This window comes from Callorhinchus milii, unplaced genomic scaffold, assembly GCF_018977255.1.
Source record: "Callorhinchus milii isolate IMCB2004 unplaced genomic scaffold, IMCB_Cmil_1.0 Scaffold18, whole genome shotgun sequence".
NCBI classification, from domain to species: Eukaryota; Metazoa; Chordata; class Chondrichthyes; order Chimaeriformes; family Callorhinchidae; genus Callorhinchus; species Callorhinchus milii.
In genome coordinates, this window is record NW_024704759.1 from 13,887,673 (window position 1) to 14,176,030 (window position 288,358).

A 288,358-nucleotide genomic window follows, 5' to 3' on the forward strand; every position below is an offset into this window, starting at 1 on the left:
TAGGGGAGGAAATGAGCGAGAATCCAGGGGCTGAACCAGGGGCTCATCCGAACGTGGTGGAGTCTGAAGGAAACGGAGTGCGAGAGCGTGCCAGAGAGGGCTGGATTGTTTTTCAATTCTGAAATGGACCCCGTACATCTCAGCCAAGTCTTCACTTTGCCACTGAACTCGCACGCTCCATTATTCCGTGGAGGTTCATTAGTTCGGCTGGGTGTTATAATGCAATCAACATTTTAGCTCCAATGTTCCATTTAAAAATAACCAGCAACCCGACTAAGTCGAGTTCCAGGAAACTACCTCCAGCATTTTACCGGCACTTTCTGTGTCAAAGGGCGACGACAACGACTTGCATTTATACAGCGCCGTTCACACGGGGCAGTCTTGAAGCGCTTAACGGCGGTGGAGCCTGACGCAGACAACTGTCGTTGGTATTTTACTACTGAATCGGAGGCCTTTCTGATCAGTCAAACTACTTTACTAGTACACATCAGCGCTCACTCTCCTCGCACCTCAGTCCACTTACAAAATACGAATAGTCACACTTTAATGCAAAATGTTGATTTACTAAAAAACACCCAAACATTTGTGCTTTAGCCTTCAGCCAGTCGCACGGTCTGATAAGGTTTTTGTATTTCTGTTTTAGAATCTGTTTCTAATCAAGTCATCAACAGGGCTTTTCCTGTTACTGGATCTTTATCTTCTTTAATCTTACTGCAGGCGATCAGGATTAATGCTAGCGAACAAATCGCCAGTTCAGGCTGAAAACGTTTAACAAATAAAAATCGTTTGGGCCGTCACAACAGGACCCGCAAGTCTGAAAATAGTACACCAAGGCTGAGACTCAGGGCATTCTTGCCATCTTCACTGAAAAGGGTCTTGCAGCAACAGCAATCTGCTTGTGGATGGATGGATTCCGTTCCCAAACGTTTAAATGGCCAATTGTTGTGAGGAGATCAATGATCAGTTGCTAATATTCCAATTCCAATTGACAAAGGTCATCAGAGTGTTTAAAATAGATAATAGGATGGAGCAATAGAAGTATTGGCTTTCAGTGTATGTTACAGACATTCGTGTTTCTGTTTACGCCCAATAGATTTCCACTGCTCTGTGTAATCATGGAAATGATAAAAGATATTGTTTGAGGCTTGTTTCCCTTGGAATTAGTTGCCTAACCTACTTGACTTATATCTATGATAATTTCCAATTCAGAGGCCGGGCTGATTTATTTCACTTATTTTTTTGTCGCCGGTTTCTTAGAGATCTACTCGGACATGTGTAAATGAGCCGATGTCTCACTGACATTTAGACAAGTGACCATCTTCAGTGACTGTTATGGACGCAGCCCAAACAAAGCTAGGGTAAGAAAGTGTAGATCCGGGTAAGTGTGTGAAACTTTATTTACACTCGAACTAATGGTTGTGGAAATCCACCGACCAGGTTCGCAGAAGTTGCTCCACTTTTACACATAGGTCTCCTCCAGGGAAGGCGCAGAACTATGGTCAATGGGAACCGATGTGCCACATGAGGCTCTGTGGGGTAATGCTCAACTGCATCAATTGCAGCAGTACTGTGTTTAGCAGATGCCTTTGTTATCTGCAGCAAGAAAAGTTTCTGGTTCCCTCCCTTGGGTTTCACTCTGATAACTTTCCATTTGGATTTGCGACCGCAAGTCACTGGGGTGTGTGCAGTAATGTCGAGGTACACACCAGTTACACCGTTTGGTGTGTTCACCATCAGGAGGAGTTGTGGGTTGTAAATTCTTCTGTTCGTGACATGATCTCCACCAGCAGAGAGTATGCCTGAGACTTTCATGACTTTCGTCTGTCGTTAGTTATTGCTACAAGACACTACCCACACTAAAGGCCCTGTATAAATGCGAGCTGTTATTGTCGTTGATCCATCTTTCTAGATTTTATTACTAAAAAGCAGCAATTGCCAGAATCCTTATTACATTTAAATCATGCCTCGCTCGTCGAGCCTCTCTTTTAGGGATACACGGTGACTTGCTGTTACAGAAATTAAAACACTTCCATTTAATTATAAACTTTCTCCACTGCTGAGTGGGAACACATTTGACATATGTATCTATAAACATAACTCCACCTCTGTTCAAGTGATACCTAATGCAATATATGGAGCACTAACTCTATTTAAAAATACAGTGTGTGGAGGAATGCAATGCAAAACAGCATTAGCTTGAATTCATAATTGAACTTTCCAAAATGTAATTATGAAAGATGAAAAGCTCCTTTCAATGAGAAGGCTGTAAATAGAATAATTAATTTTGTATTTGGTTGAACAATTCTGTATTAAAGACCTTACACTGTAACTGAAATTAATTAAGTGCACGAGGATTTATGGGAGTTGCAAACAAAAAGAATTAATATGAACTAAAAGATAGATGACTTGGGGAATGTAATGATGCATTAGCATTGGGTATTCTTTAACAAATTTAGCAGGCATGCACAGAGTGCAAAGTTGCACTGACAGAATTATCTAAACTAATGCAGCAGCTGGCTTTGTAACAAATTGAAATTGCTGATGAGAATGATGAGCTCAAATGCATTAAAAAATGTTTTTTTTTGCGATTTTCTTGGCAATGCATTTTTTTTTACAGGAAACTCAGAAAAACTACTTTGTTATTAATATCGAGGGCACTAATTAACTAACAGTTCTTTGATGTTCTGCGGTGCCTTGCTTAAAGCCCTTGGACACATCTGTACACAAGGATGTTTCCATCTTCCATTCCGTGGTTCACCCTGCATGACTGAACCATTCGGAACAAGAAGATCACAGCTTCAATCGCCATTGAATCAGCTAAAGTCTGTGTGAGAAACACCTCCACAGTAACCCTGAGTTGCTCAACTGGGGTTTAGACTTGTGATGATTGTTAACCGGTGATTCCGGGTATAAAACACGATATACAATACCAGAGAGATCTAAACCTCAACTGACTATGTGGGATGCAGGTGCCAGCAGAACTGAAAACCCTCAGAATGATATACTCGAAAAGCACTGGCACAATTTCTTCTGTAACCTCGTCGCAACTCTGCCAAATAATTCTCATACAAAAAAAAACCCCCAACAACTTGCATTAATATAGCAGACTTCACACAGGATAGTGCCTCGAAGCTCTGCTAGCAAGTAACGCATGCTTATCAATCAAGTGACTGGTATTCTTCCATGACATCACCTCAATCGCCTCTGATGGTTTCTCGTCAATGTAATTTTATCTCTGCTTTTGCTAGCATTAATAGTGTTTTTGTTTTGCTCAGCTGTAATATCTATTACTTTAAATTACAGTTGGCATATACTGAGTATATGGCTGCAATTTAATCACCGAGTTCATGTGACATCCATAAACTACTTGAGCTTTGCTCCCCTGCTTTGTCATCTGAACCGCGAGAGTAGATTACAGACTTATTACTCACTCCCAACCACCATAATTCAGTGTATATTTTCTTAATTTCTACAGTGCAATGAATCTACAAATCTTTGTTCCTGTATGTTTCTCTAATTCTACTTTAATGCTTTAACGTTTAAGGGGGAATTATTTCTCCTGAGAATAAGCCCAGACAGACACCCAAGGATACATTTGCATTCAGCACTAACATTCGCTTGAACGAATGTTAGTGCTGGATGCAAATTGGGTGCATAACAGAAGAAATCCTGTAAGTTTCCTACACTCACTGATAGCTGCTCTCCTACAACTGTGTATAACAGCTGAGATTTCGGAGATAAATGTTTTTCCGGATTCTAAATGAGGAGACATGTGTCCTGACTCCGACTGGCGAGATTCACAAAGAGAAAATATTCCTGACTTTCTCCAATTCAATTCGGAATTTGCTGCTCTGACCTGTACCTGGATACGACACCCAGCAATTCAGACAGTTTCAACTCAATTCAAGAAGCATATTTGTTTGACCTGCGGAGGGTCCTTAAAGATTTGGAACCACTATGCTCACAAAAGGCTGATAGAGACCGAATCAATAAGGGTGTTTAATAGAGAGACTGACAAATACATGGGAAAATGGAGGTAACATTAGTAAAGCATTAACTAGACACAGCACAGAAGCTGGATATAAAGAGTGCAGAATAACCAGAACAACAGAATTACATGTGTATAGCGTCTTTCACGTCGGGAGGATGTCCCAAGGCGCTGGACAATCAGTGTTTTGGACGCAAGCTGGGTGTTGGGATCGGGGTGATTGGAGGGTGGGGGGACTGCGGGATGGAGTTCCTGAGGGTGGCTGATGGAGCTGGCACTTGTTTTTGTAGCAGATAACTAAATGGATCGTAACTGGTTAAATCGTGTCCATTATTGTGTAGAAATGGCAACTACTGTATTTTCCTCCCGATGTGCCTGTGATCTTTTCCGTGCGCATTGACTGGCTTTATTCCAGATTTTACAAGCAGAGTTTTACCCTTTTAAGCTCTACTGATGACAGGGTGTGAACACACAGAAATCTTTAGCTATCAGTGGGTTCCAGGATATTCACACACACTGTGCCATCAACAGGTTTAAGCTCATTGTAACAGTCTGTGTATTTTCCAGATAGAATAAGTATCAACAAATACAGTATATTGAGCAGAGAGACCAGTTTACCGCCTACTCGAAAATAGGATGCTGCCTCTAAAAGTCGGTTTAATCTGTGGGTCAAGTCATATATATTTTTTGTTACAAAAAAATTAAACTTGCAGAATTTGTCCAGTTAGGACTGACTACCTTACCCTTTAAGACTTTGGTTGACAGTGTTTGAAGAGACACGGCTGCACTTCCAGGTCACGCAAGTCAGGCAGGCGTCCAACAATGGCTTGGATTACAGTGAATTCTGTAACAGCAAAACAAATGGCATTGCTCAAAATTATTATAGGTAATGATTCCAGTGAGCTAGCTAGTCGATGGCCTCTTGTTTATTTAGCACAGGGGAGCCATTTGTTGTTTGGCGAATGTGAAACCTTGGCACGTATCTTTTAAATATCTAATTATGCAAGCTAAAATTATTTGCTGTCATCGGTTAATATAAGTTAGGAGGCTGCATGCTTAAGCTGTTGAAATAATTTTGATTGTCTGAGCGAGGAGGAGGCTGCACAGCAGGACACAAATCCTTGGGTTTGAAAGGCCGTGGAAGCATAGGAACACAAGGATTTGCTCGGGTGAAAGAAGACCAAAGGTCCATCTAGTTCGCCTTCCACCATCCTGGCAGTCGCTTGACATGTCGTGTCCCAAACTATACCCCGGTATTGCCTAGTTGTGTTGGGCACAGAGTGTGCATTGCAATGGTATGCAGCTGATACTCTAGCTATGTCTAATTGTGGTGTCTCATTTCAGTGTAAATACTTTAGACAAAACCTTTTTGTTTGTGTCTCACTTGGGCAGTGTCCGTGTTTAGGTCTCTTCCCCTTAATTGATTTCCCTCTTTCTTAATGCAAGTTGTTTCGTCCTCTCCCATTTAAGCTCGGAAGTGGGTGAAATTACGTTCAGCTTGAGCAATCTTAATAGTCTGCATAAATAGAACTTAGCGTAGCATGCATTAACATCTCCATCCTTTGTCCAGAGATTAAATACATGCCACAAATGGTTTACACATCATCACACTGATCCAGGTTTCAGAGCTCACGACCAGAGAGAATATTAAATTAATTTGCAGCTCACTTTAACAAAGCTCAGAAACATTCAACCGGCTATTAATCAAATAATTTCTATCAATCACAGCTGGAAAATGATAATAACCAGGCCATTAGAGCTGGACAGGTGTACGCAGAGTCACAAGCATATTTGTTGAGGCTGTGACTTAATGGGGTTAACAGGCTGGGACACAGGAGGTCTTTGCACCAGCTGGACACGAGTTTTGGGTGGCCAGTGTACGAAGGCTGATCAAATCACATAGGTTGAATATCGTGGAGTCCTGTGGCTTAGTGGTCAGAGTGCTCGCCTGGCAAGCGAGAGGGCCTGGTTTCGATTCCCGGGCGGGGCAAAACCTGAGGCAAGTTTCCTTACTCCACACACACGCCTCTGTTTACCTAATGGTAAGTATGAACCCAGCTGTTAGTCGATAGATGGATCGCTTTTCCGGGGATAATAATCCCTTCAAAGGAAAATTATAATTTGTTCGCTCAATCCACCACTGCTGCCGTGTTTCGCCTACAAAAATACACAGTCAATTCACTTTGCAGTATATTCCGTGAAGCACTTTGAGACGTCGAGGACATGAGGAGGCGCTGTATCAAATGCAAGGATTATTATTGTTATCTTTTCCTTTGAAAGAAAATGACAATTAAAAAGGCAGAGGACTCACTCGCATATCATCTCTGACGGGCTTTGTTCAGGAGGTATGACGTCTCTCCGGTTATTTGACTGAGCTGAGGGACTGTGACAGCCCAACTGCGTTGATGTCAGAGCGGGTTTGAAGAGCAGCCCACGGCATTTAGCTTAGTCCACAGTGGCCCCAGAAGATGCCATTCTTTAAATGGGCCTGTAATCGATCCAGGGCTGTTCGATGAAACCCCAACAGAGCAAAAAGCTTATCACTCTTCATTAGAGCAGCCTGTCTAAAGCATGATGAATCCTACCACTGGCGTCCATTCTACCATGCCAGATCAATAAGTCCCATAGTTGCTGAAGAAAGGAATACTTTTCGAAATGAGTTGCATACCACTTTGACTCTATTTAACAGCACTCCGTTTCTCTTCCAACTGCTGCGCGGTTGATATTTTAAAGAGTTTGGGATCCTGGGTTTGAGAAGACAACAAACAACTTGCATATATATCACTCCCCTAACCCAGAGTAGCGTCCCAGAGCAATGAACTAAATTTCTGGTGGCAAGTAACTTGCTAAAGCCTCAACAAAACAAATAAATACCACAATTGGTGGAATCTTTGTGGGCATCAGCCTCCTGTTTCTCCCCCACTTTCCCCTCTCCTTTAAATATTTTTTTAAATGAAGAACCTCTATTTATCTTTTTTTGCACATATATGTACATGTATGCCACTCTCAGTGGAGGTGTAGTTGAGTCCCTTTGTGGTGGTGGGTAGGGGAGGGAGGGTAATTGGGGGGAAAGTAAACGTGAAGTTAATGGTGAAAAAGGTTTCACGAATGGATAAATGAGTATAACAAAGTACATACAGAAAATGCCTGAATATTCAAAGAATGAATGTATCAAAAATATAAAGAAACCAACTATATATGACATATTATATATATTACGTGTGATGCAGAGCCTTTTATGCTGAGAGGACATTTTAAACCACTTCCTAGGATATACTGCAACGCGTAGTAACTGTGCATTTTGAAGGTGAACACAATACAGAAAGAATGTGTGGAAAATGTGATCTCGGAAAAATGAAAGGTTTAAGGCATGAGGGTCAAGGCGCTGGTATGCCTGACCATATAGCCCTGAAAATGAGTTCAAATTTAAATACACGCTTTTATGATGGAGGTGATAATGTCTCCATTATCCAACCATGTCAATTAAACAGAGTTTCCTTTTCCACATTGGTAATTAACCAAAAAGCTCTTAGAAAAATATTGCTGCTTCAGGATGGCCACTCAAAGAGCCATTACCGATCCAAAGCTGAGCTTAAACCAATTACCCCAATTTCTTACAACCAGCTTGTTTAATGGGCTATTGGAAATCTTTATTCCGAGTAAATAAATGAGAGCAGCAAATTCCATAAAAAGTTTTGCAAAAACTCATAAAAACGCAGGGTAACAGAACTAAGTGTGCATTGGACTCTAGTTATTTCTCTCCCCCCGTCTCCCCCCAAATCAAATAGAACCAAAGTCATGTACAGTACAGAAGGACGTTTGGCCCATTTATTCGTGATGGTGGTTCCTCCTTCAAGAAACCATCCATCATAATCCCAAACCCCTTGCTCTTTCCCAGTGACCCCCAATAATAGAGGCTAAAACCCACAGGTCAAAACAACCTTGCAAGATAGAAACCTCCTTTCACTTCGGAAAAGGTTTACTCTCAATTGTAGTACCTTTTTATGCAGATAAACGCAACGGGAATTAGTGGCAAGCAGCCTTGAGGTGAACAAGCCAGTGATCCACAAATCCAGTCTGGCTTTGCACTGTCCTGGATGTGTAACCAACACTGGACAATGTCAGCTCAGAAGTGAGTGAGCGCGCCACTGCTGGGGAAGCAGAGCTCAGGTGTCTGAGAGTGTTGCATAAGATGCACTAGAGAAAGCTATGTGCAAGAGATTCTAGCCATAGCTCAGCCACCTGCTATCTGTCCTGGGAGGCTGTTGGGCATTGCAATTGTGTGCTCAGTATGAAGAGAATTTCCTTTAGGCACCCCGGTTGATGCTGCGAATCGCATGTGCGCGGAGCCTGATTCACAGTGAAGCTGAGCCAGAAATCAATCTCAATTAAACCCAAATCTAGATACATTAACGTTAAAATTAATATGTCTCAGACTTGGTACAGTTTTGCATGAGTCTGTCACTAATCCACAACGCACAGATCTGTCTGTCCACACTCCCCTAGTCCGATAGACTGATGTGCGAGAGAGAGCCTCGGTTGAACATTCGAGTAAATATTCTCTCAGGCAATCAGTAAGAGCCTTAACTGCACCCAATAAGATAATAAAGCTGGGATTGACATATTTTGAGTTATAAGGGAACGTCTAGTCCAATTAACAGAGTTGGACGTTTAAATTATACCCAATTAGCATAATTAATGACAGATTATCCCAAACCGTATAAAAAATCTTCCTTTCCGAAAACGATTGCAATGTGACTTGTGGGTCTTCAGTTGATGATCAAAATGTTATTTGTGTTTCATCTTGACAGTAGCCCAACTCTGCCCCGTGTGAAGGGCACTGTATAAGTGCAAAATTGCCCACAAACACGTCTGCAGAACCATTTTCTTAGATCCTGCTATTCACTTTCCATTTTTGTGGGCAGATGGTAATGAGCAAATAGCTGACATTTCTTTGCTGCTCCTTGTTTCTTTAAATAAATATCTGCCTGCACAGTGGTGGCCTGTGTCTAGATTCCCAGGTGCTCCAGTGTGAAGTGTCCCATTTCCTCATGGCACTCATCCAGGCAGCCTGGCAAACCAAGGGTGGATGTGGAACTATGTCAATACTCTCTTGTGGTCGATGGCACCAAACTCATAATAGCCTGTTAGTACATCATTCATTATAATCTCTAGTATCTTGCGGCAATATGCTGGCATTATATATAAAAATATAAATAAATACTAATAATTTGGTCACTCAATCCACGACTGTTTGTGGGACGCTGCTGTGTGCAATTGGCTGCCGCGTTTCGCCCACAAAATATATAGTCAATTCACTTTACAGTATATCCTGTGAAGCGCTTTGCGATGTCTCAACGACATGATAAGGCACTAAATCAATTGCAAGGATTATTATTATTGTTATTATACTGGGACTGCTTATCCAAATTCCCCTATCAGTCAGCCCGGTTAGGGGTGGCTGGTAGGAAAACAGGTGGGAGACGGTGGAAGCAGAAAATGTTTGTTTCAGGAACAAATCAGATAGATTTCTGCTAGAAACTAATATCTGGGGACAGTATATAGTTTGGGACACAAAATGGGGCGACTGCCAGGATGGTGGAAGGTGAAATAGATGGACCTTGGTCTAATAGCAAATTCTTATGTTCTATGGTCTGCACTAAGGCTCTATATTTTTCACCGTGTAAGAAAGAAGTAACAAACGTGTGAAGCAACTTACGGCCGTAGCTTGTTTTTATCCTTTATCCCCTCAAGCGTTCTTATAAGTGACCTCATTCTTCTCGTTACAGTCCATATCCTACATTAAGAAATGTGTTTGTTTTAATTAACTCTTGTCTGTGAAGTGTGGAAAGGAAGCGCTATGATCATAATTTGTATACTGCAGAGAATATAATGAGGACAAACAGGATATTTGGGAACACCAATAAATGAAATGCTTTTACTCTTTGTTGATGCTTCAGGCTAAAATTAATCACCCTAATTTGCTGAAAAGTGTATCTAATGGTTCATGGCTGTGATTTTTTTTATTCTTTCCGTGGTTCAGACCACAGACTGGGGTTCAACTCTTAAAGGGGCTTCGCCATCCTGCAACAGAATCTTGCAAGCTGGAAATTTCAATGCACCCGTTGAGAGGAGAGGCAGTCTAATGCGATGACTGACTCCTGGTTTTCACTGCCATGTTATGATTCCCGACAGTCACATGAAACACCCTGTCCCTCTCCAAGTCAACGCTGCTTGCATACATCCTGGACAGCAAGACTGTCTCTCTCTGCCAGGCAGCACCCTCCCTTTAAAAGGCATTCCTTGATGATCAGACTTTAAAAACAAAAAATATTGTTGCTGAGATGCTGCCAGATTTATTTAGAAATTCCACTGGATCATGGATTTTGGAAAGGTCAGAAAGACAGACTGTGCCCGATTAAATGAGAGGCACTAAAGGTCCCTTCTTTACAGTGTAAGCAGATTGATTTCAGTGTGTGCTTTTTCAATTCAGATCGTTAAATTCCTTCCTTCTTCAACTTGACTCATCCCCACTGACCTGTACCCCATTCTCCGCCCTAGGTTTGGCATTGCACCTTTCACATCGGGAACATATTTCAAAGTACTTTTGTTTTTCTGGTCGGCATACGCAGAAACCCATCAGCGTATCCAAACCAAGCTGAGAATTCCATGCATCGCACCAACACGTGGAAATTCCCAAGATAGATTCTCTCTCCCTGGAGGGACCATCCTGCTTACCTAATTCCGGAGAGTATTGGGCGATCAAATTGCTTTGATTTGCTGTAAAGTGCAGCGACTGTGTAGGTTGAACGTTGGGTCTAGCTAACTCACCCGTGCTTGCTTTCAGAAGTTTAATTATCAAGTGTCCTCCTTTCTTATTCAAATCCAGGAAACATCCCAGTGCTCGTCAGAGATTATGCTGAAAGCATTACATGAATGAGAACCAGCATTCAGTTACAGCCTGAAAATGGCAGAGGGTTAGAGAAAGGTACTGATACACCACGAGTTTTGATTCGGGTGGAAAAAAAAGTTACAAGAACCGAGAGCGAGCCACAAAAAAAAAAGCAAAGAACTACTGTCTGAGAGTGGAGCACTAAGTTGATAAAAGGCTTGTTACCAGCCAGGCCCTTTGGCAAAAGAACCACCAGGAAAAAAAAGATTAAAGGAATATTAAAAAAAAGAGAAAAGTGATTCAACTATCACAATTATACGATACTTAATAATTCACATTTTGTGCTAGGAGGTTATGGATAATGAGCGCTGGGATTAGACTTCCACTGAACCACCAGATAGGAAAGTATAAAGTAAAAACGAAAGAACATTTGCTTTTGCCATGTTTGAAGCGATAGTCTCATGTATATACATACACACACTCACACCACCGGACGAACAATGGGACACTCCATGCAGAACATGGTTTTTCTCTGTAACCATCAACTTGCATTAATTTCTTCATCGGCAATTTTTTTTTGTGCTCATCAAAGCTAACGCTGGAACAGTCATTACCACTTGGTATCTATCTTGTGCTGGCTTTGAGCACCCTAACGGAGCACGGCTTGAAGTGCCGAGTGAAATATTTACTCCCGTCCTCTTTTTTTGTGAACAGAAAGAACCAGACGTAAATAAGAACAAATTGAAGAATTTGCAAAGAAAATCTCTGATGGTCAGTTTTGGGGTGTGCACAGCTAGCCAACAAGTGGGTTTGTGTTTGCATCATTCTCTTGGAGTCTTAATAACTCTTAGGGTTGTTAATTGAACTTGAGCTCACATTGAAGCCTGGAGAAATATTAGTGTAGTTTCATGCCCATGATTTTCCTGTGTCATTTTGAGACGGTACCGACTCTTCCAGTGTCATCAAAACATTGTTAAACTTTGGTTCCGGTATCCTTGTGGGAACATTTCAATTTTCTCTGGGATTTTACGACTGTACCTTAAGTGGAATGTACCTTTAGCGTTTCGCCCACCAAATATACAGTCAATTCACTTTACAGTATATTGTGCAAAATGCTTTGAGACGCCTTGAAGATGTGTTAAGGTGCTATATCAATTGCAAGGATTATTATTATTATTATGTGAGCAGGGCTTAAGGTGGTTAGTGTGGCCTTCGATGACAAGTTTTCAGTATTTCCGTGTCTTGCGATGTAAGTTTTTTTTTGAAGACTACTTGGTTGTTTTTGCTGGATCTTTTTTGCAAACCCCCAATGCCTGACCCTTAATATTTAAATTATAATTATGATCATTGGATCAGGAAGCAGGGTTGAAAGAAGGTTAAAAGATACAAATCACGTTGCTGTTCTCCCAAGCAGACCAGACCTCATTCATATTCCACAATAATATCTTAAGGGAATTCTGGAGGGACAAACCAGCAATTACTCCTGTTATTTAATTGACATTATCATTTTAATAGTCTGACAGAGACGAATCGCCTTATCAGGTTAAACTGTGGTTGTGAAATAGTGCAGACCAGTCGAGACGCTGACTTTTATCTGAAAAAGAGAGGGTGATTTATGTGGTGAATCCAGGGAGTTCATTTGGCACTCTCAACACTTGCTGGGAATGTCTTCCTTTCATTGGCAGTGAGATTGTTTGGATTTGCTGGAAGGGAAAATGTATTGACCACCGGTGAATCTTGCTTCTTCTACTGAGTGATACAGAGAATGAGAGCAGTGACAGGAGCGATATTAATAGTGATGTGAACACTAACCCACTTATTGATTTGTTCTCTCTTTTCCCTTCTCTCTCCCTCTCTCACTCCTCCATGCACTCACCCACCCCCACATTCCTCTTCCAACGTGAAAAGTTACAACGTCAAATGTAATTTTGTTGTTGTTGCTGCTTCCTGCTACTCTCTGAGGAGAACGCGTAAAGTAGGAAGTTGTCAGCTCTGAGTCTTTCTGTTCCCAACAGTGTCATCAAATTCAACTCCAAACAGATAAATTGCAGGCTTCCTTTCTGCCTTCGGCCAGCCATTCACCATTCTACTGCTGCAAGGGTGAGACATTGTCTGTAACAAATACTGAAATGGAGAAACAGAATAAAGTGCCACAATGAATTTTTAGCCTTCATGGAGGAGTACATGGAGTCCTGTAGCTCAGTGGTTAGAGCACTCGCTTTGCAAGTGAGAGACCTGAGTTCAATTCCAGGCAGGGCGAAACCTTGGGCAAGTTTCCTTACTCCACACAGAGCCTAATAATAATCCCTCCAAAACCCAAAACAATAATAAATTGGTCATTTTCAATCTACGACTGTTTGTGGGACATTGCTGTGCGCAATTGGCTGCCGCGTTCGCCCACAAATATACAGTCAATTCACTTTACAGTGAGTTCTGTGAAGCGCTTTGGGACGTCCTCCCGACGTGAAAAGCGCTATATCAAATGCAAGGATTATTATTATTATTATTATGTATTTAATATTTGGAGAATCGGAATTTGGACTAATCGTGAGATCAATTTACAACTTGTGATTGGGAAACTGAGGAATGAGTTCCAAACCACACGCGAACCTCTCTGAGAAAACGAATGCAGTTTTACAACAGTAAATGTGAATAACTCACATTTATTGCTTTTACAGTACACACACATACATACACACATACACGTGCACACACACACGCACACATACACACATACACACACACAACATCTAGCCCATCAATCTCCTAACTAAAATTTGATTTGTTTCAGATGTAATTTTATTGCAAGGTTCAGATTGTGCTTTCTACATTTTCATTTACTTGATCATAAAGTGGTAAAGTGCCAAAATGTGTCATGAATAGATAATGGATCTTAAATATTGTGCTGTTCAACAGAGCATCTTCTCAAACAGTGAATTGTTTACTGAGTAGACAACGCTTCTATCTGCATAACAGATCTTAAACACTGAGTCAGGTAGCGAAAAGGTAGCAGATCTTTTAATTCTAAGTTGTGCACTGTGTCCAGGAAAGGAGATGAGGAGGAATCAAGGCTCATGTGAAACATAAACACAGGCATGGATCAGATGGGCGGAATGACCTGTTTCAATGCTGTAATGTTCTACACAATTCCATATATCTCTTTAGAACAGAGATGCTTTTAACTGAATCAATGAGAGTTCTGTTCCCCACCTTGCATCACCACAGTCTATAATATTGTTGACCAACTATTCACTGGTTAAAATCTGTAACCTAAAACAATTCTGATCTCTATTGTGTCCTATTAGTACTCAATGCCCAGGTTCAGGTATGAAGAATGCCATGAAAGTGCGACACACAATGGCTGGGGCGTCTATGGGAACCTGATGAGACACCCAAATGCAGGAATCAGTAGATATTGACAGAGAGCAGGAACCCTCACCGCATGTTTCTCTTCATAGCCTGAGGGACACTGGAGCAAATTGTAACGGTCGCCCACCCACCTCTGCCTTCCTGGCTGAGGTTAGCTAAGTGAGCACTGATCGGGGATCAATTTTGGGATATCCCTGAACTCTATTGTTCAATAACACAACAGATGGTTGATTTACTCATTGAGTAATTAGTGAATCTTCCTCGAAAGCTTTGGCTCGCTCACATTGTGTGAGTTTCTAACAGAAGTGCACAGGGTGTTTGTTCACAAAGTCCTGTTACACTCAATGTGTAGTTTTTTTTTTACACACTGCACTGACCAACACCTGAAACATATGAACAAATGATGATCATTGTATTTAGAAGTAATGAATTGTGTTCAGTACAAATGCTTAACTGTATTTAGTCATTCAGAGGATCAGTGTGTGTGTGCGCTTGTGCATGTGTGCGCACCATCATTTTTAAGGCAGGTATTGATCCGTCTCTATGTTCGGTACCACATCTACCGTAACATGGATGGTGTGAGGAGGTGAAATGCATCTCTGACACCTTGTTTCAGCTTCACCAAAGTCTCATATCCCTGTTTTGTGACAGGATAACATGACTTTGTGGACACCCTGTACTGTGTATCATAAACCACCGGCTCATAAAACTAGCTGTAGCTTTGAATTAAGTTGAGCATCATATCGCTTTTGTTACGCTTTCTGTGCTACCGTCTACCAGACAAGGCTATTTGAATGGAACAACTTTTGGTTCTTTTGTTGACTTCGCAAAGTGAGGCTCTAGATCTGAATATGTGTTTACACATTCTGAAGATTTTTAATCATTTATAAAGAAGAGAATTATTCTGCTAAATTGTTTGGACTGAATAATGCTTGTGAAATTGATGATCTTTTATCTATATTAAAGACAAGGTTGCAGTCATTTGTCTTGTGGTAATGCCTGTATTTTTAATTGGCTTCCATATATCACAATAACATTACAGCTATATTTTTCTTTCCAAGTGGCAAGTTACTGAGCAATGGATAGGAAGAGGGTGAAAGCACAAGTAAATTATAGTTGTCAATTAATACTATAACATAGTGAATAATTATATGGCCTTTATAAGTGTGTTGTTTTTTCATTATCACACCTCCTTCGTTATTGGACTATGATTGCAATAAAATGTTCTTAGACAAATGCTTTGAGTTATTTGGCAAATGAGCCAACAATTACACTGAGTAAGGACTGAGTAGATTTGCATTCTGACGATCAGAATTCATGTGGGCACTGGGTGCTGAGGCCAGAACATTTGTCCTTTTGTCTTTGATACCTTTTTAGGTTTGCTTTGAGTCCAGAGTGATGGAGTGTGAGATTTGTCTCTCAGATTCGGTAATGTAGCCTCGTTGACATTCCCTTCGAATGCCCCCCCCTCCCCCTCTTAGAGTCAATTTACATACAGATTCACATAGATAGTACAGCCCAAGAGAAGTCTCTAGGCACTCCTTATACGCTTGCTCCCATACCTTTCTATAACCTCCATTTTTATGCATCTGCGGAATCCACGTGCCTCCTATTTTTACATCCCATTTGCAATGCTTAAGTTTCCACTCGCTGTGTATTATCGTATTGCAGTGTAATTAACCTGTGTGGTGCTATTATTCCCAGCCCCATTTTTGCATCATTAAAGGCTAATGCTGAAAACCAACAGTATTTTAGCAAATGCAACACTAATACTACGGGAACACACAACACCTGTGCTGGAGTGTTGAGCAGGTGAATGGATTGCCTTAGGTGAACATATTGAAGTTGATTCGCACATGATTTCTCCATTGGTAGCATTCTTTCATCAGGACTAGAAAGTTACATGCTTTTCTTGGGTATTCCCCGATGTGGTACGATGCTGATGTGAGCAAATGTGGGGCTTTTTTTTTCCCAGTTAATGCTATTTACTTTCCTTCCTGTAAAACATTTCTTCTCTGGATAATTTGACCGTCTCTGGGCTTTACTTATATAGGAACTTGCACTGTCAATTTGTTTACCATTTGTTCTTCATGATTTATCGCTGAAGGGAAACACCAAGTCTCGGGGAAAACTGAATGTAATTCAGCCTTCCCTTGTGCCCTGTTAACCTGTATAATTACAGAGACAGGTTCAACTAAAATGCTCTTCCTACACACTGCACAAGCAGCAAAATTAACAGTAGCTGGGCACTCCTCACAGCTGCTGACTGAGACTAAGAAACGGGACGTGCCTTTAATAACATCAACATTTAGACATTCGGATGATATTACTAGGCCAGTGCCTTTTGTTTTCAGGAATTCACTCGCCAATCAAGAGTGACTTCTAATAATACTCCTTGCATTTGATGAGGCGCCTTATCACGTCGTTGAGACGTCTCAAAGACCTTTGCTGGTGTGAGATCCAGGTCTGAAGTCAGCACGATTTGCTTGATATCTGTGCTCTTCTCAGGCTCTTTTGAAGCAGAATTGCATGCTGCAGAGATAGCAACTTCTCATGCAGGATAATGAGCCTGACCCAGGCCGTACTTTCTAACATTAATCTGGGTAAGTAGATGGTTGAGGTTAAAAATTGGAGGGGGTGGGGGAGAGTAAAAGGCATTGGTTGCAAGTAATTTCCAATATTTTTTAAAAGTGATTTGTTGCTTTGCTTTGAGTCTTAAACCCTCAAATTGCCGTGTCTTATTGAGCCAAGGGAATCTTTTCGGCTGCAATACCATCAATTTATAGTGAACGCCATTCAATCACAAATAAAATAATACTAATTCTGCCTGGCACCCAGTGTGGCATCTTATCATTGTTAAAAAGCCCCCCAAAGTGCTTTGCACAATGAGTTACTTTGCACTGCCTGCGATGGCTCTCGTTAAGGTAAGAAAGGAAGTGCATAATCTGCACCTGCAAAGTCCCTCAAAATAGCAACACGATGACAGACTAATTAATCAGTGTTTAGGTGAGTTTGGGTGAAGGGAGCAGTATTGACTGATTGTAAATTAATGTGCTAGTTTGGGCAGTACAGTGAAACAGAACAACATCCTTTCTTCCGCAGGGTGAGAGCTATAATTCAGCGTTTGAATTTAGGATGCACCAGGCAGCACTTTTACCTACTCAGCCATTGGATCAGTTTTTAATGGAAGGAAACATAGAAACAGGAGGAGGCCATTCAGCCCCTTGAGCCTGTTCCGCCATTTTATAAGATCATGTCTGATCTGTACCTCAACTCCAATTATCTGGCCTTGCCTCGTATCCCTTAATACCCTGACCTAACAAACATCTATCCACCTTAGTCTTGAGTGTGACTAGAAAAATAAAGTCTCACTTATCAAGCGGCAAGCAACTTTGAAAATGTTGTGCCACACTTTTTGTGGAAAATATTGGTTGTAGACTCTTAATTGCCAGGTAATCCCACAGGTTCAGATGGATTAAAAGATGAATTTTGTATTGAGTGTTAAGATAAGTTAATAATTACATTGAAAACAGCTTTCAACCACTCACTGATTAGCTCTCCATCCCTAGCTGGCAGGCAATAAATTCCCTTGAAAAAGAGATCCATACATTGTAATTGCGGGTCAATTTCACAGCTCCTTATTGATTAACAAAAAATCTTGATTAAGAGTAAAATATTGACTGCTTCAGTTATTTCTCGGACGTAAACTGTTTATATTTCTATTATACGCATTTTTAAATCAATTACACAATTTAGACAGAATCAGGGAGCACTTGGTTTTTGCTTTTAAACGATTGACAATAATAATAAAAATAATAATAATAAAAATCCATGCATTTGATAAAGCGCCTTATCACATCTTCGAGACGTCTCAAAGAATACACTGCAAAGCGAATTGACTGTATATTTTGTGGGAGATCTATTGTGGATTCTCTTACTTGTATTTGAAAGGTTGCTAAGGGCATAAATTGTGGGGTTGTTTTTCAAGCTGGATGTGAAGGCTGCATGTTAACTGGTGTATGCAGTTCCATATAATAATGCCATACATTGCTTTCAGTTTTTTTTAAACGAAGTAAAGATCTGAGAGATCTCCATGTTGTTTCATACTGTAACTTAGTACTGAGAAAACATACACTCTTTGTGACTTGTTTCTCCTCCACACATAAGGCTCAGCAGATGGCAATACAGATTCAAGAGTGAAGATGTCCCAAACATTTGCCCCCCATTAATCATATGCTATTTATACATTAAAATAAACTTTGTTTTGTGCAAGAAAAAAGAGATGTCTTTAATTGTCTTTTGAAATCCTACTGATATTAACAGCTGGTCAGCACACATGAATGGAACGACTATAATAATAATCCTTGCATTTGATATTATTAGGATTATTATTTTATTATACAGCGCCTTATCACGTCTTCGAGACGTCTCAAAGCGCTTCACAGAATATACTGTAAAGCAAATTGACTGTATATTTTGTGGGCGAAACACAGCAGCCAAACGTGCACAGCAGCGTCTCACAAACAGTCGTGGATTGGATTGACAAAATTATTATTTTTTATTTTTTTTGAAGAAAATTGTTCCTTTCAGCAGAGCCAGGCTCATTAGGTAAGAGAGGCCAGCACATGCCATCTGAAAGACACCAACTCTATGCTTGAAGCTAAGTACAAGAACTTTCATATCTTAACCCACATTGTTACTAACTTTAGAATGACACACCTCAGATTTGCAGACTCAACTGGTAAAAACCTTATTCCCAAGAAACTCTGAGATCCAATCTCCGATCAGGCGAACAAACTCCTGAAAGGAATCACTTTTGCTCATCGCCACATTTAAGCCTTCACTCACACTGCGTACCTGTGAGTTTGCGAGAACAATACACTGATCATCATGAATGGAGCTGCCAGTATCCGTATTAGATGGACCACTGCTCTGTGGTACCTCGTCTCGATGGAGAATGTACGCCCTCAAAAGGAAAAGCAATATTACTAACCTGGGACAAAAAAGAATTTCAATATTTTCTTGTAACGATTGTATTACACAGCCAACAGCTGCTCCTACTGAACTTTACCAGAGAGGTTAAGACAATGAAATGGTGCGTGAGGGTTTACTTAGTCTGATGGCATGAAGGAGCTGAATAACATCACGCGATGCAGTCATTAACACAGGGTACTTTGATGAGCTTGTCATTTCAACCTTGTGTGCTAATTTAGCTCCCTCCACACTGCTGAGAGCTGTAACTTCCCCCACACCAATTACTCCAACAATGTCATCAGCAGCGATAGCTTCAACAAAAAACCCCGAGTGAGAAAAAAAACAAATCAAAACAATATTAAAAGGTAATGGAAAAATGATTTTGATTTGATTTTTAACAGAGGCCTCAGTAATGAGAGCCTCCCTCCCTTTGTCTGTCCCTCCTGTGAGTTATTCCCGGTAGAGTTCTGCTGGATAAATCTACTCGCATTATGTTTCTATTCATTGCGAGGCTTAATCAGCAGTTTTATTGAGGAATAAATTAATTAATTTTCAGCTTGATCTGACAGTGAATCTGAATGAATTAATAGACGGTGGTGTAATGTCTGTGCAGGAGGAGGGCAATGAGATCCTGAAACACTACATTGATAATCTTTGGGGAAGAATCTCGCCTGAGTTACAAAGCTGCTGAACACTGACACGTGGGGCTGGTTTGTAAAAGGTACACAGACAGAGGTTGGCATAAAGGATTCTGTGATCAGAGGTGCCGGGTTGAACAGCACTTTCCACGTCCTCATTCAGCTGATTGCCGGTCAGTCAGTCCTGTATCTTTTTGCATTGTACCAGTTCTGTTAGAAAGGCACAAATCCAATCAGCAGCCGTGTAAGCAACCACTGTGTAACAAACTGGCAACGAGGGCAAAGAGGAATTCAGGGAATTGGTGGCCCTATTTGCAATTTGCAAGAACATGAATTAAAAGGACTTAAATCTAATATTTATCCATTTGGAATACAGTACATCTGTTGGTTGTTACTCCAACATGCCAGCAATAATACTTCATGAGGAATTTACAGCTTCAAAAATTACGGCTGTATTTTAAAATGAATTTGCCAAATTCTGGGTGCTACAAAATAGAATAGTAAATAATAATAATAATCCTTGCATTTGATATAGCGCTTTTCACGTCAGGAGGACATCCCAAAGCGCTTCACAGAACGCACTGTAAAGTGAATTGACTGTATATTTGTGGGCGAACGCGGCAGCCAATAGCGCACAGCAATGTCTTACAAACAGTCGTAGATTGAAAATGACCAATTTATTATTGTTTTTTTTTTGGGAGGGATTATTATTAGGCTCTGTGTGGAGTAAGGAAACTTGGCCAAGGATTGAACTCAGGTCTCTCACTTGCAAAGCGAGTGGTCTAACCACTGAGCTACAGGACTCCACAATAGAACAGCAGCAGCAGCAACAACAACAACTTGCATTTATATAGCGCCCTTCAACCAGGCTAGCGTCCTGGAGCGCTTTCCACATCCTAAGAATAAATCTAGATCCAGGTGGGATTTCTGCTCGTGCCTCTGACTGTTGTGATTCTGTTGGTAGAAACAGGAAGGAAAGAAAAACTGAGAGCGTTTCACCAAAGTCGGGAAGAGTGCAGCCGATCTTTAATGGATAATTAAACCTGATGCCCCAAGTGAGTGAGTGACTGGCTTGTTATCTGTCGGAATGGTGGCACAGTGAGGAAGCAGTTTTATTGGTGTTCAAAATTCCTGATGGGTTGTGAATCCCTTGGCAGCTGGGAGACTGCTTGGATGATGTTAGCGGAGTGGTGTGGCTTCGTTCACGTAGCTCGCGAGGTCAGATTTAAATAGTTGAGGGAATTTGAGACCTGCCTTTGTGGTGCAATTCCTAGATACAGAGAGAAAAAAGCGTTGTTCTGGAAAAAAGTGTCTCGTAGACATTTTGGCAGGAGCTGGATGGTGGATCCCACATGGAATAATCAAGCTTGTTTTTTTTCCTCCACTTATCTCCCCTCCCTCCTTCCCTCCCCTCCTCCTCCTCTTCCTTCTCCTCCTCCTCTGCTCTCTCCAGAAGGTATTGACTCTTGTTGGGTGTGGTTCTTTAGGTAGTGCCTGTCACTGCGCTTTAGAGTGAATCCTGTGATGAGCTCTGAGCCATCCTCCTGATGTGAAAGGCGCTATATCAATTGCAAGGATTATTAGTAAATAATAATAATAATAATCCTTGCATTTGATATAGCGCTTTTCACGTCGGGAGGACGTCCCAAAGCGCTTCACAGAACACACTGTAAAGTGAATTGACTGTATATTTGTGGGCGAACGCGGCAGCCAATTGCGCACAGCAATGTCCCACAAACAGTCGTAGTTAGAAAATGACCAATTTATTATTGTTTTTGGTTTTGGAGGGATTATTATTAGGTGTGTGGAGTAAGGAAACTTGCCCAAGGTTTCGCCCTGACCTGCCTGGGAAGCATCATGCTGAAAATGAATTGTGGCTGTAGTTCTGTTCTCCACTCTCCCAGCAGAGAGACTGCACCGTCTTCAAAGGGCTGAATGCCTCGTTAAAAANTAGTCCTGCCAGCAAATTAACATTTGGGCAAAAGAAGCATTGGTTCACCATTGACTTAAGCATCAGCATCCATCTTTTTATTGGTGTTTCCTTACTGGGAGTGATTGGATAAAAAGGATGTTTTGTCAGTCAAAAGGTATCCCCATTAAGAATATTTTCTCCCATGTAAAGGCTACAGTGCTGGAGGTAATATAAATGATCTGATCAGCTGTACTGAAACCAAGCTCCCCTTTCTCTGTGTCGCCAGATAACATTTCAAGTCTGGCAAGGGGAAAATCTGATGATATTGTTTTTTTGACCTCTTCCGAAAATGGAGGTGTTCACATTTTCGACCTTGCCGCTTTTGTTCCCTTAAACTCACAAACACACGCCTTGTGCTTCATTAGTCATCGGCCGTGATCCTGCCGTAAAAAAATGTGCTGTGCAGCGCAAAACAATGAATCAGGGAACCGACGAAACAAATGGGCTGTTCCGAACACGTTTACTTAGAAATGCAAGTGTGTTTCTAGTGGAAGGTTAAGCAAAAAGGGGAATGTGCATCCCCCCCACCACCCCTGATAACAACCGAACGCGCAATTTGAACTTGCCGCTATTTTAAAAGTAATATCAAAATTAATAATTCGGTCACTCAATCCACCGCTGTTTGTGGGACACCTGTGGCTGCCTTTGTTTGGTCCCCAGACGATTTACTCTACAGTAAATTCTGTGAAGAGCTTTGAGACGTCTCAGAGATGTGATAAGGCAAGGATTATTATCAAATCAAGGATTATTATCATTATTATTAGAATTTTAAGATGTCTTCTTGTTTTCGGTTTGATTATTTAACAGATTCTAACAAAACGTCATTTTTTTTGTGAATTGGGAGTGCTTAAAGATGTGGCGTTTTCAGATCAATAAAATGATCAAATTGTGGAAAATTTTACACAGGAATTTTAGGGTTACGAGACATGTTGGATTATATCTGAACCCGTTTAAGAGTGTTATGATTGCTTCTTTTTAATCCCTTTCCCCGTAACGCCAATTTATTATTTTAAATACTGTTTTATAATCAATAAAGCCTGCAGTGTAATATTTTCTTTGGCGTTATTCCTGGGATTTATTGGACTTTGACTGTGTTTTACTGAAGCTCCATTATTCAGGATTTGGGGGCAACTTTGTAAAAGCTGTAATAGAAATGTAAGTAAATGGAGGTGCAGTCTGGTAATGTTCACTCAGCTGCAAATACGATCCCAAATTCAGAACCGACTAACTACACAGATTAAGGCTTTATTTTATCCCTTTAGTCTGAACTACATTACAATGTTCAACATGTTATCTGTTCAACAGATAATATGTTAGTATCAACATACTTGAATAACTGAATAACAGCCCGTTAACAAAACACGTATTTGCAAAGTTGACACATTGGGTCGAGCCATTGCTACACAGGTCACACAGTGCTCAGACCTGATAAGTCTGGAGGGTATCCTGTGGGATCGCATGTACATGTGTACCTGGCATTCAGGAATATCGAGACAAGATTGCGAGGCTGCGTAAAGTGAGGTAGCTGCGGGTTGAGCACAGGGGTGTCAAAACCTAGGGCCGGACGGGAGCAGAGGGTGAAAGGTGTGAGGCTGGATAGATGGTGAGGAGTTTGGAGATTATCTGTCACTCTCGAGCGAGTGCTTTTCTAGCACAGATAAATTCCATGTATAGCTAATTGCAATTACACAAATTTGCTTCGGATAAAGATGTCCCTTTGACCCATCCAATCTCATCCTTTCAGAACATCTGTCCCGCCTCCCCCATCACGCCATCAAGCTGTTTTATGTTTAAATGAGTCCGGTATTCTGGCCTCAAAGACCTTTCTTTGGTAACCTGTTTCACTCATTAATAACACGCTGGGTCAAGAAATAATTCCTGGTGTCTGTCCTGAAATTTTGCGTCTGGTGTCTATCCTTTTTATCTATTTTTTCTTGGAGTAAACCAGTTAAAAAAAGAGACACCTGAGATACTGTTTACATTACATTAGAAATATTTAACTTGGCAAGTTGTGAATTTCATAATGAAATTCCTCTTTTCAGAACTCCAGAACTGTGCCTTTTGTATTTGCTTCACACAACGAACAAAAGGCACATCAGTGATTGCGATGACCTACGCTCTGGATGGGGACTGCCAGGCTGTGAGGTGCTCCATGATGGGCTTCTTTTATTATCTGCCTTGTCCAGTTCCTGAATCTTGTATGGATACGGTGCCCTGCTTGATGCCTAATTAATTTAAATGTGTTTTGGGCACCAAGCAACGCAGAGGGAATGACAGTGATGTATTTGTACTCTTTGCATTTGTTGAAAACTTTCGTTCAGGAGGTGTATACTGTGCTTCAAGAGCTCCGGCGTTTCTACTCAATTAGAGCAAAGAAAAATCCTTGGGCCACAAGCAGACCATGTGAAACATGAGTGAAGCATGAGGGATTTCAAAACTAGCACTTTTATAATAATAATCCTTAAGCGTTTGAGATAGCGCCTGATCACATCCTCTCGACGTCTCAAAGCGCTTCACAGAACATACTGTAAAGTGAATCGACTGTACATTTTGTGGACAGCCAATTGTGCCGAGCAGATGCTATAGTACTCTGGTGGCATTAAGGATGATTTGAATCTAGTTTAGACACTGCTCATGTTTGACACTGGAATTTGTGATTGAATTTTGGGTATTTTCCTGCCCTTTTACCCCATCAATCCAAGACTGTTTGTGGGACACTGCTGTGCGCAATTGGCTTCTTCGTTTCTCCCACAAAATATACAGCTGCTACACTTTACAGTATAACCTGCGAAGCACTTTGAGACCGTCTTGAAGACGTGATGAGGCGCTATATCAAATGCAAGTGTTTTTATTATTATTGTGCCTGAACTCACGTGAACAGAGTTGTTCTGCTGTTGCTGCCAGTGCTGTAGAGGATGTCCTGCACAGTAAATAGGACAAATTCCACAACACTGGCAGCCCATGATATTACAGAACACCATCTGAGTCACTCTATACCCCTCATGGATCACACACTGTGGCATACTGTGCATGCCTCATTAAAACACCAAATTAAGGTTACATGTCCCCAAAACAGCGTTACAGAAATAACCAGTATATTTATTATAGATGTCATGTTAATGCATTGTTAAAAGTGTAATATAGAATTTTTTTTAACTACTGATCAGAACTTTCCCCTAGGGCAGAGAATTAGAATGCTCAGCTACAAAACACACAGCCATTTACACTTTATAGTAAATCCTGTGAAGCGCTATGAGATGTCCTCCCGATGTGAAAGACGCTACAAAAAAATGGCAAGGATTATTTTCATTTATTTATTTATTAAATTCTTTCGATTTCAGTACTATAAATAAATGAGTGACGGGAACTTTTCCCACTGCAGTCCACAGAGTGCAAATGCTTCACATAATCACGATGCCGACAGAATTGATCGATTACGTCAAGAAGCAATTGTTGTACTGGGGATCTCGCCTCTCAAACATTCCCCCCACCCCCCCATCAGGTTATATCTCTGCACACCAAGTCTTGTCAGCTTCCTGGATTTAAACAGGGTGTTTTTTTAAAAAATTTTGCCTGCTCTTGAACGTCCACCATCAAGACATTAGATCGTGAAGTATGGCGGAAATGTCACGCACTAGAAAACATTTCAAGGTGCCAATTGAGTTCAGCACTCAAGATAGCTCGAGGTATTTGGAAAGTGAAACGCAGAATGTGTCTGTGGAATTGGTACGGTATGAATAATATGTTTATGTCAGAGCAGCTGGCGAGGAAAAGGAAAGGTATATGCTCTGTCAGAACTAATTAATAGATTGGACTCTGATAAAGTAGAGCTGCCTGTCAGTTCAGTCCAGTTGACCTGATCCATGATGTGCATAGGGTTTAACTATTTGGAGCCTCTGACTGAAGATTCCTACCGCTGGCTCTCTCAGGGCAGTGTATATCTTACAAGACAGAGACAGATGTCATGTCCCAAATTCCACTTGCTACTTAAACAGCTTTTCATGGTCTAAATAAGCAACTCGACCAGAGAATTTTTAGCAACTGTGACACTGTGTATCCCTGTGTCGAACTGCAACTGTACTCAATATGCTCTTTCCAGTTAATTTCCCTATGAATATCTGAGTACAGACAGGAACAGATGGTTACTTCCCCTGATGAACGTTTGGTGTGGGAAAATTCTGTTTTTGCTAGCACGACCTTCCCTCTAATTAGCCAGTTATTGTTTACCTCTCGCTGTTTTCACATCCATTTGGTGAAAACATTCTCCATTATCAAGAGTTATTTTATTGATTTTTTTTTAAAAAAGCAATGAGAATTCCTGACTCCCATCACCGTTCATGTTCTGGTGGGGGAGAGAGGAAGGGGGGGTGAGGGGATGGGGGGGAAAGACAGTTTTAAATCAGAGCCAAGACAGTTAGAACTGAGGTCACAAAGCATTCCTTCACACAGAGGATTGTGAGGATGTGGAACACTCTACTCCAGAAAGGGGCAGAGATGGAATCAATAGGAGGATTAAAATATCATTACAGATACTTAGGTAGGAGGGAATAAAGGGGAACAAGGAAAAGGCAGAGTTTTGCAATTAAAAGATCTGTCAAGATCCAATCAAGTTGGATGGAACTGGCTCGATGGGCTAAATGGACTACTGTTCCTGTTTTTATATACTTTTTTTTCCCCACAGGGGGCAGGGAGGGGGGAAAATGATGGCTGTGCGCTGGGATTAGAAAAAGAAATTCCAGTTCTTTACAACATCAAGAATTCAAGTCAAATCGAGAAAAAAAAACATTTTTTTTTACAAAATCAAAATTCACAAAGAATGTTTCTCAGATTGTTCAAGAGATTTATACTCTCACATGGAAATAAATGAATCTCTCACTTCCTCTCATGACTTTAAACCATTGCTCCCTTTTATGTCAATTAGCATGTTCAATTTGCTTTGATCAATTGACTATTTATTTTGATCATTACTTTTCCCCTTCGCATACAATGTGAGGCGAAAGAATTACCCACATGCTCAGATGAAAAGACCATTGGCGGCCTAACTACCCGAATTAAACTGCTTTGTGTTAATTTAGTTCTCTGCGTGGTCAGGGCTCTGTGACTCTTCATAAACAGAAGGATCCCGAGTAGCGAGATTCTCTCTTCCAAATATAATGAAAACTTGCATTTTATACAGCACCCTTCACACGGGGCAGACTCCTGGAGTGCTGGACAGTGGCGGGATCTGACCCTGAGCCAAGGAGAGAGATGGGGTGACTGTAAGCACGATCAAAAAAGGGATTGAGACAAGTGCTCTAACCACTCAGATACAGGACTCCTCATTATCCCTCCATCGGCTGCTAAACAGACCAGTCCGCTCATCAAAAACAGGTTTCCATCAGCCTGCTGGCAGTACATGGATTAAAAGGGGCAAAATGTTCAATTCAGAAGGAGTTTTGGTACATCGACTTGCAAGTGGAGCACAGGAGAGAAAATAATTCACAGGACAGTGCATTAACAAGCCTACAACAGACCAAAATAACAGTGTCAGCCCAGTTATGCCAACACATACACCAAAGGACTTTGCCGCTGAGCGGTAGGATGTGGGTTTCTCTCTCTCTCATGTTGTCTTGCATTCAGAGTTCCTGATCCCAGACAAACTCCCTGGAGCTGTGAGGCCATGAGGTCCAGCAATTTGCTTTACCAGCGAGGGAACATGGAACACAAGACATGCTGGTGGGACATAGCTGAGCCACAGGACAGATGCACTGGAAGATAAAACAAGATTACGTATCACCTCGATAAAGAATTGGCACATTTGGCCACAGAGGAGCGGGGTGGGGGACACACACCTAAAATGGGTTAAAGAGCCACAAGCATCCAAACAAAATGCCAGTGACGTCATGAAATTAATATAGGAATAAAATAGCGGTAGGGACGTTAGGAAGAGAAAACAGTGGACCCCGCTAGCTAATAAATGTAATTGAAGAAACGTACAGTGGATGGTATTGATTTTGAAGCTTTAAAAGTCCGTTTTGGTGCCGGGTAAAAAAAAAACTGCTAACATTTGCAAAGTGCTTGTTTATGATAAATGAAATGGAGAGATACAGGGATATTCATTGGATCCTTGTTAGAGGGGAGATGCAAGTCTCTCTCTGTGCTGCAGCGTTGACCTAATGCTGACACTCATCGATCACAAATGGTGCGCATCCGTATCCAAATTTTTTTTTCGCAGGAATGGGGTGCTTTTTCATAGTTAATCATGGTTCACGAAAGCAAGAAGTTTTTTTTTTAAAAAAAAGTAAGAGAGAAATTAATCAATTAGTTACGCAATTCCCCCCCTTCCCCCCCCACCTCTCTCTCTATCTCTCTTTCTCGCCTCAGCTCCCGAAGAAAATTTTAAATCATACTGGGGGTAGCCTGAGGGGGAGCCGTTAACCCTTTCACGGCCCAGCATGGTTTCGGGCACTCAGCCAACTGAGAAAAGCAGAGATTGCTTCTCCCTTGCTCAAAGAAGGCCGGGGGGGTGGGGGGGGTCATCGCCAGAGCGAGGGTGAGAAGAAAGTGTCACCAGGATAACAGCTGGTAAGTGGTTGCCATAACCACGGCGTGACGTCGGCCTGGAATATTTAAAGATCCAGCAATATTTAGAATTGGCTCCCGGTTTATATCACTTGACAGCGAACTTTGAGGGGGTTCGTGTTCTAACTTTAGTTTTAATGCGCGTTAAAACACCGTTGCTTCAGAATGTGCCAAACATGCATCTGACTGCCCTGTCAGATTAGAAACATAGGAACAGGAGGAGGCCATTCAGCCCCTCGAGCCCCTATTCCACCATTCTATAAGATCAGGGCTGATCTGTACCTCAACTCCAATCACCTGTCTTTGCCCTGTATCCCTTGATACCCTGACCTAACAAACATCTAGTCACCTCAGTCTCACCTCCAGTTGGCATACACCCTGCCACCTTCAGATGCCCACTTGTTTCAAATGCATTGCCAGTGGCTGCTCTCTGCACTGATGAAAGGAACATCAGCCAACCCAAATGTGACATTCAAGCACACCCAATTTGTAAGGGGTGGTTGGGGAATTAGGGTTAGGGGATTGGATCTTGTTATAAGAAATTAGATATAAGAAATGGACTTTTGGTAAGAAAATAAATGCCACGTTTACAGTTGTGCTGAACAGAAGGTGTTTGAGAGAGAACCATGGCAGAATGGTCTCGCACTGTAGCGAGAGATTGGTTGATTAATCTGTTTTTCTTCATTCAAATATTGATCGAGTGCCATTTACTTGTCCTTTACTCTCTCTCTCAGGACATGGGTAGCTGTTGGTTTGTTTATTTTATTATGGTGCATCTTCAGACAACACCCACTCCTCCTACCCTCTGCCTGAAGACACCATTCCTTTGCTGAGAAACCAGCCTGTTGCAGGTGACTATTAGATACTCAGCTATGTATATTACGGCGTATTTGTGGTTAGGGCAGAACTGCCTTGCGAGATGCCCCTACAAGATATAGAACTCTGTTGCTTTCCAGCTGTAGTATAAAACAATGTGTGGTCAATATTACTCATCACTATAAGATACCCATATTAAATATTAATATCATAATACTTGCACTTGATGAAGCAACTTATCAAAACATTGAGGAGCCTCAAAGCGCTTCACAGGAATGACAGTAAAGTGTAGTGCCTGTGTACCTGCAGGCAAAGATGTAACTTTTCACTTGCCGCATCGGTTTCTCGAACGATAACTGGAGCAAGGGAAATAAATTCCGAAAATGTAGTTGTGCCAAGAGGGAATTTATAAGAGTCTGTAAAAAGGGGTTGGATGGATGGGGAGGAGCAGACACAGAAGGGGAAGGTATCTGATGTTCAGAGGAGGCTGGTTAATACCGAGGAACTGGAGATGATTAAATTGAATGATACAAGGACTAGAATCAGAAGACAATGAAGGATGTGGATGGGCTTCAGCAGTGATAAGATAGTCAGGTGGACCTGTGCGTTGTATGAAGCTTGATGGCCTGCGCAAGCTGATAAGTCGCTTTGCCTTTTAGTCAATGCCAGAAATGACACACAGAGTAACAACCAGCACAAGCTGAACTGCCGACCGGAATTTACCAGGACTCGAACAGACCACTCAGCCAGCACAAAGAAAGAAAAATTGTTGACGTGTTTCAGGGACATTAATCGGGCGGCCATCTCTGGCGCTTCCAGGTTTAAGTTTGGGGGGGTGGGGGGAAAAAAAAAGACAAGCCGGACACAAGCTGTGTGACTTTGCTCTAAATCACCCGCTGGATTAGCTTTTCATAAATCACCAGCCTCCTCACTTGTTGCTTTGTGTCATGTAAAGGACAACCTTTGACAAAAAAAATCAATCATAAATAAATAAATTAAAAACACCCAGCGACGTACAAAACATAGTGGCTGCAAAACCCCGAACATTTATTTGAGGTAATCTAATACAAGGTCAAATGTTATAACTGGGTTGACAGTTTGCAAGAGCAATGAAAATGGAATGAGCAAGGGTGTGATCTGCCATTTACTTCTTTATCTTTCTCTCGGCTGGGTAAGTGAACAATAACAGAACCTCGATGACTTTGCCAGCTGGGTTTTTATATACAGAAATAGTCTCCGGCTTAAACAAATCCACAGCCACCAGCTCAGACAGAAGGAAAGGTCTATGTTCATTCTTCTGAAGGCATCTTGATGTTCTTCCAATGACCTTTGCTACAAATTAGGTTCAATATCCTCCCAACGTTTTAGAAAAGAAATAAATGTGGGTTATCCCATCATGTCCATACCTTGCGATTACTTTCAAACAGTCTCCCCACTGTCCCCTTTACGTGATCTCCCTAAATCATTGCTAACCCACTACACCGGGATGTACGTGGTTCAATCTAGAGCCACTCTAAGTCAAAAGGCAAAAGAATGCCTGTGTACAGTGACTGGTAACACTTTACAATAACAACAGTTGCATTGTAGTAAAACACCTTTCACGCTGGGGAGCATGTCGCGAGGCGTTCCACAGAATTTACCTGACGTGTAGTGACTGTGCGCTTTATAGGCGGAAGGAGCAACCAGTTTGCACACAGCAAAGTCCCACAACCAACCATGAAAATGAACGAATTATGTTATTGGTGGGGGACTGTCTCTAAGGAGTGTATCTTAATGCCGACCTGAACAGACAGATGGGACATGGATTTAACGCCTCATCTGAAGGACAGCACCTCTGACAACCCCCAGCACTGTGTTGGAGTGTGAGCTCAGAGCCCTGACGTGAAGCTTGAACCCACAATCTTCTAGCTCAGAGTGCCATTGGCTGAGCCAGGCTGACACTTCCAACCACTCACATCCCTCAGGCAGTTTTCTCTCTATTTTCCCTCTCAGTGAAGAATGACTGGGAAGTGGCTAAACCTGACATTTAAAGGGAAGCCTCCCTGGGGACAAACTGTCCTTTGAATTCAGGGTATTGTTGGTCCACAAACCAACGGCAAACCCGCAACCAGTTTCCTTTGGCTGTTGACTTGGTGGAGAATGATAGTACTTCACTCGGGAGGAATCAATCTGTCTTCGTCCCTGATACAGAACCATCACACATTACTCAGGATGAGAACCACCCTTGTCCTTGATACAGATTCAAAAGCAAATCACTCAAGATCAGCAGAGCCACCTCTGTCCCCCTGTACAATATTGCTGAACATTACTCAGACTGAGTGAAACCTTCTCCGCCCACATTGACCGATCACTCCACTCGACTCAGTGCCAAACGTCAAAGCCAAAACCCAAATTTTGGTTTTGGATCTAAATTGCTTTTCAGACATTTCTGAAAGCAAAGGAGTTTCCTCTCTCCCTAGCTTTGTTTGTCATTGGAGATTCTGAAATCTGAATTAATAATAATAATCCTTGCATTTGATACAGCGCCTCATCACGTGGTTGAGACGTCTCAAAGCGCTTCACAGAATATACTGTAAAGTGGACAAGAATTACAGACAATTTTGAACCTGAAGCCTGACGTGGCTGTAAGCTTCTGCAACCACAAAGAACCATGGACACGTTACTCCCAGTAGATTGCAAGGGAATGAACCACAAGGTTTCCCCAGCAGAACCAAGTCAATCCGTTGAAGTCAAATGACACACTGCCCTGAGATTCACCGATGCCCCCAGATATCTTTATAAGATTTTTTTAAAAATTCATCAGCTTTGCTTTTTAAACTCTGGATGGCAGGGATATTGGTTTTGTTCTCTTAATTCCAATCCATCCAAATCTATCTGTTTAACACCCCATTCCATAAACCTCTTGACTTTGTATTGCTACGTATGGGGCAGGGAGAAAGAGGACCACAATGTTCATTCTTGGAGAAAGCCCCATAAGGATCTTAGGATCTTGTTCCTCTGTATCTAATAGATAATGTTTGACCAGATGCACACTGCCACATAGTCAATAGATTTCTAGAAGTGGAAGAGCGGAGAGTTTGGGAGAGGGGGGGGGTCTTTAAATCTGAGCTTAATACTCTTAGGTGGGGTCAGACATTTCAGACATCCCGACAAACGGCAGGGAGAGAGAGAAAACAAAAGAGAAATGAAATGAATGGAAAAGGGGCAGAAAAAAAAGGCAACTGAGCACCGAAAATGTTAAATTGGTGGGTTGGTGGGGGAAGGAAAAAAATTGACTAAAGAAACACTAATCTGCAATGAGAAATATAAATGCTCCTGAATGTAATCCGTGCCTTGTTGTTGCTCCTTTAACAAATGCTATTTTGTCTCATGAATGATGAATACCATTTAATTATAAACACCAGGTTTTGTCATTAGTTGCACTCCGGGTTCCTTTCCTGAAGATTAACCATCATTCCTATAGGACTGAATTATCTTTTTAAGTCTATTATTTAAATGTGATTAGCTCCTTTATTCCCTTCGTCTGCCTTTCCATTTAAGTTGCGGTCTCCAATCTTGTTTACTTCGCAAAAATATGTATTTTGTCTTAAAGAAAATTCTCCACAATATTACAAGGAAAATGTAGAGTGTAATTTATGTCGGAGCTGGCTGGCTGTGGCATTGATACATGGGGTTTCCAAGTCAATTAATAAGACCAAGGACTTTTTTTNATAAACAACTTTTGTGAAAAAAATCTAACCTCAATACATCAACTAATTGCAAAGGACCCCAATCCTCTTCCTACAGGAAAACACTGTGATATATTCATTTCTCATCTGTACCTTTGTCCAAAAGGCACATTATTTAGATTTTGAAGATACTATTTATTTGCATAAAGCCAGCTGGGGTTTGCCAGACAAGATCTTGCAGTACAGTCACAACTATGTACATTTGTATTAAAAGCAATTTACTAGGGATTTGCTATTAATGCGGAAACTTGGCACTTTTTTTTCCTCTCTCTCTATCGCTTTCTCTCTCTCTCTCTCGCAGGCCTTTTAATGAAAATAAATTTCCATTGGGGGTAATAACAGGTTATTTACCCGGTAATGAGTGGAGATTAGGCAAAATGGCTCACATGCTTTGAGGAAGCAAACACGAAAATAAGTTTATTTTGAAGCTGCGTGCCTCTCGCATCTTTCTTACTCACGAGCCCTTCATTATACCTGCTGCCCCACATTCCAGGGCTATATCTCATTATTATCCCAGAGTCCCCGATCACATCCGTTTTTGATGCCAGCTTTTTTTTGTGAAGCTGTCATTTGCCTTTGCCCAGAGAGTCTATGAGGTTCCCGAACACAACCCCCGACTGCGTATTTAGTGCGTTAGTTGGAAACAGGCTTCCCTGAGCTGTCGCCCCAGCAAAATCCCCCTCAATTAACTTCCCCTGCACACACACAAATCTTATCCCTAGCCCTGTTTAAAATGTTCGTTTGCTGTTTAGATTTGCTGTTTGTGGGACGTTGCTGTGTGCAAATTTGCCACCGCATTCACCTACAAAAATAAGACAGACAGTCACTACCCTTTGCACTAGATCCTGTGAAGTGCTTTGAGGCGTCCTCCCGAAAACATGATTAAAAACACTGCATGAAATGCAAGGATTATTCGTATTTATGACCTAAAACAAGAAGTAAAACCAGGAGGTCATATCATATCAAGTACAAGGATTATTATTGCTGAACAATTGGGTGGAAAGAAAATACAGATTATATGCAACTAAAATTGATGTTTGAGTCTCAAAGACGTGACAATTTAATGTTTTGTTTTCACCGTTGAGCCTAGTTTTGGCAGTGGTCAATGCACTTGATTTTCATTCCTGTGGTTTTAATGAGTTTGGAATGCGATAGCATTGTTTGCCACATTGATCCATAAAATAGCTGCCAGCGTGAGGGAAACCCCTGATCAATGCTGTTCAGATAGGACAACTTGGCCTCTATAGCGCCTCTCTTGCACGTCGTGTAGTATTATGAGGAGAGTCCTCTGCCTGTGTCTTCCATATCTCTCTCCTCGTCAGACAATACAGTGACAGCTACAATCACAGCATATGGCATTCCTGAACACAGACATCTCAACACCTACTCTGCCAAAGCCACGGCACTCCACGAACACAGTGACAGCTACAATTCCAACATATGGCATGTCCTAATGCAGACTTCTCAACACCTACTCTGTCAAGGCTGCAGCACTCGAAGAAAAGATCTCACAATTGCCCGCCGCCTACTCTCAGCCCATGATTAAATACCCTCCTGTTCGGCGGGGCTGGGAGGTAGAGGAAAATTGTAGATTTCACACCTTAATTTATTTCCAGTATCAATTAAGCGTTTTGCTGTTTTCCACAATATTTCGCTAACTGCTATTTGCCACTGCTTCCACTAGGAGGGAAATTGCAACCTCTGGTTTTGACAAACAAAATGTTCGTTTTGCTGAAACTACTTTTTCTCCTCCTCGGGTATTAACATTCACCTATAAATTTTACTGACAGGAGATCGACAGGGCAGTCTGCTGTTAGAAGCCACTCAATGGAAGAAAAAAATGGTCTGGTTAGAAATGTATTATTAACGTGCTGTTGTTACAAAACCAGAATTTGTGGGAAACCTATCAATAGTTTGCTGTAGTTTGGAACTCTGGAACTCTCTCTCTCAACCCCTCCGCCTTGCCCCCTCCCTCCCTCCTTTCAAATCCCACCTAAGGACCTTCCTTTTTGATCGTGCTTACGGTCACCTCTCCCCCGGCTCGGGGTCAGACTGTCACTATCAAGCGCTCCGTGAAGGGGCTATATAAATGCAAGTTGTTGCTGTTGTTGAATTAGTTATTTACCTTTGTCCAAGGACATATAGAAATCAAAAACATCAACCAAATGCACCTATGTATGAATTTAACCGATTCTATCCACACAACACATTGATCCGCACAAAGCAATCCGTTCTCCTACATTGTCTCTGTGGAGATTATTCTCAAGAGATTTAATACGGGATGTAATTATTGTAGATAATCACAAAAATCTGGATTTTCACTGCTCTGTTATAGAAGGCAACAACAACAAGATTCCATTTATAGAGCGCCTTTCACGTCGGGAGGACGTCCCAAGGCAATGGGGGCAACATCTCCTATGACACAGTCATTAAACCTACAATCTCTGCTACGTTTACTCGATTGCCAATGAACCCATAATGTGTTTTTTTGGTATTCAAAATTTAATTTTTTCCAAAAACAAAAATTTCAGTAAAATAGTAAAAGAACGATGTATAACAAAAGCCCATTGCCTCAAAAGTTTTGCCTAATCTTGGCGACTACATCACAAATAAACCACCTGCACTGAACTGGCCAGAAGGGTTGGAAATGATCAATCGAAACACCCAAGTCACTGCAGTCAGGGAAATTGGTCGGCAGAATACTGTGCTCACCAGGATCTGAATGTGGAGGGTTACTGAAAACCCCTAACTTAATGGCAATGTTTTTTTTTTCCTTTGAAATGAGAGCAAATGGGAGAACGAAGGAAAAGGTAAAGGAAGAAGATCTATATATTTTTTAATAGTGCAATAATAACTGCAATTTTATCTTTGTAAATGAGGATCATTTCTGAAACGAGCAGTAATGGCAGCTCGCTCCCTGTTTCAATTGAATGCAAGTGGGTGAAATAAAAAAAANGAACAAAATCACATCTCAATTCTAGCTCCACCTAGTGAACTTGCTCTGAAAACGTTGTGTTCAAATGATGAATTGCGGAAAGACTGTGAAAAAGGTTACTTATTCAGAATACCGTACAAAGGAAGGAATTGTTGGACTTCATTACCAGCCCACTGATTTCTTTTAAATTGAGAGTCGCACTGAATATTTTGTGCAAGTGGTCCTGTTTGAACAAGTGGTATGCTTCAACAATAAGAGGGAACAGAAAGCACTTCTCAACCCAGGATGGTCTCAAAGCTTGAACACAGGTGAAAGCAGGGCGTACCTCCAATGTCCTTTTATCAGCAGTAAAGCACCAATAACACCATAATCCTTGCATTTGATATTGCGTCGGGAGGATTGTGTCAAAGTCCTTTACAGGATTTTACTGTAAAGTGTAGTGACTACGTATTTTGCAGGCAAACATAGCAGCCAATTTGTGCACAGCAGTGTCCCATGTAACATCGGTCATGAGTTGCATGACCAATGTTACCTCTACTACTACCCTACAAAATACAGTCACTACACTTCATGGTATTGTAGGCAGTGTCTGTACTCCTCACAGCTGTGTTGGATGTCTGTAGTCTGCTCATATGGACTCTACTTAATAGTAATTCTAACTAGGATATTGTGAATCATGCAGTCTATCTGATCATGGCAATGCAGGCTTCATGATTTCACTTGGACTTTCTCCAGGAACCATAACTCCCAATTATTAACTATGTAACCAGAGGATTGTAAATGTTGATCTTCTGAGTAGCTGGCATTTTACTGATGGTCTTATTGTTGCATCTGCCAGCAAATTGGTCTTATTGTCCATGATTGTACAATGTATTGAGTGAGAGCTCTAGCAAGCAGGAAGAGTCTTAAATATTTAGTATGCCGAGCACTCACTCACCCATAAATGCACTCCATGTTATATAAACACTTCTGATCTTCCAGGTTTCTGGGAACTCTATCCTTTGAGAATTTGTAAAATTGCCCTCAGAGACATTTTACCATGTTTGCAAAATTGGAGCAAAATATTGTTTTCCCAATGATTCCGTCACTAGTCTAGAGACCAGTATGAAAGGCCGAAAGGGTAACATTTAAGCCAGTTCTTTGGGGAAAAATAACATTTGGGATGTTTCAGGAGATGGAGGGTCAATTGATTCTCACTGGTGGCCTCCCTTTAGGATAACAAAGCTGTTACCAACTGAGTCTGGAGATTGTCCAGAACCTGGGCAGAATTTAGCCTTTGTTGGTGACCATGTTGTAGAGACACTGAAGTATAAAAATAATCCTGGCCTCAGCCCTGTTGTGTGACATCACTTGGGGATTTGGGGCAGTAGCTCAGGGAAGATGTATCCGTGAGGGAAGCACCTGATTTCTCCTTGTCAACCTCTTGACAATGCAGTTCACAATTAGCAACCGACCGCCAAGGGAACAACAGAGGATTAAACACCCTGCTGTGTAGCATGTTGGAGCTCAAATGAAAGGGCATTTGAGAACGTGAATAGGCACCACACACTTTCCAGCAGCGAAGGTGATCAGCTAAAAAAAACTGTCAAGCTTCCACTGTTGTTTGAATTGAGATCAGCTAATGAACAGGGCCAGTTAGTTATCCGCTTGTGAGAGCTGACTAAGTGTGGGGATCAAACTTTGCCCCAACTGTTCTGTGAGGCTTTGAGTCACATTTATTTACCAATCGAAACCATCGGAATCGACCTTTTAATGGGAAGGACTGCAAAGCTTGAATGGGACCTAGTAGCCAAAGGGAAAAAATATATCTGATTCGGGTACATATTTGAAGAGGAGAAAACACACGACTGCTAGTACAACCAATTAAACACATCTGTCGACTATTCCGAGTCAGTGAGTGTGACAAGATGTAATCTGACTAAAAACACTGAATGTGTCTGTTATGACTGGACTAAATTATGGTCACACTGTACAGTTATAAATCCAGGCTGTCCAATAAACTCAACTGTTAAATTCATCAGTCATTTCCCCCTCACAGTCTCTCCGTTTCAATTCATTTGAACATAGATAACAAGCACTTTACAAAATATATCTTTAGTTTAAATGTCATTCGTTTCAATGCCACAGCACGTTACAGATCAGTGCTTGCATGTGCTGCTCTAATTATATTCACCTGTACAGACAGCACAGTAACATTCAGGCAGGTCCATTGTGACTCCATAAAAATGTCAACCTCTATAAAAATGTTTAAAGGAACAAATGCTTTGTTTTTGTCTGGTTATGAACATGAAGGAATTTCATTTAAAGTCGACTCCACTTGACTGCGCAGTCAGTGAGTTTATATTTTGATGGGGTTCAATTCTGTTAAGAGTATTTTTTAAAAGTCTATTTTATTTCTGTACTCAGAAATTGTGTCGTTCCAACCTTAAATAAGAATTAAAAGCTTGAGAAATTCCTCTTGTGCAGTAAATACACTAAGAGTGGGTGATTTTAATCTTCACATAGATTGGGAAAACTAAATTGGCAAAGGTAAGTTAGAGGAGGAGTTTATAGAATGCTTTAGAGATAGTTTTCTAGATCAGTTGCTGTTGTTGCAGATCAGTATGCTGAGGAACCAACCAGGGAACAGGCGATCCTAGATCTTGTTTTATGTAATGAAATAGGGCTTCTCTAGGGCAGAGTGACCAGAACATGATAGAATTTAGCATCAAGTTAGAGAGTGATGTAGTTAAGTCCGAAGCAAGGGTCTTAAATTTAAATAGAGCCAACTTTGCAGGTATGAGAGAGGATTTAGCTAAAATAGACTGGAGAATTAAAGGATATGACAGTAGACCAGCAATGGCAAATCTTTAAGGCTATAGTACATAACTCCCAGCGATCATATATTCCCTTGAGGAATAAAAATACCATGGGAAAAGTAGTTCAACCATGGCTAACTAGAGCAGTTAGGGAAAGTATAAAATTAAAAGAAGAGACCTATAATACTGCCAAAAAGAGCAGTAAACCCGAGGATTGGGAAGGCTTCAGAGACCAACAAAGAAACTGATTAGGAGGGAGAAAATGGATGATGAGGGCAAACTAGCTAGGAACATAAAGACAGAATTTTCACAAATACATAAAGAGGAAGAGCCTATCAAAAGTGAATGTGGGTCCATTACAGGCAGAGACAGGAGGAATTATAATGGAGGATAAAGATATGGCAGAGACATTAAACAGACACTTTGCTTCTGTCTTCACGTTAGAAGACAAACTTACCAACAATAGAGGGGAACCAAGAAACTAATGTTAGTGAGCAACTTAGGGAAATTAACATCAGTAAAGAAATAGCACAAGGGAAACTGTTGGGATTGAAAAACGACAAATTCCCTGGACCTGATGGCCTGCATCCTAGGGTTTTAAAAGAGTGACTGCTGAGATTGTGGATGCCTTGTCTTTGATCTTCCAATTCTCTGGATTCTGGAATGGTTCCCATTGATTGGAAGATTGCAAACGTAACACCACTATTTAAGAAGGGTGGGAGAGAGAAGATGGGGTACTATAGGCCAGTCAGTCTGACATTGGTGGCAGGGAAAATTCTAAAATCCTTAATTAGGGATGTCGTAGTGGGGTACTTGGAAGACCATAACATGATTAGGCAGAGTCAACATGGCTTTACAAAAGGGAAGTCATGCTTAACAAATCTTTTAGAGTTTTTTTGAGGATGTAACTAGCAGGTTAGATAGGGGGGAACCAGTAGATGTAGTATATTTAGATTTTCAGAAGGCATTCGACAATGTGCCACATAAAAGGCTACTACACAAGATTAGGGCCATGGAATGAAAGGCAATATATTAGCATGAATTGAAGAGTGGCTAACAGGAAGAAAACAGAGAGTAGGGATAAACGGATCCTTTTCAGATTGGCGGGATGTGACTAGTGGAGTACCACAAAGGTCAGTGCTTGGGCCTCAACTATTTACAATCTATATCAATGATCTAGACGAGGACATAGAACTTAAAATATCTAAATTCGCTGATGATACTAAGCTAGGTGGGAGAGTAAGCTCTGAGGATGACACAAAAAGATTGCAAAGGGATCATAGACAGGCTAGGTGAGTGGGCAAGAAGGTGGCCAATGGAATATAATGTGGGGAAGTGTGAAGTTATTCACCTAGGTAGTAAAAACAGAAAAGCGGATTATTTTCTAGAGGGGGAGAGACTAGATAGTGTTAGTGTTCAGAGGGATTTAGGTGTCCTTGTACACCGGTCACAAAAAGGTACAGCAAGCAACTAGGTACAGCAAGCAACTAGGAAGGCTAATGGCATGTTGGCGTTTATTGTAAAGGGTTAGAGTACAAGAGTAGAGAAGTCTTGCTGCAATAGGGTCTTGTGAGACTGCACCTAGAATATTGTGTGCAGTTTTGGTCTCCTTATTTAAGAAAAGACATACTCGCCTTAGAGGGGGTGCAGTGTAGATTCACTAGGTTAGTTCCTGGGATGAGGGGGTTGACCCATGAGGATAGGTTGAGTAAACGAGGCCTATATTCTCTAGAATATAGAAGAATTAGGGGTGATCTTATAGAAACCTATAAGATTCTTATGGGGCTTGACAGACTAGACAGTGTGAGACTGTTTCCCCTGGTTGGAGAATCTATAACTAGGAGTCACAGCCTTAAGACTAAAGGTCAACCCTTTCGAACAGAGTTGAGGAAACACTTCTTCACTCAGAGGGTAGTGAATTTGTGGAATTCTCTACCCCAGAAGGCTGTAGATGCTCAGTCCTTGAACATATTCAAGACTGAGATTGATAGATTTTTAAAGGATAGAGGGATTAAGGGCTATGGAGATAAGGCGGGCAGATGGAGTTAGGTTAGAAGATCAACTATGAGCTTATTGAATGGCTCGGCAGGCTCGAGGGGCTGAATGGCCTGCTCCTGCTCCTAATTCCTATGTTCCTAAAATGCTTTAACGATGTGCCCTTATAATGTTCAGAAATAAATATTAATTATTATTTCCATTTGGATTTAAAAGAGCTTTTCAAAATTATGAATGTTTTTGATAGTAATAGAAAATGTGTCTGCAAATTGGCTGCCGCACTTGCCTACAAATACACATCAATACATTCTGTAGTAAATCCTATGTGAAGTACTTTGGGATTGTCTCTCAACATGAAACATCAACACAAGGACTATTTATTATTATTATTAAAATAGAGACATGCAATTTCCACTGATAATCAATAACAAAATTGACATAAATTGAGGATCATCATCAATGAGGTAAAGACTGAAGATATATACCTTGAGATACATTCTTCAGCCCATCAGTTCATAACCCATTAGGCCATTTTCACACAGCTAGTTTTGTTCCAGATATGGGCAACGCAGAATGCATTGGCTGTTGATGCTCCAGTGTTTCATTCAACCAGGGACAAGAGAAAATTCCAGCCTGAACCACAAAAGTTTGCCTGCAGCTACACCACCAACCTGAATAGAGGGGAACTAACCAACTAAAACCATCCCACAAGTACTGGCGTGAACAACAATAGCACCCACAATTGTTTACACCTGATTGAGAGTGTGTCACATGCCCGCTGACTTCATGCTCTGACTATGCACCTCATGGCTTCAATCAGCTGCACATCCACTTTACTCATTGATCTACTTTCAGCTGAAAATTGTACCCTATTTCTTTCTGTTTGTAGCAGTTGTAACCCCACCAAAAGTCAGGGTCCACTGGGAATGTGAGATGCATCATAATAATAATAATAATCCTTGCATTTGATATAGCGCTTTTCACGTCTTCTAGACGTCCCAAAGCACTTCACAGAATATACTGTAAAGTGAATTGACTGTATATTTGTGGGCGAATGCGGCAGCCAATTGCGCACAGCAATGTCCCACAAACAGTCGTAGATTGAAAATGACCAATTTATTATTGTTTTTGGTTTTGGAGGGATTATTATTAGGTGTGTGGAGTAAGGAAACTTGCCCGAGGTTTGGCCCTCTGCCTGGAATTGAACTCAGGTCTCTCACTTGCAAAGCGAGTGCTCTAACCACTGAGCTACAGGACTCCACATAATAACATAATAATAATCCTTGCATTTGATATAGCGCTTTTCACGTCTTCCAGATGTCTCAAAACGCTTCACAGAATATGCTGTAAAGTGAATTGACTGTATATTTGTGGACGAAACGCAGCAGCCAATTGCGCACAGCAGTGTCCCACAAACAGTCGTGGATTGAAAATGACCAATTTATTGTCGTTTTTTTTGAGTGATTATTATCAGGCGTGTGGAGTAAGGAAACTTGCCCAAGGTTTCGCCCTGCCTGGAATTGAACCCAGGTGTCTCGCTTGCAAGGAAATAAATCAAGGGCGAAACACTGGAGAAAATTGTCCAAAGGGATACATGGGTACCGTCTCAAATGATAGTTCTCTGAAGTTTTGCTCTCTGATGGTTTTGAAGAGCAGTTGATCGATAAAATGTCAACCAACTCCCTGACAGAGAGTGAACCCAGGATGATTGCCCATTAACTAATTAACTCTTGGCTTTCCATCTAGTTTTCAAGACTAGAAACATTGCTAGGTTTGAATGAGTTACTGCCTCTGCATACTGTAATTACATTTAATAGCAGAAAGTGACGCCAGAAGCCCTGCAAGAAGTCATTTTGGACTGATTCATTTTGTATGTGAATGTAGTTACTCTATTATTTTAAAGGAATAAGATCTGTTGGGTCTGGATTCTCCATTTACACAAATTTACAGTCAATTCACTTTACAGTATATTCTGTGAAGCGCTTTGGGACGTCCTCCCGACGTGAAAAACGCTATATCAAATGCAAGGATTATTATTATTATTATTATTATTATTTGACCATATTTATAGCCCAAGCAACACGCAGCTATCTCCTGTGATCCTCTATCTGATCGCTGTTGTTTCTACAATCTACCAAACTATAACCAGTTAACAGTAAAGGGTCTGACATTGTTTACATTCCAGAAACTTGTTCACCAGAGCTGCGAGCACATGAAGCGTTGCACAATAGGAATCACTCACTAATAATTCACCTGGATTTCCTGAACAGTAAATAAAGTATTGTGCCAGTGAACACAGAGCTGGTTGCGTTACAGTACATAATGGGAAACAACGAAAGGGCAAAGTGCAAAAAAATTGCAAAGTGCAAACCATTGGAGTCGGTATTCACGTTCGACGTGGTTTAAAAGGCCAGGATGGTGCCACGAGTTTATGGGAAGAATCAAACCCTAAGGCATGTGACTTTGGAGACTTATGGTGATGATTAAAGAAAAACATTATAAAAGACAAAGTGAAAAGATCACTAGGCTTTAGCCCTCAGCACAAGATTGACCCACAAGATTAGATTTTATTTCCTGAATTACATTGCTCATTCCTCAACTCCTCTTTAAAGAGGGTTCAAACCCCAGTGGATATGACATCCTTCTCATTACGTTAGTTATTCCATCTCTCACCTTTAAAGGGAATATAAATCCCAGTGGGTACATCGTTCCTCTCATTACACTGCTCACATCTTCCCCTTCCAAGCAGCTGGGTCATGTGAGCTAAGTGACTTGGAAGGCACTTGACTTTATCCATAAACAAGGTCACATCAAAATGATCTCCTGGCTTCTGCTTTTATCAATTTTTAAAACAAAAATTATTTGTCTTCATTTTAATCTAAAATAGCTCCTCTACTTTGCTTGATGTTGACCTTAAGTTTCTCTTTTAACTGATTCTTCCTCCTCTGGAACTGTACTTCCCTTCAACTGTCTCAGATCTAAAGGGGGACATTCTGCCCAAGAAACACACAGTCACGACACTTTGTAGTATATAACCTGTGAAGTGATTTGAGACGTCTCACCGACGTGACAAGGTGCTGTATCAAATGCAAGAATTATAATAATCATTATTATTACATTTCAGCTTTTTTCTTGGCGACTCAGAGTATCCAGAATGTTGCAATCTCTTAAAAGAGTATGAAATCTTAACACCATGAAATGCAATCTTCATTTTCGTAAGTTTTCCTGTAAATTCTTCGAAGAACCACAGAAAACCAGCATCAAAGATTTTAGGACTGAATTCAACAATTTGTTCAATTCTTGTTGTCTCAGTTGCTCCGAGAATAAGAGTAAATCTAGACCATGTTGAGCTTTCTCCTATATAATCTGTTTTCTCCTCTGTACACTTAACAATATAAATCCATGGTTGCATCTAATCCTCAGAAGTATGTCACTATCTTTCTTCAAGTTTCATACTCTTTGTATTGTCAATTAATTCAACCTCCTTTATTTTCATTTTCCTATTTCCTTCGATTATTTTGAATCCTCTTGTTTCTTTTTTCTGTGTCGTTTTGTGGTGGAAGTGAGTGCTAGGAGATGTTCAACTCTGTAATTCACCCCATCGACTTAAAACATCAGGTAAAGTCAAGGTTCAGACACTGGGCCACATTGAAAGCCTTTTAATTTTGTGCAGCTGCATGGTTGAATTTGTTTTAAAAGGGTATTTTACCTTTTTATTATCTTTATATGAAGTCAGGGGCAACCTAAAGCCCCAGACAACCTCTGTGACCTAGAGTGATACAGTAATAGTTTTCATTTCCTTGGGAACCTTTGAAGTAGTGGGTGAGAGAATGTGACTTTGTGATGTGACTGCTGGAACCCAGGTATGTACAGTAATCTGCATCTCTTCCTACGCAATACAACATACGTTTGTTTATTCCTGATCTTCTACTCTGCTGTTAATATATAATTCATTGTTTCACACAAACACATGAAGCCTTTAATTATAGAGGTTATAACCAAACCACTGTAACTTTCTGTCCCCCTCTGACCTGCCTCTTTTATAGACAGAGTACACTGTGCAAAGGGGTAAAATTAAATGTGTATTTTCATGCAATGTGGAACAAATGCAATGTCACATAAATGGGTTTATGTTAGTCCAGTACAGTATTCTATTTGTTACACTATTAATCTGCATTATTTTATGTTAAAATATACTAATAATGCAGTAATTTAGTCACTCAATCCACGACTGTTTGTGGGACGCTGCTGTGCGCAATTGGCTGCCGCATTTTCCCACAAAATATAGTCAATTCACTTCACAGTCTATTCTGTGAAGCGCTTTGAGACCTCTTGAAGACGTGATGAGGCGCTGTATCAAATGCAAGGATTATCCTTCTTCTCCTCTATTTTTTCTGGCTATTGCTCTCTACTAAGTCCCTCTCAGCATGTAGAATTTATTTTACATGGAAAGTGCCGTTTCGATGTAAGCTGCAGTGCTTGTTGTGTAGTGCGCACTGTGGGAGTGAAAATCATATCATTTTGCCGACCACATTGGGTAAGCACAAGTTCTGAGAAATATTCTTACCCACAACAACTCATGCGTGTCAGAAATTTGTGGGTGTAAGTTTTCCTGTGGCATCCATCTGTTACTATTGTGAGTCAGAAATAGAGACACTAACATTTATATAGCACAAGGCCAGATAGTTACAGGCGGTTAGCCAATAGAGGGATTATCAGGATTGATAAAGGTGTCAGTGATTGATAACCTATTTACAAGTGTCCTCGTACCCCTAGATTCTGCAGTTTAAAGCCATGATTGTAAATTTTGCCTTCTATTCCAAATTTTTAATCCTAAGTAATTGCCATAATTTGGCATAAAGTGGCATGAAAACTGACAACCGAGGCAAAGGATGGATGTGCTCCTTTTTTTAAGCTTCGGTGCAATAAGTGATGATCTTCTGAGTTTTGAATGAAAACCCATGTGGATTGGAGAGTGAAATTGTCAGTAATACTGTAAATGACTGACGTCTGTTTTATTGAGGAACCTGAATCAAGGTTGGAAGAGAAGAGAGAAAAAAATTAGATGAACCATAAGTGTTCAAATGAGGCCAAGTTTAGCTATAAAACTCTAGATGCCAGAAAGGATGAAATCCGCAGTTTGAGGTCTGGCAAAAAATGGATTAGAGTGAGAGACAATGGGATGGGTCTTGGTTTTCGATGCGGTCAGGATGAGGGGAGGGGAAAGCAGATAGGATGGGGAGTTTGGAACATGGGACAAACAGCAGAGGAAAGTTCAGAAAGTCAATGGCCGTAGTAGAATCAATATAATAGAAAATGCCAATGTCTTTCACCTCTTCGTTGTAAGCAGCTGCATTCCTACATGAGAATTTACTGCCAGCAGCAAATTAATTTAGCCAATAGCAATTTGGTAAAACGCATGTTAATTTAACATCTCGACAGTGACCCATTTGGGCCTTTGCTGAATTGTCTGGTCTTGTTTAGCGAGTTCCTGTGGTAAAGGTGGGAAGATGGAGTGCACCACAAGTCTCACTGCAAAAACCCAGCCTCATACAAACAACACGAATCAACAATGTCAATGAAAGAATAGATTGAGCACAAGAGAGAGAGAGAGAGAGAGAGACCCTGGGTAGATCAAATAGAGTCCAGCAGCAAGTGGGTGGAATGACCTGGGCACATTTCACAATGGAAAGGTCATGATAGCTTCTGGCTACTCCAGAGATACTCCAAATATACCCGTGACTTCTGAAGAATTGCAAGACTCTGGTATTGTGTGCACCCACTTGCAATATAAATCCACAGCTGCATCACACATGTTGCAATGCAGCTTTTGACATCAGTAATAATCCTGGCATTCGATATTGTGCTTGATCACATCATCGAAATGTCTCGAGAAATGCTTCAAAGGATTTATTGTGAGGTGCATCTGTGACTGTGTACTTGTAGGCAGCCAATTTGCACGTGGCAATGTCCCAAAAGTGGCGGTAAAGTGAACTATCAATTTTATTTAGAGGATTGTTGGCCAGGGCGGGCTGGATGGAGATAGCGGAAACATATTCCGTTTCCCGTCACTGAAATTCCTCACCCAAAAGGAGGGAGAGCTGGGGTTGGGGGGGGAGATGGGGAAAGGGAGGGAGGGAGGGGTTGAATTTCCCAGCTTTTCACGGCCCCATTTGATGTGATAATAATAACCCATTGTGTCTAAAAGGTGAAAGTTCTTTTTAACAACTAAATTTCTCCCATGAAATTCACACATAGGAAGAGAGGAGAAATCTAGTGTCCATCCCTGGTCTTGTGTTTCATGCTTCAGATAGCCTGTGCTCTCTAGACTCCCCTCCCACACACACACACACACACTCCATATATCAGAAAGACACACTCCAGCGAGATCATACAGTATGATTGGTGCTCATAGCTCTTTGTTCCCATTCATAATAAAACTGCCGCACTGGCACCTCTGAGCAAATTCTATTCAAAAGCATTGTCCCTTTGAACTAAACCATTACAGCACAGCAACAAGAGGTGATTGAGAAACACTGGGCACTGTGCACATACCTCCCTTTATAGAGCTCAGGGAATACAGCCATGGTGCAATTCAGTGGAGTAGACTTTCCCCTTAAGGAACGGAAACTGGGTTAAAGATGATGCTACATTGATGAGGCTGGGTATCATCGATGAAACTGGAGACTTATCAAAAATAGATTAACGAGACAATTTACTCCATTCAAAAGATTTTAAAAAAAACTAATCCAGGGAGGGGGAGGGGTGGAGGGGGGCTGGTGGGGGCAGAGGGGGAGAGGGAAAGAAACAGCAATTTTATTTCTGATAATGTTGCCAGGGAATGTGTGTCTGTCGAGATGGAATCAGACAGATTTTTTTTTTAATTTCCTCACTAAAAAGGATGTTGGGGAGCTCAGGAACAGCGCACGGAAAGGGGGGAACGAAGATATTACAAAAATACGAAGCAAGCACGCAATATACACTGCTCACCCCCAACCCCCCTCACCAGCTCCCCACCCCCCCGTCCCCGTCCGCATGTTACATAGGCCTCGCTCGCTGAAGCATTTGCCTAAAATGGCCCTCAACATGCTATTTGGTTTCAGTTTTCAAGCAGATTAAGTATCTTGGCACGGCTTGCCAGAGGGCCTCTTGGAGAATAATTTAAAGTAGTGGGCGTTTGGTCAGTGGCAAGCCAGTGCATTGGAGGCTCTCAAAACCTCCTCCCAGCCTGTTTATGAGATGGAAGCTGACGTCAAAGCTCTATTTGAGGACCTATGCCTCAAGCTATGGGGTCTGAGGCTTTCAGCAGAATGAGATCGGATAGCTGGAGTGATCTGCTCTGGTGCTGGTCTAGTTTCCCAAGGTGCAACATTTTAGATGCTAAAATGTGTCTTTGCAGTTTGTAGCCAAGGCAGCTGTCCCTGGGATAACTGAATCCCACACTACCTTCCTCGGATGCGTGTGGGAGAGATGCCTGCTTTCTGCTGACACTTAAAGAGTGTATTAAACAAGCAAGCAACGAGCCTGCCACAAGTGCTTTGTCGCTGCAAAACGCACCCAGCGATTCAGAGATCATATGGTTGATTTTTATTGATAGCTGTTTATATTCCCGGAGCGAAACAATGGTGCATGAAAGGCAGCAGAATTCCTTGGCATTGCTCTTCATATCGCTCTCCAGCTGATGGAACAGAAAGTCTTAAAATAGGTGAATGTGAGCAAGTTACGCGGATAACGCAACTTTATTAATTAGTAACAAGATTGGTAATAATCTCTCTGTCTCTATCCCCATTACACCAAATGTTCAAATCCAAGTATGAGGTTGCCCACCTGGGCTGAGAGTCAATGGGATTGCTTTAAAATGTGACCAGAAGTGAACCCCACCTCTCCCAAAGGAAAGGGATTCGACTGAACTGGTAATTAATCTTGTCCTCAATCCTTTGATCAACCTTTTCACAGCAGGTGATTGGAGAAGTGCAAGTTATAACATACACAGACACTTCGTTTTACAGTGTTTCCTGTGAAATGCCTTGAGACGCCTCGAAGACTTGATAAGGTGCTGTATCAAATGCAAGGATTATTATTATAAATTATCAGTCATTTTCTGCCTCTTACTAACTTCGCTGTTGTCCCCTTGTGCACACCACTACGATGCCCTATCTTTCCCATTACCACCCCAATTCATGATCACATTCTCTTTACAACACAGCTCCTACTTTTACACTGTCCCTTCTGGGTGCAGTGGTTTATTGTCATTTCTTATGCCCTAACAACCCATCGAGCGCCAACGCTAGTCCAGAGGCCAAACTGGTAAACTTCAAAGCAGTGCCACAGAGGTTGATAAACTGTTCCCCTTTTTCTCAGCACCACCCTTGACGGCTGACCCAATTTTAGCAGCTTACCATGTAGGGTCCCGGATGTATTGTTCCCCTGCCCACTGCCCACCCCACTCTGACAATTCCCAACCTCTCATTGGTTTTACTGACACAAATAGACACAGATAAGGTTGACGCTGTGTCTTTAAGAAAAGGTATTTTTTTCCCCCCTTGCTCTACCCGACACTCATTGCACCCAGGATCTAACTTTGTTCTTAATTACTCTCCAAAGGAAACTGGAAGCTTCAGACAGCAGGACACTCTATTTGAAAGAAAGCTATTTTTCACTTAAAGAGCTTTCATCCCTCTCTTAATAAATGCATGTTTGTTGATTTATGTAAGTGTGATGTAGGAGGTTCCAAATGAATGTAATCTGTATCAAGCAAAAAGCTTACCATTGGTGAACACTGTGAATAATGAACCTCCACTCTTTCCGACGGATGCTATTTATAATAATTCCTTGCTTTTCTCATTTCACCACGTATTCCAGTGATTAATCAATTTATTGGGCTATGTCACCTGCAACAAATTGCGAACACAAGACAAATTTATTGCTTTATGATAAAAGAACTTGTTTAGGAACAAATAATTTAAATCCTCTTTCATTATTTGAGTTTAATGTTTACTTAGATGACCTGAATTGTGAAGGGCTAGCAGGGGTAAAACTATCCAATTATTCCCCAGTATTAGACCAGTGTTACCAGGAGTCGAGAACGAAAAGGGATATGGGAGTTTTTTGAGGAATTATCAGCCCTTTTGAGTAATAAAATCAGGTGATGCTTGGAAACCTTCTGGGCTCTTATCAGCACACCCTGGAATGAGTCCACCCATAACATGCTGATTTTTTTCCTCCTCTAAAGTAGACAGAGCCTTGCGGGTCCACTGGAAGTGTTTCTGGTTTAAGTCACCTGGCCACGAACAACAAGACTCAGCCTGCTTTGAACTCAAGGCTGAAGTTCGCCAAAATAGCTTCCAGGCAAGGTTTGGATGTTAAATGACAAACAATAAGCTTCTTACAAAGGCCTTGCTGCTAGAGGCATCACTTGTGGGGTAACATTGAGCCGAACAAATCGATAATAATTTAAGCAATTGACTAACGGTCAAGACAATAATAATAATCATAATAATAATCCTTGCATTTGATATAGTACCTCATCACGCCATCGAGACGTCTCAAAGCGCTTCACGGTACATGCTGCAAAGTAATTTGATTGTGTATTTTATAGGCGAAACAGCAAGCTACTAGAGAGAGTGTAGTTTTGCAGACAATGATTTTCAGCAGAGAGGAGCCTATGTTAACCGTGGTAAAACATTTCATGTGTCAAGATGTGCTGGAGTTTCATACCTCCCAGCAGGCATATCAGAAGATATCAGGACATTATCCTTCCTTCCAAAAGGAGGAATGATAGCATATTGTCCGTATTTCTGCTCGAACATTCCACTAATGAATGTGGGGCAGCGCTGGGAATTTCATAAGGGAAAATGGGACTGTTCTTTCGCTACATGCCAGGTAACTGCATGGCCTTTGAACAGCCCTAGGGATAGTGAAGGCATTAAAGGGGCCTTTGCCCTCATTGCTATGGGAGACAGGGGAGCTACCACTTGACTGCACTACTGAAATTACTGCTGTACCTAGATTGTGGAATCCATTTATCACTTTCATACTGTAAAAACCCTTATGACTGCAAGCCCTGCTGTGGGCTATAGCTTGTTACAGATAGACATCCAAATCCAGACATCTCCACTATACACCCACTTGCTTGCTTGCTAAGGGCTCAGTGATCCTAATGATTAATAATTAATTTGAACTCTAATTGATTAAAGTGGTCATAATAAAGGAACGGATTTTTTTTCGCCTCTCTCTTTTTTTAAAGCTGAGATTAGCCACCGAGAATTCTTGTTTTTTTTTACAACCCAAATTGACAATTAAACTGCAGCTCAGTGGTGTTTGTGCTTCCATGTGCAACTAACAAACAGGATTGTGCTCGTCTCAACTCTTTTAATGCAGGGTATCCTCGGATCCAGTCTTATACGAATGGATGTACATCTCAAATGCCCTGCAGTTAAATTAAATAATTTTAGTATTTTGCTTAAAGGACAGTCACAGGACAGTCACATGGGGGGCCGGAGGTTGCTTCTACCTGGTCTGCTTTCTGCACCCCGTTACCTAGTGAGAGGTTTCTACTTAACTTGCACTAACTTAGTAGTCACCTCCTCTTGAAAACAATCCCTGTTTGTGTCTACTTTAATTCAGGGTGATTAAATTCACCTCAACGACAAACACAGTCACTACAACTGACAGTAATTGCTGTGAAGTGCTTGCAGACATTTCAGCCATGATAAGGCATGATATGAAAATGCAAGTCCTAACTGCCAGAGGACACCAAGTTAGAGAGTATTATTAAATAATAATCCTTGCATTTCGTACAGCGCCTGTAACAACCAGATGTCTCAAAACACTTCTGAGGGAATTGCTTTCAAGTGCAGTGATTTATAGGCCAATGCTATTGACGTCTGAATGGAGGAGGGTGACTAGTTATGGACCAGTGTCATATGATGATAGGGACACAACCAATCTGCTGGCCTAACTGTGCATACCATGAAGCGTCTATGTAATGTCATTATGAGTTGTCAGTGTGACAGCCTGTGAAGGGTTGGCAGAGTTCCGAGGTCTTCGTGCTTTCCTTATTTAATGTTGTCTCACAGGACAGAAATTTAGTTCCCCCGAGTATTCGTTTCACCCACAAAACACACAGTCAATTCACTTTACAGTGTATCCTGTCAAGCGCTTTGAGACATCTCGAAGACGTGATAAGGCGCTATGTTAAATGCAAAGATTATTATCCAGCACCTTGGGACCTCCTTCTGATTTGAAAGGCGCTATACAAATGTAATATTGTTGTTGTTATTATTATTATGTGATATTTGTATGTTTTCTAATGCAAGCAAAGGCGACTCATTCTTTGGGAGATGGTCCTCTGGAGGACCTGCAACTGGGGTACTAATCTCCAACCCTTCTGTTCTCATCAGCTCTTTCTGTCTCTTTGGAGTAGTACAGTAAGGAGCATGGGAGTTTAGGGTTCCAGTGATTCCAACTCTCTCCTCTGCCTCTTGCCTTCTTCCTCATCTTTATACTCCTCATCTTCATCCTTCGCAGGACAACACCTTCTCATAAGGAAATTGCCACGGTTTGGCTTACGGATGAATTGTCTGTCTAAAAATGAAAGTATGATTTATGAGAATGTTACTCTGGACTCTGAATCATCTAATGGCTTCTTAAAGACTATTGCGAAGTGGATTGGATTACTCGTTTACAAAGAAAAACAATGCAACGAAAATAAAATTGGGCAATAAACATTTATATGCGCTGTTATATGTTGGTTATATAATGTGTTATTGCTGTTCTGTTTTATACTACCCTAAATTACACGTAGGGGCTATTGCTAAAGAGCAAGCGATGAGAGTTAATGCCACAAATAATTTATCAGCCTCGGTGCTCCTTTCACCTATTTCAAAACCACACAAATCTCTCCAAGCAACCTAGGGAAAGAAGTTTATCTTCTTTCTTGGCGTGAGTGGTATTAGCTTGTCCTCCGCTGGTTCCTCTGTGGCCCTGTGGCTCAGCCGCAGTCTTCTCGATGGTTTTCTTTTATGGCTTTGAACTGCCTTCTGTTATTTCACCAGGTTCTTTACTGGGAGCGATCAAAGTGACTGACTCAGCCGCCTGCTTTCAGGCTCTGGCGTCGGGTGGATTTATGGCCAATGCTAACGATAGAGACCCACCCCACTTGGCACCTTATCCATATCTCTAGTGCTCTTTTTGCATTAATTTTGTATTATCTTGATAACCATATAGGGACTTCATTTCTAGTTGGTTAACCTGTTTCAAGTTAATTCCATCCCTCACTTCCTCCCTTGCCCCCTTCACGGCATGTCTTGAGCACCTCCACTTTGACCACACCTTCATCCACCCTCCTACCTTTACGCTTTGTTCCCACCAACCCCCACCTCCCCACCTCGATCCCAACACCCCGCACCCCCCCCAGCTCAGGTCCAAACCCCTGACTGTCCAGCGCCTTGGGACGTCCTCCCGACGTGAAAAGCAAGCGCCGTGTAAATGTAATTTGTTGTTGTAATGATTTAACTTTCCGATGTGGTAAGTTGTCTCCTGAAATAAAAAAAACAATTGTGTTCCAATAATTTGATGGTAACCGAATAATCTGTGCCTGTTCACTTTCCCAAAGAGTCTCACTGTCTGCAGAGAGAGAGGAGAGTTCCAGCCTTCCGCTTATTTTTCTTTTATAAATCTGCTGTCGATTGAGCATGCACTAAGCAGTACATCACAAAAACGCAACCTGCACTCTTGAGAATCACAGTCTGTGAAACTAGCTTTATTGTTGTGGCATTATGTTATCGCGCACCGAAATGTTCCATTTCATCACGATAAATGCAATAAAGAGTGTCTATCCTAATTCCAATCTAGTCCACAGTTCAAAGCAAGGTTTAAATCCATGTTCACCTCAGCGTGTACTTCAACTTATGACCTTCCTTAACTAACAAGACCTGCAATCTCCAACTTCTTATGATTTTAAAAACAGATTAACACAATATGTAATCTGGAGACAGAAACTGAAACTAGATTTAGAGCAATTAATTTAACTATTAACTTCTAGGAGATGCCAACGAGATCCTGAGAAGCAAGATAGCAGACATAGTGTCCTGACCGAGGTCCTTTTAAAGCTGTACAGTGCTATACTTCCTTGGAGCTTGCCAAATAGTCTCAGCTGTGTAGCAATCAGAGGTCCCAAACTCTCACTGTCTTAGCCTTAAGGTTACAAGGCTTCGAGATGTCTCAAAGAGCTTCACAGACTATGGTGTATAGTGTAGTGACTGTATACTTTGTGGGCGAAACATGGCAGCCGATCGCACACAGCGTTAAACCTATGCTGGTCTTTTCCACTCTGCTTTCGTTCATTTCCCTCTCCACACTGCAAACATGTGCTTTCAGTCAGTTTTGTGGAGCACGTCAAGATGATGAAAGGCGTGAAAGGTGTTATGTATAAATGTAAATTATCGTTGTGTTATCTTTAAAACGTTGTGCGGAATTTTGCAAATTCAAAATCTGAGTCTTCATTTGGGAAGCTGTTCTTTCCAGTTTTCGTTTCTTTCTTTTTAAAAAAAATAAGGAGTGTGGAAAGCTGGCAAACTGCAAATTAAAACTGAAATTCAGTGGTTTGTTTCCAACATGCTGCATCAAGTTACGTTCTAAAACAATGGTGTGGAGGCTAAAGCAATGAGAGATATCAGGCATCGGATCTTTTCCACAAGGCAGAAGTTGAAGGCGTGTATGTGTGTGTGTATGCGTGCGTATAAGAGAGAGAGAGTGGTAGTGATCGTGTGTGTGTGGAAAAGAGTTTGTGTACGTGTGGGGGAGAGAGAGAGAGAAAGTGCTTGTATGTATGTTTGTGTGAGAGAGAAAGAGAAAGAGAGAGTAATAATCGTGTGTGTATGAGAGAGAAAGCATAGGAGAGCCTGGTGAATAACAGAGAAAGCATTAGAAAAGTGATGCTCCATGTGCTACTGAGTTTATTTTGATACTACATCGATCTGCACTAAACTTACCATGACACAAAGCATCACCCCTCGGTGTAATAAGAGAGAAACAAACCAAAGTGAGAGCCTTACAAAGAGGTTGCCATCCATTAACACAGCTCATATTATAACTGAAAGCGTTACAATGAGGGTGCAGTGTGAATCCCTGATGTACGGCCTGGTGTAACTAGGTGTCATTTTGCAGACTTTCTTCTCTGAACTACCAGGCACATCTCTTCCCAACCTCCCAGCAAAGTATTCAAGGTTTTACGTTTAACGATTCTTAGTTCATGCCAACAACGGGTGCTGGAGCAACCCACGAGGCTGAACAGCAACACAAATATGCTGACTCGCAATGCTTTCAAGTCGGTCATAATAACCTACCAAGGCATTTGCATTCAGTGAAAAGGTGCGAGGAGTCCCATCAAATTAGGATGACACAGACAACAGGATAGGTGTCTCACAGCTTGCTCATCGTTAAAAAGAGATAAACAGTGAAAACATTTTATTCTTCGCCAAAGTAAACGTCATGTGGATTTATCCTTTCTCTGGCTTTACCTGGCCTGTAGTGAGGATCTTCTCTCCCAGACTGAGAGGAGGGACTCTGCCTTTGGTAGTGTTATGGATGCAAGGCTATAGCGTTTTATCATGGTGCTCCAATGCGCCACAACACAAACTCTTTGGCTTCGAACTTTAGGAGGTGAAGGGTTCCAAGTGGGTGGGCGTGTTGCTTTTCTGAATATTAAAAAAAATTACTGTGTATAGAATATTCAGCCAATATGACAAGACATATAGCACACATGGCCATTAACCCTAAATACACTAAATATGCAGCTGTTAATTCAAACTCCCAAATTTATAAAACACACAGACATTAATCGTGATGTATAAAGTATACAGCCATTAACCCCAAATCTATAAAACACACAGCCATTAACCCCATATATATAAAACACACAGCCATTAATCGGAATATATATAAAACATCTAGCCATTAACCCCAAATATATAAAACACACAGCCATTATTCGTGATAAATATAAAATATATAACTATTAACCCCGAATATATAAAGTATGCAGTCATTAATCCTGAGACTTGAATATAATTAGAATTACTGTAATATCCTATGTGCAAGTCTTACCTTGATGTAAGTTTTAGTAACTGTGGAAGCCTAACATAGACTCAATGTGACATACAGAGTTTGAACTCTACTTCATCTCAAAGTTCCTACTTAACTATCAGAAAACAATCCTTTTTCTTCCCGCATAACTACCTTGAAATCATGTATACTTCTGAGGATGTGTGTCAGATAATAGAATCAGGAGACACACATACATATTTCACTATTAGGACACGAGCATTGCACCACAAAATAATATTTGCCACCTTTTTTGAATAACCTTTTTTTTACCAAAAACCTGTCAATTTTTGTAGTCCCACATTTTGATTTGGGTGCTGAATTAACGAGACATTGCTCACACGCAATACTTTTCATTCTCGAACCATCAAATACTTCAAATAGAAAGTTGTGAGGATGCCTGGAATGCTCCTGTTCCTCCTACAGAGGATTTTCTACCCACACAATCTGCAACCGTTAAATTAAGATCTCGGGATAATTCTGTAACTGGTTCTCTTTGTACTGATGGACTGGTGTTTACCAGATCCTGTCAGCTTAAGCCCTGAAGTCTCAGTCGCGGGCCCAGTTTCCATCCTACGCTTTTTAAAAGACTTTCTCTCTCGCTCCCTCTCCCTCTCAGTGCCTCTGGTCAGTCTCGGCTGCTCTTCTGGAATTCACAGACAAAGAGATGGAAATAGTATTCTGATCTACTAAAAAAAGGCTGAAGTGAGCTGTACACTCGGTTGTGTTGCTGTGATTGATACTATGACATGTAGGTGTAATGAAACGGATGCTGTCTTCTTTGCACCTGTGATTTATAGGGACTAGATTTAAGATGAGAAAAGGCCCCATGCAGGGAACCACATCTTCCTCCACAAAGCAGAAATGGTCATCCATCACGTAGCATGCAAGGAGTCCAATACTGAGCGGCTGGCTCATCAGATGAGCGAACAATCTCTTTGTTGTGATTCCTAACAAGTGTTGGTTCAGCAAAAGTGTATTTAGACTGGTGGACCTTTCAGAACAGATTGGTAGTGGGTCATTGATTCTTTCGCTGCTACAGATTGTGGGACAACAGGGCACGGAGTATTTTTCATACAATATTAATGGTGGTAATGATTGTTGGTTGAACTGTTTTGATCTTAGACTTTACTCAATGCCCTTGTACCAAAAAAAAATTCTTTGAAATGCAATTACATTATTTTTAAACACAGGTGGTGATTCTGGACTTCAGCTGTGCATCTACTAGTCCCAGTGTTTCACGGGACTATAAATCACTGCACATGGGGATTGCTGTGCTCTGTAGCAACATGGGATGACAAGCATCGGGTTTCTACCCTCTGTGCTCTCCCAGAGTTGGTGAGATGTTTGCTAAATAAACAGTCAGCTTTTTTTCATAACCAATTCTGTTGAGAGGATTTTTCCTTCTCCGCAACCCCCCCCCCCCACCCCCTCCTCCCTCCCCCCAAAATATGCATACCCTCCTTGGAATGCCCCTTTTTTTCTGGCTCCTTCCTTTTACGGTTAACCTCAGGCCAAATAGCAAGCCCAATGGAGAGGGCAAGGGGGGCAAACCCTTCCCGAGGTTCTGCTGAAGTTGGGCTTCATTTGAGCAGAACGGTCTGTGTGGGCTGAGATGGCTCAGTATCGCCCCCTGCGGTGAAATGCCTGATCTTTGTTCTGGTGTCTGTACCTGATGGCGAGGTCGAGGTTGGAAACTGAGCAAGTTTGAGGGATGGATGGTCGGGTTTATTCTACTGCACTATAACACAACAGAGTTACGCTCCCTGGGCCATAGGCAACCGCGCATCATTTCAGCCTCAACACCAACAACAACCTTGCACTTATATAGCGTTGGCGGAGCCTGACTCCGAGGCGGTGGGGGTGTGGGGGGATGGGGGGGGAGGTGGCCATAAGCACGGTCGAACAGGAAAGTCTTAAGGCAGGATTTGAAAGAGTCAATCTATTTCGAGAAAATATCTTCAAACCCCACAAGAAGAGAAACAGATAGCAAAGAAGGTGAACGGGGTTGAAAGGAATCAACGAAAGTCAGGTCAAAGAGAAGAGCAGAACCCCTTCGAGGTAGGCATTCCCGGAAGAGAAGTGGCAGTGAATTATAGTTCTGATGAAAGCTCATCCAGCTGAAATGTTAATTCACTTTCCTGCGTGCCTCTCTATTTGTGTCTGATTAATGCACGCGTGCGCGTGTGTGTGTGTTTGTGTGAGTGAGTGTGTGTGTGCGCGTGCGAATGTGTGTGAGTGAGTGTGTGTGTGTGTGCGACTGCGTGTGTGAGAATGTGTGTGTGTGCAGGTGTGTGTGTGTGTGTTTGTGTGAGTGAGTGTGTGTGTGTGCGTGTGAATGTGTGTGAGTGAGTGTGTGTGTGTGTGTGTGTGTGTGACTGTGTGTGTGTGAGTGTGTGTGTGTGTGAGAGTGTGTGTGCAGAATAATTAATAGATTAATAAACCAGGGTTATCAAAGTTCTCACCAGCATTGACTAATAAGATCATTTCCAATGTATGTCACCTCTTTTAGCTTTTATTTAATGTTTGCACTCTGACATTGACTTCAGCTGGCGAACAATGTGCGTTACGTTCCTCATTCAATTCGTTTCTCTTGTTAGATCAGGAGAAGATTTACCCCTGTTTCCCCAAAGGAAAGCATTGTCCTACCTTAGTCCAGATTTGACCTTTGCGAAAACACTCTCTGGGGAGGAGGAATTTGCAATCATGTCATAACAGAATGGACATGATAATTATCAGATCCTGCCCTGGATAAGGATGTTATAACAAAGCCAATACGGACACCGAATTTTGTTCGAATTTGACTGAAGAATGAAACGGGCAGGAACTGGTTTATTTGAACAAAGGAGCCATCACTGTGCAGGATACTGACTTCACCGTTAAACTCTCGTGAGCATTTCAGGAATATTTTTTATCCTTGGGCTGGTTATTTTTAAAATTTATTTATTTATTTATTATTTTTTTTAGAGAGAGAGAGAGAGAGAGACTCAAGAATTACATTGATAATGTTCTTATTTGAGATGTCAGCAAAAACTTTGGGGTAATAATATTACTCGTACTGAGATCTAATATTTCTGTAATAATAAATCAACTGAAATTCAGCCATTGCATTTATTACTACACTGCAAGATTAATAAAACAGGGACTTAAAAAGACTGAAATAACACAAGGTTATAAAATCATGACACCTCTCTGCCTTATTTTCTCTTCTATTTTACATGAACCCTCATCAACACCTCTCTGTTTTGTACTTTATTAAGTGGACGTGATGAAACATGTTCTTCCAATCGTACTACCACGCCAGCTAAAGGCTAGCCAGGAAGTTGTAGCAATTTTAATTATGGTTTTAATGCATCTGACAAGTTGATTAACTGTTTCAATAATTCATGGAGTATTGAATTGTCAACGTTTTCAGCAGTTGCAGCTTCACTGTTTGCTCATCCGCTCTCTGTGTGTGTCTGAACGGAAGCGCTGTCCAGTGAACGGGATTAACCTGCCAGGTGCACACACACCTCCAGTCAATGGTGTCTACATGAACTCTGCTACCTGTATGGTTCTGCTCGGAGTCTCGATCAGACCAGTGTCAGGCTGCCCTGGACACAGGTTCTCAATAAAATACAACCAAAGCCCTTCGTGTCTACCTGTTGGGGCACGCACATCCACACCCATACCATAATTGGCAAGAAAATATCGTCTGTTGTGATCCCTTCTTGTGTAACTCACTGTACAGACATGCCAACAGTAATCCTAGCTATGTAATCCAATCTATTTTCATACATTAATATTGCAGTAACCCGGCTAATACACTAATATCAAGGGAGCTCTTAACTCATCCCTGTGTATGCAGTAAGCTCATAATACCCCTTGTTATACATTATCTACGTGCACTAATAGAACAGGAACCCTTTGCTAAAACTGTGCGGGCAACTTATCGTCAACCACAACATATCACAATGATAATCTAGACCTCTCACAGAGTTTGGCAAGGTGTTGTTTAATTTGATTTTGCTTCAAGGTGAATCCATTTTCAGTTAAATCTATTTTTTAAAGGCTTTGGAGGTTTCATTCAGCAACCTTCATTAATGTTTCATTCTAATTTGCAGGTATTAATATCAGATTACCTCCAACATGCAACTTAACAGGTTTTATCCTGTCCTAGTTTATTGCTACGTTCAAGTCAAGCCTTCCAATGAAGTAATTTTTCTACTTAGGAAAGTAATTTACTAAGTTACAAATTGGGAACTTGACCCTATAAAGTAATGCTGGGCAATAATGCAATGGTACGTAATATCTTGCGCAAGACAGAGAGTTAAACTAAACAAATTAGGACAAACCAAAGCAATGTGTCTCATTCACAGAGAATCCTGAATAGATGGCTTTAGCTTTTAGTACCGAAGGAAACAGAGATGGTAAAGCAGCTGGAATGAAGTGACCGTGTGATTTTTACAGCAAATTAATGTGAAACATTTTAATGGCACTGCCAGACCTCTGATGACAGGAAGATCATAGACAATAAGGTCCCTAAATTCTGTTCACAGGCCAAACTATTTTCTTTGTTGAAGGAATAATGCTGTCAGAGATTCCAGAGGTGTAGGTATACTTGTGAGCGCCGTATAAGTTGACATTGTTATTGCTGATTTGATAATTGAACGAGTGCTTTTATGCGTTTTATTCTACATTCTTGCTGCAAAACTTGATGGGATTTTGCTGTGGGTGCAATCAGGTATTACCTTATGCCAGATCCTCTGTCTCCAATGTTCTTCCTAGTCATGGATCATCATCTTGGCTCTTGCCAACCTGCGCCTCATACTATCTGGAATTAGGTAAGCAGGAGGCGTCCCTCCAGGGAGAGAGAGAGAGAGAGAGAGAGAGAGAGCGCATTCCATTCCAACAATCTATCTCTGTGATTTCCATGTGTAGGTGGGCTCCATGGAAATCTCAGCTTGGTTTGGAGACTCTTAAGCAGCGGTGATGGGCTTCTGCATGTGTCAGACACCCGGCTGGCTGGCCAACACAAAGGGTTTCAGCCATCCCCTCCCCTCACTTCAAACCCATATCATCTCTCGGCCATTCTGAATGGCAGTGGATTGAGAAAGATTAGAAGAGTCACGTGTTGAGCCTAGGATTTCAGCATGTGCATGTGTAATACCATTGAGAATACTACGAATCATCTCAACATTCATGGAATGGAATCCTTTCTATTGAGGTTAGACAAGTGCATTATATATAGCTGCACATATCCAAGGCAAATTAGCTATGGCAAAATACTTGTTGTGTTGCTAACTGCTCATGTTGTCCATTTGGGAAGCATTTGTACCAGCCTTAAATGAATGAGTGAAAAATACAAAAACATTTTTCGTTGAATGATAAAGGTGCAAAATGACTGTTGGGTGCAGAATAACCTCATCTTGGATTTCTGTAAGAGGACAGCCCTGATGAGAGCTGCACTTTTCTAACATCGACCAAATGGGTACAGAGTGGAATTGTTGCTAAGTACACTGTTCTTTCACTTCTGGCATCTACGTTCAAATCCAACACAGAACAAGAGGATGAAAGTCTACTGTCTTTGGCAGCTGTAATGGTTATAAAAGAAATGAGCTTTGACAGTCCCAAATCAGTTCCAAGTAAGCATGAGTCCACAGCACAGAATTATCCATGATAAGGCATACATTTGGCACCGAGTTGTCAATCTCACTTAGATAAACCATAATATAATATGATAATAACAATAATAATAATCCTTGCATTTGATGGAGCTCCTTATCACGTCTTCAAGATGTCTCAAAGCGCTTCATGGGAAATACTGTAAAGTAAATTGACTGTGTTTTATGGGTGAAAGTGCCCCACAAACAGTCGGGGATTGAATGACCAAATTATTATTATTTATTTATTTTTATTTATTTGAAGGGAATATCGCACCCAGAAAAATGATTCGCTAATTGACTGACAACCAGGTTCCTACTTACTGCTGGGTAAACAGAGGCGTTTGGAGCAAGGAAACTTGCCCAACATTTCGCCTTGTCCGCATATCGAACCCAGGTCCTCTCGCTTATGAGGCGAGTGCTCTAACCACTGAGCTACAGGTCTTAAACCATGAGGTTTAAGGGTGGAAAAATAGAAGAATCACATTGATGTGGTGGTGGGTTTCTGAGGTCAGCATTGGGAATTGGGTGCAAGCAGAGAATTTCCAGACAAATTCACCAAACCCTAAAAATAGGGAACAACGGAAAACTACAAAGAAAGGAGAGTTTAACAGGTTAATCTAAAGATTGGGTAAGTAGCACTACGGAAAAAAGTTAGACAAATATTGTTGCGCAACATCTTTTTAGGTTATTCATTAATGTTTAAAGGCCCAGAGTTATCTGTAATTAGTTCTGATTCAGCTGCATGTACTGTCCTGAAAATGACTCACTCTGGGACTGCCTGTATTGATTGAAGTCTAACATTTAATGGTATGATACAGAAAACATATGAGCGCACAAGGCAATGTCTTGCCAAAGGCTGAGAGACTGACTGCTACTCTCTATACTGTATTTTCTGACAGATTTCTCAAAGTTTTACATTCCTGTTTGACTGTTGGACACTGCTTATTTAACTTGAAATTGCTTCACACCTTTTGTTTGTGTGAGACGAAGTACCTTGCCAACAAACTACTAAAGGAAGCTCACTAGCCTTTGATTTTACCTTGATAAGGCACATTTTATCTTACCAGTTTTGGTATGTGGCACTCGAATTGCATTGCTATTCCAGGCAACAACCCCCTGCTTTTGTATTTTAAAAGGAAATGTGTGCATCTCACGGTAACTAGCTTCAGCTCTAGCTATTTCAAGGGATCAATCAATGTCACAGCTTTTCTCAAAAACTCATAGCAATCTCCAATCGTCCGACCTGCAATATTGCAAACTCCGCAGTGTTGGTTACTCCCATTTGGACTCCTGCTTCCCGCCATTGGTTCCTTCTGCATGTGTGACACATCAAGCTGGCATTTTACCGATTCCTGATGCGAATTTCCTGCAGATTGAAAACTAGAAATCAGCAGTCTATCCCTGTGTTGGACAGGTTGTTAAATATACCCCCAGGTCACAAAGTGACTTAGGTAAACCTGCCCTCCCTCCTTCCCATAACCCCTACCCCTTCACCTAACCGAAGCCTTTTTTTTTGCCCTACGCTGAGCAATAGCATTCTGTTGGGAGGGTTTCCTGAACATCCTGACCTGAACTGAATCTGATCTCATCTGGGTTAAAAGTAACAACAGGGTAGCTATCTGTTGTGAAAAGATAAGCTGGAGGATCTGGATGTATAGATGAGGGAGACAGGGACAGAAAGGTCTCTTATCAGGAGAGGAAGGTTTGAGGGGCAAAGATGAAAGTTGCAGGAAACTTCAAAAGGAAGTCAATTTCTTTGGTCCCAGTTTATGGTACATACAGCAAGAAAATTACACTCGTATAGCAGCCTTCCCATTGGAAAGACATCCCAGGGCGCTGGGGACATGTTCAATGTTCCCAAAAAAGCCTCGCAAGGATATAACAAAGAAACTCCCAAATTCCATGATTATTTCACTGGTGTAAAAATGGCAGACAACTTTTCTGTTTATGATCTGAGAAAGAGGTTTCATAGTGTGTAAATGTGTGTGGTCTGACAGTGGTTTGCATGCAGGCCAAGTCTCACTGATTTCCAATGATTCACACTGCTGTTTGGGCTGTTCCCACTGAAACCATCCCAAAACTGACAGATTGTTTAATTTGTAAATGATGCAGTCTGTGCGTTGATGACAAACACAGGACTGGTTTGGTAATTTTGTATTTCACCACAACAAACACAGAATCATCCCTAATTACTGGCAATTATATTCCTTCTGCAAAAAAAATCTTCAATCAGTAAGGTGGCTGGTTTTAGCATCTCATTGGCACAGTTGTTTTTGTGGCTGAAAAGTTTACGAGTTTTAGGGGGGGACCTTGAAAGAGCTTGAATCAGTAGGTGAAAATTTCCTAGGTCACTCATTACGTTCATTAAATCACTGGCCAACCAATTTAGTCGATTTACTGATCATGGGCTGAATTAGGAATTTGCCTATCCAAGTGATACCTGGCGCTTGTAACCGTTTGAGTTCCTAGTCAGGGAAAGGCATTGTGAAGTTATTAAATGCCTTGCTTCATAATGAGAGGGCCTTCATTTGTATACAGTAACACAGGGAATGTACCCAAAAGGAGATGAAATAACATACGGAAAGCTATCACAAAGCCACTTTGCACGTCAACTGGAGAATGTAAATATCAACTTAATGTATTAAGTCGCTACCATGAAGGGGGAATGTGAGGATTAGTCGGATTCCGATAAGAGAGGATGGGCCTGAAAACTCTTTCCTGTGAATATGGTCCGATGTGGAGAACCATATGCTTGGGGGGGTGGTCCCTAAGTTACGCTTCACCTTTTCTATCTTCTGATAATACATCAGCTACAATAGGAATACATAGCATTGCCATTGCCTGATGCAAACTTCTCTGTACACTGCACACACAGTTTGCAGACTTTTACGCCTACTCAGACCATGATTAAATACCCCATGTTCCATAAGCCTCAGAAGCAGGAGAGAATTATAGATTTCCGGCTTACTAGGTTTCCAGCATCAATTAAGTGCCTTAATTGCTTTTTTCAACAATGTATTTGGAAACTGCTGTTAGCCTCTCGTACCGCAAGGTGGAAAATTGCGAGTTTTACTTGAAATGGATGAAATGCCAGACTCCAATTTATCTCTGGTCGCTGTTTATTCTTACAATTTACAGGACAGGAGCAAAGCAGCCTCCAGTGTTTGCTCCATCGCCCCATAATCTCACTGAAGTGCATTTCTGCAACTTGGCAACTTTGGGGTGGAACTGTATTTCAGTGAAGGTCAACTTCCTGCACTCCTGGAGCTGTGTGTTTCCTGGGGGAATATTCTGCGGTTGGATAAGAGGGCTGGTCGCAGTGTCTTTGTGACACAGCCAGGCCATCTGTACTTGTCATTGAGACACCCCCATCGGTATTTCTTTTTGCAATCTGGTACTGGCACCAGGGATGCACAATATGCTTAACTATTTTACTTAAATTTGCCACACAATTACACAGTCACTCCACTTTACGGTATATTCCGCGAAGCGCTTTGAGGCATCTCGACGACGTGATGAGGCGCTGTGTCAAATGCAAGGATGATTACTTATGATTATTGCTATTGTTGTTGTTACAAGAGGTTGTGCTATTTATTCACATTGCAGTTCCGAGTTTAAGATCTCCCCCAAAACCCTCCAGACCTGAGAGATGGGGTGGGGGCCGAGCAGGAGATTAACAGCCCATAAAACACCTGACGTGAATTTTCTTGCTGCAGATTTCTGATGGGAATCGAACATAGGGAATAAACAAATGAATGAATGAAATGAAATGAAATGAATGAATGAATGAATGTACATCTTTTCCTTTACCAGAGAGAACTGACTCGAGGCGGAGCTCTGTCGCTAATCTGTTAAAATGCAGTTTTTCAAGCAATTTGCACCTTATTTCGTGTCTTTTTTTTCATAATTTTTAGGGTCGGGAGAGAGAAAAAAAAGCTGAGCTTTTAGGGGAAGAGGCGGTAGTAAAGAGATGTAAATTCCCCCACCCTCGGCCCTTTTTATTGCACTAGTTTCGAATTTATTGCTGTTTAATTCTCAGGTTTATACCAATGTGGATCCGCACTTTTTTTGGTTACAGTCCTCAGTCAGCATTGGGGGTGACATCTGAGTTAAGGGATTTGATTAAGTAGCCTCTCAACATCATGTTCCATCATGAACACAATTTTGATTTCCACGTTTGATGGCAACATTCATACATCTACATATAATATATAATTAAAAAAAGAGACTTGTAACCGGATTCGTTTTAGTTTTAATTTCAATTCAGTCCAAATTAGAATTATACTGCAGTTGACAAGAGGGTAATAATAATACCTGGGAAGAGGGAACATGACTTTTAGATGCAATGAATGCAGAAACAAATCCTCTGATGATGTGTGTATGTGTGTGTGTGGGAGTGTGTGAGTGTGTAAGTGAAATGAACGGTTTCAAAAAAAAACCCCAAACGACGGCTGGAGTTTAAAATTTTAAGTGAAAACAAAATAAGTTTTGCAGTTTTTTTTTAAAAAAAAGGTCGAACGCTTTCCTGGTCCCATTATTTCGCGAGACCCCCCAATGTAGGGGTTGTGAGCTCCTCGTCAAACAACTCTTAGCTTTCGCTGGAGTCACAGAAGCTTTTGAATGTGGTCATTCAATTGCCCCCCTCCCCCTCCACCCCCCCCACCCCACACACACACACAGAGAAAAATAAAACAGGGTTACATTAACCAGCACCTGACTTGAACTGGCCCTGGAGAGAGAGAGACAGGGAGAGGGGGAGAGAGAGGGAGAGAGAGAGCAATGCACCTGTATAAAAATCCCATTCATTATTAAATATGATCATCTCCCACAGAACACACACAGCACACCCTCCAGCTGAGCAGGCGTTTCAGCTCTCACTTTGCCCCCCTCTCCCTCTCCCTCTCCTTCTCTCTCTCCCTCTCCTTCTCTCTCTTTCTCTCATTCCGCATCTTTCCTCGTGTCTGTGCCTACCTTTGCTTTGCTTTATCTATCCCTCAGTCTCTCTCCCTCTCCTTATCTTCCTATCTTCTTCTCTCTTTCCTCCCTCCCTCCCTCCCTCCCTCTTTTCTTTCCCCCCTCTCTCTCTCACCCCCCCCCCCCTCCGCCCCCCATTCCTGCTCCTTATCCAGTTTTCCCCTTTTTTTTCATACTTCCTTCATAAAAGGAATCAGTCGCCGTTTAATGTCAGCGTTGCCTCTCTCGGTGCTGTACAGAACAGAGCAGAACAGGCGCGCGGTTTGGGTCCGTTGTCTCTTTTTTTTTGTTGCTTTTTTTTATGATATAAAAACATAATCTTGAAGGGGAACTAAAGAAAAGACCCAAACGTTCGCGTAAAATTTAAGCAGAGACGCACACACACACACACACACACACACAAACTGTGTATCATATAAATGTTTCTTGCAGTTGATTTGAAGGGTGTATTCACTGTGTTATGGAGTTAAAACTCTCCTCTCTTGTCCTCGGATTGCAAGTTTAGCGACAATACCAGTTTTTTTAATTGATAAGAGGGCTTTTTTTTTACCCGTAAAGAGAGGCGAGAGAGAGAGAGAGTGTGTGTGTGTGTGTGTGTGTGTGCAAAAAACAACAGGTGATAGGAAGACAATGTTTTGGAAGGGGTTAAACGTGTAATGGGACAAGGGTTTCTCACTTAGATACCCTGGGAAAGCTTCTGGAATGTGCATTCCTGGTGTCTCAATTGCCTGGGAATATTTGGTCTTATTTATTAAACGTTAGTATTAAAGTGTGGACACCGATTGACTGTCCACACACACACTCACACACACACACACACACACACACAGATTGACAACAGAAACGCTTTGATTTCTCTCGTCTGTTTCTGTCTGTTTGGTGGGAAACCAGTTAGTTACCAGACAGAAATATGGTGTGTAAAAAAAGACCTGGTGGGACGCTTTATACCCAGGCTGTTTAATATGGGATGTGTTCAGTAAACTCCGAGAAAGAGAGAGCCAGAATTGGGTGTTTTATGTATGTGAAGCGTGTGTGTGTGTGTGTGTATGTGTATGTGTGTGTGTGTGTGTGTGGGGTGTGGGGGGGGCGTCTTAGTGTGTAAGTGCTTTGCTTGTGTGCAGGTCTGAGTGATGTAAATGCTTGGGGAGAGAGGAGTGGGGGGGGGGGGGGGGGGGGGTTGATTTGATACTGAGTTCATCATCTCGAGTCTGCCTGTGTTTGTGTTCGTTAACGTTCCCGTGTATCAGTGGTATATCTGTGTGTGCATATACATATATAACATACATATACATATCCACTATTTTGCTTGTACAATGAGTTCGAGTGAGTCACTCATTACTTCTCAGCATTGAGAGATAAGAGAAAGTGAAACAGAGATAGATAGATAGAGAGAGAGAGAAGAGAGACAGGAGAGAGGAGAGAGAGAGAGAGCTCACACGCACACTCACAGCTCTGGTCCAGGCGTCTGACTCCATATACACAACGGAGGGGCCCTCCCTTATTAAACAGCCCCTCTCGTCAAGGAACCTGCGGATTACTTCTATTTGGGTCAGTCTCGTCTCCAATCAATCTCCAATGGTCTCTAAACAAACCAGGCATTTCAAGATCATTTAATGCACAAACAATGCCTTGGCATTCTGTCCTGAAATAGCCCCCCCGCCCACCCCCCGAATGCCTTAATTTAACCCGGACTAAATCTACCTGTCGATTTATGTATCTTTCATGCGTTTATCTTCTCCAGATCATCCAAATCCTTCCCACCTTTACGCCTTTTATTTAATCCCCTTAACCTTGTTTGTCCGGGACCTTATGTTTAGCCAAAGACTTTAAGGACAAGGAGAAATGTTATTCGCGTTGCAAAACATAAGAGTCCAATAATTAATTTCCCCCAAGAGTTTTGCCTCTAATCACTGCTTGTCTCGTCTGGGTGATATATGTACATATGAAGGCATCCTATATATTTATTGGGCTATATATATATATACATTTAAATCGATGGCAACTGATTTAGACACAGTAATCCATCCCAACCAGTACACACACTGAAACACACACCCATGGATGGACACAGATGTGCATCCACAAACGCACTCACCCACACACATCTGTGGACGCCCCCATATAAGTGTGTGTTTGCAGAAGCACAAGTTTTAAACCTTAAATGTTTGTGTGTGTGTGTTCTGTGTGTGGGATAAGTAGAAATAGGCATAGAGGCAAGGAATGTACCGGACAGAGGTTCACTCCGGGCTCAGTGCGCACTGCCTGGAGAGGGAATTAAATACCTTTAAGATGCATTAAGACAAAACAGTTCGGAAAATCTATAATCCGGGGGGAGTGGTGGTGGTGGGGGCGGTGGGGTGTGTGTGTGTGGGGGGGGAGAGATTATCTTCAATTTGCGTCACATCATAACGCACTCTCTCTAAATCCAGGTGCGATAGGATAGGTCGCTCCTTATGAAGATGGATCCCATATTATTTTTTTTAATCTCTCATCTAACTTCTCTGTGGGACAAGAGGGAGATTAAACTCACAGATACATTCCTTTCCAAACCGGACGATGGTAGCCGAGGATAATATCGATTACGTTCGTTTTCTCTCCCCCCCCCCCCCCACAAACCACCAATATATAATAATCCTTGCATTTTTAATATATATATACACAGCGCCTCATCACGTCTTCGAGACGTCTCAGAGCGCTGTACAGGATATAATGTAAAGTGAATTGGCCGTATATTTTATGGGCGAAACGCAATACATAGAGGCAATATATATATGTATGTATATATATATATATATGAAGTTAGTTTGATGAACGTTTTAAATCCGTTTTATTATACAAGAGTGGATGTACCAGGTTTAGTCAGATCGTTGAAAATGATGTGGACAATTATACGGAGTAAAGACACTATTATTTGATTATTCAAGCGACCGATAGTTTATCTGTGAAGCTGAAACTTTAGCTCAGAGAGCACAACACACAGAAAAAACACCAAATCGTGTTTTATTCTTTGACGTCCTATGTATGATAAATCGATACGGTGGAGATATACAAACAGGTTTATACATTTATACACATTTTTCCAGCCTTTTGTTTTGGGGGGGGGGGGGGGGGTGGGCAAAAAAAGTGCTCAAAGATGCTTAAAGACAGAGAGAGAGAGAGAGAGAGAGATAAAGAGAGAATAATCATTGCATATCACACACACACTATCAGAGCACGACTGGCCCTTGAAACAAACCATGCACAGACTCGATGAATGCTCCATATATTATTTAAAATTCCTAGTAAAATCGGGGATGTGCATGTGTTTCTTTTTCCGGATAAGTTATTTTAAAAAATGGAGGCGAATGTAATAACTTCTGTCGTCCAAAAAAAAGCACATCGATTGATAAGGGATGCGAGACAGGCTGTAAATAGCAAACAAATGGATCCGAATGCTCTTTTTTTATATTGATAATTTTATTGATATTGGTAACTTCAGCAGTTTAGCCCTCGAGACAGACCCTGTGTTTCTGACCAGTCAGAGAATGGGACATTCATTCATTCACTATTTTAAAACTAGTGCATTACATATCCTTTTCAGATGTAGGTCCATTATTTTATTTATTTGGGGTGGGGGGTGGGGGGTGGGGGGGGGTGGGGTTGGGGGAGTACATATTTATTTTTGAACTATTATTTGAAATTGTGTTTCTTTTTGGTGATGTTGTTGTGGACGAGATTTTTTTTAATACAAAAAATATCTATTATCCACTGCGCGGTATTTTTTTTAAAAAAACAATTCTGTTTTTTTTTAAATTTATTTATTCCATTTTTTTTTAAAATAAGAAACGTTGCAGTGTTTTAACGTTTTACAATTTGCTCAGCGCCTCGCCGGTTGATGGAAGATAAATATTTGGAATTAAAGCAGCAGCAGATGTATATGGACTGAGGCGTCTTGTTCCTCATGCAGGTTGCAAATTGAAATGATGCACAAAACGCATTGCACCTACACCAAAATCTGTTATAATCTCCCCCTAACTCCCTCCCCCTCCCCCCCATCTTCCTTTTGCACAATTCACAAGGGTAATAAGTTAAAGGCACACATGCCCACCCACCCCTCTCTCACTCTCTCTCTCTCCAGCAACTTGAGAGCAAATTCCAGCCCGAAAGAGAGACAATCTGCAATCCACCCATTAAATCTCCCCATCGCCCAATAAACCTCACCATTCGATTTGTATATCGCACAGGAACATCGACATATCAAATAATGGATGGGAAAGGTAGCCGGGTGGATAGAGAGAGAGAGAGAGAGAGAGAGAGAGATAGAGAGCTACATAGAGATAGAGAGAGAGAGAGGTAGATATGGAGACACACACACACACACACGAGAGAGAGTGAGATAAAGAGATAGATAAAAATGTTTCGCCCACAAAATATACAGTCACTCCTCTTGACAGTATATTCTGTGAAGCGCTTTGAGACGCCTCCAAGACGTGATGAGGCGCTATATCAAACGCAATGATCAATTATTTGTTTATCTATCCATCTATTTATTTGTTTGTTGGTTGGTTTATTATAAATGCCGACAGAAGGATTGGGGCTATAGTCGCACTTTCATAACATATTGATGGGTACCTGGTTTGCGTGTAATCACATGTGGCTTCAATAGTTGAATGGTGGTACAAGGGACACATGTTTGTGGTACAGGAGGCATGTAGTCCACTTTGGGAACAGTGGACGGATCTGTGCAGAACAAGTAGCTGGGTGTGTTGAGATAGGCAGGAGAAAAGGAAAGACAGAAAACAGACCACATTTAAGTGCCTAGCAATAGTCCTGAAAGCCAGTGAGCATTGCATTTGGTTCAAACCCAGTCCAAAGCACTGGGTTATCGTGGCACTGCTCTTCTGTCCCCTATCAGAAGCGAGTCAGAGAATTATCAGTCAGATTTCTAGGAGGATGATAACATTCCTCGCTCTGTCTCTTCCTTCCTTTCTGCTCGGGCTCTCTCCTTTTTTATTCCCCCCCCTCGTTCTGTTCTGTTCTGTTCTGACTTTCTTTCCCTTGTGCTCTGATCTGAACACTTGGGGTCGCACTTTGTAGAGCTATTTTTTTCCCCCAAAAGATCCCAGCTCCAGCCAGACACACTGAGCCATGCTATGTGTTTCTTGCTCTGCGTGCAAGCGCGGTTTATTGTTTATTTGCGTATTTATTTGTGTGTTTATTTGTATTTATTTATTTGTTTATTTATTTATTTGTGCATTTATTTATTTATCTATCGATTGATCAGGCAACTATTGTGTTCTCCTTTTGTCTGTGCGTGTGTCTGTGCATTTGTTTCTATTACAATTAAATATTGCGTAAAAAGGGGTCAATCTTACTTTGGAAAAGAGCCAGTGTTTTTTTTAAAAAAAAACGGAGAGGTATAAAAATAGCCTTGATTCCAGTTGGTACAAATTGACTATTTTTTCTTCTCTCTCCTGAGGAGCAATGCAGAGTACAGTATATTTATATTGTGGTTTGTGTAATGGTGCTGTACGCGAGGGAGGGAGGGAGGGAGGGAGGGAGAGTAACTGGACAACTGTAGGGTTTAAGTAGTTAATTGGAATCCATAAAGCCGTTGAGTTACCTTCGCAGAATGTGTCGTTTTCGACCCTTTTGTACTGAACAACTTTTTTGAATACCCCACACCCTCCCTTTTTCTTTCTTTCTTTCTTTCTTTCTTTCTTTCTTTCTTTCTTTCTTTCTTTCTTTCTTTCTTTCTTTCTTTCTTTCTTTCTTTCTTTCTTTCTTTCTTTCTTTCTTTCTTTCTTTCTCGCCACTATTTCTCTCCCTCTCTCTCTCTCTCTCGTAGAACAAATAACGCACTTGGCTTCGGGATAGTAAGTCAGTAAACACATCGACCATCATCAATCTCCTCTATGTCACTTTTGTCTGGATTCAAATGCAGTGTCAGTGTCCTGTTCTGGAGATAATTCTCCCCCACCCACCCAACCCCCCCCCCCCCACACACACACACACACACAAGTTATCAACAGGGACAAGTATTGAGTTCAGGATCGTGGAGATTGGAGTTTAACACTAACGCAACCGCGAGAGTGTGAAACAGGGAATGAAAAAAACAGAGAAAGAGCGTAAAACTATCAGAAGGAAATCGTGAAAGCAAGAGAGAGTGTGGAGGGAAGGGAAGGGAAATGCAGTGTGGATGGGAATGGGAGAGGGAGAGAGAGAGAGAAATAGTGTGCGAGTAAAGGAGTGCGCGCAACAGAGACGAGCGAGAGAAAGAGAAGAAATAGATAGAAAGTGCCAAAGAAAAGAGAATGAAATAAAGTGTCTTGAAGGAGGAAAATCAATGCAGCGAAATGAAATGCGTGTGTGCAAAGTGAAAACAGAGAGCAGAGGAGATAAAAACAACCAGAAGCGGTGGCAATGGTAAGTGTATGCATGTTATGTATGTATGTATGTATGTATGTGTGTGTGTGTATGTATGTATGTATGCATGCATGTATGTATGTATGTAAGTGCACGCGTGTGTGCATGTGTGTATGGGGTGGGCAATGGGCGAGAGGGTGGGGGGATGTGTGTGTGTGAGAGAGAGATACCGTGTGTGAGTGCGTGAAAGTGAGTGTGCCAGAGATACGGTGAGTGTGAGCGAGTGTGTGAGAGAGTGCGAGGGAGAGTGCGAGTGTGAGATATAGCAATGTGTGTGTGTGTGTGTGTGAGAGAGAGAGGGAGAGAGTGTGAGTGTGAGAGGGAGTGTGTGTGTGTAAGTGTGAGACAGAGGGAGAGTGTGTGAGAGGGAGAGTGTGAGAGGGAGTGTGTGAGTGTGAGAGAGGGAGTGTGAGAGGGAGGGAGAGTGTGTGAGTGTGTGTGAGAGGGAGGGAGAGTGTGAGAGGGAGTGTGTGAGTGTGAGAGAGAGGGAGTGTGTGAGAGAGGGGGAGTGTGAGAGTGTGTGTGAGAGGGAGAGTGTGAGAGTGTGTGTGAGAGGGAGGGAGAGTGTGTGAGTGTGAGAGAGAGGGAGTGTGAGAGGGAGGGAGAGTGTGTGAGTGTGTGAGAGAGAGTGAGTGTGTGAGAGGGAGGGGAGTGTGTGTGAGTGTGTGAGAGAGGGAGTGTGTGTGAGTGTGTGAGAGAGAGGGAGTGTGTGTGAGAGAGTGTGTGAGAGAGAGGGAGTGTGTGTGAGTGTGAGAGAGAGGGAGTGTGTGAGAGAGAGGGAGTGTGTGAGAGGGAGAGTGTGTGAGTGTGTGAGAGAGGGGGAGTGTGAGAGTGTGTGTGAGAGGGAGAGTGTGTGAGTGTGAGAGAGGGAGTGTGTGTGAGAGAGGGAGGGAGGGAGGGAGGGAGAGAGAGAGAGAGGGAGAGCCCAGCTGATTATCAGCTGATTGGCTCTAATTGTCAAACTCCGACTCACTCGGGTCCTGTCCACCGATTTATGCAAATCCTGGTGTGTGGAGCCACCGATTGGAAGCGGACACAGGGAGCTCCGCCTGTCTGGGGAGTGACGCTGGGCTGTGGGGGGGGGTGGGAGGGGGTGGGGGGTTGTGGGTGGGGGTATATACTGTAAAAGCATGAGATCTGCAATCTGTACTAAAAGCTGTACTGATCAGCGGCAGATTGGCTGCGAGATTGTGCGAGTGTTATATCTCTCTCTCTGTATATATATATACACACACACACCGATCTCTCTCTCTCACATATATATATATATATATATGTGTGCATGTGTGCGTGTGTATGTGTGTGTGTGTGTTTCCTTTTGCACACACATACACCGACCGGAGACACAAGACAGTGACACAGACTGAGACAAGACACCGAGACGAGAGAGAGAGAGAGACACACACACACAGAGAGAGTGTGAGAGAGGGAGAGAGAAGGCACAGAGGAGGAGGAGGAGGAGGACGCGGACCAGACCAGAGCTGAGCTGAGCAGAGCAGAGCCAGGCTGAGCAGAGCCAGGCTGAGCAGAGCAGAGCTGAGCCAGGCTGAGCAGAGCCAGGCTGAGCAGAGCAGAGCTGAGCCAGGCTGAGCAGAGCCAGGCTGAGCAGAGCAGAGCCAGGCTGAGCAGAGCCAGGCTGAGCAGAGCCAGGCTGAGCAGAGCCAGGCTGAGCAGAGCAGAGCTGAGCCAGGCTGAGGAAGAGAGGCGATCTTGGCTTCTTTGCTTTCTCCCCGTTGCCTTCATCCACTTTTGCAACTCAAGCTCCGTCCAGGAGGACTTACAACTGCAACCGACCAAACCGACCAACCCCCCCCCCCTCCCCCCTCCTTCCCTCTCCCCCTGTTTTTTTCCCCCCACCCCCCACCCCTGGTTTTTTCGCTCTCTCTCTCCTGTGGTCTCCCAGTCCCGGGTTTTAATGCCCCGGCAGTTTGCTAAGGGGAGACTTACCTTTTCCACAAGCGGAAGAACAGAGTCGACTGCTCACATCCACTGCACTGTCTCTCGCTCTCTTTCTCTCTCTCCCAACAAGTTTCACTCGCTCAAGAGGTCCGGAGGAGAGGAGAGAAGAGAGGAGGAACAGGAGAGAGAGGAGAGAAGAGAGGAGGAGGAGGAGAAGAAGAAGAGAAGAGAGGAGAGGAGAAGAAGAGAGGAGAGAGGAGCAACCCACCCAACCCAAACAAGAAGGTTTCTTTTTTTGTTGTTTTAATCCTCTTCTCTCCTTTTTTTTTGTGTGATCATTAATTAACATTCATCATACAACAACAACAACAACGACGACGACGGCATCAACCACAACCACCACAACGACAACAAGAGACAGACACACACACACACACACAAAAGACCAGGGAGAAAAGAAAAGGAAAAAAATAAAGACCAAGAAAGAAAAGAAACGACTCCCAAAGTCTTATATAGAGGCGTAAAATCCAACCAACGAGAGAGAGAGAGAGAGAGAGAGAGAGAAGACTCTTCAGAAAGCAATGACTACAGATCTGGCCATTAATGCCGAATTGCCCACCAGTCCTCTCGCCATGGAATATGTCAACGACTTTGATCTGATGAAATTCGACGTGAAGAAGGAGCCCATGGGAGCCGACCGCTCCGGGAGGCAGTGCACCCGCTTACAGCCCGCGGGCTCCGTGTCCTCCACCCCCATCAGCACCCCCTGCAGCTCCGTGCCCTCCTCGCCCAGCTTCAGCCCCACCGAGCAGAAGACCCACCTGGAGGACCTGTACTGGATGACCAACAACTACCAGCAGCTGAACCCCGAGGCTTTGAGCTTGACTCCCGAGGACGCGGTGGAAGCCCTGATCGGGAGCGCACACGCCGTCCAGCAGCAGCTGCAAGGCTTCGACACCTTCAGGAGCCACCACCACCACCACCATCACCACCACCCCTACCCCGGGGTCAACCCCGAGGAGCTGGGCAACAGCGGCGGGGCTCACCACCCGCACCACGGCCACAGCCACAGCCACCACCAGCACAGCTCCCCAGCCTCGTCTACCTCCTCCTCGGGCTCCCAGCAGATCCAGAGTTCTCCCCATCACCAGGGCCTTCACGCCGAAGACAGGTTCTCGGATGACCAGCTGGTCAGCATGTCGGTCCGGGAACTCAACAGACATCTCAGGGGCTTCTCCAAGGACGAGGTGATCCGCCTGAAGCAGAAGAGGAGAACCTTGAAAAACAGGGGCTATGCGCAGTCGTGCAGGTTCAAGCGGGTCCAGCAGAAGCACCTCCTGGAGAACGAGAAGACCCAACTGATCCAGCAGGTCGACCAGCTCAAGCAAGAGGTGGCCCGGCTGATGAGGGAGCGAGACGCCTACAAACAAAAGTGTGAGAAACTCGCTAGCAATGCTTTCAGAGAGGCTGGATCAACCAGCGACAATCCGCCATCTCCAGAGTTCTTCATGTGAGTCTCTCTCTCTCTCCCCCCAACACCCCCTCCACCACCCACCACCCCCCACCCCAACCCCACGGCTCCCTCTCCACCACCACCACTACCACCCAACCAACCCCCAACACCAACCCCCCCACCACCCAAAAAAAATTCGCCTGCCATCCTTTCATCTATGAACACCTCCACACCACCAACCACCCCACCCCATCCACATGTTTGCTCGAGAAATTGTTAGAGAGAGATGGATGGTAGATAGATAGATATAGATAGATACAGAGAGATAGAGAGAGAGAGAGAGAGAGAGGAGAGAGAGAGAGAGAGAGAGGGGGGGTGGGGAGGGGGGTGGTGGGGGGGGGGGGGAGAATGATTTCCAACATTTCCCATCCATATATTTGCCTGTTTTGGTTGTGTATAAATATATATATATATATGAGAGAGAACCCCCCCCCCCCCCCCCTCCCCTCTCCCCTCACCCCAGAAAACCCTGCATTTAATCAGAAGTAACCCTGCATGCTGGACATGTAATGGTGATGATTTCTATTTTGTACCAAGTTTACTTTTCCCACAAATGGCATGGCGTGGATTTTATTTAGCTTTTTTTTTTGTGGCTTGTTCTTTAGCTTGAAAGTTATCACAGAAATAAGTTCAGAATAGGTTCTCCCCACTCTCCTAACCCCCACCCTCTCTTTCTCTCACTCTCTTTCTCTCCCACCCCCCACCCCACCTCCCCACTCCAGCCCCCCACCTCCCCCCAAAAAAATATATAACAAGCTTGTAAATATCAACTCGAACTGTGTCCCCCCCCCACCCCCCAATTGAATGCACTGAAACCATTTCAAAACACGAACTGTGTGTGTGGTGAGTGTGAGTGAGTGTGAGTTTGTGTGTGTGTGTTTTTAATTAAAAAAAATCCCCCCCCCCCTCAAAAAAATGAAAAGGAAAAAGAGAGAGAGAGAGAGAAAGAGAGGGGAAAAAAAAACTTTTTTTTGCCACCCCACCACCCCTTCACCCCACACTTTTTTTTTACACACACATATATATATAATCCATGGAAATTTAAAACAAAAAGAGAAGTCGAGGGCATTTGCCACTGTATCCATACCAACTTTGTACTCTGGGCGCCTTTTTTTTTAATTGGGGGTTTACTTTTCATTTTGGTTTGTTATTGCTACAGGATTAAAAGAAACGGACAGATGTGGAAATACACAGCTTTGTGATTAAAGGTATAATTTACCTGGCGCTGACACAGGACGGTCGCTGATTTGCTTCAGATTTTGTAGCCCCGAATGAGACTATTGACACTTTTTTTTTTGTGTACAGTATTTTTGTTCCTTCGAATTGTAAAACTGTTTCACCAACAGTGCGAGCAACCACAGCGCATTAGGAAGCTGTATTTGTTTTATAAATGCGGTTATTTTTTTCCTAATTCCATGGCAATTTGGGGGACTGGGGGTCGAGGGAGGGGTGGGGTGGGGGGAATAAGGTCAAACTGTATATTATATTATAAATCCAACGCTTGTTAAATGAATGAGCAGTCATTGCAGTGATACATGTTTAAAAAAAAACTTTTAAAAGATTTGTTGATTCAATTTGAGAGTGAAACTTTTTATTATTATATTATTGGAAGTGTACAAAAGCCAATAATTAGCCAAGCTGGTCGGCTATAAGGTTTTTTTTACACCAATCGTTTGAAAAAAAAATGTACACTTTATTCTAGATAGTGTGGATTTTTTTTTTGTTTTTTTGCCTCTTACAAGAAAGATGACCAAAATGAAAAAAAAAACTCTTCTTTGTAAATTTGCACACTGCTGGGCAGATGCAGAAGGCGTCTTACCTGAGTGGGTTTTATTATTATTATTATTATTAATTGTTATATTAACACAAAATATAACAGAACAACATGACAGCAAATGTGCTTACTTTTTTTAAAAAAAATACTTGTTAAAAGTGATTTTGCAAGATTTGGGAAGGGGAAAAGTGGGGGGTGGGGGGGGGGGGGGGAGAGACTTTGACTGTAGTGAAATAGTGTTGAATTGAACCCTATTCAGATACATCAGGCACAAAAAAAAATATTGTTCCCATAAATTCTGAAGGGATCATGGCAACCGACTTATGGAAAATGAGAATGCGTTTCATTATCTATTCCGATCTGGAGAATTCTAGTGTTATCCAAAAAAAAATAATGGTTTCTTGTCTTCTCTTTTGTTTTTTGTGAAAAATTGTTTTTTTTTTCTATTATGCTTATTAAAGTCATTCAAATGGCATTTATTTTGATGACATGCTTCTCTGATGTCTTTTTTTCTTCTTTACATTCACCTTTTTTTAAAAAAAAGGGGGACAGAGTAGTCAGTTCATTAAGAATAAATTCACATCTGCAAAAAAACAAGTTCACACAGACACGCACACAGACGACACACGCACACGGACACATACAGCCACACGCACACAGGTCACACAGCAGTGCAGTTGCACATAGACAGGTTCAGTCTATGTTCTAACTGTGTGTTTAAAAAAATGTCTAGCGGATTGGTCTGAGCTCCACTCCTCTTGTTATTACCACTCTGGAGTGCTTCCACCCCCAGCTTACACTTGGCACTCAGCATACTGTGTGCCAGATATGTGTGCCAAGAATTATGTTTCAAATCTCACACAAATACCAGATTTATTTTTATTTCATTAGCAAATCATTGTCCTCAATCTGTAACATATTACATGTGTCGTTGTTGGGTAACCAGCACTCATCACAGAACTCTTCATTTTTTTTATATACAATTTTTTTTTTTTTGCTTTTGCACTAGTGGGCAGTTAACTGAGCAAGCATTATTTTAATGATTTTCACCGCTTTCTGTTGTTGCCAGTTCTATTGCATGCTTTAGCTTGGGAAAGCTTGAGAGGAATATTGTTTGTGGGAACTGCCAGAGCATATTAATGTCCCTCTCATGCATGCATTGAATGAAACAGTGGGGCTAATTGAACAACAGTAATAAGAAAAATTGAATGAGAAGCCCTCGGTATGTTTAGCATGCTGCATTTCTGATGAAATACTCTGTGGATGGAAAGTTTTCAGAGATCAGAGTTCGCTTATGTAGGAGGTGTTATTGCCATATCAGTGGCTGTGATGAATTTTAATTTTTCATTATGAAATGGACATTTCCAATGGTTGGGAACAACGATGGGGTTATCCAGTTCAGCCCATAGTTAGTTGAGTGGCAATAAAGCATTGTCTTTTTAATCAAAATTCCAGTGCTAGGGAGAAAAAAAAAGGTAGATTATTTACAGAGTCATTGCATTGCTTTGAGTTTAGTTTTAGTTTTTTTGCGCTGTCATTTCCATTGCCCTGTTTGCAATGATTCCGCATTTCATATACTTTGTGCGATTTCAAGGTTATGCCAAAGAGATTTTATGTACTTTTTTTTTTGCCGTGTTATATTGTAAATTCGATTAAATCCACGGTTTATGGCAGCATTGCGACAGAATCCATTGATTGCCACAGAAATCTGAGAGACAGCAAACAGCTGATGCTTCGAAAAGTGATCATTTAAGTCGGGAGGCTTTCATAGTTTTGGAAAAAATACACATGTGTGTGTGTGTGTATATATATATATAAAATAATAGTGATTTGAACATTAATGACCAGGTAAGTTGTATCGCTTTATCATAAAACAATGTTATATAAATAAATGCACTAGTCTGTAAAACAAGATTCATTCAAATTCAACCACTCCATGCATTAAAAAGCTAACTTTAGCAATGTGCCTTCAGTGTGTAAGCCAGTATTTATGCTGCAGATATTTCTGAACTGCTTTTATAGCCCATAGGTTGTTTGCAGTCGTAAAAGTGAATGATATAGAAAAGTAATCAGGAAAAAAAAATTGACCATCCAGCAGATAAAATATTGAGATCTCTTGTCTAGTGATGGATGAGAGATGTTTGATATTTAACAGGGAGAACCAGTTTCCCCAGAGCTGATGCTGTGTGTGAAAGCTAACTGTTCCCAGCTGTTTCAGGCTTGAGTTTTCAGCACTGTCTGCCTGACTTGCTGTAGAGCGAGAGAGAGAGAGCGGTGGTTCCCAGTGTTTGACACTGAAGGGTCAGGTCTTGGCTTCAGGAGTGTTGGTGTCCAATTACTGATTCGAGATACACACACACACACACACACACACACAGCATCATTCGGCAAAGATAGCATAGCGTAACCTGCTCTGGTGCAAGATATTGGCAGCTGATAGAAAAAGTTAGGAGGGAGAAAAGGTTGAGCATTATATATACATATAGCGATGACTTCTGCTTACAGCAAATTAAAAAAAAAACGTGTTTTAAATTTAATATTAAAAAAATGGCACAGACACCAAACTTGCCAAAAAAACTGCTGCTTTTTGGGGGGTCCATACAGACTCTGTAACAGGAAGCAAAACAAGCGAGTGACACACTCCCCCCACTCACCCGCACCACAAAAACAGCAGAGAAACTGATAGTGCATTAGTGAGCGCTTTGAGGCAGCTTATGTCAATGTTCTTCAGTTCTAACAACAACAACGACTTGCATTTGCACAGCGCCTCTCACATAGAGTAGTGTCTCGGAGCACTTGACAGTGGCCGAGCGTGACAGTGAGCCGAGGGAAAAGGGGGTGGGGGGTATTGGTGGGGAGGGGTGGTGGGAGGTGATCGTAGGCACGGTTGAAGAGGAAGGTCTTCAGGTGCGAGCCGAAGACGGGGAAGCAAAGGGAGCAATATTAAATCAATCGAATATTAAATAAGTATTAAAGTACCAGCCATTTGACTTCAACACACTTATGCAGGTAATAACACTTGTGATAAGAAACGTTGGAGGGAACGCTTTAAAAACAGGTCAACATGATTTTTTTTGAAGCATGTTTAAGCGTCGCTTGGCTGATAAGCAATCCCAAAGTGCCACTCAGGTGGATGATGTCATTCCCATTTGTTTTTTTTTGGCTGGGGGGGGAAATAGCAGTTTAACCTTTTCCAAGTCACAAATATATATATATATATATTTAAATTCAATCACGACGATTCCAGGACAACATGTTATTTTGGGTTGTGATTTTCCCGTTGCTGTTAGCTACCTCTGTCTGAGGTGGAAAAAGAAGGCTACCAGAGTGCCCTTGCATTTTGCGTTCGTGATGTAAATTTAGTGGGATTTCTTTTTTGGGGGGAAGAAAAAGTTTTTTTTAAAAAAAATACAATAATGCCGGCCGAACGGAAATGAACTCGAATTGAAGGCAAACGCTTGAATTGATTATTATTGCTGACACAAAGAGCTTTTCAACCCAGGCAGTTGCGCTCAAAGGAAGGAGGGGGAGGGTTCATGTTTAGGTAATACTGAATTAATATGCATGTAGGATCAGTAAATCTGCATCCCATGAGAGAGAAAAAAANGTACCCTGTTTGGGTGCGCTCACATTGCAGTGTTTTCCAGTCTTTTACACAATCAGCCTCTCGCTGTATCACCGCACACACAACACCACAGTCAGGCTACTATCCTTCGGGCCGCAAGCAAAAGGCAGTTTCAGGACAGACAACGGAAAGTATTTCTCTACCTAGAGGGTAATTAGCAACTTGAACGGATTACCAGCAAGCGTCAGTGAAGCCGGGACACTGAGAACTCATTTCGAAGGCAGCTTGAAACGCTGCGATGTGAGGGTGTGTATTTTAGAAGGATAATAAGGACTGAAGGGGCCTTCTTTATCTGAACCTCTTTGGAAAAAGACAGCAGTTATGCTGGGATTAGGGATGGAAGAATGAAGAGCTCCCAGCCACGACTTTCTAGCAAGGTGCTGTCGTTGGTTTCATTTATAAAATAGTAAATAAATAGCAATCGCTTTGGTTTGATGTGAACGGACACTTGCTATATCACTGGGATGCAACGATCTGATATATAAAACAAAATTTGGTCACTCAATCCATGACTGTTTGTGGGACGCTGCTGTGCGTAATTAATTGGCTGCCGCGTCTCGCCCACAAAACACACAGTCAATTCACCTTACAGTATATTCTGTGAAGCGCTTTGAGACGTCTCGAAGACGTGATCAGGCTCTCTATCAAATACCAGGCTTACTAGTATTATTATTATTATTAATCATCTGTGAATTTTTCATGGTAGAAATTCAGCACATCGGCAAATGAACAGTAAGATGATCGTTCACTACAATGTGGCGAACGGCAGCAAGTTGCCACCCCCCCCCCCCACTCCCCTTCCCTACCCCCCGCACAACTCTCCGTGTCTAATTAACCAGAGCTTCAGCTTGCACAGCCAGCTTAGTTGCTCATACATTCTGCAGGGCTTAGATAACAGGAAGAATTAAGGGGGTAACAGTTTGCTAACTACAGTGGTTGTGTCTGCTCTATTGGTGAATTCGGTGCCACAGTCTCCACCCAAACAGTCAGTCACTTGAATGGTAGCCTGCGATAGTCCTGCTGCTACAGACAGAAATCTTTCTGACAATTTTTCCGCACCTTTTTTTAAAAAATTGCAATATCATGTCAGTTACTTATACCCGTGTAACCGCGAAGAGCAGCTGCTTCAATCGGTTCATATCAACCGATGAATGATATTCGGCATCACTTAAGGCTGTCCGGTGTTGCCTATGGTGTGGGTGGCTGCTTTCTTTTCTTTTTTAAAAAATATTAGATTTTTTTAAAAAACAAACAAACTAAACAGACTGTCAAGTAAAAACCCGCCGTCGAGTAAGCCTTCGATACGGCGCAAGTCATCTATCTGGTGTTCCGATTCACAGTCTAGTCCTTCAAGAGATGGCATGTTCCCATCTATCAGGCCATTCTGGGCTCAATAAACCTCCTTCGATTCCTCAGAGAGAGAGAGAGAGAGAGAGAAACAATTGGTCTCATCCTAAACTGGACAAACATACTCGTTGATGCAAAATTGAACTCTATGCCCCCAGTTTTCACACCAATTTTATGGCAGAAACAGCAGCTCGAACCCGATACTAATTTTTTTAATGAAATTGAACTAAAAGCAGTGGACTGCTCGTTTCTCGCTCTCTGTTTCCGATTTTCGCCGTTCACGTTTCTTCCTTTATAGATTCAAGATTGCTAATGAGATTTTCTTTTTTAATGGGCCGACAAGTTCTGCTTTCTTTTACAGTCATCGGGGAATAGAATAAAATCTGACCAAACATATTAATCTGACTCAGCGACAGTGGGTGCAATCAGTGCTCTGACATATCATTTCAGCACAGTCCTTGGCTGTTTTTAGTGACGTGAGTGTTAGTGAAGAGGCTCTGGCTACGGGGAATGCCTTGTCTCGTCTCGGGGTAAACTGTGGGAAGTAAAAAAACAACAGGCGTAAGTTCATAACACTGTAGTCTTACAACCGAGAGACTTAAGATGGCGGAGGATGAGGAGGAGGAAGAAAAGGGAATAACATTGTCTGAAGCAATTTCCTAAAGTTGAAAATGAAGTGTCCAAATTCTAAACGGGTTTTAATGAGATAATAATGAATGAATGGACCGGTGCAAAAGCAACCGGAATATAAACCTTTTAGTTCAGATCAATCTGAAATGTGCTCGAGTGCGTTAATTCACCTCTGCTTCAGAGAGAGTAAAGGGAAAAGGACATTCAGGGCAAATCCAATTTTATTTCATAAATTGGAATATTTGATGTGATGTAAAAATTAACTCGCTCCAGTAAGTAATGGAGAGAATGCTTACTTCCAGTCTCACAAAATATAGGATATAATAATAATAATAATTCTTGTGTTTGATATTGTGCCTTTCATGTCAGGAGGACGTCTCAAAGTGCTTCATGAGATATACTGTCAAGTGTAGTGACGGTGTATTTTGTAGGCAAATAAATGTATTGCCAATTGGGAATCGTTAACATGTTCAGAAACACGCTGGAGTCTAACTACTGAGAAAGTCAAAAAAGCAGAGGTTTGATTGCCAGTTCTGTATAGGAGAAGTGCTCAGGGGAGGGAAGGGAAGGAGAGATGATATATTTTGCTCGTAGCCAGAGAAGACAAGTCAGGGTTGGCAGAATCCAAGGCATTAGCAGTTTATATAATAAATAATAATAACAATAATCCTTGCATTTGATGCAGTGCCTCATCACGTCTTCGAGACGTCTCAAAGCGCTTCACGGGATACACTGTAAAGTGAATTGTCTGTATATTTTGTGGGTCAAAACGCCCAATATCTTACGTTTATGCAGAGACCTGATATGATTCCTATTACACGTCCAGCCACTCTAACCATTAGGGTGTTGGTTTACCATTCCGAGCCCCATTGATGCACCAGGCAAGCTGGCAAATCATCAGCATTGTTTTGGATTACTGGGGGCTCAGCTCAGTAATTTGAATGTTGAATCTGTTCCCCAGCGAGTGGCTTTAGCTCTGCCCTCCCTTCGCTAGGCATGTTTGTCAGCAGGGAGTCAGTGTGTTGCAAAGACAGACACCCGTTTACCTCTCTCTAACGTTGGTCGTTATCTCACAAATAATGATAATTTGGTCACTTCAATGCACGGCTGTTTGTGGGGACGCTGTTGTGTGCAATTGGCTGCCGCGTTCCACCCACAAACTTCACAGTTAATTCACTTTATGATATATTCTGTGAAACGTTTTGAGACGTCTCGAAGACATGATAAGGCGGTATATCAAATGCCAGGATTATTGTTATAAAACCAAGTGGCCTGACTAGTTCTAATAGCATAAGGGACACATGTTAATCAAACAAAAAATGGCCCAGACTGATCGCATAGCTGTCTTTCCTCACTCCTCAAAGTGAAAAAATGTCCCACAATGAATTTCCCCCAAAAAAATTCAACACCAACAACACTGCCCACAAAACACAGTCACTACACTTTACATGCGTGTCCTGCGAAGCACTTTGAGACGTCTCGAAAACTTGATAAGGAACTCTATCAAACGCAAGGATTATTGTTATTATTTATGTAGAGCCCTTCATGCTTACAAAGAACGTACAGCACGGAAACAGGCCACTGGGCCCAACCCAGTCTGGGCTCCTGTTCATACTCTAAAAATTCCAATGATAGGACGGTGAAAACTAAACCCATCAGATACATGCAACGGCTGTTATTTGTGAAGTACTGGGCTCTATTCATGAGCTCCCTCAGCATATTTGTCTTAACTGATCGATTATTCCCAGAAGTTAATGATATTTATGTATCGATTCATCAATCGATATATTCCATTCTCCATTTATTCGTGACATTGCCTTCATTCAAGTGCAGAAGGATTATCTGTAAGTAAATGTAATCTACCTTTGATTTTGTATCTTACATTTACACAGATACCCAATGAAATTCAACAGAAAGCAACCAGCTCGCTCCTCGCCTCACACAAGGTAAACTCTTCTTTCTTTTGGAATCAGATAATAAAGTGTGATAACTTCAGCGTTTGTCTGATCAGGGTAAGGATTGAGTTCTGTACAGAAAATACAGCAACAGCAGCAACAACAACAAGAAAAAAAACAGCTCATGTGTGGGAGGGTTAACCATGCAGCCTTTCAGGTTCTCACAGGGCAAAGGGCTCTGACGAGATCTTACTGCAGATGAGCTGATTCTAGCTAGTGAGAAGTGTCCTGTATTATAATTATTATGATAATAATAATGATAAACCTTGCGTTTGATATAGCCATTCACCACGTCTTCGAGACGTCTCAAAGTGCCTCACGGGATACACTGTAAAACGCCGTGACTGTATTTTTGTGGGCGAGAAATGAAACAAACACATGAATAAAAACACAAAACACATCACGTAGGCTGAATACTGTTTTACAAGCAAACAATTTCCATTTACAGCGATTGATACAGAAGGTGAGAGGAGCCTGTATAAGTATAATATTCTTATGGATTTAACAAGCGATGACATAGATTTGCATAGAAAATTTGCAGCACTGAAACGGGCCATTCACTCCCAACTCTCCCGTACTGCTGTTTATAACTCCCCGCCCCCTCCCGTTACCCCTCTAGCCCCTTTCTCACTCGCTCGTGCCATCAAGTTTCCTCTCAAACGATAAATAAACAAGCCCCGTGTTGGATACAAGGCCTTTCAAGTCGGGAGGACTGGCGTCTCAAAGCGCTTCACTATTTAACTATCCACCTTATCAAATCCCTTCACAATTCGACAGACTAAAAATCCTTAGAACGAGTGTGGATCTCTGCCCGTCCAGCGCCTTGGGATGCCTTTCTGACGCGAAAGACGCTCTACTATCATAATGCGTCGTCGTCGACATCGTCGTCGTTGTTGTTGTTGCAGTAGAACGGTTTAGAAAGGCGCCTCGGGATGAGAAAGATTGCGTCTCGGCGCTCGCCAGTCCGGCACATTGCACCCGTCTGGCTCGCCGTAGATGGATGATACGGCACCTGCTGACGGGTTAATCTTTTAAAGAAACGGGACCCACCATTCCCCCCCCCCCGAGCACGGGTAGTTTGCAAGCACAGAAGCTCTTTGATTCTCGGCGGGTGAGTGAGCCTGGCCATTCCGACCGCCTGATTCAGCAGCGCTCCACAAAGATCATTTTTATCCCCTTTTTTTAAAAAAAAGTGCCAGTCACGAGCAGTCATTGCATAACGGCACAAAAGTTCTCGTTCATTGAGTGGAGATAGAATTCATTCACCAGCAGGTCACTACTCACTGTAATTGTATGAAGTTTCTCCCCCCCCCACCACCCCGCCCCCCCACTTCTTCAATAAGGCTTATTCACCGTGTAAGTCCATTTTTATACTGTCCTCAAAGCGCAAGTCACGGGCAATTGTTGTAGAGTTATATTAAAATGATTGTTCATTCAGGGAGATGGAATTCATTTAGCAGCAGGTTACTTACTGGGTAATTACTGTGTATAGCGCTCTCCTTTATTCAGCAGGCTAGGGGTCGTAACTGGGTTGAGCTTTTATTTATTCAGCAAGCTACGGGCTAAGACCTGAGTGCTGAATTTTAAATGACGCAAAATTTATGGCGGGTAATAATAATAATAATAATAATGATACGTATATTTGACACAGCGCCTTTGAGACGTCTCAAAGCGCTTCACGGAAATATACCGTAAAGTGAATTGACTGCGTGTATTTCGTGGGTGAAACGCGACAGCCAATTGCGCACAGCAGCGTCCCACAGACAGCCGTGGATTATTACGAGTGTCCAAATTATTATTATTAGTTTATATTTTTTATAAATATCCGATGTCGACCACGACAAACCGATTTGCCTAACATCATCATCGCCACAAGCTAATGCAGAATTAGTGTTGGTGGTAAGAGCTTTCCGAGACCATCTTCAAAGTAAAGCGTTGTAGCTGCCTTGATCAGAAATGCTGGAACGCTCTAAAATAAACTGGGTGACTCAGATTACAACAAATGTAGGCACAGTGCATTCCAGAACCTGGGCAATTTGCTGTCGCTAATTTCCATTTCCCTTCATTGAAGCAGGACAACCAGCCTCGCTGTTTAGTTTGCCAGAACCTGAAGCAAAAAAAATATAGAACTGTGAATGTTGTCCGATTTCACCATAAAATTCAATCCTTCCCTCTTGCGTTTAATTCAAATAAATTCATGAGCTTTTCTACATTCCGTTTATTTTACAAGCAGAGCTACAGATCCCCTTCGGTGGGCAACAGCATCTCTGGCTAAATAATTTGGAGGAGGATAAGGAATAGCAGGTCTTTCACAGCTTTAACCCGATCAGGACTACTGCTGGTGTATTTCAGCTGCAAAACTAAAATAGAGCAAAGGTGCTTTTATTTGGTGCGTTGGCCCACAAAATACACTTTACCGTATATTCTGCGAAGTGTTGAGAGTTGTCTCGAAGACTTGGTAAGGCGCTATATCAAATGCAAGATTTTTTTTACTATTATTATTTTATTTTCCAGCTTATTTTCTGTCTGTTAAACACAGCGAGTGGAAGCAGTTTGCTTGTTTCTGCGCCTCGTGACAATTCTGCTTTATCGCTAGAAATCTGCAGAACACTCTTTTTAGATTTCTGAGATAAGAGAGGGAAGCAAAATTAACACGACTTTGGGGGCATTTTTTTCCAAGTGTCGGCAATGTTTCCGATGATCTGATTACACCTGGAAGTTGTAGTGATATCCACTTTGAATTGATTGCCTATGATGAGGTGAAAAGCACCACTTTCTCCCACAACACAGAGTCAATTCGCTTTACAATATATTCTGTGAAGCGCTTTGAGACGTCTCAACAAGGTAATAATGCGCTATATCAAATGCAAGGATTATTGTTATGATATTATTATTATTATGGTTTACAATGTTGTAGCAGATTTGCAAACCTACAGAAAAATACTAACGGACACATCCCATCACCTTTGATGCAATGGCCTTTTTTTTTGCGCATCATTACTGACCTCTTGTTCTGAGGTTTCTAATCGGCAGGACTCGAGTGGCATTTGTTCTTATGTGGAATTCAGGTGCTTAAACTGAGACACTCACAGCTCCACGGCGACTGACCAGTTTGCTGAAAGGTGCGGAGAGGGCAGTGGGTCACGCCACAGGGCCGCTCTTTCTGTCTGCACAAACTGCAGCGTCGCAAAGCATTTGTAAATTGCAAATTGTTAGCCCTAATGTTGAACAATTTGTTAAAGAGCCAAATAGCTGATACTTGGAAAGCATTATGGAACAGACTCCCCAGGGAGACAGACGGTGGAAGCAGAAAATGGCGTTTGTTTCAAGAACAAATGAGATAGATTTCTGTTAGAAAGTAATATCTGGGGTGGGGGGGAGGGGTACAGTGTATGGTCGACATGTCAAGCGACTGTCAGGATGGTGAAGGCGAACCAGATGGACTTCTTGGTCTTCTTTCTCCAGCAAATTCTTATGCTCGTATGTTCATTGCCCGTTGTGAGGAACACAGATTCAGATACACGCTGTAACATAGAGCACAAAGCAGTGAGGAGTGTTTTTACAAAGGTATGGATATTCCGCCCCCACCCCATTCCACCCCCAGCCCTTCCCACCTCCCCTTTTTTTCTGACTTTTTTTTAAAAAAGAAGAGCTGCAAAAAGAATTCTGTTTGCCTAACGTTCTTTGCGCTGATTTCGCCGATCTGTTTCATTTTTTGGGCCGTTTGATTTAAATCTCTGCTGACATTTTTCGGCCAAACTGGTTTGGTAGATTTGCTTAGCTTGAGAGTACGAGGGAGTCTGACAGCTGAGTGCCACCAGTTAATGACTGTCCCACCAGATGCAAACTGCTGGGTTTTCGTAACTCTTTTGACGCAGTTTCCTCTGTCATGCTAAACACTTGCTGTGAAATTAAAAGTCCCGCCCAAGGCAAATAAACACAAAAAGGCGTTAAACCCACGATAATTCTTTGTGGCAATTCCACTTTAAGTAGCGATTTTAAGTAAACACTCAATCTTTAAAATGTGTTGCCATTTGTCATTCCCAACTTCTATATCAGTGGTTAGAAGCATTCTCTCTTTTTCCACCAGTACAGAGGGCACTGGGTGAGTCAATGGCAGACAGACAGACAGGCGCAACCAAAACAGCCATTTGGAGAATTAATATCAGTTGAGGAGCGACCGAAAGAGTTAATGGATCCATTTTACTGAGTGCATTCGGTTGCTAACTGTAAAATAATCGCTGGATTTGGCTGCTGATGTGCATGCAGGTGCAGTTTTGGGGGGCATTTCAAGTGTAGTGTGCTACAATGTGTACGGCTATCTCTGCGTCAATAATCCCACTGTTATGTATATTGTGAGGAAAGACAGTCTTGGCATATCAATTTACCAGTGCTGCATTGTAAGTCATCCGAAAGAGCTGCTCTTGTCACTTCTCACAGATGGGTGTGAAAGTGCTTGGAGCAGATTAGATGGTTGCTTCAAAGCCTCCCGGCTTTACAGGGGCTGCACTGTGCAAGGACACCAAGATGCAGTTACTTTATAAGGCTTTTTTTGTGGCATGACTAAGCCTAGTTACCATACGAGAATCTTCTGCTCTGTTTCTCCACTGTTTATCGCACCTGGACATTATATCCACCTCCACTGGGCACTGACAGATTTCCACGTTTGTCATAAACCCCCAAATATAACTGGGAGGATATCTTATTAAAGAAGTGTCCGTAGGATTCTCGGAGGTTTTGCAAAAGTAAATCCTCCTTTGTGGACTCTTACAGTCCAGGCCTCAAATCCTATACGATCTGACTGTCAAGAGGACAAGTAGAAAAAGACAGTGGATTCCTGTGATAAACAATTTCCACTCATGGAATACATACACCTCCCAGCACTGAGTGTAAGAAAACTCCTGAATGAAGCATCACAGCTTGTAATGACACAAACATTTTTAGCCGATTTTTTTTCCGAGTGCGTGCATGTGGCTTAAATAAAACCTGAAGGAGAAATATAGCCCCCAAAAGGATTAATGTATATTTCACTTGCCAATCTAAAGTTGATATATAAGAGGCTGTTTGATTTGGGATGTTCCAAATGGGTCCCGAGACAGCTGGTCAAAGGGTAAATGTTAGTTTGATACAGCAGCATTCAATGTGTGTGTGTGAGGGGGTGTGGGTGGGAAGGGGAGGGGGGAGAGGAGGGGGTCGAAATAGAGTGAACCTGTCTAAGCTTTCAGTAAATTACAGGGTTTCAAGCAGGCACTGGGGATGGAAACCTGACATTGATAATTGCTGTTGATACCTTCAGGTCTTCCTACTCCTCCCAGCTCGTCTCTAGCCAGCGGCTGACACCATAACTAATGCAGGGTCAGTAGAGCCAGTAAAACCGGTTCTTCTGCTCTGCTCCAGGTTGACTGCTGGGATTCAGACTGGCTCAGGCTTGTCCAATGCAGAGCACGATAAGCAGCCTGCCTTAAAGAGTCTGGCTTCCAGCAGCCTTTAACCCCAATGACAGAGCGACTCTGGACGCTCTTATTTGTACATTGCCAAATTGTGTTGCGACTACAATAAAGGCCGCCGTGATTAGATTTACGATATCATCAGATGTTCAATTATTAACACTACAAAAGTAAAAATAACTCCCATGTTTACGCAATGCCTATCTGATGATGGTATAAAATTTAGCAAAAGGGTCTTTGCTGAGCAAATGATTTCGTACTATACAGCATGGACCAAATTATTTCTGCCATCTGTTTGCTGAATTTATTGAAAATATTAAAAGACATTTTGCAATCAAGCATTTGGCTCCCTTGACTTAGAGGGTATAAGGAACTGATTTAAACAGAAGGACTTTAACCCTGTGATTGACATTACTCGGTTTCGGTAAAATCAAACTCGAAATACATATTTGTAAAATGAACAAATTGTGCCCCCCTAAATCGGATTTAAAACAAGCAGGCTGCATTTAAACATTTTTAATTCATTTTGTATTTTTATTTGCACTTTCGCTCGGGAACAAAACAACGTCTTTGCCTCACACTCTTTCCTCCTGCCCCGCAGACAGAGAAACTGAGGCTTCTGTCAACATTGCCTGCACTGGGAGAGAGGGAGGCATGTGATAGTGGCTGAATCGGTTCTCACTTTGGCAGCTCTCTACAAGTATACACCCTGTTTTTTTCCCCAGATCCACACCCTTCCACCACCCTGCTCTTTCATGATGCAAGGATTGACAGGTCTGAAACATTGGTCTCTCAATGTCTGGAGAAATCACAGGAGACAAAAAACCTTTCTTTCCTACCGCTCAGTGGTGTGGCATTCAATTGGCCTGTTTGATGCCCTAATGTGCTAAAGACTTGTGCCAAACGTTATGAAATTAAGTCGGTAGATTCGAAGGCGTAGCAAATAGGATTTCGGAAACGTTTTGCTTGTTACCCCGTTGCAATACTCAAAAGAAGCTTTATGCTGCATCAAAAAGTATTTTAGCTGCTAAACCAGGTCAAACCTATTTACTAGCTGACCGGATCTCACTGTTCTGAAACTCTAATGATGAGATTATGAGGCATGTTAATACTTGACAAGTCAAATTAATGAATTGCAAATCCAGTTGACTTTTATGATGGCTATTTAGGGATTGCAGATCCTTTAAATCAAAACAGGAAGAACATGCAGAGGAAGGCAATCAACTTTTTTTGGTTGGGGGTGTGGGGGGGGCAAGTAACTAGTTTGGTATTCGGTCTGCCCAAGAAACCAGATGATTATTTTCTACGGCCTTAGCATGAACTACAAAGGAACATATTATCATCAAGGGGATTCTGTCAGTACAATAAAAATTCCATTATTTTTCTAATTGGTGTAAGACTGCCAAAATGCTGCTGTCAACTTGGACAGCATCAGAAAAGAACCCAGCATCAAGTCAAATCGCTTTTTTACCCAGTGGTGTGCTGGAGGTGCCACAGTTGAATGGCTTCACTTTGAGGCTGTGCAAAGAGAGAGAAAAAAACATTGCGAGAGGGGAAAAATATGCCGTTAACCCCTTAGTCGCCAACACAGAGTTTTAGTTTCTATTTTAGATTTTAAGGGTGTTGGGGTTTTTTGTTTAACTTTTGTGTCTTTTTTCACCCCAAAGTCAAACCCCGCAAAGTAGGCCTACAATCAAGATTGCAGTTTCTGACGGTAAACATTCCTACGTTTATCTTAGAGCCCCGTTCGTACTGAAGCTGTGCAATTCATGTTCTGCTTCCAAATCGCAGTGGGAAAGTCAGGAGTAAAACGCTGCTGCATTTCGCTCACGAAATACACAATCAATTCACTTTGCAGAATATTCTGTGAAGATCTCTATGGAAGCAAATAGGCCATTTGCAAGCCACACCACTGAGCGATAGGATACAGTTTTTTTGTCTCCTGTGATTCACCCCAGATATTCTTGAGACGTCTCAATGCCATGATAAGGCGCTGTATCAAATCTCAAGGATTACTGTTGTTGAAAGTGTGGGGGTTGGGGGGGGAAAGTTGATGCAAAGATTAAATGCTGCCACTCTTTAACACTTTCGCAGTACTGGCACAGGCAGTGGATTGGCATCAGGGTTGGCAGAAACTTTCCAGAGCTAAATGCTTGAATGCAAATCCACTGCCTTGTTTTTGGTAAAAGGAGAAGCATGTCACATGCATCAGGCGGGATATCTAATACCACACAGAGCAGGGATTGAATTGGCAGCCTGGGGGACAGATTGGGTGGGAATTTAATATGTTGTGGTGCAGGAGCTGAATGTGACAGCTTCAGGCAGGCATCGGATAGTAATGTAATAACTGCTGGCATCGTAGTCCAAACTGGGACAGAACTGGGCATGCATCAGGGCAGAGTGATTTAATGCCTCCTGGCGGAGGATATACTAGATTATCAGCAGTTCTGATCAATCGCATTTATCTTGTGGCACCCTGACTGTCTGGATCTCAGCTCAATCTGGTCTCGTTGGAGGTGCACAGGATAAATTGCAGAAGAGATGGCGAGCATATACGCTTTAGGCAGTGTTGAGAACAGTGTATTTTGATGTCAATTTAGGAATAATGATCTCTAAGCTCTTTACCTGATTGCTGGCATTATACCAGCCACTCTCACGAGAATTTTGCGAGGTTCTTGTCCTGGAGTGCAGGCAGCGGGAAGCCCGGTCAACTTCCCCTCTGCTGCTCATGGTGTCTGTAAATGGCAGTGTGCTGACAACTTGGTGCCATCTCTGGCATGTGAAGGCATGCGCTGGGCCAGATCTGTTCGTACGTGTTCTTTTTTCATGCCTGCATGTTCCACAGCTCAGATGGCTCCAATGATAGGTTCTAATTTTGTGGCATCTGTTGTCTCACCCCCCCCTCCCCCCCACCTCACACTCCAATTATAAACTCCTATTTGCAATTGGAGAGGGTTCCTTTGCTTGTCATATTGATTGACTTTGGTGCAACGATTATGTTTTTGACCTCCCAGGGATAATCCATGAGATGTGATTGGGGTTCTTTTTAACTAGATATCTAACCATCTCAAAGTATTACATCAGATAACTTTTTCAATTAACTCTGAGCTCCTAACGATTTAATAAAGCCACACTGATACATTTACCCTTGATAGGCTATAACTTACACGTAATTACCCAAATTGAAACACTGTGAATCACGCCTTTTACAATCCTTTTACATCCTGCCAACCATCCCGTAGTGTATTTTGATGTAGTGTAATATATATAAGGTCTGGGTGGCATGACAAATTTCATTACCATTTTAGACTGGTTCTTTAAGATTATTCAAAATAGAAATGAGATTCATCACCCTCGTCACAATGTTGGAAGCACAAATGGAAAAGACAGCTGAAATGCTTTTTTTCTTAGCTTATTACTAGTCCTTGATTGAGCTATCATTTAGAAAAATCTTCCCCTGAAATACTTGTGTACGTACGGTCTTGATTTCCACATACTGCAACTAATGAACTCTCAAGGCTGGTTTGGAGACTCTTAGAGATGGTGATGGGTTTCCATCAAAACAAATTGGGTGATGAACTGGAGATAGGATACACAGTTAATTTTGTTTTACTTAAAAGCCCAGTCTGCAGACAGCATATTGAAATAAGTTTAAATACCCCACGGTTTCCCTATCAAAGTCGTGGTGATAGCAAAATTCAGCAGATGGGTGGATACACGTGAGATTAATTGTTTGAAATGCCATGGGATAATATGACATTCATTCGATCAACTCAGATAATAAGGACGGTTACAACTGAATATATATAAATATATATATGAACCAATTGTCCCAGATAAGGCTTTGAGTATAACAAGACTGACTGTCCCATTACTGACTGCGTATATAACAGAACTGACCGTCCCAGATAAGGCTCTGTGTATCACAGGAATGACTGTCCCAGATCTGATTATGTGAAGAACAAAAGCAGATTTCAAATCCAGCATAGAAGACAAAAAATAAAATAAATATGGAAGCCTCTGGGAGGTTGAATATATTTGTGGACAGTGTCGAATTTACCCTGTGCTGTCCGACACACTTGCTGACTTCTCAGTTACACACTTTCATTCTATTCCAAGACATAGCATCTTAATTGGTTTGTGTGTTGGGTTCTAGATGTGTCCTTGGGGAGTACTGCTTAACCTGAACAATTCATGGCTTTTAGACCTGATTTGTATTTTCATTGCTCTGTCTCTTTGCTGCGTTACCAAAATTAGATTAGAAACTCAAACTGATGCAGCAATTGAAGTAGAGATTAACACACATTGTCAATCTCAAATAGAGATCACAGTACTTTATGTGTTTCAATCAGATCCGATGAAGGTACAAACAGTGATAGGAGTTTTCTAGTAAAAAGGGATTTAGGTAGGAACACTTAACTGCTTCTACTACCTACATCTTCAGCAAAACAAACAGAATTTTATCTGCAAACAACACGTGGATTACAACCAATTTACACTGACACCTAGCAGGATACAATTGCCCGTTCTCACTGTGAAGAGGTGAAATCTTTACTGACCTCTTAGGCTTGTGAAAACGAAATAGCTTAACACACTTCACCATTGCACTATTAAAATCACAAATCGGCAGAGGGAGATACTTGAGTTAAAGTACATATTTGTTTTGATAATTTGTAAAGTTTCCCTGATTCCAGATGGTTATTTAATGAAGCTCCTATTTTTCTTGAGATTAACAGGAAGGTGAGGCACTAGCAATGGTGGAAACATCTGGACATTGCAGCTTGTTGCTTGTTGCAGTCTATTCTGCACTTTTGTCCCCAGAGGAACACACTTTCCCTTCACTTCAGTGTGATTTAAAATGTCATATTGTAAAATACAATGTGCTTATTGAAAGGCAAACAGTGTGAAGACTGGATGATTGTGCTTCGAGTAACATAATGATAGTTTTCTTTACCCAAGGAAAGGATTATGTCTCCCTACCTTGCTGCCCTTCACCAATGTTCCTGTGCCTTCGACACTTGTGCTCCCCGTTTACAACTCTAATTTTTAATATATTTTATTTCAACGTGCTTCACGATCAATCCTCTGCATACTGCTTAGATCTTGACACTTAGCAGGTGAATATAATCATGTTAAGTGCTTAAGTCCAGACAGTCACCGTCTGTTGTTATATCACAGACCTGTAGGCAATCAGACTCCACCGTGCACAATATCGATGGCGTACATTTTATGTGCTATGTAGTGTAATTACAAGTTGTTGTTGTTGTCTGGAGTTTCACTGGAAAGGTTGCGAGCACTTACTCCGGGCCTCTATGTCCTGATGTCAATACTTTGCTTCTATTTATGGATAAGCTAGGTGTCTGCTGCTAGTTTGGTCTCCAACTACTTCTGCTACTGCTCAACCTACCATGAGCTGCAGGAAATTATAGGTTATGGATCGTTCCAATGAAAAAAAACAACGGGTCCTGTTGAACACTAGCACAGAATCGATCACCCAAACTGCTAAGATACGCGAATCTGCTGATCAGTCCTTGGATACTTACATTTCGGAATCTTTTAATACATTTAATACAAGGGAAGTTGTGTTCGCGGGTATAATTATAATCACTCCTGTTACATCCATTGATTTATCCGGTGGGTGGATCTAACCACACAATGCACTTGCTTCTTTTTGTCACTCCATATGGCCAAGTGCACACATTGACTACAAGGTCAACATCCAACAGTTGGCAGCTATGTATGTTTTTTTATGTTGTATCTTGTAATACGCCCAGGAGTACAAGTTCAAGAATGGGTTGCAAAGTAAATAGAGATTCTGCAATTGTGCTCAATTTTCCGCGAGTCCGCGGGAAACTTTGCAGAACCTTTCCTGAAGAGATTGAGATCTGGCTCTATGATAAGGCGGATTACATCTGCTCTGTGGGAGGAATATACTTGATAGGTTATGTGATTTTTTTTTGTTTCACACTTTGCGTTCCAAACTTTTATGCCATTGATTCTGATAAGATTTTGGTCACTCAATCCACAACCGTTTGTGGGGGAACGCTGCTGTGCGCAATTGGCTGCCGCGTTTTGCCCACAAACTATACGGTCAATTCACTTTATAGTGTAAAAAAAACATAAAATACTGCAGATGCTGGAAATCTGAAAACAAAATACAGAAGTCGCTGTGATCGCTCAGCAGGTCAGGCAGCATCTATGGAGAAAGGAAAGTGAGTCAACGTTTCAGGTCCACGACCCTTCGTCAGAACGGGTCCAACGTTTTGGGTCCACGGCCGTTTCTGATGAAGGGTCGTGGAACCAAAACTTTGACTCACTTTCCTTTCTCCATAGATGCTGCATGACCTGATGAGTGATCCCAGCGACTCCTGTTTTTGTTTTCACTTTATAGTATATTTTGTGAAGCGTTTTGAGACATCTAGAAGACGTGATGAGGCGCTATGTCAAATGTTAGGATTATTATTATATATATTATTATCGTTGCATCTCAATATGCCAGTTCTGTTTTGAACCCGTGGAAATGTAGTGCTCAGGGACCTGGGATATCACCATCCTCTTATCTCCTGTAACCTGATAGTGCCCAGCTGGTTTTAAAAGTGGCATCTGGAATGAGTCTTGTGCTCATTAACAGCACATCCACCGTGGAATTCGCTCTGGAAAGAACTTTTAATCATGTGGACTGGGCTTTGGTTAAATGTTGAACTGATTTTTTTTAATTCCAAGAAGCAATTTTCTTTTTGAATTATTAAAAAAAAGTGTGCCCAATTATTTTTCTTATTTTCTCCCCCCCTCCCCCGGCATATATATATATATATATGTTTGTGTGTGTATACCTCTGGTCTCCAAGATTCTCGGATGGGGTGCAGGTTCACATATGCTGCTTGCCCTACAGGGCTGTGGGGTATGAGTGGGGGGAGTGGGACTAGTTGGCTAGCTCTATTCAAAGAACCGGCACAGGCAGGATGGGTCGAATGGCCTCCATCTGTGCTGAAAGATTCTATGATTCTATCATTGTATGACTCGGTAAGATCCTGGGCCACAACTGTATCCAGGACCCCATTGGGGCTACTTCAGAATCAATTAGCGATTCACGAACATGTTCTCAACCTCCTGATATGGATGATGGAAACCTTCTTATGTGTGATGGGTGGGAAGTGAAACAAATTTGGGGACAGTTTTTCGATCTAGTTTCAAGGAAGTGCAAAACAACAATCTCAGACTGACAACTGGATTAATCATCATTAAACATAATTCAGTCGTAATTGCCACAGATTGGATAATCTCACCTCGAGGCAATAAGGCGAGACAATACAGGGAATGTAAGTCAGCTTCTGCGCAGAGGGAGAGGGGTGGAATTGTATTGGTGACTCTGAACTTGGGGAGCACCTGAAACAGACAGAAGTACTTTTCCGACATTAACATGATTTCCCTGGATGAACACAAACACAGTAAAAAGATTAATTGACAACATACACTCTGACCACAAAGTGCAGTAATCTGCTGTTCCCTTGTCTTGCCCCACTGATCAGTTGGGTGTGCAGGTGGGTACTGACAAAGCTCATTAGACAAAGCTCACTCAGGGATTGTGGCTTGGGATATGGATTTATACTATGCATGAACTTTGCCATAGATCCAACTGGTGATAAAGTTATGAGCTGATTATGTTGATCAGATTTTGGGGACCAGCCAGGTGTCTGACACATGGGGAAACCCATCACCCTACTTAAGAGTATCCAAACCAGACTGATAATTTTACATACATATGCCACCTAGACATGAACATGTCTTTGTGTCTGGTCAGGTTTGACAGTGGTAAAACTCAGGCTGTACAGTGAGTGACCTGAAGTTTGTATTTGTGCAATAAACTATTTATCTGAGCTGCAGTTAAAATAACTCCTGATCCAATGTGCATTGCTCATACTCTCTTATTCACACATAAGAAATACTCTCTCTAACACATGAAATTTCAAATAGCCTCTCTCTATTTTATACCATGTAGTTCAGATCACAGCAGCCTGTTTTACAGGATATACAGTAAAGTGTAATGGTGACTATATTTTGTATGCTATAGCTCTATTCTATGGCTATGTGTGTATTACTTTAGCAATCGAATATAATGTGCATTAGGGTTTACTGTGCAGCAAGTAAATTTCCTGTATATAATGCGATTTGGTTAGCTAAAAATCCGAGGAAAAACTTGCCAGGTAAGTCATACTAGGCAAATGTTATTAATAAATCCAAATTCCGCTTGAGAGGTTAAAAACACTTATAAATTAATCAACAGAATGTTTGGGGGTGATGATTAACAGCTTGGCTGTCCCTTTGCCTACCTGTGACCTTTCGCTGTTCATGTCTGGTTCATTTGTACTGTATGGTACATACCACATGAGAAATGATGTTAATTGGGACCTTGAGAAATGTAGATCCATGGGCTGTAATTAGATATAATCCAGACATATAATTACATTGTAATTAATACTAAGAAACACTCAGAGACTAATGCTGCAGCTGTATAACAGGGGTGGGATAAGCCAGATTTAATTATATTAAATCATAGTTGATTTTGACGAAACATAATTGTCTAAGAGGTTTATTACTGAACCGCATGCACACCTTAGCAAAGATGTTATTATATAATTCATAAACTGATGTTAGACAGCCTAGACTTTAAACAGTAACAATAATGTATTATAAGCCTTAAGGCATGACTTGTTCCAGATCCTAATTCGAATCTACATAATTAATCAGCATTTTGAACTGTGAGTTTATAACGTGAATCAAACACAGAGTAATGGATACACAGTGGTGTTGCTTTGCATTTGGGTTTGTGAATGAGAAAAGTGGCAGTCTGGAGTTCACACTGAAAGGCACACTGGGACGCTAACCTCTGTGAGAGGCGCTATATAAATGCAAGTCGTTTTTGTTCTTCTTGTCAGTAAAGTAGGAGACAAAGTAAAATCATTCCCTGCAGCCCACACCGCCCCCCCACTCCCCACCCTCTACCCTCCACCAACCCCCCCCAAAGAAAATCAAAATAAATGAAACTGAACAACAGATACATTTTTACAAGAGGATTGGATGACTCACGGGTCTGAGGTAACTGGCTCTCATAGTTTTGTCTCACTCACAATATTTTTGATGTTCCATTCCAGGAAATTGGAATCCATGGCTATCATGGATTAGCTACTAGAACATGGAGTTTATTTAAAAAGTTAAAGATTACTCACGTCGCAGAGATGCTCTAAATTTGCCTGTCTGTGGTTTCGGACCATGTATAGTCTGAGATTCAGTGAATTATTTGCGGCTGTATGTGGATTGGTGGATCATTTTTCCAGGGTTAATAATCCCTTAAAAAAAGTATAATTTGGTCACTCAATCCACAACTATTTGTGGGACGCTGCTGTGTGCAACTGACTGCCGTGTTTCTCGCACAAAATATACAGTTAATTCACTTTGCAGTATATTCTGTGAAGCACTTTGAGACATCTCGAAGACGTGATAAGGCACTATATCAAATGCAAGGATTATTATTATTATGTTTCATGGGTTTTAACTCTTATCAGGATTTTTAACTATGAAATTTAGGTTTATTTTCCATTGTGCCACACAAACATGTGTTTAAAAGCAGAGTAACTGGAATGGGCAGAGATATTGAACGGAATTTAACTTGTCACAGTAAGAAGCAACATCTACTGTCTGATTGAGAACTAGTTTCCATAACCTACTGTTCTGTACTGGTAACTCTGTAGATAATTCGCAAACAACGCACCAAAGCTGATTTAATATCCTGTACTCAATGCTTAAGCCTGTGCGATGCAGCAGATAACAGATGGATCACGAGATGTGTTAGTGGAGACAAAGAGAGAGGAAGGGGGGGGAATTGGTATAATTTCCGCGACATCTCACCCACATATACTAAAATGAGAGACAATGAGGGAGGGCTGGTACGAACCCAAAGAAAACTCATAAAATGTAAATAGGTATTAGAGCCCGGGAATATAATCTCTAATATTCTTGACAGCTCCGTAACAAAGGAGCGGTATTAAATGGGGGCGGTTGTGTTTATATTAGGTAGAACTCCGATGCTATCCCAGTGGCTGAAATGGTACACACACTGATATTGTGTAACTAAGCCAATACAGACTGGGAAGGTTTTAGGTTTGATCCCCGGTTTGTGCTGAATTGGCTGGTCTCAGCCAGGGCAGCAAGTGTGGCACTGCGATTGGCTCAGGGATTAGTGAGGGGATAAATGAACGAGCGTCTGATAGTTATTCTGTGACCTCTTCATGAACATGATGTTGTGGGAGGACAACAATGGAGTCAACAGTGGTGACCCCCGTGGTTGAATGACCACTTTAACGAAGTACCAGAGGCTGGGCGGCTGGGCAGTGCTCAGAAACCATGGGACAGTATCTTCAGGAGAAGACACTGCTGGGTGCAATTGGCTGCCCCATTTCGCCCACAAAATACATAGTCATTACACTTGACAGTATATTCTGTGAGGCGCTTTGAGACGTCTCGAAGACGTAATAGGGCGCTATATTAAATGCAAGGATTGTTACTGTTGATATTATTCAGAGAGGAGATCTTTCATTGAAAAACGAGATGTCCCCTTCAAGAACTTCCAAAGCAGAGCTGTTAAACAATTGACTTATTGCATGCTGTCTCTGATATCCGAGCAATATCAGAAATCGGTGCATCGCGACTTTGACTGTACAAGCAAACAGCTGGTTAAAGTTTAACGGGCCGTCTCAAAGTTTTCGCCACATATTAGATTGTGGTTGTGAAATATAAATTCTTGCTGATATTGTTCATGTACTTTAACCCTCTGCAGTTTACTGTAGAGCCTGGTGTTGCTTCAGTTCGCTGCTTCTCTCAAGGCAGCACTTTATCTATCTCTGGAAGCCTTGGAGTACACAGCCTCTCACACATGTTAATAAAGCACGGATTAATCTCAGTGCTGCAATTGACTAAACTGGTGTAATCACTGCGTGCACTGCGGCACTTAGATTATTTTATTCATCTGCTGACCCCAATTGTTGCTGCGGTTTAAAGGTCCCGAAAGTTCCATTGTGTTCATTGTACATTACTCCTCACTGAGTATCTGTTAGGTTATCTCGGTGACTCATAATTTGACATCTGCATTTAGAAACTGAAGGGATCAACTGGAAGACACAAATATAATGGACAATTTGGTACGTCAAGAAAAGGGGGTGACAGTCGGGGTGGGGTGGGGGGAGGTTTAGCTGATGGAACCCCAGTTTAATTATAATGTAATGGGGTAGAATGCCACGACTGTTACAGTGAAAATGCCACACATTCACAGTGAAGATCTGAGGGCTAATCTTCCATTGTTTAATCCACGGAAAGCATTGGCAAGATCACCGATTAATGAAAAAAGTGATGCCTCCAAGGCATAACCTGCTTAATGTCTCTATGCTGATGAATTTTTCTTAATTACACTTTCTGAAGCAGTTCAATCCAGTTCATCTGCAGGAAACAAATGGACCCAAGATCGCAATCTGTTTTTTGGCAAAGTAAGCAGCGACTTTCAGGCCAGGCCAATATCCTGAAGAAACAGAGTATGTGGCAATGTCTTTGGGTCTGAGACTTTCAGGCACTTGTTGAATCAATGTGGAGAACATGGGAAATCCAAGTTGAGCAACAGTGACTTGAACTGCTCGCCCTGTTTGGATTAATCTCAGTGCTGCAAATTGCCACTTGTCAACTCAAATAGCCACGTCCTTATTATTTAAAGGAAGTCCCGATTGAGTGTTTTTTCTCCCCCCGAACAACAATCATTTCTTAACCAAAAAATGTTGCGAAATCAATGCTGAATTGAAATTAGTTCAGTACAGTTCACTTTCACATTCACAGAAGAGTTAATTTGCGGTCACGATACGGAATAAAGAATTAAAGGATCGCCCAGAAACGTTGCAATTTGAAATAAAAAGCACAGAAAACGCAAATTGTGAAATGCACAGCAGGCTGATCAGCATCTTAAAGCAGAAAATATAGGTTCAAAGTTTGGGATTTGGCCCTTCATTGGAACATTTTTAGTGAAACAAAGTCCAAATTGGTTTGTTGTAGTATTGCAGGGTATATTACAGTACTCACTGTATATACATATGGGACGTGCTTTTCTTTACTGAGATTGGTAAAGACCATTTCTGTGTATCATTCAGTTTCGAACACATCACCATTCCCAACGACAGAGGTAAACTTCCACCTGGATCGAGATTTACTCTGTGAACATAACACTTCAGAGTCTACAGAATTTGGCAAACTGTTGAATCCAAGCTTAACTTTGAAGCCCGTTTTTTTTCTGTGGTTGTTAAAAGGACTGACGAAATGAAAGGCTATTTAAGAATTTGACAGATTCTGGGATGCTCCAAATTGTTATATTAATGGAATAAATCTGGGTCCAGTGGAATTTCTAGCCATTCATCTGTGCAAAAGCAATTCACCTCTGTGCACCATAACAATAATTCTTCCATTTGATAAAGCATCTGACCACTTCGAAACATTTCTCAGTTTTCTATAAAGTGAATATGTATTTGTAGGTCAATGTGGCAGCCAATTTACACACAATTGGATGTCCTACAAACAGTCACAAAATCAATGACCCATATATTTCAATATGGAGGATTGTTAGTCAGGCTACAAGGACAAACTTCCTTCTCGTTTTGAATCGTACCATGGGATCTTTAACGTCCACCTGAACAGGCAGACAGGGTGTTGGGTTTTGAACACCTCATCCAAAGGACTGCACTTCCAACAATCCAGTGATCTCCTGGCATTGTATCAGAGTGTCAGATCAAGCTCATATGTCTGTCATAAAGCTTGAACTCACATCCATGACAGAGGTGAGAGTGCTACCAAATGACACCTAAATCACCAAGAATTAATACTGTAGATGCCTTATCCAGGGAGCAGAGCCAGTGAGATTTAAGTACGAATATTGACTGTACACTTATTTCCCCGGAAAGCCTTGGATTCAGAGAGCTGTTATTCTGGGAATATTACGCACTGAATACCATAAAGTACAATTAAAGAACCAGAGAATATTTCTATGGTCATGATTTCTCTGAATGAAATCCAACTGTTCGCATAATCTTTTTAAGGGTTCCAGTTGAAGGTTTTAGATGTTTATCCATGGTAATCTTCCTAATTTAAACCGGCTTTGATGGAAATTGTAAAAAAGGGAGATAAAATGGCTGGCTCCTAATGGTTGAGAGGGGTGAAGTTACTGTGGGTGAAGGTGGTGTTGTCAATCTCCTTATAATACACAATATACAATATAATAAGATAATAGTTATATTAATAATATAATAACATAATAATATATTTCTTGTATTTGATATAGAGCCTTATCACGTCTTTGAGACGTCTCAATGCGCTTCACAGAATATACTGTAAAGTGAATTAACTGCATACTCTGCGAACTATACTTTAAAATGAATATTTTCCTGGTCCACTTGTTGCAGTTTGACCATCAGTGGCCTGCATTAGGCAATCAGAGGATCTTGACAATTTGCTGAGCAAACTGCACCTTCTACCAAAGAGTCCCCATTCACCCCTCCCTTCCTCTTTATACAGTCACAAGGAGCCGAGTAAGGAACTGTGAAAAGGCTGCTGTGATTGAATCAGAATAACAGCCTGTGAACAAATGCTAAGTTATATGCAGAGTGGGGGGGTACCTTGTTTTTCTAAGGTTACTTTGCAGCTACACCACAGGAATACCCTGAGTTAATGTACGGATTTATAAATCTGTTGGATTCATCTGCCGTCCTCTGTGTCTTTTCACCTAGTGCTTCCTCGATTGCAGTCAAAAGACAACCACCTAATTTGCCAGAGATTTTTCACTAAACAGTAACTGACTCTGAATCTCTGTCTCCGCTCTAGTTACTTTTCTCGTTTATTATTAACGCACAAAGATCGTTTATAAAATATACTCCTACTTCACTGATCCTTCGTGGCGTTGGCTTACCGTGTAGGACCATAATCACAAGGGCATCCGGAGCAGTGTACACAAACTCAAGTGTGCGTGTAAAATATGTAAAACATTTCCATATAATTATTCATTGATGCGCTTAAGAGGAATTAAGTGCGCACATGAGGGAGAAGAGAAACCCATAGGGAAGGTGAGGGAAGGCACATTTGGAGCTTAAACAAGCATGGGTTAGTTGGATGAAATGGCCTGTACTGTAAATGCTACATGATTATTATATAGTCCTTAGAGCTCAGGATTTTGCTTATTCTCAAGAGGTTTGCAAATGATTATGAAGGTTGCAATACATGAAAGGGTCAGGAGCTAAGGCCTGAATATGATGTTAAGGGCCGTGTGTTAAGGATAAAGGTCTGAAAGAGGTACAGGGGCCATAACTGAAGGTCTTATTTGGTTTGCGGTGTAGCAGAGACAGTATTATTATTGCTGCGAGTTTTAGGGGTGGTATTAAATGTTGAAAATGTACAGTAATGCATGTCTTCATAACCACTCCGCTCTCACGGGAAAACAGGAACGCCAATCAGTCCATTGGGTCCACTCGTACATTAACATTAGATGTCTCAACGACATGATAAGGCGATATATGAAATGCAAGGATTATTATTATTATTAGGTTAGGATTCTACTGCTGCTTTTTCCTGTTGGATTCCTTTTCTGCAACCTTGCCCATGTTTCTTTGGTTAGTTTGTCCTCTTCTTGATGCTTCACCCCTTCTCCGGCTCACTCTTCCTTTTTGGTCTCCCTTGCTTCAGCTTTTACTTGCTCACTGTTGAGAAATTCCAGATAAAGTCAAACTATCTCTGGAATCTATACGCAGTTGCGCAAGTGCTAGGAAGAAACTGAACATGACTGAGTACAGGATCACAAACAAAGGAGTTTGTACCGAGAGTCTGGAGATGGCGTGAAGTTATTCTCATTCAAAAGAAGGAATGAGGTATAAAACAAGGAATTATAGACCAGTTAGTCTAACAATGACAAGTGCTCAAGAACATTTATGAGATGCTATCAATGTTCATCTCAAGTGGTTATGAGGAGGCAGTAAGTATGATTTTGGAAATTATAGGTCATGCCTCACAAATCTGCTGGAATTATTTGAATATTTAGCTAAATTAGTGGAAAAGGCATACCCTGTAGACATAACGCACTCAGATTTACAGAAGATATTTGATAAGGTTTTGCTTCTGAGGCCTTTAAAGAAGATAAATGTGCACAGAATTACTGGGAATGGAGCGAACTAGATTGAAAATTGTCTCAGTAATCGAAAGCAGAAAATGCTAATACACGAGCGTAACTAATAGAGTCCTGAAGATTCTGTTCAGGAGTACGTTGTTATTTACGCTACCTAAAAATGACGTGGGGGAAGACACATATGGAAATAGTATTACATTCACTATTGGTAATGAAAGTTACATGACCAGAGTGGGGAGCCTGACTGGACAAATGAAACAAATGGTATAAGTCAGTTTGAGAGTAATACGAGAACATATAAATTGGCACATTGGCCTGAAAACCTAGTATTTGTACATGCCAGTGCATCTCATTTGGCAAGGATTAAAAAGGAAAAAAAAGATTTGTATATGGTTATTGACAGCCTCATTCATAATATCCATTCAATTGAGGCTGTTGTCAACAAGGCAATTCAAGCCTTGGGATTCATAATCAAAGGTATTTGAACGCAAGTCCAAACAAGTTATATTAACATGGACTTTTTTTAAAAAATCGCAATTGGCAAGTATTTGCAGGTACAATTCTGAACGTACTCTTTCAAAAATTACAAGCTGAAATGAAATATAAAGAGGAATGACATCTCTCGGGTGATCTGTTTCTGAGCAATTGACCCCTCTCGCCAACCTCCTGATTATTTTTCATGTTACAATTTGTACTCCAAGGACGTTCCTTATCATCATGCACATTTGCCTGTTTCCTGCCAGACTTTCCCTCCTTTTTCTTGGCAATATGTCTGCCAACACTCATCCCGTATTCCTGCTCAACAATGGACATTTGATATTTCTCTTCTCCCCTTTTGATCTTGAGTTATTAATCGTTGTTGTAGTTGTGCCTCTGGAAGTTCATCTACTGGTGTGAAGACTGCCTTCTCGCCCAATGGACATTCTTTCCTCCCCCGCCCGGTTTGTCTCTCTCAAACCTTGCCATTAATTAATTTATACAGTACACTGCCAGATATAAAATAATGCAGGAGTGGAACAATTAACACATCTGCAAAATACAATGCCCTGTCCTATACCAGGAACGCTATTACCTCATAGCACAAAGTGCATTGTATAATATACAGGAATGGTAAAACTCTACAAAGCACAATTCTGCACAATTTGGTCCTAATCCAAATTTATAAGACTTTTATATTTTTATCATAACGTAACTTGCTTCTTTGCTGCAGCTCCTATAGATTCCATATCTCTCGACCTCCCCACCCTCTCCCTACACACACACATACACTTAAAGCATTTGAGATTTGTAGGCTTTTTCCGAAGATCATTTGGCAGGGGTTTTCTGCGACAAACTATACCCAATTTCCTATAAGTTGCTAAGTGAAAGTTTGGATTGCAATGCTGCTGTATATCATGTAAATTCATTGACACCAGTTGAAACACTGGCACTAAAGTCACGTTGCCTTTGAGATAATTTTGCCAATTCAATAAATACAGCCTGACATGAAGAAATAGAAATATTCACCTCATAGACACACAGTTGGGTTTGCATTTGATATGATCAATGCAAATTCTGTGAAGATAACTGCGTGTGTGAAAGTGTTGAACTTTCTTTATGGAGTTGAAGATGAGAAACATTACAAATATTGACAAATGTAGTTCAGGCTCGTTTCCCGATTTCTACAAACTTACAGATAAAAATAAACTAAACTGCAAAATGTGCGCCCCAGGGCAAATTAACACACTCGTTTAGCAATTGAACTGAAACTGAATGTTCAGAACATACCGAATAAAATCACTGATTACACAGAAAAAGGCTGGATTAGATTTGCTACTGTGCATTTACATTGTCCTTAGCAAAACTCCTTTGCTTTAAGCAGTATAGTGATCTCGAGCAGGAAACTCAATTTAATTATACGATGATATGGGTCTCTGTGTAACACAAAACGATTTGACCTTTCGGCACCTATGCACCTTGGCAGGAGTTTTAATAAAAATATAATATAATATAATCCTTGCATATGATATAGCGCCTCATCATGTCTTCCAGACGTCTAAAACCACTTCACAGAATATACTGTAAAGTGAATTGACCGTATATATTTTGTGGGTGAAACATGGCAGCCAATTGAACACAGCAGCGTCCCACAAACAGTCGTGGGTTGAGTGGCCAAATTATTACTATTATTTGCTTACAGTGATGTTATTAAAGAGCTGGTTGTCTACATTAAAAAGGCGTTTGAAGGTTTCAAGCGAGTTACAGCAGAGCTCAGTTTAGTACAATTAGCACCAAGTGGGTTTGTACTGCACAGTACAAATTGCACAGCTCCTGTATGTACCACATCTTGTCTAAGTGACATCAGTAGGCTGGACTCCAGTAAAATTTGAGCTGCTTCCAGCCCCATTAATACTACACGTTTGATGGCGAATCATCATCAATTTCACAGCAATTCAGCCCCCCTAATGTACATTATACATGGCACAGGTGATAGATGGCCTTACAGGGTTTTCAGTAGTGGATAAGTGGGAAAATGTGAAAAAAAATTAAAATGAGTTGAAGTATTTAAATGGAACACTAATTCTCTACATTGTAGAGAGATCCTGTTCTATATTTGGATTCTCTTTTCAAGCGGGAACATGTTTATCCGGAGCGGCCTGTACTTATACTCCAAGGGTGTTAATACCTCTTCTTTCCGTGCAATGGCTTTACACAACTACAAAGAATTCAATACAACAAATGTCATATTTTAACAGACTATCGTTATAATAATAATCCTCGCATTCAACATAGCACCAAATCACTCTGTCGAAATGTCTTAAAAGTGCCTCACAGGATTTACAATTTCAGGTCAATGTCCCACAAACAGTGACCAATTTTATCTGGAGGATCGTTGACCAGGACACTGGGAGAGAGAAACTCCCGTCTCTTTGCAAGTAGTAGCACAGGATCTTTAACGTTGACCTGGATAGGCAGACGGGACCTTGGTTTAACGTCTGACCTGAAGGAGGGACCTCAGACGTTGTGGTGTTCCTCCTGCTTGCAGTGTAGATTGTTAAAGTCCCGACATTGGGCTTTGAACCCACAACTTTCTGACTCAGAGGCTTATGATGAAAACAGACGGTAAAAGTTCTGCAAAGCACTTTTTATTAAGATTTTTTATGAGACTGCTCGAACATTGTAAAACCACAAGTGATTATAGCTGCTGAGATGCAAATAGCAGGCATCATAAACTGGGAATTTACAGACAGTGAGGAGCATTGCCTGTGTGGGGGGATGGTAGGTGTGGCAATGGGGGCTAGGGATGGGGGTGAGGGGCAGGAGGGAGGGTTGAGGCACAACCTCCTTGGGATGATTTGCCTGCATCTCGAGGTAGGCTTGCAATTTTTTTTCAAAAAAAAACCACGCACAGACTCTCGCCATTTTATTTTAACTGGCGTAAGTCGTCTGCTACTTTATTGAAATCGGTCAGAAAGTCAGAAAGAACAATTTCAGTAAGGAAGGAGCATTAGGGTCATAGGAGACTGTCAGCGTGTTCAGTTTGAGCCTGAAACAAGCAATGCAACGTCATGTCAAGCAGTGAAGTTTGATGAAGATCATACTCCATAGGGTGCAGAGCAGCAGGTCACATTTCAGCAGTGGGGGTGTGGGGGGTGGGTGGGTGGGGGGGAGGAGATTATGTTACATGTACTTTTTTCTAGGCAGCTGCGTACCTCAAACCTAGAAACTGACTCACAAAGCAGACACCTGTATGAGTCTTACAGGATCACTGCTTCTCTCCTCATGTCTTGTAAGACAATTTGCCTGACTGTGACCTCGGTGGCAGGGTCTGCAAGTGATTTACTGCCGTGTCATGAAAAAGAAAGCTGAAGGAGGAGTAACTTTGGAGAATTTACGACTTGCTAAGTTCAAAACAAACTTTGGAATCTTTTGGAGAAATACAGCAGCCACTCTCTCTCTCTCTCTCTCACACTCTCTTTCTGCACCTACGGTCGGGTTGCGGAGTTTGAAAAATAAATTAAAAGCAGCTTTGAAGTCGGACCCTTCGCAGAAGCTAAGAAAAAGTTTTATTTGCTGCGCTCTTGACTGAGTCGTCACATATTTCCAGTACTGGAATCGGGCCATTCACTAACCTGGGGAAAAGGGGAGGGAAGAGATAAAAATACATTGAACTCCAAGGCTTTCACCACTGTTTTGGCACCAAGGCACGAGATAATGAGGGAGCACTGCAGTGTGTTCAAAGTAAACTGTAGCACGTTCTGTCTTACAGTATAAAGGTTCTTGCACGAAGCATTCACTGTGGCAATCAGCAACATAGAGTTTATATTGCCCACAAAGTATACAGTCAAATCGCTTTACAGAGTATCGTGTGAAGCGCTTTGATAACCATAATTTGTTAACCATATGGCGATTCCACTGTCAATATGGGGACCCAAATTCAGAGGTGTTATATAGCGACTATGGTGTGACTATTTGGAATAATGAGATAAAAGATTATATTCTCAATCTAAACTTGTACCTAACAAGGAAAAAAGCATTCTAATGTGTGCCACATTGAGAGAAAAGAGTAATAGAGTATAATACTCTATCACAACTTGCTTATGGCGAACTGTTTCATTTCAGCGGATATATTTATTTCTTTGTCTTGCACACTGGTGTAATCTTAAATTTTCCTAGCCCAAGATTGGAAATGTCCAGCTCTCTTGATTACTGTACAACGTGACACTTGTTAAAATGGTATTTAGTAATGTGATCATCCCAAAGCCCCAAGATAGAAAAGCACCTCACTGCAGGGTGCTTAGAGGGCAAGTAAAGCACCATCTGTAGTTTAATAAAAGTTCTGATCTATGGTTGTTTTGGTGAATGATTCTTGGATTTGTCCTGAGTAATACAACATTAATTAGCCAACAACCTTAATAATTCCATCACATGCAAAGTTACCAAGTGACAGTGGTGCGACTGCCTTTTAAGTATCAAAAATGTTAACTCTTAATGTACTCATCATAGGTCCATTCACTTCACAGCTATTTAGGGGACATTGCTGTGTGCAAATAAATCGGCTGCAAAAATTCACAGCCACTCTACACTTTACAGTAAATCCTGTGAAGCGCTTTGAGACATCCTCCCAATCTCAAACGCAAGGATAATAATGAACTTCTTGTGCAACTGGATCGAGAATGTGTTTGTTCTGAAATGCCAAAATGATTCACTCTGTGGAACTGTTCTGGTTTTGTTTTTAATTCAAGTAATTTATGCCTGTAACTGGGCAGAATGTAGGAGGTTAATTCCAATCAGCCAGTAGCCCCTTGTAAAGTTAAGCTTACATTTGTCTTTTGTTAATTATTTCACAGATAACAGTCATTGCCGTTGAACACGCCATTGAATTCCATTGTATTTTTTTCCCCCTTTCACCCCCAAAAACCCCCCACCCTCGCAGATAGCAGCCCAGCAGGAATCCAGAGCAACGCAGCAGTGAATCAATAGATAGGGTTTGTGCCATCTAGGAAGTATTTTGCTCCCACTTTTTTTTCCCCCCTGTGATAAGAATAAAAAAAACAGATTTGAGTGTCCACGAGAGGATTAATCAAATGACCCTGACACCCCCCCCCCACCCCCTGGGTCTGGAGGAGCTGCCTAACTTGATTGGTGTCTTGCTTTCCGAGAAATGCACAAGGCCCTTGAGTTAATTGGAAAGAGATGGTGAAAAACAACACGAGCAAACACAGGTGCCTCAAAGCAAAGTCAAAAAAGATGAGGGAGGTTGGGGGGAATGGGGGGAATGGGTGGGTGTAGGGAGATGGCAAAAGCCTAAGCTTTGTCTTAGCAATTCTCTCCCTTTCACTTTTTTCTCTGCTGCTCCCTTAATCACCTGTCAACGTTACATAGCAAGAGAACTTTTAAAGGGTGCGTTTAATCTGCTTCCTTTGGAGGAGTCAAACTTTTTTGTTTTGTTTCTGTACATTAGACGGCACAACAACAGAGAACAGCTGGAGCCAAACATAATAAGGACAGATGCCTCACAAAATTAAACTGGGTGGCTGCTGAGGTTTAAAAAAGAAAGGCCTGGGGAATCTAGACGGATGTGCCAAAGGGCCAACTCCAGAATCGTGCCTTGGTTCGATGCAAACCACATTTATATATCGTGCCCCTCGGACAGGGTAAGCTTAACAGTGGTGGAGTACAACAGCCCTGTTTCCCCATGCAATGGTTATCGCCGCTCTCTGTAAAACACTGGGCAGATCTCCGGATGCCAGCCCTGTCTGGGAGCTTGTCTCATGTTGGGCGGTGGTGGGGGGGGAGAGCGGGGGGGAGAGAGAATGGTCAACAATGCTCACTTTCTCCGCTGCGGGGGATTCTGTGCTGATGTTTGGGATTGGCGCGGGGGTGTTGAGGTGCCGCTGCTGGAGTGAACGTGGCGTTCTCTCTGAGGTCTCAATGGCTCTCCTTGTCCTGCTCAAGTCTTGAGCTCGAGTAGGACAGAGAGCCTGGCAGCAGCTCGGCAAATGATTTCAGTAATCCGCGTGGCTGAGCGAGGTGCAGGGAATAAATTGGCAGGTAGAATTTTGCGCAACACAACAACAGCTACAGCAGTTCCCCAATCCACACCCTGTGGTCCACAATCCTTGGCTCTTGCCAACCTATGCCTAATGCTCTTCGGAATTAGGTAAGCAGGGAAAGACCACACATTCCATTCCATAGGAGTTTCCACGTGTAGAAATTCTGGAAAGAGATGGTAAAAACAAAGCTGGAACTCTCAGTCTGGCTTGGATACTCTTAAGCAAGGTCATGGGTTTCCTCATCTGTCAGATATCCGGCTGACTAAAAGAAACCCTTTGTGGCTTTCCTTTAAATTTGACACGTACGGAAACAGAGTGATCTGAGGTTGCGTTTAAGGTGCATTATTTTGCCAATGGAAAGAGACCTTTACACTATCTAACTTGCACTGTAGATTATCAAAGAATATTGAAGATTGGCAATGACATCCTTCCGTTTGATTGAGACCAAACTCTTACCCCTCTCCCACCACCGTAAGAAAAGAAGATTTTCTTGTTCGGGTTGTGTTCTCAGGGAAAGAGGAAATGATGACTTTTAGTGCACAGATTTCAATCAGGATGATAAAATTGTGTCATGTATTGTACCACAATTCAACGTGTGTGTCTATGTGTGTGTGTGACCCAGAAAATGAACAGTGATTGTGATATAGTCTTTCGTGCTGTAGCTCTTTCGTGCTGATTGAGCTTCTGTGGATTCAATGTGGGTAGGTTTGTGTGATGTGAGTGCAACATGCAATTTGAGTAAGAAAAGGGAAGCATAAGACTGGAGAGAGGATGTTATCATCTAATTCAAGTAGAACATGTTGGTGATAAGAAGATGGGGGAAGAAAATGCATTCTTTCTTCCCCTTTCCCCCATCATTTAAATATTCAAATTTGCACATTCGACAAAGTGGAGTCCTGTAGAGTATTGAAACAGAAACAGAAATGGCTGGGAACCAGCAGGTCAGGCAGCATCTATGGAGAAAGGAAAGTGAGTCAACGTTTTAGGTCCGAGGTCTGATGGACAAAACTCAAGTTCTGACGAAGGGTCATGGACCCGAAACATTGACTCACTTTCCTTGCTCCATAGATGCTGCCTGACCTGCTGAGTGATCCCAGCGACTTCTGTTTTTGTTTCAGATTTCCAGCATCTGCAGTATTTTACGACCTGTAGAGTATTGGTTGGAGCATTCACCTCGCAAACGAAAGGACGTGGGTTTGATTCCCGGGCAGGATGAAGCGTTGGGCGAGTTTCCTTACTCCACACACTTCTGTTTTCCTAGCAATAAGTAGGAATTGGTTGTTATTCGATTGGGAGATTGCAATCCTGATCAGATCTTTGTTGAACTCCAGGGGTGTCCCTACACACACTCTTAGGCTGCTTACATGCTACAAAATGCAGCCACTGTCCTTACAGTGCCCATTCCGAGCACAGTCACCATGATTCCTGCTGCACTGATAAAGGCAGTGCCTTCCCTCGCGTTTCAACACCGACAGTTCAAAACAAACCTAAGCCCCTCTCTTGTCAAGTGGTTGCTTTTCAGAGGCACTAATGCACTCAAGTAGCTTGACAGATTGGTTTGCTCTTCTAACTTTCGCATAAGAGATTAAGAAAGAGAAAAAGCCAACCTTTACAGCCCAACAAAATCCATTCCTACCACATATCAGGCACAATTACTGTGGAAAAGATATTCTCTGATCTCTAAAGGTAATAAGCAAATACCAATAAGTGCCAAATTTCTAAGGGTATGATATCTTTAAGGATAATTTGGTACATTTGCTTCTGACTAATGCACTCAAATGGAGTTGAAACCAATGGAAGGGAGGCGGAAGAGAATTTTAATTGTTCCTCATTTTAGAATATTCTGAAATCCAATTTCAAAAGATTGTAGACACCATTAACATTGAAGATGTCAGAGCTGTGTTGCAGCATTGCTAATGGACACAGTGATCATCACCCCTAGTCGTCGTGTGTGCACTCGATAATAATGATAATTCCCGATTATCCATCTTCTATTTGGCATGTTCAGTATCAAGAATTTTTAAAAATCAGAATAGAATTCTCTGACGCAAGTCATTTTCTACGAAGGGCAGCAAATATGTCCAAAGTTCTCAAAACTCCACGGCATCGCTGCTGAGATCTGTCAACGTGGAAGACCTTACCATTGATAGAACTAAAACAGCGTCCCCATTAGGATACTCTGACATCATGTGAACTCACTGACATTTCCCTTGTGTCAAAGAAGTTTTCAAAGTACTGAAGTACGTGCGAGTATGAATATATTGTCAGCCTTCTTCAGCCCTTGGTATTGTCCTCACATCCAGCTTCTTCCAATATGCTGAGACAGGCATTTTGACGAGGATGGGGGTGGAAAACGCCATCAAAAAATGGGTAACTGATATATGCATTTAATCTTTGTAAAGATTCTTTAGCGGTTGTGAAGTATGGAATTTAATTTGTTTAAGTACAGAGACATGAAAGGTATAACATCTCTTTCCAGATTGAAAATGTACGAACGAGCTGTTGTAACCAATGGGTTAAGATGCATTTTGATAAGAAGGTGTACCTTCCCTCCTCATCCACAGACATGGATGAAAAGCACATAATAGTAGCATATACCTTCCAAATTATTCTCCAATTTGTTATGTGTCTGTGTGCATTTTGAACTAGCTGCATACATAATTATTGCAAACTGGATGAATAGAATAGAAATGGCCTGTGTAAAGACATTATGGACTCTATTTTATCTGAATTGGTTGAAAAAGCAGATGTTCTCTTCAACGCTTACTAGAATCAATTTGTTACGAGGGCACAAAGTGGTAAAACATGCTCTGTGGCTGCCTGCCTGGGTAGTTTGGATATCCCTCAGGGCTATTTAACATCCAAAGTGTTTGTTTTGTACTGTAGAAGGCATGGCTTTAATTGTTGGTATAGCAGGCAGTGGCAGAGAGATTGAAGGTCGATTGTACACTTTCCGTAAATCCTCTTTCTCAAGTCCATTCAGTAGCCTATTTATTCTGCACTGCCCCAACGTCTGGCTTTAGGCTCTCGGTTCTGGGATCTTGTGGCGTTTTTTAACTTATAATTAAGATGAAGTGAATGACTGCTTGACAGGTCCTTTTTCAAAAAAAATTCCCATTAAAGTTTGAATTGAACTACACCTGTTCCAAGCCCCTTCATAGCCGGGAGTGCTCGACAAAAGGTTTCTCCAGTAAATAAACCGATAAAGAGAATAATTTATTGGCGGGTGACAGAATTCCACAGCACCCAAAAAAAGCCTCTCTTCCCAATTCACAGTACCATGTCAATTTCATTAAACTATTTCAATACCCAGAGAATTCTGACCTTGTCTATTGAGTGAATCAGGAAAGCCTTCGTTGATCTCAGGAATATTGCAGACATTTATAGCTGTGGTATAAAGGGGCTGTGCTCACTCAAACATTGATAAGAATCAAAGTAGTTTATACTTAAACCAAGCTATTCTTCTCCAACAGTTACTGTTGCCGGTGTAAACGTTATAAGATGTTTTGGTGACTTCTTCCATTCATCTGGAATGGAGAAAGCAAATACAGTACCGTATTATGTTTAAGCACCCTGAGACGCTACCCTAGTGTGAGGGGTGCCATATACATGCAAGTTATTGTTGTTATTTTTTCACTCTTTGGCACTCAGTGTCTGCATCAAACACTCGCAGGTGTAGCGCATGGGTTAGGTGTAGAGTGAGGCTGATCCTTGCCTCCTCCTGTGTCACCATCGGTGGCTGTGCCTTCAGCGCCTTCGACCACTACGCCTCCTTAACCTCTGCCACTGCTTGCCTCAATCCCCTCCACCCTGTCCCACCCCCTTCTCTTTATCTATCTTTTAATCCCAATTTAAGACCAAACTCTGTGACTACGCTTACGGTCATCTCTCCCTCCTGCTTCTCCCTTGCTCAGGGTCCAACCCCACCACCAATATACCTCCCTGCCTGAAAGGTGCTGTTGTTAAAACAACATCCCTACTGCATAAGTGTTATATATCCCCCATATCTATCAACCTTGCAGTTTCACTCAGCAACACAACTAATTTAATGCCAATTAGTGCTGAAACATGAACAGCTGATTTTTACTGCACATTTGTCTACACTGGTAACCAGGCCAAGATTGGCAAAAATCATTCCCTATGTTATACATTGCATGTGTTTTCCTGATGGTGTATCTTTTTCAACTTTTTTGGGGGGGAAAACAAGAAACACAAGGAGAGTAGTTTTATCGCAGTGAGACTTTGTGCAGTCGACTCAGGTATGTTTGTATCATAGTTTTTGTCATTGTGATGAAGTATGTTTTTTTAAACTAAATACTTTTACATGAAGATGATGACTCCTTAATGAACACTGAGGAAAATGGTTAAATACGGTAAAAGGTTTTGCATTGATTATAAATGCAGTATTGTATATATATATTGTAAATACAGGAACAATATCAAATAATATATTATAGACACAGGGATAATATATTGAGTATATTACAAATACATGCAGTTCTATTTACTTTGTATTGAAATAGAAAACAGGAGTATTTATATCAAATACATTGATCAAGTACTTGAGTATATTGTAAATGCAGAGGATGTAGCATCATATGTTATAAAAGCAGCTGTTATATCTTATATATCCTATATACTGGATAATATATCTTTTACATTCAAATAGAATTCATCGCATAAATTAGAAACACAAAGTGACAGTTCGGTGTGCGTCCCTTATTATGGTGGGTTCAGCACTTCGCAAGCAAAACACTCAGCATACAGAGGAATGAAGATCTCTGTGTATATTAATATTATTTATATGTATATGATACAATGATCTGCGTACTCAGTGAAATAGTCTATAATACTCGTAATTAATATTAACCAATTATCCAATAATTTGTAGCTCAATATTACTGAGCTGTACAAAGTTCACGGCTGCCCTTTCGCAGCTCAGACAAAGGACAATTATGATATGATAATATTTGCATGTCTACCACAATGCACTGTAGCATTCCATTCAATAGACACTTGCAATTTTTTTGGGTATCAGAGCTCTCCATTTACTGGCTGCTTGAGTAGCAAAGCTGAACTACACTCTGTGTTTTTCCTCACCCTGATTCTCAGTGCCATGTATATTGGGATCAAGTACAAGAATAGGGAAACAGCTGCTCCCTGACTAATGAATAAACTCTGTGCCATTGCAATCATGTCATCACCTTATGTCCTCAATCAACAGGCACCTGTTTCCCATTTACATTTAAACTGCATACCCGTACGACCCTTTTTCTGTATTAGCTCGAATCTTCAGTAACAATCAATTTTTGTTCTGATTTATTACATTTACACACGGATTGAAAGCATTTATTACATCTGCCGTTGACAAATGAGTCACTGATTTCACAGTGTTTTAAGCAGTAAGTACACCCTGCCCTGTTTCAATATCATGGTCACTTGTTCTTGTTTCCCCTGCCATTTAAATGACCTCTCTTATAATCCCTCTGCCTTTAGCTTTCTGCCACTATTGCTGCTATGTATGTTTAGGGGAACCCTGCTTTGGATATCTATTTTTCCTTTAACATCTTCCTCCCAATTCCCAGTTAAATACGTGTGTGAACCACTTTCATGTAATAACGTACAATTATTTTCAATAGCTTATGGAGAGGTCATGTTTGCAGGGCTACGGGCAGAGAGAGTGAGGGAGTGGGATTGATTTGGAAAAGCTCTTTTCAAAGAGCCAGGACAGACACGATGGGCCAAATGGCCTCCTTCTGGGCTGTATAATTCTACGATTCTATGATTCTTAGATTAGGTTCCATTACTAGGGGAGGGAGGTGGAAGCTTTCGTTAAGCTAGAGAATCAGTCCAGGGAACAAAAAAAGAAAATCAAACCTTCTGACGGTGCAGTTCATTTATTTGTTTGCTTTGTTTTTTTATAGTTAAAGGGAATTCACTCCATTATCTTTCAAGGCTGGAGGTGCCAGCAAAGGATAATGGTGCTTGGTGTTGAGCAGAGTGGGTGGGTGGGAGAAGTTATTTGCTTAACACTGGAGAGCTGTCCGGACTAATCAATGCATTGACACACAGGAGAAGTCATATGGGTAATGGGATATTCAAAGCACTCCAAACGCTGTCAAAAAAGATATTGACAGGATGGATGAATATACAGCAGTTGCTTTATGTGAACTGTGTATTTGAATCTTTGAGTAGTGCTCAGAAATCTACTTAATCCCATGCATGTGAACACATTTGTGCGAGCTGCAATTTACATTATTCTTAAAAATCCTCATGCTGTATACGCTCCCTATTACTTCATCAGCTGGTAACGGGCTATCAGTCCTGTTGTATACACACAGTCGTTGAATGGGTCAGCCCACGATAAACACTGTCAGTGCTGTTAAACACACAGTCAGTTCTAGTATATATACAGTAGCTAATAATTATTTTTCTAGTAATAGAACTATCACTCTGTTCTGGACCGAGGATATGACACAGGTCCTGCTATGACTCTGTATTTCAACAAGTGGGCCTGCCCGCATAAACACAAGAGCAATGAGGGTGTAGAGATAGTAAAATATACAACGGCTTTGGCAGGCTAAGGCGCGATTAATTATACAGCACAAGTGAGCCCCCGCCATGCAATCCATCAGGTGGTGAATTGGGCAAGGGATTTTTTTAGGGGGGTGAACTTTCATGAGAACATTCCATGTGTTTGATTGTGTACTGGATGTGGCTACGTTGAGAGGTTGCACCTGAGCATAGTACAACAACAACAACAACAGCTTCATGCAGGATATTGCCTAGAAGCACTGAACTAATCACATCGATCCTTGCGTTTGATGTAACCCCTTTCACATCGGGAGGGCATCTCAAAGCGCTTCATAGGAATTAGCGTGAAGTGTATCGACTCGGTATCTGTAGACAAACACGGCAGCCCGTTTGCGCACAGCAAGTGTCCCGCAAACAGCCATGAAGGAGAGCAATCAATTTCATTCGGGGGATTGATTGTTGGTCAGGTGTCACCTGAACAGACAGACGGGACCTCAGTTTAACTAACGTCTCATCCAGATGATGGCACCTCCGTCGACAATGTAGCACCCACTCTCCCACCAACCGCCCATCACTGACATTGCAGTGTCAGCCTAGACTGTGAGTTCAAAGTCCCGATGTGTGGGCTTGAACCCATCACCTTCTGACCCAGAGGCGAGAGTGCTCCCAACTGAGCCCGGCTGGAATCTGAGGATTTGACTGCAGTGGATTTCAGGCTGTGCATTCGACTGATTGCACAGAATGCGTGCAAGAGAAGGGAGTTTCAAACAGTGTTTTAGACCGATGATTCCCCCAAATAAAATTGATCATTCGCTTTGTGGCTATTTGTGGGGCAATGCTGCGTGCGACGTGTAATTAACCTCTGCCTACAACAACTCCAGGCCACGCAGTTGTCTTTGCAACGTTGAAGAGCTGACTGTACATAAGCCTGTGTGTGTGTGTGTGTAAAAAAAAAAGCACAACACGAGACCGTGATTTATTACTTCTTTTTTGGGGGAAAAAAAATCCTGCAGAGAAGAACTCCCAAAAGATGTGCAGACGATCAGGTTGCAATCCCCCAAAAAACTGTGTTTCAGGTGTGTGCGCAAACACACATGCTTCAGGTGTGAGAAACGTCAGTTTGTGCAAGAGCCTGGCAACAACTAAGTCAGACAAGTTCCTGCCTAGCAGCCAATCGCCCCCGAGATTCAAAGGCAGAATAATTATTTCCACCCAATGAGAACTATTCCGTTCCGAGGGTTGTAAAAGGCTTTAGGAATTGTATTAGATTGTCGCTGAGCTGCCTGTGTGTGTGTGTGTGTGTGTGTACCCATCTCTCCCTTTCTTTAACTCTTTCACACCACCCTTTAAACAACTTCTTTGACAAACTTTTCTTTTTGAAAAGCAACCCAGTTAAAATCTTGTCTTTTTTTCCCCCCCTTTCTGGACGAGGGAATACTCACTTCGCTGTGTGCTCACTCTGATTGCAACTAAAATATGCCGTCTGCAACCACATTTAGCAGGACTTGTTGTTGTTGATGACTTGTCACCAGCACAACACATCAACAACAACTTCCATTCGTATATAGTACCCCTCACGCAGGGTAGTGCTTGCCCTGCTTGTCCTACAGCGACACGTACCAGTACATGGGGACCCCAGAGTGTACTTTGAGTTGGGGGGTGGGGGTAACTGCTGGAGTCTAACCAGCTGAACAACACAGCTTGCCATTGAAAGCCCTGTCTGGCAATTTTTCCCACTGCTTGTCCACCTAAGACCAAAGAGAGCCCGTTTTTTGTAACGCTTTTTGCGCTTACGTAAGGCAGTTGCAAAATCAGGAAGGTTCCCTTCCGCTTCTTTTCCCGAGCCAGCCCCTTATGGGAACATTATTTTCTCCTTTACAGTGTTATGTTTACAGTCTGCGAGATAGAATCCACGTGTTACATGGCTCCCCTGACGTTCCCTTGCTTCCCCCAACGCCCTTTTTAATCGAGCAACCAAGTAGCATCGGCGACAATTTGCTCTCCTTTCGTGACCTACGTCATTGCCGCGGGTTTATTTTCGTGTGCGGTTGGATTTTGAGCGCGACCCCTGACTTGGGCAGCTATGTCACAAGTGGGTGCTGGAAAAAGAACGCTTGTAAATCTTTCCGAAGAGAAATGTGCAACAAAAGTGTGAATTCCATAGGCTGTGCAAGTTTGTGCAGGGGGCATTTTCGAAAATCAGGGCTCGAGTCCTTTCAATAATAGTTCAGCTCTGTGTCTTTCTGTGCTTTGTGTGTTTTTTTTTCTATTCTGTGCTCATTTGCAGTCTATCCTTACTGTAGTGTACAGTAACTGCTGAATCCAGCGAACTTTGTTAGCTCAGCAAAAAAAAACAACCAAATGCGGTTGACCCAAAGGCTTCTGACTTTCACAGTAAACTCAGTACTAATGGTCAACTGCGTTAAGCAACTGCTGGCAATAAACAGCCATCTTAACAAACCCCTCAGATGTGCTGAGCAATTCTCTCTGCATGCACTCTTTAACAGTCTTATTTTTAAAAAAAAGACAAACTGGCAGATTTGGGGTTTCAGGAGACTCACTGATCTGAACCACACAGGAATCCCAAACAATCTGTGGAGTCCTCTAGCTGAGTAATTAGAGCACTCGCCTTGCAAGCGAGAGTACCCAGGTTCGATTCCCGGGCAGGGCGAAACATTTGGCAAGTTTCCCTACTCCACACGCCTCTGTTTACCTAACAGTAAGCAGGAATCCAATTGTTGGTCGATGGCAGATCGCTTTTCTGGGTGTAATAAATCTAATAAATCCCTTAAAAAAAGAATTTGGTCACTCAGTCCACGACTGTTTGTGGGACGCTACTGTGCACCATTGGCTGCTGCGTTTCGCCCACAAAACATATAGTCACTACACTTTACGGGATATCCTGTGAAGCGCTTTGAGATGTCGTGAAGACGTGATAAGGCACTGTATCAATTGCAAGGATTAATATTATTATTATAATCTAACTTTTGTGACAGACTGTACTCATTAATCTCTTGCAAAGCGCGTCAATTCAGCAATGGTCTTAGGTTTTCTCTTTTTTTAGTCGCTGAGATATTATTCTGTGTGAAGGGCGCCATATATAAAACCAAGTTATTGTTTTTTTAAGATTCGTGAGAAAGGGCAGCAGGTCATTTTTCAAACGCTCTTTGGCAGACAGGCTACTTACTCTGAGCAACCTGTCTGATGAGCCTCACTCAAGAACAAGTTCTCTATGTGTATACATTTGGTCATTTTCAAAGGCACCAAATTTCTGTTCAGAGTTACGGCTGTTCCTCTCATAAACTAATAGTTTTTCACTTGGCCACATTGTAATCCCAGTGCTCTGGTGACCTCACTCCCCACCCACCCCTCGTTTTTGTCCTGTGTGTAAAGTGTGCAACTGCACTTGCCAATACAGATTGCTCTCATTTTCGAAAGTTTATTGCCCTCTCTGCGCCCAGCAGACTCCTCTTAAAGGCAAACAGCTTCACAGACAGTTGTACCGCAGCGTGTAGAGATTGGGATTGACATTAACAGTGGGAATCGAGGGAATCCACCATCAAAATGAGATCAAATGGAAACCTGTGGATACTGGAATTCGGAAATAAAAGCAAACAATGTACAGTGATGTTAATCATCATCTCAAAAGAGAGAGAAAAAAAGAACATTTCAGCAATGCATGCGGCCAATTGACCTGTTGGGTAGTTAAGAGTGCTCTCAGCTTACACCTCTCACAATAATGCTCTGCTGAAAAATTTCTCTCTGGAACTCTGTCCCTCAATCCCTCCACCTCGCTCCCTCCCTCCCTACTTTCAAATCCCGCTTAAAGACCTTCCTTTTTGATCGTGCTTATGGTCGCCTCCCCTCCCCCCTCCCTCTCCCCCTGGCTTGGGCACAGACTCCGCCACTGTCAAGCCCTCCGGGACCCTACTCTGCATGAAGGGCCCTATATATAAATGCAAGTTGTTGTTGTTAAAAGGAATCGTCTGCATTTTCTAACCTGATGATCGAGTCATAATCGAGTCATAATCGAGTCCATTTTGACACAGAAACCAGGTTTTAAAAATCAAAAGGAAACCGACCCCAAAATCCACAGTTATGAGTGTGCTTCAGTTCACTGAACTATACAGGGAAGAAGCATTTTTCTTTTCGTAACTGAATTTCCTACTTACCACAAGCTATTTTACCACAAAACGTTGTGAGTCAAACCTTGATTGGATAGTCTCATCTAATTCGCAGCCAAATCAAAATGATTTGAGGGAAGAGAAAAAAAATGTTTTCTTTAATCCGAATCAAAACTGCTCGCTCACAACAAAGCTGGGTGTTTTGCAAAAAAAAAGGTGTAAAACAGTTTTAAAACCCAAACATTGCAAACCTAGGTCTTTCTTCATCCAGTCTGTTCTGAGCAGCCCTTAAGCGTTTAAAGCAATTATAAATGACAAGGTGAGCAGTTAATGTGCGACTTGGCACGCAAAGGGAATTTGACAAAAAAAAGAGTTGGTCTTTAATAAGAGTCCTGAAGCATTCAGTTCCACCTTTACCCTTGGTTCCAGTGGTTGAGTTCTTCTGCACCTTTACCCTTAAATGGCAGATAAAAAGGCTGACCAATTTCTGACCATTGGTAACCAGTGTTCCTTGTCAACCCCTGGGACTTTGCTCAATAACTGCGACAGCGAACTGTCACTGGGTAAAGCACCCATTTTCTAATGGTGAGGCTGCAAAAGTAGGAAAAACTTATACTCGTTATTCCAGCATCTTTCCAATAATCGACCGGTAGGTAGAGTTGCCGTCTTTGGCAGACGAATGGTACCTTATAACTATGGGATGATGAGCCGGTCCATCATGAGGTTTGCTTTTCTGACAATGATAACTCAAAGCAGACCTTAATTGCCACAGATTTAATAGAATGAATATATCTAGACCTTTTATTTCAAAATTCAGTGCTTTTCGGCTACTGCTTTAGGTAACGTTTGAGAAAACCAATCAAAAGAAAAACCAGATTGTTCAGTTCCAAACTGGACAGGTAAGCTTCCTGGCAATGCGTGAGAAACGGGGGCTGGATTCTCAAACCCTGCAATGACCGTGCTTGACATTCAAGATTAACATTCGTATATCACGCTGGGCGTCTGTTTGGATTTATTCTTTTAAAACAAACTAAAGCTCAAGGCTTTGTAGAACAAAACTTTTATCAATACAACTGTTTAACCTGGTCGATGGCCTTTTGGCAGTATGTTAGAACTCAGGCTTGTAAATCTTACCTCGAGACAGATTCTCATCTCCAAACCCTCAACCCAGATTTCCAATAACTTCCCCCATATCCAAAACAACTACCTTATCTTCCGCCTTTTCCCACTTAAAAATGACTACTTTGCTTTTACTCTAATAGCTCAGTTTGGAACAGGCTAACAAAGTTCCCAGGTTTGGTTGCTGGATTTGGTGATATAAACCATGTTAGTAGCAGTGCAGTTGATCTCAGTACTTTTCTCCCCCGCCCCCCACCCAAGGTTACAGGGAGCAAGGGAGGAAAACAAAAAAGGGTTCAAGCTCTTGTTTGCCATCCAGTGACTGACCGATCTTCCATTGCGAAGTAGCTGTCTGGGGAGAGGTTAAAACTCAACTGAAATACTCCTCTCAGGTTGAAAGGCCTTCTAACACCCACTGTCTGTGCTCACAGGAGGAACAGCCATTTACAATACAATACAATATTACATTTGTATAGCGCATTTCACGTCAGGAGGATGTCCCAAGGCACTGCGTACATTTAGGCAAGGTACAGCCTCTGCGAAGCCCTACCCTAGTGATCAGTCCTCCCCTCACTTTGACCACACAATCCTCCCATTCCTCAGTTTCCCTCAATTCGAACTTAGCTTCTTTCTGCAAATTTGCCTGAAATTTAGCTCGCATTCTCCCTCTTCTCTTCCACTCCCCCACGGTTTTTGTGCTGTGTCTCTCCTATATATTTTTTATATTTCTCCCCTCTACGATAATCTAGGTCTGCTTTAAGATTTTCAACTCAGCCTTAACCTTTAACTTTCTGCTAACCGCTCCAGGTTTGCATTGCCAGGGGTATGAGGAACGTACGGGGCACATGTGTTGGAACACAGTGGTCTCGGCTGGAGAGCTGCCGATTCGGGAGACGACTGGGGGGAACTCATGTTTCAGGCTCTTCAAGAGAAAGTAGTGAGCATTTTGCCAGTACCTACCCCAGCGACGACTGTAGACTTGTCAGCACTTGTTGCACTGGAGCTTTGCAGCTGCATTACATTAGAGCTGATTGCCTGATGTTAGTGATTTATAAAAAAAAGGCTGAATTATGTTGAAGCCCCATTTTTTTTCTTCTTCTTCTCTCTTTGATTAAAGTGTGTTCACGTTGGACATTCCAACACATTCGGGAGTGTGTTTTTTTTCCCGTGGATTGTTTTAACCCCTTAAAGAGCGTCAGTTTTGTTACAGTACAACTTGTGGCCCTCCTGATGCTCTGTGTGCTCTCCACTCCCTCCGGCTGATCCGTAAGAGAGCAGGAAAGAGTTTATTGAGCCCCCCCAAAAAGGCATTCGGACCAATCGATCCCAGTCCTTCCACAAGGATGCAAACCAACCCTTGTTGGATGCCACAGGTGACCTACATTGCATCCCGTAGAGCATTTGTTAATTTCAATCTGCACCTGTTTAATAGGAGAAGGCGTTTACTACTACTACTACTAATAATAATCCTTGCACTTGATATAGCGCTTTTCACGTCTTCGAGACATCTCAAAGCGCTTCACAGAATAGACTGTGAAGTGAATTGATGGTATATTTGTGGGCGAAATATTCTACTAGTGTCCTGGACGAGAGAAAATGAATTGTTTGTTCCGTTCATGGCCATGCTGTGGGCCATTAGGCTCTCGCGTTCACCTACATCATGCAGTCACACAACACTTACAGAGATACTTTATTTGTAATGCCATAAGGCGCTGGGTACCCAATAATAGATAAATCCTCGCAAATAGGAACAAATGAAAAGCTTTCACCAATAAATATCCCGGAAATTCAGTGTAGAGGTGGGATGCACGTAACTCTGTTCCGTTTGAATACTCTGAAGCGGTGGCGGGCAATCTTTTTGGGGCGGGTGACAAAAACACAATTTCTGGATGGGATATTTCTTGATTTTTGCGGTAAATCAGAACCCACGAGATTAGTGTCACTAACTTCTGATGCAGACAGTGACCCATTTATGCACCAGACGGCACAACAAAGCACCGAGTGGTCTCTGTGACATAGCCCAGCTGTAAAACATAACAACCTTTAAGGTAAATTCTATCAAAGCACAAAGCCAGTAAAATCAAATCAAAGTCCCTGAAGTTTAGAAAACAAAATCCAGCTTCAAGTGAGAGAGAGAGAGAGAGTCCGCTGACTGGAATGAAGAGTATAAAAAAGTTCCTTTTTAAAGTACTAAATCACAGACCTCAGTAGACTAAGAATAATGAGCACATTAATGAAGTGTACGTTAACAATCTCCTGTATAAACAGTTTCGCATCAGTTGTACTTGACTAAGCAGGTGGCATGAAGCGATTTATAAAAGTTTAAACAAAAAAGCTCCTAAAATAACTGTTTTGAATTTCAAGTGCTTTTATTACATCACACGCCTATAATACACTCCCTTACAATCTCTCTAACATGCACTGGTAGCTTGAAATATACTGTACAACCCACCTCAGTCATATGCTTTGTTATATACACACTGTACTCAGTTAAAAAGTACATTTGTACACCCACCTTTGCTTTCCATCTCCCAGTGACAAGTATATCAATTACATTTGTACATACATCACCATTCTCCATATAAGCGTCTCGGTTACAGGTAATCATATCTGGTTATGTGCACTAACCTTAAAATAAATATCTTTATTATACCACAGTATCAGCTATATACAACACCATCTACACTCGATTTGGTGACCGCACACTAGCCTCCCACCATCGCTCACCTCCACTGGCTCCCCATCCCCCAGAGGATCGAATTCAAGATCCTCATCCTCACCTACGAGGCCATTCACGGCCTTGCTCCCTCCTACCTCTCCGACCTTCTATCCCCCTACTTACCTGCCCGTACCCTCTGTTCCTCTGGCTCCGGTCTGCTCCACATGCCCCGCCCCAACCACCCTACCATCGGTGGCCAGGCCTTCAGCCTCTCAGCCCCGAGGCTCTGGAACTCCATCCCCCAGTGCCTTCGCCGCTTCCTCCCTTTCCTCCTTCAAGGCCGGTCTCAAGACCTTTCTCTTTGACCTTCAGCCTTCAGCTCCGCTCTCGACTCTCTACCCCCTCCTCGCACCCTCTCTTCCCTCCCCTCACCCTGACCATTTCCCCCCAATGCTCGGGTCCTGACCCAACTGTCCAGCGCCTTGGGACGTCCTCCTGACGTGAAAGGCGCTCTATAAATGAAATCTTGTTGTTGTTGTAAGTAAATCCCAGCCTCAGAGTAAATGTAAGTTACAAATACCAAAGTCTCAATGCTAAACATATGCTGAACTCCCAATATCCCTGATAACTCAATTTCATTATAACACAAGTACAGCTGCAAAGCCTACTTAAGACCATTTGGTTCCTGACCTCTTCATTTTGCGTTCTGCATTGTGATGTAGCCTTTGTCGAGGGTACTTTACCCCGAAAGCACAGAACTCTTGCCTTCTGAGGAGAGCATGACAAAAAGGCGAGGGAAAAAATTGCTGTTTGAAACGCACAGTTCGTGCCGTCCTGGAAAAGTATTAATAAGACCGAATATATGTGGAAAAAAAAGCAAAACAAACATTGAGAGAAACGATGAGGAACTAATTATAATTAGCTTTTCTCTTTTTAAACGCGGAGATCTCGATGTAATTGTTACCGCTCGCGAACTACCTTGAACAGATTGTTAGTGGAGTGTGTGTGGGGCGGTGTGAAAAACAAACCATATTCTTACTCGCCTGAATTGAGGAGCAGGCTATTCCCAATTTGTATGACCTACAATTCATTAATGATTTGGCTTAGTTGGCAATCTACTCATAATGGATCATTAATTACTCATAATAAAACTGATCTTGGTGGTTTGGCCTCTCAGAAGGATTCTCACTAATGCAATGAAACATGTTTTATTGCTCCATCCGTCCGTCCTTCCCCTCTTACATTGTTTTTTTAAAAAAAATGTAAGAAGCAAAGTGTAAGGTGATATTTGGGATCCAATTAACCTTCTTTGATGCAAAATAATAATGTGTCCAGTGACTCAGATATGATGACGTGAATTGTGCAGAAATATTCTATTTTTTCCAATGTATTAAAGGATCCATTCCACTCAATTTTAGTCTTAAACATTAATTTAGAACATTTTATAATTGCATCATATCTTGGCCAGTTTCCCAAAGGCTCTAAATTCAAGGAGGATATTTTATCCTGCGTAGAATCTAAATACATAGTAAATAGTCGCACATGAGGCTTGCCTGATTCATTAATATTCACATTTGCCTTTAACTCCCCACCCTACCCAAAGAAGATGGAAACAATAGTTATAATCTGAATTGCTTTTTAAAAATAACTGTATGTTCTCCTTCGCCATTTCTTTCTGCTCTTTTCCTGGAGGCCCAACACCAGTTGAAGTTTAGTTTCACAGGCACTGTGAAATCAAACCTCAGTACCTGATCCAAGTGGCTAATCTACAGTGTGAGCCCTGGCAGCTGATGTTGGCTGACTATTTGTTTTCAGGAACATCATGACCAAACCTGATTCTGTCCTCACCCAACATCCACTTAACAACATCCGGCGTCACTGCATAGCGATTAGGAGCAGGCATCCCGGCTGACAGTTCCTCTACCTAACCCTAGTTCATTGAACCTTATATTGCCTACCCGACCACAATCTGGGGGAATTAAACCTGGAGCGTTTGAGCTCCATAAGGCTCAGGTTCACATAGGGCACAAGCAGAACTCCTTCCTAACATGAACAACATCTGAAGCCTGACACATAACTTCACTCTCCCCTCTATTGTCCCCCGATCTGGTCTTTGGCACCCATTTGGTGTATATCGGCCCTGTTTCATGACCAATTTCCCCTCCTCCCCCCCCACGATCTGAAGGACCAAACTTCCACTCATTCTCTGACCATTTCTAATCACCTATAACCAGGAGATATCCATTCAAATGAATGCCGTTTGGATTTGCTCTTGTTTCGTGTATTTGCTGAATAGGAAGAGAATAAATGAACTTACAGGCCTTCTCCAGTCTGACCCACATAATCAAAGCAAAACACCCAGCTTCACATGAACCTCCTGGACTGAGGTCCGTTTCCCGTTTTAGGTCAAAATCTTGCGTTAAAAACACCAAAACAAAAACAAAGCCTACAGTTTCAAAATCAGCTGTGCTCCTGTGTCAGCAAAATCCATCGCATTCGCATACTGACGCTTGCCCTTGTAAGTGGGACAGGTATGTGCATCACGTTCCAGAGAGCACGTTAACATCCAAAACTACAGCATTTCTATTTCTTGCTTTTACATCAGCTTCTGGGGACAATTAATTACAGCAAACCCTGAGTGGTCAGCAGCAGCCCCTATAGGCATGTGGTTTACGTAGACAAGTGACCTACATAGTGTGTCCGTAAAGTGTCTCTTTAAGCAAAAGGTCTCTGCGTAGTAAGGCAGCCCGTTGTCTGAAGGCCACTTTAGCAGCCTTACTAAACTTCAGCGGTTGGTAATAAACTAGTGGTCTTTTTACAGACTATTTTCCCTGTTTTAGTAATGGTATTACAGGAATTTCAAGTTCAATCGCTGCTGACAAACAAAATAATAAGCAGGCTAACTCTAAATGTTAGAAGGATTACTTGATTAACCGCATTATCAATTGGATTGGGCTTGACAATGCCGCTATCAAAGTAGGTGAAAATGTAATGAAACGTGTTCTGGTTTCAGGGTATACCGTAGAATAATGACTGTGTGTTTTGTAGGTGAACGTGGCAGACATTTTTCACACAGCAATGTCCAAACAAACAGCCATGAAGTGAGTAATCCATTTTATTTGGGGGATTGTTGGCCAGGACACCTGCTTCTAAAATGGTGATGTGTTCACCGCACAAGATCTGAAGTCAGGAAGAAATGGTTGGTACGGGAGGTAGAAATATCACTCTGGGTCAGATATGCCCAGTTCAGTGTTCAAGTGTATTATTGGGGAAATGTAGAGGAAGCTTGTGATGGCATAAAGTTTGAAAGTACAGGTGGCCTGGGAATGCTGACCTTGAAACCCAGTTGTTTCAGTCATCATAATGTATATATATATACTTAAGGATTTCTCAATTTTTCCAATATTTTCAGAGTTGATGTGAGCAAGATATGGAAAAAAATAACACACAGCTGTGTCAAAGACATGAAGCCGTGTTGATGTTAATGACTGAAGTAACTTCATGAAGGGTTTGTGTATGTTTGCTGCTATTGATTTCTGAGTCGGCGACTAGAAATTTCAGCCTCGAAATTTCAGCACAGTTGAAAAGAGAAGTATTAAACCACATGTAAAGCATTTAGTGAGTCAGGATGATGAAGGCCCATTATGTGAGACGTGCTGTGTAAAAACTCTGCATGCCTGATGGAGCACCAGCAGTGAACCCACTGCATTAAATTTAATCCTCGTCATTCACTGGGAAGCCACAAAGAGTGTTTGTAAAAAGAATGGTGAAAAAACAGGAGTTGCAAAGGTTCCTACTGAATACAATGTGTAATGAAAGCAGCCCTGATTCAAATGGACAGCTTGCTCCTGCCTATGTACCACGTAGTTTGGCCTCAAGTTATGTCCTGTGATTCAAAGTGAAGTGATATTTGGGATTTCACTGTGTTTAAGAGAGGGGAACAATATAGCTTGTATGTTTTAGACTGTACTCTCAAACACCAGGACTGGTCCGTACATTAGATTGAAATACAGTACACTAAAGTATCATAATGCTTAGTGAAGCCCCTACAAGTGGAATCCATTATAGGAGTGTACCATGCGCAGAGGAACCTAGATGGTTAAAAGTTGATTGCAAGCCAATAATTCAACTGAGCGCTTCAGATGATCTCATAAATTACATGAACGGTTTCTTTGCCGGCTGAATGCCTTATAGTCTCTGACCAGGCATCTAGTATTTTATGCATTAGGCTTTGACATTGGGGTCTAATTTGGGGGTTGGGCTAACAACCCATGTGCAAAATTTGTGGGTTGGGTTAGTCATGAGCAGATATGCACAAGTGAAACTATGTATGTAACTAACGACCAACGTGTAAGATTAAATAATAACCTGTAATCCTTTTTCACTGCCTGTTAATTAGAAAATTAAAGACACCAGCAATTCTCTATGTAAACATACGATTGCACATTGTTAGCCCAGCCCGCAAGTTAGTTCTACACATTTGCACCCGGCCTGCAGATTAGACTCTAATGTGACCCTGGGGGCCGTCGATGCAAAATGTCGAGATTTTTTGGTGGGGGACGTTGGTGGGGGGATGGTTGGTGGGGGGTGGGGGGGACGTAGGTTGCTGAAAATATTGAGGCAAATTCACCATTCCTCTAGAATTCTCTTCCTCCAAGATTGAACCGAAGCTGCAGACAGAATTCCGGCCTGAATGTGATACATCACAGTGGAACGTAATGCAGTAGAATGGAGCACGATACAGTACAACAGTGGACAATGCATAATAGAAGCATTTGAATTAATAAATGTCATGTTCATGAGAGAAGACTATAAATTGAGGTGCTGTCTCAGGCAGCCTTAGTGCTGTCTCTATTGCTGTCCCACTGCACTGTGTTTCTGGTGCACTGACTGACGCGCTGCAGTCAACCATTGTCTTTTGGGCTGACACCAAACGTGACAAAACGGGCAAAAAGGCACACAACAACAACAGCAGCTTGCATTTACACAGCACCTCCTCATGCAGGATAGCGTCCCGGAGCGATCTGAAGGAAGGGGGCAAGGCGGAGGGATAGAGGGAGAGTGTTCTGGGGTTTCGGGGCGTAGTGGCTGAAAGTGCAGACGCCCGATTGCGGAACGGAGGGCACGAGGGACATGCAGGAGGCCGGAGCCGGTCGAGCGGCGGCAACGGGCTGGGGGTCGTGGGGGGGGTGGGGATGTGGCGGGGGAGCTTCTCACACGCACATCACTTGGGAGAGGTAGTCTCACGCCTGTTTCAGTTACAGTTTAAACACAGTCTGCAGGAAGCTGCTGCCAAAATCCATCTACGAAACAATACAATCCCCTGGCCCCCTGCTGGGCTGCCATTCACATTTTAATGATTGAAAATGAGACTACTGTCTCAACAGATCTTTCCAATCATATATATATATATACATATATAAATCACCAGCGCTCAAAGGCCTGCAATCAGTGCTCTGTGCAAGCGTTCAAATGCAAGCATCTTGTGGAGCTCCTGACATCTCCAACGTCACAGGATTATGAACAGATGGAGAAACCATAACTTTCCTCTCACGGTGCTGTGAAAATAGAGCCTGGCCTGTCCCGCTTTCTGTGGCAGAACTACGAGGTGCCACTAATGTTCACAATGACAGGGAAGGTGAAGAGGGGATCCACGACTGTTTGTGGGACGCTGCCGTGCGCAATCGGCTGCCGCGTTTCGCCCACAAAATGTGCAGTCAATTCACTTTACAATACGTTCTGTGAAGTGCTTTGAGGCGTCTCGAAGAGGTGATAAGGCGCACTATCAAATGCAAGGATTATTATTATCTAATAAAGGCTGTCAAAATGCTGAAAGGTTTTGGGAGGTTTGATAATGAAAGATTATTCCTGCTGTTTGGTAAATCGGTCACAAAAGCGGGGAAGTAAGATCAACATTGTCACAAGGACATTTAAGAGGACGTTTCGAACAAATACTTTCATACAGAGGCTTATTGGAATGAGGAATGCTTTGCCATAATGATTATTGAGACTGGGATCAAAACAACATAACTAGGGAATTGGATAAGCACATAGAGAAGAACATGAATTGAGGTTGGGAAATAGCAGGGAATTGGAAATGGTGGGGTATGAGAATAGTTAACTCCAGTGGAGGGGTTAGCACCAACTGAGGCTCGATGGGCCAAATGGCCTCCTTCTGTGCTGTAATTTCCACGATTGCTGAAAATTAATCTGTTTATGTAAATGCTCAAGGTCGGACAGCGATGCACTGGAAATCCCAGATACACTCCATTTTCTGGGAAGCGCTGTTTGCGTTAATGTCGAGTTCGTTGTGAAGGGAGTTGAACCCGACTTTTGACATGAACAATCTAGAACGCATTTAACAATTATTTAACAAGACTCAACCTGTATGTACCCTTTTTTAAAAAAAACAGCATTGCAGCTGATTGCTTTTAGCCAAAACACACACATCATCTTTCGTAACTTTGCTGTTTGTCCCCATTTCATTGAAAAAATACAGACATTTCTTTGTGCTTCAATTCAAAGAGATGTCGGTGGTGGGAAATTGGAACTGAGCAAAAAAGTCCCACTTAGCTTATTGAAGGCTATTTAAAGACCATCCAAAAGGAATTCGAGCAACATTGTGCAGCGGAGAAAATATATCAAAAAGCTAAAGAGTTATTTCTGCGAGGTCAGAGCTGGGATTGTTGAGTTCAACGGTATAGAAAAGTATTTGTAGTATTGCTGGAAGTAATAAGACAGAAGGGGCTTTCTGTCTGGGAAGGTGGTTGTAGCACCATTAGTGGGGACAATAAATCAGAACGTTTTTGCAATCAATTGATTCCGTTACATCTACACACGGCTGATCCCCTGCTAATTCTGAATTTCACATGAAATATCCCAGGATAGCCAGCTTTATTATAATGTAGTTTGCTACCGTAGTCATCGTGGTTGATTGTAAATGGTTTATTGAATTGGCTTTTTGAGGCACTGTGCTGAAATTAATGATGACTGTGATCTATATGGAACTAATTTTAGAGCTGATGATTTATATCTCCAAATCCAGTTAATGCTGTGTCTTTTGTTTGTTTCTCAATATACCGTGTGCAGTGTATGTATTTATTAGCTTGATTAGAGTGAAAGTCCTATCGGGGGCCAATGAGAAGACCCTAAAATGCTTTAGCTAGAACTAGTCAGCTCAAGTGAGCAGGATACCAGAGTTCCACAAAACTATGCAGACTAGTCTTAACCTCAGACTGTTGTGTTAAAATGAAAGACAGTGCACAATTTGGGGGAAATATTTACTTCTTAATTCGGAGGCCGTTTTCCTGCAGTCCTTTTAAAAAATCCAAATTAATTCAGCGAATTCGAGAATTTTTTGCTGATGTGATCAAGCGCGATATTAAACACAAGTATTATTATTGTTATTATTGTAATGTGTTCGGGCAAATGCGAGGGGCACTGATAGTTCTGTGGTAATATCTGTTGGGATCACTATTGAAACCGGGAAAAAATACTGTCAACGTCACAGTCACAGCAAAGGGAAAAAAAAAGAATTATTGTTAGAGTCTTCAAAATAAATTCAAATCATAAGAGCGTATAAATTGGTTGCAGTTTCTATTTACTGAAATGGAATCTTACAGCGAGGTTGCTTCCTATGGAGGGAAGAGAGACAGCCACAGCATTTTCAAAGCACATTGTCAGCTGGATAATTCAACACAGAAACCAATAAGCGCATATATGATTTAGAAATCTTAAGGTGACACGAGAGAATTTTTTTGTCAACAGCAGTGATAGTATGCTTATTAGAGCAACATATGCACGTGATGCAATCTTTATCAGTCAGGATATTTTCTTTGAACGCTGTGTTGAAAATGTAAGTGTAGTACGGTAATCCTCATTAGAGAGGATTCTGCCACAGAGGCATCCGACCTCTGAAAAAAAGATGCATTGTTCACGGCTCTTTGATTAATGAAGTATACAAAGCTGCCTATAAAGATGCACTCCTCCTTGGAACCAGATTTTCACATGACTTCCAAAGGAAGTATTATACACTGGGTATTTTACCCCATCATTCATGTATTAGTGCACCTTTACTTTAGATGTTTTACACGGTTAAAGGGGAAGAAATCATCAATTTCATCCGTTTCAAACTTCAGGTTTGAGGCGGGTGTTGGAGAAATGTTCTATTTCTGTCTGCACACATCAAAAAAGCCAAACGAATTTTTCACCCTTTGACTTTTTGTACTTTTGCCATTGATCCATTGCCTTTAAAAGATGTAGATTCTTCAAATGTAGCTCATGATTCAATGGTCTTGTTTCCTCCCCCAAATACAGTCAATTCACTTTACAGTATATTCTATGAACCGCTTTGAGAAGTCTCGAAGACGTGATCAGGTGCTATATATCGAATTCAAGATCCTCATCCTCGCCTGCAAGGCCATTCACGGCCTCGCTCCCTCCTACCTCTCTGACCTACTATCCCCCTACCTACCTGCCCGTACCCTCCGTTCCTCTGGCTCCGGTCTGCTCCACACCCCCCGCCCCAACCGCCCTACCATCGGTGGCCTTCAGCCTCTCAGCCCCAAGGCTCTGGAACTCCATCCCCCAGTGCCTTCGCCGCCTCCTCCCTTTCCTCCTTCAAGGCCGGTCTCAAGACCTTTCTCTTTGACCGTGCCTTCAGCTCCCCTCTCGACTCTCTACCCCCTCCTCGCTCCCTCCCTTCCCTCACCCTGACCATTTCCCCACTCTTCACTCCCTCCCTTCCCTCCGCTCACCCTGACCACTTCCCCCCAATGCTCGGGTCCTGACCCAACTGTCCAGTGTCTTGGGACGTCCTCCCGACGTGAAAGGCGCTCTATAAATGGAATCTTGTTGTTGTTGTTGTATATCAAATGCAAGGATTATTATTATTGTTATGCTATTATTATTATTATTATTATTATTATTATGTGATTCCTCGGTAAAGAAAACAAGAGTTTGCAATTAACTTCTTCTTCTGCCTTAGATATCAGGTTTGAGGTTTCACATCTCTCACTGCACAGGGGAGTAAATTTCCACTGTTACTGGACTCAAGTGGATGGTTAACATACTTTGCCAGTGTGACACTCGTTACACCAGTTGCCTGCTCGTTCGCAGCTGTGATTTTATCGTTATTTCTAAGAGTTAAAAATCAGGTTTCATTGCAAGAGGAATGTGTGGTAAGCCTAGCCTCAGAAGCATGCCGTCTGCCACAGCATTGAGACCATTCCATCTCCCATACCGGCAATCTTAGTAGCCTGTCAACACACTCCAAACCAGCGCTGGATTTTAGGGTACCTTGTGCTGTGGACCATTGCCCTCTTAGAAATGGATTAGGACTGCATTGGACTCATTTTCGCCCAGACAGTCAATCCACTTGACGGTATATTCTACGAATCGCTTTGAAACGTCTCAATGACCCGATAAGGCACTATATCAAATGCAAGGATTATTATTATTATTTATTTATTTATTTCAGACACTAACAGCTGGCTGGCTGGTCAGAAACAGTCAACTGTTAGCCCATTAATCTGGTATCCATTCAGACCTAGCTTTTAGACTAGGAGAGTGCAGTGTGCTACCCTAACCCACTGTACCTCCCAACCCGAATACAATTTTAATACGGATTGAAAACTTGCCCCCCGTGCAGCGAGGGATGTGAACTCTCAAACCCGACATCTAAGACAGAAGAAGAGGTTAATTGCAAACTCTTCTGATTTCGTGTTTCTTTCAAAAAAAAATCACATGCCCTAGAACTCACTGTAGGTTAGCAGCTGCTGACTCAAGACAATCTCTGTCCGAATGTAAATACCCTCACTTCCCTCTCTTCACAGGACAGCTCGCTGCTTCTGTATAAATTTGGATAGTTCCCGTCTGACTAGTGCCATTGCGAAAAGACTTCCTGTGAAATTAACCATCTGGATGCCACAGTTCCAGAAACTTGTCCTTCAGTGACAATTAATTTCTAAATGCAGTGTCTCAAAGATTATTCATCAAATCTGCCTGCAATGAATCAATGCAAGGAACCCTCTATCTAGAATTTACTCAGCTTGTTTCAAATAGAACAGGGTAGACTTAGCAATAGCTAGCTGGAATTCTTGAGTTACATTTAAGTATATTGATACATTGTAGTCCTGAAGGGGTTAACAAAGAAGAAACTAAAATGTGGTTTTAGCAGTAAATAGGAGAAAGATTTATAGGAAGGCTCTTTGAAGGATAATCCCCTTAACAATGTCCCCCGTTAATGTTTTTATTCGATATGTTTCTTCACTTAAGTTCACCTGAGAGATCTTTTAACACCAGAAAATCATATTTTTCCATTTTCTCATACAAAATTCTTATCAGAGAGAGAGAGCAATAAAAATCTAACCCAATCTCGGTACAGAAAACATCGAAGAAACAATGTCCAATGGAGTTGTACTTAGCAGAGAAATCTTACGGCCATCTCTGCTTGGAAAGATGTAGGCTTTGCTACATACATCGATTACAAAGGAATACCATTACGAGCCTTTACTTTTATTTCTGCCAGTTCCTGTTCATTTTGTACAATGTTATTTTGAATATCATTGGAATGGATGCTGATTCCAACAGTGCAGGCAGGCTTCATTAACATACATGCAGTTCAAATGATTCTTGAACCAAACCCTCCCACCCTTTGATTTAATGAATAGCAATCGTTAATTCCATTATTTCCCTTTACACTGTTGGGCCTAGTAACTCCTCCCAATCCATTCCCCTGATGAGGTTATTAGCATTTCTGCTACTTTTATTTATTCCAATGTTCTTTTCTCCTCCAGCCCTTTCCTTCTGATTTCCTCCCTTCTCTCTGGCTATTGACGACCCATGTTGAGCTACAGTTGCTCAGGTAGCCTTGATTCAATGCTGATCTCAACTGAGTATTCTTCATGCTGTTGTTTAGTGACTTGACTCTGGACGGATAGCCATCCCAGGCTATTAGAGCACGGTCACTTACAACAGAGGGTTGATGAATAGCAATAAAAAATGCCTGACTGTTCATCTCCATAGCAATTGTCCTGTCACCACCAACACGATGGATGATCATGGTGTGAGTTTGGAGCTACAGCCGTTTCTCTGCCTGAAAGTAGAAGCATTTGCTATAAATTGAACATCCATATCCATTTAACAAATTATTCCAGCATCCCCTTAGAAAACAGATATCCCGTACATTTTGATGGAATCCCAAGTAAATAATATTTGTCGATCTTCAAACCGGCAGGTGAGCATCTTTGAATGCAACAGAGATAATCAAGATTGTTCTTTTGATCGCCCAGGGCATTTATCCATTGAGTAGCTGAGCCACGCAGAACTGGAAGGTTGGGGGTTGCAACCTCAAGCTGTGCTGATCTCAGATACAGATACACGAAAGTCTCAAAGTCAGCCTCAGCGCTGCATCTCAGCTAGAGTTACCTCCTGCATAAATTGTCCAAATGTTAGACTCATCTAGGGCCGTGCCCAACAGTGGGTAACGTAACAGATAGCCAGAAATTTATGCTGCTTGCTATGAACTCAATATGAAATCAATATGAAATCCAGATCCAATTTTTGGCCAGGGAGATCCCATCAATGCAGTTCAGAGTGAGAAGTTGCAATCTGCATGATTCCCACATCCATAGCATAAGGCCAGCCTTACTCAATTGATATACAGAAATTCCTTACACTGTACGGTTCCAACACAGATCATTGTTATGACATGTTTCTTAAATTTAGCAATGTGGGAAATGAAAATCATGTCCCAAGTAACTCACTGTCAATTTTGTAACAATCGGAAAGAAATATGAACGTAATATTTGTTTTGTTTCGAAAGCTTCCCCATCGGTGGTGGTGTGGATGGGGCGGGGGACATGAAGCAGGGCTGACTAGCTGACTAATACTATGTCGCAATGGCACAACGGAGTTTGTGATGTAAATGCAATGTCTTCCTGAACTGCTAAAACTTTAACGCTATGTACCTTCCAACATGAATGATGGTAACAAACCAGCTGAATTATTGGGCTGGAAGCTCTTAATCCAAAAATCGTCTCAGAGTGACGCTCTTGGTTTTCAGCTCTCAAAATCAAATGAGTACTTTTAGGTGCGTGGGGAAGGCTGCTGCATTGAGTTGCGCGAGAGTTATTATAGTTATTAAAGTACAGATATAAAAGATATAAGGGCTCAATGTCCCAAATTTGTGGATCTGAATGAAAGGGTATTCTGTTCGACTCAGTGCCTTTAGCAAATTTGTTCCTTTGAGGTTATCAATAATTAAAACTATTTCATATGATTAATTTTATATGATTAATGTTTGTAATGTATTTATTTACGTTTTAAAACTACATCAGCACCTTGGGACGTCCTCTCGAAGTGAAAGGCGCTATATAAATATAATTTTGTTGTTATTGTTGTTGTAGATTACATTTAATTCTATGGTCGGTGCCGCAAACTAGGTGAACTTCAAGGACTAGAATTTAGAAGGAACTATCTCACGCGGAGGGAGGGTAGTGAGAACATAGATCTTGCTTTCGTCAGGGAGTTGTACCATGACTTTGCCCCCACCCCACACAAACACACACACACACACACACACAGTTGCACCGATACTGCTGTAATCCACTCACCCACAGAGCTGAGGAAATGCAATAGCGTATCTAAATGGAAAAGCCTTGTGCTCGTGAACATGCAGATGCCTCTCAACCATAAAAGGGAGATATTACATGCTAAACATTGAAATGCAAGAGGAACCTAGTTCAGTGAAGTACCTCAACGGTGAGAAATCATTTGAGTGCACATGCCTTCTCACACACTGATAGCTAAATTGAGCGACAGTTATTATGTATTTACAATGCTATATTTTTCCATTCAACAGATCCCATTATCAAGCACCAACAAAATGATAGGCATTTTAGAAGGCATCTTACAATAGACCCCACCCCATCGCTTGTTCGTTGGGTGTAAACTTTAACGCCTTGATATTAGTTCCGTTCTGCGAAGTGGAATTTCAGTCGCTAACGTGAAGTCATATAAATTCCTGCACGTATGAGCACACAATATGCTTGATACATTTTAGCACCCTGTGGAAATACTGTCGAATCCTCAGGGAGACAATCCAAAGCGAATCATTTTCAAACCATGATTTTCTTCTGTCTTTTACTTTTTTTTATTTTTGTTTTGCGGGAACACAGTCTTATTGTTGCACACCAGCAGTAAAGTCCTTCAAAAGCAACTTGAAGGCAAAAGTTCTGTACTGTGCCCATTAGAGCACTCTGTCGTTTATTGTCGGTCAAAAAGACTCCAAATCGTTCACCAAAAGTTTTCGATTGAGTTGCTGTCTTTAATCTTTAATTTAATTGTATTTGATGGTTTTCTACATTGACACTACATTGACACTTGCACAGGGCCTTGCTGGAATAAGAAGCGGATTGAGTATCTTCTTTTTTGAAGCAGATTACTTCCTATTCCCTGAGGGCATTCAATTCTGTTTTGCTTCTAGTTTGTGGACGGTTCCAATAGTCACTGTTCCCTTTCAGCAACTCGCCCAGTTATTCATGTAGGGGTTAGCAGACTATTTGATTACAATGCTGTCCTCCCATACCAGCCTAGGTTTCAGGAGTGGGAACCTTGCCTGAAATCACCCCCCCACCCCCCCCAACCATATAACCCAGGGACACTTAGCCCAATGATATCACCCCAATTACAGTCTTGACTGCGATCTGCAGCTGCAGCCCAGACCAAGATTTGAACACTGCAGGTTTCTAGCTTTGCATGACCAAGCCTGTACTGCCCGGGTGCCTCTATCCACAAAGCCATACAAGGGAGCTCTGAGCTGTGCTATCTATGGAAGCTTCCAGATATCTTCTTGAGCATGGGTAATAAGCTTTATCATCCCACCAGGTCTGCTGGTCACCAGCCCTCAGGCCAGTCCTTGAATATAACGTGAACACATGTAATCTCTGTAATGGATAAACTGCTGTGCCAAGGCTCTGATACGCTAAACTCACTCTATGCTGCCCCCTCCTTAATACTACAGCACTTTCTGGCATCATGACGTTTGGGAGATCTATATTATAATTTAAACGGAGGAATTGTTTAAATCGCTTTGCGAGCTAGGAAATCTTAATGATAAAATAATGTCCTTCCAAAGAGAAAGACTGTCTAAGTCAGCCTTTATTTTGTGGTGGGATGTTGTTTCTGTCTCTCCTTTTCACGTACAGTGGAGAGCCTTCAGAGGGAAATATTTATGCAGCTTGATAACTGTGCTGAGTGGTGCAGTTCTATTGCAACAGCAGTCGACATTATCTGTGGTGTGAGAGGCATATAAGCTGACGTGACCAGGGATGGATATCAAAAGCCTTCAAATCTATGTGACAATTTCAAATCTGAATTCAAGTCCTCTCTTATAACTGCATTGGAAATACAGGGATTCAGGCTTAGGCTAGAATGAAGGAATAGGGAGGACACTCAATTTCAGCGGGGCACTTGAAACATCTTTTAATCCCTGTTAAGTGTACTCTCAGTGCAATTGCTTCAGTCAGAATTTTCATTTCACTCCTCCTTTTGATGGAGGCCTGGTTGGTGGGTTAGTTGCGGAATAATGAGGCCAATTCTCTCTTGTTTGCTGCTGAAGAGATGCATGTTTTTCAGCGACAACCAATTTCAGGTGTTCACCAGCTCATTGCAGATGTGCAGTGTACAATCTACTTCACTTTATCAGCTAGCCCAAACTACCCCACTGCACATTCCATGTAAACCAATACCCCCATAAATTAATCTGTGCGCAATTTGGAGATCGTATGCATTCTTCTTGTCAAGAGATTCTCCTGAATGAACCCTTAGCAATAGAAAATCAGTTTAAAGAGTAGCGTGGTGGAATCTTTAACGGACGGACACCAAGAGTAAATAAAGAGATTGTATTTAATTCAGGCTGAAACCTAATTGGGCTCTAATAAGGAAATACTGTCTGAATATTGTTTGTCCTCCCAACGTGAAAAGGTGCTATATAAATGGAATTTGTTGTTGTGGTTGTTATTTTGAATGGCCACCTTCTGTGCCGTATCTTTCCATTCGAGCACCTGGTAAACACCAATAACTGTCGGGTGGATAAAGAAAGGTTGTTTTTAATGCTGAGAACAACTTTTAGCTGATGCTGACGTTATGTAATTGCTGTAATAATAAAGTCTGTTGAAGTGGCGTTTGAGGTTTGTCCTTTGTGGCAGCGGTGATGGTATGTGTCAGACTGCGCGACTAGAATCTTGACGCAAACCATGTCTGATAGATTGTTTCATTTTCACTGCAAGTGGAACCAAAGCTGGTTAGACCCTGTTGCTCAATCTTCAACTCTTTGGAGCTGTTAGCTTTCAGGCCCCACCTTTGGGGCTCTCTGAGGCAGCTGATTAAGCCACGGTTTATTTTCTCGCTGTAAGACCAGAACTGTGTGGAAAGACTTGGCAGTTCTTAAACACAACACCGCATGTAGCTACACAACCACAGAGACTGGGAGCATAATGCAAGGTGCAGGCAGAACGAGCTTCACCAAAGTTACTTGAAGCAAAAAAAGACCATTCCTATGTAATGAGAGGTTGTTTGCCTTTTGTAATTCCCTGCACTATATGTGTGCGAAATGCGTGTACATATACATCACAGAGTGAACGAAACAGAAATGAGGATGGAGGAGATATTTGGAAAGGGTGTAAAAATACAACTTCCCCTGTGCGCATATCGTAGTGACATGCCATTTGGGTGGAGATCACCTGGTATCTCCAGTTAGGAATAAAGAGATTCATCCTATCACTTAACAACTGCATGAGGTTTTCAGCAATTCATGTCCATATCTTCGTTCCTTATGGATTCCTATTGAGCCTTTGTTGGTTCCTATGTTCCTTTGGAATCATAGTTTATAGGAATGTCCTACAAGGCATACGGAGTGTCTCTATCTCAATGGGAGCATGTGCTTTGGACTTGTCTGTCCTGCACAGATGGATTCTTCGGGTATGTCCAAAGAATCATCTGATCGGAGAAAAAGTGTTTATCAGTGAAGTCGAAGCAAAATGTTTCTTTTTGTTTTAAAAAATAAAATGGAATTAACCTTGAAGATAAAACACGTTTCAATCAGACATTGGTTTTGATTGCAATTCAAGAGAAAAGACCTGTTCTCTGTACCCGAATATGTAAGTTTTCTCTGTTTACTTAGCTGTCACTCACAGATCATTCTGTTCCCTTTGCGCAGTTTCATTCTCAGTCATAAAGGATAATGCGATACCTCTGCTTAGTAACACTGCGAGTTCTCAAGAAACTTAACATCCCTTATTGGGCTGAGGAGAAATGAAACGGAATCAGAGGCCATTTCAAAGAAAGGTTTTAATGTTCTCAGAAAACTGAGAAAGACAAGATAAATTCCACCCAATGATGTTTTTGGGGGCGATTTTTGGAAATTGGCTTCCTGAGACTTTATACGAAAGATTTTATTTTAAACCTGGTAATTTCTGAATCATGGTTCATGACACTGGAGTATCTGTTTCATTTACGCAATGTAATAACCAATCCTCTGACTACTTGTGACACACTGAAATGGTCATGTTTGATACCAATGATCTCCCCAAGGCTCCAAGTAACCCCGCAGATGGGCTTACTCCTGACAAACACAGATTAAAGTCCTGCTATCTGCCGTTGTCAAAAGGGTTCACCTACCGCCCTACCCCCACTCCCGTGGCGCCCCACCCACCACCCCAATTTTAGGGCAGTGCCAATCCTCCTCTAATTATGTAATCTGGATTTGCTGGGGGTTGGATTGAACTCAGAGTTGGCCTTCTTTTGATAGTGATAGACCTAACCTGGATATGATTAGAGTTTGAATGGGAATGGATGCATAACGTCGCATGTACATTCCCACCAGGAATTCCTAATGATAGAAAAGGTATTCCTGGATAGTAAACACAAAGCCCCAGCCTGCAAATACTGAATGCATTTGTCACAGTCTTTACACATTGTCGGTATGACTATTCCCACGTGTATCATTGCCTTTGACCAGCATGGTTGGATCTTTTGAATCAGTCGTATACAGTAGAAAAACCTCCACTCACTAAGAGACACAACTCCCGATAGAAATAAATACAGTCCACTGCCTCTATTACACGCTTGGCACATTTTAAGTTGATTCCACAACACTGCATTGTAGTTAACATGAGAAAACAGGGAACCAAACAGTTAGTTGACTACCATACACCACTAGGCTGCCGAGGGTAGTTCAATCTAGTGTAATAGCTAACTCTGTAATTACTGTTTTATAAAATATACTGCCTGGCGATTAGCAGTAAGCTTTTAGTGAATATGTCACAATCATTAATCTTTCAGCAAGGATGTCATCACACATCAATTACAAGGTGCCTCGGTTGTTGGAATCCAACGTGAAACTTGCAGCTGGCAAATAAAAACCAGGAAAAAGAAATAAAGTCCCAACGCCCCAGCTCAGGAGTATATGTTGTAAAAAAAAGTAATGGAAGCACTGGAGTTATTTCAATTCAGCAATCTCATCTCAAACAACAGTTGCCAACTGTTTCAGCTTCTCTCTGGCGGTTTATGATGTCAGATCAATCCCTCGTTGCAGTTATTGCCTTGGAATTATTCCTGGCTGCCCATTATCTTCTGTGTTAATATCCCCATTGAGCGAAGGCCAGTGCAGTGTGTGTTTCTGAAGAGGCTTGTGAGCCCAAAGAATGTTCAGTTGTAGTTCAGTTTGTATGAAAAGCTATGAATCACACATGAGCTTTCCCCTGTTACAAGTTACTCTCGAGCTCCTCTTGTATAAGTTAAAAGACTGCAATGATAATAATTGTCCTTGGGTTTGATACAGCGTCTTACCATGTATCCATCGACACGTCTTCGCAGGGTTTTACTGTGATGTGCAGTGACAGCATGCTTTTAAGCAAACATGGCAGCCAAATTGTACACAGCAAGTCTGTGTGTGTGTGTGTGTGTAGCGGTTAGGCCTGAGTAGGGTTAGGTCTGAAAATTTCCATCTTAGAGAATACGGCAAGTATATAGCCCTCATTGCAGATTTGTGTAACTTCAGTGTACTTGGGAAGGGGACAGCGATCTGTTCAACCCCCCCCCCCCCCCCCCCCCGAATGATTTCATTCTACATCAAGGAAAAATCTGAATCGCACTTTTTTGGGGGGTTTTATTTTTAAAAAGTCATTCAGCACAACATGTCCAATTCTCAATTATTTATAGCTTGGACTGGAAGAGACAAATGGTCAAATTCAGCTATTTAGTAACCGCGCCTGCAGTCTTGAGTGGAAAATCCTTGCGATTGTTGCAGCGTTCAATAAGGCTGTAAACAAGGGGGGAACACTTTGGCATGTTTTCTCACATCTAAAAACAGGGTATGGGAAACTGGTCATTGTAAAAGATACTTTAAATGTTTGTTAAAACACACAGAAGTGAGCACATCAGCTGCTTCTTGATGTCAACGATATCAGAATAATGACACACGTAAATCATTATTTCCACTGTAAACAGACTTTAAAACATCAGCGACATGAGGTGAGGAGATAATCATCTTTTCCCAACTCCGAATAAACAAGGAAGCAGTGGATGAGCTCATTTCTATCTGGATGGGGCCCAGATTGTTCTCTCTCTGGCTATTTTCTGACCTTCCCTCCCGAAGGCATTGACTAATGTTGGCTTACATACAGCAAGTCTACGGGTATCCTCTGCCCTCTGGTACATTGTCCAGGAGCCTAGGCTTTGTGTTTGAGATGACTCGGTGAATAGCGATGAGTGGCTTGACCATTGGGAGCCTCAGAGTCTGATATTGTCCTCACACAATGTCACCTGAGGTGGCTAGATAGCAATTAGCACAGGGAGCCTCAGTTGATTTCTCTCTCCCTCCTGCCCCAGGGCTCTGAAACTAATACAGTCGTTGCACCTTTACTTTTACTTTCCGATATTCTCTTGGCAACTCAAGGGGAATTTAACCCCATACGTTACCAGTGGAGCTACAGGAACTCTTGTCTCTATGGGCTGCCCATTTCACCTACAAAACACACAAGCACAACATTTTACAATAAATCTGTGAAGTGCTTTGAGGCATTTTCATAACATGCTGTATCAGATGTAAGAATTATTAATATTATTCTGTACTTTTTCAGCTCAAAGGGTGATACTCCAATCATCAATACCACAGGAGAATTGATGTTATTAAAAATAGCCTATCAATATAAAAGTTTAAAAACATAATTTTAAACATAAAAATATATTAAAATCCTGTAGTTATATTCTTTATTTTCCTTTCTATCTGCTTTTCCTTTTAACCTTCATTTTACTCTATCCTGCTTATTCTACCAGTTCTGTAGCTAAGTTTCTAAGTTTAAAAGTCGTTCTGAATTTTCACTTTGTTATCCATGTTTCGTTGTTCCTTTTGGAAGTTGAAAGGATCTTTTCCTTGATTAATACCAAGTCGACCGGGTAACAATAGCTAAATCCAGAATCGTAAGAAATTGGCCCAATTTGAGTACCAATTTATGTGGGTTTGTGTTGACAAACTAATACACACGTGAAAACATTAAGTAGGTAATTCACAGAAGCAATTAGTGCAGTCACCATATTGCACCCCCACACACCAGCAGTAAATAACTAAGATTGACTGCTGTATCCCCTAAACTAATTAATGGAGGGAAAAGATTTTGCTACAGTTCCTGTTTCATTTCTCCTGTGGTTAGTCATGAACTGGTCACTTGACTTGGGAGATGCTCAACTTTCGGTTTAGAGGAATTGCAGAAAAGAAAAATAGCTCCTCAAGATCATTACTATTTCAGCAGTGCAAACCAGACAAATCAGAGACAGTAAGACCAAAAGCCGATTCTATACCAATAGAAATTTACAACCCACTAAAGCAGAGGTCAGGGTCCCTGCCCTGTTCTGTTTCCGGCCTATATGCTCACATTTTATTCATTGACCACGAGCGAATATATCACAATCTCATTAAGAACCTCTTTCTGCAACTGCAGCATCCAGCAACAATGGAGCCACTGGTGCCAGTGGAAACTAGCTTTGAATCTGTATAAATGTGAAGGATTTGACTCATCGGAAAGTCTGAAGGAGAGGTCAAGCATAAGAATGGAGCTTGACCAGGTCCTGAAAACGAGAGAATTCTGTTCCGTTTGGACTTATCCATTTTTAATTTTGGACCAGGTTTATTGGTTTACTATCATAACCTTCAAGCCCTGACTCCGCTTTGGGTTAGATAATGAACGGGATAAAATAAACCTTGAATTCCACTTAACACCAACATTTGGAGTTCATTCCTTGGTCCTTTCAGATCATTCACCAAGTATAGAGTCTCACGCAAATCATTAACAAAATGACTGAACGTTTTATGCAATGGAGTATTGGCCTAAAGACGTCTTTAGCAGCTATGACTGTTTGGTACTGTACCTGCTGGGTGAACTAGTAGTAGGAAATACTGTGGTTCTTACAGTTGTGTTTTCCTGCTTGTCCATGAGTTGATCTTTCCTTTAATCTATCATGTGTTAGTTACTAAAACTAGTAAATGTTTCATTATGTGTCTAGATCTCATTACAAACAATTAACTGAAAGTTCACTGGTTGATGGTTATTAGACAGAAACTTGCATTTATTATATAGCACCTTTCACATAGTGGAATGTCTCAGAGCACTTGATAAATGCACTGGTGGACACCAAACAAGGAAGTGATGGATTTAAAGTCGTTGACTAAAGTTAAGTATGAAAGAGATATGTTTTTTAAGACAGATTTTGAGCAAGGTAGCAAGGCAAGTATTTGGAAGATTGTTCCAGAGGACAAGGGTATGGAGGCTGAAGGCCCAAGAGAGAGGGATGTGTTAGCACAAATCACTGGACGTTTATCTATGGTCATTCACTTCATAGCCTGTTTGCGGGGTATTGCTGTGTGCAAATTGGGCTTCAGTATTCTCTGACAAAAATAAACAATCACTGCACTTTACAGTGTGAAGCACTTTGAGACATCTTCCCAATGTAAATGCTGTCACATCAAAGGCAAGGATTATTATTATGATCTAACAATTATGTACTGATTACAAGCCCTCCTTTTCACATTCACGGATTATTTACAAGTAGTTCTCTGTGCCAAACAATATCAAACCAACCTACAGGACATGACAGGATACCAGGTTATTTTGGATAGTGAATTACTAGAAGAATTTATCACCCTTCATGTGATATATATTAATACATTCTGCATTACAGTGGCATAACACTAGATATTTAATAATACACTCTGTGTCACAGAGGTAAAATATGCCCATGTATATTATATATTTACCTATGCATTAGTGAATTGTGTGACATTATATAAGGTCAAATCGTTCATTTAGAAAACACACCAACCAATTCATAGACCTTATGTTCTTCTGTCCTCAGACATACAACCATTCTTTACAGAGTGTTTGACTGCTTCAGTGTGAAAGGAAATACTGTGGTGTGCTACGAGACACAGAAGGACTTAAAGGATTAATGGCCAAATCCCAAAACTAACCTTTTATTATTGAGACAATCTGACCCATGAATCCCTCTTCAGTCTGAAATGTCAGTCAGCTGCTGATGCCAACATACTTTCAAATAAGTCACTGTGAACAGGGAGACACTTCTTTCAACCTTTAAATGCACAGGCTCAATTAACGCAGCTCCTGTCCTGCCCATGTTTAGGCGTTAAGAACGAGTAGACAGTTAATGAACAACAGTTAATGCTAGCCTGTGTCCTCTCTCGCACCAGGCTCTGTGAACCTATCACACCCATCCTCACTTGGCTCCCCTAGCTCCCCCAGTGGTTTGAAATCAAGATCCTCATCTTCACGTTTAAACGCCTTCAGGACACTGCCCTACCCTACCTCTGTGAACCCAAGCAGCTCTTAAGCAGAGACGGTTTCCTCACATCGGTTGTGCATGGTCGTGAATGTAAGCCCACTTAAATGAGGTGGAATTTTGGCCTGCACTATGGTAACCTTGGACGACCTTTTTGTCAATTTCTCAGTTTGCTGCACTTTCACTATTTAATATTTTCATAGCAGTGTTTCATAGCCTCTCTCAGTGTTCACTGTCTCCAACCAGTTTTCATTTATTTTTCTGTTAACTACTATTAACTAATGTCCCCTGAGGTGGCTTCTAGAAGGTCCGACAGCAAATGCTTTAACAAGGACCCTTTCTTTACACCTCGTAGGGCCCAGCTCTTTCCATCCACTGTGAAAGCCATGCGGGCAGCCATGTTTATGAAACGTTAGATACAAGGACAAAAATCAAAGTTCTAGAACAGCACTGAAACCTCAGTGTGGTCTACAGAGTATCCTCCCTGTATCTGTGCAAAGAAAACACAAGGTCACTGAATACACAGCATAGAAACAGGAAGCGAAAGCACTCACAAGTTTTTATTAAGACTGAGTTGAACTTCCCCCGAGATGTTATGGAAACTCTTAGATTGCTTCTCAGTTTATCGTAGATTCTCTTATCTCTTAAGGCAGTGGAGGTCGATGCTTTGCTTTGGCTCAAGAACTTGGATCAGGATTGACATTGTGCCTTGGGCTGATGAGTGGAGATGATCAGAGATAAAGATTAAGACAAGACGGTGTTGATAAATTCACACTTGTATTTTCACAAGTTGAACTTTCTTTGGTGTTGTTTAACTTTGTGGAATCTGTGAGAGAGGGGACATTGCCGTGCCAGCAGCTGACACAGGAGATTTACAAGTAGTTGCATTTCCACATTCCAAAGATGGAATAAGTTGCTTATTATTGTTCAGTAACGAGTCTGGAGTCATTGCTAATCTTTTCTCACAATCCTGACTATAATCACATTCAGAGGGGCGTCAACCTTAATCCATTGTCTTTCCATTTGCTCAAGTCCAGATAATAATCATAATATGCATAATCCTTGAAGTTGATACCGTGCCTTATCACATCTTTGAGACGTCTCAAAGCGAATCACAGAATCTACTGTAAAAAGTGAACTGACCGTGTATTCCGTGGACAAAAAGCACCAGCCAATTGCACACAACAGCCAATTCCTTTACTAGGTTTGACCTCAATCAGAGAGGTTTGTTGCGAGTTGAATGTGGTGGGTTTTCATATGGAATGTTTGGGGTCACACAGAGAAAATGGGATTTGGGGTTTCAGAAAGAGGTGTTGAGAGTCCAAACTGTGTGTTTTCCTCAGATAATGGAGGAAGCCCAGTTTAACTTACATTAAGTGGCCCCAAGAAGTCTTGCTGACTCTCTCTCTCTCTCCTGCCCCTTCCCCCCCCCCTCCACCATCCACCCCCAAAGTGTCTGATCGCTGCAGATAACCAGAGATGCTCACGAGGGCTGACTGGCATGGGAAGAGAGGAAGAACATTAGCCCATTCTTTCAACCCCTTTCAAAATGTAGGAAACACTTTAGTAAAAAACAACCCGGGAAAACAAAAATTGGCTTGTTTGTTTTGACAAATGCTGAAAATGCTTTTCAGTAATTATGAGGTAACCCTGGCTGAGACGAAATTTTTTTTTGGGTTGGGGGGGGCGGGGACGAATGCTGGGGGAGAGGGTGAATATTTGAGTCTATAACCTTTTCGCTAGAGTAAACACAAACAGTACAAGTCTATTCCATGTAAGAGACATTTTGAGAGAAGCAAATGATATTTACCCATAGATTTCTCCATCCCCACACATACACAGACCTCCACCAGCTCCCACCCCACGCACACAAACACAATGTGCACAAATTAAGATGCTCCTTTCACTCAGAAACACTTTTTTTGTTTGTTATTTCTGCTTAGAACCAGAAATGACCCATTGTCACCCTTTGTCCTATTTTCCTATTTTGTCCCAGCTAAGCCACAATGACCCTCTCCCCAAGTCATCCAATCATGTTGTGAAACGTTGTGAAAGGTGGGATTAATAATCAAGGTGCCAGTCTCATTTTATAGCATCTCCAGCTGCGAGGATTGTTTTTTGCTGAAGTTGAAGTTTGAGAAAATGTGCTAGTCCCCTCCCCACTCCACCCACTCCCCCCCCACCCCCTCCTCTCACCTCTTCATAGATTACAGGGGTGACAGAATGGCAGGAGCAAGGTCGGTGACTGAATTTGCACTTGGGTTTCTGGGGCTTTTGCCCAGAAGCAAACACGCTCTCTCTCTAGCAATGAGGCAGCAGAATAAAAGCCTCTCACTTGCTCTCTGCAATCAATCCTGGCTGGTGTCAACCTGCCATTATAGGGGGTCGTTATTCTCCAGGTCTGGCCAATAGATGGCTGTGTGTTTGTCTAGATTCCTGGTTCACCGGCTTTGATAAGGGTCAGCAATGCTGTTGGCAGCAATCTTCAGACTCTGGCCCAAGACAGCAAGGCCAAATCTCTCATGGTTTCAATAAACATTTGTGGAATTTTAATATATTGCTAGCGCCTCGCTCCCTACCTCGCCTCCTTCAAGGCACGTCTCAAGACCCTTTTCTTCGACCGCGCCTTCGGCCGCCCTCCTACCCTCACACTCTCTGCCCTCCACCCCCCCAACTATCCCAACCCCCAGCTGGGATCTAAATCTCTGATTGTTCAGCGCCTCCACGTGAAAGGCTCTGTGTAAATGTAATTTGTTGTTGTTGTCACTGTCTTGCTAGCAATGACAGATGACAACAACAGTGTGAAGAAAACATAATGCAGTCCGTGACTTTTCCCAGTTCTGATTTAACCCGGCGTTACCTTGTGCTTATTTTTTTTAAAAAAAGGATTAAAAAAAAATCTTCCTAAAAGGTTTCAGACATTGGCGGTGGCCCACATGGTCACATTGCTGAAGCTATTAAAAATGTATTGTGTAAAACTCTCTGGAACAGCCGGGTAAAGTCTTCAGATCGGCTTTGGTTTACGTTGACATTGAAATTCTGTGTAAGTGACAAGCAGCACTTTGTCGACACTGATTTGAAGCGAGGAAAAAAATACTCTGCATAAAATATGGTTTAAAAGTCCGGGATGCCTCTTATTCTGCTCGAGTTAGAATTAATTTTACCTTTCTTGTCAGTGAAAGCTTGAGTCCCCACTGTTCTGTAGGTCTGTCTGTAATGTGTGGCAAGGAGGGGGAATGGGGAAGCTAGAGAGGGAGACTGGGGAAGGGGGAAAAATTCTACCTGCGCTGTGCGCAATTGGCTGCTGCGTTTCGCCCACAGAATATACGGTCAATTCACTTTACAGTATATTCTGTGAAACGCTTTGAGACGTCTCAAAGACACAATAACAACAACAACAGCAACAACAACAAGATTACATTTGTATAGCGCCTTTCACGTCGGGAGGATGTCCCAAGGCGCTGGACAGAGTACAGCATTTCAGATCCGAGCTGGGGTTGGGGGGGGTAAGGGAGGGGAGGGGAAGGGGAATGGCCGATGGTATGGTCAAAGAGAAGGGTCTTGAGGCGGGACTTGAAGGAGGGTAAGGAGTGACTGGGGGATGGAATTCCAGAGGTTAGGGACAGAGTGGCTGAAGGCTCTCCCGCCAATGGTGGGGCGGGTGGGTTTTGGGACATGGAGCAGGCAGAGCCGGCTGAGCGGAGGGAACGGGCGGGTTGGTAGGGGGTTAGGAGGTCACAGAGGTAAGGTGGGTCGAGGCCATGGAGAGCTTTGTGTGTGAGGACCAGGATCTTGAACTGGATCCTCTGAAGGATAGGGAGCCAATGGAGTCGAGCGAGAGTGGGGGAGATGGGGTCATGGAGTTTGGTGCGGGAGAGGACATGGGCTGCAGAGATCTGGATTACCTGCAGCCTGTGGAGGGAGGAGTTGGGAAGACCGACAAGCAGAGCGTTTGCATTGTCGAGCCTGGAGGTGATTAAGGCATGAACAAGAGTTTCAGTGGCCTGAGGGGTGAATTAGTGGTGGAGTCAGGCGATGTTGCGGAGGTGAGGGAAGGCAGAGCGGGTCATGGCTTGAATGTGGGGAAGAAAAGATAGTTGAGGGTCGAACAACAACAACTTGGATTTATATAGCATCCTCCACGCTGGATGGTGTCTCAGAGCGCTTCAAAACAAGACATCTAGGTTCCTGACTGGCTTGGTGAGTTGTAGTGTGAACCTAGGTGTCTTGTTTAGAAGCGCTCTTCAAATGAGGTTAATGTTGCCAGAGCCTGAGGTGCTGAGGCGCTGGCGCGAGCCAATCAGGAGGGCCTCAGTCTTGTTCACATTCAACGGTAGGAAATTTGCCCTCATCCAGGACTTGATGTCCGACAGGCAGTCTGTCAGGACAGCAGTGGGTCTGGAGTTGAGGGTGGAGGCAGAAAGATAGAGTAGGATGTTATCCGCATACACGTGGAAGTTGACCCCATATCTGCGGATGGTGTCACCAAGGGGGAGCATGTAGATATTAAAGAGGAGACAAGGACAGAGCCCTGGGGGACACTAGATGTGGCAGTGTGGGGGCTGGAGGAGAAACCTATATATTAATATGATATTATATATATGATAAGGGGCTATATCAAACTCAAGGATTATTACCTGGGTCTCAGGTTGACATTTTTTCCTTAGCATTTTACAGCTGAGAATTTTTGGTCAACTCTTAAATTCAATCATCATTTTAAAGCCTATTTACTGTGGTTGTTAAAAGAGCAAAACCATCTTGGGTCTTGCTTGACTTGCTGTGTATTTCCAGTCCATTTTTTCCTATTGGCATTTTATTTTTTCTCTGGTTCTCAGCTTTGCTTCGTGTCCGTTTTGATATCTGTTTTTCTCCCCCCCCCCCTTTTCTGGTCTGGAAGTTGAAGTGCTCACTCTCCGACTCTCAGAGAGAAGCATCGATAATCATTAAGCATAAAACGCCATCCTCTTGCACTTGTCAAAATGTTAGGCGAATGCAAGTCAAAGAGGATACTCCTTCTGATTAAAAACCTCTATTGATTCAGGTGGGTCAGCCACCAACTACAACCTCTGTCCTGCTCCCCTCATTACCCCCTGTTTTGTGTGAAATAAATTCAGTTTGTAAGATTGCAGTCGGTCTCCACAAAGTAGCAATTGACCCTCTGCGGAGGAAACAGGCTGCAATGAGACCAAATATTGACTGAAGCTCTTAGTTAAAGATCCCAGGTGGGATATATTATATAAAAAAAGGTGCAGGAGTGGTGATCTGTCAGTGCAGTGTGTGCAGCGTATCAGAGCCTTTGAAATCCAGAGACAATGGGGCCGACAAGGCCATCAAAACGAAGAGGTTTCTGATGTATTAAAAAGGAATTTCCTCGGGCGAGTTCCGCAATCTCCAAAAGATTGTGACGCACCCATTGAGGACGGTGCGTGTGGTGGGTGGGTGAAGGGGGCATTTGTGCTCCACACATCTGGGTCATGTCAGACTTCGCCACTGTCGAGTGCTACCCGGTGTGAAGGGCGCTATTTGAATGCAAGTTGTTGTTGGTAGTTAGTGCAAATCCTATTTGGAAATCAAGAAATCTCTTCATTCAGTCCTGAGCATGATCTATCCAGGACCTGGCTCACTGGGAAGCATAACTGGTGCGGGAAGCAACCCACAGGTCTCTGGGATGCTGTAGCCTGCATGAGTGGCTGCTAGCTATACAAATGCGAGTTGATGTTGTTTGAATTGGCAAACGACGCAGGGAAGAAGGAGCGCTACCATGTTATTTGTGGGGAGTTGCGCACTAAGTTTCAACTGCACAAAGCAGGGTGTGGTGTTAGAGTAAGGGGAAATGATTGGGTTTGCAAATAATCTAACAGTGTCCATTGTTTCCAAAAGTAGTTTAAGGAGCGTGATTAAAGCACAACTGAAATCTACCCCCATCACATCACCTCTTTAGGCAAAGAAATCATTGTATTACACAAGATCTTAAAAGATGTTAGATAGATTCGGAACTTTTAACAAGCGACCGTGAGGATTTTGATATTCTTGTCACTCAGCCAAGTCAGAGGGTCTGATCTCCTGAGTAAAGCAGAATATTGTACGGAAGGGGAGGCAAAAGACAGATGTTAATGGGTATTAAGTGGACTGTTGATTTTATAAATTTGTTTTAAGAAATGAAGCCTATTAAACCTGATCTGCGTTTAAGGGGTTTGGAAGTTGAATGCTGTTGAGTGTATGCACTGTGCAGTTTGAAAGTGTGTTGTTACAAGCAGGTAAACGGTTCAACAGCAAAACCATGGCCAAATCAAACAATCTTCAGAGCAACTACAGATATAAAGGCAGCCTTTGAGGCCTGCGGGGGAATAAGGAGTGCGGAGGGAGGGAGGGGGAAAGGAGATGCAGCGAGGGAGCTAAGTGGGGTGGTGGGTGGCGGGCAAAACCTGCTTTAGTAGGCCAGCAGGCAAACTTCTGACCTGTGTTTTTGCCTCTTGTACTCTGTGAAAATCCAACTACACTTGCTGCCTGGTGTTTTTTCAATTCTTGAAAACAAACTGCAATTTTCTTTCTTTTTATTGGAAGCAGTAAATAATGGAGGAAATTAAATTCCTACTACTTGTGCTTCCTCTGAGGCCTCAGCAGTATCTAATCTCCAAATGTAGACGGCACGAATGACCCCGGAGGTCCATTCACTTCTATAAACAAGAATCATTTGTCATAATGAGTCTCCCTCATAGCCCACTGACCCTTACAAGCGCAATTAATTTGACAGAGGTAAAACAATCAAATCTCTAGGAAGAACTTGTCTCCTCCCCCTTTTTCCCCTTTCCCCTCCCTCCTATCCCCTCCTTCCCCCCTCTTTCTCCACTCTCACCCTCTGCCCTTTCAGGAAAAAAATTAAAATGACAAATACAAAAGCAGCCCTGGCACTTACGTACGTTACAACTTATTCATAGGATAAGCATCTTTAAAATATAAAATAATCAAGAATCAATGAATAGCTTTCCTTCTGGGGAGAGCGATAGGATTTAAAGATCACATGTTTTTCTTAAAGAAATCTTGCTCACCCTCGAGTCAAGCTGCCTTCAGGTGAAGTAACTTGAGTTGTGGATTGAGTTAAATCATCCAACCTGTTTGGCAAATCCAATTCCCCTGGGTATCAAGACTGGAATGTAGATACAGAAGAGTTCCTCAGTGAGGTAAAGGGACGGGTTTAATGAAGGGGATGGAGCCAGTGGAGGACTTTATGGGAAAATCACAGGCCAATCTTTGCGCCAAAATAAATGTTCAGTTTCCTTTTTGAAAAGAAACAAAACGATTCCAAACATCATTCCAAATGTGTAGACGGGGAGGACAATGATATGAAAGCGCTTAAAGACGATGGGTGGGACTCAGCCCAAGATCAGTAGACATGGCCCTCGAGACAACAACAACAACTTGCATTTATACAGCACCCTTCACACGGGGTAGTGTCCTGGGGGGGGGGGCTAGAGACAGTGAGGTTAACACAACGACAGTTGGGCAATAGGAATGGGACATGAAACTCGGCACAGGATTAGTAGACCTGGGTTCTGGGACAATGAGGCTGAGACTTGGGACCATGGGGGAGAGTGAGGAAAAGATGCATTGTGAGGAAAAGACAGAGAAGCATCTTTATTCTGCAGCTAAATGGTACTTGTGACCGCGGGGTGCGTGATACTGACTGTGCCACTAAAATGGTTCCGTTCTCAGCAACGACACGTTTTTCTGTGGCGGACCCAAACTATTGGCCGATGTTTGCATGTGAGATTTGGTTGCGTTAAAAACTTCCAGCAGGATAGACTTCACAAACTGGACGTCACAATGTCCTAAACAGCGCACCATAACATAACAACTTGTGTTTGTATAGAGCCTCTCACAGGTCACAAGTAGCGACCAGGAACACTTAAATAAATCCATAAATCACGATCGTGAAAACTGCAAATTTAACCGCCGTTCACTGACAAAAAAAAACATAAATAATTTTACCATCAGGGGGAAAAAAATGACGTTGCTTAAATCTAAAAAGGGAAGGTTCTTCACTGCCAGGTTAAGCTCTTGCAGAGTACAATGATAATGAATTTCTGTTCATTCAGCAGGATAAGGATTAGAGAGTCTGTGTGAGTGCATGGAGGTCTCTTTATTCAGCAGGAAAAGGGATCAATTTCTGTAGTTTTATTATACATTTGCATATCGTCCTGCACTGTGCCCTCTAGAAAACACAGCATAGTAATAGACACACAACAAAAGAATAATAGCCCTCCACATGCACGCACACACACATATACATACACACACACATAAACATATACACACACACACACATGCACCCTTTTAAATTACAATGGCTCCAGTCATCCTAACAAGTAAAAATAAGGATGATAATAATAATAATAATAATAATGCTTGCAATTGGTAAAATGCCCTTCATGTTGGAAGGACGTCTCTAAGAGGGTCACAGGATTACTGGGATGTGCAGTGACTGTGAATTTTGTAGGCGATTGCAACGGCCAATTTGCAAACAGTCAAGTCCCACCATGTCCCACAAAGTCCACGCTGTTCAGAGTCGCCTCGCACATCAACGCACCCGCTTACACAATGGGGACAAGCTTTTGTTTATGAAAAGTTTTGAGGATAAACACTGGGGTGACCGGGTCGACGACTGCCAGCTGGCCCAAGGACTAAAAAAAATCCTCTGCAAAATGAGGGAATCCCGTGAACCATACAGAACATGACGCAGTTTGCAGAGGAACGGATGGGGGCTGTCGCTGGAGCAAGGATGGGGGCTGTAACTGGAGGCAAAGATTCTTCACCGGTGCTAATTATCCCATCACATATTGCATTTTCCCTCCTACGTGAAGGAGATTCTTATCTATTACTTTTTTCTGTGTTTGTTTAAGCTTTGCTTAAGGTGGGAATGTTCACTTGCAACAGTCGGGTGGATTGCGTTTCCGGGGCTAATAATCGCTTTTGAAAAAAAATACTGATTTTGTCACTCCAATCCATGACTGATTGTGGGACGCTGCTGTGCACATTGGTTGCCGCATTTTGCCCACAAAATATGCAGTCAATTCACTTTACAGTATATTCTGTGCAGCCCTTTGAGACGTCTCGAAGACGTGATAAGGCTCTATATCAAATGCAAGAATTATTATTATTATTATTATAAGGCAGGTACCACCAACAGTAATGAGTGGTATTTGAGTTTTCTTTGTTAGTTATTGTGCCCTTTGCCATTGGAGCTTTGCTTGTGTCAAAATCCTTTTGATTCAAAATATACACAGTATACAGTTTGGGATATGATATGTACTTGTGGTGCAATGGGAACTGGATAGACCTTGGTCTGCTTCTGTCTAGCAAATTCTTATGTTCTTAGTGCAACTGAAAGAGGAATCATCAGTGCCAATGACACACTTTACTTAGGAACAGGTTTTTGTTGGAAGCAGGAATGAGAGTATTTCGAGAACCACTCAAGGTGAGACTGTGAGATCAAAAGTATTCTTCATTCAAACCGAATGGGTATCTGCGGTTAAATGGCATCGATTTGATTTAGAAACCATACACCTCCAGACAGAAGTGAAATTTAGTTATTCCAAACGAATACTCGCTGATCTTAGCCAACAACCTTTTTAAGCAATTTTTTTTATATAGCCAGAGTATTAAAAGACTTGCTGTTTGCTGTTATGATCCAAGCTCAAAGAGGAGCAGAATTTTCTGCCTTTCTCTGCCAGCTTCTCTTATTCATCCAGTACCTCATGTCAGTTCAAATTATGGATATAATTTTCACGTTTCCCCCTGATTTTGCCCAAGCAAATCCTGCCGTTCAGCACCAGAGAAATATGTCAAATGGAGTGATTTTCAAGTGCTAGTGTGTGTTAGAACTGATCAAGCTCTCGCTCAGACCACTCTCTTAGCAGCAAGGCTTTCAGCCCCTACCTTCCACCTCACCCCCACACCCTCCCTCCCGCCCACCCCCTCCCTCACTCACCCAGTAATGCACTGTCTGTCAGAATTATTCCTTTGACTTTTAAAGTGGAACTAAGACTGATTCAGCAAATCAAAAATCATACCGCAGTCAGCTCTCAACTGTGTCACTTTGTATGATCAGCAGCTCCTTTAAACCCACAAGCTCTGCCTGGAAATCTCTTTCCCCCCCCACCCACACACATACACACACCACACACACACACACCACCACTGCCTGACCAGCCTCAGCCTGGGTTAGTCCTTCAGCGCTTTGGGACTTCCTCCCGATGTGAAAGGGGCTTCTATAAATGTAATTTTGTTGTTATTGTTGTTGGTGTTGTTCTGGACCATTTACTTATTTTAAACTCAGATCGTGGAGTCCTGTAGCTCAGTGGTTAGAGCGCTCACCTCGCGAGGGAGACGACCTGGGTTTTATTCCCAGACAGGGCAAAACGTTAGGCAAGTTTCCTTACTCCGCACGCCTCTGTTTACCCAGCAGCTAGTAGGAAGTTGGTTGTTAGTCGATTGGCAGATCGCTTTTCTGGGGTTAATAATCCCTTAAATTTTTTTAAAAATTAAATCCACGACTGTTTGTGGGACACTGTTGTGTGCTATTGGCTGCCCATAAAATATACAGTCAAATCACTTTACAGTCAATTCTGTGAAGCGCTTTGAGACAACTTGAAGACATGATAAGGCGCTGTATCAAATGCAGGGATTATTATTATTATTATTATCTTAAAATGTCGCTTCCCCAAATGTTCCCCAGCTAAGCACAGTTCTGTGCTCTAAATATATATAGATACCCGGTGGCTGACGGCCACTGTTTCTCTAAGAGAAACTGATTCTCCTTAATGTCTGCTGAGGGAGACTGTAGACTGTGTTTGAGGGCACTACCCCTATGAGTCTCGGTGTTTATTTCAGTGAAAATTCGCAACTCGTATCTATTGCTTCACAAAACGCACATCTTTGTAGGCATTGAAGCATTCATCGGTCACTGCAAAGGGACGTGTGCAGATGCTCACAGATGTTGGGAAGATCTTATACCCAGTGACCACACTGATCCATGGTGATGCATCATCAAATAATACTAATGAGTCTTATCAGCCTCTCTAGGCTGTGCCATACATCAGGTATGAAGCTGCACGAGTTCCTATCGTATTTCTCCACCGCTCTCAGTGGACCTGAGAAAGTTTGCTGTTGCAACCCTTTGGAATAAAAATAAATCACATTTTTGATGTAGCAAAGGCAAGCCACCTTCAGTTGCCTGTGCGATAGTTCACTGCATTATTCAGTGGTGCATAAATCATGCACCATATACACGTCCCTTATAATGACCACGCAGCTATATTGGCAGTGTGGAGGGAAAGGGCAGCTCTAATATGGTACCCACCAGCAGGATTTTATTGATTTTGTTTTTTTTAGGGACCCGTTATTGGTTTTTCAATCGTTCTACCATAAACACAGCTTCGGAAGCCTTTAAACGCAACCTCTGTTTTGGAGAGAAAATAGCACTTACCATCAGTCTGGTCATCTAATCAGTCAATGAATGTGAGAATGTATGTCGGAAGGTATTCTGAATAAGATAATGGAATAAAATCACATTAAGTACCAGTGCGGCTCAGGTTACAAGTTCTGACTCAATGAACTGGGCTGATAACTGTCTGAGATAACACTAAATACATCAGATTCTGATTCATTGAATAGATCCAATTCTTCAAGGACAATAGTGAGTAAACCGGAATCCAATTCACTCCGCAGGCCTGATAACTACAGCTATCATTGAACAGAGCAGAAACCTGACCTGCTGGACAGGTCTGATGCTATGACAGAACCTGACTTGCTGAGCAGGTAACATTGACCAATTCGGGAATCACAGTCTAATCTGGCGCTCCAATCCAGCGCTGGGGGTGTGCTGCATTGTCGGAAGTGCTGTCCTTTGGATGGGATGTTAAACTAAGGTTCCGTCTGCCTGTGTAGGTGGACGTTAAAGATCCCACTATTGGCACAATTCGAGAAGGGAGTTACTGTCTTTCCCAGTGTCCTGGCCAACAAATCCCCCAAATTAATTTGGTCACTCGCCCCAGGCTGTTTATGGGATATTGCTTCACAGAATAGACTGTGAAGTGAAGTGACTGTATATTTTGTGGGCGAAACGTGGCAGCCAATTGCACACAGCAGCGTCCCACAAACAGTCGTGGATGAGTGACCAAATTCTTATTAGTTATTATTTGTAAGAGAATATTATCCCCGGAAAAGCTATCTGCCCATTGGCTAACAACCGAGTTCCTACTTACTGCGAGGTAAACAGAGGTGTATGGAGGAAGGAAACTTGCCTCAGGTTTCGCCCTGGTCGGGAATCAAACCCGGGTCTTCTCGCTGGTGAGGCGAGCGCTCCAATCGCTGAGCTACCGGAATCCAATCTGCAATCAGCAACACTGTGAAGATGAAAAGAGTCACCTGCCTTAGACAGACAGTTACTTCCTGTTCACCCATGCAAATGGTGACATGCTCAACCTGCCTCAACACACCTTGATTCTGGTGGCAAACGGTTTCCTGCCTCAAACATTCAAATGAGCCTGACCCAAATCTTTCTAACCTCTGCGAAACCCAGTGGAATAGAGTGTCCCTGTACAAACCCCTTCGCTAACTAATACTCACTTCACGTTGAATGAGAATCTGCCTTGTAATGGAGTGTCATTGCTGGCAACTCGGTGATGCACACAGTACCAGGTACCAACATCGCAACAGGGCTGCACAGGGACTCATGCATTATTCAGATACCTCTCATAGTTCCCGCTCATCATACTTGTAGTGAGGTCGCTCATCAATATGCATCCATCATTACCTCTCAGGGAAACCTGTGCTAGCTGCTAGCTGCGGTGTATTTAGTAACTGCTGAGTCGTCCCTTTCGCCTGTAAAGCATTACAAGTGCTTCCGCCGCACTCCGATTGGGAATGAACCTCGAATTGTGTCTGGGAAGTGCGGACGGTGAAGACAAGACGATCGAGATTAAAGGGCAGGACAATTGCACGGGTTAACGTTGCAAATCTGAGGCTGAAACGCTGAAGTCGAACTCCCCCCTCCACCCCGTCAAGTCTAGTTGGACAAGAGAACTGAGGCAGCTTGACACAAGCAATGAGAAAGCTCATTGAGAAAAGGAGGATGCAAGCAGACAGATCATGACTGACTTTATTAAAGAAAATGCCACATAAAATACTGAGTGAAAGTGGACCTTTGGTGACCGCCCCATAACCCCCACCCCAATCCCCCCCCCCCTTTTCCTCCGCTGCCCATTTGAGTGCCTTGTGCCTGTGAGATACAGCGCACAAAGGCACACTGGCTGTATACCCTCTATGATATATAATACATATGTGGATTGAGTTTCACTGTCATAAAGCCAGGTCAAATTAAATAAACACAACCTGGGCCTTAATTGATGATGAATCTTTTAAGCACGCCAAATTAAATTATGCATGTATAATTTATGAGCTGTAACTGTACTGTCCAGCCAATTAGTTCTCCATTCATCATTTTTTTCTGAATCAGTTTTTTAGGGCTTAATTTTTTTATTATGGGGGGAGCAGGGGGAGGGGTGGGGGTGAGTAGTGGATGTGCGGGGGAGGCTGGTGGGATTGCAGATTGAGGGAATGTGGGGATTGGGTGGGCCGTTGAGGACTGAGCTTTTGTTTATCAAAGTGCAGTGCTCTGTGCCCACATGAGAAGTGGCAATGCTTTAAAATAGAGTAACCGGCCCTTTACAATCGAGTGTTACAAGAGAGCTTGGCAAGAGGGAGGAGGGCAGGTACGCTTTATCTCAAGGTAGTTTGAAGCGAAGCGACGTTGTGAGAGCCGGTTCCTCGGCAAGCCCTTGTTCCGCGCTTTGTCTTCAAAGACAAAGCTAATACAGTGACAGGTTCCCCTCAAGGGCTGAGTTGAGATGCGAGACAGAGCTGTTCAGTGCCCAGGTAGGCTTAATCTCCCTCAGTGCTCGTCACAGCTGCTAATAAGTGATTCGAAACTCATAAAGAGATAACCAAGTCACAGTCGTAAAAGGCTCAGCCCATTTGTCTTCTTCAAGCTAATTCTGCACTGATTTGTATTCAGGCTATTGGGCTGACAATTCTTGCAGGATCCTGTCACCCGGCAGATCCACATCCACAGTAAACATCTGCCTGCGGTATCTGCGCTACACGGCACGGGAATGAGTCCTGCCCCATCCCAGCTGTCCCCGGCCAACAATCCCCCACGTCAAGTCGATCCCTCACTTCCACGGCTATTTGTGAGGCGTTCAGGCCTGCCAATTAGGTTTTAGGTTGCCACCGGCCAATACATAGTCATTGCAAATCCCTGTGAAGGTGCTTCGAGAAGTCATCTCAACGTAGGGTGAGAGAGGTGGACCACACCCAACGCACCTCACTGAGCTGGAACATCATTAACATCCCAAATTTATTTCAACCCAAGTCGGTTTCTTTGTGTTGTAGCAGCGGCCGGGGCAAGGCAGGCAATTTGGCTGCGCAAGGCGAAACAGAAAGGGGGGCAAATATTTCCCTTCGGACAGCACCTCTACAGGAAATGTTGCCGGCTCTACCACTGAGCTGTCTTTTAGTCGTGTATACATGTGTGCAAAACATCAGCAGACCTCTGTGTGATGTTCACGTGCTAATTTCCTGCCCCTGAGTGGAGCTCAGTGGAGGCTATTTGTTTTGTTGAGCTCTTGAGTGATCGGCGCACACTTTGTCGTTCTTTTCCTCTCCATGCAACGGGCCATGTTTTTTCCTTAATATTCAAGGAAGGGAGGGTGTGGGGGGGGGCACAGTTCTAATCTAAGATGCATCAATAATAAACACGAACAAACAATACCGTTGAAAACATGCCGGATTTTCACAGGAAGTTCCTTGTGGTGCCTGAACAAAGTGATCCCAGTGTTTCAGGGTCAAGTGGCGATGGGAACCCACTCTTAGCATTTGCTGCGGCCTGCGTTCATTACGTTGATTCCCAAATCACTTCAAGTTTACGAAAGGTTAGGACGCGGTAAAGACACACGTGGGTCGGCTTGCTTGCTTGCTTAGTGGTAGCTTTCATTCCAATTCACCCAGCCTTCCAGTGAGTGGACTGTCTCTTTAAACGACTCCAGGTGTCATAACTATAAAGCGCATTTAATTGTCTGTCGTGTATAATTGATACTGACAGCTGATTTCATTTGAAGCCATTCTCCTTACTCCACCCCGTAATTACTTTACAGAATACTCCCCAGAACTTCAAGTTTCAACAGAGTTTAGCAGAGTTAGAGCACGACAGAAAACCCCATGAAGTCAGATGTCGCACGTTTAACCCTTGCCCCACTGAATAAACCTCATTTATACGATTGCACAATAAATACAACAGTTCATCACAACTGCACTGTGACCAACCCTTCCCTATGCTAAACACACCAGAAACCCCCTTCCCCGCTGGACAATAGTTTCAGCATAAACTGAACAGTGTATAATCCTCACCCGGCTGAATAAAGAGAAGTAGGTTGAGGATAAGGAGTGATGGATGGGATGATGACGTCCCAGATTACGTGTTAGGTGTCAGCCCGACTCATTTGATGGCACAGTCATCTCTGAGTCAGAAGATTGTGTGTTCAAGCCGCACATCGAGACTTGGAAGTCACACATTGGAGGCTGATGCTCCAATACAGTGAGTTGCATTGTTGTCCATTGGTTGAGATGTTAAACCCAAGGTCCTGCTTGCCTGCTCAGTGTAATTGAAAGCCAATGAATCCCCCAGATAAAATTGCTTCTTCACTTTTTATGGCTGTTTTTTGGGACATTGCTTTAAGCAGATAGGCTGCCATATTCACCTAAAAAATACACAGTAACTATACGCTACAGTGAATCCTGTAAAGTGCTTTGAGACGTGCTCCCGACATGAAGGGCGCTACATCAAATGCAATGATTCTGCTTCATTCTTCTTCTTATTTTGACGGATTCCCAGCCAGACATGAGTCAATGTAGCTGATATTTGTGGAGCTACAAGCGTGGGTAAATCACATGAGCGGCACAGAGAAACTGGGGCTGCCGTTAGGTCAGGGAATGCATTGTCTCGTGGTCTTGGAAGGGACACAGATACGTGGGAGAAAGATTAACATACAGAACACTGCAGAGACGAGGAGTATGCTGACAAAATGTGAGATACCCTATCGGCTTGTGCCCTGCTTACCCCACCCCCACACCCCCACACACTCACGCGCACGCACACATACACACGTACACAGGGTGTGGCAAAGTAATAAATAATAATAAGCAGAATCCTTGCATTTGATGTAGCGCCCTGCAGGTCGGGAGGACGTCTCAAAGCGTTTCACAGTGTATTACAAGGCTGTTGTGTTTCATGAGGTGATATGGTTGAGCTCAGCCACCCCAGCCAGTAAAAAGGGCACAGTCAGCTGACAGCTAATCCCAATTTGATCACAGTCCAGATTTTCCAATTTGCAGCTCAGGCTGCAGACACGCTTGATGTATTATTTTGTATAGCCATTGGCGGCATGTGTGTTCCTGATTCTCTGCTGTGGGCCCTGAATGGTCTTCGTGTGTGGATGGGGAGAGAGCTGAGATTCCCATTGACATTCCCTCTGGCACCAGAAGTCCCCTTTCATCCCAGACACGACACAGCCAGGTTGCTTTTTTTTTCTTTGAAGGAAGCCATTGTCGGTAGGAGGTATCCCAAGAAATGTTGATCTGCGGTTTTCTAAGAAAAAAGTTTCAAATTAATTGGTTGATTAGATCCATGGTGAAATGGGTGTGTTCGCGGGAGAGAGAGAAAGAAATTGATCATTTTCCAGGAAAACTATCTAAATATAACTTACTTTTTGAACTATGTCTGGTTTGCTTAACAGAAACAGTTTCTAAGATTAATAAAAAGTTTCATCCTACAAATGTTCTCCCTATATGTGAAGGCCCTGACTCACACTTGGTGCGTGGTTAACAGCCACTAAACAGTTAATAGCCATTTTGCCCAAAGGATAATCAGTCAATTCACTTTACAGTGTATCCTGTGAAGTGCCTTGAGATGTCTCGAAGATCTGATAAGGCGCTACATCAAATGTAAGGATTATTAATATTATTATTATTAGCTGTCTGCCATCAGCTCACCTAAGTAGCCTTTCTTAATGTGTAAGGTTAGACAATCAAGGGGTCACCCTGACTCAGTTGGTAGCACTCTCTCCACGGAATGTGTGTTCAAGTCCCACATCAAGACTTTGAACTCACCGTCGAGTGGTGGACGCTCCAATAAAGTCCTGGAGGTGTGCTGGCTTTTGGAGGTGCCAGACTTTGGATGAGACATTAAACATTCTGGTCATCCTGTGAAGGCATCTCACTCAGCACAGTGTGACAGAGGACTGGGGTGGGGTGAGGAGGGGTCCTGCCTGTTATTTGGGTTTAGCTACACTGTGGGCAGAGCTCCTGGGAGAGGCTGCTGTTATTATTTCTAAGGCTAATAACCCTGGAAAAGAGACAGTTTTGTTAAAAAAAAATGCTTGTTCTGGAAATGCGAGAGTAGTTACCCAAAAGACACCTGAAATCTGATTTGTTTTACTGCTTTTTTCATGATCACTTGTTCATAGAAACATAGAAACAGGAGAAGGCCATTCAGCCCCTTGAGCCTGTTGCACCATTCTGTAAGATCATAGCTGATCCTCAATGGACAGCCACACAAGCCGGGGCGGGGGAATGAATTAATAAGAAATCAAATTAAAATGTTTTTGCATCAGTAAGCGTTAGATAAAATAATCTGAAATGCAAAGCCCTCCACACAGCAGCAGGAGTCTCCTAGTTTGTTTTAACGGAAGAGAAAAAAACACCCCCAAAAATTGCAAATACAGTCAGCGTAAGAGCGTGGTGAGTAACCGGTTTGTCTAGAACAGTTAGCCTTGAAAGTGAAATGATTTTATCAACGTTTTAAAAAAGACTGCTCGGTATCTTGTTTAAACAGAACAGGCGGCCTGGTTTCTGCCGAGATGGACAGTTTGTTTTCCAGGGATCTGAAGGTTTATTCCTCATTCGACGGTAGTGCGTGAGTGGAGGAGGAGAGTTCGTATAAGCGAGAGCGCGTGGGCTCCCAGTTGATATCTTGTTTACAGAAATGTGGCGCTTCCTCCGATCATATTAAAGCCAAAAATCTGTGTGTGTGGGGGGGGGGTGGGTGGGGGAAGTGGGTGGTGGAGGGGTGGGGGGGAGGGGAGGTGGAGGAGTGGACAGAAATTAGCTAAGTACAAACTCTGTTATATTGCTTAACAACTGGAGTGTGTGTTTGGCTGGCTCTACACTTGCGGCCTCCACCATAAGTTGAGACACTGAGTCCACAAGACTGAAGTGGAACTGACCCTTTAAGGAGTTCCACCGGCCCCTTCCCCTCGCTGCGGTCCCAAGCACTGCGCAAAAAGTGATGTGTTCCATCTTTGTTGGGCAGATGGAGAATCTGATTAATAGTGCCCGCCTGGCTCTGTGCCTCCAAGTTAGACGATTACAAAGCACTATTGACAATGGTCAGAAAGAGACATCCTGGATCCAAATCAGCAAAGGGTTGGAGGAAAAGAGAGAGAGAGAAAGCGAGAGAGAGAAAGAGAGAGAGAACGAGTTTGATATTAAACAAATGCAGTACCCAATCGGTCTGCAATAATTGATGGGCCTTAAAATAAGAAGATTGTTGCAACAACCAATCTGCTTTCGCACGGTTTCTGGAACAAGCGACGAGTGTTTTAACTCAAACAATACCCCGTATCTTGTTTTCCTGCCGTATGCTTTCAGATTGAACTATTCTCCAGAGGATTTGGACGAATGGCCTAATTCTTTCCCCCCCATTTTAGGTTTTCTTTCACACGCTCTGTGCTCACTGTGTACCTGGTCTCCATCTATAGTAGCTGCTAAAAATAGCACGTGGTCCCAACTCACTTAGCTGGGTGATAAGGATGCCGTCTAGTCACAACCAGCTTTCTGATGAGTCAACAAGGTTTCGTTTCAGTTGGAAGATATGCAACAGCACGCACAGACTACCATGTACTGATACCAATTCCAGTGCCTAACACTGTGCAAATGTGGAGTCCTGTAGCTCAATGGTTAGAGGACTCGCCTCGCAAGCGAGAGGACCTGGGTTCGATTCCCAGGCTCAGGGTGAAACGTTAATCAAGTTTCCTTACTCCACACGCCTCTGTTCACCTAGTAGTAAGTAGGAACCTGGTTGTTAGTTGATTGGTGGATCTAACTAACTAACTAAATAAATAAATAAATAAATGGTCACTCAATCAATGACTGTTTGTGGGACACTGCAATTGACTGGTGAGTTTTGCCCAAAATATATATGGTCAATTCACTTTACAGTATTATTCACTGAACAGAGGCTGATGGCGTAGCGAGGAAAACACAAGACATATGAATTGTATCACTGTACTCTCAAACTAAAAGGCGTAGGGTCAACCTGAATGGTCGTTTACAACAACAACTTGTATTTATATAGCACCTTTCACTCAGGGTTGCGTCCCAGAGCGCTTTAAAGCAGACTTTGTTTTCATTTTCGAACTTGAGCTACTCCTAGCCTTGCCTCAAGTGAATGAGCAGAGTAAGGGAATGCTTGGTCAATTGACGAGGTGGTAAGTTTAAAAGACTTGCAGATAGAAAGGGGGCTGGGGGGGTGTTAAATCTACAAACGCAGGAAAGAGTTAACGGTATTGGCAGTCGTTTTGTTCGGTTCACTAAGAGCAGCTGATATGAATGGCTTGCTTATCCCCATTAGAAGTGTGGATCGAAGGATTCACTACACTTAGCAAACGGAGCATCACAAACCCTATTGTGAGATCTGTGAATGTCCTGCACACATGTCCGAGTCTGGCAGGGCAGAGCAAGGTGTTGCCGTGGTTATACTGCTTGGGGGGTGCCACTAATTGATAATGAATGCATGCTGGAATTTGTTAAGGTGCGAGCTGCAGATCCAATAATCGAGGGCATTAATCACAAATTGATGCACACCTTCCTGTTTATTGCCAGTTAAATTAATTACATTTCCTAATGAAAAATGCATTACATTTACATCAACATTAGCAACATTGACTTCATCTCTGGATGCTCACAGATTCCAACGGTCACATTTGCTGCAGGCGGTATTGGTAGTGATGCAGGATATCGCATTGTGATCACTCGTTCCATTGGAAGAGACGTGTTTGATAGGCAAAAGTTCTCTCATTAATTCTACATCTTAGGTTACCTTGGATTGAAGACGTGATAAGGCGCTATATTGACGGCAAGGATTATTATTATTATTGAACGATGACCAAACTATCATTTGACAAACCTGAGATTAGACACGAGAGTGAAGAAAGCGAGAGTGAAGAGTTTTGGAGAAGGTTATCTTAAGGTGATGCTAACTTACCAAATATAATTTGAGCAATTGCTGGACTGCAAACTAAAGTCCTACTTTCCTCCCTTAATATCTATCCAATGATCCCCTATTAGTAAGGGTAGATGTTGGATAAGTACAAGGAGCTGTAAGTTCCACAATGTCACAAAGGTTTCTAACTTACTGTCCAGGTTCACAGATGAGAGAGGAGTGTGTGTGCTGCCAGAGGACATAAGCCCACTTATGGAACCCAGGTTGAGGAGAGGACGAAAAACTGGAGGCCAATCACAGTTGGAGTTGACAAAATACTAATGTTGATGAACTGGTGTGCCTAGTGAGCATCCTGACGCACGGCATCTTCTGATGAATGGGTTGGATTCGGTGTGGAGGTTTGCGGACAAGGTTAGGAGTTGATCAAAGAACCATGGAGATGAGACCCAACCAGCCTTTTTCCGCTATCCAGTGCCAGAATTAACCCCTCGAAAAAAAAATCCTTGCCTTTGATACAGCGCCTGATCAAATCTTCGAGGCGTCTCAAAGCGCTTCACAGAATATGCTTGTGTGTGGGCAAAACGCAGCAGCTACTTGCTCACAGCGAGAAAAAAAAGATCTATGTAACTGATGTGTTTCTGGTTAGTACCTGCTCTCAGTCAGGCTGGCTGGGTGGTGCCAGGACTTCCCTTCAGGGTGGAGTGAAAGAATCATATGGCAATCTCAAGCATGAGAGTGCTTGTCAGAGAGAAGGCTTTATAATGGAAATCAAAGCATCTCGTTGTCGTTAATGCTTTTTGCTGCCTTGCCACCGGTTGTGTCAGATATTCTCTGACCAAGTATTTTATCTTGTGCCACTGCCCATTGCCTTAGGTAGACATAAGACACGAACAGATATACAACACATGCAGCTACTGTAGACACCCGCATAGACAGCTACACAATTCAGTAGCAAATGTACATGTACAAAGACCCACGCACACATATGTATCCATAGAGACATATAAACACAATACATTATACACACTACCAGACAAATATTCCACAAACAATCCTCGCAGTTTAAACATCTGAGCTTGCTGCCACCCTTTGAGCAATTGCTCTTGCTTCTGCTCATTCGATCTTGTTTTGGTAAAATATTAAGAAAGTTAGTGACAGCTACTAATGTGGATCACACATTTCGCAGCCTCAATCATCCCTTGTCCTTCAATTTTTCAGATTTCTCATTTACTAAAATCTTAAAGCAAACACTGCTAGATTAGTAAAGTGCAGAATAAATCTCCTCCTGCACTGACATGTCAGGAATTCTTATGAGGGTCCAATTCTGTGTGTGTGTGTGTGAGTGTGTGTGAGGAAGCCTCTGTATGGAGGGCTTTAAAGCCTGTAAGAGCCAGAGGCCATAAGCAAGCAGTTTCAACTGAAATCCGTAAGTGCCAGGCAAAGTCATTAATCACCTATTTACTGGTGAGTGAGAAAGAACGGTTTGCTGCTTCGGAACAGAACAATGTTGCTCCTTGTGACAAGAGACGTAAAAAATAGTCCAGCTGTGTTTATTGAAATGTTTTTTGTCTTTGTGATATATTGCCGGTTTTGGAAGAACACAGATTTTTTTTTCGCACTGTACATTATTAATGACGAAAAGGTTTTTGATTACACAACGACTCCCTGATGTATGATTCTCGGTGCAAGGCTCAAATGATTTTGTTTGTATTAATGTAACCACTCTGCTCACTGGGCAGCTTATGGTCAGGAACCCCTCACCTGATGTAATGATACTCAGTTCCCACTATAAGGATCTTTCTGAGATTTGCAAATGCTTTAAGTCTCTGTCACTGTCGAAACAGCGAATAGATCATATCTAGAAGCTTTCACTCCCCTTCTCCGCTTCCCCTCCCCCCCCCCCCCCACACACACACCTTCCCGCTCCCCGGTCCAGTTTATTCACTGATTTCGAAAAAAATATCTCTCTTCTGTATAGCAGGGCCAACCCAGACTGTTTTAGACCTACCTTGTGTCAAGCGGAAAGCTTAGCTTCATTTCTCTGGGTTTGCACTGAAGGAACAAATGGGGCAGGTCTACGTGAAGGAAGCCAAACAGCAGGGTTGCTTCCCAGCATTGTCCATTGTGATGAGATGAAGTTTCTGTGGGACTGAGAGAGATCTCAGTTTGACAGAGGCTTGGGTTGTGTTATACTTCATGTTATCTTCGCTCTTCCCCTCTCACACCCACTCCTCTCCCCTCCCCTCCCCGTGCTTGTTTACTTGCCCCATTACAGCCAGAATCCAAGTGATGAAGAGTAAAAGTCAACAGCACAGAGACCTGCTCCATACTTTGAAGCTCGAGTGAGTGTAGAATATCTCTATGGCCATACAGCGGATATGGACATTCTCTAAGTTAAATGAGGTCTCTGAATAACACAGCGCATCTCTGTGAGTTGGACTGACAATGCTCTCAATGAGTTACTTGAAAGCTGCCTCTCAGTTTGTTGTGTAGTGTAGGGCACACTGGATGTCTACCCGTGAATTAGAAGTCAGAAATCCGATTGAGGAATTCATCTGATTTGTAGGAGCAAAGCTTGAATGCTTTATATTCTGAGCCCTGAGATAGCATTAATTCCTGCTAATTCACCCTCCAGTAGTAGGCATTATTAATAAGATTTTAATCTTATATTGATCCTTTTCCTTGTAATAAACACGTTTTGCCTTTACCGTAGGGTGTTGAAGGAGAGTGTAACTGTGCAGTATGTTGTGTTTTCAGTGGCTAAATTAGATCTAGCGACACAAGAAGAAAAGCCTGATATTGGTTTGTGTACTTGTCCTAAAGTGTGGTACCTAGTCATATTGCAGACACAGCCTTTACTCTTAAGTTTTGGTATCTATGCTATGATATGATACTGGACATAGCAGTATTCCCCCTAGTACTGTAATGGTGATAGCACAACTGTTTTGACATATGCCAGGACAAATTGCTAAGGTTCCATTCTTTATTTCCAAGGTTCCTGTTTAATCAATTATTCTCCCATAAATTAAAATAAACTCCTAATTTCCTGGTGATATAATTACAGAACAGGCAGTAATATTTCACCTAACCACAGTTAATTGATGCCTTTTTTGTCGTCTGTGATCTTGCCGTGTGTTTGTGGATATCACTTACATATGTCCCATCACATCCACTCTAATAATTCTTCCCTCTCTTTTCTCTTTAGCTAATTGAAGACACGTTGGAAAGAAGCTCAGCAAAGCAGGTAAATTATTATTAGATCCAGGCATGTATGCTTTCAGTGTACCAAGTTAATAATGCAATTTACTCTATAATTATGTAGAGGATTAACAGACGCTTAGCAGTAAATCCAGCAAATTTACTAAATATATGCACAAGTAGAATGTGTGTACCCTTTACTCCTGATAATGTGGCTTCTGTGTACTGATAAACACAAAGGATTGCATTATTCCTTCATTGTTGATGCTCCTTTTTACTCCCAGTACATCATGAGTAGAATGCTCTTAATGATGCTGCCCAACTTAGTGATACGGAATAAGGAACATTCCATACCTTTACTTACTGATCATGTTGCTTCTGAAAGATTTTTTTAAGGGACACATGAATAACATACACTCCGTTATGTAAAGAAATATCTTAAGCTCTCCTCCGCGTCATTGTTTGATAGACTAAGTGGAGAAGGTCTGAAGCCCAAGGTTTACTTTTAAAAGTTAAACCATTCCAAAGAGTTAATAGAAACAGGACTATGCCATTCAGCCCCTCGAGCCTGTTCCGCCATTATATAAGATCATGGCTGATCTGTACTTCAAGTCCAATTACCCACCCTTGCCCCATATCCCTTGATACCCTGACCTAGCAGGTATCTCTCCACCTCAGTCTTGACTGAGAATGATGTCTAATTTGTTCAATTGACTCACTTTCACTGTCTGTTTCTGATGATTATGATTATCATTGTTAAAATCCTGAGCTCCGGTTACATCATCGGAAATGGAGGATTTCCTGATTTGGATGAGCCAAATTTTATATCACTTGATACCATCGATGCCTCAGGGAGCTTCAGGGTGTGTGTGTGTGTTAATTCTGTTTCCGCAACTGTTGGGCTCACAAGCCATTTGCCTGATGAAGTCTTCAACACAAAACACTTAAAAATTCAAGCAACAGGGAAAGAAAGGGATATCAAACTTGAGGCTAATTCTTTGTCATGGGATGGTTTCTGAAATAATATGTCTTCCTGGCGATGGTGAGACACACTCTTTCAAGGATGAATAATAATAATAAGAATCGCCTGTGAAATAAATAGTGCCTTATCACACTGCTGAAATGTCTCTCAGTGCTTCACAGGAGTTTACTGTAAAGTGTAGTGACTGTATTTGTCAACAAAAGCAGTGGGCAATAAGCAAATAGCAATGTCCCACAAAAAGCTAGGAAGCGTATGACTAATTTTTAAAAATATATATATCGGAAGGGTTGTTGGCCAGGACCACCAAGAGACACTCCCATCAGAAGGAGTGATGGGGGCTAAAGTATTCAACTGAGTCAGATCAAAAAGCAAAATGTCACAAGCGACAAACAAATCAAATTATATTTACCCTTCTGCATGCTTGTCATAAATTTCCATCTTATTTCATGTTGTATTGATTAAATAAAATAATAAAAACCCCACGTCCACAATACAAACGGCTCTTCTGCGCATAGAGAAATTCTGCACGGATAGGAATGTAGCACTGAGCCTCTTGTGTTTGGCAATGATTATGTATCATCAGCAGAAATGGGTCAAACCAAAACAAGGGGATAATGTCTGACTGCCGGACAATGGAAAGAGGAGACAAGGTCCGAAACTGATGGACCTGGGAAATGGAGAAACAACAATGGCATTATCCGTTTATTCGCAAAATCTGGTTTAATTCAAGGGGAATCGGTACCTCTGTTAAGTTGCTAAGAAAGTCTGTCTTCACTCTGTCTATGAACATTAACAACAGCAACTATATATAGTGCCCTTCAGGTTGGATAAACATCTCAGTGTGCTTCAAAAGACAGGGATGGATGCTGAGCAAGGCTGAAGGGGGAGGGTCAGTGGGGGTACAAGGAATGCATCAGTATCATTCAGAGTAGTAATAATACTTATCCTTACACTTGAGATAGTGCGTTCACATCTGGAGAACATCTCAAAACTCTTCACAGGATATATGTAAAGTGTAGTAACTGTGTATTTTGTAGACAAAGTTTGCACACAGCAATGTGCCACACAGTCACAAAATAAATGACCAATTTTTCGGGTGGGAATTTTGGCCACGACACTCGGAAAAACTCCATTCTCAAATTTCAAATAGTGCCTCATCGATCTTGAATGTCCACCTGAACACAGATTGGACCTCAGTTAATGTCTCTTCCAAAGAATGGCACCTCTAACAAAATGTAGCACATCCCTAACACGACACTGGAGTGTCAGCCTAGAGTATGCATTCTAAATCCCGATGTGGGGCTTGAACCCACAACCTGTTGACTCAGAGGGAAGAGTGCTCCCAACTGAGCCAGGCATGACAGAAACTCGAGCAACGGAGAACTGTTATTGTATTGTTTGCACATGATACAGCCCTATCATAATTAAAATCACATTATGTTTTCCTAAACCTCTTTCCTTCCCCGAAACAACAAACACGATATTGTATGCGTTATTGATTGAAGGGAGAACCGTTCTTTATTGCTATCCACCAGTAACAGCCAGATCACTTAAAAGAAGGAAACTGTGAACAACGCGGCAATGCAAAATGTCACCTCTAATAACTCTGCCGCTATTTGAATCGAAGAAAACAAATAGTTTTTTGCTGGCGCACAGAAGTATTCACATAATTCTCCGGAGGTTAATGAGAGTTAGATCTTAATTTAAGCTCTCTTCCTCCGAATGTCGGTGTGACTGCAGTTGAAATCAGGGGTCCATTTCATCTTTTCTGAGGAAAGTTACCCTTGAGCGACCTCATAACAGCAACCCATCAGAGTGTCTGATATCCCCTCTACTGCCAAAGCAGCTGCCTGCAGCTCTATCGTTTTACTGCTAAAGGACAGCCCTGGAGTCAAACTCGTTACATGGGTCGCTCTGCAAAATATGACATCTACATCCCCCAAAACGTTTTAACAATTTGGGTTTTATTCCATTTCTCCTCTTTATGATGACTACAGCTTCAAAGGACGATAGCAATCTTGATCCATCTTAAGCTCTGGATGATTGTCCAGGAGTGTGTCAATGAGACAGATCACTGAGGCTGTATGACACCCACCTGGATGAAGTCTAGGTGAATTAAATCGATAGAAATTGAAAAGATGAAGAAGAGATTGCATATCAGAGGATTCTTCTTACAATAAAACGTTGGATTTTTCATGGGTAATTCAATCAATTTCTCAACTAGATTCAAACCAAAACCCATTAATTGGATGTTGCGCTTCAACTGGTGTTGCCTTGTAATGGGGATGTTGTTGTCCTGTCGCCCTTCCAGCTTTTTTTAAGCTCTGCACCCCTGAACATCAGAGTAAGCAATAACGTCAGTGATTTTGCTCCAGAAGGAGTCAGTGTAATGTAATTTGTATTTACATTAAAACTGAAGTTTGAGTATATTCATCTGTAATGTTCAAGATTAAATTAACGGATTCAATACCAACTTTAAAAAGGGAATTGGATAGGTACTTGAAGAGGGAAAAAAATTGCAAGGACATGGGGAAAGAGCAGGGGAGCGGGACTGATGGGACAGCTCTTGCAAAGAGCCGGCATAGGCACGATGGGCCGAATGGCCTCCTTCTATACTGTAACGTTCTGGGATTCCATATGATTCCATAATATTAACCTTCAAGGTGGGAGACTCTATATGCCTCACATAACACTTATACAAGCAGTCCTGTGACACCACTATCTTTCTCTTTACGCACAGTGAGAGACCCCTCCAGGGGCTTAAACGCACACAAAATGCTTTATGCTGCAAGACGTCTCCGGAGGCGATTTATGACAGTTTCCAATCGCCACCACAATGTCTGAATGTTTGACCTGGAAAATCCATAATAATTACTTCCTTCGTTTAGAACTGATGTGGTGAATAGCGTCTTCACACACGCAGGAGATGACTGTAAATTTCTATATAACATATATGTGCACACACATCCTACACCTGATAGAGCGCCTGTAACATCAAAATCTCAGGGCACAAATGACACACATTTCCGGTGCAACCAAAAATTGCTCTGTTGATTATAAAATAATCTTAGCATTTGATAGAGTGCCTTTTACATCATGAGGACGTCTCGAAGAGCTGTGCAGTAGTCATAATGCCACAGTTCATATAATAGCATCTTTATCAAAAGGTGTATTTTGTAGACAAACAATAGCTTTCTTCTAAACTAAGAAGTTCTGTTCACCCCAGCGAGTATTGCTCTAAATTTCATTGTTAGCAAATATAATGAATATTATAACTTGGAAAAGAAGCCTTTCTGAAGCTTTGCCCTCAATGAATCAGCTTCATTGGGTGTGGTTGATCCCGTAGGTTATTAAAACAAAATACCTTTGGGCCATTTTGGGAATGAAGGCAATTTTCACAAGGAAGCTTGAAAGATTGTGACCTATCATTCACTTAACTAAAATGAATATTGATTGTCCAAGAGAAATATTTGTTCAGGACCTGAAATCTATGAATTAGAGCCGTATTAACATAATATTATCGTTGCTATTTGTGGCTGCAATAAGTGTTTATTACGAAGTTGATTATAGATTGAGATTAATGTTTTTTTTCCACAGGAAGCATTGACCCCTCACTTTAATATATTAACGTAGAGGAAAGGATAACACTTCTACTCAGTTGGAATGAATGGTTTCTTATTCAAATCTATAATAATCATATTACACTGCAGCACAGAGCTAGTTTGTAATCGCTTCCTCGCACTGCTGTTCAAGTGTAACTATTATCTGGGAGTTTAAGCAGTGATTAGGGCTTCGACTATATTACCTGGCTGCAAATCATCTTTACTTATAAATGAACATTGTACGATAGAACGCACCTGCTCTACAATACACCCATTCTTTACCATATGTGCATAACACACCCAATCTGTACAATACTCTTTTTTTAATAATAGATAAAGCATACCATATGTGTTTTATTTATACTTCTCTCTTAATAATATATTTCTGCCTATAATGCTCCTTTTTATAACAGAGTAGATATTATAATAATAACCCTTGCATTTTGATAGAGCGCCTTATCACGTCTTTGAGACGTCTCAAAGCGCTTCACAGAATATACCGCAAAGTGTAGTGACTGTATATTTTGCGGGCGAAATGCCACTTTGTGCTGTAAACTTTCCATGGTTCTGTAACAATTTTCTGCCCATTATCCAACCTGTATTAGGAAGCCCGAACAGACACTGCTCAGGATCAGCTGTAAGCAGGATTACCTTGAACTTTCGGTTGACAGGAGTAAGGGCAGAGTTGTTGAAATTGGGCTACCACTGGCCTAGTCTAGTGAATGCACACCAGCAGCTCTGGTAAAAGCGAGTGATAATAGTAATCCTTGATAACACGCATTTGAACTGCGTTTGAACTTATGAGAACAATGGATGAAAGAAACGCCAGACGATGACACTGTCCGAGACACCGAGCTGTGCAGCCAGATGTGGATTCTGCAAGGTTTTGTCGCTGGTATTGTGTATTGATTTGGTTCAATTGATTGCGGAATGTTTAGGTGTAGCTGCAGCATCTCTTGTGGTCTTGGCATGGACCTGGAGTCTAACAAGCTCCAGCAATTTCTGTGGTGCTGTTCCAGTCATGATCTTATCTGCAGCTCGGCCAAATCTACTCTTGTGCAACACACACCCCTGAAACACCTTTTATCTGTCTGCAGTGCACTTGTGCACAACACTTTTCGACGGCTTCCAGATATGCTGCCCAACTCTAACTATAACACTCGTGCCAGTTCCCACTGTTCACGGATGGAACGGAGAAATGATATAAAACACCCTTTGTAAAACTATCTCCGATTATATTAACAATAATATAATACTTACATTTCATATTGCAGGCTCTTCAAGTTAGGAGGGAGTCTCAAAGCACTTCACAATATATTCGGTAAAGTGTAGCCACAGTGTGTTTTTGAGGGTATACTGCCAAATAATATACAATATTTACAATTTACACTGAAATCTACATTGATAGTTTGCATTTCATGTTGGGAGACGTTAAACATGAAACATAATACCAGCGACAACATGAATTGCAAACTATCAATGTAAATTTCTATTGTGTACATAGCAATCACTGGTTATAGTTCTACAAATAGAGAAACTTTACCAAACCTCACCCTGAATGAACCTCATTTTTCTTTGAATGGCCCCACGGGAGTGTATTATGCAAGGGACCTCCTTTGTATTTGTTTCAATTAGGGTTATGGAATTAATTAAGAGGACCTGATGCCTTTGATGCTTTGATTTCTTTTGCAATTTGGGCTCGAGAATCAACTGGAGCTTTACAATTCTCATTCTCGAAACTATTCTGTGCATGTACCCTTGCCACCTCAATTCATCAGGTAATCCCTGATCACCAGCAAATCACCACAGAGTATCATTCACAAATTGTAAAGAAGGAACTTGTATTTTGTACAGAAACTAATCGTGGCTCAACATCTCAAAGTGCATCACCAGTAATTACAGTCAAGGGAAGTGACTCTTTTTTCAGTTGGACAATATAGTACGTCTATCCAGATAAGTGAGGTTGCTTTGAGTGGGTTGGAGCAATGTTCCCTCAAACAAGTGAATTCTCAGTCAGTCTCAACTTATTCAATTTAATTAGAATTAATATTTCTTAACGGGATCGTTTAATGGACCCCGTTATTTATTGAGTATGAATTTTCTTTTTGGTTTAATCTTCTGCCGTGTTTCGCCCACAAAGTATACAGTCAATTCACTTGTGAAGCGCTTTGAGATGTCTCGAAGACGTGATAAGGTACTATATCAAATGCCATGGATTATAATTATTATTATTATTATTATTATCTTGGTTCCAAATACAAATCAAAGGACCTTCACCTCAAAAACGAATGAATTAATCTTTTTGCGGGACTGTGGTGTTGCAATAAACACCGAACAAATATTGTGTCGGACAGATTTAGCTTTTAAACAATGGCGAATTCTATATATTTCACTGGGGATTTGCCATGAGCAGTCGAAACTTACAAAGTGTTGTGGAGCCATTCATCAAGGGGTGTTAATCATGTTCTTGGAGTGAAATAGAGAGCCGGTAAGGATCAGATGGAAGATGACATAGACTGATTGCATTATTAGGGTCAGGGCCACAAACCACAGTAACGCATTGCATTCATATCTGTTTGAGACACACAGAAGGCTCATGAGTGATGAGGAGCTGGATCATGAGCATATAGTGCAGTTGGTGTGTAGGTACAGGCGAGTTTATCCTTCTCAATTAACCTTTAGGACCACTGATTTGGATCACAAGGATTCTGTTACTCAGTCATGTCATTAGCCGTGACAACATTTAGCAACCGAACACAATCGTACCGCAGTATTTAAGGGGAACTGCAAGAACTATCCACCTCCGGGTGCTTTTTGAAATTGTAATTGTGCTGGGTGTTTTACTAAAGTCATTTAAACATATACCGAAGCCCCATTAAACATTCGTTTAGATTTTAGCAATCTTCCACTTCGATAAATGTATATTTATAAACTCTGAATAATTTGGAGATTTGCACTCATGGACAAGGATCTGTAGCTATAATTGTTGAGTAATATTTTTGAATTACTGTTACAAAGAATTGTTGGAAAAGAATAATGTCACAGCAGGGGAATGAAACATTTTTCCTCTTTTCTTACCCCGTGGTAGAGTACTGCTCAACCAAATCATTTGTTGCATTGCTTAGAACTCGTTCAATTCTATACTAACAATGTGCCTTTGTCTGAATGTCAGCATAGAGCTCTCTATTGCACCCACATGTGTTCATCCTTAAAGTCTCTTTGGGCAGCCCTGGCTAATCTGATACCCTATAGGGCTGATTTATGGGTTGTTTTCTGTGGTGGACTTTTGACCAATATGTTATGATTTGGACTTGTCTAAATTCATTTCACTTAGGACCTCCGCAGCTGCAAGAGAGGGTAGACTGTCATCTCATCAGTCTAAAGTGGTGAGGAGTTTATTTATCAGAGAGAGGACAGCTGTTACTGTCTTGTGCTTTACAAATAATTTGGGGCAGGTTGAACCTGACCAATTCAGATTGTTGCTAGGGCTAGTTTTTTTGTGGGATGGGTGGGGAGAAGAATATCTGGTGAAACAGAAGAATAAACACACTAGAATAGGAACATGGAAAATATGTGCTCATAATAATAACAATCTATTCATTTGATGCTGATAATCTTAAGAATGTCTCACAGTGCTTCAATGCTTCTGTAAAGAGTAGTGACTGTGTGTATATATATATGTATATATATAGGCAAATGTCCCTAGTGAAACAAGAAGAAAATAAAGCAAATGAGTCAATCAAGATCCACAATTAACTTCACCAAAAATGTCTTCAGCTATTTATTTTTCAAAGTTTACTCATACAGCTCCTACCCTAGGAGGATGTGTGCTGGCTGATATCATCTTAAGCTTTTATTTTATTGCAACAGACACCACCGCATTGGGATCTCACGCTCACTGCTTCTAAGTTGCATAAATGTGTTGGATAATAACTCACAATTTGCAACCAACGTGCATCTTTTCAAAATAAATCATGTCAAGCTAGATTTGTACTTTCTTGAAGTAGCACAAAGTTCTCAGAGGACACAGTGGCAAGGAGACTGGGTGCCAAAATAGGACTTTGGCTTGAGTCCAGCCCCAGACAGTAGGGATCAAAGTTTCCTTTCTTGGATAGCTGTAAGGACAAATTGGTTGCAGCATCCAAGAGACTTTCTATGTATAAGTCTCATGTGCAAAACAAATCAGATGACACACTCCCTCAACACCAAACTCTTTAATTGGTCTCAATGAGGGGGGAAATGGATGGGAATTACTGCCCCCATTCTGCCTGTTCAATGTGACTTTTCATTGGCTGGTGAACAGATTATATATGTTTGCTAAATTGCTTCTCTTTAATACCCAATGGCCTCACTGCTACAGAGGCACATGACTAGTAATGAGCCATTGTATAAATCCTTCACTCTTTTTCTCCCTCTCTTCCTCTGTCCTCCATTATGCTTCTGTAAAGCTTGGCCACAGGTCAAGGCATCCTAGGCCGACAGCAGATAGATTGACGTTTTGGGATCTGAGAAAGCTAAGAGAACGGGAAAAGTGAGCAGCATGTCAACATTCTCTTTTGTTTGCTCAGCCAAGTGTCTAACATGTGCTGAAACCTGTTGCTGTGCTTTAGAGAATCTAAACCAACTGTGAAGTTCCGTGCTTCCCACCTGCACTTGGAAATTCCAGAGCTATTTATTAGATGGAAATGCGCACCCTTCCCCTAGAGAGACTCATCCTGCTTACCTAATACCGCAAAGTATTGGGGGGGGGGGGTTGGCAAAAAACTCTTAAGCCTTGGGGTAACTGCTGGAGTCTAACCAGCTAAAACTGCATAAGTTGCCATTGAGAGCACTGCCTGATGAGCTTTCCTGCTGCTTGTCCAGCTGGGACCGTCCTAACCATTAGGGTGTTGGCTTGCATGGTTAATGGGAGCTGAGTGGGAAAAGTTCCTGTCCCCAGTGACTGGTCGGCCCTTCCAGGTCCTGCCGATGAGCCAGGCTGGGCTATGCTGTCATCAGCAGTGAGTGCCCTGGAATACTGCGGATCCACCTGGCTCAGGAACCTGACTAGAGACCATTGATTCCGGCACTCTGTTGCCAAGCATGTCATCTGTATAGGGGCCTTGCTGTCCTTGAAGAGGCAAGCTTGACCGGAGTGCCCTTTGTTGTCCTTCAGGACAGTGTCCAGACAAAGGTTGGTTGGAATGTGAATTTCAGACTAAATCTCTGCTCCTGTGTCCTCGGTTTACCCCGTCAGTTGGGCAGTTTCCAAAGTTCTTTGCCACTGTGAGCAGTGATGGGTTTGCTTGTAGCCTTGGTACCGAAAGGGTTGATGATCCTTTCCCCCCCAACCCCCCCAACGTGTACCTTCGAATCGGTGCAGCGTCAAGCAGCCTGCAGTTTGCACAGATGGAATTGCTCACATGAGAAAGACTGAACCACAAAAATTCTGTCTGCTCTCCAATTTAGCACTTCTGAGGCAAGAAAGAAAAGCAACAGATAGAAATAAGAGACAGTAGACTAAAGTAATCCATCCAGACAAAGGAAAAGAAACTAGCTGTGCCCGGGAGTCAGAAACCTTACCCGTAGTCAGTCATCCTACGTGGAAACATTTCTGCGAATATTTCTTATTAGGTTTTCTAGCCCATAAGTAACCAGCTAAGGCGGTGGCCCCAGATATGTGGATAGGCCTTCAGCTGCTTTGGCCTTTTGGGACTTCTTGTTCTGCCACTGGAAGTGAGTTAGTAACGTAACACACAGCTGTAAAAGAGCCATTTCAAAGGAAGAGCTCCGTTAACCTCTGAACACCATTTCAATGATCCCTTACTGAATTTCTTTGCTCATTAGATGGGGGGGGAAACGGTCTTGCCAGCAAGTGACTTTGAACAAAGATAGGTAGTGCCCGAGCGCAATGAAAATGAGCGGACATGAGCTGACTTTTAATGTGAAAGTTTGCGCTCCTCCAGCCTTCATACGAAATTGTAGGTCAAAGAGTAGCGAGGCTTGTTTTAAACTCTGGACCCAGAATGATACTGCTTTCAAAAGCCTGGGAGCTGTAGAGATATGATATGAGCTGACCGTATCTGAGCCACATACCAACTCTGCCGCCAGTGCCCCCAACCTTTTGCAATGCTTGTTACAGCAGTGAAGATGATCAGAGCCTGGCCTGGTTTACAATATTCACAGTGGGACAGATTTCTTCTGCTGCTGCGAGTGTTTACGATCACAAGATTGCTAGCATGGAAGAGACACGAAACTCGGGGAAAATCTGACCTGAGTTTTCCTGTTGCGTTGGTATGGGGTTACATCGGCAGACATTGCCCGAACCATCTTCGCACTCGTGGCTGTAAAATTTATATTGCTGTAATGTTGGCAGCCCATCAACGGCAACGACAGTTTTTATTTTAAGTTTTTTTTGGTCAGCCGGGTGTCCAATACCTACAGACGCCCATCACCATTGCTTAAGAGTCTCCAAACCAAACTGAGAATTCCATGCAGCCCACCTGCACGTGGAAACCCCAGAGATAGACTGTTGGAGTGGAATGCGCTCTCTCTCTCTCTCTCTCTCCTGCTTAACTAATTCCGTAAAGTATTAGGCGCAGGTTGGCAAGAGCCAAGGCTTGGGGGAGTGTGAGTTGAGGTAATTGCTGATGTATAACGAGCTGGAGTCTTAACAGCAACACAGCAAGCTCTTACAGTATGGGGATGATAGGAATCCATAGTTTCAATTGGATTGATTGTGCTTTGAAACTGCAAGCTCTTTATTCGACTTAAGGTGTGTGCAGAAAATAGCAACTTTCGAAACTCACAGTGGCTGTCTGATTTACAGAAACCTGCCCCTACCAAACTCTTCCAACAAGCATAGCGTGGGTGAAAATTTGCGGTTGTTTCCTTTGTGTTCCGTAACAAGATGAATGCACTAAGGAACGCGGCAAGATGTTACCCCTGTATACCAAAGGAAATGGACACAACCCTACAGAACCGTCCATTTTCTATGCAGAACAATGGTCTTTATTCAGTTGCGTGCGATATAAGCAAAGCTGTAAGGTTATCACCTGCCAATTTTTAGCCATGTGGTATTTTAAATGCTCTCGGACCAGTATTTGCAAGGAAATATCTCTCTTAACCGGTGCGTGCTCCAACAGTACCAAGCTCTGCTATGCACAGTGAACTGGAAAGATGGCAAAACAAGCATGAAATTCCAAGAGAGTGATTTCTTTTCTGCTGGATTAGTTTCGGGGAATTCCAGAATTCCTGCTAATTGTTATCCTGCGGGATCTGAGCGTTCCTGAAAAGACACAATGTGTTTCTCTCGAAAGCTCTGCATCTAATCTCTTACTTGCAAAGGGGAAAAAAAATTAGGTGAAAGGCCCATGTGTGGTTTTCCTGCCCTCCCTTTCCCCTACTTGGAGTCCTGTAGCTCAGTGGTTAGAGTGCGAGCCTCGTAAGCGAGAGGACCTTGGTTCGGTTCCCAGGCAGGGTGAAATGTTGGGCAAGTTTCCTTACTCCAGACGCCTCTCAGCATTAAGTAGGAACCCGGATGTTAGTTGATGGGTAGGTCGCTTTTCTGGGGGTAATAATCACTTCAAAACAAAAATAAATTTAAAAAAATAAGAATAATTTGGTCACTCAACCCACGACTGTTTGTGGGACACTGCGTAATTGGCTGCCATGTTTTGACCATAAAATACACAGTCAGTTAATTAACTTTACAGTATATTCTGTGAAGTGCTTTGAGGCAGTCTCAAAGACGTGATAAGGTGCTATATCAAATGCAAGGATTATTATTATTAGTTGGCAGGATTATACTGGGATTCTCTTCCACGTAATGCAAGTCTGCTCTGAATGGCAGCTGGAACGACACTGAGGTACCATTGCAATGCATTCCCGCCTGAACAGTTGACACTGTGACTTAATTTTGTTTAATTTGCGGTTTTCTTTGATTTATGATCGCACCCTGGATTGTGTAATGTGTGTCGGGTACACAGAAGGAAGTTCTCAATGTTCCCCCTTGTATAATCCTATTTTAACATAAATTTAAATGCACGTTTATTTTGGAAAAGTCGCGAGTAGCATTCACGTGACTGTATTTTCAAAACGACCCTAAAGAATTATTTTCTCTGAAAGAAAACTGTTCAAGATCAGCAAGATTGTTTTTCTGTGTGTGTGTGTGGGTGTGAAGACAGCCGGCATTGCGTGTGTTAATTCAACCACAAGCTTCATATGGAATTAATCCAAAATGAAATTGCTGAGCGTCAATGGAGGGAACATACTTCTGTAGAGCTTGTCCTCTGTGACAATTACGCTCTAAGGTTGAATTGGAACCAGTGATATTCACTTTAAGATGGGACGCTCAACTGTCTAATAAGTCACTTTTCCAATCGATCCCTTTGTTATCGCTTCTATAAAAAGCTAAACAGTATTTTATCAGTCAGGTCAAATATTATATTAACAGCTGAGGAAAGCTATTACATTTAGGACTTAATGACTCTCCATTGCTCTCTACTTGAGTCATTTGATATGGATGTGATTTTAGTGCTTAGTAATTCAGGGCGAAGAGACACAGAGCAATTTTTTTCCCCCCTTCTCTCATTTTAAACAAGTAAAAACAACAGAAAACTGAAACGAAAGCGTTCGCTTTTAATACTCTGAGATTCACAAAGTCATTCTTACTGATACAAAGAAGACACAGGAAACACAGACTTGTGCCCTCGCTGTCCTCTTTAGACAGGGATTCTCAGCAGGGCTTTGGGTCTGGTGAGAGCCTGAGAGGCACTGGGACAAAGGTGAAGAGGAATTGGCACCTGGGAACCAGAACGTTTGTGAGCATCCAAACAGATTTATTTCAAGAAAGATTCCAGGATTTTTTTTAAACTGGTCAAGTTGTACAAATAGTGATAGATTACAGAGCAGGGCTGCTGGACTAAAGAATGATGATACTCGCCTTATTCTTGGCAATTGCTGGGGTCTGCTGCTACATGTCCTTATGTCTGTAAAATACTCCGAGCCTCACAAGAGCTCAGTGAAGTGTTAAGAGAAGCTTTGCTCAAGCTCACTGTTTGCAGATAGCACAAAGGCTTCAGGACATGCATCAGCTGTGCTATATGTCTGGTTGATATGGCTTCTTCTCCCTCATTGCCATGATCTCTAATACACTAAAATAGAACTGGATTTAAACAAACGAAGTCCTGTGCTCGGTCTATTGTGGACAGTTGAGGTATGGTCTCTTTGAGCCTAAAGCCTCTGAGGAACCTTGGGTTAGATTTTGAATAACAACTAGAGGTGCCGTTGGGGTTTTATTTGGGGGGCTTTTTTTTAGCTTCGTTCGTAGAACGTACAAATTGAGCTCCTTGTGAACTAGCTTATTTCACGGAGATAGGACAGGCTTTGCATCAATCAATCTACCCTGACTTACTCTGTGTGTAATGCATGAAAATCATTCTGATCACAAGGACCGGGTGTGTGCCCATCGCCCACTAGACACAAAGGAAGCTTGGACCATTGGTTTTGTTTGGAACGTTTACATTGCCTGTAATGTCTTTGCGCTGGTGAAAGATCTGGCCCATTAGGCAACAGTTTCATTCTGTCTGTATCCACAGGTTAGTGTTGGGAAGTGCATGAGAGGGGGACACTCTTTAAGTTAATGCTCTTGTTAGGCAGTGTTGCCCATTGACTGGTGTGATTTTACTGTAAAGATGCCCAGTTTGATAGTTCAGGAGAGGAAGGCATAGGGGCATAGACCATCTACAATGTTAGCAAACTGAGTGACTAGACAGAGCAGATTAAATCAGCAATGGAGGGGGAGAGAGACAGACAGATACACAGAGAGAGAGAGGCTAAGGTGCCGTTTGTACAGGGACACCAGGCAGATAGCAGACTAATAACTTATAGACAGCTCCATCCAGATTCTATTTCTTCCTTTTGAGCCCCGTGAACAATTCATTTAGAGCCACAATCCCTATGTTTGGAAATAATTTCAATTCAGTGATGTGAAAGATGGTCCACTCTGCCATTGCAGGCAGGAGACAGTCAGGATTGCTTTTCTCTTGCTCGCTCTCTTTCTCCGAGTATACATACAGGCTTTTCAAACAAACACAATATCATAATTGGTTTTATTCAGCTGAAAGCTCTTCCCAAATGAGTTCCACTGAGAAGGTGTTTAGTCAATCTGTCAGATCTTATAATGTGTGATACAGATAGCGATGTAAGTGTGTGTGTTGTTCACTTACTCACATTGTTGTTTGAGTGGTGTCTTGCTTGTACAAAAACTGGTAGCTATCAGATTCAACCCGAGGGAAACACTCGAATGAGACCCTATCAGCAATACAAAAAAAAATCAAAAAGCTAGCAGGATAAAGAGAAATCATTTTTTATTGGTTTGGGTGGGAGTGAAAGAAATCATTATGTAGCTGGAATATAACTTCAAGCTTTTCCGATTTAATGTGGTGTTAAAATGCTGTTTGCAGTGTTGTGGTACTGAGACCAATCTGTTCTGAAGGTGTTACTCTCCAAAGGCTTTTAAACTTTACAGAGTTTTCTCAAAGCTTTGTTTTTTTAGCCTCCTATCGCCCAAACACAATTCAGATTCCCCTGTTGTTTTTTTCTCTCTCTGGCTTGCTCTGTCTCTCTCTCTCTGAGAGATTCCAATGACCTAGACCATATTATTGTGAGGAGGCTGACTCACAACCTCATGGAATCTGACTCACTCATGTCTGAAAGACCCAATTTAGTCTCTGTGACCCTCAAGGGTAGTTACTACACCTGCCTCTCACTTCAAAACAGACTGCAATTATGCAAATATAGAATGGCAAGTGTTAACACACAGAAGTTTTTACTTGTGTTGGTCTGACTGAGTGGTGTTACCCGGCATATAATTAAATACTGTATCGCGTTGCCAAAAAATCCAACTGGACCCTGAGAATTCTACAAAATGACTTGGAGTTATTACTCCAAATCTGATTCAACTCAACACAAAGACGTTGATGTTTAGAGGAATTGAGTCATCTTCCATCATGTTAGATTGCAAGTGGGAGGAGAACAGGGGCATCGAAGAATACAATGAAAGGGTTGATGAGTAACCATGTCAATTATCTCCACAGCACTTAACAACGTCATTATTACGATAACTTAGACCGAATAAAAGTTTTCTTTTGGGGAAAAAAAACTAAACATAGCGAACATTTGTGCTGCTGGGTGATCAAGGATCTGCCATGCGAACTGTTATTCCATGGCAAGGAGAGTAAAATACCACACAGGGCACTGCCAGGACACAATCCATCCCCAAAACCACATAATTTTATGGCTTTAAAATTGCTCATGTTTATGGTATGCTACTTGTTTGAGGTTTGCTGCTGGATGAGGTGTTTTGGTCGAGCAGATCCTCCCAATCGATGGGCAGTTTAAAGGTGTGGAAGGTGGGGGGAGCGTTTGAAATCTGCCAATGAACGGAAATTGAATAAGTACAATCAGCCAAACCCAACAGAGGATCAAGCCCACGCCTAAAGGCAAACTCAGCCCAAACCAACTCAGCTCAAACTAAGGCAAGGTGATGTCAAACCCAACCCAAACCAATCCTTGCCAAATCCAAGCCCCGGAGCCCAGACAGAAAAGTTTTGTGCAACCAGCATTGTCATTATTATCATAGATCAATTAATCTAACAGATTCACATACACAACATTCATGTATGAAAAGATGATGTACCTGTTTAATCAATCTCTCAGGGGTTTAAGAACTAGATTCCACAATTAGACCAAACGGTCTTTTCTTGTTCTAAACTCATTTATCTTATGCTTCTCTCTTTGCTGATAAAAGGCAAGATACTGTACTTTAAATTGAAGCACAATTGCAATCTCAAGTCTGCTTACTTTGGTTCTTTAGGAGATATTTCCTTCAATTTACACAGTAATATTTCACAAGGAGTGAGGGTTACTGACTGTGAAACATTTCAAGGTTGAGGTTGATTCAATGGGGTAATAAAGGGGTGGCAGCACTGTAATTTGTGTGGCATTTGTTTCATCGGCGTGTAAAGAGTGTCCACTGTGGAATTTCTGTTTAATATCAGGGTAAGAGTTGAAGCTCAAGTCACAATATTTGTTCTGTAGCCATATGTCGTTCCACCTTTTTGGCAGAGCACAATAAAGTCTCTTATCGCTGGCAAGCATCCAAAGCATGAATGGCCAATAACCTGACTAATTTCATAAATTTTAGGTTGCGTTGTCAAGTAACAAATGTACAGAGCCTGAAATGAAAGCTTAATCTGCGAGCACTTAGTGTAGTTACAAGCACTGGGAGTTTAAAGCATCTGGCTATTACTACTGCCCATATTCGATGATAGCATTGCTCCCAGATCTGTAGGATTTCTATAGTAACGAATCTCTGACTCAGGTAAGGGTTCAGAAGGCTGCTCGCTAATCCATGAGTTACTCACTGTGGCTTTCCTCACCCTTTGCCTTTTAAAACATCCCTAGAATCGTATAACATTACCTATTACGAGGCAAGGGCGGGTAATTGGAGTTGAGGTACAGACTCTGCCACTGTCGAGCGCTCCCGGACCTTACCCCTCGTGAAGGGTGCTACATGAATGCAAGTTGTTGTTGTAGGTTGGTTCCTATATTTCAATGGATGCTGTTTGTGTGTGGGGAGTGGGGGTGATGTGAAAGACACTTGGGCAACTCACAATCATTTTCAGTGAGGAGTAACCTACAATTTAATCACTAAGTGGCTTGGCAAAAATGCCACTCAGCGATGTACTTTTTCTTCTCCTGTTGGAATAGAGAATTGGTTTCTCTTTTGTAACATAGGGCGATATAATCAGCCGAGGGCTGTAAACGTTATCACAGCACTTTTGCTCCATACCCAAAGTTCCAAGCTGGTGGGTCAAATTTAGCCCAAAGCTCTGTTATCATTCCCCACAATGAGAGTTCCTGTCATTTGGACAGGGGGATTGCTTGCTCCCGGTCCTCTCCTTTACTCACATCCAACTTGTAGAATCAGGAGGAAGGTTGTGGTTTTACGAGGAGTGACTTGCTAGTTCTCGCAGTTGCTTCTTGCCACTGATTCAAGTGCACATGTTTACTCTCTGTGTATGGATGTTTACGAGTCTCTCTGTTCTGGTGCTAGACTTTGCTCAGATTGGTATCTGGGAAAACTCTAGTGATCTTAATGCAGCCCTGAGCTACAAGGCTGATCAGGCCATCACCCGTGATGTATTGCAATCTTTATGGCCTTGTTATTCTCCTTCTCCAGATCAATGACCAATGACTGGTGTTTCAGGGCAGACATTGAGTGGCCTGCATTTTAATGCCAGTGTTTTCCGCGCAATTTCTCGTCGAAAGTCGTTGCCTGTACCTTGCAGCACGGCTGGCTCGAAAAAAGGGCTGGATCTCGCTTCAAAAGATTCCCTCAGCACCACTAGTGGAAGCAATGTCAGAGGCAACCGTACAATGGCTGCCTCTGGCCATCAGGGGCTTCCATTATGTTTCCAGTTGGGTTGGTTAGGGTGATGAAACATTCAGGATTCTTCTTTGACTCCTTCCCAAACTTGTTGACATTGAGTGAGAAGAAGAATGGGCTTAGCTCCATTACCGTCCGTGGTCAAAGTCCGTACAAGCCCCTACCTACGTCCAGAATGGGCACTGGTCTCCCTGATGGTCCAATGTGTGTGTATAAAGGCACAAGGCCATACACGTCGCAGGTTGGATCTCAGCCAAAACTGCTCCAATTGACCTCAGAGGCTTTTTTTTCACAACCAGGAGCCCTTTGCTGTCCAGGCTCACCAATGAATAACAAAACAAAGGCAAGCTGCCTGAGGGTGACCAGAGCCTAAAGAACTGGACTTGATTTAAAAGGTTAAAAATGGGATGAGGATGAGGGTAGGGAAGAACATCACGGGGAGCAAGCGAATGGCCACTTGGACAAGGAATCAGAAGTGTTTGGCGCACATAGAATTGTGTTCTGAACACAAGATCAGCGACTCGGTGGGAGGAAGGAAGCTCATTCATTGTCTTCATTTTATATTGGAGCAGCCACTGATTGTACCTGTCGTAGAATCCAGGTGTGAAGACACCGTTGTGACATCCTGTGACATATTGTGACTGCTGATACTGTATTCTCATACAGAATCAGTCAGGAGTAAAGTTCCCTCATCAGAAGTTGGCAGAGCAGCAATTCGGTGTTTATTCAAGAAGAGGGAGGGGTGATTTGCATCACTCTGTTAGGGGTTGAAAAGGGGAATCAAGGGATTCCTTGAACTGGTCCAAGGAATCTTGGACCAGTTTTACCAGAGGAAATTCCATGCAGTCAGGGGAAGGCAGAAGCTTTCTGCGCTTAAATCAAAAGCAATGCCGTTTTTCTTTCCTTTTTTAAAAAAAGATTTCCCCCCCAGATGTAGTGTGAATTAACTCCCAATTTTATGCATTGGAGGAAAGAGAAATGGGCGTCAAAAGCTAAAGTGTATTGGAAGTACTCAAGGGGTTAATGGTGTCTAGAATGTGAAATTATTTAATTATTTGGTTCCAGCCCGAGGGGAAAAGATCATATTACAGTCAGAAGCTCTTGACGCTAATTAACAGTGATCAGTGAGTTTGAGATATCTCTCTCTCTCTCTCTTGCTGGCGCTCCCTCTCACTCTCTTTCTAAATAAAATTGAATACTTTCACTTTGTTTCAGCACAAGAGGAGAAAGTTGGGACATTTTTCGAAAAGCACTTCAAATATAGAAAAAAATCCTCTTGCGTTTCTGTAACTGCTGTTTTTAGGCCACTGTTTATTACAGACTGATGACCAACGCTTGTTTTTCTTGCTGGGCCTTCCACTTCAGCAAAGAGGAGGCCTTGTAACAAACAGGTCACTGTTTTATTAAGTCTTATTGTGTTTTCCTCCAAGCCTGTTCTGTTACCTAGGGGACATCATGGTAGTTGATGTGACAGGACACACAAGTGAGCAATGGAGTAACAAGTGGGGAAAAAAATGATGGACAGAAAAATGACAGGGGCAAAGAGCGAGTGCAAGTGACACACGCAGACCATGGGGTTGGGGAAATAGAGATGGACCGAAACTGAGAGTAGGACAGGGAAAGAGGGATAGCAGTGGGGGAAAAAAAAGTCAGATGGACAGAGAGGAAATAAAATGCAGGACAAAAATGTGCTCGAGTTCCAAATGAAATAATTGATTGATTGCAATAAAGGGAAGTTCCTAATTTGAGTTAAAATTAAATGAAATAATCATTTCCATATTAATTGGGCACTTGTACCTCTTGCACTGATTTATTCTTGGACTGAAAAAAAATTTATTATACAGATGTTCCTCTTTACAAATTTGATGCCAGACAGTAACAGGCTGAAACGCTGGCAAAGGGAGTGTTTATTTTGAGTTATAATAATAATCCTTGCATTCAATACAGCGCCTCATAACATCTTTGAGACGTCTCAAAGTGCTTCACAGAATATACCGTGAAGTGAATTGACTGTATATTTTGTGGGCGAAACACGGCAGTCAATTGCACCATAGCAATAGTGGCGGGGGTGGGCAACAGACCTTTGCCCCCCACTCCCTGCCCGCCCGTCTATATTAAAAGAAATACAATACTGTATTTGTCTCTCGCTGTCTGCGCTTGGAAACCTAAAAGCTCAAGGAGCACAAAGGGTTACAGAAGATGTTCGATTTCAGCTATCGCTAAAACATGGCCGTATTGATTTGTAACTACAGCTTAGGGTCAGAGTTCACTGACACCATGAATGAGGTGCCCCGCATTTAAACAGGAAACAGGAAAGAAATGATGTTAAAGCAATAATCTCAAATTCCTGCCGACAAAATTAACCAGTATTAAATGCAGTAGTGGCCAGAGCACATTGCCGATATGAAATGTCTATTGTATAATTATTATTACTATTATGAGAGAAATACCTTTCTTTTTTAAAAAATATATCTTCCCAAATAAGCGCACTTGACCGATATGAGGTTGATTATGTCATTAAATGAGAGAGATAGTGCTGTTCTGAATTATTCTGTACTTAATTACCTATGGAATTCTTCAATGTAACAGAATTGAGATTTTTTTTACATAATGTAGTTTTAAACAGCAGGCCTTCTCCATCATATATTAACCATTCCCCAGGATGCAGAAAGGTCCTACTTTGAAGATCTTCACAGAGTAGCTCAGAACAGGAGGCTTGAAATGGCAGCTCTTGTGAAGCCGCAAATTGAACTGTATATATTTTTTAATTAAATCTTCCGTTAATGTTCAAATGGGAGCAGGCTTGGACAGGTGGAATGGGGTGGGAGTGGGCTGGGGTGGGGTGGGGAGGGGAAGGTGTTCAAAACCTGTATTTTTTTTCCATCTCCTTTCGTATATATGCAACGACAACTTGCATTTGTACAGCACCACTCGCGTCTTATTAGGATAATGTGTCTGGTTGCTTTACAAATGACTGGGTCAGACACCAAATGGGGACCGAGGTGTGGGGGGTGGGGTCGGTGACCGTAGGCACGGTCAGTCGAAGATGTAGGTTTTAAGGTGGAACTTGAAAACAGACAGAGAAGGAGTGAGTTCCAGAGGTTAGGGGTGTATATATTGTAGTTTTGAGCAAGATTATGTATTTTCCCATTGTCCCAAAAAGGCCCAAATGCCTCCGTTATGTGGACCTTAGGCTGTACTACACCTTTTCCACCATTACGCAGAATTCACGAGCATAGTATACAGTATCTCACATGCTGGTTGGAACACAAACTGTTCCACAATTATGTTTAGTGTAAACACAGTAAACGGAGTAGGGATTCACAGAGACACATTAGCAGTTGTGTGAAATAGATGTGCTGAATTTCCTCTTCTTTCTCTTCCTCCTCCCTCCCCTCCCCATTGCAAGTCAGTGCAGAGAAGAGAATAACCCTCTGTGTGTTCAATTGTTTTCTGCCAGTTTTTTTTGGGTTGTAATTGAATCGCTGAATGAGTGATTAAATGGGCTGCGTTACAGAGCTTGGCAAATTGGCCATTTTTATCTGCAGTTTATGGAAATCCTGATCCAGGCAGAACATTTCTTGGCAAAGCGACCTTGTGCATTTATCAGGATTCAACTCCATTAATAAACATGCCGCTGTCTAAGGAGTGGAGACCATACAGACAGCAGTGTCTGTCAGCAATCCAACCAGGGCAGAATCTTGACAAGGGCTTTTTAGCTGTTACAGAAGTTAAATAATGTTAGGAAACCAGCTGGTTACTCCCGAGATTTTTAAAAAAAACAATACTCTTATCCAGCTTCCTTTAAAGTTAAGGAATGACAATGAAGAAACAGATGAGGAGTTTTTTTTCATATCATATTCCTTTTGTTCAGGCGGAACATGGGAAATTGGCAAGTTTTTAAGGTCCAATTCAGCCTCACCAACTTTTTGTTAAAGGGGTCAGAACTACAGGCGCAAGACACTAAAAAGAGAGTAACTGTGTGAAACAGTGCAGCTGAACCTCTGTGTGAGTTTGAGTACTTTTACAATAAATTACAGTTTGTATGCAAAACAGTAAGCCCTTTCCAAATATAATCGTATTGTCTCTGATCATTCACAACACACTGCAACTCTTACTCACTGGTAATTCAGTGCAGCAGGATTAGATAAGTGACTCACTCGACTGGGGCTTGCAAAGACATCCTAAGGTTTTATGTTTATGACTTCGATTGGTTGTTTGCTTGGCTTTATCACAGCCATTATCTAAATCCAGAGACTGCTTTCCAAAGGCAAGAGAGCAAGATTCACAATCACTGCTTTTAACCCCTTCTACACTTAAATATGCATCGTTACGATTTATTGATTTTGTTTTGGAATATTGACAATTTCTCAGAGTACCCATTTCTATAAGTGCACATTCTTGTTCAATACGTATTGAAATTTGCAATGTATGGCTCGATTCGGTTTATATTTAGCGTGAGGATTTTGTACCTTTTATTGATTTTTCTACTCAGCGCTCGGTCTCATTTAAATGTGTAGGTAACTGCATAATTATTAAATTAATTCTCTGGAAAGTATTCAGTCCACATCCCCATGCAGATACTATTGTACTCTTTCAGTAAAAAGGTTAGGGAATGCCCAGCTATATCTTGCACAAGCAGTGACTGTATAAAATCCGCAAAATATACACTTTCGAGTATATTCTGTGAAACGCTTTGAGACGTCTCGAAGACATGATAAGGTGCTATATCGAATGCAAGGATTATTATTATTCTACCAACTGCCTTAAGCGGCGTTAAAACATTTTTTTCTCAAAAAAGTACTTAAAAGAAAATATTATGCAAATAGATTCAATGGCAAATATTTAAATCTTGTGCTCACTGTTCCCTGTAGAGAGAGAAAATGTGCTGGTGTCTGTGGCACTTAGAAGGAACAACAGAGATGTCATTTCAGGTGATCTATTATTATTTTAACACTATATACTGCATAGGAGCAACAAGGCTGGTTTCTTCACTGTTCTTTTTCATGGTTTTTGATAGGTTGAAGGGCACTGACTGAAATGTTGGGACTCAAGTTGATACCAGAGATATTTGTCTTTTAATTAAATCACTGCTTAATACAGACACAGACTGGTGACATGAGCTATGTGAAGTGAGGAAATTCCCTGCACTGCACGAAGAATCCTGATTCTTTCAATAGTTTGGGTCCTTTGGAACCTTTTCAAAAGATACATATAGAATCTGCCTTATTTCTACCCACAGTCTTTCCCTTTTGAGTTTCGGAAGCCTTGGTATTTGGCCTTGGTTCTGATCTCCTGAATCGAGTTGAATGAGTAGCTAGGAAGCCGCTAGAAAGATAATTGTGCTTTCCGAGTCGTTTTGCATTAGTGGGGAGATCAATTAAATCAGCAAATGGCTGAGGGAGTGTGTATTAGTCCACGGTGAAAGTCCTCGTTCCTAAGAGAAGCAAGATGAATCAGATAGCTGGGCCCAGAAACAGTCAGTGTTCTACTGCTTTCCAAGACAAATGACAAAGCTATCTAACCATGATTTACAATGAATCCTGCGGCATATTTATACGGCATCTTGTAGCTTTGTTGGCTCTTAGTCACCTTCCCCAGTTTAAACCTGCTGGAATATTCATTATAAACCCTGTAGCAAGGACCACACTGAAGGCACACAGACTGTTTAGATCTTGCTCCCATTCTATTAATACCTGCACAAATGTCACTTCTGCATCATCCGTCAATAACTTCACCTCCAGAAGATTCCTTGATTTACTTATCCAAGGAAACACCTTAAATTATGATAAAAAAAACGCTTTGCGATTTCGCTGTACGCTTCTAAGTTTTTCTAATTTTTTTATATACAAAATGGGCATTTTCCCAAACTTTTTTTAATATATAAGTCTGACTGTTCAGGCTAGGCCCAATTCTCTGGTGTACTCACTATTATAAGAGACTGTGATACCCTGAGACATAGAGAGGAAAATCTTCATAGCTTGCTGAGGACAATAAAACCCAGAGCTATTCCTCTCACTGATATACAGTCACTGAAATTGTCTTATTCTAAAAATGTATCACGTCAAACTGCGGCTGAAATGAGTAAGAAAAGAGCTGATTTGAAAAATTGTGTGATTGAAACCTGGTGGGGAAGGAACATGAACTTTTTCAGAATGGGCTACTTTTCCAAGTCGTCTAGAAACTGGTCTGTACATACTACCGGGATGCTTAAGCTAAGTGTGATGTTGATCGGTCGACTTCCAAACTCGAGATCAGAGAACCGGGAAAGGGGATCCAGGGCTATGGAGCTTCAGGTGACAGGCCTGACCATCCCGTCAATCGCAGCAGATTAGACTCACGATCAAGCTCATAAAACATGGAAATGATGTTTCTCTCCAGAATGTAACTGACGGATACCATTGTTTTAAGGCACTTTGGGATACAATAAACCTGGTGCAGGGTTTTAAACCAATGTTCTCATAAAGAATATTTTTTATAGCTCTCGAAGTAATGACATCTTAAGGGCTTTATTCGTTACATAAAGATGTTTTTTTGCCCAGATCTTGTTTCTTCTAATGAGTTCCAATCTATGATGCTCATCATCTCCTGCTGGTCAGAACTTTTTGTTTGGATGTAAAAAGTTGGGAAAGTTCCACAGCTTCATTGTATCGCTGTTTATGAGATGTTGCTGTGCACAAACTTACTGTCGTATTTGCCCACCGAATACACAGTCACTACACTTTACAGTAAATTCTGTGAAGCACTTTGAGACATGAGACACGTGACATAAATTTCAAGGAGCATTATTATTGTCATGTCAAGAGAGAGAAACGTATTTAAAGCATGAAGCCAGAGCCAAGTACTGTAATACACAATGCACAATCCTCTGAAAGATGTATGAGTAGATCCTACAATGAGATAGATCATTCTCAAGGAGCCCATAGCATATAAGTGAATAGATTCTGTATCAGAGTAGTGCAGGCAAAATTCCCTCAGTCAGACATCAATAAGCGACTAAGAGTGCTATAAGCTGGAATCAGGTGTACAGTATAAATGAGAAGGCATGTGAACAGAGACTGTAGATTCCTACACAAGAGCCATTGATGGCTTAGCAAGCACATAATCCCTCTATGGGCACACTCACGGTCTTGCAAAGTTTCCGTTAAATCAGAGGAATACATAATTCTGTCAGCCAATGCTAACTCACCGGGTAGCAGTTGTATGATTACAAAAAAAAACACTTAGCGCATTTCTCAATGTCGTACAATCAAAGGAATAAAGTGTACCTGGGCTATAAGGTGTTTGAAAGTTCAACCCACATTCAGTGATAGAACGCTACCAAATAGTATCTGTGTAGTGGTCATTCAGAGCTTTAGCCACTGCTGGCCTGTTCATGGGGGTTAGACGACAGAGTTAAGCAAAAGCTTCTTTCTCGGATTACAAGGAAGGCTCATACACAGCCATGGCATTGTAGAGATTCTGTACCAGCTTGCTGACAGAAGAGCGAAGCAGTCTAACACATTATGTTACCAGCAGTAACTGGCTGAGCAGGCACTGCACTGAATGGCGTTGTGAGTTACGTCGGACACGATGGGGTTTCGCTCACCCTTTCACAGTTAGAATCTAAAGTCAGTTTATACAGAAGATCAAAGCTTAATGCCATTAAAATCAATGCACATTGAAGACTCTCTGTACCGTAGAAGCCATTTGTTCGCAATAGCAGTCTGTTTCCAGGTCTCACTTGGAATAAAAGAAGAAAATAAATTAACAAATAGATTAATTTTTTTGTTATTCTTTCCATGGCAACAGAAAGGAGGGCTCCAACAGACCAGGGTTTGTTTTTGTGTGTGTGTATGTGTGTGTGTGTTAATCACAGCACAGTAACACTTGCCTACAATAACCCATTGTACCTGAGCTATGAGTGGTAGTTTTTTTTCATACACTTTGAAATTAATTATTAGAAGGAATTTGCAAATCAATTTTTTTTGAAACCGAAAAGCAACCAGAGAAAGTGAGAAGTAGGTAGTGTTCCCTTAACCTCGGGTTTCAAAGAGAGAGAGAGACCAATTGAGAGTGTAGGCACAACAGCATGGGATCCTAGAGCATAGCAACCAGCACAGAGGAACACTGAAACATTACAGAAAAGCACTTTCAAGGTGGAAAATATATTCCATTTCATTTCTTTTTTTTACTAAGAACAATCATTACATTAGCAAGTTGCTGAGGTTTAGACAGAACCTATGTCCTGTTCATTTTCGAAGGACATCGCAAGAAAACATAAAAGGGAAATGTATAAAAGTGGGATTGAACACTCAAAGGAATATCCCTTTGGAGTTTCAGCCATTGTTAATAACTTTTTTTTTGCTGTGTGATTAACAGCTTCTCTAAAACCATAAGGGTCGATCTTGATGTATATATTACTCTCAGGAGACCTGAGTGTTCACCCCCCCACACCCCCCCACCTCTCAATTAAACACACTTAATAACTCAGGCTCCCAAACAGGTAGACATCAGCTGACTAAGGATTTCCATAGAACCTTAGCATTGCTGCAGATATAACTATTCCCTTTGAGATCAGAGTAGATATTGAGATGTGAATCAATGTGGGATAAAGGGTGTAGCTCACAAAGGTAAGAAGTGATGGTTCTTGGTGAGGTGAGTAACATGAAGGAACTATCTTTGAAGAAGTGAAGCTTGATTTTCATTATCTGACTCAAGGGCCTGCGAGTGATTAAAGTTGGAATTGGAACTGTATTGGATTGAAAGCGTAACAGATAAGAGATATTTGCTGATCAGTGACTCATCTGACTTTCTCTGTTTCAAAAACAACACTGTGTTTGTACTTTATAACTAGAGTTGCGTGAGCCTTAAGACCTTCAGTTGATGAAGGACCTGCCTTTTAACTGATGTTTGGTGCAAGACATTTCCAGCGCCCACGCTGTGTTTGCAATGACCTGGTAATGGTCACACCTGCGAAAGTAGCACATGGCAATAGAGTGCAGCTCAAATATGTGCACAGCATCATTAAACATCACAAAGAGTAGCTACAGGGTAATTTGCTATGAAAATAACGCCCCAGGATAACTAGATCTGTCTCCGCAAACCCTTCAGCCAGTTTACGCCTGGGAACCACACCGAATGTTTCACCCAGCTGACTGGAGCCTGGGCTGGGAAGGTGGGGAGGAGGGAGGGCTGGTTTGGTTTGTGAAATGGAGAGATGGAAGGTGTGTTTGAAATCTACTTTGGGCTAAATTTAAAAAAAAATACCTTAAATGAATATGTCGATACTTCACCAACCTGCCAAATGGCAAAGCCCATGCATAATATGTATCTCGATTTGAACGTTGTACAAGTAATATTTGTTTGACTGTAAACACAAGTTTTATGTCTTTTTCTCTCTTTCTCTCTCTCTCTCTCTCAACAGCAAGCAAGAGTTTGAATGCTGATCATCTTTTGCTCCAAAGCACAAAGGGGAAAAAAAAGACATGAAATATTCTGAGACTCTTTACTTAGATAATAATTTTATATAGACTTTACCTGGTCTTCCATTGTATAAGCTTTTGCATAAAAATGAAACTTTTGCTCAAGGATTCTCCGGCAGCACAGCCTGCTGTTGCCTTCAGTTAACAGCACCAATATGACTTGCATGACACCTTAGAGAAAAGACGGAACAGAATTTGATCCGTTGGTGGACATTCAGCTACAACTCAACTCAAGTCAGCTCAGCACCTGCTTGTTGCACCATCCCTAGCATGCTTTCCCTCTTCTCCCCAACTCCACACCTTGCTCACACGAGCCAACAAGTAACTGATGAGATCGACTCTCAAAAGAACCTCTCTGGATTAAAACCTTTACTATGTGAAGCGAGTCCCAGTATTTCTGCTCTCAATGAGGGCTGGCCATTGGACATTCACCAAGCTACAGAGGACAGCCCTCACCAAATACCTACCAAATACACAGTAAAAAAATAAACAAATATCTATCCCAAGACGTTGCCATATCAATTGTTGTGAAGGACTGAGATCAACAGCAGTTGTAATGGACCAATGTATTCACTCCCGCTGTCGAGGAACGAGGATACCCCCATTTGGGGTTTTCAAATGAAGACAGGCCAACTGTGGGTATTGTTCTATTGTCCTGTAATGCAATGCAAGCAGGAAGCCATATACAACCAGAAAACATCCACAGTGCTTACTCCTGAGGAACTGTGGCACCTGCTGCCTGTAGTTTTGTACCACCGTTGAAGCCCACGGTACAGTACGTAACCACCATAAGAGATTCCACTCTTCTTCTCGTCAAGACAGACCAGCAGCATCCAGTTGTTCTGCCTCACCATCAAGATAACTAACTCACGGCAAGTAACAAAGTGGTCCCTCACCATGGATCAACACCAGCTTTTATCAAGGAGGAATTGGTACCTCAAGGGTATGTTATCAGCTGATGATTCACAAACCTCTGTGCTACTACCAAATCACTCTGATAAAGTCTTATCTTGCTGCTGCACCAGGCCAGATGAGACCTCACAGCCCCACTGCCTGTATTTACATGGACCACTCTGAAAGAGTGAGCACCCTCCCTTTTTTTTAACAACAAAAACCCTAGACGCCTCCATCAACCTCCGCAGTCAGTATGTTTAACAATAAGAACTTCTGTAATTCGAGCAAAGGTTTTGAGACAACTCTTTCTAACAATCTGTTTGAATAATTATGCAATAGCCTGTATTTATTATGCATGCAGCTGTCAATAATATTCTTTAAACGGAGAAGATTAGGTTCAGACCTGCAGTTATAATTGAACTCTGGAAGGAAACAATACGAACAAGTGAAGCAAGTGTCTTTGGCAAACCTCAGCTTGTACAACGGATTTTCCCTATCATTAAAACTGAACTCAGTTTCTGCCTATCAAAAGGATCTTCCCCACTTTAATTTAAGTGATTTGTTTTCCTTTTTGCTTCTGTATTGAAGGAAAGTTTCAATTTGTTCCTTTGGGTTTATGCTTTAGCTCTTTAAATTCCAGGTTGCCAGCCTTTACCGTTTGGGTCATATCCAGGCTCTACAGATCAGGAGCTCAGCCCCATGTATGTATTTATATGTATTCCCCCAAATTTAAGATACTCTAGATCACAATGAGCTAAGCTCTGTTCACAAGAAGCCCCTAAATAAAACAAGCCTTTGAGAGAGAAAAAGGTCACTTTCCGGAGAGGGAAATAGGGAAATATTTATGCCAAAAAGATGGAGACCATTTGCACAATGGTGAAACCTGAGTCATTGCAGTTATAGATTATCTGCTACAACTACATTACAGATAGCTCTCTGCAGAATTCTTTTAAACTGTCGTTCCAATTCGCCGGACTGTGAAATTCTTACACGGTCGTTTTCTAGTTTTTTTTTATAAAGGATGGTGCCATTTGGCACTGAATCTTACAAGAGACTTTAGCAAGTTTGTAAACTGTATTGTGTACAGTATCATGGGCCCCAGCAGTCTTTTATCTCTACTCTCTCTCAACCCCACACCCCCCACCGAACTCACACACACACACACACACACACACACGGCACATCACTCCAATTTTTCCCCCATTCCTCTCCTGACCAGTGCTGCCCAATGCTTATCGGATGCAGCTTGGGTTAGTACAACTATTAGATAAATGAACACCAAGTTACAATTCAGCCTGGCCCTCAGTGAGAACTGACCAGCTGTTTTATGGGGCACAGTTTGAGCACGTCTTATTCAATATGTGCCCTGCATTTTTTACGAAAACAACTGCTTCTCATCAGTTTGATTTTAAAACTTCAATATTTTAATGATCTGGGTGTTGGTTTCCCCACCCTCCCCAAGTCAATCTCTGTGCTCCTGCTTTATTTTGGCTCACGCAAGCAGTACCGTGTGTTGCCTGTACAGATGTGCACTGAAATATGACTGAGCACCAGTGCAGTACAGTCCGGTCCCATCTCAATCGTACTAGGGATCTGCCTCCAGTAAGCTGTGAGATGTAAGGGTTGCAGTGGGACAGGGGGAAATGCAATGACATCCATTTATACAACAACAACAAAATTACATTTATAGAGCGTCTTTCACGTCGGGAGGATGTCCCAAGGCCCTCTGGCCTGACCTCTGTGTGCTGCACACCGGCTTCTGCCTCCTCACATCAAAAGGGAAGGATTGCTGAGCTCATGTGACCAGCTGATTGTGGGAATTGATTTTGTATTGAAAAGTAGGCGATGCTCAAACTCTAACCTTCTGGTCCCCAATCCTCAGATTCCTCAGTACTTGAACAGACTCCACTCTCATCATCCCATGATGATGAAAGCCCCAATCTCCCTCTGCCATCTCCATCTCCACTGAAGGACAAGTGGAAGCAATATTCAAAGACCTGTGATAGAGATTGAATAATATTCACCTACAATCATTTGCAGGATATTTCTCCTCTCACCAGAATCTGGGAAGATTCCCTGTAGGGTCCCACATTCACCAGAGCCTTCATAAACAAGGCAGATTTATCCCCTCTTATCAGGCTTTTTGAAGAGCCTGAAGCAAATACTGTACTTCAGGATATTCCCATGTTACCCGGGCTGAATGAAGTTATACTTTTATTAATAAGGTGACCAATATATTTTGTGTAGCATGCCCCCAATTCATCAGCAAGCAACAGCCAGTTCTTATTGCGAGTCTTTTCCTACTTAGGAAGCAAATGGGAAGTGATGTAATGGCAGAACTAATGTCCTCACTTGAGACTGAGTATGTTGGACATGACTGAACTGTGAGACCTATTATCCTAATAGAAAGGGAGGAAAGTTTGGTTTAAATTTTATTACCGTCTGTTAGTTGTCATAATCAGAGTAACGAAGTTATGCTTGAGATTTGTTCCCATATCATTAAATAGTCAGTGTCTGAGACCCTGTTTAGCAAGGAATGCTCCTCTAAAGGGTTTAGATCATTAGGTGTGCCAATTTGGGACACACATTTGTGCATGAATGCATGTTATTTATTACACATTTGAAATAGGATTCAATGCATATGTGTTGTACTCATAAACAAAATGGTAAGACAGGACTTTGCGAGCGGTACTGAGGTTATCTTACAGTGAGCAGTATTTGTTACCCTTGTAACTGGAAGCAGGCCTTGGAGTCTGTGTTTGATGTGCTAAAAGCCTTGTTTGGATGTTTAGGAGCAGACCTGACGTGGTGGCTGTGTAGGACCGGCCTTCTCATGTGGCTGTGTGGAATAGAGCTTTAGGTAGGTGTTGGACAACAGGAGACCTTTTACATCTGTTGCTAGGCTGTACTTGGCTTTCATTGCTTTGGCATCTCTGAATATCTTACCAGTGATTTTCCCAGTGACATTACAATGTCATGCTGTACTGTAATAATTGCTATTATGGGATTAAGAGCGATGATGCAAAGGCTCATATTTGCAATTTCTGCTCTTGGTGCTCATTTCTGCCAGCTATTTTATGTTTGTTCTGTGTTTTTGGGACTGCATCTCTTGCTGACAGAGGGGATGCAGACACATGGCTCACTCCCAGGTCTCTGTCAATGAAGTTCTACAACTAATTGCTTGGAGATGAAGAAGAGCAGTCAGGGCATAAGAGTTGCCCACCTTTTCAATTTCCTCTCCTTCCTTATAGGCAGACAAATAGACCTTTGCTTACTGTATCCCAATAATATCGCTTCAATTGGGAACTCACCTTGTGTGTATGTTGGTGGGGGTGGGATGGGGTGGGGAAAGATTGCTGGTTTGAGTCGACATCTTGTTGACTTTGGTACAGTGCATTGATGCTCTGCTGCATTGCACCACTTGCCACTTACATAAAATTCTTTACAACAGAGCACCTTAGAGACTGGGTTGAAAGATTTTATTTTGTTCAATAAACGAAAAAGGGTCAGAGTCAAGAGTCAGAGGTCATTGCTTATTTCGTTATCAAAAAGCCGAGGGAAAAGACGCATGACTACTGACTGAACGAATGCTTAGCTTATTTTTAGATTTGTGTTGTCATTTACAATGTCATTGTCATTGCATCAGGGAACGACTGATATTGTTACCAATACCAGGTAATTGGTGAAATACCAATCCAAGCCTATTGTATCAAAACACTGATACACCACCATCATGAGTGGGAACCTGCTCAAAGTCTTATTGGTTTGACGGATTCTCAGGCCTCGTCTTCATTTCAAACTCCAAAACGTTCAAATAATGAACCTTTTCCAAAAGGATCATTCTGTAATTAAGTACCACAGTACTGATGTGAATGGACTTAAATGACACAGTGAAGTCATGAGGTGACCAGCGATGGCATTATTTCTCCTTTTTCCGAGTCGATTTAAAAACCAGACAGTAACAGTGCCATTCATGTGCCAGTATAGTTATTCCAAATTTTCCCAGCGTTGCCGTAACTTATGGTTTCTTAGTGTTCTAGGGAATCAGACTCCCCGATCATCTTCCCAATCAGAAAGGAATGATCCATATGGAGACCATTACAATGGTGCATGTTCCAACTCTACAGTTTAAAACTGAACTCTCTCTTTCCCCAAATACAGGACCATCTCACTCTCTCTAGTGCGTCTGTTTACCTGGTATTGGCAGCTTGAGTTTCTGGTCTTTGAGATATCAGCGGAACAGGTCAATCCCTCCATTAGATTAGGTTTGCACTTCTTCTGCTAGCACGATGCAGCTAAAGACTGTTCCAATTACAAGCTATCAGCAAACGTAGGCACATCAGAAGAAAAAAGTAAGGCGTCTGTGATACAAAAAAGCTGAGTTTATAAAGGAAGGATCCTATGGGAAACAATCTTATCTTACAAATAAAAACCCTCTATGCATGGATCTTTTTATAGAATTTGCTCTGTAGTAAAAACACTAATGGATTTTAATCTAAAAATAAAGATACTGTGAATTAGCCTTTCCTCAGTTCCACAGTAGACTGTACATACTGTAGATGCGGGTCAGAAGTCATTATGTATATAAGTGTACATAACACAACATGATGCATGCTTTATTTATGCAATGCCTAGAGTACGACTTTTCACTTCTGGTATATTGAGAATTCACTGAGACATTCACAAACAAAGCCATGTGAGAGGGATATTACAAGCAATTTGTTTGGTCGCTGGATTAGGTTGTGGGACAAGGATGGGATGTCCATGGAAAAAGTGAAAGGGCAATAACAAAATTGTTAAAATAATGCAATAAAGCCCTTTGTGTTTTGATTGAAAGCAGCTTCACAGATGGTTTGAACAGTGTATTTGTGATCACATCAATAGGTCTGGCATAAGAATGGGCTTTAAATCTGGATCTCTGTTTGTGTCTGTCTGTAGCAATTCTTCTTTATGATCATGGAAATATGGAGATTGAATAAACAATTCTGACTAACCATATAATGACTCGTCTCTCCTTTTGCTCTTTGTGGTTTGTGGGTACTTATGCAAGCTGTTCCAGTCAGGACAATCAAGTTGCGTAGAATCCAAACTGGATTGTTATACTCAATTGCCAAGAGTTAGAAGAAAAAAATAACCTTTTCCCCCTCCAAAATAAAATTACCATCTACAGAATGTAGCGATAAACCAGCCAATCAATCCCACAACAACAAATGAATCTTGGGACGTCCTCCCGACGTGAAAGGCGCGATACAAATGTAATCTTGTTGTCGTTGTTGTTGAATCTGATCAATCTCCCAATACCTCAAATATGACAAACAACTGAGATAAGCCACCCACTCATTTGCACTCCATATACTGAGATAAACCAGTCAGTCACTCATAGATCATTTACAAGTGATACTGATTAAACTCATAAACCATGTAAAAGTGACAGTGGTTACCCATTTAGCCACAGGTAACCAGTTAGCCATTTGCATCATATCATTGGTAAGTGATGGTGATTTAAAAAAAGGTTTAGAACTGGTGATTGAACCACAAGTTAGATACCATTACAATCAAGCAATAAACCACCCAGTCTTTATTCATTTTACAGTGCCTCATAACGCAACTAGTCTCAATCGTTTGGTCAATGGGCACTCATTCCTACAAGAGCTTTCAGTAAACAAAAGGATCAGTCATATACCAAGTTCAACCAATTTGCTCATACCGCAGCTCCGAGTGACCAGAGCCCTATTCTTTGAGACAGTTCCAGTGGTGAATGAACACTGTTTGCATGTCAGGATACCTCAAAACACATGGTTCATGATTTTATTGGAGGGTGATTTGTGGAGTGCAGTTATTGTGGAGTGAAATGATTCTGCAGCTGATAAATTGTATGTTTTTTTTCCACTAAAACTGGATATCGGTAACCCACAAATTCCAATGGCGGATACATGGCATATCCCAAATCCTGACAGATAATTTCTCATTCTGATACATCTTGATGAGTATGGGCAAAGGAAAAAAAACTCTTGCTGTGTTGGTCAGCTATAATACCTCAAAGGTATGGCTCCCGGACAAAGTGGTGATCAAGTATCAAAGATTTAACCAGCACGACAGTATCACTAACATTGCTGCATTAAGCTATGCCATTAAATTAGATGAAAGTATGTTAACTTATCACCTAAAAGTTAATGAGTCACTTGATTTCCTTAATGGATGTCTGTAAACCCAAAGCAACAGAAACTAATTCCACATTTTATGGAGGAAGAGTTACATATCTACGTCAATAATTTATAAAAAGCAATTAACTGATGGTTCGCGCAAAGTGGCGTGTTTGATATCTCAGCTTAAATTGGGACTGCATTGCTCAGAAAGGACACGAGACTGAGTGGTGTGGGAAATGGGAAATTCTACTCCTCACCACCATCGTTCACCCTGATGTGTACATCAATTCATTGTCCCTCCTCTTTTTTAAAAAAAAGAAACCAACAGATCATTAATTTCTGGGCACGAAAAAGGCTGTATGCGAATATCTCAAAAATAAAGGCTGCATTAACATTACTGGGGAAGCTAAGGACCAGGTGTGTCCTGTTTCAAGGTGGTCCATAATGAATATTTTCAAAAGGCTACAACCATGCTTGAAGACGTGTCATTTAGGGGTGGAAAAAAACTGATTGCCGTTCAACAGAAAGTAGCAATAATCTTTTGCAATCCGGTGTTTCTTTTGGCTTTTGGCAATTTAAGTTGTGACATTCACTGTATATAAATAACACTCACATGTAACAAAGGGTAACTTGATGTAGATGCCAATTTATCACTTTAAACAGCATGTTGTAACACATGTTTGCATGGTAATTTACCATAGCCTATGATGTTCTTTGAACCCTTGTATCTGCATTCCTGAGAGCAAATTGAGTTCAAAGTCTCAGGCAGCACTCTTTTAAAAATATCGTCCTAAGATAGTGCACAGTTCAAAGTCATAATTCAGAATGGCTATGTTCATAACTTTACACGTGATTCATTTATGTTCTAAGGAAAGGTTGAATCTTTGGAATTAAAATTCAAACCCCATGTTTGAGGCAGATGATTAAAGCCTCTCAGTGTTAAAATACCAACAGAAAAAGGCACATATCACAACCAGGAAGAAACATAAGGAAACTGTGTTCACATCTGGATTCTCCACAGGGGGCTACTTGGCCAAATTAGTGTTGATCCACAGAAGTCATGATAAAGCTGTATAGAGCTCTGATTAGACCACACCTGATTACTGCATATATATAATATATATAGAGAGTACATTAGAGGTCTTACAGTCTATTCTGTGAAGCGCTTTGAGACGTTGAGAAGATGTAAAAAGCTATATCAAATGCAAGGATTTTTTTTTACACCAGCATTGCAGAAGAGAGCGAATGAGGCTTATTTCCCGATGTCACCACAATGTGCTATGATGAATGGCTATGTGATAAGATGGAGCTCTTCAGCCTTGAAAAGAGATGTCCCAGAGAGGATCTTTATATAGGAATGTACGATACTAAATGGGATAAAGGTAGTAAATCCAGGACAACACATTCAGGTACGTTAAGGCAGCAGGACAAGACGCATTGTGTGATATGAAAGACAGCTTTAGAACTGACAGCAGGAAGTGTTTATCTTCACAGAGGGGTAGCCAGGAGCTGGAATGGGTGGTTGAGGCCAGGAAAGTGGACGTTTATTGAAGGAAATGGCTTGACACTGCAATGGGAAGATGATAGGGTTTGCATTGTGAAAGCATAGGATCAAATGGACCAAAATTGCTTTCTTCATCCAAACCTCTCTTGTGCTGTTAAGAATATTACAGTAATAAAGAAACCCCAGACAATTCAATAGTTTTATCATTGCAATATCAATGTTTGTTTTGGTTTCAGAGTGCATCAACTGAAAACGTACTGAAGCAGCAACCCTAGAGAGAGAGCCTGGAAACCTGATGGACTAAGGCCAACAGTCTAAGGGTTAATTGGATATCAAATGTTACAAAGTGTGAAATGTCAAATAATGTTAATATTCTAATTTTCCCTTTAAGTGAAGTGTATTATATAATGGAATCTGAATTGTAATTTTAAAAAAAGATCAACTATTCAACAGTGAAGGATTTATAATTTTCATAATTTATGAAGCCCTATAGTGAAAAGACTGCGAGGCAATTTGTACTTAGGCAAAAAAAAACTTGATTAAGTGTCAGCGTCAGACATGTCAATTGCATTAAGCCTTACCCTAAGGCTTCTCTGATGGAAAGGTTAAGGGTTCGATAGCCCGTCTGGGCTGAGTTAGTTGATCTCAGTTTGGGGGGGTGCACTAAGGGTGGTACAATTGGCCTTATTGCTCTAGGTTGGGAAGGAAAAATCAGCTGTGATTCCTGCTCCTGATCTCCATCCTAAATTCCCTACTGGAGGTCCATAAATGATTTTCCTCTCCCCCACTGATATAGTCTTCTCCCACTGATTAATCACTGTCAAGGATCTTGTAGAAGCAATATGTCAGGGTATCCTCAACACTGTAGTGTGGGGAGGTGGGGGTTGGGGGGGGTGGTGGTGGTGAGGAGTCAACTCCAGGAGAGGAGGGAGGAAGGCAAGTTTAATGGAGCAATTAAACAAAGGCAAGGAAACCCTCTCCTTTTGATCTGACTTAACATACGTTATAGAGTTTGAGCTTGAATCTATGCTATCAGCTCAACGGTTTGAAGGTGGGAGTTGCAGTTGGATCATCTGGACTCAGTTAAGCAAGAACTTTTAGTTAGTTGCCACAATGGCAAGGCCAGAGCTGCTGTGCAAGCCCCAAACACATTTTGTCTCTTTCAGCATAAGATACATAAGAGAACGCTGGCAACATTGGATTGGAGTTTTATAGATAAACAGTAACAGGTACGCGAGCCAGTAATAGAACTCAAACAAATATTCTATTCCAATAAAAGGGCCTTTACAGACAAAGATGAGGAAAAAGAAACAAAGCACTCATAGCGTTCTGCTGGCGTTCTCCTGGGAAACGTGCAAATGGAATCTACACAATCTCGGGTGTCACGGGAATGCAAAAAAGCAGAGACTGTATTGACGTTTGCGTTTCTCTCCTCAATGAGAAGTAGAGGGCATGTTGGATTTATGTCAAGAACAGAAGTGATCACAGATTTCTCCCACAATATACACAGGTGAACACTGCACATTCATTTCCATTTCCAGCTCCTAAACGAAGCCTAAATCTGTGCAGCAAATGTTGTTTCTCTGGCACTCACACTCACAGACCAGGTTTGAATTGCAAAGCTTCCCGCAATGCACAAGCCTAGCTTCACGTTTTACGCTGGTGTAATTGCTTCTATGTGCTTGTTCTTCATTTGCATTGGCTGCGATATTCTCTTACTTATGGCGAGCACATGTTAAGGCATTAGGGGTTTGGGGGGATGGGAGAGAAAAAAAATACATCTGATTGAACACCTTAATCTACTGACAGTGATATTTTCAGTGACTGGTGGTTGTTAAGTTAGTTAATAATGATACACTATTATCATTCAGTAACTTGCCTGTTTGTGCTTGAAATGAAGTGGTGGTGGGAGGGGTGGGGGAGGGAGAACTCTTTGAAAACACTTATTGAGTTGCTCTCTCTCCCATTCCCCCCAGAGTGTTATAATTTATTGCAATGTGAAAGAAAAGCCGAATTCCCTCTGGCTGGCTTGGCAAGAGCAGCCTAAAGGGAACTTCTTTCTCACCTGACACAGATCTGGCTGCAGCTTGTGATGTGATGTGATGTGTTTGCTGCTAACAGTACATCTTTCATTCTTCTGAAAACCGACGGGGAAGAAACTAAAAGAGAAAGTAGATAAAGTACAAGGAGCTTTCAGTAGAAGTGCTCAGCCTCCAAGGTTGGGCCACTGCTGTTCAGCGACTGATATTTCATTACCATCCTGATTCCATGCGACACAATTAAGAAATATTGGTTCAGCCAATTTCAAAGGAAGCAAAGAGCTGAGTAAGTTGCCCAATGAGTCTGTCCCTGGACAATATTACACCAGGAAAATCTATACTAACACAATGAACTATAGTTGGTCCTGCCAGGAGTATTCATTAGGATCCCCAAAAGATGACAAAATAAACTGTATGTGAAATCGTAATACGGAATATTTTGATTGAGTCCTTCCAATCATTCAATTTAAAAGTAAGTAGGCTCCTTAAAGATTTTATTACGAGGACATCCCAAGAATCGATTGGAAAAGAAAAACAAGTTAAATATATATCGCTTCATTTGCTGTTAACTAAAAGAAGATGCTGGGTCAATCTGGAGTCAGAATTATGCAACGCATTGATACTTTAATAAAGGTTGATCTGAACTGCAAACCGTTTATGAGTTTTCAGTGTTATTGCGAGAATCGGTCTGATCTATAAAGCCTTGAACGATTCGATTACTGGGGGTAGATGTCAGGCGTCCCCTTTGTCTTCCCTTTTATCGGTTATTTCTGGACCACGATTTTATTTCATTTGGGCATCTCTAATAACAAGCTGAATATCCTTGACTACAAATGCATCAAACTGGGGTTGGAGATGGAAAGAGGAGGGGTTGAGGGGCATTAGCTAAAGCACTTGGGGTGCCTGTGCATCTAGAAGAGCAAAAGTTACGGTCCCAGGTTACTGCTCTGAATGGTTTGCCGTATGAGTCCCAAGACAGTACGTAAACATAACTATTTTAGGGACAAAAGCCTTGCATTAAAATCCAGCATCTTGTTGACGACAAGGCAACAGAGGAACAGAAAATATATTTACGGGCAAAAGATCTTTTCTCAAGGGTAGAAGCATGCCTTGGATGGAGGGCAATTTCATTGTTTATAAATTCCTTGGCAGTAGCAGAAAATAAAGACATTTTATTCCTTGGATTTTAAGCTGGGAATGATTAGTTCTTTTGTCAACAATTTAGCTTCAGGCTAACCTGCCCCAAGGTTCTCTCTGTCAGTGGGACACATCAGCCTCGCTTGGGTGAGTCTCAAGGTTCTCTGTCACTCACGCTGTGTTTAGGATACAGAAACCACTTCAACGAGAAGCAGTTCTGTAATGGTCTAGCCGGCAGGTTCTATACTATTCTGTGGAGTCCTGTAGTTTAGTGCTTAGAGCACTTGCCTCACAAGCGAGAGGACCTGGGTTTGATTCCCGGGCATGGCGAAACCTTAGGCAAGTTTCCTTACTCCACAAGCCTCTGTTCACCCAGCAGTAGGTAGGAACCCGAATGTTAGTCCATTGACAGATCGCTTTTCCGGATGTAATAATCCCTTCAAAAAAAATGTTTTTTTTCTTTTAACTAATAATTTGGACACCCAATCCACAAAAATAATAATAATAATCCTTGCATTTGATATAGCGCTTTTCACGTCGGGAGGACGTCCCAAAGCACTTCACAGAATATACTGTAAAGTGAATTGAATGTATATTTGTGGGCGAACGCGGCAGCCAATTGCGCACAGCAATGTCCCACAAACAGTCGTGGATTGAAAATGACCGATTTATTATTGTTTTGTTTTGGAGGGATTATTATTAGGTGTGTGGAGTAAGGAAACTTGCCCAAGGTTTCGCCCTCTGCCTGGAATTGAACTCAGGTCTCTCACTTGCAAAGCGAGTGCTCTAACCACTGAGCTACAGGACTCCACAACTGTTTGTGAGACACAGCCATAGGTTGTCACATTTCGCCCACAAAATACACAATCAATCCACTTTACAGTGTATTCCGTGAAGCGCTTTGAGACGCTCAGAACTCCACAAAATAAATGCTGCATCAGACTTGTCTGACAGGTTAGCAAATGGAATGCTATCTCTTCAGGAGGTTCAGGCTGAGCGTTTGAATCATGCCCTCGACCTACCTACCATCCTCTGCTTTTTATAGACCTCTGTGGTGAACCCAGCCCCTGTCTGAATCTTGGGGCAGAACCTGAGGCTAAATTGTTGACAAAAGACCTGGATCCGATGGGGTTGTTGAGAACCATCTCAGAGAACACCGAAAGCACCAGGAAAATCTATAAGTAAAGTAACAAATACATGAACCTGTTTGAACATCCTCAAGGCTAGTCTTGTAACAACATCCACAGATTCCATACACCTCTTCCCAGTAGCACTTGGAGTTTGAGTGCCCTTGTAGAGTACTTGAGGACCTACCACTTGTGCTTGTCGACGAACCTTCACTAGCTTTCACAACCAAATAGCTATTGTAGAAGATGCTAACTGACAGTACATCGATTAATTTTTTGAGCATCTATTCCATACATTTTTACATAGATTTATATAGCACGGAAGCAGGTCATTTGATCCAACCAATACCAGGCTGCTATTTATACTCCACATGAGTCCACACTCACTGTTTTACTCCTCCACACTCACTGTCGTACTCCTTGCTCAGTTGATTTTCTGCTGCAAAGTTCTCTGCTAATTTAGTATCATGTCCCCTATTCCTGCAGTTAATATCATTTTTAAATAGATTGTTTATAACGAACATACATTATCCACCCTCTTGAATTAATTCATTTGATCCAAAATTCCTACAGATGATCTTTATCAAAGGGTTAAGCTATTTTTTGATAATGTATTTGAAAGGCCTTAAGCTTTTAGTTCACCGATTCTACTTCATCTGATCTGGTTTGAGTGCTTTCAATTACCTCAATAATGGCCAACTGATCACGCAGCAAATTCTACTGGACCCATCTTTCTCGATATCATTTGTGTATCGTGTAAATCACAAGGAACAAGGGACAGACCCGAGCAGAACTCTGATAGTCGCTGCTCTTTAGACAGTTTTGCAGATTTATCATTATCTTGTACTTTCCTCTGTCAAGCCGTTTCTTTTTAATCCAGTTGACTAATTTGCCATTAACGCCAGACAGACACCCTCATCTTCTTCAGAAGCTTCAGATGCGGAACCTTGTCAGACGGCTTATGAAATTCCAAATATATTACATCCACCAGATAGTCTCCATCAAATAATTTAGTTACCTCTTAGGATAATTGCAGACAATTTGTGAGGTATGGCCTATTGCTTCTAAATCCATGCTGACTACCCTTTATGACAATTTACGCTAAGAGAAATATTAATAGTATCTTGTAAAATGTACTTCAGTATTTTCCTACCGGCTATCCATGTTAGAATAAATGGCTTTTGTTTCCATGATTATATCACTCCATTTGCAAATACTTATTGATCTAAACAACTCGTTATTGACTCCTTTATTTTAATGATGATGATGATGATAATAATAATAGTAATAATAATCCTTGCATTTGATATAGCACCTTATCACTTTGTTGAGACATCTCAAAGCTCTTCTCAGAATATACCGTAAAGTGTAGGGACTGTATATTTTGTGGGCAAAACGCGGCAGCCAATTGCTCACAACAGTATCCCACAAACAGTCGTGGACTGAGTGAGCAAATATTTTTTGAAGGGTTTATTACCCTGGAAATGTGATCTGCCAATCAACTAACAATTGGGTTCCTCCATACTGCTAGGTAAACAGAGTCATGTTGGAGTAAGGAAACTTGCCCAATGTTTCGCCCTGCCCGGGAATCAAACCCAGGTCCTCTCACATGCAAGGCGAGCGCTCTAACCACTGAGCTACAGACTCCACGTTTTGAGTCTGGACAATTATTACCTTGTAACTTTCTTTCTTCGTCCGTTGACGATGTTGACTGATGCAGCGACAGAGTTCCATGGGCGCATTGTTAATGTGCAAGCTGAATTGGAACTGGTGATGGCGGGCAAGGTTAGCAACTTTAGGTATCATCACACGCAAGCCTGATCGTGTATGTACACACCCACACACATGCACGCACATCCCAGTAAAGACACTAATGGGAAATCTTGTATTTTCCCTTTGATTCCTAGCCCGAGGATGTCAAGATAATTTATAACCATGCTGCTACTTTGAGTGAGATCAGCGCAGACAGGGAATTGAATACCCGTGATGTCTGCGCTGTGCCAGAGTTTCACACTCGGTAGTGAACTTGTTCGTCTTACCAAGAATTTCTATCCAAGGTTCTGCTGTTGTTTAACTTTCTGACATTATTTCCATCCAATATCAATATTTCCAAGAAAACAGATTGGAGGAATCAGCAAGTAGCAAATAGAAAACACAAACTAGCAAATAGGATTCTATTTCAATCTCCTCGCAGTTTTGGATCTTGCTTCTACAGCTACAAGTTGTCAATCAATCTCAGGAAAACCCTCTGAAGTACTGCAGGCTTTGAATGAAACTGTCTCCGAACATAAAGAAACTTGAATGCAAGGCTTGGTCTCTCTGATGCTCTCTATGAGCTGAAATGTTCGTGTACGCACAACGTTGATTTCAACATTTTACGAAAAGACAATTAGGCTTAAGAATTTTATTATGAATATATTTCGGCGCATAATTTCAAATTGATAGCGAATTGTTCCTCAAATTGCATTTGTTAAATAAAGGAATTCCAGTCCAGTCTGTCATGTCATCAAAGGCTTCATGTAATTTACAGAGAGAACAATAAAACACTTGGAAGTCTAATCATAATGCACAGTCAATGCTGTTTTGATATGATTTCTGCATTCAGTCACATTACATGTTCAGTATTAATCTGGCTTTAGGATATTGTGCAGATTGTGAATCCTGCCCTCAAATCGCCTTGTAAAGAAGAATTTGGAATGGAATCAATGTCATTGGTTGCAGTATAAATCGAGTTTAACTGTTGCTGATTTCCAATAAACTTTTGCGACATTTAAAAGTTCTTCCAAACTTCTTAATCTTCTTTAGTTTGCTCTACGGGTTCTTATTTTGATTAAAAAAAACATTCACAAAACCAACCAGGTTGGTGGAGCTGTGTTCACACATGAAAATAAGCAAATGCTAATTTCCTCCTCAGTGAGAGTTCTCTTCTGTCAGAGCAATTCTGTATGGGAAAGTCTCTAAATGCTGTGGGACACTGCTGTGCACAATTGGCTGCCGCGTTTTGCTCACAAATATACAGTCAATTCACTTTACAGTGTATCCTGTGAAGCGCTTTGAGACGTCTCGAAGACGTGAAAAGCGCTATATCACATGCAAGGATTATTATTATTATTAAATCACATTTTCTGCTCCCAATCTCTCTCTCTCGCTCTGTCTCTCTCTGTCCTGCTTCAAGTGACGTCAAAAGGCTCGAACGACATCAGAAATCTGGAGGTTGAAGTTCAAACAATTGATAACCATCACTTTGAATCCAAGATTAGATTATAAGCATGAGATCACTGGGTTTTGCGAATGATTACGGTATAATCTGTTTACATTTTCTCTTTGTGTGTGTGTTTGTGTGTGTGTGGGGTGGGGGAAGGAATAAAGAAATAAGCTTCCTTAGTTTTCCTGTTCATTGGCAATGAGAGAAAGGAGAATTTCGCAGTTCCGCCATTCGAGGTTGAGTATCCTCCAGGGCAGTGCTTATATGCTGAGAAACTGCGCGACCAATTCAAACACCGTGGAAAGTGCCTTGCTCGGAGTGCTCTGTGGCTGCCTCATATAAACAGTGGCTACCATTCCCGGACACAGCAGGAAGGACAGATTACCCCACTATCTCTGGCACTGCGGGCTGGCCACTGGAGTCTGGACGGAGACCAATTCTGAATGTGGTTTTCCACATCTCCTGGGAGGACAGTGCCTCTCTATGAAAGCCACCAGCGGCAGAGCTACAATGTAAACACCACACAAATCACTCAGAACCCAGGGCTTCAGTGCAGAGCACAGGAGAGGCAGATACGCACACACCCGATCACCGACTGAGTTTGTGTCTCTTATGCAGAAAAAAAAGAATTTACCCCAGGAAATTCAAAGCACCTACAATTCACCAAAGAGTAGGCACCAAAGGCCATTTAGGAGTGAAATCGGAAGTCAGTTTTTCTCCCAAAAGGGAGTGAAAATCTGTAACTCTCTCGCTCCCCCCAAAAGGCCTGTGGATTATAGCTGGATACATTCATATTCTCATGACTAAGGTGGATAGATATTTGTTAGGTCAGGGTATCAAGGGATACGGGGCAAGGGTGGGTAATCGGAGTTGAGGTACAGATCAGCTATGATCTTATGGAATGGCGGAACAGGCTCCAGGGGCTGAATGGCCTGCTCCTGTTCCTATGTTTCTATGTTTCTAAGAGACGATCACATTAGATAGAATAACAGTGACTAAAGGAATTAGAGCTGCCGACATCATTAACCTCTTTCATATGGAGTCCTCTGGTCACGGTCAGTGATGAGACTCAGTAGCTCGGTTTTCACTGGAGCAATAAACAGTTTGCGAGTGTGACAAATTGTAAAGTGGGCTGTCCAGGCCTTCTGCTTTTACTCAACCTTTCTGGTTCCCTGTTAAATGGACATGGTTGTAATGCCTTGGGGCAAAATAAAAACCAATAATAGCCTAAAGGGTTGAACTGATGAAGCCTGTGACTGACACCAATGGGACCAGTTCATTATTGCCAGGTCGGGTTGGCAATAGAGAGCTTGTTGCTTTATGAAAGTAATTTTCAGTCAAAGCTACCGTGTAGAAACAGGGAATGCTTTGTATGATGTCCTATCTTCAGTTATTCCATGTACACTGCAAGTGTTAGAGCTAAGTGTATTTAGCAATGATTATCAAAGGAGATGGACATGATTATTTGTACATAGCGAGCATGTCATGACACCATCATGCGTGTGTCATCCATTTTACATTTGAAACATTTTCAGAAAACCGGATGTGTTTTTCTTAAAAAAAACCAAAGTATTCAAATGTTTCCTGACTTTTCCAGGTACTAAACTTCCTTGCAAAACTCAAACTGTGAAAAAAAGAGATGGGCCACAAGAATATGACTTGGACTCTGTGTGTGTCTATATTCGCTCACAAGGCACACAGGTACACTTTAGACACACTTTATAGTGTATCCTGTGAAGCACTTTGAAGTGTCCTCCGAGCATGAGAGGCACTATACCAAATGCAAAGATTATTATTATTATTTTGTTACCTGTTATCCAATTCTGAATGCAAAGAAAGTCAATGGCTTTCCACCAATCTACATTGCTTACAGTGTGAACCATAGCCGTCAAGTACAGCCAAGTATTCTGACCTGCCTTTCACTGTCCCTAAAGGCAAGAGCCCATCTGATTTTCAGACAATATAACTACCCACGCCCCCCTCCCCCTCCCCCTCCCCATGAGGAAAGTTTCCATGAAGCAAAATAGTGGATTTACAGTCAGTTTACATTTGAAAATATCTGTTTCTACAAATCAATCTCACACACACATGTACGCCAGCTTTGTATCAGAAGCTGTGTTAGCCAACTGAGCTGACAGGTATACAGGCCCAGATCTAACGGAGGCATTCACTGCATTTTTAAAGAAAACCCTCTTTAAATCAAAAGGGTATTTTTAGATGTAAAGTTATCTTCCTATTTGCGTCTTACTAGCCGGTGTCAGGAAATACAGGTGTGTGCCTGTCACTGATCCTGTGTGTTTCCGTGCCAGCTCAATACTATTATTCATTCTTGTATGGATGAAACTGATCAAATTATACACTTGTAGTTTAGTAGATTGTGGAGTCCTGTAGCTCAGTGGTTAGAGAGCTTGCCTCGCAAGCATGTGGACCTGGGTTCGATTCCCGGGCAGGGCGAAACATTGGGCAAGTTTCCTTATTCCACACACACCCCTCTGTTATTAGTCGTTTGGCGGATCACTTTTCTGGGGTAATAAACCCTTCAAAACAATTTTTTTTAAAAGAATAATAATTTGGTCCCTCAATCCATGGCTGTTTGTTGGCTGCCGCGTTTTGCCCACAAAATATACAATCTATTCACTTTACAGTATATTCTGTGAAGCGCTTTGAGACGTCTCAACGACGTGATCAGGCGCTGTATCAAATGCAAGGATTATTATTAAATTAAATTACTTACTGTAGCCCATTCCCCTCAGTTCACAGTGTCCAAAATGATTATCAGGTGTAAATGTCATCTGTTGAGATAGAGCTGCACAGTTAATGACATTAACTGCGTTAATTACAATGTTGGGCCCTGTTACAATTCATAGGTTCAACATTTACATATTAGATCAAACTTTTTAAATGCAATTTTTTCCTGACTCTTTATTATTTGTGTGTGTGTGTGTGTGTATGTGGGTGTATAAACAGGAAAAAAAATGGATAATAAATCCATGGTTAAAAACTTAATACAATCGATGGTTTACTTTGCTTTCAGAATTTTTTTAAAAAAAGTTAAATTATACAGTCCCTTATGTCAATATAAAAGTGAATAATTGTTTATAGAGAAAGGAACGTTTTTAATGGAGAGGAGCCATTAAATCCACCCCTTCAGGAATCCTGGAAGTAATATACAAGAACCAGATGTTCCCAATGAGGTACCTCTCCAATGAAAACAAAAAGTCAGGATTAAGCTGATGCACAGAAAGACACATAGAGAAAGGTTGGTTCTGGCACTGATATACAGAGAGCAGCATTCACTTCAATCAAATACAAGGATTGTCCAGAGTTTGGAAGCGTGGGGAGGGGGGAGGGGAGGGGGGAATATTGAGCTTGAGAATAACACGCTTTTAATTAGCAGATATCCTCAGACATGGCTTGTAACCAACACCTATAATACGTGTTAGCATTGCTGCTCCCAAAGCAAGCAGAGGTACTACACACATAACCAACCTCTCACCTATGGCAAGCTGAGGCTTACGCAGATCACTTTACAGTTTCTCCATTGCTGACCTGCGCGCAGCAGATTTACGTGTTAATAATGAACCTTATATTCCTTTCTACGTCCCAGCTGGCTCGTGAAATTACTGAGGAGTAAGCCATAGTTCAATCTGTCAAACTGTAACTGTCTCTGCACACAAGACTTTATTGAAGCTTAGCTTTTTTTATAATGTATATATAATATATATAAAAACAACTTGCCTGGGAATATCTGCAATAACAATGTTTTAAAAGCTGCTGTTGTGAATGAATACCTAAAGCATTTCCAAATCCATAACATTCTCTCCCCTTTGGCTGAAGCATTGGTTGGATATTTAGATTATCTGGTTTGTGGCACAGTATAAATTTTCAAATTTAATTTTAAAAACCGAGTCATTTCTATTGGGTAGAATTCAGTACTGTATAGGTTTCAATTTAGTATTGCACATTCCCCTTATTGCCTCCAACACCCCCCCGCGCCCTCCCCACCCACCGCATATCCTATTTATACCAGGAAAATGTTGAATACATTATGCAAATGATGAGAACGTGTGAAACATTTTTGTTATGTGATTATATTGCACCATCTGTATTCCTGCACTGCTTGTTTAAAAGCGTTTAAAGTAAGTGCCCTAACAATGACATTAACCTAAACGCACATTCGAGAACAATATTCACATATTATCACCCAAATGCCTGATGCGACCACAGCAACAGCAGTGAGAGTTAAATCAGAAGAGGCTAATAAAAGTACAGTCCTTGTTACAAGTCCTCGTTGTCACCAAAGTAATCAGATGGCTGCTCAAACCCACTCCCGCATCACATGTGAGCCGAGGATTCCTGGCAAGTAATGTTTTGCATCGGTGTGACTCAGTTGGTATTGCACGCAGCTGCGTCAAAAGGTTGAGGGTTCAAGCCCCACATCAGACTTCTCATCTCACACAGTCAACAACAACAACAAAAAAATTACACTTATAGAGCGCCTTTCACGTTGGGAGGACGTTCCAAGATGCTGGGTCCAGGCTGATGCTCCAGTGCCATGGTAGCCTCTGCATTGTCGGAGGTGTCATCCTTCAGGTGAGAAGCTAAACGGAGGTTAGACCAAGGTCCCACCTGCCGTTCAGATGGACCTCAAAGATCCCACAACTCTACTCAAAAGAGAAATGAAGTTTCTCCTGATGTCCTCGCCAACAATTCCCCCCAGATAAAAAGGAACATTCACTTTCTGATTTGCTGACCATAAGCATTGCTGGGTGCAGAATTAGCTGCCGAGTTCACCTACAAAATACACAGTGACCATATTCCAGTGAAATAACAATAAAAATAATCCTGGGATTTGATACAGTGCCTTATCACGACTCAAGGCGCTTCACAGGATATGCTGTAAAATGAATTGACTGTATATTTTGTGGGCTAAACGCGGCAGCCAATTGGGCACAACTGTGTTATCCCTGTACTAAGATGCCTTTGGTATTATCCCTTACTTACTGCTAGGTAAATAGAGGGATGCGAAGCAAGGAAACTTGCCCAATGGTTCGCCCTGTCCGGGAATCAAACGTAGGTCCTCTCGCTTGTGAGGCGAGCGCTCTAACCACTGAGCTACAGGACAGAATATAACCATGATTGTAAGTATATAGTTGTAGCTGTGCTTCCTTGAAACTCAAGGGTATTTTGATAAATGTACTCAGCTTTTTTGTGACATTGTCATTTCCTGATCGGGCTGGTGGGAATACTCGCCTTAGACTTTGCTTTTAAGATAACTTTGCCTTCTTTAAGCTGGTACACTTCTGCACCTTCTGTTTTGGTGTAAGATGTCTTTCCGCAGTCTGTGAGACTGACATTAAAATTTTTTCACAAGCAGCAGGTTTGTGGAAAAATTCTAAAAAAAATTAAATGAGTTAATTTGGAAGCTGGTTTTCCACAGTTCATTGAAAGAACCAACTTCCAAATCGAGGGCAAAATACTGCCTTTGCTGGAAACCTGAAATCAAAACAGAATTCGCTGGGAAAACTCAGTAGGTCAGGCAGTATCTATGGAGAGAGGAAAGATCTTCAACCTGAAACGTTAACTCACTTTCCTCTCTCCATAGGTGCAACCTGACCTGCTGAGTGTTCCCAGCCACTTCCACTTTTATTCCAAACTGAGACTGGACTTCAGAATTTTTTGTGATCTTACACGTTAAAGGATACTGTAACTGAGATACGATAACTCAATGGAGAACTGCAATCGAACCTGAGAACATTCTGCTCTGTATGTATTAATACCACATGTGACAGTGGGCTCATTTGCTGGCCTTTTCCGCGTATTATTTCCACTTTTACAATTTCACTTGTAATTTCCTTCTTGTCTCACTTGTTTTCCAATGCTTCGTCTACCATGAAGGTGATTATTTTCCTTTTCGTCCTGGATTACCTTTTTAGCAGCTTTTCTGTTTATTTTTTGGTATGTTTATCTATCCATCTTTCTCCTTCCTTCCCCATTTCCTTGCATCTTTATATTTACATTTGTCTTTCATGCTATGTTTAACTTCGCTGTTTATTCAAGTCACGGTTTTGATATTACCCTTCTGCTTGTCCGTGGTTTTATATTTAAATTATATATATTTTAATATACCCTATAAAATGTTATTTTTTGAATATTTGCTTCCGCTCCCAAGTGTTTTTTTTCCTGAATTGAAACCCCGCTTTGACATCAATTTAATAATAATAATAATCCTTGCATTTGATACAGCGCTTTTCACGTCGGAAGGACGTCCCAAAGCGCTTCACAGAACACACTGGAAAGTGAATTGACTGTATATTTGTGGGCGAACGCGGCAGCCAATTGCGCACAGCAATGTCCCACAAACAGTCGTAGATTGAAAATGCCAATTTTATTATTGTTTTTGGTTTTGGAGGGATTATTATTAGGCGTGTGGAGTAAGGAAACTTGCCCAAGGTTTCGCCCTCTGCCTGGAATTGAACTCAGGTCTCTCGCTTGCAAAGCGAGTGCTCTAACCACTGAGCTACAGGACTCCACTCCAATATCAAATCACATGACAGTATATGTAATAATATATAAATACTCACTCCTTTCATAGTGACATTATAAATAATAATATCATTAAACACTCATTTTCTCTGATGCACCTCTTTTTATCAGTTTGAAAAATTTCTAGTGGGATCCAGTTATTAATTTCGTTCCATTTGCACTATAGGTTCCAATCCAAACTCATTCAGAACTCCCATCACCGGAAGGTAAAAGTTTTGATAGCTTTCAGTCAACAACAAGTTGCATTTATGCAGCGCCCTTCACCCTGGACTGAGTCTTGGTGCATTTGTTAGGGTTAGTGCATTGTAATACTGCACTTCACACCCTTCCCAAGAGACGATGGCAAATGGACTGGTAGCGATGAATGGTGTGGTGACGAGCAGACAAAGGGCTGTAAATAATAATGATAATAAGATTCTGTGCTCTTTGCTTTCACGCTTTCAAGTCTGGAGGATGCCTCAATGCGCTTCGCAGGATTAACTGTATCTGTCAGGCGCACAGACTGTGTTTAGGTGAGGGGCATCAGTCGGTGGTAAACTCAGAGCTATTCCACAGAGAACGCTAGCCTCGGAGTGATTCAGACTATTACAGTGACTGAGATGTGTGGGGTACAGCTGCACAGTATAGTCAAGCGATTATGGAGTCATATTGTGATTATAGGGCTCCGGCCTGCTTCACGTCCCCCCTCGCTCGTCCGACTATCGGCGGGCGGGCCTTCCGCCACTCTGCCACCACTCTCTGGAACTCCATCCCACAGTCCCTCCGTCTCGCCCCCTCCCTCGCCACCTTCAAGACCAATCTCAAGACCATGCTTTCGATCTCCCTGCTTCCCCCCACTGCCCTCCACCCTCCTCCACCCCGACCCCCAGCTCGGGTCCATAACCCTGTCTGTCCAGCACCTTGGGACGTCCTCCCGACGTGAAAGGCTATATATACATGTAATTTTGTTGTTGTTGCTGTTGTTGCAAATCAGAGGGATGCTGTGTTGAGGGACACAGAATAAAAAAAAAGCAAGTTCTTTCTTCTGTCCTTGCTGCCTTACTCTTAGGAGGGACGAAGAGCTAACAGAGTTTGAGGATGTTTAAGGATTAGCACAAGGACCGAACATACAGGTCCTTGGTCTCACAGACCGTAAGAGAATTTCTAATTCTGAAAGTAACGCTTCCGAAGTTCTCTCCATTTTACTTTTTAAAATCATTTAGAATTCTCGCGTTACTCCCTGTAACAAAGTGAAAGATTTAATAAGGGGGAGCGGGGGAGACAAGGAAGGGGGTGGGTTAGGGTGACAGTGAAAGAAAGAAAGAAAGAAAGAAAGAAAGAAAGAAAGAAAGAAAGAAGAAGAAAGAAAGAAAGAAAGAAAGAAAGAAAGAAAGAAAGAAAGAAAGAAAGAAAGAAAGAAAGAAAGAAAGAAAGAAAGAAAGAAAGAAAGAAAGAAAGAAAGAAAGAAACGGATATGACTTTCAATGCAGAGAAAGCGCATTAAAGCAGAATTTTGAAAATGTAAAATATTCCCTTCTCCACCTCAATGCTGATATTTTCTTCAAGTGGCCAAATGTAATATTTTTCAAAAGAAAAAGTCACACCAGAATTTCCACAGCTGACAAAACAAACTCCGGTGAAGAATGGCCTCAGAAAAGTGAAGTAAACTGTCAGATATTACACTGAGTAGGTTACGGTTGACATCTGGTTTGAGGCGATTAATGCGTACCCTTGGTTTTTTTTTGCACAGCTGTTCTGGTTAGTTTGGGGCACCGAAACAGGTCAGTGGAGTCAGTTACACCTTTTTCCGCTCCTCTGCACCTCTCCTCCTCTCCCAGCTTAGAATCGAAGTACCATGTGCATTCAATCAAGCCGTGCACAGCCCAGCTCCACCGCTCCTCGCTCTTCAGCCAGCGAGAATAAAAATAGAACGAGTAGGACCTGGGAACCGGTGACATTCCATTAACCGTTTCTCTCTCTCTCTCTCTCTGACTTGTTTTGCTTTGTGTTAGAAATCCTTCCTTCGCTTTTGTTTAAAAGTGCGCATGAAAGGCTTTCCCCGCAGTCCTCGTCCAAACTGGCAGCAACTCCACACACTAACCAAATCCTTGCATCTGCGAATTCGCGTCGAGCCCCTCATGTTATCTTTCGCAGCCGCCACCCACCCCCCTCCAACCCCCGCTGTCGATTGCAGATCGCTTTCAAATGCCAAGTGGCTATTGGAGCAGAGGGACGGACTGTCGGTCAATAGCTGGGATGCAGTCAGACTTTGGATTTGACATGTATCCCACTTTACACTTGGCCTCCCAATTAAGGTGCATTTGGTGACTTTCTGCTAACTGTTATTCTAGTAAAAGCGCTTGATCAGATTACAGCCATATACCCAATATTCCACATCAAGAATATCGAAGCGCTTTGAGACGTCTCGAAGACGTGGTAAGGCACTATATCAAATGCAAGGATTATTATTACTATTATTATTATCTAAATCATCTAAACCCTTTGCTTACATTACAGACTTTGACTTACCACCAGGTATCACTGTTGTAAATATCTAATCTCTTGATTAGGGGTAAATTACTCTGACACTAATAGGTAATTGGTTTAAACATTGGTTTATACATACTACAATGCAGATTTGGGAATTTCAATATCACGTGGCCTATATTGGCTGGATTCCAACAATATGCATATACTATCGATGCTGGTTGATATTCTTTATTGTATACATTCTACTTTAAAATAATAAAACAAACCTTGCATTTGATCAAAGGGCTTCGCAGGATATATTGTGAAGTGTAGTGACTGAGTATTTTGTAGGCGAACGTGGCAGCCAATTTGCGCACACAGCAGTGTGATATATTTATGGTACAACTCTGCTTACATTCACAAAAGAACATTTTGAATTATTCTGTATAATATATGTTGAATTTACTGCTCCTTTTTGTCCCTGTTAGTGTAAGGCTATATTCCCTGAATTGTACCCTCTGTCATTTAGATTGTACACGCAGGCCAATATCTCCTAAGTACGTGCTCTACGGAGGAAAATGCAGCCGTGGGAATCGTTGCAAAGAAATCTCAGGCCTGGAAATCCTCTGCTCAACCAGAGGAACGTTACAAATTAACTATAATGAAACTACATTAAAGACTGGGTGCCGAGTGTGTGCAAATAAATGGTGATGTCCATCCCCTGAGCGTCTCGGTTGGATTCGAACAGAGGTCACCGAGCTGAATGGACCAATGTCCAAAATGAACACATCAATGAATCCGAGACACAGCTCTTACTTCTTAACTCCTTGTTCTTTGAAATAACACATTCGTTTTAATGTGAGTAAAACAGTAGACAATTCCCAGCGAGGAAATCTCATGCTAAAAAGAGGCGACAAAGAACGGGCTGGTGTTTTTTTGCGGGGGGGGGACCTTTGTCAGTTTATTTCACGTTTCTGGAGATATTTCTCATGGAGTTTGTCTCTCGTTGACTTTTGTTTTGTCAGCTGGGAAACCTCCTGTGCAACTTTTTAATAACAGTGGACATTGCTAGAGAAAACTACTCTCAAATGGAAAAATTTAACTGGTAAATCTTTGCTGAATGCTCTGAATTTTCATGCTCTGGAGATGGTGTTGCCAGAAAATATCAAAATTCAGCAAAGATTTACAAGTTAACACTAAGCAGTTTTCTCCAGCAGCAACCCAGCAAGCATTTCGGTCTTCCTTTGTGTGGGTGTGATATCTTTACTGCGGTCGTTCCACTGAAGAAATGGTGCCTTGTTAACTGTTAACAGTATTGCCCCATCTAAAACAACACAAACCGGCAGAAGAACTAGAATAGACAAATGTTTTTATGCATTATTGTTAACCCTAGCACTACTGAATAAACAGCCGATTCGTACTGCTGTACAGTGTAAACTCTTTGCCCTTCTGAACAAAAGACTCTCTCGGCTTACACAATGAGTAAACCTTACTCTGGAGATTTTATTACTCTCTCCTTATCTCTAAAGAAAACAAAATGATTCTCCTTCCCCAAATTCTACGTGTCTACATTTTGACTGGGCCTTTGCTCACCCTCCTACCCTACCCTCTCTGCCCTCAGCCCCTTCTGATCGCATCTCCCAGCTTAAATTCTTGACTCTCCAGCTCCTTGGGACATCATCCCAATGTGAAAGATGCTGTGCTATGTAAATGCGATTTGTTGTTGTTATTTTGCAGAGTTTCCATATTCACGTATGGCGGTGCCATGATATATTCACGACCTGAGGGGCAAAATTTTGATTGTTTTTAGCCCGAAAGACTAAAATTGCTTTAACATTGAAGATACCCTACGGCTGAGAATATCGTTTGGTTTCAGCGATGATTTGGGAACAATTTTCAGCAGTTCTTCCAAAAGAATCGGCTTCTAAACTAAGGCTCGATCGAGGTTTAAATTTCACAGATGAAATCTGTGCAATCATCAAATTTTAAACCTAAACAGTCTAATAGGTTAGACGAGGAAGTTTGTGTCACTGAAGGCTCGATTGTCTCAGTTCTCAAATGGTTATGTGATGTAGTGGTGCTCTCTCCTAAAGACTCTATCTCTTTAGATTCTGATTGTCAGGAGACCTTGGAGCCAGTCTGTATAAACTGAGGGTTTTATCTGCTTACAGATGTGAAGGTGTTAAACCATTCATGCCCGGGAGTTTGCCAAGACATAACCATCAGTGAAGGAATGTACTGCAGGCTGCCTCTGCCAATCTTTTAGCTCAAGCCATTTTTATATGATTGGTCAGTCAGACGCACAGAATTTTTTTCTCTCTTGTTTTATTCAGTAGCTGTGAGTTGGTGATTGTGAAACGTTGAAGCAAAGTAGATTAATGAGAGGCTAAACTCTGCACCGAGAGCAGTCTTGCTCTGTACAGATCTCCACTGGTCTCTGAGGCCCAATGTTGGGTGATACACTGGCTGAGCAAGCTGGAGTCACAGTCATGTTGTTTGTGTGTGTGTGTATGTGTGGGTTGGAGGGGGGGGTGGGGGAGAGAGGAAGTTCATGCTCAGCCTGGATTTATTGAGAGAAAAGGACTCGACTGATTTCAAAAAACTAGTTTGGGAATTGAAACTGCGTGCGATCATCATATGAGAGTTCCAGAGACACAATTATGATGTTCTTTGTTACATAACCACCAGTTAACGTGGACTCCATCATGTACCAAACACACCACACCAGCAATCTTCTCATTACGTGTCTGCAATGGGAAATGCCCTTTAAACACCTAACAATCTCGCAATTGCTGCAAGATAGTCCTCACTTGCGCATCTTAAAACACTTCCCTGATGTGTGTTTTGGTAGGAAACCCATAGAAATATTTACTGGGCTGCAGAGGAGAAGCCAATGAAGACTAGCAATATTTTCTGGAGTTTCCAAAAAGGACAGCGGATATTTTCTGGAATCGATGTAGTCAATTGATTCAATTCATATGATAGAATAATCCGCGGAATTGATATAACGCCTTATCAGGTCATTGAGACGTCTCAAAGCTCTTCATAGAATATATTGTAAAGTGGATTGACTGTGTGTTTTGTGGGCGAAACGCAGCAGCCAATTACGCACAGCAGTGTGTCCCACAAACAGTCGTGGGTTGAGAGACCAAATGTTATTTTTGATGCAGTCCAGGTTGATGCAGTGTGTGTCATGTGAACTAATGGTATTTACGGGTGTTCTCTTTCATCATCAGGTTCAAGGTGAATGGAGCTATCACTAGCCTCCAAGTGTAGATTGCTTAAGGGCTTTATTCAGTCCATACCCATCTCACGAGCCTTCATCTCTGACTCTCTAAAATAGAGGAATTTAATAGTTTGTCCGCATCACAAACTAGAAGAATAGTTTTAATTGATCCCTGACACACGAAGCCTATGAATCAATGAGATATGAAAGAGTGTTTTGTCCAGTTCAGAATGATTATTGTATACAGGTGTGAAATGGACTCTAGGATTTTTTTAAAAATCAGAATGATTGACAACGCTGTATTATAGTTTCCCGCTAAGCAAATCCAAGGCAAAGCTACATGCACGCAGAAAACTGCAGACATTGACTGCAAACCAGTTATTAAAATGTGGATAACTCTGGAGGCTGTGTGATTTTAGCATAAAACATCAAATACTGTGTGGAGTAGGATTAGCATGGTAATAACCTTAATTAGGAGTCAAAGTTAATGAGTTAATCTCCAGCACATTGCATCAGCCGAGCACAGCGGTTGAAGACACGAGGAGGTAGAGAGATCTCACTTTTTTTTATCAACCAATGTTGGACTGAGGAAGATGGCAAAGTTTCATCTAATTAAAAAAAATCATTAGCACCGTCTACATTTACATTTAGTGCGTACAGTGCCTCGGGGTGAAGTTCCGAGCAGGTGCGGGATGCTGAGATTGGCACTGAAGATCTAGCGAGGCACGGGAAGTAGTCAGAGAGACAAAGACTCAATGATGCCACCCAACAAGCCATGATCAACGGTGTCTGGAGAGAAGCAGAGAAGTGCTAACGGGGCAGATTGTGAACTTCTGTTTACGATGAGTTGTCACTGGTCGTCAGCCTGAAAATCGGGTACCACCGCACCGTCCCGAGCCAGAATTTTACGCTTGCATGTTTCGCTTGCCATGATCTAGCCGTGCTGACTTGGGCGCGACTTGCAATCCTGCCACTTGGCATCATTTCGTTTATACATTGCGGAGTTCCTGTAGCTCAGCAGTGAGAGCACTCGCCTCGCAAGCGAGAGGACCCGACTTCGATTCCCGGGCGGGTCACGGCGAATCGTTGGGCAAGTTTCTTTAATCCACACACACATGGCTCTGTTTGCCATGCAGTAAGTAGGAACCCGGTTGTTAGTGGATTGTCAGATCACATTTCCAGGGGTAATAATACCTTCAAAAAAAAACACAATTCGGTCGATTAAAGCACGACTGCTTGTGGGACACTGCTGTGCGCAATCGGTTGCTGTGTTTCGTCCACAAAATATACAGTCAATCCACTTGACAGTGTATCCTGTGAAGCGCTTTGAGACGTCTCAAAGACGTGATAAGGCGCTGCATCAAAGGCAAGGATTATCATTATTATTTATGAAACGTAGCACATTTCTTCCCTTATATTAGACGAAAGGGATAAGAAAGTTATCTCTGTCTGTACTGTTCAACCTTTCGCTCTCTTTCCACCTCCCCCCCCCATCCCCTGAAGCTTGCACTCATTGCCAGGCATGACTGGCTCCTGACTCCCCTCTGCCTCCTTATCACTGAGCAGCTGTTTGTATTTGGAGCTCACACTGACTAAGAGCCTGTCAGATACAGTAGTTGCAGCCCATGGCCTCTAATTGTCATCAGCTTGATTAAAACAATCTGGCGTTGACAGGGCTTTTGACCCCATCCCCACCCCCATCCCAGCCCCCGACCTGGGTTGGGAGACCAGGGTTTCCAATGTACAGGGCCTGTCATCAGTCAAGTGCATCTCACTGCCTCCTGAAGACGTTACGGGCATTCCAGAAGCTTGACTACCCAAACGGCAATACGACGATAACACAGTCGATTTATAGGCTGAGGAATGGAGTGAAGCATGCGTCTGATTATCCAAGTCTTCTCAAGGCTTGCCCTCCCCATTCTGTCTCAGCTTGCAGCAGTGCAGGGCAAATCTTTTTATTCTGCTTTGAGACGTCTCTCAACGATGTAATAAGGCGCTATATGAATTGCAAGCATTATTATTATTATTATTATTATTATTATTAAGTCTCTCGGTGCCCTTAAATCAGAATACTCGGAGTAGAATTTTCCGTGGGAAAAAAAACCCTGGGATACGCTGCTAGAGAGGAGCAGGCGAAAGATTGTTGACAACAACACAGCCCTTCATTTAGCAAAACATGAAGCGTTTTCACAGAGACCGAGTCCGATTGCCAAGCAAAGGGGAGCAAGGGAAAGGGGTAAGAAGGGGTTGGTGTCTGTAGGTGCAGTCAAAGAGGGTATGTTTTTAGGCTGGATTGTAAGCATTGAACGCAGTGTATATAAAGGGCTGAAGAGCACACCACCAATGTCTGTGCACTGGTATTCAAAGGGTGTCTCTTTTCCCACTGTTGCTTTGACTGTCAACTCCCTGGACTGTTTTCTCAAACTGACCTTTGCTGGCAAGTTTGGTAATAAACGTGGGTCTGTGTTTGCCCCCCCCCCCCCCCCCTGTTTCTGCAACAAAATGTTTGCTTTTTCTAGTTGGAATCAAGGACTATGATTACACAGTGTAGCATGAGTGGAAAAACTCCAGGGTCTAAACAACTTCAATTTAATACACACAGAAGACTCCTCCAGCACTGAGTTCCCAGCTCGTAATTAATGTTTATCACTCCATCTACTTAGGAAAAACATGTTTTGAAATGGATGTTTTCTCCGAGCCCTGATGAGATTGTTAGGGACGAGCAGTGTTGTTGAGCAGATTCCAAACTCCTCCACCTCAGACCTCTTCCAGAGAACTTTAACGAAATCAAACTCGTTCTGACTCCAGTGTGTCTTGCTGCTTATCGAAAGTCCCAAAACGCTTCACAGGATTTAAAGTGTAGTGACTCTGTATTTGTAGGCGACCGGATTTAGAGAAATTTGCACACAACAATGTTTCATGGACACACATGAATGATGAATTTTATTTGGAGTATTGTTATAATAATAAATAATAATCCTTGCATTTGATATAGCACCCCATCATGTCTTTGAGACGTCTCAAAGTACTTTGCAGAATATACTGTAAAGTGAATTGATTGTGTATTTTGTGGGTGAAATGCAGAGGCCAATTGCACACAGCAGCGTCCCCACAAACAGCCATGCATTGAGTGACCAAATTCTTTTGGGGGTATTTTTTTTAAGGGATTATTGCCTCCTATTTAACTTGTGGGATCGATCTGTTTTTCGCAGAAGCTAGAAGCTGAAAGGGTGAAAACAAATGCTGAACGCGATCGCTTTAAAAGGACGGTGAAAATCGTTGACCAGGACCACAGGAGAAACTTCTCTTTTCGAGCGCAATGGGATCTTTAATGTCCACCTGAACCAGGCATAGATGGGACCTTGGTTTAACATCTCATCCGAAGGACACCACCTGCAACAATGCAACAACCCTCCCAGCTCTGCATTGGAGTGTCAGCCTAGACTATGAGCTCACATTAAATATGCTAATGATTATATACAGTGAACCTGGATATACAAACATTTCCCCATTATTATTGCCATTGGTCAGAACTTTCCTAACCTCGTCTATAAATAGTTTACAAAAAAAATTGTGATCAAATGAACCACTAATTGCACCAGCCTGTGGCAGATTGTTTATAGAGGGGGAGTAAATGCTCCTTATAAGTGACCCAACACTAATGTTCTGGGGGATTTGTGCCAAGAGTTTCACAATGTAGTGATAGTGAAAAAGAACATTGATAGACAACAGAATGATCTCATTTCTATGTTGTTCCTTGTGCATCTCATGCAAAAGCAGAGAGAGACATTGAAGTTGCTGTCGAAACAAATGATATCTGAGTTTTACAGCTTGTCAATAAGAAGTCTCTGGTCTTGTGCAAGTTGTCTCGTGGAATTTTCCATCCTCGGTCTGGATCTCTTCATATTAGATATTAATGAAACAGCACCACACTTTCGGGGCATAGGCTGCCTTTAATAAAAGTATAAAAGTTTGGCTGGTGCTTCCCTTTCCAAACTCTCCCGTAATCATTAACAGGGATCGTAGTTCGTTTACAAAACCATTATGAAACGGTTTCAATTGCCGTCCAATGCCTCTTCAGACTGGCGATGACCATCACAACAACCTACATTTCTACGGTGCCCTTCAAGTTGGATCAGGTCTCGTTGTGCAGGGAACGCCACAGTAACACAGGCCGGCCTCTTGTAAAAAAATAACTTCAGCTGAATCTTTTGCATCTGCGGTGTATAAGTGAAGCCAAAACAAATGGTCGACTTCCGTGTTGCCCTTGAAATATCTAGAGGTCAATCACTTTTCACGTAGGTACCAAACATGGAGCTGAACCTTGGCCCAGCCCTGACCTACCCTCCTGCCTCCTTAGTCCATCTCCCACCCGTTACTCGCCATCCGCCCCTCAACGTGAACGCTCTGGTTTTGTTCACCGAGTCTCCGTCAGTCCTCCTGTGCACCTCTGGTATTCAAGCGCTCCAGGTGAAGGGCACTACAAAGATACAAGTTGTTGTTGTTTTTGTTGGCATTTGTTTCCAATTTATCGTCATTTCTCAACCAGAGTAACCTGAATTAAGAGAAGATTGAGGTTCCCCTCAAGTATCCTAAGGTCAGTCGGGCTCAATTTGAACCAAATTGGATTCAGAAATTAACTTTTTTCCCCAGGAAACTCCTGCAGGATTTTCCTAGAGAAGAAGGCCACTAAGAGATTTAGCACCAGCTGTGGTAAATCCCCATAATATACCAGAACAAACCTAATACAGGATATGTCAGTGACCATTTGTAACAAGCTCTTATTTTCAGCACATCACCCCCTCCCCAAGCAGGCTCCTCAAGCTGTCTGGCACTTCACAACATGCTTAAGGCAGGTAACGTGACACTGTCCAGTAAACGTCTTAGTTCAGGGTTCAGTGCAGAGGTGAATGTAAATTTTAGGGAGAACAAATTAAATTCAGATCAATAGAGACTGAGTGAATTTGAGCTCTCAGCGCAAATGAAGCGTAAGCAAAACCAGCTGAGTTGCCAGTCATGGGTTAAAAGAGAATTTGCAAATTATCTTCAAAGAAGTTAAATAAAATCAGGCGCAAGCTATCGGGCAAATGGGCGCACGGATATTTTTGCCATTAATGATTTATTCCCTAATAATTTATTATTGCCCACGAGTAATTGATCCCGAGTTTTACTAGTCTTTGCTCCACTAGTTTCAATTAGCCTCTGTACGCACTTCACACAGAGTGTGAGTGTCTCACGCAGCAACATAAACAGCATGCAGAGCTGTGCCCAGCTGATAAAGCTGGCTTGCTCTCATGAGGCGAGAGTCAGTCTGTCTCAGTCCCACTGAGTTTACTCTATTAACTATGTATACAAGTCTGCCAACAAATGTCACACTTCTGTTTCTGTCATTTCTCCAGACTTCAGCTACTTATTATGTTGGTATAGCAATGTCGCTGTCTCAGTTGCTTTAGCAGTGGGCGGAAATGCAGTTTGGATGGGGGGATAGAGGTGGGGTTGGGTGGGGGGGATGAATGCAGCGGTATTTCAGCTCTGTTGAAACATATGTCCTGTTGGCCGATAACATAAGTTATCCAGTGGGCAGAGAGCGAGACAGAGCAAACCGTCAGTGATGATTGCCCTGTATCCAAGAGCATCTCGAAAGATTATTTAATAATAATAATAATAATAATCCTTGCAGTAGATACAGCGCCTTTTCATGTCTTCCAGACGTCTCAAAGCGCTTCACAGAATATACTGTAAAGTGAATTGACTGTGATTTTGTGGGCAGTGTCCCACAAACGGTCATTTTTTGATCACTCAAATTTTAAAAATTTTTAATGGATACATTGTGTATATTCGGGGAGGTTCACAATTTGATCCAACACCTATCACGTTGGGGGAATATCTCAAAACGCTACACAGGCATGACTGTGAAGTGTGGTGACTGTGTATTTTGCAGACCAAGCGGAAGCTGAAGGGAGTGCATCTTTAGGTGTGCCTCGTGCTTGTTCTGGCTTCTTCCAGGTTATACAATGTGTTGTGAATACGAAACCGGACGCCATCTTCATAAAGCCCTTGACAAAAGCATGTCATGTTAAGGCAAAGCACCATTTTTATCATGACTGGATGGTGTATAAGTGACGTGGTCCATTACAACACGCTTTTATGTCATTCCAACAACTGAATGAAGATCCATCAGAATGAATGAATGAATGAATGAATGAATGAATGAATGAATGAATGAATGAATGAATGAATGAATGAATGAAGCCATCAGCCCATTAAAGGGGGTATTTAGAAAATTACGTTATCAAAATTCTATAACAACAGGGAGAAATTCTGGAGGCATCTGTGGAATACTGGTTGCATATTATATTAATCGCTGGGGAGGTGGGAGAATGGAGACATACTACAGGATTTTGTGTTTTTTTTACCCAATGGCTAATCCCTCGACCACTGGACAGCAGGCCTGATCTTAAAAGTCACTGACAATTCATTCCTTACCATTAAAATTTCCGAGTTGTAATTACTTTGGGTTACAAGAGCTGAGTAAATGTAATAAAAGGTTGGTTGAATCTCTCTTTAATTCCTTTTAAAAGGTTAACACTGTGTAAATAGAAAGATCCCACAACAATTCCCATTATAATGCAGACCCAAACGGATCTATTGTTGGAACAAACTCCTCACGCATGCTTTGAATGCACAGAAAGAAATAGGGTGACCTCGTAAAATGGTTTGTACACCAGTCCAGATTTATGAATATGAACATAATGTTAGAGGTACTATAATACTCTTACCATTTGCCAAATGTAATGATGCTAGCATTTGACATAATGCCTATAAATGCTTCAGAAAGTTTCTGCAAAGTTTCGTCACCGTGTGTGTACTTGTAGGCACACCCTTGTAATACAACTATGTTGGAAGAATTATCTTTGATTCCTGGTCTGCTGTGGCACGCAGAATTGTAATGATACTTGTATTTGATATTGCACCTCATCATGTCAAAATATTTCAAAAGTGCTGCACACAATAAGTCACTTTGAAATGCAGTGACTGTCAGAACACATGCAAATATAGCAGCTGATCCACATCATCAAATAGCAACGGATGTGATCAGTTTGGCTGCTCTTGTCCTGTGTTCGAGCAATGCCTGAGAATAGCCTTGCAAGACCATGTGTTTTCTCTCTGATTTTCCTTTCTCCCACATCCCACCACCTTGACCTCTAAACAGAACGAAAATTGAACCCGAGACCTTGTTGGTCTGTGTGCCTCAGTAGCACCTCTCCTGTGTGTTTCTCCGTGATGGATTGCTGTGATTAGAACTTGCCATGTGGGAAATCACAGGCACAATCCCTGGTTCTACCTCTCCATGGCACGGGAGATTGGATCAGTGCACCTCAATGCTGCCCTGAAATTGTGCCTTCCTTCATTACAACATCAGCAATCATTCTGAGTGTCTTTGTGGAGACGTATAATCTCCACTGAGTAAAGGAGGCAAGGCAGACACTTAAATAGAATTCATTACTTGGGAGTGATCTAACGGTTTGTATGTGAATAATGTAGATATATAAACGATTTGAGATTCTGAAACTTTAACTAAAAATGAATGCCCCATCGTCTCTATTCCAGTACAGGATGAATGGGTTAAACAACAACAAACAAACAATAATTGGCACGTGCCTTTCACGTCAGGAGACCATCCCAAGGCGCTGGACAGCCAAGTGTTAGCATCCAAGCTGGGGGTTGGAATCAAGAGGGGTGGAGGGCAAGGGTGGGTAGGGGTGTAGGGGTGGGGGGAAGATGACTGAAGGCACTATCAAATATTTCAGAAATACAGCTTGGCTTCTCATGTATTTTAAAGGCTGGAGATACCAGCTCATATTTATAGCTTTAAAAATAGACCTAGCTGTAGAGTAGAGATGAGTTAAACAGCCCTAGATGGTCTTTGGTTTGTTCCCCCTGTTTATGCTGAGTTTGCTGGTCTTCACCGGGTCGTGTCTGTAACACTTCTGATCATCACAGCACAAGAGATAGCCTGCAGCTCCAAAACTGCATCCAGGATCTGGTGTTGTCATTCATCTTGAATAGATCCTCGGGAGTACAGGATGTTGACAGCGGGGGCATTGGATCAGGCAGCGTTCAAGTGTTTACCTAGATTCTCCACATTCACATTTCAGTTTCTCCACGTTTCTCAGTTTCCACTTGGTCATCTTGTCACCAAGCTTTGCCTCCCCAGCTCTTGCTCAATTTAGGGGACGTCAGTGTTCTCATTCCCAGTCAGTACCTGGAGCAAATGATTGTGAAGGAACCACCACCACATTCTCTGAGATCATCGGCCCTTCCTGCCATGTTGTTACTCTGTGGCATTTCACGAAGGTGCATTTTGGGGTGAGGGATTTTTAGAGGCAAAGCTTTTTTCTGGACTTCAGCCTCTTAGGTGCTGGGATATGCCCAATGCAGTGGGTGTCTGGGATCATATACCTCCTTTTTGACTGAAAGCATCCCACCTCACTGATGGTTAAGCATTCCCTGCCAGGCAATATAACAACAACAACAAATTAGATTTGTAAAGTGCATTTCACGTTGGGAGGAAGTCCCGAGGCGCTGAATAGTAACACGATGGGGTCAGTTCAAAGTCCCTGCGATGATTGGATTGATTGATTTCACGATCAATTCTGTGGGCATGACTTGAGTGTGACCATACTGGGACACAGCACACAGTTTCTCCACCCCCGCCTCAGAGTGCTAAAGTCATCAGTCTGCCTCTATATGAGACGTAGGCCACTTCTGATGACCTTAGCACTTGGGATTGGCTTGGCTATCATTTCCTCTGGTTGATTAACCTGGTACCTGCTGTCCTATGGTCTTTTGCAAAGAGTGGCTACCAGACTAAGATAACAGAGGGAAGGTAGTGGTTAGAGCCCTCGCCTCACAAGGGAGAGGACCTGGGTTCGATTCCCGGATAGGGCAAAACATTTGACAAGTTTCCTTACTCCACACACATGCCTCTGTTTACCTAGAAGTAAGAGGAACATGGTTATTAGTCGATTAGCAGATTGCATTTCCGGGGGTAATAATCCCTTCAATTTTTTTGGTCATTCAATCCACGACTGTTTGTGGGACCCTGCTGTGTGCAATTGGCTGCTGAGTTTCGCCCGCAAAATATACAATCAATTCACTTTACAGTTTATTGTGTGAAGCGCTTTGAGACGTCTCGAAAGCGTGACAAGGTGCTATATCAAATGCAAGCATTATTACTATTATTATTATTAGTAGTAGTAGTATTATATATCCTAGCCTGATTCAGTGCCTTCAGGAAAGCGGGCAGGAAAATTCAGGAGTTAAGAAAATAAATCTGCTTGAGTTGGCACAAGTTGTCAATTGTTCCTCATGTTTCACAGAGCCAGGCTCTACCAGCCAGGGGAATAATCCCAGGGATTCCACCAACCGTCATAACATCATCAAGTAGACAACATAGAAGAAGCAACCTTGTAATTACATACTCATGGGAACGGACAAAGTGGTTCCTGAAATAAAAAGGTTTGTCTTGCTTTTGACATTTAAACTAATCCTTTGGCTCGAAAGATTCTTTTAGTGGGATCTGGGAGAGAAAAAAATTATTGACTTTATTTTTTTAAATATCTCTACAACTTTAGCAACAGATTGCATCAGAATAGAAGAGAAGGGATTGGATTATCAACTGAAAGCTATGAATATTGATGGTGTATGCTTGATTCAACCATTCAATATAACTCTGGAACTCTCTCCCTCGATACCCTCCGCCTTGCACCCGCCCTCCCCACCTTCAAATCCCACCTAAAGAACTTGATCGGGCTAATGGTCACCTTCCCTCTCCCTCTCTCCTGGCTCGGAGTCAGACTCCACCAGTGTCAAGCGCTCCAGGACACTATCCCACGTGAAGGGTGCTACGTAAGTGAAAGTTGTTGTTGTTGATGTATAAGGATGTAGTTGGGTGGTTTGATGATACAGTGGTCTAGCAAGCCATGAAGATACAGTCCTCTGCTCCATTTGCTTTCTTCATACGGTTAGGACCAGAGACCTGGGAAGCTCAATTCCACATTTTCTCTTAAAGACAGAAGAGGAACAAAAAAATGGCCATGGGAGAGAATTTCTTTTGTCATGACTTTAACTTAAGGTGCACTCAAAAGAGGAGAATCCCATTTTAAAACCACATTGTTGAACCATTGCATTTTCCCCACAAAGAAAGCTTAGGAGTGGTTAGACGCTCAGAAGAGGGATGTTGAAAGATACAGAGCATAAGTGCGGGAGGAGGTGGGGCAGGGGCAGGAGGGCTGAACATAATACAAATAATCCTTGCATTTGATATAGCGCGTCATCACATCTTCGAGGCATCACAAAGCGCTTCACAGAATATACTGTAAAATGGATTGACTGTGTATTTTGTGGGAACATATGGGAACATGTAGGAGCACATAGGAACAGGAGGAGGCCATTCAGCCTCTGAGCCCATTCTGCCATTCTATTAGATCATGGCTGATCTGTACCTCAACTCCAATTAATTGGGAGGGTGGTAGGGACAGTAGGGACTGGAGAAGAGAAGAGAGACCCTTAGAGATAGAGAAAATCAATTGCAAAGTAAGGACTACGAGAATCCGAGAATTACTCAACTTGACAGTGTGTACATATTACTGTGCCCCAGTTTAGAGGGGCATAAGTTTCCCTCTGCAACACATGATTAAGTCAAAGCCACAAACTAGACATGATTAAGGGTGTGTATGCTACTCTTAATATGATGGCATGATATGAGAAAAAATAAGTGCTGGGGTTCAGACTATGTGGTGCAATTATTATAGGAATGTCTCAAAATTTGCCCTTGTGTTTGGCATTCTTCCCAAAGGTCTATCGCGCTGTGGGACAAGTCATGTCACACCAACATTTTTCCATAACTTTACATAAATATATATTATACTGTATGCAGACGACCATAAAACTCCGCAAGACCCATAATTGTTATGAATGTATCCATTATCATAATTGCTATATTTTAGATGTTCATTGCGGGGAGACCTGGTGAGGCCAAGCTGACATTTTTTCCATTGGTTAAAGTACGAAGCGTACTTGGTGAAGTTTGGTACAAGTTAACATCGAGGCTGGGAACTTATGTCATACTCTGCAGCCTCATCTACTCTGCGGAAGGAATATAATATTTTATAAAGCACGGATAAAGTAAAAGAAAAAATAAAGTTGCTTCCAAGTGTATAAAGGTGTATCCAGTGTCAACACCAGTGAACAATGAATTCCTTCAAATGTAACGGTGAGATTTTTAAACGATATAACAAGACCGTTTCTCCCAGTGTTTCGGCCAACAATCTTCCAGATACGTGGAGTGTTCACTTAATATGGCTGTTTGTGGAACCTTGCTGTAACTATATCAGCCTCAATATTTGCCTACAAACACAGTAAGCACACTCAATAGCAATTGCCCGGGAAGCATTTGGTGACATTACAATTGCTGTATGAAATTGCTGAGGATTATAAAGTTGGAAATAAATCACGTATCTGCTAAACTAGCTTCAATTCGTATTGTACTGTATTGAAGTGGAATCTCTTTCTCCGCTAGATTGAGACCAGTCTATAGCGAGATAAATAGCATGAGATATAGACAGCGAAATTCTTCATTCGTACATATATAAATATGTTTTGATTGTATTTTTCAGTGGGTGGGTGCGAGGGTTGGGGCGGTGGTGTGGGGGGGGGGGGGGGGGGAGGGGAGTGTCCTCAAAGAAATTGAAAGCATTGAGGTAAACAAATCAAACCGTAATAATCCTAAGAAAGATGTAGTGGCTGGAACGGCAATTCTCCAAGTGATTATCCTAATGTGGGATCTTGTCCAACAAAACCAGTCTTGGTTAAGTTAGAAGAGACAGTAGGCATGTAGATTATATATTTAGTCAGATAAGTGGTTGGCTAGTGGTTGTCTCAATAATGCTTTTATTTACTCAGTTTACAAGTTGGTACAAACCTCACAGAGCAACCTTCATAATCTATACCAAGCAATGACATCACGGGCAGTCTTATGTATCTGTTATAAAGTACTGTAGACAGTATCATCCAAAACAAGTCCAGACTATTTTAACTGATCCAGTGCCCAGATATATGATTGAATAATGTGCGTCAGTCTTTCAAACCAGTTGACTGTTCAGGAGAAACTAATTTTAGCTGCATGTGTGCTCCATATTTATCAAGCTGAGGGAGTTGAACGTGCTTTCCATTTTCTAGGTATCGCAGTGCAGAACCACATCCTAGAAACTGTCGTCAGAATATCGTTTGCTAAATGTGCGTGATATTTCTATCGACCACCGACACTATTCCTGTGGCTGTTGATGAATATTAAACGGCTGAGGCAGGAATAGAATGTACAGACCCAGAGAGGATCACTGAGGTTCATCTGATCCAATCCCAAAGTAAAACAAATCAAAAGTTCTTCTTAATCGTTGCTCTCCCCATTCGGTAGTTTTTGAAAGCCAGGCTTCTGGGATGTACTAAAAAAAACAATTCTCTTCCCTAAAAACATCACATTGAGTATGTCAACGTTAAGTTAAAACTATGTAAGTGGTTATATTAACCTATTCATAAATTCTAGAAACTTAAAGCTTAGTGTTTCGCCCACAAAATATGGAGTCAATTCACTTTACAGTATATTCTGTGAAGCACTTTGAGACGTCTCGAAGACGTGATGAGGCGCTGTATCAAAAAGTGCAAAGATTATTATTATTATTAAAGTCTGTTGAGTACATCCTCCCATGCTGTCTTTCCACCTTCCACTTCAACTATTTACGAATAATCCTTACATTTGATGAAGCGCCTTTTACTTGGGGAGGATATCTCAAAGCGCTTCATGGGATTTATTTTACAGAAACCGCTGTTCTTGGCTCCTTTTGGCAGAAGAGATTGTCAGCAAACAAACCAATAGGAAGGAGTGTGAAAGCATCGCTTTCAATCTGGGGAATGATTACATATTTGGAGAGATTTTCCTGGAGCGTACAGTTTATAAAATGTGAAGGTTTTATATCAAAACATCAAGATACCACTATAAAACCACTTCCATTACCTCTCTTGATCTTACCATACTGATACCCAATCTTAGACAATAGCTTAGTAAAGTCTGATCTCATTTACTATTGCATTTCCTTCTAGTGATATGACAGTGTTTTTTTTGACACATTAAATTGGATCCTATTCCTTCTCTCCTGCATTAACAAATCTCTCCATTGTATAAATAAAACCAAACATTTACGTTTCCCATCAAGATTTATAATTTTTAATCAATACTTATTGACTCCTGGACTTCAACAAAAAATAGAATGTGCTGTAATTAGATTCTAAAACCATATCGTATGGTGACATCATTGCATTTGGCAGATATGGAATGGAATAGATAATATAACATTACTTTAGAGTGGAAATATTGTTCTGGAAGTGGCATTCCTGAGTTATCATGTAAATAAATGTTTATTCGGATAAATGTATAATGTAGGATATACATCGAAGAGCAATCAATAGTAAGTACTTTAGAAACTGAAGGATTCATAAAACTAAATCAATGTTATACAATGCAGGAAAGCACTGGCTCCCAACAGAATTTGTAAATCTAAAAATAACAAACTTTTTTTAATATATATATAAAGCCTCGAGTCAACATGTCTTCCAGGATTGAACTCTTCCAGCCAGGGCTGGTTTTGTTCAAGATGAAGTTGTGATAGTGCCCAAGGGACACGTTAGTCTGTGCAGTGTAAACATTTGTAAACATTCACTTAATCATTACACTATAACTGCTAGATAAATACTTTCACTGTCTCATTCCTATCGCAGGCTAACTGGGGTTTGAAAATTGTTTTCTTAAAAAAAACTTGGCATGTTATAAACAGTACATCTGTGTTTTTTGAGGGTTTAGGGCTTGGGGGCTGTGAGCTGCCCGATTGAGAGATAGAGAGAGAAAGAGAGAGAGAGAGAGAGAGAGAGAGAAAGAGAGCGAGGGTGGGAGAGGGTTATTTTTCTGACTTCTCTAAAATCGGTGCGGTGTGCACCAGATTGCATCTTGGCTCTCGCTCTCATCTCTGGCCGAGCTTGAACGGTGGCAGGAATACTTTCTGCCAATCTATCGTTGAGATGCCTCATTGACGGTTTAAAATCGATTGCAGTTGAGAGCGTGGAAAAAAGGAAACACTTCTGTCAATGGCACTTGTACCAAGGATGTCAGCTTGCAGGGTAAGGGGTGAATGCCAGTTGCTCACCAGGGTTCCTGAGGTGAGGACTGCCTGTCAACTGATAAGAACAAGGCTGTCATTGTATTCCAGTCACATTTGTACCCTGTGTGAACTGGTCAACACGTTTTCCAGTAAAGCTTGCAATGGGTATGTTTTGGATCGATGTCATTACTGGCCGGCATGATTAGTAACTATCCACCAGTGAAATTTCAACCCTGAAATTTCTACACTGGGATGCCTTCAACATTGTGTCATTGCTTTCTCACATATGTATCCCCAGTCGACAGGGTGTGTCAGAGTCACACCAGGTGTCCATCTTTATTAAAATCTGCTCCGTTAGCCATTGAGTGACGAAGGCAGGACAGTAATAATGCTGATCTCCCTGTTGCCTGGAGACCTGTGACAGATCAAAGGCTGATTCAGGGGCTTGCATTAATACCAGGGAGGGACGTCAAACTAATATGAAGCCCACAGCTGGAAAGGAAGTATACATTGGTGTTTCGTGGAGGCCGGGAGGGGTTTTGGGGAGATTATAAAGTGCAGTCTGTACTGGATTAATAAGCACAAATAGAGTGTAAATGGAACTACTTTATGCTCCAACTATGAGTCAGATTACTTGGACGAATATTGCCTCCCACCCAAAGTAACTGAATGTGGCTTTGGCCAATGTGTCCTGGTGATGTCAATGAACTGACCACACATTGCACTTGATAAATATCCCTCATTAATGTTCTACACAGCCAGCAGAGCTGTAGGAATTTTAATGCGGCTACTCTCAACCACCATGTCCTGGAAACCGACTGATCATTTGGAATGATTCCATTTTCTTCCTTGAGTGTTTCCTCCATCTTTTTCGCTATGCAATGGTTTGCTTTTCTGCCCTTTCTGATCTCTTTGTGGCTCTTTCTAGTTCCAATCCGACATATTAGTATTAATAATAATAATAATCCTTACATTTGGTAAAGCGTCTTTCGGGTTGGGAAAATGACCCAAACTGCTTCACAGGATACATTGTAAAGTAGAGTGACTGTGCGTTTTGTGGGCAAACATGGCAGCCAATTTTATGCACAGCAATGTTCACACAAACAGCCATGAAGTGAGTGACCGAGTTATTTTGGGGGATTGTTGGCCAGGAAACTGGGAGAAAGAAACCTTTTCCCTTCCCTTTTTGAATAGTGCTTTGAGATCTTTAACATCCACCTGAACAGGCAGATGGGACCTTGGTTTATCCGAAGGCTGGTACCTCTGACAATGCAGCACAATGCTGTCTTAGACATTGTGTTGCCATGTCCTGACATATCATTGCTTTAGGTGGGACCTCAATGTCACAGATTGGCTGCTTTGTTTGCCCAGTCACTACACTTCCAAATGGCTTCATTATGTGAAGTGTCTTGACAAACGTGTATCAAATGCAAATATTTGGTGCAATTTATGAGCACTGCGTATTTGCACTGGCTCCTCGTACAAGATAATGCTGTGTGTACAAGTCAGTGATTGGATTGAGACGTGAGTTCTGTGATTGCGAATTTACAGCCAAAAATAGGCTTGATTGTATAAGTCACAGAATTTTTTTTTGTGTGGACGGTCTATATATATATATATCTATATATAGTCACCTTTTCAAAGCATTTATTCTTTAATCCCATGAGTAGACACGTAAAGGCTATTCGTTGGAAGAACTTTTTTTTAAAACTTAAGAGCACACTTTATCATTGCACGGATTATTGACGTTTGCTTTTTCTCCATGACATTGAATTTCAGTTAGAGCGAGAGAGAGAGAGAGAGGAGAGAGAGAGTGGCAGACAGAAAGGAAGAACTGCTCCATTTCTAAACATATTTGTTCCAACTGCAATGCACTTCGATTATCTAATATAACCTTTGTCCCTTTCTATCCTTTAATCCAACCTTATTAATCATCCATTAATGATCTCTGTATTTCTCTCAGTACAGCGCAGCAAACAAGAGAATAGAAAGCAAGGCAACAATCGGACACAGAGCACAGAACACAACCATGAGTGGACTGTACCAGACACAGTAAATGACATCAATATGAACTGTTATCACAAACTAAGCCATTGTAATATCAAAGACTCATAGTAGGAATTGTAAGAAGGTATTTTTCAAAAGCTTTTTCCGTGGTTATAAGGAATGGGCAGGGCAGAAAAGGTACAACTGACTGTAATCTGTGGTCTCGCACCAGGGATACTCATTCTGACAAGGAAACATATGATTTAGGATATAATATAATAATAATAATAATCCTTGCATTTGATATAGTGCATTATCACGTCTTCCCAACAACAACAACTAAACAACAAAATTACATTTCTAAAAGTGCCTTTCACGTCAGGAGGACGTCTCAAAGCACAGACCAATGACTCTCCAGGTCTGCCAGCCTTAATAGCAACTGCCAGATGCTTTTCCAACCGAGCAATCTAGTGAATGGAAATTTAGTTTTCGAAGGATTAACCCAGCAAATGGAAACGAACCTCCTAAAGTGGCTTCACTCGGGATTCCAGGATGTGAAAGGCTGAATCCATGTCCTTTAAACACCGAGCCCTGAAATTCAAGCTTGCTTTCTTCAAACAAAATCACGGTCACTGTTTAACTCTCGCTCGTTCTCACTACTTACTATTTCTCCAGAGGAACCTTGATTTATCTACGCACCTCTACTCAAGCTTCTCTGTCAGAGTGATTTGCTCAAATGTTTAGCACTTTATTTCACGGGGACATGGACCACACTGTAACAATGGGTCTGTCCGAGCTTCAGTCTACAGCCCTGTCTGAGTGCTCTAGCTGTGCCAATCCAATTCAGCACCTCCACCAAGACATGAAGCTAATAAACACCGTCAAAATTAAAAACTAACCTCGCAATAAAAACCCCAACAACCTGCTGCAAATAGCTTTCTCCTTGACCTAAATTCCGGTAGCTCTTCTTTCAGAATGCTCGGCACTGTCATACAGACTGCAAACTGGTCATATAGAATAATAATAATCATAATGATGTCTTCGAGGCACCTCAAAGCGCTTCACAGAATATACTGTAGAATGAATTGACTGTGTATTTTGTGGGCGAAACGCGGCAGCCAATTACGCAAAGCAGCGTCCCACAAACAGTCATGGATTGAGTGACCAAATTATTTATTTAAAAAATTTGTTACCCCTGGAAAAGCGATCCACCAATCAACTAACAACCGGGTTCCTACTTACTGCTACGTAAACAGTGCCGTGTGGAGTAAGGAAACTTGCCCAACGTTTCAGGGAATCAAACCCAGGTCCTCTCGCTTGCGAGGCAAGTGCGCTAACCACTATCCTACAGAACTCCATAGAAAGAGGGCCGTGACAAATATCTTGCAATAAACTGTAATATAACAGGTCTTGGCCGAGTCAGGAGAACTTTGTGCAAAGACGACCCAATATTGGGAAATTTGATTCCAAGAGTCAATTGTTCGCTGATTGCCAAAGCCATTGATGTGGTTTCAACTTTGTGCGCTGTTTAAAATAAGCGTTTATCCTCCAATTGTATCTCAGGTCTGCATACAGGTTTTCAATAACTGGGGACTTTTATTGAAAACCGATGGCAATTTTTATTGCGTGGGATCCTTTGTGCATTAAGTTATAGCTGCTCCCCCCACCTCCCCCTCCCCCCAACACACCCCCTTCCCCCCCCCACCCCTCCCCTCATGCTCCTGACAAAACAGCCACGGTTGCTATTCACGGTTGCTACCGATTCTAATGAATTTGGCTTTGTTGTTGTCGTCGTTGTTGTTGAAAGGATAACAAGCTCGAGATCAACGCGTAAACTGTACGGTGTTTTTTTCAGCTTTAAAAAGTGGATTTATATAAACCCGGTTGCAGAGCACAGCTCAAACCTGCTGTGTTGTGTTCACATTTCAATACAAATGGTGGGCACGCTGACTTTCATGAAAAAAAAAGCCAGTCTCACACACACGCACACACACATATGTATATATATACACACACGCACATTATATATATACATATATATAAATATATAGTAAGGTTTGGAAAGTCAATTGACTAGTTGCCGGTGATGACTTGATTTTATAAGCTGGAAGATTTCCAGGCGTTATAAATAACTTGCAGCTGTCATAACGTGTGAATAACTTTGAGTCTGCCTGCCTTACTTCAGGAAACTTGCTGCCCCTTTACTTCTCTTTCGGCTCTTGCGGTGTTCCTTGCCCGGCCACTGTACTTCTTCTTCCACTCAAGCACTTTGCAACTTTGTTTTTCCAAAAATATTCCCCCATCCAACACCACGCACACACACACACAGACACACACGAGTTTATATTTTGCTGATAACTGCACAATCACTTCTGTAATAATTCTCCGTGTCCAGCTCAAGACAGGTTTCCACTTTAATCCCCAATCGGTGTGGCTCTCGCAATCTGTAGCCCTTTGTTTTATGCAAATAATAATAATAATCCTTGCATTTGATATAGCTCCTCATCACATCTTCAAGATATCTCAATAGACTGTACGGGGGATTGACTGTATATTTTGTGGGCGAAACGCTGTTTCTACGCGCACAAAAAAATTAACAAGAACTTTAGCTTTTGGAATTCTTTGTGCGTTCACTTTTAGAGGTTTAAACGGGTGCGTTGTTTTTTAATTGAAGCATGATCGTACGATGGAAGGGCCCAGGTTTAAGTCCCCAGTCTGTTGATGAATTAGCTTGTTCCTGCCCCGCAACGGGTCAGTGATCTGGGTCAGGGTCAGGGGAAAATGAGCCAGAGCTCACTGGTCAGGAACCCCTGCTGGAGATGAGTGTGCTTTTGTGAGTGTGGGCGAGGTAAGGACAGGATTTGGCTTGGCTGCACCGGTTGAATAACATAATGGCTTACACGTGAATAATGACCATTTTTAACAAGCACCTGTAGAACTACACCAACAGAAATGAGGTGTGGGGGAGAGTGTGAAATGTCTTCAGAGGAGGAAAATATTGTTGAAGGCAATGGGGGGGCGGGGGGGGGAGGAAGGTCATTGTAACACAAAGTATTATAAACCAAATATCAACATAAAATGAGTTCCAGAGCAGGTTTTCAATATTGCTTTGTCTCTGTAACTTGTTGTATGACATTCTTTCAGACTCTGCCTCGCTCGCAGTCACTTTTTAATGAAAGTACTTAACAGAAGGCTTCAGGATTTAGAGTATTTGTGTTTTCTTTTGTTGGGGGGAGAAAAAAACAAGTTGTTTGAGAGCTCAAACATTTTCTCAACGTAGTAATTACGGTGAGCATCACTGCTCCGGAATGTGACCACTTTAATAGTCACAGTGGCGTCTGACAGAATTCCTGTCACACCATTGGCGGTGAGTGTTCCACCAACTTTGTCACTGTCCTTTTGCTATGGGACAGCTCTCGCCTCACTGATCGCAATATCCCTGTTAAGCAGGACTCTGCAACACATTCTTAATAATAAAAAAAATCCTTAATTATTATTATTATTATTTAATAATAATTCACGAAGACTGTACTTTTGCCCAGCAAATGCTCAATCCATCTCCCCTTTTCTCTTCCGTTTCAGAGACGAAAGCAAACCTAAAACTGGTTCAGTTCCACCGACAAGCTGAACTTGCACCGATCCTGAGTGAGACCCACTTCTATGGATCTCATATACTATCCTTCATATAAACAAGCTGAACTATTGCCAGGCCTTAATGAGGCTTGTCTTTATGGATTCCATTTATACCGCCCTCTCTCTCTCTCTCTCTCTCTCTCTGTAACAGACAAGGTAGCACCAATCCTGAGGCAGACCTGCCCCTGTGGGTCCCATATACAATCCCTCTAATAAACAAGCTGAATTAGTGTCAGCTCTTGGTGACACCAGTCTCCTTGGGCTCCATAAAAACAGTGAAATTAGTTCTGTGTATCTGGATTCAAATCCTAATGGAACACAGCTCCGCAGCTGAAAATGACCTGAATTTGTAAATACGGGCTTATTTTATTACCCTCCGTTTATCAAACACAAGAACACGAGAAATAAATATCATATTGTTATGTATGGTGATGGGGGGAGGAGGTGGTGGGGGGGGAGAAGAGTTTGGCTGTGGCTCAGTGCGTCACTGTGAATTTTCTATTATTGCTATTATATAAAATGGCGAACGTATTTCATTTTCCCAAATGATTGCCCCTTCACATACATAAGCAGTAAAAGCACATTCCTGCATTGTTCTTTTTTTTAAGTAAAAGTCTGACAAGATGTACTTAACAGGAATCACCAACACGGTGTACTATACTGGCAAAATACTATTCCAGTAAATCAGTCTATTGACCAGTGAAGCAATTTCCCCCCACACTAGAATAGTATTTCATTCCCACTTAAAGTATACACGCACACCCTTGTTAATCCCCATTTGAACTGTCTGGACAAAGGACATTGTCAGATTGCAATTCACAATTAGTTTGGATTATGTAAAAAAACAGGATAGTTTGTTTGCCTGAAACCAAGAGGACAAACGGACTTCAGTCACTCTAATATTCATATCATAACCCTTCCTCATTCCGATTTCATTCAGGTTTCATTTCCATTTTGAATTTTTTTTACTGATTGTTTTAATTGTTCGTTTGATTAATCCTTGCAGGGTTTGGGTTTAAATAATTGAACGTCGACTAATCTCTGCTGCACTTTAATTAGAACTTGAGAGTAAAACGTGGCGGATTTAGAAGGTTCTGAGTTTCAGTTCCATGTCAAATTAAAACCAATTCACGAGGCTGTATGTTTGTCCAACAGATACTAAATCCATCTCCTTTTTACTCACTCTTTCAAAGACAAGAGTGAAGAAAAGCAAACCCAAAACTCAGGATATTTCCACCCACGAAATACACAGTCACTAAACTTCACAATAAATCTCGTGAAGCGCTTTGAGACGTCTGCTTGATGTCAAAGGAGCTATGCCAAACGCAGGAGTTATTACAGGATATTACAGGACTGGGTCATTGTTTTTCCCCACACACACCCGTTTCCCCAAGCGATAATTATTTGTGGTCATTGGTTAGGCTGTCTGACATTCCCACGAATAGCCTGATGTTTATGATTTTCTTTTCGAAAAGAGGAAAACAAATTTGACGAGAAAAGGTTTATTTACAACTGGGGCCGGATCGCGAGGAGTGATGACGGAGCCAGTGTTTGCTGGCGAAGCCAAGTACTTATTCATACCAACCTTCCTTGACAAGATCAGCTGGCAACTGAAAGTAATTAGCAGCAGCACAATTCCCTCACATTTCTATGCAATGACCCAGAGATTTGCATCATTCCACTGGTCACTTTATCAGGCCCTTGTCATTGTCCCTTTCCAAACACTCCGCAGATCCCAATTAAACCCAAACTGCAAATGAAGAGCTCTCTTCATTTCTTTTTGTTTTAATTTCACACTGTGTTCCTTTTGCTTTTGTTGACATTTTAACCATATTGGTTCAGACAATGTCCTAATCCTTAATTTCCGACCCCCATTTAAACAATAAGACCAAAACTCCACCTCGTCTTAACGTGTAAGACTATTCTGTCTTAAAAATTGAAGAGGTTATTGTGGAAAGTTCTCAAAGGAAACTTGCCCAACGTTTCGCCCTGCCCGGGAATCGAACCCAGGTCCTCTCGTTTACGAGCAGAGTGCTCTAACCACTAAGCTACAGGACTCCATAAATACTGAGAGATGATTCCCTCCTGGGAAGGTCAACTTTCTTTTTCATTGAGGCACTGTCTACCCTGCTGTGTATTCGCAGCTATTTCCATTTCTATTTCTTGTTGCATTCCTGTTTCTGGTCATGATATGGTTTGTATTTTCCCTTCCCTTTAGCTTTTTTTTAATATACACATAAATATATAAAATATCCATAATTCTAAAATTATAGGATTCTGATAATTTTTAATACAGTATTCTACGGGATTATTTGAGAGAAGGTTAAATAAGGGAAGCAGTTGCTCATAATTGCAGTATCTCTTTTTCTTCGGTCTCTCATTATCTGATTATTTTCAAATCTGAAACATGGCAAAAACAACTTTTCAACTTTTCCATCAATTAATTTTACTTGGACTCTTTTCTTTTAGGCGTTGCTCAGATTTTATGTCTGTATTTGCTTCTCCGAGTTATATATTAAATCTTGTTTAATAAATCTTTTATGAGCACCCATATTTGAAACTGGCAAACTTTTCCTCGTCCTTGCCAGTTCTCCCTCTGCATTCAGCTGACTCAGAGATGGGTGAGACTTCATCGAATGGATAGTCTTCTGATTTTTTTTTATCTCTCTCCTCCCCTCCGTTCCTAGCCCTGGGCTTCACATAGTGTAATGATGCAGAGATTGAACTGAGTAGTTCAAAGCCAGACACGACTGCCTTCAATGCAGCTCTACTGGTAAAACCAGCATGGGTGGGTATCAATCTAATTTAATAATAATAATATCTGTGCATTTGATATACTACCTTATCACGTCTTCGAGACGTCTCAAATTGCTTCGCAAAACATACTGAAAAGTGAATTGACTATATATTTTGCGGGTGAAACGCAGAAGCCAACTGCACACAGCAGCATCCCACAAACAGTCGTGGATTGAGTGACCAAATTATTAGTCTATTTGAAGGGATTATTACTCTCGGAAAAGCAATCCACCAATTGACTAACAACTGGGTTCCTACTTCCTGCTAGGTAAACAGAGGTGTGTCTGTGGAGTAAGGAAACTTGCCTCAGTTTTCGCCCTGCCTGAGAATCAAACCCAAGTCTTCTCGTTTGCGAGGCAAGTGCTCTAACCATTAAGCTACAGGACTTTTGAGCCCAAGTCGGAGGAAGTTGAGAGGAGATTTTCCTGTGAAGGTGAAGCGGATTGAAAACCAAGTTCACACAAGTGATAGGAGAATGGTCAAACTGACTGTGCCACCCACTGGCTGTGTAATTGTAGGCAAAAACGGAAAGTGGTTTGTTGCACAGCAAGGTCCCACAGACAGCCCAGTGAATTACACAACCATTATATCTGGAGCATTCCCTCCTTCTTTTCAATAATGTGGCTTTGAATTTTCAATTTCTATTCACTTAACAGAAAAAAAACAGGTCATAGAAACATAGACATAGGAGGAGGCCATTCAGCCCTTCCAGCCTGTTCCGCCATTCTATAAGATCATGGCTGATCTATACCTCAACTCAATTATCCACCCTTGCCCCGTATCCCTTGATACTCTAACCTGACAAACATCTATCCACCTGAGTCATGAAAATGTGAATAGATCCAGCCATAATCCACAGCCTTTGGGGGAGGGAGAGAATTCCAGATTCCCACTCCCCCGGTGTTGACTGGTTGACTGTTGTGATTATTTATAACAACCACATGTAGTTACGGTATCGGGAGATTCAGATGTGATTGGAAATGTTGGTATTTTGGATTCCCCTTCCCCTTCCCCACACACAGCGTTCCAGCCTTTAGCCCTGTCCCGGTTTATGAGCAGTACGTGTTCCTGTTATCGCTGCTCGAAATCTTTACTTGTAAAAAAATTAGGAAATGAACATCTTCCCTAAGAATATAGTTGGTGAGGTTTCAGTTCCTCATGACTCAGGCCATTTGACAAGACTTCCCAAAGAGCATTTTTACGGTGGCTCAGCAATTCTCACGTTTTTCGTCCGTTTTCGATGCAAATCAGACAGTCAGTCGGTCACGTGAAACTGTGGTGAATCGAGACTGTTATTTCACAACGTTTTAATCTAGTTTCTGTGGGTTTTTTTTCTTTTTGGGATCTTTTGAAACGCGTTAGGACATTTCTTTTTTTTTGTTTTTTGGGTCAAAGTTTTTCTTTTAAAAAAAGAAGGAAATTCTACGGATTCAATGATTGAGTGGGTTGTTGGTAAGGATGCAACTTCTCACATAATAACAAACAACTAGACTGCAGCAGGGGATCGGGGGGGAAGGGGTGGCTCACTCACAGTGGTTCGAAAATTGTAAGTTTGAACAATGTTTTCTGTCGCTTTCCCAAGCGGCTGCAATGAAATCTCAGGGGGTGGCAGAGAGAGCTTTAATGCCATCATCCACAGCTCACTGTTTGCTCTCAGGCCATCGAAAACTCTTGAGAGCATCAGAGAACATCATTCAAGCTTTTCCTGGCGAAACCATCGCTCAATGGGAAGGGATGTGTGTCCAAGCTGTGGGCAGGAAGATAGTGGCAATGCTCTCACCCACTTAATTGTGCAATGCGCTCTGGCACCTGTACAGTGGGAGCTGCCTAGCTTTCGGTTCAACTAGTTAACATTTTCATTTATTTACTGCATTGACAAATTGTTTCCCAAATTGTTTCGGAACATTTTTCCCAAGCGTATTTATGCACGAGTAGCGTTTTGCAACAAATCTGCTTCCATGATCCAGTCCGACCCCACCCATTCGCACGGATTCTATTTCTGATTACACATTACAAATTCCAAAGATTAAAGTGTCACAACGAGGACGGCAGAGATTTCCAGAAGTTAGTGCCTCGCAAATGTGCAGCCGATTGCAACACAAAACAGACAGTGCAAGTCAACAGGCCTGTGATCTTGCCTAATGATTCTGGGGGCTCAGCTTGTAGAATAGTGTAGAATATAAGCTTTTCACTCATAGATAGCACTGCCTCACAGTATCCAGTGGTACGCACAGCGCTCTTTACTTCAACCCTAATTCGATCCATTTGCGAATAGATCGGGAGGTAACTGAGCAGGTACTGGATGTTCAGTTCCGTGGGCAGACTGAAAATCATTGCTTATTTCTTTGTTGTCGTCCCGGTGGAATACCTCACGTTTGGTGGAGAAATAAGAATTCTGTTCTGCTCTTTCAGACAATATTTCCCTGCCACCCCCCCACCCCACCCCCTCTGCTAACTGAATCTATGAGGGATTTGGACATTCGGGTTTTAAGGTAACAATGTTGGCTATTGTCATCTGTAAAAGGAGTCTTCACGCCAACCTCTCTCTCCCTCCCTCTATTTCTAGTTCCCTTATTATTCTCTGTAAGATCTCCTACTTGCAATTCTCTTTGCCCCCGTTTTGTCTGTCATACAGGCTGGGCGTTTGAAGGTTCACTTCCTGGTCTCTGCTCAGTTTCCTGACCTAAATCAGGACAGAAGCTTCAATTGGCCTTGACGTCCCTGGGTTAGGAAGAGAAGAAATCAGCCAGAAATCTTGCTCTTGAACCAGTATCCAACGACTCCCTCTCCTTGGCAGTGGGGATGTGTGGATGTCAGGTGAGAATAGTGTCAGACTCAGGTGTGATGGCTCACACTGTGGCCTAGCTTGCTAACACTCGGTATCTAGGCTCACACAGATACAATGACTGTTTGGGTGAGGTACTGAGGTGAGCCATGCTGTTTACCCCAATGTGATACTGCAGCCACAGGAGAGAGGAAGTGGGGGAGATAATTGTCCAAAAATAAATTGTGTTCAACAAAGGCCACGTTTCTGTGAAAGTGATTGACACTGGCTTGGTACAGTAGAGTGATGGCTGCACATTTATTGGTCAAACACAATTTTTTGGAGTCCTGTAGCTCACTTGCCTCGTAACTGAGAGACCTGGGTGCTATTCCCAGACAGGGCGAAACATTGGGCAAGTTTCTTTGCTCCACACACACGCTTCTATTTACCTAGCAGTAAATAGGAATTCATTTGTTAGTCAATTGGCAGATCGCTTTTCCGGGGATAATAATCCTTAAAGAAAAACAACAATAATTTGGTCACTCAATCCACGGCTGTCTGTGGGACGCTGCTGTGCGCAATTGGCTGCCGCGTTTCGCCCACAAATATACAGTCAATTCACTTTACAGTATATTCTGTGACGCGCTTTGAGATGTCTAGAAGACATGTTAAGGTGCTATATCAAATGCAAGGATTATTATTATTATTATTAGCACCACGGGGAGCTCTGCTAATCCAGCCAGACTGACTGAAATATCTCAAACGTCTTATTAATCAGCTGAAAGGAGAGTTCTTCCAGGAGTACACAACATCCCTGCAAAGATTTATATCTCTTCCAAATATAAACAGGGCGCAGTAAGATACTGGAAAATTCCAGCCGCTAATGTGATTATAGACAGACTCTTGTCCAGGACTTCCTGAAGTCTCCAGTAACATTATGTACATTCTGATCTGGTGATTCCTCTTTGCGTTCTGTGGTTTGTGTAGGGAATGTAGTAATAATAATAATAATCCTTGCATTTGATATAGCGCCTTATCACGTCTTCGAGACGTCTCAAAGCGCTTCACAGAATATACCGTAAAGTGCAGTGACTGTGTATTTCGTAGGTGAAATGTACAGGGTGTTGCAGGTAGAAGAGGTAGTATATGCTTATATATATGTTAAAAATATATATGTTTACATAGCATAGTAATTCGGGTTCTGTGTCTACAGCTCTGCTCTCTGATGGAGCGACAGACAAACATACTCATAATCAGAGGCACACACTTACCCTCACTACTTCTTGGCTAGAATATCTCAGTTGTTAAGATGTTCCAGGTATCGGGAACTCTCTGTTATCCAATAGAAGGCCCAAAATGATGATGATCTTTACATTTGCGATCGCGCCTTTCACGTCGGGAGGACATCTCAAGGCGCTTCACAGGATTTACTGCACTATGTAGTGACGGTATTTTATAACACAAAGACGTTTCAAATTCCACCTGGTCTTAGCCCGTAGGAATTACATAGAGCATAAAATGTTGTAGCACGGAAACAGACAATTCGGCCCGACTAGTCTTTGCGGTGTTTATACTCCATGTGAGCTCCCACCCTCCAAATCCCTTCTCCATTCTCCCTCAAATGCCTTTTTCCCTCATCTAGATTGCTTTCTCTTTAAGTTGAAGGGCCCTGAGATGCCGTCTGGCGAGAAGAGTGATATATCAATGCAAGTAGTTGTTGTTGTTATTGTTGTTAAGATCGTGCAGAATGACAAACATTTCTTAAACAACGTCTTAATTTCGGAGACGGTCTCCTGCGGCTCTTATATAACAAAAATAAACCAAATAAGATTTTTATATTTTCGGTCAATGTGGCCTTGCAGGCTGAGACACTGAGTTCGGCTGTTGTGAAATGTTGTTTGCGCTCCTGGCTGACTCATCTAACTACAAGTCAAACTCCCTCAAGAAGTAGCTGTGGATAAGTATGTTGTGGAATAAGTTGCCCTTTAAACTTGTGATATTTAATCCTTTCATGTGATAATGCCGTGCTTCTCAGGCTGTGACCATGTGGTGTCCGTGACTCTTATCCCTGAAGGTTGCTTTTTCATGTCTTTTGAAAAAAGAAGGGGGAGATTGTTGCCTTTTTAAGAAAAATAATCTGCAAAGTGTTTTATGCGACGGTAAACAACACAAATTGCCTCATCCATCAGCTTGTGTGCAAATGGGATTGCTTGTTCTTTTATCTCTTTTGTTTTACAAAAAAAATGGTCAGCACACACCATTTAATATCATCGCAGCAGAGAGTGACTCGCAAAGCTCCTGCGACAATGGCACAGGTACAAAGTTAGGACTCACGCTGTCTGCTCTTAACAAACGGACGTCACGTACGAAAGGTTGCACATTACGTCTCAGAAAGAAGGCTTAGCGGCAAAGCAAGCGTAAGAGTGCTTAGACTGTTCTTGGAATCTTCCAGGGGGACTGTGAAAGAAACCAAAGTAGGAATGTTGAAAACAACAACCATGTTTTTTACGTGTGTGCTTTTTTTTGTTTCCTTTTTTTTTCTTTTTCGAAACGGCCGCTTGTCAAACACCAAGTACTGTAAATTTTACTGGCCCGTTGAGAGAGCGAAAGAGAGAGAGCGAGAGGGAGATTGAGGCCAGTTAATTCAAGGGAATTCCAGCTATCCTGCCCTGCTGTGGCTTCTCCTGGGCCTTTCTGCCCTTCTTTTCTTGAGCACACACGGACACAAGCAGTTGCCATCGCGCTTCTCCACTTCCAGACGGTGATAAGACATCACCAGCCTCTCTGCTTCCCTTGGTGTGTTTGATAAATTAGGATCAGGGGTCGCTCAGTAGGAGATTTGAAAGATTGGAGGCTCCTGACACAAACTTTATTAGTTTTTTTTTAACTGCGCATTCCATTTTTGGAGGCAATGCACTGTCCCACCGGAGGGCTACCGTTGTCAGGTAACTGAGGTTTTAGTAATATAACTTTTGACAGGGCTATTTTTCACAAAATATGCATTAATTAGCCCCGGTGCTAGCGAAAAGCATTGTGATAGAATTTTCCCTCCTGCTTGCCTGCTCTGCCTCCGTTACACCCTGCATCCCAATGTAAGGGAGGTGGGAGAAAATGAAACTTCCTACTTTCATCCCCAGTGCTCTCAGACATCCTTCCTGTAGAGGCTCTCGTCTCTTTTGTTCAGAGCGCTTGTCAGTTTAATTAAGTATAAATGCATTCCTTCATTTAGTTTGCCAGCCCCACCATTATGGAAGAAAAGGGTTTCTCTCAGACATCGTATAGTTTTAATCAAAGATGTGCCTTGCGCTGCCTTGATGTAAGAGCCCTCCAAGTTTTAATCCTATTCTGAGCAATCGAGTTTCTTTTTTTCTTCAATGAATTATTTATTGTTCTGCTTCCCCTATTTTTAATGGAGCACTTTTAGCTACAAGTAATTTTGAATGTGTCAGTTTATAAGTGGATCACTGTTTGGCAGTCCATTTAATGCATGCAGAAAGTAAATGACTGGGGAAAAGAGGTTGAATTGATTGGAAAGTTCGAGCCTGGAACCTGATCATGCATGCATGCCAACTTCAACACATTGGGTGTTAAAGTAATATCAAGACCATTAGTCTAACACGAAATGCATTAAAAGTGAAATCTATTACTTTTTGCATTTGGGGGAACGGGACAAGTTAAAATGTGAACAATGTCTTTTTGTTGCAGTGGCCTAGACATACACGAAAGGCAATGGATCATCACTAACTGAATTTTATTTAAGTGCTGCTATTGACTTGTGCAGTAGTAATGATTGTGATGTCCAATTTACCCCCTTTCTACGTACACGAGAACCCTAAATGGCAGTCTATCTGTCTCATCGAGGGAACATCAAATACACTGTTGAAGAACTAACACTATGGGTTGTAAAGAGGAAATGCAAGATCCCTCTGGAATTCAAGCATCTAGGAGACCAGACAACCAATTTTTATTATTGAAACATATTTCTTGTTTTTGCATTTTGGATTGATATTGCACTGTGTCCCACAAACAGTTGTGGACTGAGTGACCATATTTTTTAAAAAAAAATTATTTGAAGGGTTTATCACCCCCAGAAAGCGATTCTCAGGTTCTTACTTACTGTTGGGTAAACAGAGGCATGTGGAGTAAGGAAACTTGCCTTAAGGTTTCGCCTTGCCGAGAATCAAACCCGGGACCTCTCGCTTGCGAGGAGAGTGCTCTAACCAATAGGCTACAGGACAATTGTCTGACAGTGATAAAGGTGTACTTAAAGGAAGGTCTCCTCTTTGTGTGTTAGAAAACAATGTAGAATGAAAACAGGATCAATCTACAGGGTGATGGCCCACAGTTAAACAACCTGTTGACACTCGTTGTCTAGGCTCAGATAAAAGGCAAAGGTCATTCATTGGGTGATGTAGTCTATGTTGTTGTCTTCCCAGCATGTTGAGGAGGTAAGTGGATGATTATTTTTTGGGGGCTTATTTTTAGAAAGAGAGAAAAACAGGTGACTCACAGAAATGGAATGTTTTTCTTCTTCTTTTTAAAAAAAGCAGTTTCTGGAAAAAATAACAAAACATTATTAACCGAGTCATCAATAATATGTTGCCTATCTGACATTTTGTTTAATCTGGATTGCTGAGGTCAAATTCAACTTACAATATTTGTAAATGGCTATGGAAAAAATGAATAGCTTTATATTTACTGAGGGATATGTTCTGCAATAGACAGAGACCACAGTCTTTTCAAGAGGAAATTAAAGCCACAATGCATCTTAGTAAAACATCATAATGCTGTCAGACTGTACTTCCAATATCGTTGAATCATCATTCCGTGCATAAATACATTATTAAACACAAATACATAAACATTTCTTACCATTTGATCCTTTGTCCTCAGACATCTGAAGTACATCAATCCTATTTGTAACATTAGCGTCTGTCAACAGAAGAAGAAGTCCAGCAACTCGTGCTGACAAGGTCAGGTATAACATCAAACATTAAAGAAATCAAGCCTTTCAGTTAATTGGTAAGAGTACCGTTGATGATTACAACTTAAGCTTACTGCTTCTTACATCTACATTCTCATACTGCTCTGAATGAGCGTATGTGTGTGGCTGTATAAGTTGCTCTCTTGCACTGTCTCTCTCATTTCAATCTGTTGTTCTCTTTGCTCATCTTCTGCATCCTCCCCTTTGTCTCTATACAGAGTTTATCCTCAGTAGCATTCTATGAATCAAAGGTATGCATATCTGCGAAGGGTCGATGCAAAAGATTACGAGGAAAGCTCAGGGAATTGTGAACAGAATAGTTTTGCTTCAGTTAATAATAACAATAATAATAATAGTAATCCTTGCATTTGATACAGCGCCTTATCACCTCTTTGAGATGTCTCAAAGCGTCTCAAAGCAGAATATATTGCAAAGGGAATCGACCGTATATTTTGTGGGCGAAAGATTAGAAGGATAAATAACTAAAAATCAGCATCCAACTTCAGTCCTCAAAACGGCGTCCTTCTATTTCACAATATGTAGGGAATACACAGCGGAAGTTACTCAGTCAACAGTTACTGCAGAGGGACTGTGTTGTCTGTGTCAATACTTTAGATAAACAGCTTCGGGTAGGTTACAAGTGAAAATAAAAACTGAGGCCTTTGGAGTTTTAATAATTTGGTTAACAAATTGCATTCTGATCTTAAAATAGCTTCCACCCCCAAATGTATTGCAACGACGAATAAATACATTGAACATGTTTTTTCTGTTGAGAAATATTAGTCATTGTGGGGGGGGGAAGAAAAAAAACTGAAAAAATGTGTTAATAATAATAAAATGATGCCAGCTTTCGGAGTTACAGCATGCAGCGGCTACTGGTTCCAGACATAAAGCTGGGTATAAAGTATGTGGATATAGAGCACAGTATTTGGATACATAATAGGTACAAAATGGGCCAGAATAACTCATGCAAATTGATGCTGGAACATCTGGGAACATTGAATTGCCTGGAGATGCAGGCAGGAAAGGGTAAAAACACACAGACTGTAATGTCATCCTTTAAACGTAACACCATTACTAGTTTTAACCTAGTTTTTAAATATTAACTTTGTTTTTTTTAATAAGAATTGTTTAAACTGGGGCTTCAGCCTTGAAGTGAGGAATCCCGGAGGGCTGCTTGTCGTGGTATTTAACATTTTAAACGGGATTGAGAAAATAAATCCAGAACGATAGCTCGGCATGTGCCGAGGCGACAGAGCAAGAGAGGGCACAGGTTCAGGGTTGCGAAGAGGAATTTCAAAACCGATACTAAGAAAGGATTTCTTTACAGAGAGTAATTAATGATTACTCGTTAAACACTTTAAAGGCGATTGAGGCCAGGATACTGGACTCATTCAAGAAACTGCTCGGTGTTATCATGGGAGGTTGGAAGGTTAGGTGTACTTGACGGATGAGATCCAATGGTCCCTTCTGCATTCGAACACCTCTTGCGATCTTGTGAAAAGGAGCTTTTGGGACAGTGTGGTTTGGAGCTTCAGCTTCTCTGCCTCTTCACCTATCATTCTTTGACCAGATTGTATAATCTTGCATCGTTCTCTCCAGAGCGATTGTTTGGCAGATTATTCTGTTAATAATTGATGCTGATTCAAGATTTTGTAACTCTGTATTACTACCTTCTTGCCCCAGTGCACAAACACCTATACATAAGGAGAATATCTTTCACGGCTCAGGTCAAATTTCGAGGTTTATAAAGATAAGGTGTGGTGGGCTGGCATAGTCATCTGAGGTCGATCACATGCCTTTGCTATACATACCCTATAGCATAATGAGAGAAGGCTCACGTGTTCTGATTTTCCTGTGTGAGTTATTATTACCGCACGTTTAACACTGAATTGAGCACATTACCACTGGCAGAAATCCAGCGTTCTTTATCACTTTGCATTACCCGCCAACTAGCCATGTTGACTCGAACACTAATTAAGCCAATGATAAGAATTGCAGGTCCAAATTGTTTGATTTGGGCTAGCAATATTATTCGCCTTTATATGTTAAAAATAACACTATCTAACTCTTAAGACGTATTTTTAGGAACAAATAAAACCCTTTAAGGTCAAACAATCCAACCCATTTGATCTCAATCCCACTTGCACACTGTATTCTAGTTCCTTTTGATCAATTTATACTGTTTCCAATCAATACCTTACAGTGGAAAATGATTCTATGAGTCTCCTACCTCTTGCATTAAAAGAACATGTTTCCCTCACTTCCCTTTTTTTACCGAACCGTCCAATCTTTTTTCCTGCGCTATAATAGTAAATAATCCTTACATTTGAGAGTGCCTTTCGCGTTGGGGGGACATCTCAAAGATGTACTGTAAAGTGTAGTGACTGTCTGTTTTTATAGGTAAACGGTTTGGATTCCTAAATAAATTGGCTTGAATTGACTTTGTCAGTCTTCTGCAATGGAAATTATCAGGGTTATTATAAGTTATTGGTAGTTTCTTAATCGATTCTTTGTGCTAATTAACAGAAGGAATTAATTAAGCTACCACTAATTTTACCCCATTGTAAAATCCCTCTCCCTCCCCCATTTTTTCACACTGGCATTTACTTACAGTTTTGAGTTTTGTGCATAAATGTGAATCCACTTTGAATGATATATCCATGTAACCTCATTAGCCTTTTCCACTGCAATGCAAAAATCCTGAAGCCTTTTAAATATTTTAATCAATACACTTGATTTAGAGTAATATTAACATAATGTCATTTTCCATATTGCACAGCATTTTATAAGCAAATATATTGGCACCAGGCAAACCATCCACAAAGTTCATAAATCAAGGAAATCCACAGTTTGGGAGTGAGGCAGAAAATTTCAGAAAGTGGCTGGCTGGGGAAGGCAGAATTCATCCTGTCCAGGAATCCTGCAACTTGCTTTTTTTAACGAAGGAAAAGTACTGAAAAAGTAACCGTTTACTCGGATCAAGGAGATACTGGTGACCCCCATCCACAAATAATTAAAAATGTTCAATTAATTTAAATAATTTTGAATGAAAATACATCACACCTAACAATCTGGATTGTGCGCTTTCAGTCACTGTGCCCCCCAAAACTCTGGAGCACTCGTCCTCTATTCCTCCGATTTCTAACTGTGGCTTTGGCTTTACCAAGCTTGCTTTCTCTAAAGTGGAGTTGTCAGGTTTTTTAGCCCAAATGCTGGGGTGTGTATTGAAGTTTGGCACATGTCAGATCCTGATAGCGACAGGATGTGGTCTGCAATCTTTCCCATGGTAGGAGCAAGCAGATAGATGACCCACGCAAATCCTTCACACAAAGATGCATTAGTTTAATAAAAACAGTCACCCGCACCATTACAAGTCTGTGCCTCCACAACAGATATATCCATCTTGCTCTTATCGCTCAGCACCTCCTACCTACCCCTTCCTGGTTCTATATTTGATCGTGTTTAAATCACTGTGATTGCACAAGGGATGACTCCACTCCCAAACGACCAGTTACACCTTATTTTAAGCCCAGTGGAAACGGAGATTGCAGCATTCAAGATAGATTTCTAAACACATTTGCAGGCACCTCCACGGGGCTGGGTATTTTAAGATGATACGCTGCAGAAATGTATCACTTTAGAACCGTTTTAGGCTGCATTTTGCTTACTGTGAGCTAAATCTCTTTCAAATTGTCAGAATGTCCAATTTTCAGATGCAAGTTGAGGAAATATGTGTTCTTGTGCTTTGATTATCCCCCTCCCTCAGGAGATTAAATAAATTACAAAGTGCATGACGGTGCATATTGTAGATTGCCTATTGGAAGAATGGGATCTCAATGAACCAAATGGCGTTTTCTCATTCCGTGCTTTTCCGTACTATTCTATGGTATAGACAAAATACATCAGTTCAACAGTCAGCAGGTTTAGCTTATTGCTATTGTTATTTCTCATAACTGAGTCCTGCAGCAGTAATTGGAAGGAAAGGACATTCAGTGGGTGATAATGTGCAGGCTGGGTGTCGGATCTGTATGATACATTTATATATATTTTTTTAAACTCCAGGCTGTATTGGTGAAATGGTATCTTCTGATACAGGCTACATTTCTATCTGACCAATAGATGCGCTTTGCAAAACAATTGAAAATCACGGTGTATGCATCCTGTTACCTTGCCTCAATTATCCTACAAGATGATTCAGATTAGTTCGGATGAAGAAGGCTCTTCGGGCCCATCTGATTTCATCCCTATCTGAGGCAGAATCCCAGCAGCAGTTAACAATCCCCCACATAAAATTGATCATTCACCTCATGGCTGTTTGTGGGACACTTGCTGTGCCCAAATTAGCTGCTGCGTTTGCCGACGAATACACAGTCACTTCAGTAATTTACCGTAAATGCCGTGAAGTGCTTTGAGATATTTCAACAACATGATGAGGCACTGTGTCAAGTGCAAGGATTATTATTCCATTACTCCATCTTTCCATTATGATCTCCTCCAAATAAAGTTCCTCTGTCAGACAAAAGGTGAACATTGGTGTCATCAGACCCTATTCTAACAAGAGGGTCACAATAAGTTTTGCATTACACAGCAATCTCTCTCCCGGTGTCCTGGCTAACAATCTCCTTCCCCCCCCCCCAATAAATATGAGTCACTCACTTCATGGCTATTTGTGGGACATTGCTGAGTGCAGATCGGCTCCTGGATTCACCTACAGAATACACAGTCACTACACTTTCGAGTAAACCCTGTGAAGCGCTTTGAGACGTCTCAATAACTTTCTTTAATGTCGCCACATGAAACACATGGCTTATTTATTTATGTTATATTCCTCTTCCTGCCAGTCCCCGGTTGTTTGAAATGTAAAATGTTGCCGGTTATGGCAGGTGACGTTTTTATTGAATCTTCTATTAAACGGCCATCAATTCATCAGCATTTAGCACGGCTAACAAATCCACGGCCAGACAGGCTGGGAATCCCATTAGTCAGTCCTGTTTCACACATTCAGCTGGAACTTGATGGCTTTTTGGGGCTTGCAATAATCACTGATGGCAAAAAAAAATAATCCAGCAGTGTGAATTTCCTGTGCTCGTTCGGTAAGCTCCAGATGGTTCTTTGTACTGGGGCTGTTTGATGTGTCACAGGTGCCTGTGTGGATGAAACCGTCTTGGCTTCCAGCGCCAAGCCACCTTCCTGCGATTCTGAATAAGCCTTTGTGAACGTGCTTTAGTGCATTTAAATCTCGAGGGCTTGGCTCAGGGAGGAGATGTAGTCACAATATTATTTATTTATTTATATTTTTTTTTTCTCCCCCAAAAAAGACTTTTTAGAGATGACCTTTTACGATGGAACTTCGCATTCTTCAAAGGATTAAAGATTTTAGGAGCTGGATATTCTGAAGGACTTTAGTTGACATTTGAAGGAAACCCGGTGATCATTTTTTTTAAGTGCCTGCACCAGACTGCAGCACTACGGGGATTTATTTTTAATAGATGCATTGTTCTTTTCAGAGCAGATAGCAGTTGCTTTGACTGTTTGGTTAAAAAAAAGGTCTGGTTATTCATCACTCTTCCTTTTCGTTACTTTGTTCACTTGTGCTGTACCATTGCCCTCCTCAAGTGTTGGGTATCCTGACCTACCCCTGGCCTTCCTGCCAATGCTGATCTCTAACTAGGCGGCGGAAGATGCATAAGAGAAGTCCAGCTTGAATTGGAAGTTTTCTTTATCTCAGTACAAACCGTTGCGTCTCCCTCAACATTCCTCCTCCCCCATCCCGCCCCCCGAAATAATCTGACCGGATTCTAGACTGACTCATCCACAAAGGCTGTTCCTCCCTTCTTCCTGTTCTGTATTCCGTCTCTGAGACTCCAGCCTGCTTGAAGGGCGTTGTGTAAATGCAAGTCGAGTTGCTGTGGCCTTACCTTAAAAGCACCTTCTTTAACTGACGTGACATCAGTGGTTTAGCTGGTAGTTAAGCTGTTAAGCAATGCCATGGGACAGTTCTTGCACAACAACAAAGCGTATTGCATAGAGTTCATCTTCACGAAGCACAGACTCATACAGACATTGTTATCGCACTTCAAATTATTTCTTGTACAAGTACAAACCAGTACTTAAAGTGTTAAAACGTCTAGGCTTTGCAATTTCATGTTGAATCTTTCTAATTCACCGCAAAAACCTTTTTCGTTCAAATGACTGTCTTGTAGTATTGTGAAGGCCAACCATTAAATTATTAACTTATGCAGGGTTTAAGCTGAGGCAGTTTGGCTAGTTTGGGTGGAAAGCAACCAGCCAGACTCTGTTCTTCAGGGGGCCACAGACCACAGACGCTGACATCAACATCAGTTCCCCAGCTAGTTGCGTCCGCAGTTTAGTTAAGACAGAAAGTGGCAGCTCAACAAACCCAACAGGATGGACTGAAGTCATCGTGGTCAGCACAACAATCAGAACACGTTTGAAACAACCAAGGGCTGAATCCTACCCTGAGGTGGTTCACATTGCTTTGTACTTCTTGCCCCCTCGTCAGACGTGCTCAATTACTTGCGTCAGCACACACGTGTGTGTATGCATGAGCATGTAAGGGATCTTAGGCTGATCAGACGTTTGATTCTATTTACAAAATCTCTCTGATTTCTGCCTCTGTCCCCAGTCCATTCAACGTTATGAGCAATGGTCAAGATGCAATGTCCCCTGCCATTTTCATCCTTTAGCTGATTTCACAATTCTCAGCAGTTTTTAGAAACACATCGGGGATTCAGAAAGGGACCCATTCACACACATATACACACGCACGCACACACACACGCGCACACACACACACACACACATTAAGTTACTCCTGGTCTAACACCCACTGTTTCTTCATCTATATGGACTAAGGCCCATCTATCTGGTGGACATGTTGTGTGGGTCTCCCTCCAACTCTCAGCCATAAACACGATGGAGTGTGGTCGCGCCTATTTAATGAGGTCTATCTCCAGAGATTGCAAATAACATAATGGTCCTCTGTGGACTCCAAGTGGAATTGTACCTATCTAATTTCTTCTCGAAGCAAAAGACATTTTCTGCTTCCAGGATCTGTCTCCCTCGGGAGCCTGTTCGATAAGTTTACTACTCGTTCACTGGAGGTAGTTTAAAAAAAAGTAGTACGAAAGTAATGCTGACGCTTTTTGTTTCAAGCGCTCCAAGACGCCATCGGGCGTGAAGGGTGCCAGATAAATACAAGTTGTCGTTTGAGCCTCCTCTGTTTCCCTGTGATTTTCCATCTCCCAGCTCTGTGTTGCTCACACACACACACAAACCACCCTGCCTCGATGATACAAGAGCAGCTGAGGTGACTCCCAATGCCCCTTCAGGCCGAGTTTACACAGACTTTACTTTAAACTTTACTCTTTATTTTAGCTCTGCTGGAAGTGGCCATGAACCAGTAGAATCAATATCAACATTATACTTTGTATTCCCTTTTGCTGAGATAAGTTTCCAAGCCAGCTTTTCACTTGGTACACGAGTGATTTAAAACTTTTGCAAAGTGCAGCTACGGCACTGATAGAGAGAGAGAGAGAGATGGGCTGAGCAAAATGTTAGAGAGCGTCTTTTCAAAACTACTAAAACTAAAAATATCCAGGCAGACGGATTTTATGTTAATAAGAGATTGCTGGATGTAGCATTCTCAAATGTAACTTGGTATATTTTTTCAGTCTTATTTTGTTCGATTATGAAGAGGGCAACCTTGGGTTTGATAAACATTATCCTAGTTACACTCTTGTTACACTGCTAACCAATGGCCAGCCTGCGGAATATCTTCAATGGAGACTGTTGAAACAGTCCGTGTTAGCTCAGCTGAGGGTTAGCGATTGTACCTGATTGGCATTGGACTGCAGTGATTCGCGTTAACCCCTTTCAGCTTTCGCAGTGAGGAATAAAACTGTGTGTCAGCCTGGTGTGTCAGTGGTAGCACTCTGGCCTCTTGAGTCAGAAGGTTGTGGGTTCAAGCCCCACATCAGGATTTGGAATCACACAGTCTAAGGTGAGAATCCAATGCAGCGCTGGGGATGGGGGGAGGTAGGATGGGGTAGGTGTTGCATTGTCAGAGGAATTGTCCCATTGTCAGAGAGGGTGTTCTTCGGATGAGACGTTAAAGCGAGGTCCCTTCTGCCTGCTCAATTGAACCTTAAAGATCCCATGGTACTATTCGAAAATAGAAAGGAATTTCTCCTGGTGTCCTGCCTGGCTAAAAATCCCCAAATAATTCCCTTCATGGCTGTTTGTGGGATGCCTCTGTGAGTAAAACCATCTGCTGGGCTCGTTCACAAAACACCCAGTCAAAACCACTTTTGCAGTATATCCCGTGAAGCGCTTTGAGACGTCTCAACAGCATGATAAGGCACTATATCAAATGCAAGGATTATTATGATTATTATGATTATTATAACTTGCCCTATGGACACTCGGCCTAAGTTGAAATGAGCTGATCAAACTCAACGGTAGAACCTGACCGACTTCCACCATAACTTGGCATCTCATCTGAGCCCCAAATTTTCCAACGTATTCATTGACTGATGGTCAAAGTTCCGAATCGCTCCTCTTTATTCTGGTTTGGATCTAGGATCACACCCATTCCCCCAATTTTCACCCACCAACTGCCTTTGCGATGGAATTCTCCTTGTCCCGTTTCAATCCAGGTCCCGCCATGACCTGGGTTGTTACAGGGCCCTATCACATGCCATTTCCTCACATCAGCGATCTTCTTGTTTGCTCAGGGATATTTCCCAAGCTGTGGTGCTCTGTGTACACCTCTCACCTACTCAGATGGATATCTGTCGTGCCCCTTACAAAAAAAGTCAATGTTTCAACCATGGCCACAGATTTTAGCACTAGGAAACTGTTTGATGTACGTGAAGCAGAGCCAGAGCTTCGAGCAACTGTGCTGCAGATGTTGAAAACGCATGCCAGGAAGGGACAAGGATGATGGAGTGACTCTGCCTTTGCGAGACTTCCAAATTGGAAATGAACGCTCTTTTTCCATCTGTGAAATTCGTGTGCATCAAGGTTTCGGACATAGGGAGATTAATGCTGTATTTATAAGGCTGTGGGCAAAGTGGTTTTGCTCCTGGCACAACAACGATGAAGAGTGGAAGGCATGATTTATACTTCCAGCTCCTTGTTGCTTAAGCCAGGCTCTCTAATTACATTAAAACAGAGAACAGCCTGCCCAAGGTTTCTCAATAGTCCAATGGATAGCACAAGAGCTAGGAGCTACGCGTGGGGAGTGCGTCCAAGTTCCTAGAACATCCCAGTTCCTGGCAATCCCTTCTCCAGATGGTTACATGAACAGGGAGCCAGCATCAAATCTGTTGCCACAGTCCCCTGTGCCCTGCACCTTTCCAGGAAAATATCATCCGCAAAACCATGGCATTTCACCATCAAACGCGTAGAATCATCATTGCATTAAAACAGTCCAGAAGCCAATAAATTATCGTGCACAACGTAGATGAGATGTTAAGCCGAGGTCCCGACTGCCTGTCCAGGTGAACGTTGTTCGAAAAGAGAAGGGGGTTTCTCCCAGTGTCCAACCAACAATCTCTCGGATAAAATTGGTCCTTCACTTCATGGGGGCTTGTGGGGGGGGGTGGGGGCGCTGTGGTGTGTAAACTGGCTCCCGTGTTCGCCTGTAAATAAACAGTCACTCTAATTCACAGTGTAAACGCTTTGCGATGTCCTCCCGATGTGAAAGACACCGTATCAAATGCAACGACAATTACAACTGTCATATTTATCCCAAATCTGAAGCGAGGTTCGCCTACTTAGAAGAAATAGACCAAAAGCGGGCAGTTTGCATCGCAGTACACTGGAAGGTATTGATGCTGGTAATAAAATAATTCCTGTGAAAGAATGTCAGACCATTTGAACATACGTCATATCTTAAGGGTATTACTCTGAGTATTCCACACCAGTTAGTGACAAATGATTTCTAATTTAAACAGAAATCTATGGGTGACTAATTTAGTGCAAAGAAAATAATGTGTTGCATTTCAAAGGATGTTGTATTAAAAAATACAGAACTGTACCTACTTGAAAGACCGGAGATTGAACTCTTTGATTTCCATTTCTTCAAAGGAGAATGAATGGAAGAATTATTTCTAAAATAACTCTTGTTGCTGGTGGAGTGACCAGTGAGGTGTTAAGCAAACATTCCACAATTTTCACAGTTAACGGGATGAATACATTTACTCACTATTAAGTGAAGGAAACACAGGGAAATGTTATATATTTTTAAAAGACAAAAATGTCTTTTTTTTAAAAAAAGAAAGAAAAATTCATTGTTTGATCTATTCACTACGTCCTGTTCACAGCAAGGGCATTGCCCAGATGTATTCAACACCGTAAGGCATATATTAACGGGTAAATAGGGTGCAACACTCATCTCGATCTCAGACAGCAAATCAGCCTTTGTAAAGCAATTGGGAGAAGTTTTCCCTACGTTAAAGTTCTGTAGAAGTGTAAATTGTTGTTGTATAGTCCTTGAATTAAACCCAGACAGCTGTATGCATCACTCATTTCCTCTATGGCTAATTCAGTCTCCGACACAGATTCTAAAAACTCAAGAGTTTTTAAAAACTCAATGGCTAAATATAAATAGCTATGAGTCAGAAATGGTGAAGAATTAAAATTATTTCACTGCCATGAGATATTAGCCCCAAGTTTGTTGGGTGAAACCTACTCTCCATTCACTTATTGTTGGAAAACTTTTTTCTATTTTCTCTGTGCTTTGGCCTCAAACACCCTTCCTAGTAACTTGTTCCGGTTGTTAATTACCCTCTGTGTAAAGAAACGCTTCCCAGCGTTTGTCCTGAAATTGTCTTTTACGGCCTTGAACCTGTGCCCTCTTGTTCTGCCGTCTTTGTGCGTCTGAAAGCGTTGTTCTTGGTTTACTTTCTCAATCCCATATATACCTCTATAAGGTCCCCTGTGAGATATCTCTCTTTCTCAAGGCGTATCTAATTGCTCATAGCTCATTCCTCTACAACACCGAGAATCATTGCTGTTACTCTCTCCTGCACGCTCTCCCTGGGGCCTGAGGTACCCCTATCTGTCACAGTGACCTGCGCTATACTTGCAGACTGACAGGAGCACTCTATAGCTTGCTTGGGAGGGACTTCTGTGGAATCAACTGGATTGATATAGTGAGACAGCCTTAGAACACAGAAACAGGTTTAGACCATTCACCCGCTCGAGCCTGTTCCACTGCTCTATGAAATCATGGCTGATCTGCACCTCAAATCCAATTGCCTGCCCTTGCCCCCCATATCCCTTAATTCCCTGACCTAACAAATATGAATGGGGGAGTGAGCTTTGGAGCTGGTTGGCTTTTCATCTCTCAGAGCCTGGGTTGAAGCCCGGCTTAGACCAACACTGTAGAACAGTTTCTCTTATTCAGTCCTGTGCTGACCTTTACTGCCTTATTCTAATGTTAGCGTGTGAGCTGCTGAGGCAAGCATAAGCCGTGTAACTGTTGGGGGTCACGTGTATCGATGTTCCCTAGTGGGGGGAGTGGTAGGAGGAGGGTGGGGATCACTGATTCATTTCACGGTGGACTATCAATCAGATAAGGACCCCGGGAACTCTAGAGCTGTTCGAGACCTGAGACAAAACATGGCACGCACTATTCCAAAATAAACCGACATGTAATCAACAGAACTGGAAAGCTTGCTCTTGGCACTGTCGCAAACCCTGGATAAGCAAGCCTGCAATGCCACCAATTGCAAAAGAAGAAAAATATATATATACTGTATCATCCAAAGTATTTTATTGCAGGAACCGCATAATTGCATAATACAGTAGCTGTAGGAGGAGCGAGCGATGGAACTGGTTGGTGGGTGACCTTTCATCTCTCACAGACTGGGTTCAAGCCTGGCCCCTGACCAACATACTGTAGAATGGTGCCTCTTATTTCTGCCAACTGTAAGATCACGTCTGTAAAAAGCCTCTCAGAGGAGCCCGAGCCTTTCCCTCCTCCTGGTGAAGCTGCCATTAAGCGACTACACCCAAAAACTTTGGAACACTCTTCCTCTATCCCTTCCCCATCTTCAGGTCGTACCTGAAGACGTTCCTCGTCAACTGTCCCTACATTCTCACCTCCCACTGGCTCGGCGTCGTGCTCTGCCACTGTCAAGCGCCCTGGGACGCTGCCCCTGCGTGAGGGGAGCTGTGTAAATGCAAGTCATTGTTGTTGCTCTTTACGTGTCAGGATAGTCATCAACAGAGGACAGACAGCAAGCAATGGCACCTCGCTGCATTGCTGCCACCTGCCCTAGATCTCGCAGGTAGCAGTCGTCGCTCCTTGTCTCCCCTCTCTCGATGTCCGGATGAAGGACAGTTGGGATGTCGGGAGCCCTCTACTTCTCGGTGGCAAACATGGCATATAACACTCCTCCGTCATAAACTGCAAGCAATATTCTGAGATGCCGTGAGGATGGTTGGTCTGAGCAATGGCACCATAGCGATGCTCTTCTGAAAGTGATATTAAGGGGAATCGTTGGTGGGGGGCGAACAGTAGAGAGACCTCGGTTCAGCACATGACTCGTGTTATAATTGACCTGGCAGGGCTGAGCTCAGGGTGGGACAGGGACACGTGAAATTATTTTTTGCAGCAAAATGGAAAATCCTAATCAAATTGGACAATGTGAAAGTCGTTGCACGCAGCAGCACCAGGAAACCCCAGTGCCTTGTATTGTTTGTTTAACTGCGTTTAGGTGCTTTCATGTAAGAGAATTCATTGTGAGAGTACGGGCAGCAGATCTCTCCCATGACACTTGCTATAAAGCCACGAGGATGTGCACAGACTTGGCAGAGTTCGACTTGGGCTGCCTGTCTTTCCATTGGCGAGCGTTCGGGGCAGAGCCTGGCGAATACCCTAACGACACTAATGAGATCAGAGATGTCCCGTTATGACCCTGGATTCCACCAAGTACCACAAAGTGGGGCTGAGCACCTTTTAATCTTGAATTAGAAAAACGTAACACCAAGAAATGCGACATTGCACATGAGCTGTTCGCTCTTTATAAACTGTTTAACCTGCTTCGTGTTTCCGGTCTTTTTGGATTCAGGTTTCCAACATTTGAGGTTTTTCCTGTTTAATCCCTATTCATTTCAGGCGTTTTTTAATTTTTTTATACTGTACGCACAAATATATTTATTAAAATATTTTTTGTTAAAAAAAATTCCACGAAAACCAACGAAAATAAAACCAGATGTACCACAAATAGAATACCACACACTTCGCAGCAGGACCCCGAAAACAATTCATCCCTCGAATAATTGGCAAGAGTTTTTGCCTCTGCTTGCTTGCTTTGCGGTTGGTTGGTTGATGGTTCCTGAAAGCCATGCCTGAAACATGCCGTACTTCCAGTGTTTGAAAGATTTTTTTTTATTTCTTATAAACTCTGAAGCTTTTAAAGTTTTGTAAATGTAACGTGGGAGGATTACTTATTGCCTCAATAAGCCCCGAGCCAAACCCTCAGCGTCCCGGGCACATCGTATTCCGCTGGCAGGCGTCCGAGCTTCTCTGTGGCTTCTTCAGATGCTGCGTCCGTCCCCATCTCCCACAGGATCGGCGTTGTATAAAGAGGTTTCCATAATGTTTATACACCTACCTACATAATAACACAGTTTGGCAGTCGCAAGGGGTGTTCATTGTAGCATTTCAGCCATTGCACTTCCCTTCTTACCTTCACACTACGCACGCACAGGCACATGCTCCATACAGAGACACAGAAAAGAAGCAAAGCCCCTCGATATTCCTACTAAAGAAACTCTTGTATTTTTTTTCCCCATCATAAAGAATTTTCTGCAATTCTCTGAATGATGAAAATAGTCCCCTTTGCTCTGCACAATGTCTGCAGGCATTTGACAATGTGCACAGCAGTCAGGCACACAGAGCTGCGTAGGCTTGACAGGCTAAGCCATAAATCTCAGTTGTCCTTAACCTCTTCACCTTCACTGGTCATCGAGTTTATACAAAGGCTGTTATTGTAGTTCTGGAGCCCGGGTGTCACTAAGCCCTGTTGAACGTGACTTTTTTTTCATATATGTTTTTATGACAGACGGAGCATTCGATGTGAATGTTTTCTGTTCTTTAAGTGAAATGGATTTACCGTTGTGAGTGGTGAATTATCCACACTGAGTTTTTATTTCAACGGGTTTGTGATGTGCACGGAAAGTCTGCAAAGCCGTGCTTAAAAGTCTTTAGTTCCCGCTATCGAGTACTCAAATAAGTAGTTTTTGTTCTCCAGTTCTGAAGTGCACAACCTCTCCCAAGGAGAGAGTATACATACACACTCACACACGTACACTTGCCTACCGCTGGAGAAAACAGGCATGAATTGGCCAAGAGACAAAACCTTGAAACACTCAAGTTGTGCATTAAGCTGCTGAAGGCATTTAACCAGTTGAAACAATGTCCCTCACCATACAAAACAAAGTCTTTGTCAATCACATCCAAAGTCCCATGGACCGGGCAGGTTGGACAATCGTGAACCTGTTCAACTTTGGTCAGTTTCTTGGCTCAGATATAGATCCTCATTATTTTTCTTTAGTTTATCTTTATTCTACTTGGATCAAATTTACTGCAAACATGTTGAGCTTGAATGGGTTCTGTTCTGATCGAGGTGGTCAAGGGAGACAAATATCACTTGTAAGCGAACCTATCTCTTCGTCTTTAACCTCTTCTTAACCTCACCAAGACAACTGCACTCGATTGGCACTTCTGTAGGACAACTGCTTACAGCAGCGTTTGATCAACCGGATAAATGTTCTTGAATGAATATTTCTGGATTGATGGATACACCACAAAACTCGCACTCAGTAGCTACTGGAAACAAAGCATTGAATTGACACAGCGTCACCTAGACTGGTGCGTCTATTCGTTGGATCACGTCTTGACGGCCCTACAGGCCAACATGGGTTGGCCACCGCTGTTTCACGGGTTATTTTTCAGATGAGAGATTGCAGACACTGTTACAGCCCGGACACTGCGCTTTCTGCCTGTCAGTGGCAGAGAAATCCCACCAAGGTCTGGATCTCTGTATCATTTCATTATGTGTCATTTGGAGCGTCCAGAATTAGACAAATTCTAAAATTCAGTCTTAACAAGCTCTGTGCGGGTGTCTCTCTCTCTCTCTCTCTCTCTGCGTGAACCACCAAATCATGATCCCATTCTCCCACTCGCTCCCCCATCCCCAACCCCCAGCCCTCATAACCTTTTAAATATTCCTCCCTCTTTGTGGACTCTGCTTCAAATGAGTATCCGAAATCTGTTACCTACCTCAACCCAGCTAATTGTGGAGAGGATGTATTGAACGCAGAGGTGGTAGAAATTGGGTAAGAATGCTGAAAATATGTGAAGGGATGTGTCAGTTAAAATGTACCGAGCAAGATAATAGTATAGCTTGAAGCGAGGAAAAAAGGCCCAGAGTGACGGATTGTAAGCTCTTTTTTTGGGGGGGGGGGAAACACACACGAGCGTGACATTGTAAGTGAATGGAAACATCGAGGCCCTGAATTGTAAAACAGAGGGAAGGCTCTGTATGTGTGAGAGACAGAAAACAAGAAAGTCGGAGAGAGACACACAGAACAGACAGATCAATAAAAGCACTTCAGGATAATGGTGCTTCCTGTGTCAGTACAGAAATGGTTTCCAGTTTTACTTCAGTCAGTGCTGGGAAGTGTTCCATTTCTAGCATGAAGCGCTTAATATGACATGTCATAAGGGCTGTGTTAAATGATCTGTGTACAGCCCAGGCTCTGTGGACTGTTTTCACTTCCCCATTCTGTAACTTTTGCTCCACTATGAAAGATCTCCTTAATCCAACATGCCATTTCCTATATCCTTGCCTAACCTGCCTCCTGTAAATACTTCTGATTACTGAGTGCCAGGTTCCCACCCGCACCCCCCCATCATTTGTCACATTCACCGCTTAGGGGATGCATGCAAAAGGATATTTAACCCTTTCTAGGTCAAAGATTTGTTTTCCCCCTGAGATTTTTTTGCTCTCCACTATGAATGCTTCCAGTCGCATAAGGTAATAATAAAAATGCTTAAAAGGATGTGTCGGTTACACATTAGAACCAAACAGGGTACAAAGCATGCGTGTTATTCTGTGGGAAGAACACACAGTTCATGGGCTACAGTTTCATTGGATTGATTTTCTAATGTTACGTGGGAAGCAAATTCGCTCTGTCGCTGCCGAAACTCCACTGTGCAGTTTCACAGAATTCTGCCAGACAATAGAATTTCTCGCTTGTCCCAACAATCGAACCACTAATAGTCATTCAAAAGTGCACTAACTCCGACTGATATTAAATCAAGCACCAGGTTGGGCATGAGGGGCTGGGTTGTTTGCTTCTGTGCTATAAACTTTCTGTTTCCTAAGGCATTTCATTTCACCATGATTTAAAACTCGTCTAACTGGTCATGTCTATGTCAGCCATTGGCACTAAAATCTATCACCACACTTGAATCTACCTGCTCTAACTTTACTACACGACCGAGTTTGAGAGATTTGTCTGCCATTTATAAACTTCTCGCCCTTACTAAAAATTAAGTTGGTCTGGCCCATCAAGGCTGAATACCTCCTGTTTCTTTCATTCAAGTTAAGAACTGTGTGTGTGTGTGTGTGTGTCTGTGTGTGTATGTGTCTGTGCATGTGTGTGTGTGTGTGTGTGTGTGTGTGTGTGTGCGCATGGTGTTAATGAGCAGCATAGATTCCTGTCAGTGAATCATAGATGACAACAGCTCAGATTTGCCTCTTCAGTTTGCTCTACGCCATATACAGCATGTTTTCACAAGGTGCTCGGAGCTGTTGAAGGGTTGGGAGATGGGGGAGTTGGGGGGAGGGAAGCAGCCATGCTATGATGAATGGTTTGGAACTTCTCTGATGCTTGGCAGCTCCTGTGTTCTGACAGCCAACACAAATGAAACACGAAGGATCACAACTGCGTTTTCCACACAGGAAAAAGCAACGCTATGACTAGGTAACCTCTGCAGTTAGTTCTGCCTTTTATCTCAGAAATCCTGTGTCTCATTTTTGTTTTTGGGGGTGGGAGGTGAAGGGGGAAGGGGGAAGGGAAGTGGGGGGGGAGTGGGGAATGAACAAAATCAAACTCAGTGAATGACATGAGAGGTAATGTTCCCAAGTATCCATTGTTTCCAAGCTGGGCTTAAGTTCCAGGAAGCTCCTGCTTCAGGGCTCTGGCTTTGGGAAGAGCCTGCCGGATTTGTCCTACCATTTGTCGTTATTTAAGTGGAAGATTTCTGTGTCGGATGAAATAGCTGCTTCTTCCTGCAGATAAAGCTTGATTTTTTTTCTCTCCAACACCTCAAAGTAGACAGGGTTTTAAGAAGTAAACGTGGGTTTTTATATTCTCTCGGCGATTAACCCTGCACCGTTCTCTGGTTGCAACTCTTCGCTCTCGACATTATGAGCACAAAACATAGCAAAACCGTGATACTACCTGCAAAAGCCCTTCTGTCGGGCACACACACGCCCCCAATTGAACACGACACCAGGTCACCACCACAATGTCCCAGGCTCCCCCGACGGCTGACTGCTGTAACAGGAAAGTGACGGTAAATGCTCAAGTAAAACAGGACACGTTATACTCTCAGTACTACGGTACATTGATACAGTCAATTCACTTTACAGCGTATCCTGTGAAGCGCTTTGAGATGTCTCAAAGACATGATAAGGCCCTGTATCAAATGCAAGGATTATTATATATATATATTTTTATACATTGTAAATGTGCGCACATACTGTAACGATTACAGGTAATAAAACTTCCCAATTTCTTTTGGAATTAATCATTATAAAACTTCTTGCAACTTGGCTACCGCATTCACCCACAAAAGACACTTTATGGTCACTCAACTTTGCAGTATACACTCTGAAGCCCTGTGGGACATCTTCCCGATGTGAAACGTGCTACACCAAATGGAAGGATTATTATTATTATAATTAGTAAATTAATAAACACCTGATCTCAAAACGTCTCAAAGGGAGCAGCCACCATTAAGTGTAGTGGCTGTGCATTGTCATCATTTTTTCTCACTAATTGTTATTAAGCTTTTTTCAGACCACATTAGTTCAAGTTGCATTTGACTCAAGGAATGTGGTTCAGTACGACTTGGGTTTAAATCAGGACACAGAGATAATATTGGATGATAAATCTTGCCTGACCCTTAATAGAATCTACAGGGCCCATAAAATCGTAGCTCAAATTCATTTATATTGAATTAGTCATAAATCAGCGTGGTTGCAGGGAAAGGGGGGGAATGGGGAGGGGAGGGTGGGGGGATGGGGGGGGGAAACAGAATGGGGCGGAGGGGGTGGGGTGCGAGAGAGGGAGAAATGATGCCAGACTAGAGCGTGAAAGAGCCAATCGGCACAAGTGTCTTTTTTGCTTTGCAACAGTAAGCGATCCAGAATAAACAGGAATCTAACCCTGGTGCGCTATCAGTGACAACGCAGCTCAAGTGACATTCTGTTCGAACATAAAGACATTGTATCTTCATACGAGCGGGCCTTATCTCAGTTGCCTGCCACACCTGTAATGCAAGAGGGCCCCCTGTTGCAAGAGGCTTTAACTATCCCCCAAGAAGTAAATAAATCATTGACGAATCAATGACGACAAGTGGGGAGTGAAATGTTGACAGCTCGCTCCCAACTTAGTAGTAATTCGGCACTTCCACCCACGACTGTTTATGAGAGGCGCGACTGGGAGCCGACTGCAACAAAGACAAATCCAAAAAATCCGACGCCTTCCCCCCCCTCCACCCCGAAAAAAATAATTCGGTCACTTCAATCCACGACTGTTCGTGGGACGTTGCCGTGCGCAATTGGCTGCCGCGTTTCACCCACAAAACATACAGTCACTCCACTACACAGTGCATCCCGTGAAGCGCTTTGAGATGTCTCGAAGACACGTTAAGGCGCTGTACCAGATGCCAGGCTTATTATTTAATAACCTGGAGTTTAGGGAAAGGTGACGTGTGGTAAGATGAACAGAAAAGAGACTTAATTTGACAGACAGACAGACAGACAGACAGACAGACAGACAGACAGACAGACAGACAGACAGACAGACAGACAGACTGTTCTCCCAGAATGGGACACATTTACAGCACAGGAGAAGGAAGGTCATTCGGCCCATCGAGCCTGTGATGGAGATGGGTCCACAATAGGCCAGAGCCAGTGTTCCATCGTCTTGCGGACGGCGTGTGTGGGAGACACTGCACATTCCTTCCAAGGAGCGATGGCATTGGTTTGACATTGTCTGTCCTGCAGAAGCTTGGCAACCCTCAGTAGCGACATCAAGGTGCAGGACTATTCACCGACACCTTACTCTTTCCCTCTTCACCAAAAAAATACAGACGACACATGAGCTTTGAAAGCCTGTTAGAGAAAGAGCTCATGAATTAATCATTGTAACAAGATGGAAGATCAGAGCAGAATGGTGAAAAGGTGCTGATAATGTATTAATTTATATTGATCGAAAGTGATGTGTAACAGAAGGAGAGATAAGCGGAGAGGGGTGGAGATTACTAAATTGCATTTTGATAATTATTTCCGTACTTCACTATTATCTGGCTAATCATCAGCAACACCATTATTTAAAGGTCAAAGTGTTTGAGAGAGTCTTTTTTTTGGGGGGGGGATAGTTGGTAAGCATATTTTATTCTCCCCACCCCCTGTACCCACCCCCTCCTGTGTTTAGAGCTTCTTAAATTCCAGCTTTCCCTCTACTCACAGGAACTTGGCAAAGTGCCACACATCTCACTGTTGCTTTGCTGTGAAACAGGATGGGTTTATTTCCTCTACAGTTCATGATGAGCTGCATTGGGTGAGCAGAGCAGAGAGAGAGATAATGCTTCTCCAGAAATGCAATGCTGCATAGCACCCAAGAAGATCCAAGTATCGATGGGTTTGTCTGAGGCAGTAACAGAGTCTGATTTGCGGTATTTCTTAAGAGGATTAATTGGCGGAGGTCTCGAAGCACACAGATTCAGGAAAGTGGGAGTGTGTCGCAAGAGAGAAGTGACAGGTCATTTGTCATTCATCCAAGGTGTGGCACAATTTCATTCCAGGGAGAGAGCTCGCTCCAGGATGGAATATTGTGCCCTCACATCGAAGAAGGAAGTGATGTCTTTCAGGAAGAGAAACAAAGCGAAAGAGTACTTGTGTACATAGAGCCTGCTGAGAACATGGAACACACACGGCTGGAACCTGTGAGCTGTGGTGGAAGCAAAAAAAAACAGCGACATATTTAAGAAAGGAAATTGACAATAATAATAGTAATAATAATAATAATCCTTGTGGTTGATACAGCCCTTGATCACGTCTTCTAGACGTCTCAAATCACTTCACAGGATATACTGTAAAGTGAATTGGCTGTGTGTTTTTTGGGTGAAGCACTAATGAAGGAGAAGGAAACAGGGGTATAGGAGAGGAGATTAGGAAGGGCAGAGGCTGGTGAGGATTATAAACGCTGGCATGGACTAGTTAGGCGTGTTTCCATGCTAGAGTTTTCTACATTATTCTATCTCCGTTCTGGCACAGTTCCTTAGAGTGTGGAGTTCCTGCGGCTCAGCAGGAATTCTATTGGGATTCCTTTTCCCTTCAGGAATCCTGTAAATTAGGCCCCGATGCTTCCCAAATAAGAGTTAAAATTGCAATTCCCATGGATTTATTCTCAGGCCATAATTAAGGCCCAGTCATTTCACTGCCTATAACAAATTGCTTTGAATAAAAATAATTTTAATACAATCTAAGTGTATGTCGCTAGCAAAGTGGAACTTGAAAATAGCACCGTATTTCTTTTGCAATTCGCTGAAGTGAAGTTTTCTGGCAAGAAACATTTTAAATTGATCCTGAAAGGGAATCAGTTGCAGCCTTCGTATGAGGAAGGTGTTAAGAGGTGAAGCGAGAAGGGACCAGGACGGTTATAAAGCAAAGCGTTGAAGACACCAGAACATCACCGAGCAGCAATACTGGAGCATTCTCAGTGTTTGTTGAGCGGAATTTCCCATTCCTTTTCCAAACACAGGTTTACCGGAACGAGAAATGAATTGCTATGATTTTATTGACCTTTCAATAAGCACACCGGCTTGGCGAAGGATTAACGTCAGCAAAAATATGCCAGCTATAATGCGAGCAGCCTTCCATTAGAAGAGAAGCCTCTTTGATCTTGAAATGAGGTCTCGCCCATTTTCACAGAATCTTGCATGGGAACAAGGCGTTGCTAACTACTCATTAAAAGAGACTCACCAACGGCGTATGGGTATAAGAGATCACCAGCCTCACACAGACATGAAAGTATTGTATTAAATCGAGCTCACTGACCCTACCTCAAAACAAAGACCCACAACTTTACTTTGAAGCCACAGCCTCCACGTTCACATAAGGGCTCATCGACCTCACATTGCAATGAGGGTCTCACCAGTTTTTGTGTCGAAACTAGGCCTCGCTAACCTTACATTGAAACATGGGATCAACGACCTTGCGTTAAAACAAGAGCTTGTTAACCTCGTGTTAAGACCAAGGGATCACTAACCTTATAAGGGCTCCTTGACCTTGTGCTGAAACTAACACTCACTAATCTCATACTGAAACAAGAACTCATGTGGAAAGAAAGGAAGGGAGTGTAGATTTGTACAAAGGGATCATTACAGTCAAATTGATTATAGCTCCCCACTTCACTTGGTTGTATCTCCTCCAGTACGTTGAGAATCTGCATTATTACAGTTTATGTACCAAAGGGACCCAAATCTTGCAGAAGAAATATAAGAACGTGAGGCTGCAGAAATTAATTACCGTTAACAGAGCAATTTATTACGCGACCAGTGAAGGATTAGATTTGAGATTTGAGCACCTAGTGTTCCGGTGATGGGAACCTTGAGCAAATTAAATGGTCTCTCTCTCTCTCTCTCTCTCTCAAGTTTCTCTCTCAAGGTGTTCACTACAGGCACAGCATCTCGCAAATATTCCACACAGTTTTAAAGTTTTTTTAAAAAAAAGTTTTAAAACTTAGCCTGACCATTCCTGACCTCTCCTCACCTGGCTGCCCCTCACACACTCACTCACACTCACGCACACACACACACAGCCAGTGAAGGGTACAGTGCAGAAACTCTTATTGTTTTCTCCCCTTGCTTCTTACCCTTGCAAAGGCCGGAGCCAATTTTAGTCCCCCCCGTGCAGCAGCCTTAGCTGTGCTTAAAGATTTTTGAATCATCTTTTTTTTAAAAAAAGAGGAAAACAAGCCTATTCTAAATATGTTTGGCTCTGTGGGTGTGTGGGTGTGTGTGTGTGCGCTAGTGGCTCCTTCATGTAGACAATGCTGCATTTTAGTTAATGCTTTTACAAAAGTTTGGAGTGGAACTCTAAACAGTTAACATGCACTGCATGCCTGCCTGTACAAGCATGTCCTTTTCATGCTGTGTGTTTTTTTAGAATCAATCCCCTTCAACTAGAATAACTGAAGGCAGAAACGTGGTTGTTGTTTTTCTTTTAAAATTCCGACCTCCAGGGTTCACATCGGTAATAATCCATAGTAACCAATGCATCACGAACATGCACGAGAGCATTCCGATCAAAACCAGCGCGATTTTGTGGCACAAGCGATGGTAAAAATGTTCTGAAAAGTTAGGTTGGAAAAACTAGGAGAAGTGCAGAGAGCTGGAGAGAGACATCCTCCTACTTTTTTTTCCCCCTAGGAAGCCTTGGGCTTCAAGCCAATGTGCTCCTCCCCCATGTTGCCTAGAAACTGCCCAAGAGTTTTGCCATGGTAACAATTAGACTAAAGGTGGATGGGACCAAAGCCAGGAAGAGTTAAACTAGGGCAATATCATCTGCAAAAACTAAGAAAAATAAATCACTCCAAGTAACTCAGTCTATCTCCCCTCACCCACCCGTCAAAACTTTTTGAAATAAAGTTTTTTTTAATATAATTTTTTTAATATTGTAACCGAACTTGCAGATTGTGAGCGGAGGTTGGCACAGCCCATTAGTTTTTTTTGTGGGCCTTTCTGTGTTTTTTTTTATAGTTTGGGTAGAAGAAAGATCGGACATCTGCCGTGCATTTGGTAACCTTGTTTTTTTTTTGTTCATCTTCAATCATGCGACGCCTTGTAAGATTTCCGTGTGTAAAGTTCATTAGGATAGAGAAGAAAAGTTAGCCGTGTACAGGGAGAAAACAGCTGAAACGCTGTTAAATGAAAAGCCTTCTTCTCAATTCTTCTCAATATTGGTGATGTTAGAGGAACACATCGAGACTTTGCAATTTAATAATAATAATAATAATTTGGTCATTTTCAATCCACGCCTGTTTGTGGGACGCTGCTGTGCGTAATTGGCTGCCGCGTTTCACCCACAAAATATGCAGTCAATTCACTTTGCAGTGTTTGCTGTGAAGATCTTTGGGACGTCTTGAAGACGTGATAAGACACTCTATCAAATGCCAGGATTACTATTATGATGATTATTGCTATTATTATTTCCTATTTGTCCGTTATTCCTAAAAATGAAAAAAGTTTTTTTTCCAAAACGCGATCAAACCAACGGTATTAACGGTTTTAAGAGTTAAAACGGACTTTAATAGCTGCAATTTTTCACATAGTTGTTTGCTTTTATTTTCAACCGGGTTGAAATGTCCAGGATAGTGTATAAATAAATAAATGAATGACATTGGCAACGTGGAGAGCTTAAAACACCCCTGCAAAGCAGGGGCACAGTAAGCACATTAACCGTGGAAGCTGTAACAGACATATTGTGCTATGGGGCTCCACAAGTGCTATTGAGTTTTGTGATGCTTTTCATTTCAATTTGAAACATCAGAGAATTAATCCTGGCAGGCACATGTGCTGGGACAAGACACTGGAAAATGTTCTGTACAATGTCCATCACACTGTTTCCCCCCCACCACCGTAAAAGACTTGTGAGACATTGGAACTATGTGATGTGAACAAATCCAGGCTGCGTTTATCTGTGTTCTTTTCAAAATGTAACACTCTTTTAGCTTTGGATTTGCAAACGTTTAGACGCACAGTTCTTAACAACTCAACTTATTCCAATCCCATTTATATGCCCTCTCTGAGATGTCTTGGGACACCTTGGGACGTCCTCCCGACGTGAAAGGCGCTATACAAATGTGATTGCATTGCTGATCCAGCATCCAGGATAATGTAGCAGTTGATTTCTTTAGGACTTTATTGGGGAGGACAAGTTTGCAGGGCTATGGGAGAGCGTGGGAGAGTGGGATTGAATTGGAAAAGCACTTTTCAAAGAGCCAGCATGGACATGATGGGCGGAATGGCCTCCTTCTGTGCTGTATAATAATAATAATCCTTGCATTTGATATAGAGCTTTTCGTGTCTCGTAGACGTCTCAAAGCGCTTCACAGAATAGAGTGTAAAGTGAATTGACTGTATATTTGGGAGCGATAATTCTATGATTCTATGATATTCAACTCTTGTGGCAATTTGCAAAAACAAAAAATTGCCATCCCATCCCCAAATGTGTCAAAACTACTACTTGGAATCAAATAAAACTGATAGAGTAAATGTATTTTTTGCTAATTTGACATTCCAACCCACACACAAACAGCAGTGCCTGCCCAGAATGGAATCACGTTACATTCAAGATAGTGAAAACGCTCGACACACTCTTTTTTTTAATATAAAAATAACAAAAAAAAACCTCAATTTCCTCTCTCATCTCATCATGTGATGATGTCTCATACAAACCTCTTGCAACACACTCCTGATCTCCCACTTCTTATATGGTAACACCACAGAGCTTACCTCACCCTTTTATCCTGTTCGTCAAACTCAGTGTGACACTGGACGTTAAAGAAAGTGAAAAGTTTAAGGTTGGGGGGTTGGGGGGAGGGTGGTGGGGGGTTAGTGGGGGAGATTTGGGGGTGGGAGGTGGGGGGTGTTGGTGGGGGAGGTTTGGGGGTGGGGGGATGGATATATTCTGCACAAAGGAGCGTGGAACCCCATGATGAATTATTGCATTAGATCGTGGGTTCACTTATAGTGTGGCGTTTGGACCCTGACATTTACTTACCCCCCCCCCACCCCCCGCAAATTATCCAAAATGTGTGTGGGGCCACTTCGCCTCCGCCCACGAAATATGCGGTCAATTCACTTTACAGTCTATTCTGTGAAGCGCTTTGAGATATCGAAGGTGAGGATTATTGTTATTTATCTTATATTCATCGTGGTTTCAAAACACGGGCGGGCCCAGTGCATAGGAAGTGATAATAATAATAATAATAATAATAATAATCCTTGCATTTTGATATAGCGCTTTTCACGTCTTCTCGACATCTCAAAGCGCTTCACAGAATAGACTGTAAAGTGAATTGACTGTATATTTGTGGCATCAGTGAGACCTGGTGATCTGGAAACCGGACGGTTTGGATTCTGGGATACCTGCTCAGTGAATTCAGGAGATCCGACCGGTGGTGGGCCCCCGTTGTCCTGCCCAATTGTGGATTTTATTGGTCACAATGGTTTCTCAGTGAGGAATCCGAGATTCAAAACGGCAAATTTCCAAACCGAGTTTGTGCCTTTGTTGCTTTGGTCCTCGGAAATCCCACTGCAGCGACGACGTAGAACAGATGTGGTGCATTCATCCACGGAGACACAGGAGCCTGTTTACATTACAGGCTTTGAACCGCTCAGGAAGTTTCAATGTATCTACAATAAAACCGCTCCAGTAGTCAGTAGAACCACAATGCTATTTACTCGGATCACAACAAATGACGAAGCACACCGGATATTATTTCATGACAGTTTCCAAGCCTTTTCTGCAAATGGTTGGCATGAATATCAGAGAAGGCTTTATAAATATTGCTGTGTCTTTATTTAGGTGATTGTAAAAGGACAGGAAATGTTACGACATCACTTAACAGGGCCTGGGCCTGAGTTGCTATCTTTCTCATCTCTCGCACTGAATGACTCCAACTGTTTTCTCTGTTCGCGTGAGCGATTGCACAGTGATATCTGCCTTTCTCCAGCATAGTACTATTCTTTCTGTTGTGTGGCTGTTCAGTGTTATCAGCCGTTTTCCAGATTGTTTGTTCTATTATTACAGTCTTTCAACTCTGTTTGTTCTTCAGTTGACTTCTTTGAAAACAATACCTCAACAAACCTCTACAGTCAACTATCCACACTTCATTTTTTTCCTTTGTCACCAACATATGAAGGGCTATTGAGGGGTGTGATCACCTGTCTCTTGCCCGGATTGCCATCCTCCTCCCTTTTATCCCCACAGTTCCCATAAGACACTTCTGGCCACAAATTCCAACTTGATAGAATTTACAGAAAACTGGTTTCAGAATTAAGGCTGTGTTTTAAAAACCTGCCAAATTGTGGATGCTCTGAAATGCTATATAAATAGAACAAACCTGGAACATTTAATAATATTATTATTATTATTATTTGCACAATTTGCCACCAACATCATGTTCAGGCTGTAAATGGTGTCTGATTGGCTTAGTTAGTTACAGAAATGATAATCCTTGCCATTTGATATGGCGCCTTTCATGTCAGGAGGCCGTCTCAAAGCGCTTCCCAGGACACACCGTAAAGTGTAGTAACTATTTCTTGTAAGTGATTGCGACAGCCAATTTGCGCACAGCAATGCTCCAGAAGCTAATAGCCAGTAGTTGCAAGTTTTTCCCAACTGGCTTGACATCCAATGGCCCGAATACAGTGCAGGGCTCAAAATGTTTCATAAATCAAAAGCAATTCAGTTCCCCCTCCAAACCCCCACCTGCCCCACTCCCCAAATAAATTAATATCTGTTAGACCTTGCTGGTGCTCCTCACGAAATCCGCACATCAGAAAGAGAGCGAGAGAGAGAGAGAAAAAAACGGGGAAAGCGTAATTGTTGGAAGCACTGCTCATCAAATGAAATTATTGATGAATCTATCCCAGCAGCCTGGCTGGAAATCACAGCGTTTATAACTAATATAACTTGAAGTAAAAGCTGGGAGTGTATTTATCCAGTGCCAATTTTGCCTCTAGGAATGGCCTACAGCAACTGTTTGATGAAGCCCTGCCTATCCGTTCCACTGTAGCTCTTTGCTTGCCTATGGCACAGGTGAAACAGATACGTCCCACAGCAACTTAACAGGGGACGGAAACCCATTTATTTGGAATGGGTCTGATTTTTATTGAAACTCTCCTTGGAATAAACTGGTGCCATGCTGCAGCTACTGCTGTGCGCAATTGGCTGCCACGTTTCGCCCACAAAATATACAGTCGATTCACTTTACAGCGCATCCTGTGAAGCGCTTTGAGACGTCTCGAAGACGTGATAAGGCGCTGTCAAATGCAAGGATTATTATTATTATTACAATTTTGAATGCCTATTGGTCCATCGTTTCACACGTAGGCATGTTACAGCTGTAGTGGGCACAAGTCGGTGTTTGGAGATGAAGGAAAGCTTGCGATATTCCTCTGTTTACATTTACATACAATTCCACAAGACCACTTCTGCGATTAACCGTTAGACTGCTGCCAGCTCTTCAGAAAGTCTCGTCTCTGTCATACGATTCAGATCTGTACCTTTACAGCTCACACGCTGATTGATACTGAATAGAAAAATTCCAGCAATTAGTAAATAAACCCCATCTGGCTTTATTACCGGTAATATAAAATAAATTTTAAACATATGGTTTGCGATTAAAAAGTGTCCCTTTTTTTTCTTCCTGTTCTCTGTTTCATCCCCATTCTTTTCCTGTCTTTCTGTCCTAACCTTTTTTATTTCACACCGCTGTACACTTAAGTTTGAAATTTCTGCTCGCTCAGCGTCTCGATCACTTTTCCTGGTGCGTCGTTCAGCCACACGATCTGGGACGAACCCCGGGGTCAATTTCCAATCTGGGCTACGTTAGCTGACCTTAGCTGGGGCCTCGGGGGGTGGGGGGGGGGGCGGGCTGTACAATTGGCCTCGGTACTCTGGGTTGGAGAGAGAGAGGGAGGGGTGGGGGGTTTGGTGGGTAATCAACCAGAATTCCTGCTACTGGTCACTTCCCAGTGACCCCTGCTGGAAATACACACGCGTGATTCCTCAATGTTAATTCCAACGCTCATCTTGTTATTGCCCAGAAACATCCTTCTACGACCACAGCTCCATGTGAATAGGGCTGATCAGAGCTGAATATTGTTTCTTGTGTTGCGTCATCGCACCCCACGCAAATTCTCTGGGACAATTGCTGGGCGCAAATTGGCTGCTGCGTCCGCCTACAGTTACACAGTCGCAGAAACATAAACTCGTGAAGCGGTTTGAGGATGCCTCGACGTTGTGATAAGGCGTTCCATCAAATCGCCAGGATTATTATTATTATTATGATTATTGTCCTGCTGGAATCCAGCTTTTGAACAATTTGGAATTTTTTTGTTGCTTTGGTTGCTTGACTTTTCTGGTGCATAAAATACCACTTGCCCCGGATTCTATTTTAGTGGCCTTAGCAGAAAAGACCCTGATGTTGTTAAAAGTTTGTGGACTTATTTTTGAGGGTTGTTCCCCAGTGATAGTGAGCTTTATGGTAATGCGGAAAGCGAGGGGCATTTGTGCATGCCTGGTCAAAACAATTCTGGGTTATTTCACATCTAAGAGAGACCCCTAAAAGCAAATTTCCCTTTAAGGAAAGTACATTAAATTTAAATGCAACATGGAGATATTTACGGTGGTAGAGCTCTTTAAAAATGTTTTTCTCCGATACGGTGAATGTTCAAAGCTGGATGCCAACGCTGGGGAATGGAACACTTTTCCACATTTCCACATTACTCCCTGGTTAGATATAACATGGATAAAATTCAGCATAAATCATGCAGTTGGAAGAGGTTAATTTGGGTTGAGGAAGGAGGGATTTGCTTGTGCTCCGTTGCAAATATATTTCACAGAAGGTAAATGCATCACATTCCTCCTCGCAAAGACACATCTTTAATCAGTCGATACAAAGACTGGGAATGTTTGAGATTCCGACACTTTGAAAAAGAGGTAAGTATTAAGGTCAACCGGTATACTGTTAATGGGTCAAGAATATTGTTCGGCTATAGGCACATCAGGTTTGCATGCCTGCATTAAAGCGCAGTGACAAAAACTCAAAACAATCTCTTCAAGATGATTTAGAGAGCGAGGCTCCAGCCAGATTTGAGTTTGGGTCCCTGGTCTTATTTACACTGGATGTTTGTTTGCAATTTTCCTCATGGATTACCTTGAAAATCAAAGTACAAAGCAAACGTTAAACTGGGGTTCACATGCTGGGTTTGGTAAATCTCTTCAATTGAATTAGAAGCTTGTTACTGATGCCTATTTCTCCATTGTCACAGCCATTAGGATATAACGTTCATTAGGTTGGGTAGGCTTGAGGGGGTTAACTTTCTGACTCAATCCAAGCCAAAAAGAAACCAACAAAAAACTCCCTCTGGCAACCTTTCCATCTCTTACAGCAATAAAATATTTCAGAACAATTTGGAATGCTATAACAGACTTCCTTGTGTATATTTCATTTGTCGTTTATGAGAAAGTTTCATAAAAAGACATGGTCAATGAGCAACGACATTCAAATAATGTCTATTCTGTGTCATATCTCAAACTCTTAAATACAGTAATCTGTC

General features: G+C 42.0%; 1 protein-coding gene, 2 long non-coding RNA genes and 1 other non-coding gene across 5 annotated transcripts; 3 read left to right on the forward strand and 1 right to left on the reverse strand.

The window, feature by feature from the left end:
- The first annotated feature begins 5,905 nt into the window (after positions 1–5,905).
- On the forward strand, positions 5,906–5,979 carry trnaa-ggc. Its single transcript has one exon. It is a non-coding gene; the product is annotated as a tRNA-Ala (tRNA).
- A 56,220-nt stretch (positions 5,980–62,199) lies between these two features.
- Positions 62,200–67,959, reverse strand: LOC121850379. Its single transcript, XR_006085575.1, has 2 exons — positions 67,839–67,959; positions 62,200–62,782 (listed from the first exon to the last, which is right to left on the reverse strand). It is a non-coding gene; the product is annotated as an uncharacterized LOC121850379 (long non-coding RNA).
- Positions 67,960–74,902: 6,943 nt separating this feature from the next.
- On the forward strand, positions 74,903–78,469 carry LOC103186271 (transcription factor MafB). Of its 2 annotated transcripts, none has more exons than XM_007905190.2 (2): positions 74,903–76,204; positions 77,367–78,469. In XM_007905190.2, exons 1-2 carry the CDS (start codon positions 75,276–75,278, stop codon positions 77,407–77,409), a joined length of 972 nt encoding a protein of 323 aa, XP_007903381.2. In that variant the 5' UTR covers positions 74,903–75,275; the 3' UTR covers positions 77,410–78,469. The 2 variants fall into 2 exon arrangements, with proteins under 2 accessions (XP_007903381.2, XP_007903383.2); XM_007905192.2 differs by having other exon boundaries at positions 74,903–76,128; positions 77,367–77,427.
- A 7,003-nt stretch (positions 78,470–85,472) lies between these two features.
- On the forward strand, positions 85,473–202,616 carry LOC121850371. The gene is made up of 3 exons (XR_006085565.1): positions 85,473–85,529; positions 172,546–172,584; positions 199,961–202,616. It is a non-coding gene; the product is annotated as an uncharacterized LOC121850371 (long non-coding RNA).
- The last annotated feature ends 85,742 nt before the right edge of the window (positions 202,617–288,358 follow it).

Excerpts from the sequence above, each read along its gene's own strand:
- LOC103186271 (XM_007905190.2), top strand. The coding sequence starts at position 75,276 with ATGACTACAGATCTGGCCATTAATGCCGAATTGCCCACCAGTCCTCTC. Across the intron at positions 76,205-77,366 it reads CCATCTCCAGAGTTCTTCAT|GATTAAAAGAAACGGACAGA; the intron begins GTGAGTCTCTCT and ends TTATTGCTACAG.